This window comes from Sminthopsis crassicaudata, chromosome 4 (genome assembly GCF_048593235.1).
Source record: "Sminthopsis crassicaudata isolate SCR6 chromosome 4, ASM4859323v1, whole genome shotgun sequence".
Classification (NCBI taxonomy): Eukaryota; Metazoa; Chordata; class Mammalia; order Dasyuromorphia; family Dasyuridae; genus Sminthopsis; species Sminthopsis crassicaudata.
Genome location: NC_133620.1, coordinates 186,649,929 through 186,938,286, shown reverse-complemented (window position 1 = coordinate 186,938,286; position 288,358 = coordinate 186,649,929).

Sequence of the window (288,358 nt, the reverse complement as noted above, 5' to 3'; positions counted from 1 at the left end):
CTGCCCCCTTCTATATTTCAAAACAGTGTTCACTCTTCCTTTTTTCTCCAAGTAGGGTGAGCTATGTCTTCCCAGACTTCTTAGTCCAGGGAGGGGAAAGCATAGTCATCACCTGTAGAAAGATTCCCTATCCAGTGATGCAAAAGCTATTGGCTAGTGTAACCTGCTTGATATCACTTCCATGGATTGGTCAATCATTCAAAGTCTTTATTTATAACCTGCTGTGTGATCTGGAATTTTAAAAGTAGCTCTCTTCTTTGCTCTCCAATTCTTAGATCTGACTCATCTGTGTGTTTCTCTTTAGATCACCACCTTTACCAGTTCCCTTGACAACTTTGTAAAAAAGAAGCTTTTGCTCTAGAGGATTTAATTCATTGAATTATCACTGTGATAACAGAAAACATCAATTAAATCACTTTAGGGACTTTTGCATTTTTACAAGTACATAAAAGCATTTATCTTATACCCTATAGAGATGGCCCAGACACAAAGATCCCTTAGAAGCCAAGAAACCTGCATCTCACTTCTTAATTGAGATACAAAAAGTAAAACTGGCTCCAGATGTATGACATACCTTCATCTTTACTTTATCCTCAGGAATCATGCAACAAGTTCATCCAACAACTCCAGATTCCCAATCTTGGGATTAGGAAATATAGCTCTTGAATCTGGAGCAGAGATGATACATCCTATTTCTCTTGCTTTTAGTGCAATGGAACTTTTGCAGGCACTCAGTCAACACTAATTAAGTATGCATTACAATAAAAGGAAGATTTTATCCTGCATTTGCAAAGACATAAAAAAGTTTAAGTAATCTTATCAAGGTCACAAGGCAGGTTATCAACAAAGCCAAGTCAAAGGCTTTTGAATATGTGCTGGTGAAATATTTAATATTAATAACAACTTTTCCCCAAAATACAGGAAAATGTAATGAACATTATGCTGTGTATGTAATGAAAAATAATCCTCCATGCAATGGTTCATTGTTTATTCTAAATAAGGAGGAAGCAAACCCAACTTAGGAATGCCTTGATGTTTCTTTCTGTTAGCTATGAAGGAGATAAAGTGTAGTGAGATTTTGATGTCCTAGTCCAGTGACAAAAGACCATCCTAAGTAATTGAAAATGGATTTTGCTATAGTTCCAAAAATTCCTCACATATAGAAAATATATTACTTGATATGTATTGTGTGGTTTCTCCAAGAAAGCAGACAGTGTGACGTTTAAAAGGTTTGAAAAAAATAATTTCTGGGTAATTTTATCATTTTATTAATAATGTCAGAATTTTTAAATAAAAGGTCAATGGCACACTCAAAATGTCAAAAACAATCATGGTGATGATCTTAGAGTTTATATGTCTTTGAAAGAGAGATATTTCTGAAGCTGGCAATCAACTCTGTTTGGCAACAATTAATGAGAGAATTAATATTATAATGAGGGGTTGGACCTATTCTAAAGCACTTTGATTATGTCATTTATTTTTAAGTAACCCCCAGCCTTGAACAGTCTATTCAAAGAATTTTTTTTTTTTTTTTCTCAACCAAACCCTAAGAAAACTCTCTGGGTCAGGTCTAAACAGAATTATTGAGAAAGTTCATCCAATCTCATTATCAGTAATGAATTTTGAAATGTGGACAATAGGGAAAAAAAAAAAAAGGAAACTCTGGATCTCTCCAAAGCATCACTATTAATAATTATTTCTGTCAACACTTATCTGCTCATACCATATAGGATCATGGGTTTAATACTGGATGGGACCTTAAAGGCCAAATTCAAATTACAAATGAGATACTAAAGTAGAGAGTAATTAAATGACTTGCTCAGTATATGAAATAGAATATAAACCAAATGTTTGTGTCTCTATAAGCAATATCTTATTTTCCATAGCTAGAGTCATATACTAGGGATCAAGATTAACCAGCCCATTCCCTGCTTTGCACCATACATTAATAAAGTTGCATTCTAATGTAAAAAAGCATTCTTAGCTTCCAAGAAATATAAAAATAGAGCAACCCTACTCTGTTAACTTCTACTCTGTATATGTATAGTTTCCCTATAAAACTGAACTAAAATTTGTGGGAAATAAATGAAGCTTTGTGCCAAGGTACCATGTTAGGTGGGAATAATTTGGGATGAGGGGCAATATACTTTCAGCTTATACCTTGATTCCCAATCCTCTGGGGAGAATACATTACTGACACACTTAAGATCATATACCTCTATAATGGATCTGCTTTCTTGTCCTGAATTCTAAGTTCTGCAGTCTGAAGGGTTTTGAGGAGCAAGCATCTTCCTGGGACTTTTGAATACAAGATCACCTCTGAATTACTACCCTGTAGGTGAGATTGTCTCTGAACTGCCTTAGCATTCCCTACCTAAACCATTCCAGAGGTATTTTCAACTAATTGTAATTCTATGAATACTAATAATGATAATAGTTAATAGTTAAATAATTAATAATGACAATAGTTAAAATAGTCAATATTAACAAACTTTAAGATTTCCAAAAGAGATTGTATATATTTTTCTTATTTGGTAACATATCAAAATCATAAAGACCATGGAGAGTCCTTGTGATTTGAGTTTTAAAATATTCCTCCTTTATCATCCTCTTGGCAAGCATCTGGTAATGAGGCTTTTCTGGTTTTCCTTAGTCTTCTCTGTAGTTAATCTGATTCTCAGGTGACAAACACATAAACACACACACACACACACACACACACGCACACATATATATACACAGTAGAGTCATATGCATAGCTTTATTTTAGTTTAGAAGGACCCTATAGAGTAGACCTTGACCTTTGCTGACTTTGTTTTCAAGAATCCAGATTTATCACCATAATACATATAGTCAAACTAAGAAGGCCCCTTCATAGATGAAAACATGTAAAACATTGTGCCCCTTTATAATCACAAACTCAATTTTGCCCCTGTAACTTTTCTAATGGAAAAATCTCATCAACACAAAATGAAATTATAAAGGCAGGTGAATATGAACACTTTTGCTTTGGACATTTATAGACCTTTGTTCTGAACAAATCTGAAAATGACTTCCTGATGACTTGTAAACTGGCCTAATATCTGAAATCCTCAGGGACAGAAGCTATACTCAATTAGCTAAGGTTTTCAGCTCAGGGCTAAAAAATGTTGTCGAGCAAGCACCCTTGCTTTACAAAAGCCTCCAAGGAATCATTAGTGCCCATGCTGAGCAGATGATAAGCCTTTTATTCAGGTCTCATCTCAAGTCATACCTTTGATATATTTTTCATGTTCCGTGCATTAAACATTAATGTGTGAAAGCAACAATAAATGGGGCTGGTTTTCTTCAGTAAATAGTCTTAATATCAGAGAGGAAAAGCAGCCATTTTTGAACAACATCTACTTAGGATAAAAACAAGAAAGAAAGAAAGAAAGAAAAATAGATTTCATTGTATTAAAGATGGGACATATAAGAAGCAGGTTCAAAGTTCAAACTGAGGAAATAGAATCTTTGAGGTGGTGTGTGTGTGTGTGTGTGTGTGTGTGTGTGTGTGTGTGTGTGTGTTGAGGAAGTTTTTGTACTTAAGTCCCCTTGAATGTAAGTCCACAAGTCTAAACTTCACACTACTTTGTATACAAGTGATCCAAGATATTGGTTAGTTCTAAAGCTTAATAATGGCAGAGAAAAAAGAATCATTAGAAAGGTGGATGATTTAATGGCACCACGTAGACATGGATTTTGCAAATTGCAACTATAGTCATATCATAGAATATGATGGGTAATTTTCAACAATATCCAGTCTTACTCCAATGCCTGAGGCATGGAGTTGATCCTGGCTTTTCCAAAGTTATTCCATGCTCTTGTTGTTTGACCATTCTAGCAAGTATTCAGATAAAGTTCCAGCAGACTGAGGAAATTTCCAGAAAACCTGCTTGCTATATTTGGAAAGATTCATCACCAGTTAAGCTGGCCATTTGGCAATGAATCTTCAGACAAAATAGACTATTTGGAAAAGAAACAATGAAATTGTTCTCTTTATGTCTTATGCAGGCTACTCATTTGTTAGAAAAAGTGCCAGAGTATTGGAAAAAGATACTAAGGGGCAGCTAGGTGGCACAGTGGATAGAGCACTAGCCCTGAATTCAGGAGGACCCAAGTTCAAATCTGGTCTCAGACACTTAACACTTCCTAGCTATGTAACCCTGGGCAAGTCACTTAACCCCAGCCTCAGAAAAAAAAAAAAAAAAAAAAAAAAAAAAAGATACTAAAAATTATTTGTCAAACTTTACAAGGTTTTACCCAAATGTTGAAACATTAGTAATAATAACCAATATTTTATATGCTGCTTTAAGATTGTAAATTTATTTAATGAGATCCTCAAAACAAAATTATAAGGTTGAAGCTATTATACCTATATTGAAGATGAAAAACTGAGAATGAAAAAAATTAAGTAACTTCTCTGAAGCTACACACCTGAAAAGCAGCAGGCAGGATTTGTCATTTAATTTTCCCATCTCCAAGTCCAGCATTCAATCCACCATGCTGCCCTATTGTCTTAAGATTCTCATTTAATACCCAAAGAGCAGATAGTCTATTGAGGAAAAAAGTTTAATCAGTTTTCACATTCTCTGTATAAATAAAAACCAAAAGAAGGAAATTATGGCCACTTTTTAGAAGAATGGCCCACAAATTCTTATGATAAGGGAAGAGAGGGAGAAAACAAACAACAAAAAAAAAATTGTCATTTTATATTGTAGTTCTCACTTCAATCTTTGGTACAAAAAAAAAAAAAAGAGGTGATGAAAATTATTAAGTAAAACTAGAAAAAAAGAAAAAAAAGAAAAAAAAAAAGTAAAACTAGAAATAATCTCCCTCTTCATCTCTGCCTCCCAGCTTTCCTATCTTCTTTCAAATCCCAGCTAAAATCCCACATTCTATAGGAAACCTTTCCTGATCTCCCTTAATACCAATGCTGTCCCTCAATTTTATCGTATATATCTTATTTGTACATTGTTTCTATATTGTCTTATAAGCTCCCTGAGAACAAGAAGTGTGTCTTGTCTTTCTTTGTAATCCTAGAGCATGGTATGGTACCTCGCATCTAGTTAGTTCTTAATAAATATTAACTGACTTACTTTTACATCAAACTTTGCATCCCTTTCTAAATGTTCACAGAACTTGCCCGTGACAATGATTTATGATTTATAATAATGATTTTAAAATTATAAATTTAATACATTAAATTACCAATGATAATATATTTTAGGATTTTGCCTAAAGCTCCCTAATATATAGTTTGTAGAATCTATACATTTTCATTTATTAAGAATAGGGAGATTTGCCTATCTTTAGTCTTGTGTATCCCTCCAAATTCCCATGATGGTTTTTTTGTATTGTTTTGGTTTGGTTCTTTTAATGATTTCAAACAATATAGATAGGAATCATGATCTCTGAATCTTTTAGTACCCAAATTTATAGCTGCGCCAGGCTTGGAAACTAGAACTCATTAAGAAAGTAAACAATTATTTATTAAGCATCTACTATATGTCGGGCAATGTTTTAAACTCTTTATAAATTTTGTCTCACTTATTCCTCACAACAGACTCATTTTATGATTGAGAAAACTGAGGCAGAAAGAAACTTATTTGTCCAGGATCATACAGATATTAAATATATAATACCACTATTAAGTTCAGATTTTTCTGAGTCCAGATCTAGCATTCCGTCCACTATTCCACCCAGCTACCTTACCCAGGCAGATAAGTATTTTTGTTACACACTCTTTAAATATTTTTGTTTTCCACTTCTTGTTCAAAACTTTACTTTATGGGGGGTTTTCCTTTTCATCCCATTATTAATCAGTTTAGTAGTCAGAAAGAAGGAAAAAATGAAAGCAAAACTAGAATTCATTCATTTCTTCTTTTACAATCATCCCATTTACCTGAAGAAGTAGTCCTATCCCTAATCTTCCTCTTACTTCAACTTATCTTTTCAAAATAACTTCATTTTTGTTTTACTTAGCAATCAACTTTTAGCTCTTTCTGAGCTTAGCTAGGACTCATCACATTTGCTTTCAGGAACAAGTTTATTTTTTATTTATCCTGTTATTTTGACTTCTCTTCTTCTGTAGATGTCTTTTAAAAGCTGAAATTGAAGAGGATTCTGGAAAGATGGTGGAATAGGTCAGCAAATTTCAAGCTCTTCAGGTTTCTCCCACAAACAGAACAAATTTTTCATCTAAACTGTTGAAAAATAAAGCAGACTTGTAACAGAATGGAAATCCTCCTGGGATATTCTGAGAAGATAGGCAGATTCCAGACCAGGGATTAACCAGTGTGTGGAGTGAAAAAACTAGATGAGCTCCCTAGAAACAGCCCACGGAACCACTATTGTTTGCTGGGACTAGCTGGATTTGACTGGAGCTTCAGCCCAAACCAGAGAAACTCTCATCTCAGGGTTACCATGGGGAGAAAAGTCCTGAGTCCAGGAAGACTGAGGGAACCTCAGCCAATTAAGAACTCAAGGCCTGGCTGTGCTGCTGGGCCACAGCCATGTGCAAGAAGGAATCAGCACAGCCTGTGAGTACAGAAACAGTGATAAAGGAACACTACTGGCTGCAGGCACTTGCAGGAAGGTGGAGTTTTTGGCTTCAAGTTCCAGATCAGAGGGGAGAGCTGAAGTGAAGGTAGAGGCACTACCTCCCCCCCACAATTAGAGGTGCTTACACTAATACTTCTCATCTAAAAAAAAAAAAAAAAAAAAAAAAAATGAACAGGTAAAGAAGAAAGAACCCAAGTATGTAAACTTACTATGGGAACAAGAAAGACCAGGATTTCCCAAGAAACTATTTTGCTGACCTAGAAAAAAATAACAAAATTCATCTGGAAGAACAAAAGATCAAGAATTTCAAGGGCACTAATGAAAAAAAAAAAAAATCAAATGAAGGTGGCCTAGCTGTACCAGATCTAAAACTATTATAATTAGTATATATCTATTAATACATAATATATATATATTATAATTAATATAATTAAATTATAAAGCAGTGGTCATCAAAACTATTTGGTACTGGCTAGGAAATAGAATAGTCGATCAGTGGAATAGATTAGGTCCACAGGACAAAATAGTCAATGACTACAGCTATCTAGTGTTTGACAAACCCAAAGACCCCAGATTTTGGGATAAGAATTCACTATTTGACAAAAACTGCTGGGAAAATTGGAAACTAGTATGGCAGAAACTAGGCATTTACCCATACTTAACACCGTACACCAAGATAAGGTCAAAATGGGTTCATGATCTAGGCATAAAGAATGATATTATAGGGGCAGCTAGGTGGCACAGTGGATAGAGCACCAGCCTTGAATTCAGGAGGACCTGAGTTCAAATTTGGTCTCAGACACTTAACACTTCCTAGCTGTGTGATTCTGGGCAAGTCACTTAACCCCAGCCTCAGGGAAAAAAAAAAAAAAAAAAAAGAATGATATTATAAATAAATTAGAAGACCATAGGATAGTTTACCTCTCAGACTTGTGGAGGAGAAAGAAAGTTGTGACCAAAGAAGAACTAGAGAACATTATTGATCACAAAATAGATAATTTTGATTATATTAATTTTAAAAGTTTTTTGTACAAACAAAACTAATACAGACAAGGTTAAAAGGGAAGCAATAAACTAGGAAAATATTTTTGCATTCAAAGGTTCTAATAAAGTCCTCCTTCCAAAATAAGAGAATTGACTCAAATTTATAATAGTTCAAGCCATTCTCCAATTTATAAATGATCAAAGGATATGAACAGACAATTTTCAGATGAAGAAATTGAAACTATTTCTAGTCATATGAAAAGGTGCTCCAAATTATTATTGATCAGAGAAATGCAAATTAGGACAACTCTGAGATACCACTACCTCTCAGTTTGACTAAGATGACAGGAAAAGATAATGATGAATGTTGGAGGAGATGTGGGAAAATTGGGACACTTATACATTGTTGGTGGAACTGTGAATGGATTCAAACATTCTGGAGAGCAATTCGGAACTATGTTCAAAAAGTTATCAAACTGCATACCCTTTGACCCAGCAGTGTTTCTACTAGGATTATATTCCAAAGAGATCTTGAAGAAGGGAAAGGGACCCACATGTGCAAAAATGTTTGTAGCAGCCCTTTTTGTAGTGGCTAGAAACTGGAAATTGAATGGGTGCCCATCAATTGGAGAATGGCTGAATAAATTAGGGTACATGAATGTTATGGAATATTATTGTTTGGTCAGAAATGACCAACAGGATGATTTCAGAGAGTTCTGGAGAGATTTACATGAAATGATGCTAAGTGAAATGAATAGAACCAGAAGATCACTATACACAGCACCAACAAGATTATACAATGATCAATTTTGATGGATGTGGCTCTCTTCAACAATGAGATGATTCAAACCAGTCCAATTGTCCAGTAATGAAGAGAGCCATCTACACCCAGAGAGAGAACCATGGGAACTGAGTGTGGACCACAACATAGCATTTTCACTCTTTCTTTTATTGTTTGCTTGCATTTTTGTTTTCCTTCTCAGGTTTCATTTTTTTTTTCTTTCTAGATCCAATTTTTCTTGTGCAGCAAGATAACTGTATAGATATGTATACATATATTGGATTTAACATATAATTTAACATATTTAACATGTATTGGACTACCTGCCATCTAGGGGGGGTGGGGGGAAGGAGAGGAAATTTTGGAATAGAAGATTTTGCAAGGGTCAATGTTGAAAAAAAATTACCCATGCATATGTTTTGTAAATAAAAAAAATATAATAATATATTTTTTAAAGAAAGACCATGGTTTAAACTTCAAAGGAATCCAGTAATATGGGGGGGGGGGGGAAGGCCTCTTCTTCCCAGAAGAATAATTTTAAATGGTTACCTGCCCTGAGAGAAATTATAGAGGAAATCAAAAAAGACTTTAAAAATCAAGTGAGAGGGGGCGGCTAGGTGGTGCAATGGATAGAGCACCAGCCTTGAATTCAGGAGGACCCCAGTTCAAATCTGGTCTCAGACACTTAATACTTCCTAGCTGTGTGACCTTGGGCAAATCACTTAACCCTAGCCTCAACCAAAAAAAAAAAAAAAAAAAAAAAAAATCAAGTGAGAGAGATTGAGGAAAAGCTTTTTTAAAAATAGAAACCATCATAGAAAAACAAGATTATGGAGGGAAAGTTAACCAAATAGAAAATGAAATACAGTCTTTAAGAAGAAAATAATTCTTTGAAAATTAGAATTAGACAAAGGGAAACCAGTGAAACTATGAGAGACTAAGTAATAACAAAACAAAATAAAAAGAATAAAAAATAATAATAACAAAATGTAAACCATCTTATAAGAAAGCAACAGATCTGGAGAACAGATCAAGAACATAAAATATAAGTATAACTGGACTACCTGAAAGCTGTGATCAAAAAATAATAACCTTAACACAATAATAATAATAATAATAATATTTAAAGAAAATTGTCCTGGAGTGATAGAACTGATACAACACGAGATGAAAGTAGAAATAGAAAATAATCTATCCATCTCCAACTCAGAGATCCTATGTGGAAAACACATAGCGATATTATTGCCAAATTTTGTAACTCCAAGATCAAAGAGAAATTTTTGAAAAAAAACAAGAAAAAGAAATTCACAAATATTGAAGCTACAATTAGAATTGTACAACATTTATCAGAAACCACAAGAAAAGATCATAGGTCCTGAAATAATATATACCAGTCAGAAATCAAAAGAACTACGCCTGTTGTCAAAAATATCATACCTAGCAAAATTATCTATAATATTGAATAAAAAAAGAAAAACATGGACATTCAATGAGCTCACAGATTTTCAGGACTTTGTCTGAGCCAAACCCAAATTTAACAGAAAATTTAACATACAAGAACCAATATCAAATCATTTAAATTTTTTACATGTAAATTGTACACCATATGTTTAAGATGACATCAACAATTGAATAGCTCAAAAGAATAATTGGGGCAAAGTTGAAAATGATTTAATTCCATAAAGCAAAACTGTCTAGGAAAAGGTAAAACTAGCTAGCATGTTATACAAATGAGGTACAGAGGAAGAGTTGATACAGAGCATTAGAGGGAAGGGGAGGGTTCATAGTTCTGAAAACTTACATCAGATGTGGGTTAAATAGGGAACATTACATATATATATGAAGGGTATAATACCTTCCAAAATCTATAAAGAAATAATGTGAGGTATTGAAGAATGTGTAGATTTATGGTAGTGGGTAAAGATGTAGATTAGTGGACGAGTTATAAAGGATAAATTGGGGCATATTAGGTTATATAGAGTTATGAAAGTGAAATAAGATGTGAAGATTAATGGAAAAGGAATAGAGAAAGGGGATAAAGTGGAATACAGAAGAGTGCTTAAATGAATAAGATTGAGTTAAGATGTATAGAGTAATGGGAATGGAATAAAGAGGGAAGGAAAGGGTCAGGGGAGAGGATAAGGGAGGGATCCATGGCTGGGGCGAGGTTAAATAATAGCAAGGCAAGTTATCCAGAAAAATTAAAGTAGAAGAGTTAGCAGGAATAAGAGATATATACAAACACTACAATTAACATCAGGAGTAGAATTTACTTGAAAAACGTAGGGCTAGTAATCATTGATCTTAAAGTCAAATTTAAAGATTTTAATGAGAGAAATCTACATTATATTTCAGCAGTATTAATATTGGCTTGGATGCATATTTAAAATATGGGTAATATATATATATATATGTATATATGTGTATATATTTGTGGTGTATATGTTTCTGAGTATATGTGGGTATGTTTGTGTGTGTATATATAGATATATGTTTATGTGTAGGTGGATGGGTGGGTATGAATAAATGTGTGTATACATAAATATGCATATATACCTACATATATATATAGACACAACATATATATATATATATTCATGCCTACTGTATATAGATATATACATATATACACATATATGTATATACACATATATATTCATATTCATGTATATGTACATAAGTATGTGCATATAAAATAAACATGCTTAACTGTAAACTGCTTGAGAGCCACCAGGTGGGAGAATGAAAGGGAGGAAAAAGAATAAAGTAAAAAGTACACAGCAGAGAACAAAAGAATAACTTACAAAATGGTAAAAGAAGATGGACACTAATGAATATCATCCCTTCTATTATTATACATGCTTTCTTGAATTGGAAATTTATTTTTATATATTTTGAATTCTCCCTTATTACTGGACACATGACAATGTTTTGTTTTGTGTTTTTTAACTCATCTTTTCTGTCTTTTTCTATTCTGTTTTTTCTTATTTTACATTTATTTCAATAAAAAAAATTTAAATGTTGAAATTGATCAAGAAGTTTCTTATAAACCTATTTCAGTCATTTGAAATAGGTCTCTACTTCATTAGAATCACTTAGGTTTGTACAGTCAGAATTTTCTATCAAAAATAAAAGATCCACTTCTCTTTGGGGATGATTTTTCCTATGAAATCTGAAGTCAAACGATCCTATCTATCCTGTCTTTGAAATATTTAAATTCTGGTCTCCAAAGTCTAAGATATTTGTTGACTAATATCTAGCATTTTCTCCCTTATTTTTCATAATAATTATAATACCTAACATTTATATAGTGCCTACATTGTATCAGATACTGTCCTATGTGCTTTACAGTTTTATTTCATTTGATCTTTAAAACAATCCTGGAAATCCAAATACTATTATTTTCCTCATTTTATAGTTGAGGAAACTGAGGAAGATAGAGTTTATTGACTTGACCAGTCACACATTTTGTGAGTGTCTGAAGCCAGATTTGAACTCTGATCTTGCTGATGTCAGGCCCAACACTCTCTCTACTGTAACACCCAAATGCTCCATAAATGTTCATAAATTCTAAGATGGAGTTTTTCTTTCTGACAAGGTTCCCATTACTTATACCACTGAAACCAATTCTACCACATTCATCAAAATCAAATTCAGAATACCATTTCCTCTACTTACTTTCTCTACCTTGGGATACTGAAATTATAATTCAGATAAATCATAAATTTGTCTACTCTTCTACTTTTAGCAGAAAAAAAAAAAAAAAAAAAAAGCTCAGGCTGATGTCGAGAGATAATGTCACAGATAATCAGGGAGCAAATCAGATGCTTCTCCAACTCCATAGTGAGGGGCCCTGAAAAAGGAAAGAGATGGAGGCAATTATCAAAATTTCAGTATCCAGTCTGTATTTGAGAAAAAAAGGTCAGATTCTAGTTTTAGTGAATTTTTTCCATGCTGATGACAGTGTTCTTTGACTCTCAAGTGGTATAGGGAGGATGAATAGTGAAGTTCATACAGAGTTGCCTTTACTTCACTTTATTTCATGTTGGACCAGGTTCTTCAATTCTCTTTGGGGAAGGTAAGCTTGCAAGAAGAATTGAAGAACTTTCTTCCCGCTCATCTGATGTACTAAGTAATGAAATAAGGGCAACAGCCTAGCTTTGTCCATGTTTCAGGAGGATGGATTTCAACAACTAGCTAAAAGAGTGCGGTACTGGGAGCCTAGACATCTGAGTTCTAGACTTAGCTCCATCATTGACTTTTGGTTTCTGTTTACTTCATTGTGAAATCAAAGACATGGGCAAGATGCAGTTCAAGAGACTTTCTGATTATGTCTTTGAATAGGAATTCCATTTGACTCCACTTCATCTCAGCCTCATATTGCTTGGCCTGGAGACAGTTTAAGGTATTTGCTCTGTGTGCAAAATTTCATAGCTACAGATTGGGTTTCCAGGGCCATCTTCTATAGTTATTCCTAAATCATAGCCCACCAAGTCTCAGTCATAACTCCATCAATTTTGCTTTGTATTAAAAAGGAGTCCATATTAGACTTATTAATTAGTCCAGATTAGACAGATTTAGAAACAAAAGGACCTGTATTCAAGTTCTGTTTCTTGATACTTATTAGTTTGGTAATTATGGGCAAATGACTTCACCACTATGAACCTCAATTTTTTCTTAAATGAAATTGAGGATAATTAAAAATCTAGCAACTATGCTACAAAACCATAGAGCTCAAGTAAGATTATGATATCAGAGACTTGAAGCTGAAAAGGGCCTTAGAGGTCATTAACACAAACCATCTTCATTTTAGAGATAAGGAATTGAGGCCTAGAGTTATTAGCCTTGTACATGAACTTCATATCTTTTCTCCACACCTTTGAACTAGGGGAACATAGTCTCTCCTACAATGAAATTCTTTCCCTCATACATTTACCTCTTAGAATTCTTGACTTGTTTCAAGACTCAAATCAAAAATTACTTTCTACTATTTTTTACTGATTATCAAACCCCTAGTGACATCCACTCCCTGCTTACCTTTATCAGCTCTTTATAGATCCTATATAACTTATTTATTTTTTCTCTCAATAGAATATAAGCTCCTTGAAGACAGAACCTATTTTGGACTTTTGGGGATGATTAGCTGGGGCATAGGAAGGGGAACTACTCCAACATTTAACATAGTTCTTGGCACATAGTAAATGATTGATTGATTGATTGACTGGTTACTTAAAGGTATACATGTATTGAGTATCAGAATTGTAAATATAACCAAGGTTTTTTGGTTATAAATCCAGCACTCTTTGCATTATTCCAAATTGCATACTTGAAATGCTCAGCAAATCTTAAAATGTTATATAAATGTCACTTATTGTAACTATTTGCAAGTTTTATCTGCCCTACTAAAACTATATAAGCTTCCTCATGCAAAACTGTGTCAAATAAATCTTTAAATCTACAACAACTAGCATATTATTTTTCAAATAGAAGACCTGTAATAAATGTTTGCTAAGTCTGAAAAGGTCTGTTTTCAGCTACAAATATAAAGCAGCTCTTAAATCAGCAAGGTGGATCAGTGGATAGAACTCTAGATCTGGAGTCAGGAAGACTCAAATTTAAATGTGGCTTCAGCCATATAATGTGTGGTCCTGGGCAAGTCACTTTATCTGACTCATGCCTTAAATTCAAAAGTAAGATAATAATAGCATCTACTTCCCAAGGGCTAAATGGATTAGATATTTGTAAAGCACTTAGCAAAGTACCCAGCACATGGCGGATTTAATAAATGTTTGTTTGCTAACCCACCATCTTTACACATATAACTGAAATCCCAAAGCCAGTGGTTTATGCCATTTCTAATTACACTCCAATACTTACTCCATTCCTTTTTCTTCAAGCTGCTTTAGTCTCTGAATGCTACAAAGAATACTCTGTCAGTCATCCTCATCACTTAAAGTGCCTGATAGGACTCTTGCTCCCAAACATTCTCCACAGGACAAGTTGTTCTTTGGCATACAAAAGAAACAATCATTTCTTCTGATACATTTTGTACAAAACCTTTCTTATCACTTTTATCTCAAGTTTAAAAGGATATATTGCACTAACATTCTGTCGCCTTTTTTGGCAAAGTGCTGTGTCAGACAGAACATGATGTCTGTCTGAGACAATAGATAACTATGTCCTTTTTATGGCCTGAATGACTTGTTCAAATGCCATCTGAACACACTGGCATGATTAGGTCCTTCTCATCTAAGAATCTAGCACATACATAGACTCCAAAAGTTAAGCACTTCCAGATGGCTTCTTTATATACTGGGAAATCAACACACTGGATTCTATACCATTGGTAGTACTGCTATGGACTTATCTTACATACTCAGTCACCAGCCCATCACATGCAAAATGCTGTACTGTGTGCCTTAGAGATAAGTACCTAAGAATGAAATTGCCCTTTTTTCTAAATCATTTTGTAATCAATAATGCCAATTCTCCCTGCATAGCTCTACACTGAGGCTGAAAACCACCTTTATAATAAGCATTTTCTGATGGTCGGAGCAAATATAGATAGAGCAGAAGGGGTATCTTTATTGTATACCTTTCTCTGCCTCTGTCTCTCTGCCTCTGCTTTTACCTCGTTCCCTCCCTCCCTCCCTCCCTCTTTCTCTCTCCCTTCCTCCTTGCCTCTGTCTTTCTCTCTCTCTGTCGCTCTCTCTCTCCTTTAAACATTTAGAGCCGACAAGCTCACCTCATTGCTTAGATTTATATGCCATGACATGCAAGTGAATTGGATTTAAGTGAGAGAGGGCTTGACTTGCCTCACTTTCCCCTCCAAAAGTATCTGAGTCCTGTGGCTTGCTATAGATCAGGATGAATGGAGATGGCCCTGGATGAAATGGGAAACTGGGTATTACGGAAATGGTGAGGGGTCACCATTTAATAAAAAAGCTGGAGAGAGCTCTAGAGAAAAGCAAAGTTTATTGTACATTCTCGGGAGAAGGGCTTCTCACCCTTCCAGCAGACAATTGAAGAGAGGAAGCACCTCCTGTGGGCAGGACAGCCCCTTTAATCCCTAACGCAAAACACCCCCTCCCACCACTGACCCTCATCTTCATTGGCTGAGAGTCTTACATTCTAAACTCAAGATCTGCCCATGAAATTGAACTTGACCAATAAGTACATAGTTGCCCATATTTGGCTGAAATAGGGAGATGATATCATGGGAGGGGAACGAAATTATGCCCTTGACTCGATGTTTAGAGTTCTTCAGGCCTACTCAAACTCTGAAGTAGATGAAGCCTTACTCGATTTTCGCAACTGTCTTGAGAGATCTCACCTCATCTCATTCAGGAAACCTTGATCTTTTTAAACTAAGATCTTCAATAGATCTCAGTTTGATTGAGGCAGCATTCATTCAGTGATTAAGACTAAGGAGCAATTGAGGCAAAGAATCTCCTGATTCATTTAGTCAAAAAAAAATAAAAATAAAAAAATAACCCTAAATAAATAAATTTGGGAGCGAAAGACCCTCTGAGTTTCTAGACAAAGCAGAAAAGATTGCTATTTACATTCAATCTGAGTCAATCAGGATCCAAACAAAGACCTAAAGGGAATTGGCCACCAAACCACTGATTGTTCAACCTGGTATGCACTAGAGATTGTGCTTAGTGCTTTGCAATCATTCTTTCAATCATTTGGTCCTCACAACAACCTTGGGAGGTATTTGTCATTTTGATTCTCATTTTACCAATAAGGAAAAAGAGAAAAATAAAAATTAAGTGACTTGTCCAAGATCACGGAGGCAGTGAGTGTCTAAAGTCATATTTGAATTCAGGCCCTCCTGATATCAGATTCAGCACTCTATCCAGTGTTCCATCTAGCTTCCCTGAATTGAATATGACAAGGGAAACTGAGGCTGGAGACCCTAAAAAGTCACTTTCCATGTTATCCTGACCCAGAAGTCAGGCCAACCCCCACCTCTGTTAAGTACCACTAATTTACCTTTCTATAGAGTTCAGCTGACACAACCCAAGTTTTCTATAGAGCTGAACTAAATAAAGCTAAGTACCCCTACTTAACTTTCAATAGAACACCACTTAAGCTCTATATAATTTGAACTATCACTAATCAAACTTTGTATAGCCTTACTGAAGCCTATTCAACCCAAAAGCTCTGTGTCCTCTCAAATCATATATATGAGGGTGGGAAGAATGGGCAGGTGGGCAGAAAAGACAGAACTCTTAATTCCATCAGAGTTCTGCTCACTGAGATCTCTCGATGATTTATAATAAAATAAACGTCTACTTTTACTTTTAATTTAGTAAATTCTTTTACTTTACTGGCGCCTTGTCTCATCAAAAGCCTGGAGAAAAATCCCCAACAAATAGAATTATAGAAAAATATATTTAGAGTTGGAGAGAGATCTTAAAGGTCATCTGTTTCATGTTTTTAATTTTACATATAAAGAAACTGATGTCAAATGTTTTATATAAGACTATTCATTTAATAAGAAGCAGAGCAGGATTTAAACCCAGGTACTTTGATCCCAGACACCTGGCACAGTATATAGAGCATTGGACTTGAAATCAGGAAGACTCATTTTTATGAATTTAAGTCCAGCCTGTCTCAGACAGTTTAACTGTGTGCCCATGAGCAAGTCACTTGAGCTCTATTTGCCTCAGTTTCCTCATCTGTAAAAGTTTTAAAATGAGGAAATAGAAAAAAACACTCCAGTCAAGTGTTTGCCAAGAAAACCCCAAATGGGACACAGAGAGTGCCATGACAACTAAACACTTTGATTCTAAATCTAAGGCTTTTTCCTTTGCACCATAGTAAATTGCAGACTGTTAAAGTTGAAAAGATGTTCAACTTGTAGATTTAGATGAGAAGGACTATGAAATTCATCTAATCCTATTTTAATTCATGAGGAAACAAAGTAACTTGTTCCATCATCCATTATCCATCATCCAGGGAATGATTGGACTATAATTTAATTATTTTTATTTAAAGGTAAGATTATCTCAAAGTAAGTGAAAGGAGGAAAATTAAGAAGTTTTATAATCCTAGGAAGGAGCTGGTTAGGGTCCCTTAACCAGCTTATTTTATAGATTAAAAAAAAAGAGAGAGAGATTCAGATAGTTAATTTACCTATGGTTATACCGTGATTAGTAATGAGTTCCAGATTAGAACTAGAATCTCTTAGCACCCTATTTTATGTTCTTTACAATATCCCACAAGATGCCAAAATTGCTCCTTGATGGCTGTTCTTTTCCTTCATTCATTATATCCTTTTTACAGGTTTACCAGAATTCTCAGTGGGAAACAAAATATAGACAGCCCTGTTATCTCCAATAGGATCTATTCAAGTACTCTTAAGAGTTCAATTCTCTACAATTCCAGTTATAAACAGAACTAGACTCTATCTCAGGTTTTCAGACAAATAAAAAATAGATCTCGCCAAGGATTTGGGGTATTCCTGCTGCCAAAAGGTCCATCTATTTTTCATCACTCAAAGAATAGCTCTCAAAACCTGGCCATGACTATGGTATTCTGGGAGCTTGACCCTCAAATTGTAAATAATTAGACTTATCCCAGTCACAGTTCCTTGGCAGAAACTTCCTTCTGCTAATGAACCTTCTGTTTATTACTGCTGGAAAGTCACTTTTCCCTTTGATTGGAATGTGGACATGGTCAAAAAGGAAAATCAAGTATGATAATGCATGATTCTGCCCTGAGGTTGAATGTGGTCCACAACAGGCTGGGCCTGAAATTCCCAATCAACCAAGTTTCATTCAGTCTTCCCAGACTCAAATCCTGGACTCCATAGGGAAGATGAAGCTCCAGCCACACCCAACTAACCTGAGGGTCTCCTCTAGAAGTTTCTGAGGAGCTAACCTAGAGATTTTTGCCCTTCCGACAGATTAATCCCCAGGCTGAGGTATTTCTTCACATCTTCTCAGGTTAAATCAAAAAGAATCTCTTTCTTCCTCTTTCTTGATTTTTCACCAGTCTATGTTTGCCCCAAGGGCAAATTTGTTCTATTTGCTTGAAATTTGACATCCTACTCCACCATATTCCTAGAATCCTTCCCCACATAATATACTTTTTAAAAAAATCATTGCACATAAAATTCCAAATGTTCTGTATAAAACTTGTTATTCCTTTTAAATATATAATACTTATGTAATTTTTTCTTCTCTTCCCTGACCTAGAGATGGATATAATTAGACACAAAAGTGTGTGTATGTGTGTGTAAAACCATTTAATACATACTTCTATTTATCAGTTCTTTCTCTGGATGCAATAGTGTCTTCCTTCATGTATTCTTTGTAGTTAATTTAGGCATTTATAGGAGTCAAAATTACTTAGTCACTCAAAGTTGTTTTTAAAATCATCATGGTGTTGGGGTAGTTAGATGGTGCAGTGGATACAGTACCAGCCCTGAAATCAGGAGGACCTAAGTTTAAATCTGGTCTCAGACACTTAACACATCCTAGCTGTGTGATGATGGGCAAGTCACTCAGGGAAAAACTTTTTTAAAAAATATTAATTAAAATCATTATGGTGTTACTAAACACAACATTCTTTTAGAGCTGCTCATTTCACTTTTCATCATTTAGTGTGAGTCTTCATGTTTTTCTAAGATCATCAAGCTTGTTATTTCTTATAGCAGTTTTTTTTTTCTTTATTCTTAAGGCTCTTCCAGTTATCAGAATTACTAAAGATAACTAACATTCAATTATTACTTTAGGACTTGACAAATCACTTCATGTGATTTATCTCATTTGATCCGGACAATAACCATGTGATGTAAGTATCATCATTATCTCCATTTGCAGATGAGAAAATGAGGCTGTGAGTAATTAAGTGACTTGATAATAATCTCACAACTAATAAATGCCTGAGATTTCAAGTCCAAGACTTTCTAACTTCCACTCTGACCAACTGCCTCTGGCACGAAGAAAAGAAATTGACCCCAGCTATACTTTAGTTTCATTGAAAAGGATAATAGATAATTTTCAGGGATAAGCTTTGTTAGATTAAACCAGAAAATGGCATCCTTATGATACCCTAAAGCTTCTCTTCCCTGTTGGTAAAATAATGATAAAACCTATTTCCATTCCACTTACTTCATAATGGCTGCAATCAGAATTAATTAAATGGTGTTCTTTAAATTCCTTGAGCCCCAGAGTTCACTCAGATCTGATTTTATTACTTTTGGACAAAGGTCATTACAAAATTTGAAGAGCAAAGGACTGGTACCCTGTGGTGTTCAGAGTAAGTTAGAGTTAGAACAAGGTTCTAAGCATGAGAATGTGTCATATCTCAGAGGTAATTTGATAAAAGACATTGCATCAGGCCAGGACATCACAGGCCAATTTCACTATAGTAAAATAACTTCAGCTCTGGTTTTTGAAACAACCACTGAAAAAAAGCAAGGCTTTAAAAGGTATGCATATATCTGTTAGCACAGGTAACTCATCTCATCTGGAATTAATGTTGAATAAATGTTAAATGGTCCTGAAGAATTACAGATGCAGAATCAGCTCTGGAATTTCAGAGAGACACAATAATATATCTGAAGCCTTGGACTGATGGTTAAGAAGACCTAAGTTTGAATCAATGGTAGGTTATCTTCTTTGATCCTGAGCAAGTCATTGAACTAATCTATGACTCAGTTTCCTCATCTAGGTATATAATAAGATTTGTATCACTAATGTTACAGGGTTCTTTTGAAGATAGAGTGAGATATCGTGGAAATTGCTTTGGAAAACTTAAAATTCTCTACTAGCCAATTATTTATCATCATCATCATCATCATCCTAGAGATTCAGTTTCATTAAGCTATATGTCATCTGCCTCAGATCATGGCAGTGGGTCTGAATTGGAAAAAAATATGCAAAAAAGCTTTCCTGGTTTTTGGAAAGCTGAAACTACTTTAGTAGAACAATTATTATCAATCTATTTTCCCCCTGTTTTAGCAACCCTATAACACTTTGATCTATCTCTAAGAGAAAAAAAAAAAGCATACTGAACTGGAAGGGAACATGGTTTAATATGAGTAAAATGAAATGAACACAATGAAAAGCTAAAGAATCTATTTGTGAATGCTATCTATACTCAATAATTTAGCCATATTACCTTGAAGAAGTAATTTTACATCTCTGGTCAGGGGATCTGAATTCACTGATACACTTAATAACTTCCTAGCTTGTAACCCTGGGCAAGTCACTTAACTCCAATTGCCTCAGGGGAAAAAAAATTTGATCCAGAGAATCAGGAAATAAGTCCCGAAACAATTTTATTTTCTAAATTACCTAGCTTAAATTAATTCATTTTTGTATGAATTGACTGGATAATTTATTCTAGTTTACTTATAGATACGTAGCAAGGTAAAGTCAATATAGCACTATATATGAAATCAGGAAGACCTATGATTAATAGAAAAAATTTCAAATCATCAAAATTATCCAAAGTTGGAGTGAATAGGAGCTAGCTTCCTACCACTGCAGTGCCAATGCCCCACTTAGACTGCCCATCCACATATTGTGATCAGTTTAGCTCTGTTTCTAATTATAGAAATCTGAATAATTTTACTTATCATCCATTGATCCATGTGCTCATTTTACTATACCAACTGTAAAGGGCTAGAACTGAGCAATGCACTTGGATGGTGAAGCACGTGAGACTAATTGCCAATTGGACGGTTCCCTATTAACTTGTTTAAGGTTGACCCTCCCCAGCTGTTCTGTGCTGACTTGATTGGTGGGACAAAGAGGGGGAAGTGACGTGTGTGGGAGGAGCAAGAGAAACTTGGGTGGTGGAACTCACGCTCACTTGCACTCGTGACCTGGCGTTGGAGGCGACGGTAAAGATCTAGAATAAAGACGTTTAGTGATCCTGACTCTTGCTGATTTCTGGAAAGATAGAGTTCCAGCATTTGGCGCCCAACGTGGGGCTTTCTTTTCTTTTGAGAGAATTGTTTGAGAAATAATAGTAAGGCCTAAGCTCATTCTCAAGGCCTTCCTTCCCACATTTTGGTTTTTCTCCAAATGCATTCTTTGATGCTTCATAGGTCTCAAGGACCCCTGAAGGTTTTCATACACTTATTATTATACACTTATTACCTACATGAATATTGCTATTTTTAATAAGATCTAGATATCCCTTAGAGCCTTACCCATATGTTACAATTATAAGGTTTTTTTCCCATGAGTTCTCTGATGGCTAATTCGAAAAGCTTTCCCACATTTCTTATACCCATAGGGTTTTGCTCCTGTATGAATTCTCTGATGTTTACTAAGGTCTGAGTTCCCCCTGAAGGCTTTCCCACATTTATTACATGCATACGGTTTTTCTCCAGTGTGAATTCTTTGATGTTCAATAAGGTCTGAGTGCCCCCTAAAACTTTTACCACATTCGTTACAATGAAAGGGTTTTTCTCCTGTATGAATTCTCTGGTGGCTAATAAGGCCTGAACTGACCCGAAAGGCTTTCCCACATTCATTACATTCATATGGTTTTTCTCCTGTATGAATCCGATGGTGGCAAATAAGGCCCGATCTAATCCTGAAAATTTCAACCCCACCTAGAGAGCAGATTATTGATCAGCCCACATCCACTCCACCTTCAAGGACGGAGGGAGGAGGAGTAGTGGGAGGGGCGGTGACCTCATCAGCGCCCCCCCCTCCTCCCACACACGTCACTTCCCCCTCTTTATCCCACCAATCAAGTCAGCACAGAACAGCTGGAGAGGGTCAACCTTAAACAAGTTAATAGGGAACCGTCCAATTGGCAATTAGTCTCACGTGCTTCACCATCCAAGTGCATTGCTCAGTTCTAGCCCTTTACAACCAACTGGATCAACTCCTTTATTTGGTGAGACTTGGATATTTCTCAAATGCTTATTATTAATTCACAAATTATGTTGTTCATCCCTTTTCAAAGATCCCCAATGACATCATGGGGTAATATCTTGATCCGTGTGTGAATTAGATTTATATGAAGCAGAATGGCCCAAAGTCATAAGCCTCACTCTCTCTTATAGAGTCATTGAAAATCAGTGGTAAGATAAAAGTCGAGATAACTGGTTAAATCCTGGGATACAGTCAATAACTTTAGAATCTTCAATATCTGACCAAGCTCTTAAAAATTCTTTACAAGGCTGCCTTCATGGCTGTTGGAACAAATTGTATTCATCCACTGATGAAAAGGGACATCTTTACATGCTTGGGGTAGGTACCACCTTAAACCACCAAAGAGTTAAAAGCATGCTGTTTTTTTTCAACTTGGTTTAGCTTATCTACCAAGAAAGTTCACTGAGGCATAACATTTGCATACCCTATAGCTTTTTGGAGACACAGGTGAGAGTTGAGAGCCAGGTAGACACTAAAATTGAATGAGCAGACCTGAAAAAGGATCAGCAAGCCCTCATATCACAGGTGCTTAAATACCCCCTTACATCTCAAATATTGACTAGCTAAAATTCTATAATAACACAATAACACAAAAAGTACAAATGAAAAATATAATTAATATTATTATAATTATTATAATTATTGCCCTAATATAAATCTAATCCCTCAATTGTTTCAAAATATTACAATAATTTAATTTTTTCCTATAGATAGTTGATACCATATAGACATGATCATTTCATAGAGAGCTAACATTTCATAACTAGAAGGAATCTTCACTGTAACTCTAGTCCAACCCCCTACCTGCACAATAATCTTCTCTACAACATTGAAACAGTAATTATCTAGCTTGTGCTTGAAGTCTTCAAGTGAGGGGAATATGACTCCTATATGAAGCATCCTACTTTATCTTTGCATAACAGTTTAAAATGCTTTCTGTCAGTCAAGTAAATATATCTGTAAGTCTAACCTTTTGACTTTATGTCTGTACTATGAGGTCAAACAAGTGTAGTGTCTCTTACAATCATATCGATTTAGAAAATGAAAAACTAACATTAATTATGTTGCATGGTATTTTTATTATTTTGCTAGATACATTCCAATATATTTTAATTTGTTTGGGCCCTACTTGGACATGGGCTATGAATTTGACATCTCTGTTTTACATGAAGCTTTTTGAACCAAATTGCCATTTATCAATTTGGTAAATACTTTGTGTATACCTATTAACATCAATACTGTCTTCCCCAGCTAGCTTGTAAAATCTCCAAAATAAGGAAATGTTTTGCTTTTGTCTTATATCCTCAACAATGTCATGTACAAAGGAGTTATTTGACAAATATTTGTTGACTCTATTTTAAGCACCATTATACAAATTTTAATTGGGACAATCAAAAGTTCAGAAGTTAAGAGATTTTCCCAGGGTAATACAGCTAATAAATGTGAGACTGAGGATTCAAAAATTGTTTTGCTGAACTCAAGACATACTTTGCACTAAACTACAATTCCTCTCTCCAGTGTGGCTTTCAATTCTACTTTGGGTTAATGGTGATGATCCAATAAATAGCAACAGTTAAAAAGAAAATGCTATCTTTGTTGTTCTGTAGGAGATATATTTAATGGAGACTCTAGTTTCTCTATTCCCTAAGCATTTGCTTAATTGCACACTGTCACTGAGGTTAGCATGTCCTTTTGTTCTTGAAAACTCAGTTGGTATAAGCCATTAACTTTCTATTAGGGCAGTATTAGTGAATTCAGCATGTTGATCCCCTTCTGATAGAAAATTCATATGCAATAAATAATTTAGCATTAAGATTTACATTAACCTAAGAATTTCCCAACGCAATATCAGGAATTATCATCTAGAACAAATTGGGGGCAAAATAATTTATATTCCTTCCCATACATGTAAAGAAAAAAAGGTCTTAGAAAATAATCATTAAACAAACAGACCATAAAATAGCATAAAAAGTAATAATTCAAGGAAAAATTATCAAGTGACATGTTAAAACACTGGCACTGAATTCTAAATTAATTTTGGAAAATCAATCCTTTTGGAATATGGAAGCAAAGCCAATAAAATATTAGCATTAAAAATCATTATGCGTTTTTTCCTTTTTCTTTCAGAGTCAGCTTCTTCACAACAACAAGCTAAGGTTTAGAACTTAATTCCAAAAAGATAATCATTTTAACAAGAAAGAAAGAAAGAAAGAAAGAAAGAAAGAAAGAAAGAAAGAAAGAAAGAAAGAAAGAAAGAAAGAAAGAAAGAAAGAAAGAAAGAAAGAAAGAAAGAAAGAAAGAAAGAAAGAAAGAAAGAAAGAAAGAAAGAAGAGAGAGAGAGAGAAGAGAGAAGAGAGAGAGAGAGAGAGAGAAAGAAAGAAAGAAAGAAAGAAAGAAAGAAAGAAAGAAAGAAAGAAAGGAAAAGAAAGAAAGAAAGAAAGAAGAAAGAAAGAAAGAAGAAGAAAAAAGAAAGAAAGAAAGAAAGAAGGAAAGAAAGAAAGAAGGAAAGAAAGAAAGGAAGAAGAGAGAAAGGAAGGAAGAGAGAAAGGAAGGAAGAGAGAAAGAAGGAGAGAGAAAGGAAAAAAGGAAGAGAGAAAGGAAAAAAGGAAGAGAGAAAGGGAGAGAGAAGAGAGAAAGGGAAGAGAGAAAGAGAAAGGGAGAGAGAAAGAAAGAAAGAAAGAAAGAAAGAAAGAAAGAAAGAAAGAAAGAAAGAAAGAAAGAAAGAAAGAAAGAAAGAAAGAAAGAAAGAAAGAAAGAGAGAGAGAAAGAGAGAGAAAGAAAGAGAGAAAGAGAAAGAAAGAGAGAGAGAAAGAGAGAGAGAAAGAGAGAAAGAAAGAGAGAGAGAAAGAGAGAGAGAAAGAGAGAGAGAAAGAAAGAGAGAAAGAAAGAGAGAAAGAGAGAGAGAAAGAAAGAGAGAAAGAAAGAAAGAGAGAAAGAAAGAGAGAAAGAAAGAAAGAAAGAAAGAAAGAAAGAAAGAAAGAAAGAAAGAAAGAAAGAAAGAAAGAAAGAAAGAAAGAAAGAAAGAAAGAAAGAAAGAAAGAAAGAAAGAACTCAACTTTTCACTCTCATCCCTGATATCTAATCTGTGTCAAAAGCCTATTGGTTTCTCCTTTACCACATCTCTCAAATGCACCTTTTTTTTCTCTGATACTTCCCTGTTAAGGATCATGTCTAAGTGTGAAATCTGGAAAGCCTGTAAAAGGTTAAAAGGGATTGTTCTCCAAAGCCCCCACAGCTGTGAATCATAACACATTGGAAGGAATTGCAAATCAGCCTTTATTGATGCAGATGTTGCTTGTGAATTGGGAATGAAATAAATCAGAGTCAAGAGGGAAGAGGAGAGAGATCAGAGAATACAACTGCCTTTCAGTATTGCTTGTATTTGCTATCATCAGTATTCAGTATTGCTTGTATTGCTATCATCCTGTCATATGAAGGGATCTATTTTGCTGGTCAGAATTAGATCCCAAGCAGCCACTAATAGGTTGCTTCTGTAACACTTCCCACTACCCTGGTAGAGGCCCTCATGACTGCATGACAAATGATTATTGGTGATTCCACCTACCTCAGGTCTCTTCCTACTCCAGTCCATGTTCCATTCAGATGCCAAAGCTATATTCCTAAAGTACATGTCACACATACACACACCCCCATACTCCATAAGCTCTCTTATCACCTTCAGGATCAAAGAATAATTGTAATTCAAAACCTTTCATAACCAGTACCCAGCCTACTTTTCCAGCCATCTTATTACTCACTCCTTGCCATGTGCTCTTTGATAAAGTGACATCAGCCTTTTCCTTTAACAAAACACCCTGTCTCATTTTCTCTTCTTAGCACACATAGCTGGAATTTTCTTCCTCATCTCTACTTTCTATCTTCCTTGACTTCCTTTAAGTGCCAATTAAAATTCCATCTTCTTCCCAATACCTCTTAGTTTTAATGACTTCACACTATTAATTATTTCCTATTAAGCTTTTCATAGATAGCTTGTTTCTGTATATTTGCTAGTTGCCTTCCCCATTCAACTTTGAGATCCTTGAGGACAAGTACTGTCTTTTTTTAATCCTCATTTTTTATTCCCAGAACTTAGCACAGTACACACTTAATGCTTATTTAATAACTGATTATACTTCAGATTATTCTTTTTTTTAATATTATTTTTGAGTGAATAATTCTCTGGGCCTCAGTTTCTTCATCTGTACAAAGAAGTTGGACTTGACTTCTAATTTCTGTTTCTGTTTCAAATATCTTTGGCTCCTTAAGAAATATATATATATATATATATATACACATATAGTTTTGCTAAATTAATTAGTTTTTTTTTTCCATCACATATTAAATACTACTCTGTTATTTATTTGTATTTATAAGGGAATTTAATCCTAATACATTTCATGTAATAGTTAAAAGCTTACAAATAGTGTTGTAAATTTTTAAAATGTCATTTGAAAACATGTTATCATTTTTCCTCAAAAATAAGCCTAACAGCTAGGAGGTATTATTATATACATTTTACAGCTAAGGAAACTAAGCTTCTGAGACATTAAGTTTATCATTATGTCAAAGGTTCTCCTAAAATTCTTCAAAGATATTAGTAGTAAATCTTTCTTATCATAAGGTTATCACTGTGAGAGAGTAATTGTTTTGCTTTTTCTCTCTTATACACATGCTCTCATAATATATATGCAATCATCTTCAAATGATGCCTGTTCTACTTATGGAGATATTGAGAGAAAGAAGTAGGGATTTTTCTTTGTACAATAAAAATTATAGTTGTCCTTTCAAAAATGATCTTGTGGGAAGAAATAGGCAAGACATAATAATTGCAAAAAATAGTCAAGATTTTTTTAAGAGAGCCCCTGTTATAAAAATAAAAAGTCTTTCTCTTAGTTTTCTTCTTTTTAAAATTATGTTTTCTTCTTAGAAGGCAAAAAAGTGCTAGGAGGGGGAGGAAGGGAAAATTTGCAAATAATTCAAGGAAAAATGTAAAAGAAAGTTTAAGGACACAGGTTTTGATGGAACTACATTGGAAAAAGCCCACATTTCTATATCTGTTATTGTTACAGTTATTCTTTCCTATTTTATCTCATATACTTAAGTTACCAAATTAAGAAACTTTGCTGAAAAAGAATTGAATAGAATGTAATAAAAAAAAAATAATAGAGATACAAGATACTGTTGCTAATATCTCAGAAACATTTCCTAATCTGTGCTTTGTGAACAAGAATAGAAGAAAAGTAGAGATTGTTATAATATTTAAGCAATTTAGTAAATTTTATCTAATTACAATTGTGTAAAAGAATTCTAGGAACTGATGCGGGAAGATATTTTTATCAATTAAAATAATTATTATTTCACTTATAAATCCTATTGCAATATATTAAATTCAGTTCTATGAACATCTGCTAAGCACTTCCTATGTGCTAGGCACTGTGCTAAGTTCTTTGAATAACAAGAGAACCAACAAAACCCTGCCCTCATATGAAGAATGGCACAAAATAGATTGTGATATATTTTTTTTTTTTAATGAAAGGAGGAGCAGCTTGGTGCTATAATAGAGCACTAGACCTGGAGTCAAGAGGACCTGCATTCAAATCTGACCTCAGACACTTGACACTTCTAGCTGTGTGACTCTGAGCAAGTCATTTAATCCCAATTGCCTCGGGGAGGGGGGGAGGGAATTAAAGTTTGTTTCAATGGAAAAACAGTAGGATTTTGAAGAGGGAAAATTGAGTTAAAGCCCTACTTCTAACATTTACTATTTCTGTAACCTTGAGCAAATAAGCTAACCCCCCCCCCATCTCAGTTTACTCTTTTGTACAATTATAAGGATGACTTAGATGGCCCCAAAGGCCTTTGTAGATCTAAATCCATCATCTTGTGCCTCATCCAAGTTCAAGTCTTTACTCAGTTGGTTACTACCTCTGTGACTTTAGGCAAATTATTCCATCTCTTTTGACACCCAATTTCCTCATCTATAAAAAATGAGACCTGAATTAGATGACTTTCTATATCCCTTTTAACTCAGAATCTATAATTCTATAATAAGTCAAAAAAGTAATCTAGACAAGATGGCTTGATATTAGAGGAGAGGGAATATATACGTACACATACATGCTTATCCACATATCCAAAAACATTTCATGAAAAAACAATTCAGTTTTTTTTTGTTTGTTTTTTGTTTTTTTTAAGTTTTCAAAGCCTCACAGGGTTAGGGTGAATGGCTGAAAAAAAACAATCCCTATCTCCTTCCTCACTCTCCTGAGACTATCATATCATGTTGAGAGAATTTCTTGACTGGAAATGTTAGCCACAGTCCTAGCATCTTTTACTAACAGTGTAATTCATCCAAATACCAGAAGCTTTATAGATAGAATGTAGCACTGCACTAGGAATCAGGAGACCTTGGTTTAACTCCAAGTTCCATTAGTAAACAATTATGAGACACAGAGAAAATCACCTTGTTGTACCACAGTTCTCTTTTAATGTCCTGACCCAGTTTCCCTAATTGTCCTATTCAGTTGTTCTGCCTCAGGTTATAACCATTCCCTTTTAATATTAAGATAAAGGTCTTATATCTTAGACCTTAGGCTATACTTATTCCCTCTTTAACCAATTCTCTCTCTAAATGTAGGCAATATTATCTGGATTTATGTTGAATCATTGTATTGATCATAATATAATGCCAGAGAAACTGAGCAAGATAGAAATTAGAGAACAATTTAACAATTTATTAAATGGAGAGGTTTACTGGGACCCAATGGATCCATGGTTTGGTCCCAATGCTGAACGAGACTATCGTCTCAAAAAATCTCTCATTCTTTAAAAGCAACCTTTTACCAGTACTTTTGTATTATATATTATATATATTTTTTAAAAATGAAATACCACAGAAGAATTTAGAATACATGCCTTATAGAATATAATGGAGAGGTAGATAATGAAGGGTGAGATAAAAGTACCATAGCTAATATAACTGGGACTCAGTTTCCTCAACTCTAAAAAGAAATGATTGATGATCATTTGGTAAGGATGAAATATGACAAGGGACAGCTATACTGTTGCATCTACATCCTAAGAGGAGAAACTGTCAAGGGAAATTTAAAAGAGCTGTATTGAGGAAAAACAAATAAAGTTATGGGAGAGGAAAAGCATTGATAAGAGTTGTAAAAGGAAGGCCAGCATGAATGCATTATTATCCTCATCATTGGCAATGCATCCAAACTGTTGAGATTACAGATCTTGTATTGTCTGATTGTTGGTACATGGTATCTGTTTATAAATGAAAAGATCAAAGCTAAGTAATCATGGTGAATGAATTGGTATTAGGCAGGAAACATGATGAAAGAAGGAATGAATTACTATATGTCACATGATCCTATGATGTATGGAAAGAGGAAAAAAGAGATTGGAAGATCCTTTTCTTTGGATCTCCTCCCTCTGTGTTACATGTGAGCTGTCAAGATTTGTGGGTTGTCTATAACAAGATTACATAATGTATACAGATTTCATGATGGTACTGTGTGTCATTCCAACTGGGCTTACTGTTAATTCACACTGAAAGAAGGACAGTGGCAGGACAGGATCCCTGTATCTCAGCTTATCCAATTTTCATTTATACAGACTTTCTGTATATATTGTCTTCATAATAATACTTACTGCAAGTATCATTAACTCCATTAAGAAATTGAGATCCAGGAAACTTAAATGACTTGTTCAGAATCAACTAGTTAAATAGTAGAGTCAGGGCTTGAATACACTGATTCCACTGTCGGTGTTCTTTCACTTATACAGCTATAAATATATTCTATAAATGAATAAAATAGATACAGAAAATATTGGGGGTTTTATATTTCTTCTTCTTTCAGTTACTTTTCAAAGTTATTTTTATACCCATCTATGCTGTGAAAGAAAAGAAAAAAAAAAGTTCTTTCTCTGACTGATTTTATGATCCATTGAACTTGGATAGAAATCACTTATCGGGGGAAAAAAAAAACTTGGGAAAGTACATGATTACAACAAAATAAACCAGGAAAAAAAATGTGTATAGCCATGTAGAATTTTTAATATCACTTCTATAGTGGATTAAATGATATGATTCAAATGGGTTATATTATATTTCATTTTTAAAATTAAGATTTTATTTTGACATTCAGATCTAAGAAAATTTCAAGATGGGTATGGACAATACAAACTCATTTTTAATGATTAGTATTCCAGGCACAGCAAATGTTTGTTTCTTCTATTATTTCCCTTGGATTTTAAAGTATTATTCTAAATAAAAATTTACTCAATATAAATAATATTCTAAAGTACTCTAAAAGCAAGCCATCTTCTCTCCCTGTTCTTCCTCATCCATTCCCCCACCCTGTGCCCTAACATACATATGCTTTTTTTTTTTTTTTTTAATAAATAATTCTTTAAAAACCTTTGTTTTACAGTAAAGATGTGGGTAAATGCCCCTCAGGATTTGTGGTTCAAGATTCTAATTGTGATTCAAGGGTCTCCTTAACATTCTCTCTGTATAATAAAGAAGAATATTACTCTTTAATCATGGCTTGATGGATTACAATCAGCATGTCTAGACAAAGTGAGTTCAGGTTTTTCTACTAGGGAAATTAGCAGGCAACAATTATGTAGGTTGTCCATTTTTTTCTCTTCTTGTTATTAGGGAAGCTTCAAAAGCATGAAGGCTCTCAATAGCTTGAGTCCTTGGAAGATGACAAACAGATCAATAATCCTTTAGCTTTAAATAGCTTCAAGGTATCACAGAGGAATTCTTATTAGTGCCTATTGGATTTGTAATCTTTAGACTGCTAGACTGAACATGAAGGGTTAAGAAATAGGAACACATCATTTTTTTTTTTAAACAATCAACAATCACTCAGTATTTATTAAGCACCTACTATATGCCAGACAATGTGTTAAATTCTTTTGTCAGAGAGATGAGAAACAACGTTTAGGTTTTAGTACAGGATCAATGTATAAATTTTGTTTTGCTGGACTATGTATGTATTTATTTATTTTTTTTCATTTTTTATTATATACTTTTTCATAATATTATCCCTTGTATTCATTTTTCCAAATTATCCCCCCTGTCCCTCTACTCCTTTCCCCCGATGACAGGCAATCCCATACATTTTACATGTGTTACAATATAACCTAGATACAATACATGTGTGTAAATACCATTTTCTTGTTGCACAATAAGCATTGGATTCCGAAGGTACATGTAACCTGGGCAGACAGATATTAGTGCTAACAATTTACATTCACTTCCCAGTGTTTCTTCTCTGGGTGTAGCTACCTCTGTCCATCATTGATCAACTGGAAGTAAGTTGGCTCTTCTTTATGTTGAAGATTTCCACTACCATCAGAATATATCCTCATACAGTATTGTTGTTGAAGTGTACAGTGATCTTCTGGTTCTGCTCATTTCACTCAGCATCAGTTGATGTAAGTCTCTCCAGGCCTCTCTGTATTCCTCCTGCTGGTCATTTCTTACAAAGCAATAATATTCCATAACCTTCATATACCATAATTTACCCAACCATTCTCCAACTGATGGACATCCATACATCTTCCAGTTTCTAGCTACAACAAAAAGAGCTGCCACAAACATTTTGGCACATACAGGTCCCTTTCCCCTATTTAGTATTTCTTTGGGATATAAGCCCAGTAGTAGCACTGCTGGGTCAAAGGGTATGCACAGTTTGATAACTTTTTGGGCATAGTTCCAAATTACTCTCCAAAATGGCTAGATTCTTTCACAACTCCACCAGCAATTTATTAGTGTCCCAGTTTTCCCACATCCCCTCCAACATTCATCATTATTTGTTCCTGTCATATTAGCCAATCTGACAGGTGTGTAGTGGTATCTCAGAGTTGTCTTAATTTGCATTTCTCTGATCAGTAGTGATTTGGAACACTCTTTCATGTGAGTGGATATAGTTTCAATTTCTTCATCTGAGAATTGTCTGTTCATATCCTTTGACCATTTATCAATTGGAGAATGGTTCGGTTTCTTATAAATAAGAGTTAGTGCTCTATATATTTTGGAAATGAGACCTTTGTCAGAACCATGCTTTTAAAAATATTTTCCCAATTTGTTACTTCCCTTCTAATCTTGTTTGCATTAATATTGTTTGTACAGAAACTTTTTAGTTTGATGTAATCAAAATCTTCTATTTTGTGATCAATAATGATCTCTAGTTCTCCTCTGGTCATAAATTCCTTCCTCCTCCACAATTCTGAGAGGTAGACTATTCTCTGTTCCTCTAATCTGTTTATGATTTCATTCTTTATGCCTAAATCATGGACCCATTTTTATCTTATCTTGGTATATGGTGTTAAGTGTGGATCCATATCTAATTTCTGCCATACTAATTTCCAATTTTCCCAACAGTTTTTTCCAAATAATGAATTTTTATCCCTGATGTTGGTATCTTTGGGTTTGTCAAAGATTAGATTGCTATAGATGTACCCTTTTTTGTCCTTTGTATCTAATCTGTTCCATTGATCTACCGTTCTATTTCTTAGCCAATACCAAATGGTTTTGGTGACTGCTGCTATATAATATAGCTTTAGATCAGGTACACTTAGACCACCTTCATCTGACTTTTTTTTCATTAGTTCCCTTGCAATTCTCGACCTTTTATTCTTCCATATGAATTTTGTTGTTATTTTTTCTAGGTCATTGAAATAGTTTCTTGGGAGTCTGATTGGTATAGCACTAAATAAATAGATTAGTTTGGGGAGTATTGTCATCTTTATTATATTCGCTCGGCCTATCCAAGAGCACTGAATGTCTTTCCAATTATTTAAATCTGACTTTATTTTTGTGGCAAGTGTTTTGTAATTTTTCTCATATAATTCCTGACTTTTCTTTGGTAGATGGATTCCCAAATATTTTATACTCTCAACATTTGTTTGGAATGGAATTTCTCTTTATATCTCTTGCTGTTGCATTTTGTTAGTGATATATAAGAATGCTGAGGATTTATGTGAATTTATTTTGTATCCTGCCACTTTGCTGAAATTTTGAATTATTTCTAGTAGCTTTTTAGCAGAGTCTTTGGGGTTCTCTAAGTATACCATCATGTCATCTGCAAAAAGTGATAGTTTGATTTCCTCATTTCCTATTCTAATTCCTTGAATCTCTTTCTCGGCTCTTATTGCCGAGGCTAGCGTTTCTAGTACTATATTGAATAGTAATGGTGATAGTGGGCAACCTTGTTTAACTCCTGATCTTATTGGGAAAGGTTGCAGTTTATTTCTATTGCATATTATGCTTACTGATGGCCTTAAATATATGCTTCTGATTATTCTAAGGAATAGTCCATTTATTCCTATACTCTCAAGAGTTTTTAGTAGGAATGGATGTTGGATTTTGTCAAATGCTTTTTCTGCATCTATTGAGATGATCATATGGTTCTTATTAATTTGATTATTAATATGGTCAATTATATTAATAGTTTTCCTAATATTAAACCAGCCCTGCATTCCTGGAATAAATCCTACTTGATCATAGTGTATTATCCTGGAGATGATTCTCTGAAGACTTTTTGCTAATATCTTATTTAAGATTTTAGCATCAATATTCATTAAGGAAATTGGTCTATAATTTTCTTTCTCAGTTTTCGATCTACCTGGTTTAGGTATCAGTACCATGTCTGTGTCATAAAAGGAGTTTGGTAGGACTCCTTCATCCCCTATTTTTTCAAATAATTTATATAACATTGGGGCTAATTGTTCTTTAAATGTTTGGTAGAATTCACATGTGAATCCATCTGGTCCTAGGGATTTTTTCCTGGGGAATTGATTAATAGCTTGTTCTATTTCTTTTTCTGAAATGGGACTATTTAAGCAATTTATCTCCTCCTCTGTTAATCTAGGGAGCCTATATTTTTGGAGGAAGTCATCCATTTCACTTAAGTTATCAAATTTATTGGCATAAAGTTGGGCAAAGTAACTCCTTATTATTTCTCTAATTTCCTCTTCATTGGTGGAAAGATCCCCCTTTTCATTTGTAAGACTAACAATTTGATTTTCCTCTTTCTTTTCTCTGATCAAATTTACCAAAGGTTTATCTATTTCATTGGCTTTTTCATAAAACCAACTCTTGGTTTTATTTATTAATTCAATAGTTTTTTTACTTTCAATATTATTGATTTCTCCTTTTAATTTTTGTATTTCAAGTTCAATTTTTGGTTGGGGTTTATAATTTGGTCTTTTTCTAGCCTTTAAGTTGTAAGCCCAATTCGTTAATCTTCTCTTTCTCTATTTTCTTCCAATAAGCCTCTAAAGATATAAAATTTCCCCTTATTATTGTTTTAGCTGCATCCCAAAGATTTTGATATGATGTCTCATCATTGTCATTATCTTGGGTGAAATTGTTAATTGTTTCTATAATTTGCTCTTTCACCCAGTCATTCTTTAAGATGAGATTATTCAGTTTCCAATTACTTTTTGGTCTATTTACCCCAAACTTTTTACTGAATGTAGCTTTTATTGCATTGTGATCTGAGAAGAAGGCATTTATTATTTCTGCCTTCCTACATTTAATTTTGAGATCTTTATGTCCTAATATATGGTCTATTTTGTATAGGATTCATGAACTGCTGAGAAGAAAGTATATTCCTTTCTATTGCCATTCAGTTTTCTCCAAAGGTCTATCATACCTAGTTTTTATAATGTTCTATTTTACTTTTTAAATTTCTTTCTTATTTGTTTTGTGGTTTGATTTGTCTAAATCTGAGAGTGCAAGGTTGAGATCTCCCACTATTATAGTTTTACTGTCTATTTCTTCTTGCAGTTCTCTTAACTTTTCCTTTAGAAAGTTAGATGCTATACCACTTGGTGCGTAAATGTTTAGTATTGATATGGCTTCATTATTTATGCTACCTTTTAGCAGGATATAGTTTCCTTCCTTATCTTTTTTAACTAGATCAACTTCTGCTTTTGCTTGATCTGAGATAAGGATAGCTACCCCTGCTTTTTTGGCTTTACCTGAAGCATAATAGGCTCTGTTCCAACCTTTTACCTTTACTCTGTATGTATCTCCCTGCTTTAAGTGTGTTTCCTGCAGACAATATATTGTAGGGTTCTGATTTTTGATCCAATCTGCTATCCGTCTCCGTTTGGTGGGATCGTTCATCCCATTCACATTTACAGTTAAAATTACTAATTCTGTATTTCCTGCCATCATATTTTCCCCAGATTATGCTTTTTCCCTTGACCCCCCTGATTCTCCTCTCCGATATTTAATTTATAGACCCCCCTTGTGACACACAACCCTCCCTTTTTTTTTGTATCCCTCCCCCCTCCCTCCAAGTCCCTTCACTTATTCTCCTTTTCCTTTTCCCTTTTCCTCTTCCCCCTTTTAATGAGGTGAGAGAAAATTCTCTGAAAAACAAATATGTTAATTATTTACTCTTTGAGCCTCTCCTGATGAGAGTAAGATTCACACAATGATTCTCCCCCTCACTAAATTCCCTCAGATATGGTGTATTTTCTATGCCTCTTCCTGGGATGTAGTTTCCCTCTTTTTATCATTCCTTCCCCTTTTTCTGAAACGACCTCCTTCCCTTTACTACACCCCCCTTTTTTTCTTTTATATCAGTAAAATCAAATTATCCTTGAGTATTTTTTTATATACCCACAACATAGTTACAGTTCTCAAGGGTTCTGTGTACCTTTTTATGTTTCTCTTCAGTCTTGTGGATGTAGATCAAATTTTTTGTTTAAGTCTGGTTTTTTTCTTAGAAACATATAGAATTCCTCTGTTTCATTGAATGACCATCTTCTTCCATGGAAAAAGATGCTAAACTTAGCTGGGTAGTTCATTCTTGGTTGCAGACCTTGATCTTTTGCCTTACGGAATATCAGGTTCCAGGCACTTCTATCTTTTAATGTGGAGGCAGCCAGATCTTGGGTGACCCTTATTGTGGCACCTTGGTATTTAAATTGTTTTTTTCTAGCTGCTTGCAAGATTTTCTCCTTTGTGTGGTAATTCTGCAGCTTAGCCACAATATTCCGTGGTGTTCTTTTTTTAGGGTCTATTTCAGAAGGAGTTCGATGAATTCTTTCCACATCTACTTTCCCTTCTGTTTCTATTATCTCTGGACAGTTCTCTTTGATAATTTCCTGTAAAATAGAATCTAGGCTCTTTTTTTGGTCATAGTTTTCTGGAAGTCCAATGATCCGCAGATTATCTCTCCTAGATCAATTTTCCAGGTCTATAGATTTTCCCAGTAAGTATTTGACATTGTTCTCCAGCTTCTCATTTTTTTTGTTTTGTTTGACGGATTCTTGGGTTCTCTGTGAATCATTCATTTCTATTTGTTCCATCCTGACTTTTAAGGAGTTATTTTCTTCTTTCACAGTTTTTAGTTCTTTTTGTAAATGCCCAATTTCATTTTAAAATGAATTATTTTGCTCTATTGAATATTTTTCCATTTCCCTAATTTTTTTTTTTGAGAATTATTTTCTTTTTCCAATTCAGAAATTCTATTTTCTTGAGACTTTTTTTATCTTTTCCAATTCAGTAATCCTACTTTCCTGTGATTTTTTAACCTTTTCTAATTCACAAATTTTGTTTCCCTGCATCTCCTGTGAATTCTTTATTTTTCCAACTCCAATTTCAGGACGTTGTTATTCTCTATCATAGCTTCCCTTTCCTTTCCCCATTTTTCTTCAAACTCTCTTAACTTTTTAATAGTCTCTTCAAGGAGAGAGTTATGTGATAGGGGCAGGAATCGTTCCCCTTTAGGTTGTTATCTGCTGACTCTCTGCTGTTAACTTCCTCGGGGTTGGATACCCGCTCTTTCTCTGTGTAGAAGGAATCTATAGTTTTTCTGTCTTTTTTGTTCATATTTAAAAAATCTTTTGGGGTCTGTCCCTGGGGTAGGAAATTATTTATTTACTTCTTTACCAGCTTCCTCCCAGACTGGATGGATGCAGCGGCTCTTATGCCTGAGCTAAGAGAGAGCTCTGGGAGAGAGTTCCCCACCCCCTCCCTGGAAGTGCCTCAGAGGTGACTAGCACTGCTGTGCCCTTAGGCCGTTGTGTTCTAGCTGCTTCCCTGAGGTTTGAGATTGAACAGTAAAGGCAACACAAAGCCTGGCCTATGCGTCCCGGTGGGGCGTGGATGTCTGCAGCAGGTGACGTGAAAAGCCCCTGCACTCAAACTGGAAGTGTCTGCCAGAAACCTCGGTCCCTAGTTCAAAGGTTCCGCTTCTCTGGGACTTCTGGAGCTGAGTTCCACACCCTCCATCTGAGCTAGGCAGTGTGTGTTTCCTTGGGCCGTATCCGTCCACTTCTCAATCTCTTAACTAGTCTCAGGTAGGAGCTAGGGGCCACACCCCCCGGTGCCGAGATCTGCTGAGTCACCCCCAGGATCTGGGAAAATCTAATCTATCTGAATTTTTAAAGTAGTTTAGATTTCTCTTCTGAACTGCTATATTATAAGCAGAGAAGAGCTAACAGCCTGTGCCAGATTCCTTTATCTCAGTGGCTTCTCTGATCCCAGAGCCCTTCCCAGCGCGATCAGTGCAGTATGCTAGCACCCAGCCGTCTGTGCTGGCCTCTCTTCTTCCTCCCCTGGGAACTGACTTTTTCTGTTGAAACTCCAGATTCTCTTCAGCTGGTAAATAGTGCTTCCAGTCATTGTGGTATCTATCAGTCCAGCGCTATTTCTGAGGCTGATTTATCTAATTGGTTGTGAGGGAGTAAGGACGTTCACAGAGTCGTGTGTTTCTTCTCCGCCATCTTGGCTCCGCCCCGGAACACATCATTTTTAGCATTTATGTCATGCTCTTTATTCTTATGTAACTGTTTGATGGCTTCTAACTAATTTCAATTTTAGGATTATAAAATCTTTGCAATGAAAGACATTAGAGATCACAGAGTTCAATATCCACATTTTACAAATGAGAAAATAGACTTAGAGAAGTTAAGCAATTTGTCCATGGTTACATCTCAACTATGTAGGAGATATGGAATTCAAACTCTGCTCATCTGACTCCAAAGTCACTGCTCTATTCCATACTACCTTTCTTTTAAAAAAGAAAAAAGAAAAAAGTCATTCATTTTACTTTATTTTTCTTGAGGGTTTTTTTTTCCCCATTAGGATGGGAAATCTAAGTTTTCTTTGAAAACACAACTTTTATGGAAATGTTTTGCATAACTTCACTTATGAAGCTCCATATTCATTTTTTGAAAATACTTTTTTCAACAAAATCTTTACTGAAATACATATATTTATGCAAATGAAAAAAGTCCTACCAGTGCTCCAAGATTACTGACATCTATTTCACTAATTTGGTTTTCTCCAAAGGTGGGTGTTGGGCACCAGAAGGAGACATTATTGAAGCACAGGAAGTTCTAAAGATAAATATTCAAAAGGAACATAGAAATTAGGGCAGAGCAAATCCACTTAGACCCTCCAGAGGCCTGCCTAGATTAAGGCATTAAAAAGTGAAACTGTACCTTTGGAACATGAGCCAGATCCAGGCATGAATGTTTAATGTTGTTACAAGGCTGAGGAATAGGTCAGTTTGGGGAATGGCATACATGTAAGATCAATAGCCATGTTTGTAAATAGAGTAGGATAAGCAGTATAACAAGCAATATTGGATTAATAGATTTCATGGAATAGGAGGATTCCAGTGAAAGGGCACAATTCTTCCCAGACCAAACAGATACCTACATCATTGAAGAGGCAAGTGAATTTAGGGTTAAATCTTTCCCTTTTGTTTATGCTTGATAATTTAAGCAGAAAAAGATAATGGTTTGCTAGAATAAACCTCTCAGATATATGTGATTGGGTTAATAAGAAATTATTAATTAAACTTCATCAATTCTATCATTTTATTATGCTTGATTAATTTGATTAAATGTTGATTTTAAATACATGTGGTTACTTGAAAAGATGGTAAACATAATGAGAAGTAATTTCTTCTACATATGAAGAGGATTTTGTCTAAGTTCTGACATTAAAATGGGAGTATGAGCTATTGATCTAATTGGATTAGCCTCTAGACTAATATCTCTATGCATCTTATTCTCTTTCACCCCCTATTCCTTGTACCTTCAACTTTTTCCAACATATGAGCCTTTTCTGATGAGACCTATCTATTCATCAGATGGCCAAAATATTTAAGCTTCATCTTTAGTCTTTCTAATGAGTAATCTAAATTCATTTAAGTACTGATTGATTTGATCTCCTCCCTGTCCAAAGGACTCTCAAAAGTCTTCTCCACCACCATAATTCAAAAGCATCAATTCTATGGCACTAACCTTTCCTTGAAGTCCAATTCTCACAACTATTATCAGTGGAAAAAACATGAGTTTGACTACGTGGATCTTTGTTAGCAAGATGATGACTCTGCTTTTTAACATGCTGTCTGCATTTGTCATATTTTTTAATTTTTTAATTTCTTTTTTTTTTTAATTTCATGGCTTCAATTGAATTTTGCAGTGATCTTTGAATCCAAGAATATAAAATCTGATGTTGCTTCTATTTCTTCTCCATCTTTTTTCCAGGAAGTGATGAGACCAGATGCTTAGCAATTGGTTAGATCACAGGATTCTTTTTCATTTAAGCTTCAAGCCAGCTTAAAAGCCAGATAAAAGTCTCTCCTCTCTCTCCCTTATCAAGAAACTTGTTCTTTTTCACTTTCTGCATCAGAATGGTAATATCTGCATATCTGAGATTGCTGATTTTCCTCTCAGCAACCTTAATTCTGAATTTTGATTTATCCAGCCTAGCATTTTGCATGTCACACTTAATCTGTTAATTAAATAAATTAATTGTATAAATTAAATATACATCTTATGCTTCTTTTCCAATCTTAAATCAATCAGTTGTTCCATGTTGACTTCTAACTGTTGCTTCTTGACTCACAGACAAGTTCCTTAGGAAACAAGTAGGATGATTGGGTATTCCCATTTCTTTGAGGATGACATATTTTTGTTGTCACCCACATAATTAAAGACTTTAATATAGTCATTGAAGCAGAAGCAGATTTTTCTTTTTCTGGAATGTTCTTGGTTCCTCTATAATCCAACAAATATTTCATCTTTAATTCTTTTGCCTTTTTGAAAGCCTGCTTTAACTTCTGGTAATTCTTAGTTTACATATTGCTTGAAGCCTGATTTACAGAATCCTTTTTTTTTTTCCCCTGAGGCTGGGGTTAAGTGACTTGCCCAGGGTCACACATTGAGGAAGTGTTAAGTGTCTAAGACCAGATTTGAACTTGGGTCCTCCTGAATTCAGGGCTGGTGCTCTATCCACTGTACTACCTAGCTGCCCCCTGGCTTACAGAATCTTAAGCACAATTTTCCTGGCATGTGAAATGAACTGTTACTTGGTAATTTGAAAATTCTTTGAAATTGCTCTTTTGGGGATGTAAACTGAATAGCCACTATTGAATTTCCCAGATTTATTGGCATATTGAGTGTAGCACTTTAATCTTATCTTCTTTTAATCCTTATTGTTAGCACCACTTCCTAAGAACCACTTAATTTCATTCTCCAGGATGTATGGCTCTAGATTAGTGACCACATTATTATGATTATCAGTGATGTTAAAGTGTTTCTTATATTCTTCTGTTATACATTCTTGCCACCTCTTTCATTTATCTTTCATTTCTATTAAGTCTCTATTATTTTTATCTTTTATCATGCTTTTTTTTGCTAAATGAAACAATCCCTTGATAGCTCTAATTTTCTTGAAAAGATGTCTTGTTTTTCTTATTCTGTTTTTTTTTTTTTCCCCTATTGCCTTCCATTGATCATGTAAGAAAACCTTCTTATCTCTCCTTGTTATTCTCTGGAATTCTATATTCAATTGGGCATATCCTTCTCTTTCTATTTATTTTGCCTTTTACTTTTCTTCTTTTCTCAGTTATTTCTAAAATTTTATCAGATTGTTATTTTGCTTTCTTGCTTCTTCTTTTTTGTTGTTGTCATTCCTTCTTCCTATAACAATATTGCCAACTTCTGCCCATAGTTCTTCTGGCATTCTGTCAATCAGCTCTAATCCCTTAAATCTATTATCACTTCCACTCTGTATTCATAAAGGATGTCATTTAGATTGTAAAGTAGTAGGTTTTCCCTACTTTGATCAAATTAAGTCTGAATTTTGTGATAAGAAACTCATAAGTGATATTTTGATTATCCACTTTAGCATTTCAATCCCTTATGGTGAATATGACATTTTTTATGCTATTTCTAAATATATTGTAGGTATTCATAGAATTGAGCAATTTTTATCTCTTCAACTTCAGTAGTTGGAACATTGAATGGCATTACTCTAGTGTTGAACATATGCCTTGGATTCAAATAGATATTATTCTGACATTTTTGAGATTATACTTCAGTATTGCTTTTCTCACTTTTTTAATTGATTTTGATGGCTACTCCATTTCTTCTAAGAAATTCTTGCCCATAGTGGAAAAAGTAATGATCTCCTGAATTAAATTCATCCATACCCTCCATTTAAGTTCATTGACATCCAAGATATCAATGTTTAATCTTCCTATCTCCTATTTGATCACATTCAGTTTATATTGGATCAGAGATCTTACATTGCAACTTCATATGCAATATTGATCTTTTTAGCATGTGACTCTCTCCTTTTATTACCAGATACATCTGCAGTGGAACTTCTTTTTGTCTTTGATCAACTGCTTCATTCTTTCTGGAGCTACTTGTAGTTGTCCTCCATTCTTCCCCAGTAATGTCTTGGACAGCTTTCAATTTCTGAGACTCATCTTCCTATGTCATATATATATATTTTAATCATTGTGATACTATCCATGGGATTTTCTTAGCAAAGATACTGGATTCATTTGTCATTTCCTTCTTCAGTGGATCACCTTTGGTCAGAACTGTCCATGGTGACCTATCCATCTTGGGTAATTCTGCCTAATATTGCTCATCAACTAGGATCAGAGCAGGTGTTGTTGATAATTCACTTAGACAATATACAATAACCCTAACTTACCACAGTGTCTACCAAAGATTCATATTTCATTAAGAAAAAAAAATCATCAAATGGTTAGCTTTTTGAAATCAAGATCTACTTCTTGTTGTATATTTGGATTGGGAAGAGTGGGTATTATTTGCTTATTTTTTGTCTTCATATCTCTAGTACTTAACATAATCCATAGCACATAATAGGTGTTAATTAAATGCTAGTTGGTTGGTTGACTGATTTACTCTTTCTAGGAAACCAAAAGTTAAGATGTGATGGAAAACTGACATCAGTCAGAGTTTATTATTAGATATGTGACCTTGGATGATTTACTTCACTTCTCAGAGCCTCTATCTGTAAAATTACTATAATGCATATACTGCTTGCCTCACAGATTTGTTGGAAAGACAATGTGATTATGTGATTATGTGATATGTGATTATGCTGTGATTATGATATCAGTACACAAAATTATTATTTTTCTGATACAGATATCCCAATCACTGAAGATATCTTAAGTGGTCATTACAGATATTCAGAAGTATTCATTTTGTTGACTTTTCTCTAATTCTCCATTGGAAAATTGCCTGCTTCCCTCAGGTAAAGGCTCAGAATTCAATGCATCCTATTGTCCCTTCCTAAGATCAGGAATGAGTTAGATCTATGGCTTTCATGGCATAGAAAAACAATGATTCCATTTCCCATGTCCTCTGCTGTCACAAAAATGATGTCAGACTCACTAAAGAATTCTCTAGACATTATACAGACATATTTCTGGGAGTACATCTGAGGTGAGAGAAAGTAAAGAAAACTGCTTCTTTAATAAATATGTGATATTCTTGACATTGGCATAACTCCCAATTTTATCAGTGTTGTTCTATAGGTCAGCCACTGAAGAACTGTTCTATGTGATAAAAAACCTTTTTTTCTGAATTTTGTACTTTTTGTTGGGCCAGTAGAATATTTTCTCTGTCCATTTATTATACTCTAATAACACAAAGAGACTGATCTACCTTCTTTTTCTTTCCTTTCCTTTTTTTTTCTTATTTAGAAACAACTTTATTTAGAAATTATGTTAACAATATATAAGAAATAGCACAGACACATTAGCTTCAGTTATATTTACTTAGGTAAAAGTACTTCATTCTTTTTTTTTTTTTTTTTTGTATTCATTTTTCCAAATTACCCCCCCTCCCTCTATTCCCTCCCCCCGATGACAGGCAATCCCATACATTTTACATGTGTTACAATATAGTCTAGGTACAATACATGTGTGTGAATATCATTTTCTTGTTGCACAATAAACATTAGAATCCGAAGGTACATGCAACCTGGGCAGACAGATATTAGTGCTAACAATTTACATTCACTTCCCAGTGTTTCTTCTCTGGGTGCAGCTACCTCTGTCCATCACTGATCAACTGGAAGTGAGTTGGATCTTCTTTATGTTGAAGATTTCCACTTCCATCAGAATACATCCTCATACAGTATTGTTGTTGAAGTGTACAGTGATCTTCTGGTTCTGCTCATTTCACTCAGCATCAGTTGATTTAAGTCACTCCAGGCCTCTCTGTATTCCTCCTGCTGGTCATTTCTTACAGAGCAATAATATTCCATAACCTTCATATACCACAATTTACCCAACCATTCTCCAACTGATGGACATCCATTCATCTTCCAGTTTCTAGCTACAACAAAAAGAGCTGCCACAAACATTTTGGCACATATATGACTCTTTCTGCTCTTTAGTATTTCTTTGGGATATAATCCCAGTAGTAGCGCTGCTGGGTCAAAGGGTATGCACAGTTTGATAACTTTTTGGGCATAATTCCAGATTGCTCTCCAGAATGGCTGGATTCTTTCACAACTCCACCAGCAATGTATTAGTGTCCCAATTTCCCTACATCCCCTCCAACATTTATCATTATTTGTTCCTGTCATCTTAGCCAATCTGACAGGTGTGTAATGGTATCTCAGAGTGGTCTTAATTTGCATTTCTCTGATCAGAAGTGATTTGGAACACTCTTTCATGTGAGTGGATATAGTTTCAATTTCTCCCTCTGAGAATTGTCTGTTCATATCCTTTGACCATTTATCAATTGGAGAATGGTTCGGTTTCTTATAAATTATGGTCAGTTCTCTATATATTTTGGAAATGAGACCTTTGTCAGAACCTTTGTTTTTAAAAATATTTTCCCAATTTGTTACTTCCCTTCTAATCTTGTTTGCATTAGTATTATTTGTACAGAAACTTTTTAGTTTGATGTAATCAAAATCTTCTATTTTGTGATCAATAATGATCTCTAGTTCTCCTCTGGTCATAAATTCCTTCCTCCTCCACAAGTCTGAGAGGTAGATTATCCTCTGTTCCTCTAATCTATTTATTATCTCCCTCTTTATGCCTAAATCATGGATCCATTTTGATCTTATCTTGGTATATGGTGTTAAGTGTGGATCCATATCTAATTTCTGCCATACTAATTTCCAGTTTTCCCAACAGTTTTTTCCGAATAATGAATTTTTATCCCTAATGTTGGAATCTTTGGGTTTGTCAAAGATTAGATTGCTATAGATGTACCCTTTTTTGTCCTTTGTATCTAATCTGTTCCACTGATCTACCGTTCTATTTCTTAGCCAATACCAAATGGTTTTGGTGACTGCTGCTATATAATATAGCTTTAGATCAGGTACACTTAGACCACCTTCCTCTGAGTTTTTTTTCATTAGTTCCCTTGCAATTCTCGACCTTTTATTCTTCCATATGAATTTTGTTGTTATTTTTTCTAGGTCATTGAAATAGTTTCTTGGGAGTCTGATTGGTATAGCACTAAATAAATAGATTAGTTTGGGGAGTATTGTCATCTTTATTATATTCGCTCGGCCTATCCAAGAGCATTGAATGTCTTTCCAATTATTTAAATCTGATTTTATTTTTGTGGCAAGTGTTTTGTAATTTTTCTCATATAATTCCTGACTTTTCTTTGGTAGATGGATTCCCAAATATTTTATACTCTCAACATTTGTTTGGAATGGAATTTCTCTTTGTATCTCTTGCTGTTGCATTTTGTTAGTGATATATAAAAATGCCGAGGATTTATGTGGATTTATTTTGTATCCTGCCACTTTGCTGAAATTTTGAATTATTTCTAGTAGCTTTTTAGCAGAGTCTTTGGGGTTCTCTAAGTATACCATCATGTCATCTGCAAAAAGTGATAGTTTAATTTCCTCATTTCCTACTCTAATTCCTTGGATCTCTTTCTCGGCTCTTATTGCCGAGGCTAGCGTTTCTAGTACTATATTGAATAGTAATGGTGATAGTGGGCAACCTTGTTTCACTCCTGATCTTACTGGGAAAGGTTGCAGTTTATTTCTATTGCATATTATGCTTACTGAAGGTCTTAAATATATGCTCCTGATTATTCTAAGGAATAGTCCATTTATTCCTATACTCTCAAGAGTTTTTAGTAGGAATGGATGTTGGATTTTGTCAAATGCTTTTTCTGCATCTATTGAGATGATCATATGGCTCTTATTAATTTGATTATTAATATGGTCAATTATATTAATAGTTTTCCTAATATTAAACCAGCCCTGCATTCCTGGAATAAATCCTACTTGATCATAGTGTATTATCTTGGAGATGATTTTCTGAAGTCTTTTTGCTAATATCTTATTTAAGATTTTAGCATCAATATTCATTAAGGAGATTGGTCTTTAATTTTCTTTCTCAGTTTTCGATCTACCTGGATTAGGTATCAGTACCATGTCTGTGTCATAAAAGGAGTTTGGTAGGACTCCTTCATCCCCTATTTTTTCAAATAATTTATATAACATTGGGGCTAATTGTTCTTTAAATGTTTGGTAGAATTCACATGTGAATCCATCTGGCCCTGGGGATTTTTTCCTGGGGAGTTGATTAATAGCTTGTTCTATTTCTTTTTCTGAAATGGGACTATTTAAGCAATTTATCTCCTCCTCTGTTAATCTAGGGAGCCTATATTTTTGGAGGAAGTCATCCATTTCACTTAAGTTATCAAATTTATTGGCATAAAGTTGGGCAAAGTAACTCCTTATTATTTCTCTAATTTCCTCTTCATTGGTGGAAAGATCCCCCTTTTCATTTGTAAGACTAACAATTTGATTTTCCTCTTTCTTTTCTCTGATCAAATTTACCAAAGGTTTATCTATTTCATTGGCTTTTTCATAAAACCAACTCTTGGTTTTATTTATTAATTCAATAGTTTTTTTACTTTCAATTTTATTGATTTCTCCTTTTAATTTTTGTATTTCAAGTTTAATTTTTGGTTGGGGGTTTATAATTTGGTCTTTTTCTAGCCTTTTAAGTTGTAAGCCCAATTTGTTAATCTTCTCTTTCTCAATTTTCTTCAAATAAGCCTCTAAAGATATAAAATGTCCCCTTATTACCGCTTTAGCTGCATCCCAAAGATTTTGATATGATGTCTCATCATTGTCATTATCTTGGGTGAAATTGTTAATTGTTTCTATAATTTGCTCTTTCACCCAGTCATTCTTTAAGATGAGATTATTCAGTTTCCAATTACTTTTTGGTCTATTTACCCCTAACTTTTTACTGAATGTAGCTTTTATTGCATTGTGATCTGAGAAGAAGGCATTTATTATTTCTGCCTTCCTACATTTAATTTTGAGATCTTTATGTCCTAATATATGGTCAATTTTTGTATAGGATCCATGAACTGCTGAGAAGAAAGTATATTCCTTTCTATTGCCATTCAGTTTTCTCCAAAGGTCTATCATACCTAGTTTTTCTAATATTCTATTTACTTTTTAAATTTCTTTCTTGTTTGTTTTGTGGTTTGATTTGTCTAAATCTGAGAGTGCAAGGTTGAGATCTCCCACTATTATCGTTTTACTGTCTATTTCTTCTTGCAGTTCTCTTAACTTTTCCTTTAGAAAGTTAGATGCTATACCACTTGGTGCATATATGTTTAGTATTGATATGGCTTCATTATTTATGCTACCTTTCAGCAGGATATAGTTTCCTTCCTTATCTTTTTTAACGAGATCTACTTCTGCTTTTGCTTGATCTGAGATAAGGATAGCTACCCCTGCTTTTTTGGCTTTACCTGAAGCATAATAGGCTCTGTTCCAACCTTTTACCTTTATTCTGTATGTATCTCCCTGCTTTAAGTGTGTTTCCTGTAGGCAACATATTGTAGGGTTCTGCTTTTTGATCCAATCTGCTATCCGTCTCCGTTTGATGGGATCGTTCATCCCATTTACATTTACAGTTAAAATTACTAATTCTGTATTTCCTGCCATCGTATTATCCCCAGATTATGCTTTTTTCCCTTGACCCCCCTGATCCCCCTCCCCGATATTTAATTTACAGACCCCCCTTGTGACGCGCAACCCTCCCTCTTTTTTTTTTTTTTTAGGATCCCTCCCCTTCCCTCCAAGTCCCTTCACTTATTCTCCTTTTCCTTTTCCCTTTTCCTCTCCCCCCTTTTAATGAGGTGAGAGAAAATTCTCTGAAAAACAAATATGTTAATTATTTACTCTTTGAGCCTCTCCTGATGGGAGTAAGATTCACACAATGATTCTCCCCCTCACTAAGTTCCCTCAGATATGGTTTATTTTCTATGCCTCTTCCTGGGATGTAGTTTCCCTCTTTTTATCACTTCTTCCCCTTTTTCTGAACCGACCTCCTTCCCTTTACTACACCCCCCTTTTTTTCTTTTATATCAGTAAAATCAAATTATCCTTGAGTATTTTTTTTATATACCCACAACATAGTTACAGTTCTCAAGGGTTCTGTGTACCTTTTTATGTTTCTCTTCAGTCTTGTGGATGTAGATCAAATTTTTTGTTTAAGTCTGGTTTTTTTCTTAGAAACATTTAGAATTCCTCTGTTTCATTGAATGACCATCTTCTTCCATGGAAAAAGATGCTAAACTTAGCTGGGTAGTTCATTCTTGGTTGCAGACCTTGATCTTTTGCCTTACGGAATATCAGGTTCCAGGCACTTCTATCTTTTAATGTGGAGGCAGCCAGATCTTGGGTGACCCTTATTGTAGCACCTTGGTATTTAAATTGTTTTTTTCTAGCTGCTTGCAGGATTTTCTCCTTTGTGTGGTAATTCTGCAGCTTAGCCACAATATTCCGTGGTATTCTTTTTTTAGGGTCTATTTCAGAAGGAGTTCGATGAATTCTTTCCACATCTACTTTCCCTTCTGTTTCTATTATCTCTGGACAGTTCTCCTTGATAATTTCCTGTAAAATAGAATCTAGGCTCTTTTTTTGGTCATAGTTTTCTGGAAGTCCAATGATCCGCAGATTATCTCTCCTAGATCAATTTTCCAGGTCTATAGATTTTCCCAGTAAGTATTTGACGTTGTTCTCCAGCTTCTCATTTTTTTTGTTTTGTTTGACGGATTCTTGGGTTCTCTGTGAATCATTCATTTCTATTTGTTCCATCCTGACTTTTAAGGAGTTATTTTCTTCTTTCACAGTTTTTAGTTCTTTTTGTAAATGCCCAATTTCGTTTTTAAATGAATTATTTTGCTCTATTGAATTTTTTTCCATTTCCCTAATTTTTTTTTTTTGAGAATTATTTTCTTTTTCCAATTCAGAAATTCTATTTTCTTGAGACTTTTTTTATCTTTTCCAATTCAGAAATCCTACTTTCCTGTGTTTTTTTAACCTTTTCTAATTCATAAATTTTGTTTCCCTGCATCTCCTGTGAATTCTTTATTTTTTCCAACTCCAATTTCAGGATGTTGTTATTCTCTATCATAGCTTCCCTTTCCTTTCCCCATTTTTCTTCAAACTCCCTCAATTTTTTAAGAGTTTCTTCTAGGAGAGAGTTATGTGATGGGGGGCAGGGATCGTTCCCCTTTAGGTTGTTATCTGCTGTCTCTCTGCTGTTAACTTCCTCGGGGTTGGATACCCGCTCTTTCTCTGTATAGAAGGAATCTATGGTTTTTCTAGCTTTTTTGCTCATACTTAAAAAATCTTTTGGGGTCTGTCCCTGGGGTAGGAAATTATTTATTTACTTCTTTACCAGCTTCCTCCCAGACCAGATGGATGCAGCGGCTCCTGAGCCTGAGCTAAGATAGAGCTCTGGGAGAGAGTTCCCCACCCCCTCCCTGGAGGTGCCTCAGAGGTGATTAGCACTACTGTGCTTCAAGGGCGTAGAATAGTAAAGGCAGCACAAAGCCCAGCCTATGTGTCCGGGTGGGGCGTGGATGTCTGCAACAGGCCCCTGCGCTCAGACTGGAAGTGTCTGTCAGAAACCGCGGTCCCTAGTTCAAAGGTTCCGCTTCTCTGGGACTTCCTGGAGCTGAGTTCCACTCCCTCCAGCTAAACTAGGCAGTGTGTGTTGCCTTGGGCCGTATCCACCCACTTGTCAATCTCTTAACTATTCTCAGGTGGTAGCTGAGGCCACACCCCCTGGTGCCGAGTCTCTGCTGAGTCACCCCCAGGATCTGGGAAAATCTAATCTGAGTTTTAAAATATTTTGGCTTTCTCTTCTGAACTGCTAAATAATTAGCAGAGAAGAGCTAACAGCCTGTGCCAGATTCCTTTACCTCAGTGGCTTCTCTGATCCCAGAGCCCTTCCCAGCGCAATGGGCGCAGTGTGCCCCTACCCCACCGTCTGTGCTGGTCTCTTTTATTCCTCCCCTGAGAACTAACCTTTCCTGTTGAAACTCCAGATTCTCTTCAGCTGGTAAGTCGTGCTTCCAGTCCTTGTGGTATCTATCAGTCCTGAGCTAATTTTGAGACTTAATTTATCTAATTGGTTGTGAGGGAGTGAGGACGTTCACTGAGTCATGTGTTTCTTCTCCGCCATCTTGGCTCCGCCCTCAAAAGTACTTCATTCTTAAGAAAATACTAATCATCATCTTTTTTCTTAATCTTTATATTGGTTTATTTAAATGTACAGGTGATACAAATAATAAAACAAGAATATATATATATATATATATTTATATTCAGGAATACAATCCTCACCATTTGTGAAAATACAAATTAAAAACAAATCCCCCCAAAATATACTTCTATAAAACCCAGTAAATATGGAAATTAAAGAATGGGAAGAAAGAAACATGGATAACAGTCAATTCCCATTTTCTTCTTCCCAAACCTCTAACATGTCACATGAACCATGGTTTTCAGAACAGCTTTCTACCTTTTTTTATTTTCATACATTTTTTCAGTGTTATCCCTTATGACACTTTTTGAAGGCTGGAAATAGGCTTCATTATATTTGTGGTTTCAATATACTTCTAGGTTCCTATCCCACAATTGAATTGTGAATTTGAGAGCAAGGACTTTTTTTTTTCCCCTTTCTTTATAACCCCAGTGGTTAGCACTGTACTCAATATAGAATGAGTATTTGATAAATATTTATTGACTGAGTTATCAACAACTTAAAATTCTTAGAGTGTGTTTTCTAAGATAGACAATCAAAGATCATTGGTTCAGGGAGGGAGAAACATTCACATTGAAAACAAGGGTATTGCAGCAAGAAGCAGTGAGGGATAATCAAAAGCACTATATATTTACCCAAATGCAATACACCTTAATCTATCCTTCCTGCTTAATACTGTAACTCATTTATTTTCCATCTGTAGTGACTATTGCAATTCATTCAACAAGCCTTTCCTAAGTACCTATTATGGGCCGGGTATCACATTGGCACTAAAAGAACAAAAAAAAAAAAAAAAAAAAAAAAAAAATGAAACTTTCCCAGCCTTTAAGGACTTTTTTTTTTTATCAGTGAAACAACATGTCCACAAATAAGTATATGAAAAAAAATTGATACAATAAAATTAAGGATAAGTCCTAGCTCCACTAAAAAAAATAAGGGATGAGTCAAGAAAAGATTGGGGTAGAAATTATCACTTTCCCTAAGTTTTGAAGTAAACTAGAAATTCTAGGAGCAAATTCTTGGAAAAAAAGAATGAATATTTTCTAGGTGAGGGTGGAAGATAGTTTCATTCTGTAAGTTACAACATGAATGCCATTTGGCTAGAGGCAAACTGTGTAAAAGGGAGTGCTAGATATAGTAAACTTGAAAAGGTAGGCTTCAAGGTGGTAAAGGACACCTAAAAGCCACACAGAATAGATTGTATTTGATTTGGAGCTGTTGAAAAAAACATTTATACAAGCATTATCTATGTGTGAGTTATACTTAGATTGAAGAAGAAATAATACTAAGGTCTATTCATTGTATGCCAATAGAAATTTTGAAATATCTACAAAAGTATATGATCATGGACAGAAATAACTGCACCCAGAGAAGGAACACTGGGAAGTGAATGTAAATTGTTAGCACTACTGTCTATCTACCCAGGTTACTTATACCTTCAGAATCTAATACTTAATGTGCAACAAGAAAATAGTATTTACACACATATATTGTATCTAGGTTATATTGTAAGACATGTAAAATGTATGGGATTGCCTGTCATCGGGGGGAGGGAGTGGAGGGAGGGGGGGATAATTTGGAAAAATGAATACAAGGGATAATATTATAAAAAAATTACTCATGCATATATACTGTGGAAAAATTCTAAATAAAAAAAAAGTATATGATCATGTATGTATGTATATATATATATATATATATATATATATATATATATATATGTTTACACAAAGATGACTCAGAATTGTACATATACAGCCATATATGCACATAGATTCACACATTATAAAATGAGTCATTACGAAAATGTTAATTTCCAAATCTATGTTATTTTCTCCCTAACTAAACTAGGTCAAATTATTAAACAGAAACAAAGAAACTTTCTAAACTAAAAATATTGTTTACTACATAGAAATATACAACAAAATAATAATTTTCTATCTTTTTTTATTTATCTATTTGCTATATATATGCCTTATTGGAGAGAATTATAGGAAGGCTCTCCAGATTTCCCCCAGAAACAGAACAAATTTGTACTTACAGAGACTGCTGAAAAATCAACCAAACTTGAGGCAGAGTGGAGGATCTCCTGTTACAACCAAATAAGATCCAAAGAAAGAACCAGGAAATGTGAAATGCAAACATCTTCAGGCTAATTCTACAGAAACAGCAAGTGAGGACCCCTGAGAATAATTGGGTTTGGTTGAAGTATCAGAAGGAATCACAGAAATATGCACCCCCTGGTCTGGTTGGGACTCTGAGTCCAGGAAGACTGAAGGAACCTCAGCAGATCAGGAACATTAGGCTCACCTTTGTTGCAGAGACTAGTGTTGGGTGATAAGGAACCAGCAGATCTGTTGAGTGCAGAAGCAGGGAGGGAGAGAAACTTCTGACTGCTGGCACTTGCAGGAGGGTGGTGCTTTTGGTTTACAATTCCAAGTCAGATGAGAGAGAGGAAGTGAAGCTAGAGGCACCATTCTTCCATCCCACAATTAGAGGTGCTTACAATAATACTTCTCCTTTTTAAAAAAATGAACCAGCAAAGGACTCAAACATAGAAACTTACTATGGAAAAAGGAAAGACTAGGGTTCATCTTTAGAGGAACACACTGAAGGGGAAAAAAAAAAAAATGTTCTTGTTATGGGCCAGAATCCTGTAAAAGGATTCTTACAAGGTGTTAAGTCAGTGGAATTGATAAAGACAATGGTTATCTAGTTTAGCATGGTGTTTAATAGTTCTCTAAGTTCAGTATGATTGATTTAATCTTACAACAAATAGTGATTTCCTAGTGATATAATGATTGGTTTATACTCAGTATAGAGCATATAAGCTGGGACTAAGAGCCAGATTCATTCAGAGCCAGAGCCAGACTCAGAAGGGCCACACACAGACTCAGAAGGGGCTCAAAGCCAGATTCATTCACTTCATCTCACAACACCGTGGTGGCAGGCCTCCTGGACTTCCCTCACTGAGACCAAAACTAGTCTAAAAGGGTGGCCGGGGCCTTAGGCAAGGAAACTAGATTGTGAAAGAGATAATAAAGGATTTGGACTTTACCACCTGGCTATTCTCATGGTGATTACTCTGCTGAAAGGAAGGCTGCTCCAAAGACCTCCAGAAAACTAACAAAGAACATAACATCTTCTACCCCAAAGAGTAAGGTTAAATGGCTCCCTGTTTAGAAAGAATTTATACAACAATTCAAAAAAGAATTCTAAAAAATCTTTTAAAAATGGAAATAAAAAATATTCAAGAAAAAGATTATGGGGGGGGGGAGGTTTAACCAATTAGAAAAGGAGAAACAGAGTGTCCAAGATGAAAATAACTCTTTGAAATTTAGAATTAAGCAATGGGGAAGACTGTGAGGCATGAGAACAAGAAATAATAAAAAAAATTATAAAGAATGAGAAACTAGAACAGAAAGTAAAACATCTTATAAGAAAAATAATAGATCTGGAGAACAGATCAAGAACAGAAAATATAAGAATAGTCAGACTACCTAAAAGCTACAACCAAAAAAAAAAGAATCTTGACATAATAATCCAACAAATAATCCAATGAAATATCTGGGCTAGCTCTCTGGAGGGCCTCAAGACCAGTGGGAGTCAGGATCAATCAAAGTCCATGGCCTTTAGGAGGAGAAGTGAAGGAGGCAGGCAAGCAGAAAACAAAAGAACAACCTACAAGGAAATAAAGAAAAAATGTACACTCATGAATATTATTTTGTCTATTATGATATATTCTTTTTTGAATTGGTAATTATTGTTTTATATTTTGAATTCTCCCTGAAGTTCTGCTGGGCACATGATAATGTTTTTGTTGTTGTTGTTGCTGTTGTTTTATTTTGTTTTCCTTTTCTATTTTTTTTATTCTGCTTTATTAATAAAATAAATTATTTTTTTTTTAAGTTGTAGCCCTCTTATTTTCTTTATTTAATAGTGTTCTATGTTCTAATTTTTCCAAAATTCCAATTGGAATTTTCCAATTCTAATTGTATGTACATATACTTTTAAACATTCATTTTTGTAAGGTTTTGAGTTCCAAAATTTTCTTCCTTACCTCCCCAAAACTGCAAGCAGTCTGATATAGGTTATATATGTATAATCATTTTAAATATAATTCCATATTTGTCAAGTAGTAGAGGGAAAAATCAGAACAAAAAGAAAAACTCATACAAAAATAAACAAACTAAAAAAAGGTGAAAACAGCATGCATGTTTCATTCCTCATTCAGTCTTTATAGTTTTCTTTGGATACTGATGGCTTCTCCCATCCCAAGTATATTGGAATTGCCTTGGACCACCACGTTGCTGAGAACTAAGTTTATCCTAGTTGATCATCACATCATCATACAATCTTGTACATTGTTTTCCAGGTTCTATTCACTTCACTCAGCATCAGGTTATGTAAATATTTCCAGGCTTTTCTAAAGTCAACCTGCTTATCATTACTTATAGAACAATCATATTCCATTGCAATCATACACTAAAACTTTTTTCAGCCATTTCCCAACTAATGAGCATCCACTCAGCTTCAAATGTCTTGCCATCACAAAAATAACACATATAGGTCTTATAGATTCAGTAGTGACACTGCTGAATCAAAAGGTACATATAATTTTATAGAACTTTGAGTATAGTTCCAAATTGTTCTTCAGAATTGCTGTATCAGTTAACAACTACACCAACAATCCCAGTTTTTCTTTTTTTCTTATTCCCTTCAACATTTATCATTATTTTTTCCTATCATCTTATCCAAAATGATAAGTATGGTGAAGTACCTCAGAGATGTTTTAATTTTCATTTTTCCAATCAATAGTGATTTAGAGCACTTTTTCATGTAACTATAAGTGAATTTAATTGCTTGATCTGAAATTATGTTCATATCTTTTAACCATTTACCAATTGAAAAATGATTTATATTCTTATAAATTTGGCTTAATTTTTTTCATTAATTCCCTTGATAGTCTTGACATTTTGCCCTTTGAGATGTTTTCATCTAGCTCTTTAAAGTAATTTTTGGCAGTTTTATTGTATGGCATTGAATAAGTAGATAAGTAGATAAAAAGGTAATTTTTTTATTATATTAGTTTGGCCTATTCATGAATAACTGATATTTTTCCAGTTTCCATAAAAAATTGATATTTTTTGTGTGAAAAATGTTTTACAATTGTATTTTTGTATTTCCTGGGTTTAGCTTGGCAAATAAGTTTTCAAATATGTTATATGGTCTATAGCTATTTTAAATGGGATTTCTCACTCTTGCTGCTGAGCTTTGCTGGTAATATATAGAAATTCTAATGACTTATATAGGTTTATCTTATATCCTGCAACTTTATTAAAGTTCTTAATTGTTTCAAGTAGGTTTTTTAGTTGATTCTCTAAGATACTCTAAATATGCATTCCTATCATCTGTAAAGAATGATTTCCTAATTTTTCCTCATGTTTCCTCATTATCTATTCTAATTTCTTCTGTTTATTTTTATTGTTAAAGCTAACATTTCTAGTACAATATTGAATAATAATGGTGAAAATGAACTATATTCATTCCTGATCTTTTTAGAAATGCTTCTGCTTTATTGTCTTTATAGATAATACCTGTTGATCACTTTAGATAGATGCCATTTATCATTTTAAGGAAAATGTCATTTAATCTTATGTTCTCTAGTATTTTTATTAGGAATTCTTTATTAGAAATTGGGCAAAATAGCTCCTAGTTATTATTTTAATTTCCTCTTCGTTAGTGTTAAGTTCACCTTTTTCATTTTTGATACTGGTAATTTGTTTTTCTTCTTTCCTTTTTCTAATCAAATTAGTCAAAGTTTTATCTATTTTGTCAGTTTATTAATTCAATAGTTTTCTTACTTCCACTGTTACAAATCTCTCCTTTGATGTTCATAATTTCTATCTTTTAATTTGATTGGGAGTTTTAACTTTTTTTTTCTTTAGATTTTTTAGTTCTGTGCCCAATTCATTAATCTCCCTCTATTTTATTCACCTAAATATTTAGAAATATTAAATTTCCACTTAGAACAGCTTGGGCTGATCCCATGAGTTTTTGTATGTTATCCCATTGTTGTCACTCTCTTGAATGAAATTATTGATTGTTTCTATGGTTTATTGTTTGACTTAATCATTCTTTAGAATTAGATTATTTAGTTTCAAATTGGTTTTTACCCTATCTTTCCTTGACCCTTTATTGAATGTAATTTTATGGCATTATGATCTACAAAAGGCTGCATTTATTATTTCTGCATTTCTGCATTTGATTGTAAGGATTTTATGTCCTAATATATTGTCAGTTTTTGTGTAAGTGCCATGTACCACTGAGAAGAAGGTATATTCCTTTCTCTCTCCAATCTATTCCCCTTTCTGCTTCAAATGTGTTCTTGTAAACAATATATTGTAGGTATCTGATTTTTGATCCACTCTTTTCTCTGCTTCCATTTTCTGGGAAATTTCATTCCTTTCACATTTACAGTCATGATTATATTCTCTATTTTCCTTCATCCTATTTTTTCCCATTTGTACTTTCTCCTTTCACCTTTTCCTTCCTCACCAGTGTTTCACTTCTGATCCCAACCTCCCTCAATCTATCCTTCCTTCTATCATCCCTCCTTTTTTTGCCTCTTTTCTCTTCTACACAACATATATAGACAGAATGATTTGGTATCTCTTTCCACATATCTGGATATATGAGTATGCATATGCAAATAGAAAACTATTCTTTTTTTAAACCAATTTGGATCACTTTCGTATTTTTTAGAAAACTTTGTTCACTTCATCTTCTTGACATTTCATTATACTTTACAATCATAAAGTCAACTCTCCTGCAACAAAGCAAAACATGGCTCTTTAAAATAAATGTTGTCATTAACAAGCCACGCCAGGCATAGTGACAGATTTGCAGCTGTAATGAATAACATTTCTTGCAAAGTTCTTCTGTCTAACAGAAAAGCTGTGACATTACTGCAGGCAACAGTGTTGAAAACTAAAAGATTGATTGATGCCAGTGGATAATTGAAACCTCAGTACTGTCAGATGCATGTCAGTCTAACAACCAAACTACTACTCTGAGATAATATTTATCATGTTACAGGCTTTCCATGAATAAAAAAATTCACACATTGAAAAACATGGCGCATGTCCCATTAAATATGATTGAGGATGTATTGCTGTGGATGATTACATCATCTGGATAAATTAAAAGAGTTTACAAACTTCCTCTTCAACTTGGCCTTTGGCTGGTAATGAGTTAAATTGTGCCAGAGAGGCTTGTGAGATTCTTGTGAAAGAAAGCTGTCCTGGAATGAATGCATATTTTACTTTCTACAGAGTAAAGTAGAGGTATAGTATAGTAGGTTGAATCACAAACTTTATTGTGGACTTGGAATTATAATTTAACTTCTCCCAGATTTTTTCCTTATTTGAAAAGTGAGGATAATAATAGCATCTCAGTTATTCAAATGTGAAGCTCAAATGGGATAATGTTCATGAAGTGCTTTACAAACCTCAAAGCACTATATGCATGATGGCTATTATTATAATTAAAGAAAAGAAATGCTTTTACAAGATCTTCTATAATTAATTATGTAGTAGGTCAGCTTTTCAGATGCCTAATTTTGAAGTGTTAGCTGCAAGAACCAAAACTTTGCTTTAAAATGTCTTATTCAGATGTCATATTCTCACTCCCAACCTTTTATATACTTGGCAAATTTGCTTTTTTTGAACATTTATTGTTGTTCATTCTCATTACTTTTCCATACAAAACTCCTTAGGAAGAGATTTTTAAGGAAATAAAATTGCATAGAATCCTATCTTTGAATTAGCTTTAAGTAGAACCAATTTATCTTTTTATCACAAAAGTTTATATTGTGCTTTATAAATCAGAAGGAAAAACCCTATTCCAATAACATAGAAATACAAGGAAAATGACTTTTTTTTTTCAACTGGCATAGTAAAAATAATAGAAATGAAAGAGTAAAACTGATATTCAAAGTTTATAATCAATTTTATCTTACATTGTTGTATTGTTAATGCCAAATATCTTCCATTCCTTTACTGTATTCTACAATTTTATTTATACAGTATTATATATTTTTCCAAGTTGCCTTTTTTCATTCTTTTTTTTTATTTTTGCATTTGCTTCATTCCAATCATTTTCTAATATAATCCTCACTTTTTCTTGTGCTACATATTCTATTTTATCTTTGAAGCATAATCCATAGTCAGTCATTTTTCATCTTGCCTTATTTTCCCCTTAGATCAATCCTTCAGATAGATTAAAAATGCATTTAGTTCCCTAGAATAGTGACAGCATTATCAACCATTCCCATTGAGGCTAGATATTGAAACACAATGTGATAATATTCATTAGATCTCTTCTTTTCCTAGTTCAAGATTTTGGCAAAGTTTAAATCAACAAGCCTACCATTCAAAAATTTTTGCAATTTATTTCTTAATTCTTTTCATTCAATCTGCATTTAGTAAGCACTTACTATGTATAAGAGACTGTTACACACACACACACACACACACACACACACACACACACACACACAAAATAAATAAATAAAACAAAAAGTGTTACTGTCAAGAGCTTAAATTCTACTAGGGCAGGAGCAATTTATACCCAGATGTGTAAATGCATCACACATATTAATCTATAACAAATAAATAGCAATAATTTGTGAAAAGAGGTGCTTGTAAAAACTGAGGAAGATCAGGAAAGGCTTATGGAGAAGACAGAATTAAAACTAAGCCCTAAAAGAAACTAGGGACTCAAAGAGATGGCAACAAGGAGGGAATGCATTTTTCATAAAGATAAAACACTCTGGTAGAATGTCAAGTACAAAAACAAGCAATCCAGTTGATTTGGAAGATAGTGGGTAAATGAGAATAAGGAGCAATATGGCTGAAAGATATTCTGAAGACAGTGGGAAAGATTTTAAATGACAAACAGAGGAGTTTTGTTTTTACTCTTGCAACAGTAGGAAACCACTGGAATTTTTGGAGTAAAAGATTAATGTGATAAGACTTGAATTTTAGAAATTTCAGTTTTTGAGTGGATGTCCATCAGTTGGAGAATGGCTGAAAAATTTTGATATATGAATGTTCTGGAATATTATTGCTTTCTAAGAAATGATCAGCAGGATGATTTCAGAGAAGCCTGGAGAGACTTACATGAACTGATACTAAGTGAGATGAGCAGAACCAGGAGATCATTGAACACAGTAACAACAATATTGTACAATGATCAATTCTGATGGATATGGCACTTTTTGACAATGAGATGATTCAGACCAGTTCCAATGATCCTGTGATGAAGAGAGCCATTTACATCCAGAGAGAGGATTATTGGAAATAAATGTGGATCATAACATAGCATTCTCACTCTTTGTTGTTGTTTGCTTGAATTGTATTTTCTTTCTCATTTTTTTCTTTTTTGATTTGATTTTTCTTGTGCAGCAAGGTAACTGTATAAATAAGCGTGCATATATTGGATTTAACATATTTTTACCAAGTTTAACATATATTGGATTATTTGCTATCTAGAGGAGGAGATGGGGGAGGGGGATTAAAACATAAGGTTTTGCATGGGTTAATGTTAAAAAATTATCCATGCATATCTTTTAAAAATTAAAAAGCTTTAATTAAAAAAAGAAAGAAATATCAGTTTTGTAGTATGGAGAAGGATTGGTTGATCCAAGTTTGTCTTGTCAGACTATCATTTGTTGTTGTTCATCCTTCATTCTCAAAGAGGACATTAAGGTAATGCCTTGATTTGACCATTTATTTATTTAACTTAAGTGAGGCAGGACTGAGAAAAAATTTTGGCCTCTGCCTTACACAAACCCTGACCTAGAAACCCTATGACCTCTTATTCTGTTCTACCCCCCACAAATTTTTTTAAGTTTGTAAACCCTTTTTAACCTATTCTAGCAATATAATATTTTTTCTCTGCCTTCTCCCTTTAACTTTTTAGGTGAATCTAAATTTCTAGCTCTTTGAAATGTCTTTTAAAGCCCATCTCTGTGATTACAGATTAAATGAAACATCTGCATGTATTTTTATCTTCTTAGATTTTGTATGGGGAGATATTAAGTAGCTTGGGAATTTCAGTCTATTTTTTTTCCTGGGAGTGCAAACACCAATGATGGTGATAGCAATGGTAAAAATGGTGATGTTGATAATAACAGCCTAGTTTTCTGGATCTAGCTAGATATAAGATATGACTGATTATATATATATATATATATATATATATATATATATATATATATACATCTACATATATATATATATATATATAATTTAAGTTCTTAAATAGTAGAAGTCATTTGATTTGTCTCTATCTATAAGTGTCTAGCATTAAAAATAATGTCAGAACTTTGTAAATGATTGTTGACTGACTGATTCAATTCTGGAGCTAGTTCAGATGCCTTTTTATTCAATTAGGAGTCTGGTCTAATTTCTGTCATGTGAGAAAATTTCATTCAATTGCGGAAATTATGTGAAAACTGTATTGTACTGTTTGAACCTAGCCCTGTGCAGCTGGGAAGCTGGACCACCCCATCTGATGCTTAGGGACCCTTAATTAAGAAGTTAGGTTATGCTTATAATCTTTCCTCCAATTACAAATCAATTTCTTAATTCTATATTCTGGTTAATTGTTTTCTTTTAATTAACTGGTCTTATTTGATTGTTTTAATTATAAATATGCATCTTCCCCTAAATTCAAGGTATCCAATGTCAAAGATGAGAAGGCCTGGTCCTGGTTTGTTGAGCAATTGCCATGCATTGCTTAATAAATCAACATGCTCAGAAATTCAAACCTTTCTTTCCTCAATCATTTCATCTTTCACTTACCACATCACTATTTGTCTCTGTGCTCCTAGAAAAACAAAATATTTTAAAGTGAAGTAAAATGTGATAGGTATAAAGAAAAAAAAAAAAAAGAACAGTATGAATAAGGATTGGGTGTTTTTATCTGAGGGAATCAGGGAAGGCTTCATGGAGTATATGGCATTTGAGCTAGGAAGAAAAACATTTCCAAAGGCAGAGTTAAGGAGAAAATGTGTTCAGTAATGGAAGAATAGCTTTAGAAAAGGAAGAGGGCAAGCCAAGATCAGAGAATTATTAATAGTCCAGGATCAGAGAATCACTAACAGTTTGGATTGACATAAGAATAAGAGGGGGAGAAATACTACTTTAAGAGGATGTATGTGAAATAGATATATCTGGAAAGATAGGTCAGAATCAGATTTTGGAAAACCTTAAATGCCAGACTGAATTTATATTTTATCCAGTGATAAACTTAATGTGAGATGTGTTCTTCAGAACAATCAAGAGGGAGTCATTGAAAAATCGTAAGCAAGAGAATAATATGGTCAGAACTCAGCACAGGGACATTAATTTGGGAGCATGATATATCAGACAGAATGCTAGACTTGGATCCAGAATGTCTTAGATATTTAGATATTTGGTGTTTTACCATGAACAAGTCATATATAATTTCTCTATCTTTGTATCCTTAACTATGAAATGAGGGCATGACATTTCATGACCAAAGTTAGATCGCTTTCACTTTTTGATTAAATGCTGAATGAACCAATTAAGAATCTTTTTTATCAAAAAAAAAAAAAAAAAAAAAAAAAAAGGTCTTTTAGTGAGAAGTGATGAGGTTTTGAACTAGAATGGTAGACATCTGAGTGGAGGTGAAGTTATAGTAAAGGTAGAAGAGGCAAGATTGGCCACAAATAAATGTGAGGCCTTAACATGGCATTGTCAAATGAGGTAGAATAGATGAATCTCACAATGTGTGCATAGGGCAGAGGTAAGGAAGAAGTGCTTCATCCTTACCCATCCCCATTCCCCAAGACATGTGTATCCTTCTGTTCCTTTGAGAAATCCAAACACAGATCTGATAACCCCCAGAAAAGAGATAGAAACTTATGGCAGTGGCACAAGAGGTGCCTCCTTCTACCCTGCCAGTATCCTATACCCTCCATCTATATCAACATAAGGGTCTGAAGAGGCAAGATCCATGGTTAGGAGCTACTCTGAAGTTCCTCTCCTAACCAGTCCAAACTTCTTTTGAACCACTACGGAAAGTTCCTTGTTAGGAAGATCCAGTATAATTAGGATTTTACATGGCCAAGTCCTGATTCATACCCATTGCTTTGTGTTAGAGGAATCTTAAAAGTCAAGACTACCCATCATTTCTTTTCCTATGCTTCAATCACTCTCACTGAGGTAGGAGACACCCTGACACTCATAACGGATCAAGAGGAAAAGACTTTTTTAGACACATGCTCTCACTCTCTCTCTCCTTCCCCTTTAATCCCCATCTCCCTTTTTCTCTCTCCCTCTTTTCCTCTCTCTCTCTCTCTCTCTCTCTCTCTCTCTCTCTCTCTCTCTCTCTCTCTCTGACTCTGTTCTCTCTCTCTCTGTCTCTTTCTCTCTCTGTCTCTCTCTCTCTCTGTCTCTCTGTCTCTCTCTCTCTCTCTCTCTCTCTCTCTCTCTCTCTCTCTCTCTCTCTCTCTGTCTCTCTCTCTCTATCTCTGTCTCTCTGTCTCTCTCTCTCTCTGTCTCTCTCTCTGTCTCTCTCTCTCTCTCCAAAAGATAAGTGTTAACAGTTGAGCTGGAGGATTGACACAAGAAACAAAAGAATAATTATGTTTTTATGAATGTGGTGATACTGTTTGAGATCTGACATGTCTATCTTCACCCTCCTATACATGCACCACCATTTTCTTTCCCTGGGCCTATTAGTGTGGTGGAAGAGAGATGGATTTGGCCTGAGTACTCAAAATTCAGTGACTTCTTAAGGGAAGCTCTTGGTCACCTCACTCTAATTATATATATATATATATATATATATATATATATTATAAGAAAAAGCACATATACAGATGACTTGATCTGAAATTGTCTCTGTATTTTCATCAGTGAGGAGATTTTCATGCCATTGGATCACAAAAGAGGAAAGATATAAGTATCAGATTAGCTAATGGCAATGTCATACATGTCAACGAAGGTACAATATACTATATCTGTCATACTTAACCAGCTCCCTCTTTTCTTAATTTTCTTAAATAAGCCTGGAGTTTCAACTCACTCAGTCTTAGACAAGTATATTATAAGTCAAGTCTCATCACTGATTCCCAGTATGCTCGGATTCACCATGAGACTTATTGCATCCAAGTCCATTTCCAGTCCTGATCTATCTCTTGCCACTGGATCCAGGAGAAAGTGAGGCTGGTGATTTTGCATAGCTCTCACTCACCCAAATTCAATTTACTTGCCTGCCATGGCATCACCTTCCTGATCCCATGTCCTTTTCAAGAACAAAGGACAAACAACAGAACAATAATAAGGATAATAACAACTGACTCCAATCCCACAATAGAATCATACCATAATAGGTCCCCTATTCAGAATAGCCAAGACAAACCTATTCAGAGCAAGCATTTGAATTCCCTGATCCTGGACAGAGAACATGTAATACACATCAAGCAAAGAAGGGGCAGCTTACCTCAGGATCATAGTCTAACCAGCAGAATCAAAATGCATAAACAATCTAGACTCAGTGCCAAGAGCCAGATATTTGGAGTCATTATCAATGAGTATGATCTCTCTTGGTAATATCTTTTATTATTTGTGTGAGTTGGAACCTTCAAACAAGTTAATAGGGAACTGTCCAATTGGCAATTAGTCTCACGTGCTTCATTATCCAAGTGCATTGCTCATTTCTAGCCCTTTACATCTCTGGCTTTCTTTTGTTTTAGACCACAGGTGGTCGCGCCATCCCTGACTTTTCAGGGAGGTGAGAACCCCCAAAAGGAGGTGATTACGCCCCCCCCGACTTCTCAGGAGGGGAGATGAAAGCACTAAAAAGGAGATAATCATGCCCTCCCTGACATCTCAGGAAGGGAGATGAAAGGCACCAAAGGGAAATGGGGATTTGGTAGTGGGTTTCTGGGTTGAAGGGCCTTATTAGAGACAAGTATGCACAAACCCATCAGCATGGGAGTTATTACACAAGCACATAGCAATAACGCAGAGGCTATTAGTGATGACTCTCCCAACAGTCAGTGCAGACTTGATGTGATGTAACAAACAGGAATTGTACATACAAGTAGTGATATAACAAACAATATAAATCAACATGGTATTGTAAGAGATTTCCAGAAGTCCTAGAGAAAGAGGGTATGTAAACATCAGTCACACATACACGCCTTCTTCAGCAACCAAGAGATAGTCCAAAACCAATCTATTGTCCATTGCTTCAAGTGTTAGGGAATCCAATAATCCCCACGAGTTTTTCAAGTCCCACATCAGTCTTTTATTATGTTAGGGAATCCAATGATCCCTACAGATTTTGAAGTCCCACAACAATCTTATGATGCCTCAGAATCCAATGATTCCTGAGGACTTTCAAGTCCTACAATAGTCTTATCATATCTCAGAGAATCCAATGATTCCTGAGGACTTTCAGGTCCAATAGTTTTTGATGTCCATGGGTCAAATGCCATAACTTCTTTCAGTGGTGGGCACAGTCAGCAATGGAACCACCCGATGTCTCTTGGGTCTTCTCTTTTGTTTCAAGGGTCTACTCCATCTCTCTCCGATGGACAAGGTGAATACGGCTCCTTGGCACCATCTGATTCCTTCTCCATCTGTGGAGATACAAGCAAGCCCTCTCCCCCAAGCAGTTAACCTATCTGGTCTCTTCCATTCACCACTTTCTGGGTCTCTCCACATCACCTGGCAATTATCTAAGGACCGTGGAGCTGCTCGCACTGGACACTGCCCTTCCAGTGGGTTATAAAACCTGTCTGCCAGAGCCAGTGCATCTTTGTCAAAAATTTAAAAATTAGTGGTATAGAGAACTAAATTTAGAAGTTCTCTAGGGTTACCCGTGGCTCCCCCTTTTTTGTGTGTTTGGAGGAGTGTCTTAATATCTCTGTTTCTTCTCTCTACTATTGCCTGCCCTTGAGGATTAAAGGGTATGCCCGTGGTATGTAAAATCTTATACTGTGCACAAAAGTGTGTAAAATGTTTAGAAGTATATGTGGGTCCATTGTCTGTTTTTATTGCTTGTGGCACACCCATAATTGCAAATGCTTGTATAAGGAATTCAGTGACCACTCAGGCTGTCTCTTTTGCTGCTGGCATTGCAAATGTGAATCCTGAAAAGGTGTCTACCACAACATGGATAAAAGATAGATGACCAAAAGATTTATAATGGGTCACATTCATTTGCCAAATTTCATTAGGTCTCAAACCACGAGGGTTCTTCCCTAGAGGGAGTGTAGGAGCATGGAAAGGAAGGCAAGCTGTACAGGCTTTTACTATGTTACTAGCTTCTTCTCTTATTATTCCAAATTGCAAACGTAAAGCTCAGGCAGCCTGATGATATTTAGTATGAGATTCTTGTGCTTCTTGAAATGAAGGAGTACTGGCCAACATGGTTATAAGGCTATCTGCCTTTGAATTATCATCAAAAATAAGACCTGGAAGTCCACTATGGGAGTGGACATGCAAAATATAAATCTTACCTGGATGCTTTCTCACTAGCTCTTGAAGTTCCTTAAAGAGCTGATATATATTGGAGGCTACAAATTTTATTTGGGCTGTGGCAATTCTTTGTACCACACCTACTGAATAGGCCGAATCAGATATTATATTTATGTCTCCCGGATAATAAGCAAAAGCTAGAATGATTGCATACAATTCATTCTGCTGAATGGACTGAAAAAGAGTTCTGATTACTCTCTTTATAGTTAAGTCACGAGAGTATACAGCGCAAATATTATGTTTGGATGCATCTGTAAAGATAGTTGGTCCTTTAAGAGGAACTTTAGGAATCTTTTCTTCAAGAATCCATCGCCAATTATGTAACAGTCTGATTATCTTTAATGGAGAACTGTGTGTAAAATTTGGAGCCATGGCTAATAAAATTTGCCACTCTGGGATGGTTTCACAGAACACATTAACTTGTGCATTAGTATAAAAGGTGTACATCTTGTCAGGTCTTATCCCAGTTAATTGTACTGCTCATTTAATGGCCTTTAATAAAATTCTAGCCACAAGCACTGGGTAAGGAATAAGGCTTTGTTCTGGTTGTGCTGGGAGGTTCACCCACTCTATCACACTGTCTCCTTGATGAAGGACTGCTATGGGCCTCTTGTGTATCAAAAACTGATATTTCCAAGGGTTTTTGAGTAACTCTTTCAACCACATTGGATAAAGCCAGTTCAACTTGTCTCAAAGTCTCTTGAGGTTCTTTTGTAAGCTGGCGTGGTGAATTTAAAGCACTGTCTCCCCTTAAAATGTCATAGAATGGTGGCAATTGACAGGTAGTCAAGCCTAGCATGGGACGCATCCATTGGATATCTCCTATCAATTTCTGGAAGTCATTTAAGGTGTTTAGCTTCTCTGTTCTTAAGGAGAATTTCTGTACTATAAGCACCTTAGGGTATACTTCATATCCTAAATATTGAAAAGGAGCATGTCTTTGAATCTTTTCTGAAGCTATGTGCAATTTATAATTCCTTAGTGTTTCTATGGTTTTTTGTAGACATGCTTCTAACATTTGTTCCTCAGGTGCACATCCCAATATATCATCCATGTAATGTAATAACATTACTTTTGGAAATGCTTTTCTTACTGGAGTAAGAGCAACAGGAACATACATTTGACACATAGTAGAGCTGTTTTTCATTCCCTGTGGCAAAGCTGTCCATTCATATCTTTTATAAGGCTCAGCTAAGTTAACACTGGGCACTGAAAAGGCAAATCTTTTCATATCTTCCTTATCTAGAGGGATAGAATAGAAACAATCCTTAATGTCTATAACCCACAGAGATCATTCTCTAGGCAATTGAGTAGGAGATGGAAGTCCAGGTTGAAGAGTTCCCATAGTTTCCATCTGTTCATTTACCTTTCTTAAATCAGTCAACATCCACTATTTTCCAGATTTCTTTTTTACAACAAATACTGGGGAATTCCAAGGACTTAGAGAAGGTTTTAAGAGTCCTTGGTCAAGTTGTTCCTGTACTATGTCTAATAAGGCCTGAATTGTATAGCTACCTAAGGGCCACTGTTCTATCCACACTGGTGTATCAGTTTTCCATTGGATAGGAACAGGTGAAAGTGTTGGCAGGCCTTCAACAGCAGCCCTGCCTAAAAAACCAAAGTACTCATTTTTAACCCTAATTGTTGTAAAATGTCTCTTCCCCACAGATTGATGGGGATTTTTTCAACTATAAAAGGAGTAAAAACTCCTGTTTCACCTTCAAATATGATACTCCTACCCCACACATGTAGGTGTCTGCCTTAGTCTTTGGCCAGTGACTGGGCTAGTTGGCACCTCTAATGACTGTATGATTTGCACCTGTGTCCACCAGTCCTTCAAATGTTATGCCATTTATATAGATGGTGAGCATAGGTTGGTCAGCTGTCACAGCTGCTGTCCAGTATATTCCTGGGTTTTTCTGCTTGGGGTCAGAATATAGGTGACTGTCACCACATTGCTTATTAGGGGTCTGTATCAATAAACCCGATGCTACTACTTCCCCTGGTTGATAAGTCACACATTGTCTACCTGTGTTAGTGATTAGGATATTATCTACACATTCCCTAGTTTCCCACATCAGTGTATGAACACTGTTAAGTACTCTTAGGAGGTGAAATGGTCAAGCCTACTATGCCTGGAGGCAAGGGATCCATAGGCTGAAGAGGAACAGATTTCATCTCTCCAGGGGATATCTCAGTTGTCCCAGCTGCATACAACTCTATCCTCCCTAATTGTAGTCCCTTTCGCCCATCATGTTGCTTCCTGGCTGATTGATTGTGTAATCGCTTTCTCCCATCAGATGGCTTCCTGGCTGATTGGTCATGTCTGGATATTGGACTTGTAGGCACTCTCTGGGTGTGGCATCGGCTGCCATCATGCCCCAAGTGATTTTGGGGCCCCTCATCCTGTTTCCCTGAATCAGTCTACACTCTGATGCCCAATGGAGTCCTCTGTTGCATTTTGAACATGGGGTTTTGGATCTTGTTCTCCCGCCCTATTTTTTCACTCTGTCTCTATGCCAACATTGAGCTTTCAGATAGCCTACTTTACTACATTGAAAGCATTGACGTGTCTCTCTGGAAGTCCCTTGCCAAAAGGGACCCTGTCTTCCTATGTTGGGATCTTGGGAAGTCTGCACCATAGCCTGGCTATAAAAGGTATTTGTGCCCACTGTGGCACAGCGTCTTATGATCTCCTCTAAAGGAGCATCCCTATTTAGTCCTAGTATAATCCTTCTACAAACCTCATTGGCATTGTCTCTAGCAAGTTGCCTTACCAAAGTGTCTGTTACTTCATTTTCACCATTAGTCCATGTGACAGCTGTCTGCAAATGTGCCACAAAATCAGCAAAGGGTACATTTGGTCCTTGTACAATTTTTGTGTAGGTCTCACCCTTGTAGTTTTTACTGGGGAAAGAAGCCCATGCTTTGATAGCAGCAGCAGCAATTTGCTCAAATGCTGTTGTGAAGTAATTAATCTGTACTGAAGCATCTGCATAAGAACCTACACCTGTTAGTAGGTCACAGGTATTGAAGTATTAACGTCACTTTGACTATTTTCTTGGACTTGTATCCTACAGAGCTCACTATAATCAGAAAGCCACAACAAGTTTTGTCCAGGTTCTGAGCACAACTTTGCAATGATTTTCCAGTCACTAGGGGTTAAAGTTTCATAAACCAAATTGTGTATTAACATCTTAACATAATTTGATGTAGCCCCAAAGAGAGTGCAAACTTTTTTCAGGTCTTTAAGGACATCCATATTAAAAGAAGCATATTTTCTACTTTCTTGACCTGCAGAATTATGCTGTTCAATCATGGGAAAAATTTGAAGGTGGAGTTGATGTGGGCTGATCAATAATCTGCTCTGTAGGAGGGATTGAAATTTCTTCAGGATAATCAGAGTCAACATACCCTAATTCCTCATTCAAATCCCCTTGCCTTCTGGCAAGGCCTTGAGTTTGCTTATTTTCTTTCATTTCAAGTCCCACTAGCTTCCAGTTATCTATGCTTAGTTTTTCTTCCTTTAAGAACCAAGGGGACATGTGATTCAATGAGTCTAATAGACTATTCATTTGTGGGCTGATTACAAGTAAACTTTTCTCTTCAATTATCTTAATTATATCCTCTATAGGATTACTACTAGGGGAGGCTGGAGCAGGAGCGGGGGCTGTATCTGGGTCAGCTGAGGCTGAGGGAATGTTTTTAGCTAACATCTGCTCCATCTCAGCTATTAGAGATTGTTGGTTTAGTCCTTAACAAGGTAAGTTCCTTATTTCTATTAGAATACTCACCTAATCTCCTGGTCACCTGGGGACTTCAGTGGAAGTAGGGTGCTGGCCCCATACTTGGACGCCAAAATGTTGGAACTCTGTCTCCCCAGAAATCAGCTGGAGCAGGATCACTAAACGTCTTTATTCTTGATCTTTTACACATGCTATGAATAAAATAACAGTGATGAAAATGTTCATGGAAAAATTATATTCTCATTAACTATCTTAAGAAAAAGGTCCTAGAATGGAAGTGTGTGTGTGTGTGTGTGTGTGTGTGTGTGTGTGTGTGTGTGTATGTGTATGATAGTCATTCATTTGTATTTGGCAGGAAATTAAAATGATATAGGTCTATAATTTTAATTATATTGATGCAAAAACTCATCTATAATTTTTATTCTTAAATAACTACCTTAAACTTGAGAGGCTAAGTCACTGCCCAACAAATTGTTGTTCTTGTTTATTCTTCATTCTCATTCTCAAAGAATACCAAGTGATAAAGTTGGGGTCTGGCACCAAATAACGAGGGTGAACAGCAATGCACATGTGAAGAACTCACAAGGTCTTTGTCCTTGCCAAAAGGTATATTTATTCATGACAAGAAGTTATGGACAAAATGAAAAGATAAAATAGGCATGAGGAATGATAAGAAATAGATTTGGGAGAGCATATCAATAGCAAGGAAAGGGAATTTAACAATTAACAATGGAAAAGCTAAATTCCTTAGTGGAACTCATAATTAACCAGATGGAAGGGAATATGCCAAGAGGTGGGAGTATGCCATTAACTGGCTAAATCCATAGAGGAGTTTAGAACTCTAAAAGAGTTAGTTAACCATATTAAGGAGAAAGACCATGAGTCATGGGGAAGAGGAGAAAGATACCATGGGACAGAATGCCATGATAGGCTAACCCAAAAAGAAATCAGCAAAGATGGCATAGGCAATGGCCTATAAAATAGCAAAAAATTAATCTGAGGGGAAGGGGGTTTGAGATCATCACTTGGTTTTCTAATTGGAGACCGTAAGGTAGGATTTCCTAAATCCTACAGAGGTTAAACTGTTCCTTGCTAGCCTCAAGAAATATTATAATCTAATCAGTATTGCAGGCTTTGTCTGCACATCCCACCTAGTTCCCCTGGACCTCATCACCAATGACAACAGAAGGGTAATATCTTGACTTGCAAGTGAATTGGATTTCAGAGACACAAAATTGGGAAAAGTTACCAACCTCACTATTTCCTCTAGAATCATTGATATCCAGTGGCAAGACATGGATTAGGAAATCTGGTGATAGCCCCAGATGCAGTGGGAGACCTTGGCCTTTTTTAAACTAAGGTCTTTCCCACATCTCAACTTGTTTAAGGCAACACTTAATTAGGTAATTAGGTAAAAATGGAGTTGAAAGATAGCTTACTTAGCCTGCATCAAAGAATAAATAAATTTTGGTTGTTTACATTTCCCAATGTGGATTTGTGGGCTAGATTTTTTTTTTCTTCCCTACTTATTCATTCTATCATTGTTTTGTTTTGGTTTTTGTTTTCAAAAAATGTGGGACATAGGATAAGAACTCATTATTTGACAAAACCTGTTGGGAAAATTGGAAACTAGTATGGCAGAAACAAGGCATTGACCTACCCCTAACATCATATACTAAGAAAAAGTCAAAATGGATTCATGATTTAGATAAAAAGAGTGATATTATAAGCAAATTCGAAGAACATAGGATAGTTTATCTTTCAGATCTGTGGGGAAGGAGGGAACTTGTGACCAACAAAGAACTAGAACTCATTATTTAATATCAAATAGATAATTTTGATTATATTAGTTTAAAAAGTTTTTGTACTAACAAAACTAATGCAGACAAGATTAGAAGAGAAGCAATAAATTGGGAAGACATCTTTACACTTAAGGGTTCTGATAAAGGCCTCATTTCTAAACTATATAGAGAACACTCAAATTTATAAGAATTCAAGCTATTCTCCAATTGATAAATGGTCAAAGGATATGAATAGGTAATTTTCAGATGAAGAAATTAAAACTACATCTAGTCATATGAAAAGGTGCTCTATTGGTATTGATCATTATTGATCATAGAAATGTAAATTAAGACAACTCTGACATACCATTACACACCTCTCAGATTGGCTAAGATGACAGGAAAAGACAACAAATGTTGGAGGGGATGTGGGAAAACTGGAACACTAATATATTGTTGGTGGAATTGAGAACACATACAGCCATTCTGGAGAGCAATTTAGAACTATGCTCAGAAAGTTATCAAACTGCCCATATCCTCTTTGATTTAGCAGTGTTTCCACTGGGCCTATATCACAAAGAGATCTTAAGGAGGGAAATGGACCCATGTGTGGAAAAATGTTTGTGGCAGCCCTTTTTGTAGTGACAAGAAACTGGAAAATGAGTAGATGCCCATCAGTTGAAGAATAGCTAAATAAATTATGGTATATGACTGTTATGGAATATTATTGTTCTAAAAGAAACAATCAGCAGGATGATTTCAGAGAGGCCTGGAGAGACTTATATGAAGTATGCTAAGTGAAATGAACAGAACCAGGAGATCATTATATATATGGCAACAGCAATATTATATGACAATTAATTCTGGTGGACATGATTTTTTCCAGCAATGAAATGAATGAGGCCAGTTCCCATGATCTTGTCATGAAGGAAGTCATCTATGTCCAGAGAAAGGACTGTGGGAATTGAGTGTGGATCACAACATAGAATTTTCACTCTTTTTGTTATTGTTCACTTACATTTTGTTTTCTTACTCATTTTTTTCAAAAATTTTGATCAGTGTTTTCTTGTGCAGAAAGATAATTGTATAACTATGTTTACATATATTAGATTTAACATATATTTCAACATGTATAATATATATCGAATTACCATCTGGGGGAGTGATTGGAGGGAAGGAGGGGAAAATTTGGAACGCAGGGTTTTGCAAAGCTCAATGCTGACAAAATTATCCATGCATATGTTTTGAAAATAAAAAGCTTTATGGACCCACACTTAACACCATACACCAAGAAAAGATCAAAATGGTCCATGATTTAGGCATAAAGAATGAGATTATAAATGTTAGAGGAACATAGGATAGTTTACCTCTCAGATTTGTGGAGAAGAAAGGAATTTGTGACCAAAGAAGAACTAGAGATCATTACTGATCACAAAATAGAAAATTTTGATTATATCAAATTAAAAAGCCTTTGTACAAACTTAACTAATGCAGACAAGATTAGAAGGGAAGCAATAAACTGGGAAAGCATTTTTACAATTAAAGGTTCTGATAAAGGCCTCATTTCCAAAATATATATAAATTGACTCAAATTTATAAGAAACCAAGCCATTGTCCAATTGATAAATGGTCAAAGGATATGAACAGACAATTTTCAGATGATGAAACTGAAACTATTTCTACTCATATGAAAGGGTGTTCCAAATCACTATTGATCAGAGAAATGCAAATTGAGACAACTCTGAGATACCACTACACACCTGTCAGATTGGCTAAGATGACAGAAAAAAGTAATGATGAATGTTGGAGGGAATGAGGGAAAACTGAGACACTGATGCATTGTTGGTGGAGTTGTGAAAGAATCCAACCATTCTGGAGAGAAGTTTGGAATTATGTTCAAAAAGTTATCAAACTGTGCATCCCCTTTGATCCAACAGTGTTGCTACTGGGCTTATATCCCAAAGAGATACTAAAGAAGGGAAAGGACCTGCATGTGCAAAAAATGTTTGTGGCAGCCCTTTTTGTAGTAGCTAGAAACTGGAAAATGAATGGATGCCCATCAACTGGATAATGGCTGGGTAAATTGTGGCATATAAATGTTATGGAATATTATTTTTCTGTAATAAATGACCAGCAGGATGAATACAGAGAGGCTTAGAAAAACTTACATGAACTGATGCTAAGTGAAATGAGCAGAATCAGGAAATCATTACACATTTCAACAATAATACTGTATGAGGATGCATTCTGATAAACTCGATATTTTCAACAAAGAGAAGATCTAATTCACTTCCAATTAAGCAATGGTGAACAGAATCAGCTACACCCAGAGAAGGAACTTTGGGAAATGAATGTGGACTACTTGCACTTTTGTTTTTCTTCCCAGGTTATTTTTATCTTCTGAATCCAATTCTTCTTGTGCAACAAGAGAACTGTATGTTCTCTTGAGTACTTTCTACACACATATATTGTATCTAGGACATACTGTAACATATTTAACATGTATAAGACTGCTTGCCATCTAGGGGAGGGGGTGGAGGAAGAGAAGGGAAAAGTCGGAACAGAAGTGAGTGCAAGGGATAATGTTGTAAAAAATTACCCATGCATATGTTCTGTCAATAAAAAGTTAAAAAAAAAAAAAGCTTTAATAAAAAAGTGGGACAATTAATTATTTTGTCTCATGTAATTTTCATTCATGATTTCTTGAAATATACTTTTGGAAAACTAAGCTTTCATAAAACCTATTGTGATTCAAATGGAGCTAATTGACTGTGCCTTTAAACCCAAATCACTCTGCATTTCACTGATTGGGCAATAATAGGCTAAACCTCATTTGCTCATTGCTTGTGTTTTAATGGCTCTAAATGAGTCTGATAGCAATTGTTTCTGATCTGGCCAAAAACTCTTAGGGATGATATTTGTCACTAATATATACAATAACTGCTCAATAAATTCTTCCAAAGTGACTTAAATCAAATACAATAATTTCTTCCCTTCTTTTCTGAGTCTATACTTCTTGCTTTGAAACCAATAGCAACTGATGAGGAACTCATTCTATAGATCAGAAGTATGGGTTTTAGAAAACCTAACCTCTCTGAACTGTAAGTAGATCTTAATTCTTCAATATTTATGCAAAATAGTTGCCAAATGTTAATAGCATAGAAAATGAAATGCTCTAATCAACATTTGGAATTTTTTATGAGAGCCTATGAGAAAAATTTCAATCTACACAATTGTTATGAGCCCATTCATATGTTGTGCTTATAATTAACATGATCATTTTTCTAGCTAATGAAATAATCATTAAGAGCAGAAAATTTAATAATGTACACCTATTAATTGTTCCCAGTTGTTCTTGCTTGACCTTTGAGGGGAAATGATTCTTTTGTGGAAAGAAAGAAAAGGAAAAACTACATAGTGGGTAATGAAAATATAAAAGTATGTGGATATAAAGATTTTTGAAAGGAGAAAAGGATGAAGAAGAAAATAAACCAGTGGTTTGTTGACCTCCCTTTCACTGTGTCAAGCAGCAAAGACAATTAGCTTACAATCAAGTTGATATCACTGTTTATTAAGTGAGAGAAAGCATAATTTAGTACCTCCTTTTAAAACTTTATTAAAAGGAAACCAAGGGATGCTGAACTGTCATCTAAGACATCAACTGGAATTACCATCATTTGATCATGGCCTAGTCTGATTACCATCATTCATTCCTTACTTGTCAGAGAAAGTTCTTGCCTTTTTTCTATTATTTCATTGTATCAATTTTAATTAAATGTATTCAATTGTTATATGTTAGTATATTTTTTTATTAATGTCTGTGCAAATTATCCTGAGAAAAAAATTTCCCATTCAATAGTATTGTCATATTGAGTCTAGGAGCAAAGATGTGCTCCAAGTCCAGCATTATATATGGGGAAAAACTGGAGTCATTAGGATTCCATGTTTCAGTACCAAATAAGATCTTTGTGAATCATAATCATCACCAGAGATAGCTTGAAATTGACATTTTTTGAAAAATATGAGTTAACAAATCTGTAATTTATTAAAGTAGCATTGTTCTCTTGTACTTCCTATCTTCTAAAGGTGCAAAGGATAACAGCAATTCTAATAGGAATTCTATTTGTTATTTTAGTCTACTGTGTGGAAGTTAAAATAGGTTAACCAGTTTCTTTTCTTTTCTTTTTTTTTTTTTTTTTACTTTCTATTACTGCCATTAGAACAGCAGGTGATGTGGCTAATATAATTTGAAAGCACTAACAAATTAGATCAATTTATGGTAACTTATATTACTACATTAAGACAAATTTTGTGTTAGGGCTGATGTAACCAGCTTCCCTCTCTGAAATCTTCATACACCACAAAAATGGGAATAATATTTTTATTTTATTATTTTTATTATCTTCATTACCATTTATCTATTAACTCTTGTTAAAACAAAATATTCAAAGCTTCTACTTCCAAGAAACTTTTATTAAACAAATCATCTTAATATTCACAAGTTACCTCTCCACTAAGGTAAAAATAAAAGGACAAAAATAAAATCTTGTTTATTTTTTTTTCATTCAAATGACCCATTACGCTTATAGCCTTTTTGCCTCACTGATATTCAGATGTCTTGTCACACTTATTTTTAACACTCTAGACAAAATTCTAAATTCCAGTAGAGATACCTTTGTTAAAGGATATGCCACTAATTCTTTGTTCCTCCTCCTTCTACCCCCAGGGGAGATGCATTTTTTTTTTAACTTATATTTCACAGGTAATGAACTGTTTATGTTATTTCAATAATGAGACATAAGCTTAAAGAATAGAATTTGGGATTTTAAATTAGTATTTTCTCTGTAATGATCAAATCACTGCTGAACACACTAATCCACACATGCTGTCAGATCCATTATCTGCAATTATTCCTTATTCAAGTGTAAAACTAGTATTTACACAAAGCTTCTGCAACAAAGCTATGTGTAATAAAAAAGAAATTTAGAAGGAAACAATAAGTTCACCTGATTCTCTGGATATTCTCTTTTCTTTATTGGTTTGCTTACCATTATACTTCATGTTTAATTGACTTCTTTGCTATTCAAAATAAATTAATCATTAAAAATCTATTTGAATAGCAAATAGTAGTTCTGGCCATGTTCCTGAAATTTAAAACTTCAAACTTTCAAGGATTCTAGCATCATTTCAATAAGTATTCCCTCCACTGATTCAGAAAGCTATTTCTCTGTGCTTTTGTAAATGTTTTTTCCTGACTCTTTTTGGCTAAAATCAGTCACCACCTGGTAGCCATTGTCTTGATGCCTCCCCAAACTTAGAGGATTAGACTGGTTAAAAATCAAATTATTCCTAGGTCTATACTGGGACCAGCAAATTGACAGGTATATACTCAAAACTTTTTTAGTATAATAGAATTTAGATGAGTTTAATGAGCTAGTATAGTTTTCAGTTTAAAGTAACTAAGTGGCTTAATGCATAGAGTTCTGGGTTAGAATGAGGAAACCTTGATTTCAAATCCAACCTCAGACACATATTAGCTGTAGAACTCTAGATGAGACTTGTTTGTTTTAATCCACTGGAAAAGAAAATGTCAAACCACTCCAGCATTTTTGCCAAGAAAACACTATCAATATGTATTAATATGATATGATCCATGGGTCATGAAGAATTAGACATGACTAAAAAACAAGTTCCTTTAAACTATTACCATGAATTCAGGGGATGCATTCATTCTTTGAGGCAGCTAAGTGATACAGTGTTTTAGAGAACTGGACTCAATATTTTAGAGAACAGGAAGGCTCATTTTTCTTGAGTTCAAATCTGACCTCAGACACCAACTGTGTGACCTTGGGCAATCACTAAACCTCATTTGCCACAATTCCTCATCTGCAAAATGAGGAGAAAAAAAATTGTAAACCATTCCAGGATCTTTGCTAATTAAGAAAATCCCAAAATAGGGTCATGAGGTATTATAGAAGTTCTTTTTGGGCAACTAGGTAACACAATGGATAGAATGGTATGCTTAGAGTCAGGAAGACTCATTTTCCTGACTTTACATCCCGACTCCCTCAAATACTGGCTAGCTGTATGACCCTGGGCAAGTACTCTAAGCCTGTTTGTCTCAGTTTTCTCATCTGTAAAATGAATTGGAAGAAGAAATGACAAACCACTACAATATCCTTGCCATAAAAACCCTAAATTGGGTCATAAAGAGTCAAACAAAACTAAAAGAATTAAACAAAAACATCATCTTCAAAGATCCAGTCACATCCAGTCATACATTACAAGAATAGAGTTTCTGGGACTTAGATGCAAAAATATTTTTTTCCTTTAGTCATGTAATACATATACATACATATATATGCATATATATATGTATATATATACATGTATATATATGCTGGTATATGTTTATATCTATGTATGCAAAGTCAAATATGAACAGTTTTTTGTTTCATTTTTGTTCCTTTTCTAAAATTTTTATTGATCTCTCTAGAACTCTACAAAGTATCCCTGAGTCCAATATTCTAAAATAAACAATAGAAAATTTCCCAACTTTGTTAAGATATTTTATACATTTGGCTTATAGTTCTTTTAATGACTAATAAATCATACAAAAATTTATGATTTCATAATTTGTTTATCTGTACTTTTTTTTTAGTTTTTGTTTTGAGCATTTTCTGAATGTAACAACTTTGAATGCTTTTCTGATCTATAAAAGTTAAACAAAATCTGTCATTCAATAAAATCCTCAGTTTCAGAGAAGGATATAGCTTAGTAATCATTAATAATAAAAGAAACAATGGTGCATTGGAAATAGTACTAGAATGAGTCAGGAAACCTGTTTCCTAATCCTAAATACATTGCTGATGAGCTATCTTTGAGAGAAGGAATGTCTGAAGATCTCAGTTTCCTTAAACTGATAATATTAAAAGATTATTATATAGTCCCTTCCAGCTCTGAAGGGATTTTATTATGTTTTCAAGATATAATATAATTCTCACAAGATGCATTCAGAGTCATTACTTTCTAATAGAAAAATGTGGAAACTGAAAGAGGGGGAAGAAATATGTTTCCTCAGATTTCAATTGATTAACTATGAATTCTGGGAGGTGACACTTCATCCTGATGCCAAGTACAAGGACACACTGTAATAATAGGTGAACATTTGTAATGGTCTAGGTGTAAAGACAAAAGAATAATGAAACAATAAAATGGCAATATCTACAAAACCCCAGCATGTGTTTATTTCTTTCTCTAGAAAGCAAATATTAACACTAGAAGAGAGAAGAGAAAGGTCAAAGTTTTCTTCCCCCATCTTTTAAAATTTTAATATAAGATTATTCTAGCTACCTTCTAAGAACATAGGATTTGAATTATGAAATGCCAACCTAACCCACTGGTATTTATCGTCATACTTTCTCTTTAACCAGACAAATTCCTTGTCTTCTTCATCTATCAATTAATATTATTCACAAAAGGATAGCAAAAAGCATATAAATACTGTATCCTATTGATTAGGTTCTACTGAGCAATTTACTCAAGCTGACTCTGATGTAAAGCTAGCATTAAACATGTTTCCTATAATATAAATGATCTCTGACACAGACAGATACCCTGTTGTCAAATTTCCATTTCCTTGAGTTTTCAAATGATTAGGGCAATTTATTGTGTTTAGAATCTGTACTAGTCACATAGACAAACTAGAAATGTCATCCTCTTTCATGACATTACAGCATGAATTGACATTATTTGGTTGTTTTGGGAAAGGAGGATAAAATGTAGGGAAACCCAAACTATAGCTAATGGTAAATAAAAAGAAATTGCTAAAAATAATTTAAGAGTGAAGCAATAAAAGAATAATTGCCACCAAACCACCACTCCCCATTTTAAAAGAAGAAGAAGAAGAAGAAGAAGAAGAAGAAGAAGAAGAAGAAGAAGAAGAAGAAGAAGAAGAAGAAGAAGAAGAAGAAGAAGAAGAAGAAGAAGAAGAAGAAGAAGAAGAAGAAGAAGAAGAAGAAGAAGAAATCTAGGGAAAAGTGACATGTATAAACTTAAAAGAAAGAACTTTATTTAGAAAAAAATTATTCCATCTTCTCTTTATCTTTTCAGAATGGGTTTGCTGTTTATTTATTTAGAATTTCCTCTGAAAGAATATTTAGGCAAAAAGGGATCAAAGGCCCAAGAATCTTAAGCTCTCAGAGTTTACCAGGAGCCTTAGATAACCCAACTGCTATCCCCAGTAACTGAAAATGATTTTATTTTCTGCTACTATAACCATTCCTAATCAATAGATAGATGGTGATTCTCTTACAAAAAAATGAAGACTGAAATATAGCAACAATTAACTACAATCTATTTTTTTGAAAATTCACAAATTACTTTGGTCCTTTATTTCTATACACATAACACAAAACCTCCCACCAAAATTCTCTTAGATCCAGGATATCTTGCACTAAATCTTGGACTCCTGCATATGAGAAGACATTTTCTCATTTGGAGTACAAGATTCTTTACCTTGAATTTAGGAGATACTGTGATGTCTTCAGTTACTTAAACACATTTTCCAAGCAATTTTGAAATGCCATAGTGGCATTCTGTGGTGCATGCTTGGAGATTGGAAGACAAAAATGAAACATCCCCTATCCTCAAGAAGCTTAATTCCACTAGTTGACAAAGTATATAAGTAGTATAAGCAAAATATGTACAAAGTAAGTCTATGGGAGAAAGCTTCTGATAGCAATAAGATAAGGAAATCATATGTGTCAAAGGGAGAATTTGAGTTGAGTTTTAAAAGAGTTACATTCTAAGAGATATATACTGAGAAGTGATAGGCATGGCATGCAGACAGCACAAATGTGATGGGCCATTAGATGGAGTTTCATGTTTGAGGAAGAACAAGGTCAGCTTTTAGAGTGAAGGAAAGAGAGTAAAGAATGGCAAAATTAGAAAGACTTATTCTCATAATCACCATCTTTGTTTTATAGGTCTTCAGTGTTCAAAATCTGACTATCTTTTCAAGATTCAATAAGCTATTTGGTTTGTGCCATAAGCTAAGGGAATTATTTCAAAACCAATTTTTATTTTCAGTTTCAGATTCTTTTCCTTCCTCCACTTCTCCCCTATTCACTGGGGAGATAAGGAATACAAGAATCATTATACATATAAAATCATGGAGAAAAATTTATACTATCCATATTGCAGAAAAAAGCAAGAAAAGTAAAAGAAAATGGACAAAAAAATGCTCCAATCTGTATTCAGGGTACATTAGTTTTCTCTAGTTGGGGGTATATAACATTTTTCATAGTATGTCTTTGAGAATTATGATGAATCATTATATTGATCAGAATAGCTAAGTTTTTAACATTTGGTTATACTTACAATATTGCTACTGCTGTGTTTACTACTCTTCTGGATCCGCCACTTCAGTTTTCATCAGCTCATATAAGTCTTTCCAAGTCTTCTCTGAAGCCATCTCTTTCATCAATTCTCACAGCACAGTGATGACATCAAAATCAAATACCACAACTTGTTCAGGTATTCACTAATTGATGGTCATTCTTTCAATTTTCAATTCATTGCCACTATTAAAGAACTGCTATAAATGTTTTACATATGTATCTTTTTCCTTTTTTCTTTTATAACTTTGGGATTCAGATCTAATAGCAGTATTGCATGGTCAAGGGATATGCAAAGTTTTATAACCTGCAGGTTATATGTTATTCTCCAGAATGGTTGGACCAGTTCACAAGTCTACCCACAATGCATTTGTGTACAGATTTTTCCACATTCCTCCAGCATTTGTCATATTACTTTTTTTGTCATGTTAACCAACCTGAAAGGTATGAGGTGGTTCATAAAAAATAATTTTAACTTAATTATTAGTAATTTAAAACATTTTTATATGAATAATGCCAGCTTTGATTTCTTCTTGTGAAAGCACCCCATTCATACTCTTTTGACCACTTAATAGTTGAAGAATGGCTCTTATTTTTATAAATTCGGTTCAATTCCTGATATATTTGAGAAATCAGGCCTCTACCCAAAAAGCTTGCTGTAAAAAAATTTCCTCCAGTTTTCTGCTTTCCTTCTAATTTTAGATTAATTGGTTTTATTTATGCAAAATCTTCCTAATGTAACATAAACAAAATTATTTTTTTCTCCTATGATCGTCTCTATCTGTTATTTAGACATGAACTCTTCCTTTAATCATAACTCTGAAAGGTATCTCTCCCATGTTTTCCTAATTTGTTTATGATACCATCTTTTATATCTATATCATGTACCCATTTTGAGCTTATCTTCACAATAGAGAGATATTTATTTATATCTAGTTTCTGGTGGAAAATTTTTCCAGTTTTTCTAGCAATATTGTAGAACAATGAGTAATTGTATCAATAGTTTGGAATGTTGGGTTTATCAAACACTAGGCTATTATGTTTATTTACTTCTTTATATTGTACACATAATATATCCCAGGGATCAACCAATCTACTTCATAACTAGAACCAGAAACAGATTTGATAATTACCAATCTGTAGTGTAGATGATTACCACTGGTACTTGGAGGCTGCTTTCTTTCATTTTTTTTTAAATAATGCCATTGTTACTCAAATTGTGTCTTTCCAAAAAGATTGTTTTTAATTATTCTAGCTTTATGAAGTAATTCTTTGGCATTTTGTTTTGTATTGCACTAAATAAGTAAATTTAAAGAGTATTGTCATTTTTTTATTATATTGACTTGACCTGTCCATAAGCATTTAACATATTTCCAGTTGTTTAGATATTTCTTTATTAGAGTGAAAAAACATTTTGTAACTGTGTTCATATAGTTTTTAGGTGTATCTTCACAGGTAGATTCCCAAATATATTATTATTTAAAATTATTTTAAAATGAAATTATCTTTTTTATCTTTTCAGTGAAGCTAGGTTATTTCATCTACTTTTCTTTTTTTAAACATTTATTTTATTAAAAAAACAGATAAGAAAAAAAGAAAAATGGAAAAAGAATACCAAAACAAAATAGAATATTGTCATGTGTTCAGCAGAACATCAAGGAGAATTCAAAATATATAACAATAAATTACTAGTTTGAGAAAGTGAATATATTAGTCAAAGAAATTATATTCATGAATGTCTATGTTGTTTTGTTCTCTGCTGTGCAACTTTTTTGCTTTCTAGTTAAGAAAAGATATTTATGTATACTTGTGTAACTACATAGACACATAAATATATACACACACGCCACCCCTCACCCCCACTCACACATATCTTTCTTATCCAGCTGACTCTTCACTTTAATTCTGCTCCTTAACATGCCTTGCTTTTACTTAACCTCAACTGCCCCACCCCTTTTCTTCTTCCTTCACCCTTTGCTTCCCCACCTGCCCATCCTTCTTATTTATTTATAGATTTTGGAGAGTGCTATACCCTTCATGATGTATATGTAATGTTGCCTATTTAACCCATTCCTGATGTAAGTTTTCATAACTCCAATCCTTCCTTCCTCTAATGCCTCTGTGTCTCTTCTTCCTCTGTACCTCAGTTGTATAACATCACTCCTATTTTTACCTTAACTCTATCCCAAACTTTCTTTTGATCTATCCTATTGTTGATGACAAACCTAAAAACAAACCTGACAAACAAACAAACAAACAAAAAAAAACCACACACACAATTTGTCCATGTTAGTTCCTAGAAACTGATCTTAGATATTGGCTCTTAAATGTTAAATTTTCTATTAAATTCATGTTTGGTTGTTAGAAAGTCCTGAAAATCTGCATTTCTTGAATGTCTATTTTTTCATTCAATACTATAATTTTTGCTGGATATGACACTTTTGGCTGCAGGTTCTTTTGATTGTTGGTAGATATGATTCTAGTACCTGAGGTTTTTTAATTGTCACTGCTGATAAATCTTGTACAATTCTAATTGTAGCTCCACATTAGTTGAATTGTTTTTCTTCTTCTTTTTTTTTTTTTTTTTGTTTTTTTGCAAAATTTGTTTCTTTGATCTGAAGGTTTCAAAATTTGGCAATAGTATTCCTACATGTTTTTCCACAAAAGGATCTCATTCAGATGGTGATTGGTAGATTTTTTCTGTTTCTACTTTGCCCTCATGTTCTATCATTCTAGGAAAATTTTTTTTGGATTATTTCTTGCATTATTATGTAAAGGTTCTTTTTTTGATCACAACTTTTAGGCAGTCCAATTATTCTTACATTTTCTCTTCTTAATCTGATCATCAAATCTGTCATTTTTCTTGTGTTTTACATTCTGTTCTATTTTTTCATTCTTTATAATCTACTTTGTTATTTCTTAGTCCCCTTATAGCTTCAATGGATTCCTCTTGCCCAATTTTAATTTTCACAGAATTATTTTCATCTTTGAGGATCCTTTTCTAATTGGCTGACTTTTCATAATCTTGTTTTTCTTGGATCTTTTAAAAAGTTTTTCCTCAATGTCTCTCATTTGATTTTTAAATTTCTTTTTTGAGTTCTTCTATAAATTCTCTCTGAGCAGAGAGCAATTTCACATCATTCTTTGGGGTAGAAGCTTTTTTAACTTCAGTGTTCTCCTTCAAAGATGAACCCCAGTCTTCCCTGTTCCCATAGTAGATTTCTATGGTTGAGTTCTTTCTTCTTTGCCATTTTTTTTTTTTTAAATAAGAGGTATTAGGGTAAGCACCTTTAATCATGGGATGCAGAGATGGTGCATCTATCATTGCTTCAGCTATCCCTTCTAACCAGGAACCCCAATCCAAAAACTCTACCTCCAGAAAATTCCCCCAGCCAACAGTATCCCTGCTCTATTGTTTCAGCACTCCCAGTGTACTGATTTTTTTTTATCATCCAGGGTGTGTCCTTTCAGCACAACTGGGCGTGGCATTCCTAATCAGCTGAAGCTCAATCTTCTCCAGCTCAGACTGCCGGCTCTCCCCCCAATTCCTCAAGCAGTCTTAGAGGTGAAAGTTTCTGATTCCTGCAGAGGCTCCAGCTACAACCACCAAGCCTCTGAACTCATTTGATGTTTCTGAAGAGCTAGCCTAGAGGTGTTTGCACTTCACAAGGGCTAATCACAGTGGGGAGTAAGGGGAAGAGGAGGGACACACACACTTTCTTCAGATCTTCTTGAATTGTACCAGGAAGACCTTCTTCTGCCCCAAATCTTCTTGATTTTTCACCAGTCTATGTTTACCCTGAGGTGCAGATTTGCTGTTATTTGTGGGAGAAATCTGGAAAACTTAAAATTTACCAACCTACTATTGCCAACTGTTAGGATTCTTACAGATGTTATAGGCCAAAACTTGAGACAAGGTAATGTACTTGGTTCACACCTTTAAAGGAGTTCAAACCTTTAAAGGAGTTGGATCATTGGTCTGCACATTAGATTTTACATCTTTAGAGAGCACATAAAAGGACAAGCTCACTGAGAGGAGAAAGGAGTCTGGATTCAGTCAAGGAGAGAACTTCCCCAGAGAACTTCAGAGGAGAGGATTTTGGGAGATTCAGAACTAGGATTGACTTCCTGAAGATTCACAAGGCAGAAACCCACAATCCCACACTCTTGGAAGCAGAGGCAGATTCATTCCCATGTCTACCTTTGTGCTAGCTGGAGACATGGGGAGGATGAGAAGCTAGAGGCTGAAAGACAAACCTTTGGATTCAGAGACATTCGGACAAGAGGTCTCAGGGAACCAAGGAGAGAGGAAGGCCTCCAGAAAACTTTGGCCCCACATTGAGCACCAAAATGTAATGTTCTTTTTCTCTAAATTACAATCATTCTCTTGGAGCAGGATTTCTTTGGGGAGTTTCTGGAAGCAGCCTTTCAGTTCACTTCCAATAATCAACAAATGCAGCCAGGAGTTAAAGTCTGGATCCTTTTTGGTGTCCTTCAAAGTCTTGAATCTTTTCCTGGGGTCCGGCTAGCTTTAATAGAGGCCTTTCTCTCTCCTTGGTTCCCCAATGAGCTCTTGTCAGAATGTCTTTAGCCAGCTTCAGTCTCTTATCCTCCCAATGTTTCCAGCCAGCACGAAAGTAGATGTGGGAATGAATCAGACTCCACCTCTGAGAGTGGGATTGTGGGCTTCTGTGTCCTTGGCCCTGAGAGTTTCTTGCTTATATAGTACACACTGAGTATACACCAATCATTTCATCACTAGGAAACCATCATTTGTTGTAGGATTAAATCAATGCTAAATTAGATTTAATCATTGTCTCCTCAATTCCACTCAGTACCTTGTTTCAAGTTTTGGCCCATAACATCTCCTTGCAGGATCAAATCAATTGTCTCTATTCATTCTAGTGATTTAGCACCTTGTAAGAATCCTAATAGCCAATTTCTCCTTAAGCACCTGAACCATATGGTCATCAAGGAAGGTGTAGTATTTCTCTGATGCCTACTTGATATTTCCTAAGATTTCCTCTGTTTGCCTCAATTTTCTAAACTATAAAATGGGAATAATAATATCTTATATTAATAATTAGAATTAATTATTATATATAATTATAATTAATAATATTAATAAGATATCTCATGGGATTGTTGTGAGGATCAAATTATATATTTGTAAAAAAGGAAAAAAAAACACATAAAGTTTGGCACTGAGTAGGGTCCCTGTAAGTGCTTATTTCTTTTCTTTCCCATCTACCTACCAAATTCCTATTTTCTACTTGATGGACATCTCCATCTAATAGTGCATACTTGTACAACAGCTATAACTAAAGTTCTAAACCTAGAAAATAGTCAACCTATTTGCTAGATTCAGAATGTTATCTTTCCTCAGTTTCTCACCAGTGACATCACTCTGGATTTCCTAGAAAAGTGGTTGCCCAGAAGATTATCTTTGAAGTTTTCTAATAAAAATATTAGTAATTATTGTTTTAGAAACTTTTTCAGGGTTTAGGAAATTGAGAAAGCTTTCTTTAGTCATGTTCATGCCCTGGGAACTCAAACTGTTGTGATAATGAATCTTGAGGCTACTAGACTTCTGCAGAGAAATCTGTTCCTGATGGTAATTTATTTTTTCCTTTTTTTTTTTTTTTATTAAAGCTTTTTATTTTCAAAACATATGCATGGATAATTTTTCAACATTGATCCTTGAAAAACCTCATGTTCCAAATTACTCCTTCCCCCTACTGTCTCCCCTAGGTGGCAAGTAATTCAAAGTATATTAAACATGTTAATAATGTATGTATACATATTTAAACAATTATCTTGCTGCACAAGAAAAATCAGATCAAAAAGGAGAGAAAAAATGAGAAAAAAAAATGCAAGCAAACAATAACAAAAAGAGTGAAAACGGCTACCTTCATCACAAGATCATTGGAAATGACCTCAATCATCTCCTTGTTGAAAAGAGCCATGTCCATCAGAATTGGTCATAGTATAATCTTGTTGTTGCTGAGTACAATAATCTCCTGGTTCTGATTATTTCACTTAGCATCAATTAATGTAAGTCCCTCTAGGTCTCTAAAATTATCCTGCTGATTGTTTCTTTTAGAACATTAATATTCCATAACATTCATATGTCATAACTTATACAGCCATTTTTCAATTGATTGGCATCCACCCAATTTCCAGTTTCTTGCCACTAGAAAATGGGCTGCCACAAACATTTTTGCACATGTGAGTCCCTTTCCCTCCTTTATAATCTCTTTGGGATATAAGCATAATAGAAACAGTGTTGGATCAAGCCCTTTGGGGATAGTTCCAAATTGTTCTCCAGAATGGTTAGATCAATTCACAGCTCTACCAACAATGCATTAGTGTGCCAGTTTTCCCACATCCCTTCCAATATTCATCATTATCTTTTCCTGTCATCTTAGCTAATCTGAGAGGGATGTAATGGTACCCCAGACTTGTCTTAATTTGTATTTCTCTGATCAATAGTTATTTAGAGCATGGTGGCACTTCCTTTTCTTTTTTATTTTTTTTCCCTTTCTTTTTATTCTTTGCTGAGGCAATTAAGGTCAAATGTCTTACCCAGGGTCACACAGCTAGGCAGTGTTAATTATCTGAGTCCAAATTTGAACTCAGGTCCTTTCAAAGATAACTAATATGAGTGTAATAGGTAGTCTTTAGTGGTGACTTTTATTAAATTTTCTGGATGGGTATGAAGAAGCAAAAATATACTCCAATATATCTGAAGATTCCTTGAATCATGAGAGTCACTGAGACTTCACTATGACATTAGAGTCACTATGATAATCTCAAGTTTGATTAGTTCATGGAATCAGAATCACCAGAATGTTTAAGCACATTATGGTAGTAGACATACTTCCTGTCTATATCTAGAATAGAGTATTATTATTACTGTTGTTCAGTCATTTCAGTTTCATTTTATCTCTTTGTAACCCCATTTGGAGTTTTTTTTAGCAAGGATACTGGAATGGTTTTCCATTTTCTGTTCCATTTCACTTTACAGATAATGAAACAGAGGCAAGCATTGTTCAGTGACTTGGCCAGGATAACACAATAATAAATATCTAAAGTTAAATTTGAACTCAAGTTTTCGTTACTTCAGTCCTGGACTTCAATCCAATGAATTGCCTAGCTGCCTTAATACTCAGTTTCAAAATCATTATCTTCCTGTTCTTAACCATGTTTCTCTCAATGCATTTTTTTTTTTAATCTGAGAAAAATCACACTTGAAAAGCAAATCACTGTTGCTCTCAAGCTTTCTTATTTGATGATGTTAATTATAGTTGAACTAAAAGTAAAGGGATTTAGTGTTCATTTTATTTCAGTGATTTCACTTCCTTCATTGGCTCTGCCACTTTTAAGATTTTCTCCACAATTTTTCTTGAACCAAGAAACAAAAATTTGTGTGTGTGTGTGTGTGTGTGTGTGTGTGTATGTGTGTGTATGTAGGGGTGAAGGAGACTTTTCTTAAAGTGGAAATATATATTCCCATAACATTTCAATTCACATGAAAACTGAGAAAAACACTGTCAACATCAATATTTTGATACTTACTGTAGTGGAACATTCTGTCTCAGAAATGCAATATGGTATAAGGAAAAGACCTTTTCCTTTCTTTCTAGCTTGAAAGCAGAAAAAAGGATTTAATCCTGGGTTTGCCACTTAACGGGGTAAATGAAATTGGACAAATTACTTCCCCAAATCTTGGTTTCATGTATAAAATAGCAATAACAATACTTTTATTATCTATATCACAGAGTTTTAGTGAGAAGATTACTTAATAGAAATGAAACAACGTAAATTATGCTTAATCTGTATTCAGTCTGACCATACAAAATGAGAGCAAGACATTATATTGGCAGTTTTCACTTGTTCCCAATGTCTTCTGAAGTCCCATTTAGCAATCAATTTATAAAATTGAGAAAAGATGATCTTGTTAACAAGAAAGTTTCAGTTTCAAGCTTATAGAAGGTAGGAAATATTCAAAAGTGACCAAAGGAAAAAAAAAAATCTAACATTTTTAAAAGAAAAATGCATTGAATATGTAGAGAATTTAATGAAAACTGAAAAAAATGGTGTTAAATTTGACACTCTATTGGTTGCAAAAGGCTTAATCCTTATGAGGATTATGTGAGGTAGGAGGGCAAATCCTATTAAAACTAGAGTTGTAAAGGCAAAGATTTTACTAGTTGACCCACACTGCAGAATTGCTAATGCTCCTTTTATTTCCAGAGTTTGGGTTCTTCTAGGAAGCAGAAGCCTCTCTGTGAACCAAGGCCATAAATCTCCATCAGCACCCAAGTACCTTTCAGTCTTCCCTTGAAGATTTTCTAATGAGAAGTTTCCAGTCTTTGGGAACTGTACCAAGTTTCTTTATTTTGCACAGAAAACTGTGGCACTCTTATATAACCATTCATTTACCAACCTTAATTCATATTCCTTGTCTTCCAAGTTTTGTCTGTCTTCAAAATATCCACATATTCATTGCTTCTTTTGTTTTCTCCATGTGACAGTAAGACTCTGAGAGGTACTATATTGAAATGTGTCTGCAACTGGGCCATCTTCCCTAGTAAACAGCAAACAATTTCAGTCTTTATTCCTCATTGATATGGCTATTCTTACTGATTACTTATCTTAACAATATTGATGATCTGATTAGATTCCTATTACAGCTTCCCCTCCCCTCACACCTCCACCCCAATCTATTTCCTAATTGAATTTGAATTCAGAGACACTCAATTCACCAGTTTTTTCTGCCTTTAAAAAATGTGGATGATCTTTTACAGGAGGAGGAGATCTATTTTTGCCTAAATTTGAAAAACAGCACACCTACTAAGGGAAAGGGATTATAGGTATCTATTGCATAGAAAGATAAGGCCAGTTAGTGTAATTTTTAAAAAAAAATTTTTTTAATTAATTTTATTTAATTTTTGTTATTAATTTTATAATTATAAATTTTTGACAGTATATATGCATGAGTAATTTTTTTTTATAACATTATCCCTTGTATTCATTTTTCCAAATTTTCCCCTCCCTCCTTCTACTCTCTCCCCTAGATGACAGGCAATCCCATACATTTTACATGTGTTACAGTACTACAACCTAGCTACAATATATGTGTATAAATCCAATTTTCTTGTTGCACGTTAAATATTGATTCCGAAGGTCTAAGTAACCTGGGTAGATAGACAGTAGTGCTAACAGTTTACATTCAATTCCCAGTGTTCCTTCTCTGGGTGTAGGCATTTCTGTCCATCATTGATCAATTGGAAGTGAGTTGGGTCTTCTTTATGTTGAAGATATCCACTTCCATCAGAATATATCTTCATACAGTATTGTTGTTGAAGTGTATAATGATCTCCTAGTTCTGCTCATTTCACTCAGCATCAGTTCATGTAAGTCTCTTCAAACCTTTCTGAATTCATCCGGCTGGTCATTTCTTTCAGAGCAATAATATTCCATAACCTTCATATACCAACCATTCTCCAATTGATGGACAGCCATTCATCTTCCAGTTTCTAGCCACTAGGAAAATAGCTGGCACAAACATTTTGGCACATACAGATCCCTTTCCCCTCCTTAGTATTTCTTTGGGATATAAGCCCACCAGTAGCACTGCTGGATGCACAGTTTGATAACTTTTTGGGCATAGTTCCAAATTTCTCTCCAGAACGGCAGGATTTTTTCACAACTCCACCAACAATGCATTAGTGTCCCAGTTTTCCCACATCCCCTCCAACATTCATCATTATTTGTTCCTGTCATCTTAGCCAATCTGACAGGTGTGTAGTGGTATCTCAGAGTTGTCTTAATTGGCATTTCTCTGATCAGTAGTGATTTGGAACACTCTTTCATATGAGTGGATATAGTTTCAAATTCATCATCTGAGAATTGTCTATTCATATCCTTTGACCATTTATCAATTGGAGAATCGTTTGATTTCTTATAAATTAGGGTCAGTTCTCTATATATTTTGGAAATGAGACCTTTATTAGGACTTTTAACTGTAAAAATATTTCCCCAATTTGTTACTTCCCTTCTAATCTTGCTTGCAATTAGTATTGTTTGTACAGAAACTTTTTAGTTTGATGTAATCAAAATCTTCTATTTTGTGATCAATAATGATCTCTAGTTCTCCTCTGGTCATAAATTCCTTCCTCCTCCACAGGTCTGAGAGGTAGACTATAATCTGTTCCTCTAATCTATTTATGATTTCATTCTTTAAGCCTAAATCATGGACCCATTTTGATCTTGTCTTGGTATATGGTGTTAAGTGTGGATCCATATCTAATTTCTGCCATACTAATTTCCAGTTCTCCCAACAGTTTTTTTCAAATAATGAATTTTTATCCCTAATGTTGGTATCTTTGGGTTACTATATTGCTAGATTGCTATAGATGTACCCTTTTTTGTCCTTAGTACCTAATCTGTTCCACTGATCAACTGGTCTATTTCTTAGCCAATACCAAATGGTTTTGGTGACTGCTGCTATATAATATAACTTTAGGTCAGGTACACCTAGACCACCTTCATCTGACTTTTTTTTTCATTAGTTCCCTTGCAATTCTCGACCTTTTATTCTTCCATATTAATTTTGTTATTATTTTTTTCTAGGTCATCAAAATAGTCTCTTGGGAGTCTGATTGTTATAGCACTAAATAAATAGATTAGATTGAGGAGTATTGTCATCTTTATCATATTCACTCTGCCTATCCATGAGCACTGAATGTCTTTCCAATTATTTAAATCTGACTTTATTTTTGTGGCAAGTGTTTTGTAATTTTGCTCATATAATTTCTGACTTTTCTTTGGTAGATGGATTCCCAAATATTTTATACTCTGGACATTTGTTCAGAATGGAATTTCTCTTTGTATCTCTTGCTATTGCATTTTGTTGGTGATGTATAAAAATGCTGAGGATTTATATGGATTTATTTTGTATCCTGCCACTTTGCTAAAGTTATGAATTATTTCTAATAACTTTTTATTAGAATCTCTGGGATTTTCTAAGTATACCATCATATCATCTGCAAAGAGCGACAGTTTGATTTCCTCATTACCTACCTTTAATCTCTTTCTTGACTCTTATTGCCGAGGCTAGCATTTCTAATACAATATTGAATAGTAATGGTGATAGTGGACAACCTTGTTTCACTATGATCTTACTGGGAAAGGTTTCAGTTTATCTCCATTACATATTATGCTTACTGACAGTCTTAAATACATGCTCCTGACTATTCTAAGGAATAGTCCATTTATGCCTATACTCTCAAGCGTTTTTAGTAGGAATGGATGTTGGATTTTATCAAATGCTTTTTCTGCATCTATTGAGATGATCATATTATTTTGATTATTAATATGGTCAATTATACTAATAGTTTTCCTAATATTAAACCAGCCCTGCATTCCTGGTATGAATCCTACTTGATCATAGTGTATTACCCAGGGGATGATTTTCTGAAGTCTTTTTGCTAATATCTTATTTAATATTTTAGCATCAATATTCATTAAGGAAATTGGTCAATAGTTTTCTTTCTCAGTTTTCAATTTGCCTGGTTTAGGTATAAGTACCATGTCTGTGTCATAAAAGGAGTTTGGTAGGACTCCTTCATCCCTTATTTTTTCAAATAGTTTATATATCATTTGAGCTAATTGTTCTTTAAATGTTTGGTAGAATTCACATGTAAATCCATCTGGTCCTGGGGATATTTTCCTGGGGAGTTGATTAATAGCTTGTTATATTTCTTTTTCTGAAATGGGACTATTTAAGCAATTTATCTCCTCCTTTGTTAACATAGGAAGTCTATATTTTTGGAGGTAGTCATCCATTTCACTTAAGTTATCAAATTTATTGGCATAAAGTTGGGCAAAGTAACTCATTATTTCTCTAATTTCCTCTTCATTGGTGGAAAGATCCCCCTTTTCATTTGTAAGACTAACAATTTGATTTTCCTCTTTCCTTTTTCTGATCAGATTTACCAAAGGTTTATCTATTTTATTGGCTTTTTCATATAACCAACTCTTGGTTTTATTTATTTATTCAATAGTTTGTTTGTTTTTTTTTTTTACTTTCAATATTATTGATTTCTCCTTTTAATTTTAGTATTTCAAGTTTAGTTTTTGGTTGGGAGTTTTTAATTTGGTCTTTTTCTAGCTTTTTAAAGTTGCAGGCCCAATTCATTAATATTCTCTTTCTCTATTTTGTTCAAATAAGCCTCTAAAGATATAAAATTTCCCCTTATTACCACTTTTACCGATTTTGTTTCCCTGCACCTCCTGTGAATTCTTTATTTTTTCCAACTCAAATTTCAGGATGTTATTATTCTCTATCCTAGCTTCTCTTTCCTTTACCCATTTTCTTCAAACTCTCTTAACTTTTTAATAGTCTCTTCTAGGAGAGAGTTATGTGATGGGGGGCAGATATCATTCCCCTTTAGGCTGTTATCTGGAGACCGTCTGGTGTTAGCTTCCTTGGGGTTGGATACCCACTCTTTCTTGGTGTACAAGGTGCCAATCATTCTCATCAGCTTCTTACTCATTTTTTAAAAATCTGTTGGGGTTTGCCCTTGGGGTAAGAAGTTTATTTATTTATTTACCAGCTTCCTCCCAGACTGGAGATAGAATGCAACAACTCTGTGCTTGAGCTAAGAGAGAGCTCTGGGAGAAAATTCCCTTCCCCCCTCCCCAGAAATGCCTCAGAGGTGGTTAGCACAGCTGCAGTGTGAGGAGTGCCCAGTGAAGGACTCTGCTGTGTGGCCTAGCGACTGCCCTGAGGTTTAAGGCTGAACAGTGATAGTGTCACAAACCCCAGCCAATGCCTCCAGTGGGGTCATAGATATCAGCAGCTGACATGAAAAGCCCCTGCGCTCAAACCAGAAGGGTCAACCCGGAAATCGCAGTCTCTACTTCCAAGGTTCTACTTCTCTGGGGGTTCTGCTGCTGCTAGAATTCCACTGCCTCAGGCTGAGCCTTTCACTATGTGGATTAGAGGCTGCCTCGGGCTGTGTCCCCACTGTTCAGGCTCTCAACTACCCCAAGGAGAAGCACTGGGCAGCCTTTGCCATCTGCACAGCCGTGCCGAGATCAATTAGGTCACTTCCAGATTGGGGTGGATTTAGGATCTGGCTTTATATTTTAAAGTGGCTTGATTTCTCTTCTGAACTACTGTTTTATAAGTAGAGATGAGCTAACAGCCTGTGTCAGATTCCTCTATCTCAGTGGCTTCTCTAATCCTAGAGTTCTCCCCAACCCAATTGGCACAGTGTGCTATTACCTAACCCTGTCTGTGCTGGTCTTTTTTTTCCCCCTCCCTTCAGAACTGACCTTTTCTGTTGAAATTCCAGATTCTCTTCAGCTGGTAAGTTGTGCTTCTAATCCTTGTGATTTTTATCAGTCCAGCGTTATTTTTGAGGCTGATTTAACTAATTAGTGATGAGGGAAGAAAGGAGCTTATAAATTTGCTTGTATCTTCTCCGCCATCTTGGCTCCACCCCCTACTGTAATATTTTTAAGTTCTCAGAAAAAACAAAAAACAAAACACTGATAGAATGAAGCCAATTATCATTCATGAGAGGCAATAAACAACTTCTTTGATCATCTCTCTAAGATACCAGCTAGAAATGTGTACAAAAAAAAAGCAAAGGGCAATGAAAGTGAGTTCAACTTAATTCAATAAAATTTAATTGGCATGTTTAAGTGTCTACCAGATGATCTGGAGATACAAAAACATAAGGTCCCTAACCTCAAATAGTTTACTAAATATATACGTGAAAATAAAGCATAAGCAAACTAAAGCTTAGGAACTGGAATAGGATATGGAATTGCATTGATAAAATAACTCAAATGGGGAAACTTCCAGACAAGCTGGCATCTTTTCTCTAATTTATATATTTAGAAAGTTGCTTAGAAAAAAGTGAGAGGTTAAATGACTTGTCTTGGGTCAGAGATAAGATTTGAACAAATATTTATTTTTCTGGCTCTTTTCCCATTATGCTACAGGGGAATGGTAAAGATTTCAATTTCAAGAACAGGAATGGCTTTATGCAAAAGCTGACACCTAAGTTCACTCTTAAAGAAAGCTAAAGATTTTCCATAGGTGATAAATGGTCAAAGATTATGAAAAAGCAAATCTCAAGGGAAGAAACCCAAACTATCTTCAGTCATGTGAAAAAAAATCTATATCACTAATAATTAGAGAAATGCAAATTAAAACAACTCTGAGATATTACCTTATTCCCTTTAAATTTTAAATGGTCACCAAAATGACAATTTTTAGAGGGACCAAAATCTGGTCTCAGACATTTAACATTTCCTAGCTGTGTGACCCTGGGCAAATCACTTAACCTCAGCCTCAGAAGAAAAAAATAATAAAATAAAATAAAATAAATAAAAATGGGGAACACTGGAGTCATATCTTCCTGAGAGCTGGGGTTTGAGAGCACTAGGGACTGATCTAGGAAAAGGGGGTAGCACCTGACCTCCAGTGACCCTAACAATCAGCCTGGGAGGCAGCCCAGCATTACCCAGTTGCTCTCCAGTAGTGCTCAAAGTGATTCCCCAAAGGAGCAGGAGTGCCCCTGATGAGGTAATAGGGAACCAAATGATGAGGTAAATACCTAATGATGAGGTATATACCTCAATAGGATTAACTGAGGTCTAGTGGCAGGATTGGGGTACAGGGAGTCACATGGAACTCCCCTGCATCCCCTTAGGATTCGGCGCAAGGATAAAAAGTTAAATCAGGTCTAGTGGCGGCTAGAGTCCCCTGTAAATGAATTTACATGCCCGAAAACCTAGATTGATAAAAACAAAGTTTATTGCAAAGTTTGGAAGCAAGGTTAAAATCTGGTTAGTAAAAAGGTTAGTAAAAAAAAAAAAGATAGAGAAAGACACTGAAAGCGACTAAACAGAGAGTCTCTGATGCAAAGCATGTTTGCTGGCATCTTTCAACTCTCTGCCAAGGGATGATTCTACCTTGGCTGTTTTATCTGCTTGAAGGGGCATATGGGTGGAGCCCATGTTGATTTCTCAAAGGCCAGAACCCACCAGGTGGGGGTTGGGCTGCCTGAGCAGATCATTAGAATGGGGGCTGAAAACCCAAGCCAGCTCAGATCCGGTGGGGGCTGGGTACAAGCCCAACCTGGCTTGACTAGATCTTGAAAATCAAAGATTAGTCCCAAAGGAAGTTAGAGATCAGACAAGGAATCTTTTTTTTTTTTTTTTTTTTTTTTTTTTTTTTTTTTTTTTTGGAGGCTGGGGTTAAGTGACTTGCCCAGGGTCACACAGCTAGGAAGTGTTAAGTGTCTGAGGCCAGATTTGAACTCCGGTCCTCCTGAATTCAAGGCTGGTGCTCTATCTACTGTGCCACCTAGCTGTCCCCCAGACAAGGAATCTTAAAGGGGCTATTGCCCTCATCACCCCCACCCCAAGCTATCCAGGGGGATCTAACGCATAGTTCAGAGCCAAAGTTGGCATCCACCTTGCATCTCTAGTTTCTCCGCCTTCAGACTTTCTCTTGCACCCTAGCATACAAGGCTTCTTCATTCTACTCCAGTAACCTTGACTAAAAGGGAAGACATATCCTTGGAATTTTGGTTGATTTCTGCCCCTGGAGATGTGTATAATTTGCAGGCTCTGCAATGGATGGTCACTTTAACCTCCAAATCTAATCTGTTCCACAACACGAAATTTGCCATTCCTGACTTCAAGGTGAGAACCTTGGATTCTCTTGTTGGTCTCTCAAATGATTTGGGGAAACTTGATAACTTCTCTGAAAGTCTTATAAAGAAGATGATTCTGTGAAGTAGAAGTTATGGAAGATACAAAGGACAAAGTTCACAAGAACCTGTTGATCAATGGAAGTGACAAATTTCTTTCATGAGTTACAATAAAGTTCTCATGTCTTTGACAAAAATCGAAAGGCTTAAGAATTCTAATCATTGCAAAGGACAAACATAATTTCAGAAAACAAATGATAAGAGAAATTTGTCCATCTCATAGGAAAATGATATGTCAAATATCAGATGGTAAAGAAGCTGGTCGATGAACCTTTATGAAATGAAATAGGCACCTTGTAAAAAAAAAAAAAGAAATAATAAGTGGGCAAGCAAGTGAAAGTCATTTAATGTGAACGAATCTTTAAAATTGTGTGTCTTAATTCTAAAATAAGAATGTAGGGAGTAGATACTCCTATACAAGGTCCTTATTTTTATTTAACATTGGTTTGGATAAATAGCATATTCAAACAAGTATACCTAAAAGACCTAATGATGTTATATTCGTCAAATCAAAAGCATTCAGCATACTTATCATCTTATATGGGTCAACAAAAATATTTGAATGTCTTTTTTCCTTACATCCCTTTCAAAATATTTCAAAATTTTCCTTTGGAAGCAAGAACATATCCAAATAATATGAGATAAAATATAAAATATAATTTAGGTTGAAAAAATTGACATAAAGGTATGGAATACTAGTGTCAGAAAGTATTTTTGAGGTCATCCATTCCAAATTTCCAGAGAATGAAGAACATTGTTTTTTATCCAACACAAGCCAAGTTTTCATTAGCATAAGGCAAATAAAACCAATAGAATCATATTCAGAAAATTTATGTTCTAGTAAAATTCTCTAGATCTCAGTTTCTTCATCTGTAAAATGAAGGGGTTTAGTTATCTCTAAAATATTTTTTAAGTCTAAATCTTAGATAATTCCAGGCATAGATTCCACAAGCCATCTCTTTTTTTTTTTTTTCCCATTCTATCTCTTTAATTTAAAGACATTTCGTAGCTCAGTTTATGATCAATTTGAGTATGCTATAATGCCCTTTTGGTATAGAAATTTAGCTACCACTATTTCCCCAAAAATATAAAAACACATTAAAGAAGTTTTTGTTAAGAAAATTTCTTTCAGATTGTGTTCTATCTTCTTTTCCTGAAAGTGGACTCAATCAAGTTTAAAAATATATCAGACTTTTTTCCCACTACTTTCCAATTTAATAAGCAATTCCTACTTTCTAGTATTCAATTCTAACCTTGCTACAGCTGCTCTACAGCTCAGGGTCCTAATTTGACTTAAGCCCAAAATAGAAGATCTAGACTAAGGAGATCACACTGTTCTCACAGATTAATTTGTTCACCCCATTCATTAATTCATTCAGCAGCCACTTATTAAGGCTTTGCTATATATGTAAATATACATAATATAAATATATAAATGTATATATGTATATATATATATGTACATACATAAAAAGCAACATTGACTAGTCAAAGCCATGTCATTCTCAAAAGCAGCATGATCCAGTTTTTTGTCTTACCTCTGATGGACATTAGCCATGAGTAAATCACTTAAATTCTCAGTAATCCAGGCTACTATATAAAACTATACATTTAAAGTAGGTGACCATCTGCGTTTGTAAAGGGAGTTTCCTCACTGGGAATTCATTTTCTAATCACATTATAGATCTGCTTCAAAATATTCAATGGATTACACTAGGAAGTCTTTGTCCTTTTGCAGATTGCCAGGTAACAAGAATCAGAAGTGTGCTGGTAACTGCTAAATATTTTTTTAAAACTCTGAAAAAGAAAATATAACAAGGAATGCATTTAAATATAATCTGTATTATTAACATTTTCTCCATCACTTTCTTATACCTATATAATATAAATATTCACATCAAAAAAAATCAAGAATTTCATTTATAAGGACCAGAGTACCCTTGAAAATAGCATACTTACAAAAATGCTTTAATGATATAATATAGAATTCATAATTTCAGAATATGATAAAATATTCAGAATATGATAAAAGCATGACAAAATTCTACATAAAGTCTGAAGGAGGAAAGACTTTTAAATTGGGTGGGAAAGGGAGGAGCTCTTACAAGATAAAGAATTTAAGCAATACTCTGAAATTGAGATTTCTTGAGGAAGGGAGAATATTTCAGCTGCATTAGGAAAAGTGGAAAAAAAAATAACACAGGCTAGAAATAGTGAACTGCTAGTGTAGTGAGCAGAAAAAAATCTTGATTCAACTCCCAGTTTTGACCCTTAATAGCCTCGTAGTCTTATAAAAATCACAAACTCTTTGAATCTCTTATGAAAAATGAGGATAGTAATACATGCACTAACTCCACCCTTCTCCCAAGGTTATTATGCTAATAAGACAATATAGCATTTTTATAGCACCATACTTAATGCCCTGCTTAAATTATTCCTAAATGCATGAAAAGACAGTTCAGATAAAGGTGGACTAGGAGGGCCCTGAATGTTGAGCTGACCAGTTTGATCTTTATTAAGAGGTTATTAGAGAACAAATGATTTCTAAGCAGAGGTGACATGCTCAGATCTGTGTGTGAAGCTTAATTTGACAATAGAGATTCCATTAGGAAGCTGTTGCAACAGCCCTAGAAATTAAAAATGTAGACCTATAAAATCACCAAAAATAATAAAACTACTCTTTTTGTCAGATGTAGATATGTAGGGTTTGCTACCAAGGAAACGTAGTTCCTAAGGGTTCCTCCACCATTATAGGCACCACTACTTTTACAGTTCTTAAGTCCAACCTTTTGTTCAAACAACAAAAGCAGAAACTTAAGGAATATCTCACAATTACAGGAATTTCTTTGTTAAATTGTGGAAAAGCATATATCAAGCAACAGTAAGTAGGAGAGAATAGTATCTGGAGACCCAATCTAAAAGTTGCCAAAAATTAGTAAAAATAAAAATAATAATTTAAATAATAGAAAGAAGAGAAAAATAGATTGTAGATTCTTGGAAAACTGCAGCTAAGCCTTATTTAAATGATGTATTTCCTATATGGTTATCAATACACATTGGGCATTTAACAAATATTTATTTAATTTATTGATTTATTATAAATATATTACAAAAGACAAGTGCCATAGGACTTGTTAACTGGAAAACAATATGGGAGACAATGAAGAATCAAAGACAATGTGGAGGTTTCAAATATTGGGGGAGAGGGGGAGCTGGACATAATGATGCTATCATTGACAAATATATTAGAAGTACATTTTGAGTAAAGTCTTGGACATGCTGATTTGGAAGTGGTAAAATCCAGCGGGCATGTGGAAATACAGATCTGCTGCTTAGAAGAAAGATTTGAGTTAAAATGAATATATGGGAATCATTTCTACCAGAGGTAGTCATGGGAGAAGATAGAGACAAAAGAGAAAAGAATCATAAAGAGAGAATTAGGGAGCATTTATTTTAAGGGTTTTTTTTGTTTGTGTTTTTCAAAAAGAAGGGTCAAGAAAGGAGAAAGAAAATGCAGAAGCTAATAGACAGTGATTTTACTCAAATGAAAGCAATATCAAGAAATAAGTGATAAATAGTGTTCAATATCACATGGAAATCAGGAATCATAGGAATTAAGAAACTGAAGGCAATTTGGAGCATTAATTCCTTTTAAAGATGAAAAAACAGGTCCAGAAATCTGAAGTGATTCATCCAAAGTCACACAGCCTATTTGTAACAGAGATAGAACATGAGCACAGATAAAGACCAAAGCAGTTGATAATAATGGGATCAATACTTATTTTTGACCAAGAAGCTTTTATATAAAGGTCAGAATGAAAGAATAGCTTAGAATGAGAATATGTTTGGCAGATGCTGATGAGAAGAATATAGAGTCATACTTTAGTAGAAATCATTATGTACCATAGTCTTTAATTCCAAGATGTAGATTCCAGATTTTTGCCCATGTTCAATTTTTTTTTAAAGAAAGTTTAAAGAGGCAGATTCTCAAGTACAAATCTTGATAGATAATAACATGTTCTTTTCTTCTCCAAAGAAAACTGAGACCCACAGACACCATAATATTCCAGCTTTAAATAAGGACTGTATTGAGTTGTTTTGGAATACTAAAGATCAAAACAATGAGAAGAAGCAGATATATTGATAAATACTATTAATCATATTTAGCAATCAATCTGATCTATTACAACCAATGATGAACACCATATTCTTCCAATGAATTGTGGAAGAAGTAGTATATTCATTGGATGCAGAATTCTTTTTTTCAAAATGTTTGGTAGTAGATAATTGAGATGTGGATTACAAAGGTATTTGAAAATTTTTAGCAGGTACCACCAGAAAGAAAGTTTGAAAATATATAAGAAAAAGAGCATAATAAGAGCAAGGAGTAAGAACTTTGTCATAATCTAGTAGAAGTCAGGCAATGGGAGTACCAATAGCTGTGTCATAAAGTACTTGACAAGGCTTTTCTTGCTCATTTATCATTGTGATATGATGATGAGACAGAGTGGACAAAGTCCTAGCATAAACTCTCTGTTGGCCATGTTTTGATGTAGAGAGCCTGAACTCTGGAGAAATATACTTGAAACATTTGAGTCAAAGCCTGAACATTACCTTTTGAGGTACAAACAATAATGATTTAATTATAGACAAAAAAGAATTTGTCAAAAGCATTCAAAAATTACTTGAAATTTTGATTTATATCCAATATTATTAATTATATACATTTTTATTTTTATTTTTTATAAAACTTTTTATTTTCAAAACATATGCATGGATAATTTGACAACATTCAAGCATAGCTTTGTGTTTCAGATTTTCTCCTCCTTCCCCCCATCTCCTCCCCTAGATAGCAAGCAATTCAATATATGTTTAACATGTTAAAATATATGTTAAATCCAATATGTATGAACATATTTAAATAATTCTCTTTCTATATAGGAGAAATCAGATTTTAAATAAGAAAGTAAATGAGTAAGAAAACAAAATGTAAGCAAACAACAACAAAAAGAGTAAGAATGTTTTGTTGTGATCCACATTCGGTTCCTACAGTCCTCTCTCTCTGGGTGTGGATGGCTCTCTTCATCACAAGATCTGCCATCAATCATTTCATTGTCGAAAAGAGTCATGCTCATTAGAATTGGTCATTGTATAATATTGATGTTGTCATGTACAATGATCTCCTGGTCCTGCTCATTTCACTTAGCAATTACATATATTTCTTAAGTGAATATCCTATCTTAAGGTATTATTAGCTAATATGATTAATATGAAATATCATAAATAAGCATCAAGAAAATAAATCCAGGTTTCCTACAGTTTTCCAGTGATGTTAAAGCCATACCATATTTAAACCAAGGCTTTACAAATTCTAACAAACCTTTCTGATACATGTCAAAAACCTCACAAGAAATTTCTTACTGGATAGTGAGAAAGAAAAATCCACATATCATTGGCCAAACACTTGTTCTTGCCACAGTAAAAATGAAATATTATACAGAAAATAATATGGTAATAAAGTAAAATATATTCCTATGCTAACAAATACTTTTAGAACACAAATAGAAAACATTGCTAAAGATTTAAAGAAATAAGTTTTAGAACAAATTATGCAATGTGGACGATTTTTTATATATAGATGTAGGAAAATATAATTGTTTCTAAAAATGTATAATGTGAAAAATTTTCCATAAGATGCATGGAAGTATAGTTGTTTCTAATAAACCAATATGATTCAAATTATGGGATTGGTTTGGTCCTATTTCAATAATGAAACATAAATTTAAAAACTTTTTCTGTAAGCAATAACAAAAAAAAAAAAAAGATGTAGAACTAGGTCATGATTTGGGCAAATAATGAATGCTCTGAAGTGATGAAATGTTTTCAGATTCTCCTTATTCAAAATTATAGTTATGTATTATTTCCAGTCCAATGGAAACATGGTGTTAGAATTCAAATTCAAATAGCAAGTACTTTAGAGGATTCATTTTTCTCATTTATATACATTTAACTACCTAGTCTCACCAGTAAATTACACAGTCATTTGGCCAACTAATATTTATTAAGCATTTCCTATATGCCTGGCACTATGTTAAATTCTGAACATGGAAAGAGCTCTTTCATGGAGCTCACATTCTGAGTAATTAAGTAAATACAAAACATATACAGTGTAAATAAAAGGTAATCTCACAAGATAGGCACTAGTACGGAAATGCTTTGAAAGATGGGAATATGAGCTTGATTTAAAGGAAGGTAAGAAAGCTAAAAGCTAAGTGAAGAAGTCTTTTCAAGGCATAGGTAATAGAGAGTATAAAAGCACAAAGTCATAGGATAAAATTTAAAATATGAGGAATAAGAAATGGGTTAGTACAGCTGGATTGGAAAATTCATGGAAAGGAATAAGGTAAAAAAAAAAAAAAAAAAAAAGACTGGAGATGTAGAAAAAGGCCAGATTTCATAAGGAAGTTAAATTTCCAAACAGAATTTGTTTATGCCTGATTTAGAGGTAATCAGACAGAAATCACTCGACTTTATTCAGTCAGGAGGTTGACATGGTGACTTCTATTCAGTCAAAAAGCATTTAATTCAGTATTTCTTACATGTTAGATACAGTGTATAGGAAAGGAAGGTGTCTAACTGGATAGAGTGCTAGGCCTGAACTCAGGAAAATCTGAATTCAAATATAGCTTCAGACATTTACTAGATGAATGACTTTGGACAAGTTGTTTAACCCTGTGTGCTTTCATTTCCTGATCTATAAAATGAGCAGCTGAAAGAAATGGTAAACTACTCCAATATCTTTGTCAAGAAAACCTCAAATCCCAAACTAATCTATTTATTTAGTGCTATACCAATCAGACTCCCAAGAAACTATTTTAATGACCTAGAAAAAATAACAACAAAATTCATATGGAAGAATAAAAGGTCAAGAATTGCAAGGGAACTAATGAAAAAAAGGTCAGAGGAAGGTGGTCTAAGTGTACCTGATTTAAAGCTATATTATAAAGCAACAGTCACCAAAACCATTTGGTATTGGCTAAGAAATAGACTAGTAGATCAGTGGTATAGGTTAGGTTCACAGGGCAAGATAGTGAATAAAAATAGCAATCTAATCTTTGACAAACCCAAAGATTCCAACTTTTGAAATAAGAATTCATTATTTGACAAAAACTGCTGGGAAAACTGGAAATTAGTATGGCAGAAACTAGGCTTGGACCCACATTTAACACCACATACTAAGATTAGATCAAAATGGGTCCAAGATTTAGGCATAAAGAACAAAATCATAAATAAATTGGAGGAACATGGGATGGTTTACCTCTCAGATTTGTGAAGGAGGAAGGAGTTTGTGTCCAAGAGAGAACTAGAGACCATTATTGATCACAAAATAGAAAATTTTGATTACACCAAATTAAAAAGTTTCTGCACAAACAAAACTAATGCAAAGAAGTAACAAATTAGGAAAACATTTTTACAGTTAAAGGTTCTGATAAAGGCCTTATCTCCAAAATATACAGAGAATTGACTTTAATTTATAAGAAATCAAGCCATTCTCCAATTGATAAATGGTCAAAGGATATGAACAGACAAGTTTCAGATGATGAAATTAAAACTATTTCCACTCATATGAAAGAGTGTTCCAAATCACTATTGATCAGAGAAATGCAAATTAAGACAACTCTGAGGTATCATAAAACACCTGTCAGATTGGCTAAGATGACAGGAACAAATAACGATGAATGTTGGAGGGGCTGTGGGAAAACTGGGACACTGATGCATTGTTGGTGGAATTGTGAAAGAATCCAACCATTCTAGAGAGTAATCTGGATTTATGCCCAAAAAGTTATCAAACTGTGCATACCCTTTGACCCAGCCATACTACTACTGGGCTTATATCCCAAGGAAATACTAAAGAAGGGAAAGGGACCTGTATGTGCCAAAATGTTTGTGGCAGCCCTTTTCATAGTGGCTAGAAGCTGGAAGATGAATGGATGTCCATCAATTGGAGAATGGTTGGGTAAATTATGGTATATGAATGTTATGGAATATTATTGTTCTGTAAGAAATGACCAACAGGAGAAATACAAAGAGGCTTGGAGAGACTTACATCAACTGATGCTAAGTGAAACGAGCAGAACCAGAAGATCATTATACACTTCAACAATGATACTATATGAGGATGTATGCTGATGGAAGTGGATATCTTCAACACAGAGAAGAGCTAATCCAATTCCAATTGATTGATGATGGACAGAATCAGCTATATCCAGAAAAGGAACACCGGGAAATGAGTGTAAACTGTTATTTTTACCTTCTGAATCCAATTCTTCCTGTGCAACAAAAAATTCGGTTCTACACACATATATTGTATCTAGAATATACTGTAATATATTTAACATGTATAAGACTGCCTGCCATCTGGGGGAGGGGTTGGGGGAGGAAGGGAATAAATCTGAATAGAAGTAAGTGCAAGGGATAATGTTGTAAAAAATTACCCATGCACATGTACTGTCAAAAAAAATTTATAATTATAAAATAAAATAAAAATTAAATTATTAAAAAAAATAATAAAAAAAATAAAAAATTTAAAAAAAGAAAAAAAGAAAAAAAAGAAAACCTCAAATGAGGTCATGAATAGTCAGATGTGACTGAAGTAACTGAACAACAAAATTCACTGAAGAAACCTGAGAAGTTATCAAATAGGTATGAGGAGAAGAAAAGACACAAAAGTATCCTCAAAACCTAGAGAAGAAAAAAACATTCTAAAGGAAAGATTAATCAACAATGTCAAATTGCCCCTTGATTTGGCTATTAAGAATTCACAGATGATTTTGGGAAGAACAGTTTCATTTGAATGATAATTTCAGAAACCATTTTGCAGAAATTTTAAAGTAAGAAGGAAGTATATCCTAGTAGTTTTTTTTTTTTTTTTCAGGATTTTAGCTGAGAAAGAAAGGAGCAATATATGATTCCTTTAATTAAAAAACAAAGTTTTATACAAAAATTGTGTGCATGCAGATAGAGCATCTACTCTCATAGGAATTTTAAAATGAAGATTTTGGTGTAAGTTTACAGAGATAACACTATACATGAAATTCATTCATTGCATCAATCAGGTAAATCATTGCAGCAAAATATTTGTAGCAAAAGGTGCAAAGGGTTGAAGATGGCCAATTGTAGTTGGAAAAAAAAAAAGTTTTTTTAAGTGATAAAAATCTTATAAATACCTTTGTAATGGGATTTGTCCATGATAACCACACAAAATTTTTTTAGTTGTCTTCTGCCAAAGTACTAAAAATGAATTAAACAAACTTTTTACAAGAAGAAATTTCAAATTTGTTAACTTTTTTTTATGATAATGAGCACTTCTTACTGACATACTGTCTCAGAGATATTTTTGAAAAACTAAACAAACAATCCATGGCTTTAAAATAAAGGTGGCATTTTAACTGTGAATGACAAAAAACTATTTCAAATGAAAAATTTTATGGTCAGAGCATTTTGAAAATGAATATTTGGAAATATTTCCTTCATTAAATGATTTAGTAGCTGAGAATGATGTCATCAAATCACTTATAAAAATCTTTCCTTTGCACACTTTAAAAACTTGAAAAAATTTTCTAATATTTAAAAATCTTCTAAATGAAGTCATCTATTGGTTTTGAACCCATATGCTAAATATGCCAAAAAACTTAACATCTTCAAATGCAAGAAGCATTTTTAAGCGTCAATTTTTTTAAAATGGAACTAAATACAAAATAAGAAAAAATAGAATAGAAAAAAAGAAAGACAGAAAAGGAAAATTAAAACAAAACATTATCAAGTGCCCAGCAAAACATCAGGGAAGATTCAAAATATATAACAATAAATTTCTGTTTCAAGAAAGCATATATAATAGAAATTATATTCATAAGTGGCCATCTTCTCTTTGCTTCCTTATAGGTTATTCTTTTGTTTTCTCCTGAGTACTTTTACTTTATTCTTTTTTTCCCTTTTCATCCCTCCACAAGGGATGTACAGTTAAACACAGATATATTTATGTATAAATACATATCTATGTATATACCTTTACATATATATGTGTGTATATGTACACACACATTCATACCTACACACACATATATCTATATATACATATACATAGACCTACATGCCCACACTTACTTAGATACATAAATATTCATGTGTACTTATCCATATGTAAACATGCATCTAAAACAATAATAATATGGCTGGTATGTAATTTAGATTTCTCTTATGATTGAATCTTTGACTATGTCTAAGGTCAATGATTACTAGTTAGGGTATTTTTTTCTAATAAATTCTACTCCTGATCCTTGTTGTAGTATTTGTATATATCTCATTTTCCCCCCTATTCCTGCTAACTCTTCTTGCAAGAAGAATTTATTGATAACAGGGAAGATGGAAATTTACAACTGAATTTCAACCAAAACCTTTGCATAATTGGTAGATAGGAATGAAAAATGAGCATCATGATTTAGTAAGCTCAGTCAAGTCTGGATTTCTTCTATTTTCATTTACATATATTTATGAGATTTTTTTGCAGTTGTCATTAAAATCAAGTAGTGAAATAAACTGCAGTGAGAACCATATCCTCAAATCACCATATCACTGTGTTAAAGATTTTTGAAATAATGAAATATATTCAATTACATTAAAATACTTCACTTAAAATGTCATTATTACTAATAACATTTCAGTAAGGGAAAAAAACTTTTGTACTATGTATAAAATATTTTCAAAATATTATTTACCTTTCAATTCTTTTAATACCTATTTTGTGCAAGTTTTATTGTACATATAATTATTATTATAATATATATAAAGCTTTTAAGTAAGTGACTTTGCAGGCATTTTGGTGGCATACATTTTTTAGACTTTTTTTTAAACCAAACATTTTTGGAGATGATGATATTAACCACCAGCTTTGCTCTGATGAGCACATTGTTTCCAGGAAAAAAGAATATTGCTCCATTTTCCTGGATTTCCAGTTAGTTTGCTGTTTTCAATTGTACTATTGATTATGTTATGAACCAGATAGCTATGACTACAGGCTCTTTTTTCATAACAGAATGTTGTTTGTGAGTGTCCAAAATTCCTGGAGCAATGAATTATGAGAATATTGAATCAGGATGCTTATTTGTTTAATTGTTCTAGGATATTGCATTAACACATGGTAATTGTTGGATATTTATTGCCCCATCACTGCTATTTCACACTACACTCCAGATGCCAAGCATTATGGACTGGATCCATCAAAAATGATATACAGCCTTCTGGCTGGGCAAGGACTGCAAGATCACGCCTTCTAGTATTGCAGCAAACTCAATTACTCTGTCAAGGGGATGGTTTGTGTCTACCAGGAGAGGTGATCAAGTACATATAGGGCTTTACAAAATGGAACTTGGAGCCAAAAGGAATAGCACTTCATGAGAGTATTGAAATCTGTGATCAAAATCATTCTATATTCTAGATACTCATATTGATATTTTTTAACCTGCTCTTTTCACAGATAAATGCCAAATAAAGGTTGAAAGTTAGGATTACACTCTTAGTACAGATACTAGAATCACATTTTTAGGGGAAAAGGCATTCACAATACAATATCATGTACAGCCTTCCACAACTACCAAGATGTGTTTATATTGAAACTTGGAGTCAGGTTACATGAGAGAAATAGGTGACAAATTATATAGGTATACAATAGGAATAAAAGCAACTGTCTTTAACAAAATCCTATTAGCCCTTCCTTTTCAGCCCTCAAAATATCCTTACCCCATATTTTACTTTCATTCATACAAGAAGTCCTGGATTGATCACAAATGCTAAACTATGCTACTAATCTCTATGGTCACCTATTGACCCTTTTTATTTCTTATCTGCCAATGAAAATATAGGGAGGAGGAAAGAATTTTCTTCTAGATCTTCAGTTAAATACAACTAGGGTATCCTGTCTCTGAACTTTGTTTTTCAAAGAGAGTAATGATTAATTGCAAAGTGTAAAAATTAATTTTAACTTTAATAATTATTTTATTTTTTCTTCTTCAAAATTATTTTCAAAAAATTCTTATTAGGAACCACGAGAAATTTAATCTAGATTGATATTATGGGAATGGATTAAAATGTTTTATTTGTAGATTAGACTTTTTAATATTTAGCAATCATTGTTGAAATCATAATTTTAAAAAATCTTGATATACCAATCCTTAAACTTCAAATGGGTGATGCCTGGCAAAAGACCTAGAAACCCTGCAATTGTAATCAAGTTTGTAAATGCTCTTCTCACTTAATTATAAATCTTGATTAAGTTTTCTCTGCCAGATTCTTGCTTAATGTTCCCATTTGATAATGAATGCCATAAAAATCTCTATAGTTTATGTGAGTTCATATGATATTTCCCTGGGTAACAATGTATTCTACCTGAGGAGACTACTCCTTAGGATCCAGGCATCTGGAATTGTGTTGCCTGAAATCTGTCAATTCTAAGATTGTTTAAAATGCAAAGTGAGAAAGAAAGAGAATTCACATAAGTAAGTCTAAGCAAAGTTGTATAAGGCACTTTGGCAATTGATTAGAAGTTATTCAAAATTTAACTTCAAATAAATTTAATATGGAACCTACAATGTGTTACAAAGTTATATCTCCTTTATTTGTCCTCTGATAATCTCAAACAATTTGCCTTCCAAAATTACCTAGAAGGAAAATATGACTTCAGATTTGCAGCAATGGAAAAAATGGGGCAAACAGGTTAGCCAACCTGACTATAAGACCCTTATTTAATGCTACTTAACAAAGTCAGGAGTAATATAAACTATGGGTTAAAATGTTACTAGCTGTTAAAAAATAGTATAGTGTACAAAAGCAATTATTAAGAAAATAGTAACATTATTTTCAGAATGGGGGAAATGCAAGGTAAATGATAATAGAAACAATGTTAATTAGATTTTCCTGTCATGTTTCAGAGTTATCATGTCACATGATTTGGCATAGCCAAGTCTGAGCAACAGATGTTAAGATGCATGAGATGGATTTATAGCCAAATGAAGAGCATCTTCTAATTCTGATTTATAAATATAACACTGAGAGGTGCTTGAATAAATGACATACTCAACTTACTAAAAGTCTATTCTAAAATTGTATGTTATCATTATGCCTCCAATTTCAAGAGGAATAATGTTAATCTTAGATCAGAGGTTTTCAGCATGGATCTTTGAAGAGATTTCAGAGGTTCTATGAATTTAGCTGGGGGAAAAAATTTGCTTTCACTTAACTCAAATAGAAATTTAACATTTCCTTCAATTTTGAATATTAGGTAACAAAATTATTATGAAATATTGATAGGCTTCATCAGCATGCCTAAGAGGCTCAAAATACACACAAAAAATTTAAAATTCCCTGTCATAAAGAAACAGAGCTATAGAATATTTTTTGTTTTTATTTTGAGTTCCAAATTCTCTCTCTCCCCCAGCCATTAAAAGGGCAAGCAATATGGTGGTATTATCAAAAAAAAAAAAAAAAAGGAAAAAAAAGAAAAGAAAAGAAAAGAAAAGAAAAGGTAAGATATCTAAGATATCTTAGGATATACTGGCTAGATTTCTATCTTAAGGACCATGTCTTAAACCAAAACCACTTTGATTTTCATTAATTGTCCATCAAGAGGTCTAAGACCAAGCCTCATTTGGTCACTGTTTGGCTCCTGATAGACTCAGATTGAATATAAATAGCATAATTTCTGCTTTAGTGAGAAATCCCGAGGGTCTTCTCCTCCCAGATTTATTTTATTTATTTATATTTTTTTTTTTACTAGATGCAAGAAGAGATTCTTTGCCTCAATTGCTACCTAGCCTTAATCACTACCTCAGTCAAACTGATACTTGTTGAAGACCTTAGCTTAAAAAGATCGAGGTCTTCCATTGCACCTTAGGACCATCTCCAATCAAAGTAATTGATGCCTGGCCACTGGACCCATATGGCTCTGGAGAATAAAGTTAGTTGGGTGACCTTGCACAGCCCTTCCTCACTCAAATCCAATTCACATGCATACTATGGCATCACCTCCTGATGTCATGGTCCTCTTCATGAATGAAGGACAAATAATAACAGCAACAACAAAAACCTATTATACAAATGAAGTCATGGATTAGCCACATTTAAAAAAAGGCAAGAAAAATAAAGTGAAAAAAATATGCTTCAATCTGCACTCAGAGTTCATAAATTCTCTTTTTGGAGATGAGTCTCATTTTTCATCAAGATTGCTTTTGAATTGTCTTGGATCATTATATTAATCAAGTAAAGTTTTTTTCATAATTGATCATCATGACAATATTACTATTACTATGTATGACGGTTTCCTGGTTCCGCTCATATCACTTTGCATCAATTGATATACCTTTCCAGGTATTTCTGAAACCATTTGTCTCCACTTCTTATTGATAAACCCATGGACTATATTACTTGTGAATTTATTAAATAGTATTAAATAAGAGACTCATAATCTGATAGACTGACTAGTCTGTCAGTGTTTATAGCACAATAGTAATCCATCATCCTCATATACTAAACTTGTTTAACCACTAACCAATTGATGGGTATCCTTTCAATTTCCAATTCTTTGCTACCACTTAAAAATCTAAAATATTTTTATGCATTTGTTTTTTTTTTCCTTTTTCTTTAGTCTCTATGATACAAGTCCTAGTAATAGTATCACTGTTTCAAAGAGTATATAGTTTTTGTAGCCCTTTGGGGATAGTTCCATATGTTTTCTATAATGATTGAACTAGCTCACAATTCCATCAACAATGCATTAGTTGTTATATTTATTTTTCACATCCCTTCCAGCACTTGTCAATTTTCTCCTTATAGACAATCTTATGGGTATAGAAGAAGCACCTCAGAGTTGTTTTAATTTATATTCTCTACTTCCTAATGAAAAGGTATTTTTTCCATATAACTACTGATAGAATTATGAAACATTGACCTTAAAGATGATCTTGTTCTATATCTTTTTCTTTCAATGTGAGGAAAGTAATGTCTAGAATGATGAAATGAATTCATGTTTGTACAGTTGTAAAAGGAGCTTCTTGAGCTTTTTTTTTGTTTTTGTTTTTGTTTTTGTTTTTTACTTTTTTATGTCACTATTCATACTTCAATCAGTGATCCAGGATAAACCAAGGAGAGAACCTGTGTACAGTGATAACATTCCAAAGTGAGAAGTAGACATAAGGAAGAAGTTATAAAAAAGCAGAAGCTAAACTGACTTGCAGTTCAATCTGCGGCCTAAATCAGAACAGTCTGGGTAAGAATACCAAACCAAAGGCAAGGCTATAACTCCAAAATTGAACCAGCAATACTGAGGAGGTCAAGCATCAGTCCTTCTGAAATTCCAACCATGGGTAAGCCCATAGGTGTAATACTCAGAAACTTGAAAATCTTAGATAAAAGCAGTGATTATCCTTTTCCCCAAATAAGACCACTTTGGATGTATTGACATTTTATTGCTCCAAGTCTGAGCCATCCCTGAAAAAAAGCAATATTTAATTACAGCTGCTAGGCTGTTCGGTAGATAGAATTTGGGATTTGGAGTCACAATATCTGATTTCAAATACTGCCTTAGACACTTACTAGCTAGAACTGCTTAAGTCTTACCTACTGTCAGTTTCCTAAATGGTAAAATTGGGATATTAGCAGCACTTGTCTCATAGAATTTTTGTGAGAATTTAATTAGTTAGAATATGTAAAAGCATTTTGAAAATCTTAAAGTACTATCTATCTATCTATCTATCTATCTATCTATTTATTTATTAATTATAAGCATTGAAATTGGGGGCTATGGGGATGATAGATAGAAAGAAAGAAATCCATATGAATTTATTTACATAATTTTTTTTCTATAGATATATCAAACATATAGGTCCATAGGTATTTCTATAGACCTATTCCTTCATTATATCTGTTTATTATAGATCTGTCAGGATAAATCTTTCTGTGTGTTTGAGAGAGAGGGACATGATGGAGAGAAACAAACAGAAACAAAGAGAGATTGAGAAATTCAGAAAACAAGAATGGAATGGTCACAAAGCCTCTGAGAATAGTTGGAAAGCATAATAAATTAAATGAAGAAAGAGATAAGGAATGAAATCAGTGAACTAGATGAAAAAACATAAAGATAAACAATTTAGAAAGTATGAAAGGAAGAGAAGAAGGAAGAAAAGAAGGAAGGAAGGAAGAGAAAGAGGGAGGGAGGAAGGAAGGAGGGAGAGAATCTAAGGAAATAATGGAAAGGATAATAAAAGGATTTACTGTTTCTTATTATTTGAACATCACAGATTATTATTCAAGACTACTAATATTAGCAAGGGGAGAAAAAGTTCTCATTTACCTTACTCTTATCTATACAAGAAAACAAAATCTGTGAGGAGAGATTTACATAGTGGGTAGTGAAAGGGTGGGAAGCAAAGAGAACAAATATTCTAAAATTATTCAGTTAAGAAGGAAAACAAGGAATCATAATAATTATTAATATGAATAAGATTAATTCCATTCGTTAATTCAAAAAGAATAATAGGACAGTAATATATGCATACAAACACATGTATGTGTGTAGGTGTGTGAGTGAGGGGGGTTTGCACTGAGAGAAAAAGCAATTGTGTTGCTGTTTGGCTTTTGTGTGATATGTGTGAGATGGTATGAAGGATATTAAATACTATATGAAGTCACTTTAAAAAGGGAACATCTCTCTCCCAGGAATTTCAGCTTGTATCTGTATATTAGAGTGACTCATTCCCATCTACCAAAAGAGTAGAATGAAAAAATGAAAAAAAAAAATGAAAATGAGTAAAGAGGATGAGATGAGAAACCAGGTCTCAGAAAAAAAGTCATCATAGCCACATGAACCTGGCGGCTGATATTCTTATGCCAAGTGAGAGGAGTACCTTAGGAATAGCATTTTGGAAGAATCTGTCATAAAAGAAAAAGTGCTCTGTCCCCACAATTACTGTTATATTTTAAAAAATGGAACCAAGTCTCAATCATTTTCTGTGTTACTCACAGCTCTATAGAACAGATCAAAAAACAAAACTCAGTAATTTGTTGTTTACAAGAAACACATTTAAGATTCATAGACTTTTTAAATGATGGGTTTAGAGTTAGAATTTATCATACTTCAGCTGAAATACACACACACACAAGCACACATAAAAATAGAATGACAATTATAATCTCAGATGAGGTAGTAGTAAAAATAGATGTGGTTGAAAAAGTAAGGGGGAAATCTCAACATACATAAAGGTATTATAGATCATAAAAGAATGCCATTTTTTACATATATTCACCAAAAACATATTTAAGTACTTCAGAGAAAACTTAGTTGCAAGAAGATGCTTTGTAGAGTAAAATATTAATTACTAGAGACCTCAACATTTTTCTTTCAAATTTAACAACTTCTAATAGTAAGGTCAGTATGAATGAACTAAAAAAAATCTGAACACAAAAATATGAAATATTATCTATATGCTTAAATGAGAATTTTAAAGAAAGTGTTTCTTTTTTTATCATTATATAGCACTTTTTACAAAAAATTTGCCATATATTATAAACAAATGCATTATTAAATGTATCCTTTTAAAAACCGTAAGGTAATTAAAAATTTCACCAGTAAAAATACAACATAAAAAGCTTAAATAACTTAAAGTGAGTCTAAATACAATAATTATAAAGAATAATGAGTCCAAGAACACAACACAGGAAATAAGTATTTTAAAAGATTAAATCCATATCAAAGAATATTTTTTCTACCCCTTTCATTTTTTTCCAACTACTGCTGCCTCTAAAACTCAATAGCAGATCTCTTCTACATCATACCTAGAAGGAGCTAAGCCACTTGGCTCTGAAATCCCTAGGAGTTTCTAATTTAATTTCTTTGTCAGACAATTATTTCCCTTCTTTCTGGCTATATATATATATTTGGTCTTGCTGTTGCTTTCCTTAACTTGTTCTGAGGACAGTCATAAAACTGACATTACTATTGGTTCTGGAAAAAAAAAAATAATTAATGGACTGCCCTATTGTTTCATTCACCTTTTCTGTGGCTTCTTCCTAAACCAAAAGACCCTTCCCTGGCCACTATTCTCCTACTCGTATTAACTACTCTTCTTAAATGTAAACTCTTTGAAGGCAAGAAACAACTCTCTTTGGTAGTTGTATCCACAGCACTTAGAAAGTACTAAATCTTTTTTAGCCATTTATTCATCACATCGAAAGAAGAGGGTAAAAAGAGAAATTGAGGTTGCAATTTTTTTCAAATTCCAAAAATTTAACTAATAGCAAGGCACAAAATAGAAATTCAAAAAATAAATAAAAGGTAAAATTTAAAACAAAACAATTTGAGTAGACAAATTAAACTATAGTCTATTTTTCAAAGACCAGAAATAGACAGACAGAGTGTAGAAAACAAAGGGAAAAAAGAAAAGAAATGGTATTGTGCTGGGTGTGGTTAAAGAGAAACTGAGAATTGATGGAATTGTTTCCTAGGGCAAGCAGGGAGATAGCTCTGATCAGTTTAATTCCATGGTCCCATCCTTTGGGGAGATCTTACATTCAGAAATCCAAGTTTTGTCAAACCCCTGAGTCCCTTCATTGGGAGTCATAGGCAGCCTCACTTTGCTATATATCTGGTCAGAAATCCCAGTCCTATTCCTAAGGTTAAATTATCCCTATAACTCTGTTTATGACACATGCCATCTTTGCTTGATCTCCTTCAGGTCAATCCACCTCAACATCCTGTCTCATGGTATCTTTCCCTTTACCCCTCTGTCCCCCATGCTACATGGTATCTCTCCTAATCCCACCCACTACCCCCTTGTATTTCTCTTCTCCTCACTTCTCCATATACCTAATTGATGAATCCCTTTTAGGATTTAACCTGCCAGTTAAAAGGCATTCCCCACCCTTATGGAATAGTTTGTTTTTCTCCTGATTACTTGTAAATTCACAAGGGAACTTGCCCTTTCCATCACTAATTGTTAAAATCCCTTTCTTGCTAACTATATATTCTTCTACTTTATTTATATTTACCATTTACCATTTAATTTAAATTGTAACTCTTTATTTTGTCTGTTACCTCTTCTAAATAAACCTATCTTTTGCCATTATCTTTGGCATCCATTAAAATAAAGAATAAAGTCATCATATCAAACTGCCCTTGCTTTTGGAAAGGTCCAACAATGAACTGTTCTATGGCTTGTTTTCTTTCAACATACTAGGTGACTTATTGGAGAAAAATGCTCCTTCCTAAGTCACCATACCACTTTAAGTGTCTATCTTAAGTCTATGTCTATCAGAATGTGAATGTATGCCCCTTGAGGGTGGTGATTAAATCACTCTAGTATTTGTATTGCACAATGACTGATACCTATAGTTGCTTACTAAATGCTTTTTTCTTTCAAAGTTCAGCAACATATTATATGTCTTCTGATCAATTTTTCTGTTTCTTTTCCAATACTACATAATATTGATTATCTGTATTTGTGTGTGTGTGTGTGTGTGTGTGTGTGTGTGTGTGTGTGTGTGTGTGTGTGTGTGTCTTAATAAGTTAAAATCTGGTAGCAATAAATCCTGGGTCTACTACTTCATTTTTATCCTATCACCTGATATTCTTGACTTTTTAGTTATCATTTTATCTAATTCTATAATATCTCCTTTTAGTAATTTTACTTTGTAAATTTTTTAAATTATAAAACAGAAAACACAATGAAGCCATTAAGTTCCCACTAGCAAAACAAAACAAACAGAAAAAAAAAAATATATATATATATATATATATATATATGTCTACCTTATTCTAGAAGTATCTTGCCACTCTGAAAGAAATGGACTAAGTAATCTGATTGATCTGTACTTCTTAAAATGTTCAACTAACTTTAATTACCAATGCAAGCAAAAATCACTCTTACATGGATGATAAGAAGTGGAATGTCAATCAAAATATAAATAAGATTAAGAAAAGTTAGGGACTTTGATGGTTTGCTTTTATTCTCTAATGCTTCCATTTTTTAAAAATAGAATGAAATATGATCTAAATAGAGAAAGCAGATCCATAAAATATAGTGAAAAAAAAAGAAGAGGTGTTATTTAAGGGTCTTTCATAGAAATGACACCTTAAAAAAAAAGCAAACATGATTCTCATCACAGTAGTTTCCCTCCCCTCAAAATGGTATCAAATTGCCAGTAACAAGATCCTACCCAGGCAAGCTTGCTTTATAATCAAACAGCAATCACCTCTCAGGCTTGCCTTTTTTTTTTTTTTTTTTTTCCCCAGTCAGACTTGAGATAAGTAAAGGAAAGTGCTTATGGGTCACTGCCTTTAATTATAACTCTATAACCAGCTATACCTGGAACTGTCGGTAATGTTGGCTTTGAGTGACTCAGTGCCTTTATGGTTTTCTATTTCTTTCTGCTTGACTTCTTTCTCTTGATGTAAGAATTAAGAAGCTTTCTCTTGAATTCATCATTTACTATGTGTTTTATATGCAAAAAAGTTAACCACTTTTACCTTCGTTTTCCTCGTACATAAAATGAGGATAATTCTTGAGGCACAAATTGGTTTAATAAGCAAAATAGATGATTTATAAAATGTAATTTGCAAATCTTAAAACACTATTGTTTTTATATTAGGTCTAAATCTCCCTTTGTAACTATATCTATGATTTCATTGGTCACCTTTTTTTTTTTTTTTTTTTTTTGCAACTCATAATTTTAGAAAATTTTCTAGAGCCCTGAAAGATTAAATGATTTGCCCATGATCATATATGTCAGAGATGAGACTTGAACTCACATCTATCCAATTTCAAAAAATCCCTATTCATTATGTTATGGTTCTTCTTGTTTCCTAAAAGTTGCATATAAATTGAATCATTTTCTCATTGATTTACATTTTAATTTAACTTCTGATTAATCTTCAACAGATAGTACTTTTGTCTTTTCCTTATGTGTATATGAATACATACAAACAAGCTTTTCAGGTAGATACAGAGATATAACAGATTGATATATTACTCCTAATAGGGTAGAAATAAACAGACCTTTTAATACCAGGGCAGGAATTATTCTCTTTATGTTTAATCTGAAAGGACTGCTGAATGTAGTCCAAGTTGGATTTGAAAAGAATGATCGTCTAGTCACAGAATCCAAGAATTCCAGAAGTATATATCAAGACTTCATAGTTCATTTTCTCTAACTCCTATCCAAAGAATGTATATCCTTTATTTTGATTTTACAGAAATGGAGAGATAAAATAATCTAGGTCTTCATTAAAAAATATATTTCTTGTTTGTTTGTTTTTTTTCCTTTCTCATTTTTTCCTTTTTGATCTGATTTTTCTTGTGCAGCATGATGAATGTGGAAATATGTTTAGAAGAATTGCACATGTTTAACCTATATTGGATTACTTGATGAATAGGGGAGAGGGAAGGAGGGAGGAAAGGAGAAAAATTTGGAACACAAAGTTTTGCAAGGATGAATTTTGAAAATTATCTTTGCATATATTTTCAAAATAAAAAGCTATTATTAGTTTTTTTTAAAAGAATGTTTTTAATTCATGTATAAATAATGCCTAGAAAAATTTTACATAGAAGTAAAAGCAAGCATGTAATTAATTGATATTTTTGCAAGGTACTTGATATTCTCTTAATTTCTCACTCAACTCTTTTTTGGCATCAATATAGTCTTATTTTTCTCTCCTAAAAAAAAAAAAAGAAAGAAAGAAAGAAAGAAAAAAAGAAATTGTCATCTCTTAGCTTTTTGATCTTTTCTATTTTACCTATATGTGGCCCTTATTTCCAATTATAAGTCTGATAACTCAACATCAATCATGAAAGCTTATCTATATAATAGTTTTAAAGTTTTGTTTTTTTTTTTTTAAATTCATCATTTGGACTTATTCCAGTAATTTGTCATGGATTTAAGTGAACCTACTTATTTGTTCATTCTGAACAGAACTCACAGAATTTGTAAAATGTTAATGCCGCAAGACTTTGATGATATATTTAATCCAAATTCTTCATTTCACAGATTAAAAAAAAAAATTAAGAACTTTTAGAGATGAAATAGCTTGACCAAAGTAACATTTCTAATTAGTAACAAACAGGGAGTTGGAGCCAGATATTCAGAAATTCTAAACTAATTCTAAATTACTCCTAAGTCTCTTTAAAATTAACTAGTTAGAATATGAATAAGAAATATAAGACTAGGATAGACGATGGATCTAATGAAGCAAAATATATTAGTGATAAATGTAAAGTCTTACAATTGGGTTCAAAAAGTCAACCATATAGAGTAGTTTCAATTGTGTTAAATATTGCACTTAGACTCTAGCTACTAAACAAATATAACTAAAACAAATATCTACTAAAACAAATATAAAATTTGTGTCTGAGATTTTAAAGTTAAACATTTGGCATGTTTGTTCTAATTTATTTCATTTATTATCCTGTAAGACATGTATGTTCAAGTTTTTAAAAAAAAATAATGGCGACAATTTTGAGTTACAATTTGGATACTGCAGAATTTTAATCCAAGTGTTTATATTAAATTATGAGGCCTAAATTTCATTGCATTGTTATTTCCTTTAAGTGTATTGCACAAAGTGCAACTTTTAAAATGAATTTCTCTTTCAAAAACTGAGGGGAAAATCGACTACATAAATACAGGTTTAGAGAAGCTTTTCTAGACATCAGTTGAAGTTGAAATCTGGGGGGGGGGAGGAACATCTTCATAGATTGAAAGCTAATATGAGTCAATACCATGAATTATCATTAATAAAAGATAACATGAAAGGCTATAGTTATGAAGAAGGGTATGTGTGAATGTGGATGTGTGTGTGTGAAAATCCTACTCTTTTTTTCTGGTAGGATTACATTTAGAATATAGGGTTCAGTTTTCAGTGGCACATGATAAAGAGATAATTCATAAACTGAAGCAATCAAAGAAAGACATAAAGGATGAGGGGTGGGCACTAAACAATAAATTGAGTACATTTAGCCTAGAAAAGAAGATAGCAGGTACATGACCACTGTTTCTGATTATGTGAAGGACCATCAAGAGGGAAATTAAACATCCATATTTGATCAGGAAGGTAAACTTTCTGTAATGTTAAGGTGAAGCATGTAGAAAATTATATTTAGGCTCAATGTAAGAAATCAATTTCTTAATTAGAAGCATCCAAAAGTAAAGTACACTATCTTTAGAAGGAGGGAGTTCCTTCTAACTGAATATTTTTAAGGAGAATTTGATGATTGTTATATTTATTGTGAGTGATTTAATAAAATTATCAAGTTTTTTTCCAATTCTAAGATTTTTTTGAAATACTCATTGAATTTTTAATTAAAATTACCTTATTAATCATTATTTCTTTGTACTGTAGAAAATATATTCATTAAACTGAAAATGGCTGGAGGAATGAGAGATTTTAAGGAAAATTGAACAACTATGTTCCTAAAATACTTTGCTTCAAAAATGAACATCCACATATTTGAAAAAATGCTGTGTCATTTGTCTACATAAAATAGAGGTTTGTGAATTACTAAAGGAAATGAGCATCAAAAATTTTGGTGAACAAAAAGAGGCAAAGTGCAAACAAAACAACCAGGGATCACCAAAAATGTAACTTATCCAATATTATAAACAAAATTACAATATTCATGAGGTAACAAAATCAGAGAGTATGCAGGATACTGTGGTGAGAATTTAAGAATAAAGGTTCCGAGGATTGACCACATAGAATAGTGCCAGGGAAACAGCAATATAGAGGAAGCAAAAGGGGGCTATAAATTATGACAAAGTTCTTCAAGAGAGGAATTATCTTTAAACAAGCTTGTTTAGTGTTAGGCTACTATCTACTGAGTCACACCCTGCTTTTTAACTAAATAATGCTATTTAACATTTATATGTTGCTTTACAAATATTATTTCATTTTATCTTCACAAAAATCCTGGGAAGTAAGTGCTATTATTATCTCCAATTCACAGTTGAGTAAACTGAGAAAAATAGAAGTTAAGTGATTTGCTTCAGCTCATACATTAATAAATGTTTGTGATATGATTTAAATTCATGTTTTCCTGACTCCAGACTCAGTGTTCTTTCTCCCTACTATATCATCTTACTACTTCATATCTACAGGCAACCATGGACAATAAGAGGCAGCAAAAGTGATCAATAATGAAAACAGATGATCCATTTTGAATTTCTCCTCCTAGTGAGTAAGAAATATATATATATATATATATATATATATATATATATATATATATATATATATATATATATATATATATATATATATTACATACATCGTGACTTCTTTTCATCCAAGAAATTTTTATATGACCTTGGGCTCATAGGTATAAAAAATAAACATATAAATCAAACATTTTCTAATAATAAATGACAATTTTTTTGACACTCACATTCAGTTATGCAACTCTATATGTAACCCATAATTTAAGAAGCTTTGCTCTAGCACAAACTAACTAAATTACAAAAAGATTTTGAAAGTAATATGAACCTTGCAGAATACATGAATACTCATTTTTTCAGAGTGAAATAAGTCTAAGAAAAAGACAAATAAGAGAAACTTAAATAATTTCCTGGAAAAAATAAAATATGAAATGTTATGGGCCAGAACTCTTAACTTGAAATTAGGATTCTTATAAGGTGCTAATTCCGTGGAATTGATGAGACAATGGTTATCTAGTTTAGCATGTTCAGTGCTCTAAGTTCAGTATGATTGATTTAATCTTACAACAAATAATGGTTTCCTAGTGATAAAATGATTGGTTTATACTAACTGTAGAGCATATAAGCTGGGACTTAGACAGAAAGCCAGAGACAGACTCAGAAGGGACCCAGAAACACATTTATTCCATCTTCAGTCAGGCTCTTGGTGGCTCTCCTGGGGGACCAAGAGGCTCAGAGACAGAGCCAGAGAAGACAAGAGGATTGGAGGAGGGAGCTCAAGCTCTTGGAACCAAGGAAAGAAATTCATTTCCATCTTCATCAGTACTGTGGTGGCAGGCCTGTTCTCCTTAGCTTCTCCACTGAAACCAAGATTCCAAAAGGCTCTAAGAAAGCTAGCTGGGCCCCAGACAAGGAGGCAATAAAGAATTTGGAATTTGGACTTTAACACCTGGCTACTTTTGTGGGGATTATGCTACTGAAAAGAAGGCTCCAAAGACCTCCAGAAAACCCAACAAGAACATTGCAATGAAAGACTTTCAGTTAGTACTAAGAGGGAATTTTGAAGAATGTACACATTCCTAACAAAAAATATCCCTTACAAAAAAAAAAAAAAAATCGCTATTTGCTTAGGCATAAAGTTATTAATATTTTTTAAAAGTATAAGTATTTTTAAAGTATAGCAGAGTATGAATATAGTATGAGTTATTCTAGTTTTCCTTTCCCCTAGTCACTAGTATGAATTGAGCAAAAAGTTAGGTGTTCAATTACATTTTTTATTTGGTGGAATGAATCATGGAATCATAATAATCAATATTATAATATTCTTAACATTTAATACTATGCTTCATTGTGACAAAGCAGTAGAAGCAATTCATGGCTTTTTCTGTAATCCATGAAGTATTTAGATTTGGATTCTTAAGAGCACTTTCAAATACCTCTATTTGGATCAACAGAAATCCCAATTTGCTTTACAATCTCATTCATGATGGTCTAATTTTCTCTTCCTCACTATTCATTTTTCTTGTTTGTTTCGTCTTATTTAACAAAATTTCATTGTTTCCTTAATTGTTCTATGTTTTCACTGATCTGCTTCTTCAATGTATAAGGATATATTAGTAACATTAAATAAAAAAAAATAATTCATCTACATATAAATCTCTAGACCAGGTTTACTTAACTTTTTATATTGAAACCTATGTATTTTGCTTCTTATTCTTTCTTGTTCTGATCATAGAAAACAATTTCACTAAATATTTACCTTAATTTTACATCCCATGCGAAGTTCTTGCTTAGCTTATCTATATCACTGTACAATATACATTATTAGACATTGCAAGATAACAAGTATACTTCTCTCAAGATATGTATGTAAACTTAAGGCTCAGTCATTGCTTTAAATCCATTACCTTAACATATATGTACCTTTCTTTGTTTCTTTTAAGAAGGTGAGAGTAAATTGCAGCTAAACACATGAATTCCTGCCAAAAGAAATATTACACAAAAGCAGCAGATACCACATAAGAAGTGGGTAGAAAATAAATATTTCAATTACTCAAGGCTTTAAATGCTAATCCATTTGAAATATCTAGATAATTCCAATATCACTTAATACTTTGTAAATACTATAATGCATTTAAGAATGAATGGATGGATTAATGAAAAAATATTTAAGTGCTTACTATTCACTCAACAATGTGTCCAGAAGCCATGATTTAATTTTCAACCAACTCAGCCATGCACTGCCTTAACCCCATAGGATGCAAAAAAAGCAAAAAATCATTGTTGCCCTCAAGAAGCTTATAGTGTAATGGAGGAGATGAAATACAAATAGATATATACAAAACAAAATAAATATAGCATAGATAGGAAATTATTAATAGAGGGAAGGCACTAGAATCAAGAGGGGTTTGGAAGGATTCCTGAATAAGATGCAGTTTTAATTAAGATTTAGAGGAAGCCAGGGAGCTCAGTAGTCAGAGTGGAGGAAAAAAAAAAAAAAAGTTATTTCAGTATTGTGAGGCAGACAGAGAAATTGTCTAACAGTCAAAAATTGAGTGCTTTGTTCATGGTACAGCAAGGAAGTCAATTTCACAGAATCAGAGAGTAAGGTGTAAGAAAATCAGAAAATATAGGAGGAGTTATAAAGGTTATAAATGGTTAAAGAAGAGAATTTTTATTTACCTCCGGAGGCATCAAAAAGTCATGGGAGTTTATTGAGTGTGGGGAAGAGAGGGGGAAGTGAGTGGATTACATAATTAGACTCACTTAACTGGGAAATCACTTTAATGGCTGAATGGATTGAAGGTAGGGAGGGACTTGAGATAGGAAGACCCACCAGCAAGCTATTGAAGTTATCAAAGCATGAGGTGCAGACATTGAAGTGGTGGAAGTGTCAGAGGAGAGAAGAGGACCTATTTAAGAATTCTTGCAAAGGTAGGGTCAATAGAACCTGATAAGATATTGGATATGGAAGAAGAGGTTAAGAATATTAAGAAATCCAATACAACTCCTAGATTGTAATACCGAGGAACTGGGAGACTGATATTGCCCCACAGATTTATAAAAAATATATATAAGGCAGGAGATGGGGGAAGGTTTAGCGGATAAGAGAATGAGTTCCATTTTGGACATTTAAAGTTTATGATGTCTACGGGACATCCAGTTTAAGATGTCTGATAAGCAGTTGGAGATGTAAGATTATAGGGAAGCAGAAAAATTGGTTAGGAGAGAAAGATTTGAAGATCATTAGCTTAAATATGATAATTAAATGCATGTGTACTGATGAGATAACTAAGTGAAGTGGTATAGAAGGAAATGAGAAAAGGGCTCTGGATAGAACCTTGAGAGATACCCAAGACTAGAAAACCTAAGCTGGAGGAAGATCCAGCAAAGGAAACAGAGGAATAGTCAGATAGATAGGAGGAAAATCAGGATAGAATGATATCCCAAAAACCTTGAGAAAAGAAAGTATCAAGGATAAGAGTATGATCAACACTGTCAAAGGCGGCAGAGAGGTCAAGGAGAAAGAGAATTGAGAAATCCATTGGATTTAGCAATTAAGAGATGACTAGTAACTTTGGAATTTTAGAAAGAGCAGTTTCAGTAAAATGAAAAATTCAGTATGGGTTGAGAGTGAGAGGGAGAAAATGTAGAGGTGCTTATTATAGAACACATTTTTGAGAAGTTTAGCTACAAAGGGCAGAAGAAAAATAGAATGACAATAGGACCATCAGAGCTGGTGATCATCTGTCACAGCCTTCAAGAAATAGTCACATTCACAAAACAAGGATTCTTTGGAGTTGAACATTTTTTATATTACCACATAGATTATGGAAAAGCATTTCTAGACTTCAATTATAGAGATGATTATCAGAGTTCTGCTGTTAGACTGGAGCAGGTAGATAGAACTTACATGAGATCAGAAGACAACATTATTCAATAAAATTGTTTATTCAAATGTAATTTTTTTTTTTATAAAAAAGTCAAATCCCCCATTCTTCAAATCAGAGCTACTTTAGTTTGAAGCTGAATGAAATTAGTGTCTTTGATATGTAAATAACATGCATACATGTATAAACTTGAGAAATGCAAAGCATTTTATAAGTATTTCATATATAATTGCTATCTCTTCTAAGCGTACCTTAAAGGGCACATTCTGATAATATCACTACTTCCAGTAGCCCCCATAAAACTATTATTTCTTTGATAAAATATCTTCATAGTTAAGAAGCTTGATAATATGTTTGTATTTGCAGAAAAAAAATAATTTGGGGTTTAATGAATGTTTCCTTTCTTGCTATTTCTAGCTTAAAGTAGGCAACATCATTTTTAAAAAAATATGCTTATTCTAGGAAAAAGAATTTGAAGGAGGGACTGACTTGGAAAGGAAAGAACTGTCTTCTATATTCTTCAGAGCAAAATTTAGAATCAGAATAATTTAGGTATTTATCTCTGGGAATTCAACTAGTGAAACATCTAGCCTAAGCCTCTTTAATGACCTTCAGCCTCTCATCTCCAAATGCCTTTTAGATATCTCAAGCAAACTGGGGTCCTTGTACATATCTTAAAATCAGTGTATCAAAACTGAATATATTATATTTTTTCTCTAAATGCTTCCCCCTTCCAAACTTTCTTATTATTGTCAAAGGAACCACCATTCTCTCCATCTCTCAGGCTCATAACCTCAGTATTATCCTCAAATCGCTATATTTTACTCTTCATATTCAATCTGCCAATTTTACCTTTGCAACACCTCTCAAATATGTCCCCTTCCCTGTTACTGCCATTACTCTGGTGATTGGTTGGTTTAAGAATGAAAGAACATAAACAGAAGGGATAGGGGAGAAACAGAAGGGATAGGGGAGACTAGAACATCTGAATATGTACGAAATAAATCATGAGATGAAGGTTTTTTTTCCCTAAGAAGAGGGAACTATAGGCACTGAGAGGCACTGCCTGTTTTCCACTGGATTAAAATGTGGATACATAGATACTATCCCAGAGGGAGAAAAGGGTTAGAGGAAGAAAAAAATTATTGCCCCATACCAAAATACGTTCATAAAATGGGTCCATAAGTTGGTCATAAAGGGTGAAACCATAAGCAAATTAGGAGAGCAAGGGATAGTTTGCTGTCAGATTTTTGGAGAGAAAAGGAATTTATGATTAAAGAAGAACTAGAGAACGTTATGAAATATAAATGGACAACTTTGATTACATTAAATTAAAAATATTTGCACAAACAAAATCAATAGAAACAAGATTAAAAGGGAAGTACAAAGCTGGGGAAAAATTTTATAGCCAGTGATTCTGATAAAGGATACATTTCTAAAATATATAGAAAACTGTGTCTATAAGAATACAAGTCATTCTCCAATTGATAAATGGTCAAAGGACATGAACAGACAATTTTCAGATGATGAAATTAAAACCATCTATAGTGATATGAAAAAAATGCTCTAAATCACAAGAGAAATGCCAGTTAAAACAACTCTGAGGAACCATCTCAGACTTCTCAGACTGGCTAAGGTGAACAGAAAAGATAAAGATAAATGTTGGAGTAGATGTGGGAAAACTGGAACTGTAACACATTTTTTTCTGTTTTTTTTTTTTTTTTTTTTTTTTGCATGTTTAGAACCTCTCAAAGAGAGGATTATTTATTTTTTTATTAATTTTATAATTATAACATTTTTTTTGACAGTACATATACATAGGTAATTTTTTACAACATTATGCCTTGTACTCCCTTCTGTTCTGGATTTTTCCCCTCCTTCCCTCCACTCCCTCCCCTAGATGGCAGGCAGTCCCATACATGTTAAATGTGTTTTAGTATATCCTACATACAATATATATGTGCAGAACCAAATTTTGTTGTTTTTGTTGTTGCAAAGGAAGGATTGTATTCGCAAGGTAAAAATAATCTGGGAAGAGAAACAAAAAAATGCTAATAGTTTACACTCATTTCCCAGTGTTCCTTTTCTGGGTGTAGCTGATTCAGTCCATCAGTGATCAATTGGAATTGGATTAGCTCTTCTCTATGTTGAAGATATCCACTTCCATCAGAATACATCCTCATACAGTATCATTGTTGAAGTGTATAATGATCTCCTGGTTCTGCTTGTTTCACTCAGCATCAGTTGATGTAAGTCTCTCCAAGCCTCTTTGTATTCATCCTGTTGGTCATTTCTTACAGAACAATAATATTCCATAACATTCATATACCACAATTTACCCACCCATTCTCCAGTTGATGGGCATCTGTTCATTTTCCAGTTTCTAGCCACCACCAAAAGGGCTGCCACAAACATTTTGGCACATACAGGCCCCTTTCCCTTCTTTAGTATCTCCTTGGTATATAAGCCCAGTAGTAGCACTGCTGGATTAAAAGGTATGCTCAGTTTGATAACTTTTGGGCATAATTCCAGATTGCTCTCTAGAATGGTTGGTTTCTTTCACAACTCCACCAGTGTTCCAGTTTTCCCATAGCCCCTCCAACATTCATCATTATTTGTTCCTGTCATCTTAGCCAATCTGACAGGTGTATAGTAGTATTTCAGAGTTGTCTTAATTTGCATTTCTCTGATCAATAGTGATTTGGAACACTCTTTCATATGAGTGGAAATAGTTTCAATTTCATCATCTGAAAATTGTCTGTTCATATCCTTTGACCATTTATCAATTGGAGAATGGCTTGATTTCTTATAAATTAGAGTCAATTCTCTGTATATTTTGGAGATGAGGCCTCTATCAGAACCTTAACTGTAAAAATGTTTTCCCAATTTGTTACTTCCCTTCTAATCTTCTTTGCATTAGTTTTGTTTGTACAAAAGTTTTTTAATTTTATGTAATCAAAATTTTCTATTTTGTGATCAATGATAATCTCTAGTTCTCCTTTGGTCACAAATTCCTTCCTCCTCCACAAGTCTGAGAGGTAAACTATCCTATGTTCCTCTAATTTATTTATGATCTCGTTCTTTATGCCTAAATCATGTACCCATTTTGATCTTATCCTAGTATGTGGTGTTAAATGTGGGTCCATGCCTAGTTTCTGCCATACTAATTTCCAATTTTCCCAGCAGTTTTTGTCAAATAATGAATTCTTATTTCAAAAGTTGGGATCTTTGGGTTTGTCAAACATTAGATTGCTATTTTTATTCACTATCTTGCCCTGTGAACCTAACCTATTCCACTGATCAACTAGTCTATTTCTTAGCCAATACCAAATGGTTTTGGTGACTGCTGCTTTATAATATAGTTCTAGATCAGGTACAGCTAGAAAACCTTCATTTGATTTTTTTTTTCATTACTTCCCTTGAAATTCTCGACCTTTTATTCTTCCATATGAATTTTGTTGTTATTTTTTCTAGGTCATTAAAATAGTTTCTTGGGAGTCTGGTTGGTATAGCACTAAATAAATAGACTAGTTTAGGGAGTATTGTCATCTTGATTATATTCCCTCGGCCTATTCAAGAGCACTTAATGTCTTTCCAATTATTTAAATCTGACTTTATTTTTGTGGCATGTGTTTTGTAATTTTGCTCATATAATTCCTGATTTTCCTTTGGTAGATATATTCCCAAATATTTTATACTATTGACCGTTATTTTGAATGGAATTTCTCTTTGTATCCCTTGCTGTTGGATTGTGTTGCTAATATATAAAAATGCTGAGGATTTATGTGGATTTATTTTGTATCCTGCAACTTTGCTAAAGTTCTGAATTATTTCTAATAGCTTTTTAGCAGAGTCTTTGGGGTTCTCTAAGTATACCATCATGTCATCTGCAAAGAGTAATAGTTTGATTTCCTCATTACCTACTCTAATTCCTTGAATCTCTGCTCTTATTGCTGAGGCTCGCATTTCTGGTACAATATGTAATGCATTGTTGATGGAGTTGTGAAATGATCCAACCATTTTAGAGAGCAATTTGGAACTATGCCCAAAAGGCTATAAAACTGTGAATACCCTTTGGCTCAGCAGTGCCAACAAAATCGTAAGGAGGAAGAAGGACCTACATGTGCAAAAATATTTGTAGCAGCTTTTTTTGTGGTGGTAAAGAACTGGAAAATGAATAGATGCCCATTAAGGAATGGTTGAATACAAGTTATGGTATATGAAAGTAATGAAATATTATTGTTCTATAAAAAATGATGAACAAGCTGATTTTAGGAAAAAACTGGAAAGACCATGAACTGTGGCTGAGTGAAACAAGCAAAACAGGAATACATTGTAGCTGCAATGATTGTCCTCTGATCAGCTATGAAAGACTTGGTTCTTCTCAGTGGTTCAGTAATTTAATTGCAATATACTTTGAATAGAAAACACCATCTGCCTCCAGAAGAAAAGAATTATGGTGATTGAATGTAAGTCAACATGTGTTATGCTCACTTATTTTTTCTGACTTTTTTTGTGTGTGTGTGTGTGTGTTTTCTTTTTATTCTTTTTTTTTTCCTTTTCCAATAAGATTCATAAAGAAATGTGTATTTACAAAAGGATATCAGGGGTGGGGTAGAGGTCAAAGGAAGCTCATTAGTGACTTCCTGATGAAAGATAGTAGTTAGTTTTTTTTTTTTTGTAAGCTTATAGTAATTATATTTAGTAAGCTTGATTTAATTATTATATTATTTTATCATATTAATAATATATTATATATAAAATAGAAATATAATATAAAAGTTTAACAAATAATAATTATGAATTATTATATACAATATATTATAATATATTACATGTTAATATATTATAATAAATATGATGTAGAATATTATATTAATTATATTTTGTGAGCTTAATATTAATAACAAAGAAATTTATTGTCTTGTCAACCCAGAAGATAATATTTAATTTCCCAACACTTAAAAAAAAATCAGAAAAAAATAACTAGTCAGATCTGGTCATTTACATGTAAACACATGATACTGTCAATAAGTATTAAGAAAGTTTTGTTATGGATTTTCCTTAAAAGTCCTGTACAAGTAACTGAAGATATTAGGGACGTGTGTGATGATTTTTTTTTTTTTTTTTGCTATTGCTAATTATTATCAAGATAGGCTTCAGAAGAGCAAGGGACATTTGGGAAATGTATGACTAGGTAATTACATCATGTCTAAGAAAGGAATTTGGATTCCAGAACCACAACTTAAATTTAGATATGGTGGAATAATGGTCAGAGATAAATATGCCTAATAAGGGCCATTTAAGAGATATTTTCCTAGACTTTTGTGAATCTAATTTGGAGTCATTTCAACTGAAAAGGGAGATGAAGTAAGAAAATTGCCAAATAAAGAATTATAACAACTAATTCTGACAGTACAGTCAATTCAGTTGAGGGGAATAATGATAACACTAGCATTTATGTGCCACTTTAGAGTTGCCAAGCGTTTCACATATTTTCTCATTCAGTCCTTTCAACAATCCTCTAAATTACTGGTTCTCAAAGTATGAAGGTCCATTAGGTCAAAATTATTTTCACAATTGAGGGTATTAATTGTGGGAATTGAGTGAACCACACTGACTTCAATTTGTGACTCAATTTTGAAACTGGCTCTTTCTTTTCTATTCAATTATGAATCTAGTCCAACATCTATTCTGTGGGTGTGTGGGAAAACTGTATTCAATTGTGCAATTGAAAGAAAACTTTGCTGTATTGTTTGAACCTTTCCCTATGTGGCTTGGGAAGCTAAGCTGGATCACCTCTACCTGCTCTCAGACACCTTTCCCCAAAGACTTAGGTTATGTGACTAGAAACTAAATCAGATTAGAAAACTCATGAAAGAAGTTTTCTCATAATTATATATCTCAAGCAACCCATATGTTTTATTTGAAAAATGACCTGTAGTGATCAATCAGTTATTGTTCCCTTGTTCCTTTAATTGTTTATAGACATTTTGGGGAATAGGGCATCTCCTTTTCTGATTTCAGGGAATTGCACCTGTTTACTCTCCATCCCAAATAGAAAATCTCTAATCTTTCAAATAATTAGAAATCAGATTATTTAATGTTTAATTAATTAAAACTAATTAATTAAAAGTAAACAATACTGTTTACTTTTAATTAATTAGTCTTATTTTAATGTATAAAAATATGTTTCTCCCTGTCTTTAGAATCCAGGCTTAATTTGAAGAGAAGAGTTTATTGGGCAATTGGCATGCATTGATTAATAAATCCATATGCTCAGAAGATTCAATCTTTATTTTCCTTAGTAATTTTACCTTTTACCATCATACCATGATACTAAGATGTTTTCATGTCTAATATAACAGATATCAGAAGATATGATCTGCACAAACAAAAGCTGTGAGAAATGCTGAAAAGTTGGATTTCCACAATGTTGCAAGCTTTCAAATAGTGTGGGATTAGGATAGTAGGTACCACTGACCAAGAGGTTTTTAGAATGTGAGAGTTTATGGAAGATTAGGATTCACAGAACAATTAAGTGATCAATAGAAGCCTTGAGCAAACAAGAAACTGGGGCTAGGAAGGCACAGATAGATTCAGCCAATTAGAAAGAATTTTGTCGTTTTGAGAAAACCAGAAACTTAAGATAATAGTCCATCCAGCCCAAACTAGTTGGGTTCAATGATCTGACCTGACCAAATCACTACTACACCTGCTTAAGAGGACATTATTAAATATTAAACAACATACCCTAAAGGAGAGGTTTTCAGCCATTTTTTAACATAGAATGTATGATGAATCAGGGGAGCATGTTTTGTACATATTAAGGGGAAGCATATCAGAAACTCTATAACCCAGATAAAATGGACCAATCCATTCTCTGAAGGGAGGAGCAAACATAATGGTTGCCCCATTTCTGTACTCAGTGCTCCTACTTCCTGAAGAGGACTGGAACCTGCTTCTGCCCAGAAAAATTAGGAAGGTTCCTTGAGAATCTTCTTTAATAAATATTCCGTGAAATCTGATTTTCAGTGTCAAGAGTGTTATTTTTAAACAAAGCTATTTGGAAAATCCTGGATACTTCCCCACCCCCACCCCCCTGAGGTAATTGGGGTTAAGTGACTTGCCCAGGGTCACACAGCTAGGAAGTGTTAAGTATCTGAGACCACATTTGAACTCAGGTCCTCTTGGCTTTAGGGATGGTGCTCTATCCACTGCACCTCCTAGCTGCCCCTCCTAGACAATTTTTTAAGAGTGCAAAAGGGTCCTCAGACAAAAAGTTGGAAAGCTACTTCTCTGGTGCTTTATTATTCTTATTTTCATGAGAGAAAAATGATGCAGAGAGAAATCAAATGCTATCTCAAGTCAAAACAGCTAATAAATGTCAAACACAAGTTCAGATCTTGTGAACTCAGGTCTTCCTGCCTCCAGATCCAGTGTTCTATACAATACACCACCTAGTAGTCTAAATGATGTAAAAATTAGTAATCTAAGTCAGGCTGTTAAATTGTTTGTCCCTTGTTCTTGAAAAGGGCCATGGCATGCAATCGGGGAAAAGAAGGAGAATGAAGGGAAGAGAAATGAAGATTTACATTTAGGGTATTAAAAGTGCAAAAGATTAGAGAAAAAAGTTAAGAAAATAATCAGAAGAGAGATCCAGACAGACAAGGAGAGGGAGAGATAGAGACAGAAATCGTGGAGGGGCTAGGAAGTAAGGAGGATAGAAGGGCAAATTAATGAATAGTTTCCAGGAAGCTATGAGAAGAGATACTATCAAAAATAAGTAGAAGTTTATGTGTCCAATTTTGTAGAAATATTGAAAAACAATTCAGAAATAATTGTAGGCTATGTAAATTAAGCAGTTATTAATATTGAAGATATGTTTCAACAAAGACATTCAGACAGATAATAAATAAAAAATTTAAAAATAAGTAGTATCCTGTGAAAAAGTTGAGGCAGTTAGTATAGAACAATATTCTGAGATGCTTGGCAGTAAAGGAAACAAGAGATGGGTTTGCTTTTCTCAATATGCTACTAGGAACCAGGACTATTGTAGATCTTGGAATATACTATAATTTTTTTTAACCAAATCAAATAATAAAGAACAAAAAAAAAAAGTAAATTGGAGGAGGATAGCACTGCTAGACAAAGGGAGGAAACAACTTGTGCCTAAAGTAATATTTCAATGGGATCTTGAAAGAAATTAGGAATTCTGAGAGATAGAGGTAAGTAAGAAAGAGCTAATAGTTGGAATGGGCAGCATGGAGTTATAAGATGGAGTGTTACATATGAGGAACAACAAGAAACCTAGTTTGGCTGTATCACAGTACATGTGTAGAGAGGCAATGTTCAGTAAGGCTAGAAAGATATATTGGGTCCAAGTTGTGTGGTATTTTAAGTGACAAACAAAGGAGTTTGTATTTTATCCTGGAGATATTAGATGGAAGTAATATAATTGTTTGTCCTTTAAAATCACTTTGGTAACTACATGAAAAATATATTAGAGAGGAAAGAGATTTGAATTAAAGAAACTAATTAGAAAGTTATTGTGAAAGTCTAGGCAAAAAGTATGGAAAGGCTAAACTAGGATACTGACCATGTAAAGGGAAGGAAGGGGCTGTAGGTGCGTTGTTATGGAAGTTGAAATGATAGGATTTTCTATTTTATTCTACAAGTGGAATGAGAATGAAGAGTAGAGGATGACACTAAACCTGTTCACAAAACTAAGTTCACAAAAGGAGCAAGTTAAAGATAATGATTTATTTTAAATACAGTTCAAAATGTCCAAAGGAGATTCCATAACGTGAGACTGTATCTCAGGTGGAAGACTGGACTAGATCTATAAATATAGGGAGTTACCTGCATAAAGATGATGATTAAATCTATGGGAGATTATGAGTCACCAACTGAGAAAGTTAGAGAAAAAATTTGCTATAATTTTTCTTTGAAAAATGATGAAGATTTGAATACTATCCTAGAAATCAGGAAAGTTAGATCCTATTCCTGAATGTACTAGACACTATTTGGTGCAGGTGAAAAATCTAATAACTAAAGAAGGAATAAGTTGGATGGGGTAAAGCTGTAGATAATGATAAGACAACAGTAGACATATCATCAAGCTATCATAATTATGGAGATGTATAGATTAATAAACTAATAACTCAAAATCAGTTCCAATTTCATCATCTGAAAGTAAGAACAGAAAAATATGTCTTGGGAATCTTATAAAATAAATATGGTTACTGGATTATTGAGATATAAAATGAAGGCACTCAATAAAACTTGTCAAACTGAGCCCAGTCAGAGATCACTTAAGTTAAAATAGCCTTTATTATTTCCCTCTATAGAATATTAATGATAACTTTAATGCAAATCATTAGTGACACTGACTGCATCCTGACCTCACCAAGCTTTTTTTAGGAACTGGATAATTTCAATCAGGAAGAATAGTTTCAGCTAAGAAGGTTGCTTTTCCTTCCGAAAGTCCTTTATATTTAAGGAAATGTAGATTATGAACTTCCCTTTAACATATAGTGTCTTTATCATTCATATATAACCATCAATAAAGCTCTTGAAAAGTATATTAATCTCTTTAGTGTCCATGAGCTTAATTCATTAATTGTTCTTAACTGTGGCTATACTAAAGGGGCTACTTGCCTGTTTTCTTACTAATGACCCCTTGGTTTTTATGACTGAATTGAAATAAAGGCTGTTCCTTCAAGCAATAAAGGTGAGGGTGACCCAGATGAATTAGGTAATTGCCTTTTCAGTCTATTGATCTTGCACTGGAGGTCTTTTAGGTCTGAATATTTTCTCTTTAGTAATCATGCAGCCCATTTTTCAGCTACTGAGAGTTTCAGCCAAGTTTTGAAATATATTATGGAAGAAAAAGAAAAAAAGGCAAGCAAGGTTTTAGTCTAACATGCTTGAACTCAAAAATTCCTTTATTCCCTACCATGAACTTTATTATATTCCCAGCCAAGCCAGGCTTCTTTCTATTCCTAACATGCAAATCTATTCATTCCTTCTTCTTTCATCCCTGATATTTTCCTTACCTGTATTGCTGACCCACTTCTTTTCAAACAATACTATTCTTATATATCTTGGAGATATATCCTGAGCCTCTCAACTGTAACATTATGCTTTCTAACAACTATATTCCATATTCAACATTCTCTTATTTCTAATGAACTTGGTTTTATTTATTTTTATTTTTTAAGTAAAATTTTATGGATATCTTTTGTTTTTATATCATCTAAATTTCCTTCTATGTCTTTCCCCTTACCGACTGTCCCTTTACCACCTCTCAGGGAGTCATCTCCCATTATTTTATTTTATTTTATTTTTTAAAGAAACTACATAAAGCAAAAGAAATAGTCATCAAAACTGATTAGTACATCAAAAAAGTTTGAAAATACATGACATGTTTAACAGCTGTGAACCCCTCAATTCTTCAAAGGCTTATGGGGAAGTGGCTCCTCTTATTTCTTCTTAATTCTTGTTCTTTGTGATTTTGTGACTTTTTTTGTTCCTTTATGATTATTGCCCTTTTCATTTACATTGTTTTAGTCATTTTCTATGTTATTTTCTTTGTTTCACATACATATCAGTTTATATAAACCTTTCCATGTTTCTTTGTATTTGCCATATTTATAGTTTCTTGAATCATACAATTATTCCTTTACATTGATGTACCACAATTTGTTTAACCATTTTGTTTCTAATTATTTGTTACCACAACATTTTTTGGATGTATATGGAATTTTCATTTTTAACAATGACTTCTGTAAGAGTTAATACTTGTGATATAATCTCTAGATAAAAAGATATAGACATTTTAACTACTTTGCCTAATGCCAAATGCTTTCTAAAATTATCTAATACACAACTCCTTCAAAATGCATCAGCATAATTATTTTTCCACAATCTTTCCATAAATGATTCTTCTCATATTTTCTTATCATTATCAATTACTGAGTGTAACATGAATCTTCAGTGTTCTTTTGATTTGTTTTTTTCTTTTTTTTGAGCATTAATTTTCACATGATTTCAAAAGTTTGTACTTCTTTTGAAAATTATGTATTCATGCCTTTGACATCTGTATCTTGAAAAATAACTTTTCACCTTATTTTCAACTTATTCTTTCTTTTAGTTATGTACATACCCTTGCCACAAAGATATTTTTACTCAATTGGTCATTTCCCACCTTAAGTAGGATGTATTGATTTTATTTGTTCAAATTTTTTTTTCATTTAATGTGATAAAAATTATACATTTTATAATTGTCTTTAAATGTATAATTTAAAATGTATAATTGTCTTTATCTTCTGTCTGGTTAAGAATACATTAATCACTCATTATTATGCAACCCCCTACTGGTCATTGTAGCTCTTGAGACCTAACTGATCTGTTTCAATTGCCATAAACTACCACTCACAGTGGTAACAAATTACCATATGCTATATATCAGGGCTTCTTAAAATTTTTTCCACTTGTGAATACTTTTTGTCCAAGAAATTTTTATGTGACACTGAGTATATAGTTATGTAAAATAGGTATATAAATCAAACATTTACTAATAATAAATCCTAATTTTTTGACCCTTACATTCTTTTATGAGACCCTATATAGGATCATGAACCACAGTTTAAGAAGCTGAACTATATAAATCTCCCTGTCAACTCTGACACTTACACAAACCAACAATTCACAATAATGACATTTTCCATTCTGAAATATAATTATTTGTTTAGAAAAAAAACCTACAAATAAAAAAAGAATTATAGCAGCTCTTTTCTGTAGTGACATAGAATTAGAAATTGAGGAGATGCCCATCCATTGGAGAATAGCTGAACAAGTTGTGGCATATAATTGTGAAAGGATGTTGTTGTGCTATAAGAAATGATGAACTGGAAAGAAAAAGCTGTAAAGATTTACATGAACTGATACAAAATGAAGTGAGTATAGCCAGAAGAACATTTTACATAGTAATAGCAATATTGTATGATGATCAGCTGTTAATGATTTAATTATTCTTTTTTTTAATAGTTTTTATCAGATGTATGCATGGGTAATTTTACAGCATTGACAATTGCCAAACCTTTTGTTCTAATTTTTCCCTTCCTTTCCCCCACAAATGGCAGATTGACCAATACATGTTAAATATGTTAAAGTATAAATTAAATACAATATATGATTACATGTCCAAACAGTTGTTTTGCTGTACAAAAAGAACCAGACTTTGAAATAGTGTATAATTAGCCTGTAAAGGAAATCAAAAATGTAGGCGGACAAAAATAGAGCAATTGAGAATTCTATGTAGTGGTTTATAGTCATCTCCCAAAGTTCTTTTGCTGGGTGTAGCTGGTTCAGTTCATTACTGCTCTATTGGAATTGATTTGGTTCATCTCATTGTTGAAGATGGCCACATCCATCAGAATTGATCATCATATAGTATTGTTGAAGTATATAATGATCTTTTGGTCCTGCTCATTTCACTCAGCATCAGTTCATTTAAGTCTCTCCGGGCCTTTCTGAAATCATCCTGTTGGTCATTTCTTACAGAACAATAATATTCCATAACATTCACATACCACAATTTATTCAGCCATTCTCCAATTGATGGGCATCCACTCAGTTTTCAGTTTCTGGCCACCACAAAGAGGGCTGCCACAAACATTCTTGCACATACAGGTCCCTTTCCCTTCTTAAAGATCTCTTTGGGATATAAGCCCAGTAGTAACATTGCTGGGTCAAAGGGTATGCACAGTGTGATAACTTTTTGAGCATAGTTCCAAATCGCTCTCCAGAATGGCTGAACGTATTCGCAATTCCACCAACAATTTATCAGTGTCCCAGTTTTCCCACATCCCCTCCAACATTGTGCATTATCTTTCCCTGTCATTCTAGCCAATCTGACAAGTTTGTAGAGGTATCTCAGTGTACAACTTAATTACTCTTAACAATATAATGATCCAAGACAATTCTGAAGACCCTATGATGAAAAAGGTATACCTCCAAAGAAAGAACTGATGGAATATGAATGCAGATTGAAGCATAACTTTGTGGTGTTTTGTGTTCTTTAAATTTGTTTGTTTGTTTTTTGGTGAAGATTATTTTCTTTCACAATATGACTATGAAATAAGTTTTACAAGACTCCACATGTATAACCTATATTAAATTGTTTTCTGTCTTAGGGAAGGAGAAGAAATGGGAGAGAGAAAAAAATTTTGAATTCAAAATTAAAAAAAAAACAAATGTCAAAAATGTTTTTTCATGTAATTGAGAAGAAATAAAGTATTACAATCATTTACTTAGCAATAAAGCAAAATATTCATTGATAATCACATATTATAACAACATATTATAACATATTAACTGTGGGGGAGAATAGGCATTTATTTATGGGAAGCACAGGAAGAAAAAAAATTCACATATTCACAATATCCCACTGTAAACTTTGGTATCATTGATCCATTCAGGAAAATCTACATGACACAAAACCACTTGTCTGTTAACTATCTATTAGTCCTCATCAGTTTCTGACAGGACAAATCTTTTCTATACTCTATCATAGCATTTTAATTTCTTTCAAGTTACAATTACCTTCAATCATATGTTTAGGAAATCTCTTAATATTTATAACACATCCCTTTAAGTAAAACCAAAAAAGAGGAAGAAGAAGAAGAGCCATTAAGCTGGCTGTTTCTGGAATATACAGGTAACAGCATTAAAATATTTTCAACCTGGATCTTTATCATCCGATTGGAGCAGAGCTTGTAGTAAACAGTTCAGGTTGACTCTTTGGGCAAGCCAAACCAACCTACAAAGAAGCTATAGTAACTGTCTCCCTCCTTTTTCTAGAGACAGAAAAAAGAAAAGCTTCACCTCCTTTATACTTTAGGTGATACTGAAGGGCAAGAGCAGCAACTCTAAATTTTAACTCAGCCAATCAGGATTCACATAGCTGAATTTTGTCAGCTAGCTACTCTTGCCATTAGTGTCTTCAAATTACTCCAATAAAATGCCTTTTCAAATGAGATGCCCTCTCTGATTCTTCAGGCTTTCACTTTCCAGGTCCTTGCCTCTTTCACCTCAGCCATCTATCTTTCAAACCTTTTCTATCCCTTGTATTTTTCAATGGCACAAGTCAAAGCTTTCTTTTTCTCAGTATCTCACTTTCCCTTAAATTCCCTCAATGAAAAAGACATTTTAAAATCATTGCCTTGGATTCTAAATGTTAAAACAATTTCTTATTTGTTTTATTTTCACTCTCTTTAATCATTAAATAGTTTTATGCAAATAAGGAAACAATGCACCACATCTCTATGTCCTCAAAATAATTCATCTACACATTGTGCCCTTGAAAATTCCATTTCCTCAGACACATTTTATTCCATTTCTTAATGAATAAAAGGTTTTTCTACCCCACTTTAAACCACCAAACTGTTTACATAAACAGATGCCATTAACCTTCGTTATTTACAAGGTTAGTTTAGTCTTTATAATTATTCCATAGCTCATATTCCATCCAAAACTGTGTAAATTACACCATAAACCTGTTTCATTTTAATAGTTTTTAATTCAAAACCAAAGTTCTTTTACTCTGCCCATCCAAATGTACATTTTAATACAAGTAATATCTTATATACTTTAATAGTTATTTGTTCCTATATATAAAATTACTTTCTTACCTTTTTTATTACTGAACCATTGTTTTAAAAAAAAGTGGGAGAGAACCCTAAGGGGACAATAAATACATCACATAAGTATTGATCCTTTCAGACTGACCATGGGATTCCATCTCTTTCATCATTCATTAGACTCTAGTTTGAACCTAAAACTTACCTTGTTTCAGATCTGGAAATCTTTTCTGCTTCTGGGTCAATAATTCAGAAATATACATCCCCAGAGATTGAATCTGGATTATTTCACAATATATCCAATTCTCTTTACTCTTCCCTTAGTGGGAACCTAGATATGAGTATTCCTCATTCCCCATTGTTGCAATCCATGATAGCCTTTTAATTGGCATTTCTGCCTTAATTCTTACCCAATATAATCTAACTTCCATTCAGCTGTCAAATTAATCTTCCTAAAGCACATCCTCCCGACTTTCAATAAACTCCAATGACACCTTATCATCTCCAAGATCAAAAATAAAATCCTGTTTGTTAAAACCTGATTCTTTTCTGCTTTTACAGATTTCTGATATCTTACTCCCTATATTATTTGTGATACATCGACACTGGTCTTCTTACTGTTCCTCTCTGTGTTTTTGAGTCTCTCTGTTTCTCTCTCTCTCTCTCTCTCTCTCTCTCTCTCTCTCTCTGCATGTGTATGTGTGTGTATGTGTGTGTGTGTGTGAGTGTGTGTGTGTGTGTGTATGTCTGTCTGTCTGTCTTGTCTGTCTGTCAATGTCTCTCTGCCTCTTTCTCTCTCACACATATAAACACACACACGCAACTCAATATACCAACTATAGGCAATTTCACAGGCTATCCACTATTCTTAAAATTCTCTCTCCTCAACTCTTAATTTCTCACCTCTTGATTTCACTGCTTTCCTTTAAGTCTCAATTAAAATCCTACCTTCTACCAAAAAAAAAAAAAAAAAAAAAAAAAAAAACCCTTTTCTAATTCCTCTAAATTATGTGTTCCCTCCATTATTTATCTCCTATTTATCCTGTATACAGCTTGTTTGTACCTATTATCTTTAGGCTGTCTCACTTCTTAGAATGGTGAGCTCTTTGAAACATTAACAGTATTTTTGCTTTTTTATGGGCTTCCAGAACTTAGCTCTGTGTCTGACATATAGTTGGTACTTAATAAATCCTTATCACCTTACTGATTGGCAGGCCTTATCTCCAGATTCCATCCATAAATGATGATTTTTTTGAGGATGACATAGCCTTTTCTTTCTCTCTTTCTCTCTTTGGCAATTTGATTTAAGTGTCTTGCCCAAGATCACACAACTAGGAAGTGTTAAGTGTCTGAGGTGAAATTTGAACTCAAGTCCTTTTACTTCACAGCTGATGCTCTATCCACTCCCCATCTAGCTGTCCCTGCAAAGCCTTTCAAATGAAGTGATCTAAGATTATGTCTTGGAACATAATTTCATATGATCTGTATCTCAAGATTTTCTGAATCCATATCTATGTGAGTCAGTTGACAAATCCATTGTCTTTTACTGCCTTCCTTTCCCACAGTAAGTTATTTTACCCATAAGAAATGTTCAGGGTAAAGAAGTTTGCAGTACAAATGTGTACTCTATGAGAGCTGCACTTAATTCTCTGCTGTAGTGATTTCTAAAGTCTTTTTCCTGCAATCAGATTGAATTCAGTCATGCTGCAGACTTGCTGGTTCCTTATCTATTTCATAAAGACTCACCCTTGCTATTATGGTAAAGAGTAGACACTGTCCCTATACATGGGGCAATAGAGGATTTTTTTATTATCTCTACATTCTTTTCTAGCTCTAAAATACATTATCCTTGATAACATGGGTAGAAGTATATAATTTTCTATTTTTAAAAAATAATTAATAAATACCTAATAATTGTGATAAAGGAATCCTAAGCAATTTCCTAGGGTAAACCTAAATGAACTCTATTTGAGTCATCACTACTCACTGTATACAGTAATCCATTCTTTGTCTCCCCAGTGCCTTCTTTATTACCAGAGGAGAAAGCTATCAAAAATAAAATTATTGCCACCTCATCTTAATCCTTACCAAGTTCCAACATAGGTTCATTTTCCCCCTCCCCAGAGTATAAGTAGCCTGTAGACAAATAGCTTTTATTTTTATATCAATCTCTTGTTAATCTCCTGTGTGTGACATAACCCTATGTTCTTAGGGCTGCTTATATGGGTCATCAAACCTTTTCCAACAACACAGGGTTCTTGTAATACATAGAAATGTGCTAGTTTAACACAAGTGATGCATGATACACTGAACCATAGGTAACCAACTGGAATCAAATACATTAAGGGCACTTCAGAAGGTCTTAACCATAAAATGGGAGAGGTTTTTCCCCTTGGATAAGTGACTCTACTGTAATAATTGTTCTAATTGCATACCAGGACATTTATCATAGAGAGTGAATTAGCAATTAGTAAGTGCATTCACGTTGTCATCTGTATTCTCTATTCTGAAGAGACTTTTTCTAGTCTGAAAAGATTCTAGTTAAAAAGAACAAAACAAAAATAAAACAAAACAATTTATCAGAAGGGTCTTCAGTCCTCCTGTAATTAAATCTGGGTTAAAATTCACTTTGAATAGAAACGGTGCACAAATCATACACTAACAATTGCTAGCAGCCTTCAAGGAAAAAAAATTCACTTTTATTGGTAAGAAGATTTATGAAGAAATGAATAAGAATTGAGCTGATAATAAGGATTTGTTATCTTATGATAGTATTGGTATCAGGGAATCATTTTAATTTAGATCTTAAGAAAAGAGAGCTATGGTTAGAGTCTATTTTTAATCTCTTTGCAGAGAGAAAAGTTTATTAAATGAGAGATAAAGAACTATCATAACATGTCAGTGAATAGAAATGGGACCAAGTAAAATTAGGTTATTTTGAAAAGTAAGAAATCAATGATAGGACCAAAATAACTTCCATATTATTTTGTCTCATATTTTACATGTTCTAAATTATATATAGTGATTTCACAATAATATCATGAAAGAAGAAATGATAATTCCATTTTATAGAATATGCATTTTTGCTGTTGTTGTACAGAATGATCTGGTATGTGGCAGAACTGGAAATTTCTGTTGAGATTACTGATAATACCAACATTGACTTCCTTTATCAGAATTACTCTCCAAATCTTAGAGCTGATGAAAAATATTTGTGAAAGACTTTGGCCCCACTAGTATCTCTTTCTCATGTTAGAAATCTATTATTTTATCATGAAAAATTACTTGATCCAGGAACCCTATGGCACATTCTAATTCTTTGCATCATCCTACCAAATGTCATTATGTTCTACCAACAGAAACAAATTTTGCATGTCTTTAGTAAACTAGAGAATGAGATGTTATTTAAAGAAATATTTTCTTGTTAAGTTATATACTTCACTAAATCAGTATGGCTGAGGCAAATGACTTAGCTGTATTTAATCAAATACAGATATTTTTATGTCAATTGTACACATCTTTTTAAGTACCCATAATAAGCCAGACAATATTCTAGGTGTTGGAAATACAAAGGAAATGAAATGATAAATAAAACCCTTGCTCTCAATGGTCTATTGAGGAGATAATATATACAAATATAAATATATATTTATATGTGTATATGTATAAGAATACATATGTACAATAAACACAAAACATTTAAATACAAAATACTTAAGAGAGGAGATTTCCAATAGTTTGAGGGACTAGAAAAATATTAAAATATCTTTGTAGAATATGACATTTGAGTTATATATTAAATGAAACTAAAGATTCTGTAATATAGAAGTTAGGAAGAAGTGAATACCAAGCATGAGGAATGGGTAATAAAAAGATACAAAAACAGGAGATGAGATGTCATGTGTGAGGAATAGAGAAAAAGAAAGTTTGGCTAGAATATAGAATGCAAAAAGGAAAGTACTTTTTTTTTGATGAAGCATGAGAGATAGTTTGAATTTAAGTTGTGAAGTCTTTAAAACTTAAGTAGAATGTATAATTTATTTCTGAGGCAATAGAAAGCCACTAGTTTATTGAGAAGAGTCATAAGGTCAGGTCTATGTTTAAGAAGTAAATTTGAATGGAAAAATGTTTTATTGTGAACTTCAAGTTTAAAATATTTTAACAGTTGATGATGCAGGATTGGATCTAGACTAGAGCTAGATGGGTAAATCTGCAAATTATCTACATGGAGTTTTCTATATGGAGATGAAAGCTAAAATCACAAGCATTAATGAAGTCACCAGAAGAGACAGTGTAGATACAGAAGAGAAGACAGCATAGGAGAGAGCCTAAAGAAATATCCACAACTAAGGATACTCCAGGAACAATAAGTCAGCAAGAAATATGAGATGAGATGAATCAGATATGTAGATGAATCAAGAAAAGGTGATATCACAAAAAATCAAAGTGAAGATTGTATACAAAAGTGTCCAATGCAGCAGAATGGCCAGGAAGGGCAAGGACTAAGAAAAGCCAACTTAGATTTGGCAATTAACAGATAATTAATAGGTGGAGCCAGATGGCAAAGTAAAGGCAGGAACTTTTCAAACCTCTCCCCTAAATTGCTCCAAAGTAAAATTAAATAATGACTTAAGCAAATTTTAGAGCAGAACATTTTCCAGCCAAAGGCAACTTAGAAGCTCAGCAGAAAAGGTCTATCACATCAGAATGGGAGTCTCTGGGGCAGGACACACTGGACCAGCCCCAGATCCAGCCCCATCCTAGCCTGGCAAACCTCTAAATCAGAGGCAGTACTGATAGTTTCCGGACCTCTCACACCACAGAGACCAAAGAAGACCTGGAAGGTCAGCAGAAATGATCTAGTCATATGAAAAGGTACTCTAAATCACTATTGATTAAAGAAATATAAATTATAACTCTAAAGTATCACCACACCTCTCAGATTGGCTAAGATGATGGCAAAAGATAATGATGAATGTTGGAGGGGATGCAGGAAAACTGGGACACTGATGCATTGTTGGTGGAGTTGTGACCAATTCAGCCATTCTGGAGAGCAATTTGGAACTATATCCAAAGGGCTATCAAACAGTGCATAGTCTTTGATCCAGATTTGATCCAATCTTTTGAGCTTGTATTCTAGAAACATGAAGGAGGAAAAAGAACCCAAATATGCAAAACTGTTAGTGGCCTTTTTTTCTAGTGGCAAGAAATTGCAAACTGAATGGATGCCCCTCAATTGGAGAATGGTTGAATAAATTATGGTATATGAATGCTATATTATTGTTCTATAAGACATAATCAAGAGGATGATTTCAGAGAGGCCTGGAGATACATATGCACTAATGCTAAGTGAAATGAACAGAACCAGGAGATCATTATACACAGAAACAGCAAGATTATATGATGATCAATTCTGATGAATGTGACTCTTTTCAACAGTGAGATGATCCCAGCCAGTTGCAATGGCCTTGTGAATGAAGAAAACCATATGCAACAAGAGAAAAGACTCTGGGAACTGTGTGTGGATAACAACATAGCATTTTTATTCTTTTTGCTGTTGTTTGCTTGCATTTTATTTTCCTTCTCATTTTTTTCCTTTTTTAATCTGATTTTTTCCTGCATAGCATGAAATTTATGGAAATTTATGGAAATAGGAGAATTATACATTACACATGTTTAACATATATTGGATTACGGGAAGGAAGGAAAAAAATTTAGAAACCAAGGTTTTGCAAAGGGGAATATTAAAAATTATCTATGTATATGTTTTGATAAAAAGCTTTAATAAAAAGTATAATGAAAATTTTAAAAAAGAATTGCCAAAAAGAAAAATAAAAGAAGCAAGAAAAAGCTTTTATAATGGAGGGGAAGAGGGCAAGGATAGTGTGAGTGAGTGAACCTTACTCTCATCAGAACTGGCTTAAATAGGAAATAACATACATATCAATAGGGGTAGAAAAATCTATGTTACCCTGCAGGAAAATGAGAGGGAAATGGAATATGGGAAGGGGTGGGGGGAAGATAAAAGAGTGGGCATATTGGGGGAGGGAGTGGTCAGTAAAAAAGTAGCTGAAGAACAGGATGAAAAGAGAGAGAATAAATGAAGGAACTACAATTAGTAATAATAATTGTAAAAAAATTTTGAAGAAAATTTTTTTCTGAAAGAACATTATTCTTCTCTGTAAAAGGATGAGCAAGATGCTCTCAGGAAAAAAAACCTGGAAAGCTCTTTATGAAAAATGTCAAATAGATTGGCAGGATCAGCTGCAAGTGATTTTATTCTCAGTAGTACAATCATCTACATCTACTCTGAAGGACTTATGATAAAAATCCTATTCATACCGAGAGAAGGAACTGGCATATACATACATAGATATATATAAGCATTCTCTATTATTTTATCTCTTTATTTTTAACTTAATTATTCTTGAGGGTTTTTATTTTCATTGGAGTGGGAGATCTATGTTTTCTTTCACAACTTGCCTTTTATGGAAATATTTTTCATAATTTTGCATATGTTTTTTTAATTGTGGGTGGGGATGAGGGAGGGAACCTAGAACTCAAAAATCTTAAACTGGGGAAAATATTAAATAAAGAAAAAAAGAAAATTAGTAATTTGTTCACTAATACTTATAGTTAAATGTAGTATATAGTATGTATCTCAGTAAAGCACAGTCATTTATGAAGTCTAATATGACCTATATAATAATTTTCAGACCCTTATGTGTAATGGGCCAGAACTCTGTACTTGAAACAAGGATTCTTACAAGCTGTTAACTCAGTGGAATTGATAAGACAATGGTTATCTAATTTAGCATGGTGATTGATAGTTCTCTAGTTCAGTATGATTGAATTAATCTTACAACAAATAATGATTCCCTAGTGATATAATGATTGGCTTATACTCAGTATGATGAATGGATTTAATTGTAATAGAATATTTAAGAGGTCAGAGTAAGACCTAGAGAGGGGACTGGGACAGACTCAGGGAAGACAGAGGACTGGAGACTGGAGCACAAGCTCCTGGATTCAGGGAGACTTCAAGACAGAGACCGTCATGGTGGTCCTCCTGCCTCCCCCACAGAAACCAAGATACATTCAGGAGGACCTCCAGAAAATTAGTCTGGGCCCCAGGCAAGGAGACAAGACTTGAAGGAGACAATAAAGATTTTTTGACTTTATCTCTGGCTATTCCCATGGTGATTATTCTGCTGAAACAAAGGCTGGTCCAGAGACCTCCAAAAAACTAACCAGAACACTACACTAATGTACTACATTGTCATCATTTGCTGTTAGCTAATAGCACCTAAAACTTCAGTTGCATATTATTAAAAAAAAAAAGTCAAAGCAAATTTTGATAGATATGTTTATCCATAAAAGAAAATTTGGGGAGGGGGTAAACTAACTTTAAACTACAAGGAATCTTATAGGTTGTCTAGTACAACCTCCTCATTTTATACTTAAGGAAATCCAGGCCAATAAAGATAAAATGATTTACCTAATGTGACCAAAGAAAATGCCAGAGTGCAGAATTTAAACTGATTCCTCTGATTGTATCTACCATGACATTTAATACTCTTCTTCCACTATTTACAGGACCATCATATGGAAGGACCAAACTTATTTTTTATTTTGGAGGATAAAAGTAGGAACATTGAGTTCAGATTGGCAAATTGAGCTTGATCTTAATAATTAGGTGCAATCCAAAAGTAGAAAGAGATGCTTTGAAAAGTAGTGCTCCCTCTCAATAGAGAGGAGGGACACATCTTCTTTATTGCATAAAAGATACTTGTTCACATATAGCTTGAATTCTATGTTCTATGGAATTTCTTCCAACTCTGAAATTCTGATGGAGGTCATTCTTTTGAGGTCAAAATAGTGAATAAGTCCATTAAAAATGGACATTTCAATGTTGTTATTGTTGTTGTTTTATCACATGTCAAAAGCTGTCATGAGAAAGATGCTATTTGGTTTCATCTTTACAATCAAGCTTTCTCAAATATGGGTTTAAATTATAGTAATTATGTCTTATACAACATAATCAAGACCAGAACATATTGTTAAAGGCCATGATAGTTGAAATACATGCTTTTAAGGGAGTACTATCTCAAGGCAGTACACCTCCATTCTTACCACCACCATGCAAGTTTTATTACTTTTCCCTTAAAAGGCATTTGAACTATTGTTATTTTTCTATTCACTATATAACAAAGGTGTGTTCCTCCACTCTCACCCCCACCCTTACTTACTAGTTTGGATATATTGTCAATGAAAGAAAGGAAGTTAGTCTATCCTTATTCTTAATAACTGTATTCTAACTCTTTGGATCATCTCTTCATGACTTATTTTTTTAAGGATTCTCTAAAATTTTCTAAAGAATTGGAATCAGTTCACTGGCCTATAATTTACAAACTCTGTTCTCTTTCCTTTGTTTTTCTTTGAAAATTAGGATACTTTCCTTTTTCTAATCCTATCGTTCCTTTCTAATTTTCCATTATCTTTTAGATATTAATAATAATAGCTAGGCAAACATACGTGCCTGTTATTTCAAGATCAGAGAATTTAGTTCATTTGTGTTACATGACACCAATTCATTACAGACAACTAAGTATTGTTATGGCTGCATTTCTTAATTTGTCAATTCTCTACTATGTATCTTAGTTATCAATACCCTAGATTATTTAATTATCAGCTTTTCCTCATTTATGTCCTGTGATATCTTACAAAAATATTTTAATACCTTTGTTATTATTCCTAACAAGACCCATTTGGGGTTTTCTTGAAAAAATACTGGAGCAATTCCTTCTCCAGATGAAGAATCTGAGGCAAAAAAGGTTGAGTGATTTGCCAAGAACAATGTCTGAGATCAGATTTTAACTCACAAAGATGAGTCTTCCTGACATCATGCCCTGACAATCTATCCACTGAACCACCTAGGTATCCAAGAAAAAAAAAGGAAGTGATTCATCTGGATTGCCTTTTTGTTATTGTTTTGTTCAACTATGTCCAACGCTACATGACCCTGTGGATTTTGTCTAAAGTATTTCCTGGCAAAGATACTGAAGAGGTATGTCATTTCCTTCTCCAGTATAATTTCATTTTATAGATGAGAAAATGAGGCAATTAAGGGTTAAGTCACACAGCTAATAAGTATCTGAAGTCAAATTGGAATTCAGATCTTCCTGACTTCAAGCCCAATGCTTTAATCCATTGTGCCACCTCTTTGCCATGGTTATCTATTATGTACCAGACACTATGTTAGGTGCTGGTACTAAAAGCACTAAGAATTAAATGAACTCTCCTCACAATGAACTTATTTCTTAATAAGGGAGACAAATACATGAAAATATGCATAGTATAAAGTTGATAAATAAAAAGCCATCTTCAATATCTTTGCTTTCTAAGATTAAGTTGGTTGATGAATTCATTGAGTTCATATTTTTCTTTTTGATAAATACAAATTTTTTCTTTCTATTTTTAAAATATATGCATAGATAAATTTTCAACATTGACCCTTGCATAGCCTTGTGTTTCAGATTTTCTCCTTCTTCCCCCCAACTCCTTCCCTACATGGCAAGCAATCCAATATATGTTACACATGTTAAAATATATGTTAAATCCTGTATGTATAAACATATTTATACAATTCTCTTGTTGCACAAGAAAAATGAGATCAAAAAGAAAAGAAAATGAGTAAGAAAATAAAATTCAAGTGAACAACATCAAAAAGTGAGAATGTTATGTTGTGATCTACATTTCAGTTCCTACAATCCTCTCTCTGGGTGTAGATGGCTCTCTTCAACACAAGATCATTAGAACTGGCATCAATCATCTCATTGTTGGAAATAATCACATTCATCAGAATTGATCATCCTACAATATTGATGTTGCCATGTACAATGATCTCCTGGTTCAGCTCATTTCACTTCACATCAGTTCATGTAAATCTCCCCTAAAAATCATCCTCCTGATTGTTTCTTATTGAACAATAATAAATATCATTTTTACAATCATTTTGTTGTTTTTTGTATTCAGAATTTCATTTTTTAGTATTTCTCATCATTGAGCTAACCTTTTTTGTAACATTTTATTTTAATCTATTTGATCATACCTATCTTTCCTCTGATTTCTTTTAAATATATGTGTGTATATATATATATATATATATGTATATATATATATATATATATTTCCCCCCAAAGTCAAGAATGTATGTCAGACTATACTCAGATATTCTATTTCTCACATACTCTACCAGGAGATAGAGAGAACTAAAGGTTCTTGTCATTTCCATCCCAACAACCAATTCTTTCCTGATATGATAATTAAATCCAAAACAATTTCTTCTTATGGTTCCTCCAGTAATTTGAACCTCATCTTTACTTAATAAATAGGCAAGAGTTGTCTTAAAAGAAACAACTTTATTTAACTAAACATATATATGTGTGTGTGTCTGTATATTTACATATACATATATTTATTAATGAAAGTATTAGGAAATTTTTCTAGAAGGAATTATTATTAGAAACAGGATATATATATATATATATATATATAATGTTATCAGAAACATGGGAATCAGTATGGCATTGTGAATAGAGAAGTGGCCTTAGAATCTAGAAGATCTGGGTTCAAATCTTACTTCTACCCCATACTGAATGTATGATCCTGTGTAATTCACCTGAGGGCAGGTAGATGGCACAAGAGGATAGAGTAGAGGATCAGTAGAAAGTAGAAGAGACCCACTATTATAAGTTCACTTACTAGGTATGTAATTCTGTGTAGATGCCTCAACCCTGTTTGCCTCAGTTTCCTCATATGGAGAAGGAAATGATAAATCACTTGATTATCTTTGCTCTGAAAACCCCACATGAGGTCACCAAGAGTCAGACATGACTGAATAAATGAACAATTCACCTGACCTCTTAAGGATATAAGTGATTACTCTTTAAAATTGTAAGTTTCAGTATTGGCCTTCATGTGGTAAAGAGAGTTCTCTATGCCAATGAATCATGAATATGCAAAATAATTTATTAATTTAATATAAGAATCACTGATCTAGAAACTTTTAAAAATGGATCTTTACTGTCTTGTTTTATTTATGAAAAAATGCAAATCAAAGAGATAAAGTGACTTCTTCATGAACAGATTTTGTCATTGATGATCTGTGTTAGAAAAGGTTAATATGTATAATATAACAATTTCACTTTAGACTGAACCTAGAGGTCACTGGCATAGGGAACTTCTGATGAAGAAACTCCTTCTACTACTGAAATCAACAATCATTTATTGAACTCTCACTATGTAAGGTGAAGGAAAACAATACTGCATAGCACTGAGGGTTACTATAAGGAAAGCACTCAATAAACACAAAACATTTTTATTACTATTAATTGTCATTATCATTTAACTTTCATTCTACTCTTCTGTGAAAGATTAAATCACATTATCTCTAGAAGAATGTGCAAATCTCTAGTTTTCATTTTACTTCCTGTAAACTAAACAGTTTGCTTCTGTATGTTTTGGAATTGTTTACTTTGTTTTGGTTTTAGTTTGGATTTTTAAAAAATATATGAAAAAGAGAGTAGTAGATAATTTCACCCATCATGTGACATGTATCCTATTGATGAGCACAGTAGACCTTCCAAACACTTTTACTATGTGTGTAAAAGACTTTCTATGCTTATTCATAGGCATCCCCAAACTAATAAGCCACTAGCTTCAAAGGGCTCATAGGTGAAACACTCTGACCCAGATTTTATATAAATCAAAGTTATTATAAAAAGTGGACACTTTTCACTCTAAAATATCCATTAAAACTGTACAGGAAATGCCTTGGATCATTTTCAGCTCTATCTATTGATATACTAATAGCCAATTTTTCTGTGGTTATATGCTTTATGATATACACATAGTAAAAATGTAAAGAAACAATTAAGTGCTTTTTTTTTTCTTACAGTGACCACCTAGATCTGCTTGTCCCTATTTCCCTAATCAGCTTATTCTACCTTACCTGCAGTGAGTCAAGAGCTTTCATTTCTCCTCTAGGAGAGAAAGGACAAATGGAATACAGCAGAGAGTATCTAACATCATTTGACCAGATTTTGCTTTCCTACTGCTCCATCTTCTTTAGTGATGTGCTTTCCACCCAGAATGAGTTCCCAGGATCTAGAGAGATAGGCAATACATGATGGACTCCTGGGTTAAGAAAGGGATATATTTCTCAGGACCTTTATCATTTTTTTTTACTCTTTTAAATCATCTTTTTCCCCTAAACCCACAGGAAACATAGCAATAATTCAGATCAATGAAAGGTATCACAAAGAGAAACAATTGCACAGATAAAGTAATAAAGTCATAGGCTGCCTCATACAAGACTTCCCAAAACTAAAATCGCCTACAGCAAAGAGGAACAAAAAAAAAAAAAAAAGTTAAAATTTTTAAACACAAACAAAAATAGAAGAAATCGTTATCCAATAACCACCAGAGTTGAAAACATGTTTTAAATTTTAAATATTGTGTATATGATTTTATGGTGAAATATCCTTGACTACAATATCAAATTTGTGAATAAATAAGAAAGAAACCAGATAGAAATTGCTCATGCAATGCAAATCCCCCAAATGTACTGAGATTATTTGTGGAGATTTTTAACATTAAAGTATCAGCTGTCTTTACTTCTCAAGAATATGGAACCAGAAATAAAAACAGCCTGTGCATGTTTTCCCTGATAACACAAGGATGGAAATGCTCCAAACAGAACTAAGCAACACATTAAAAAAAAAAAAAAAAATGGTCTCTTTTTCTCAAACCAGTAAATGCAACATAATTAGCTGCAAGAAAACTGTGCCCTCAGGTTTGTTTGTTTGTTTGTTTGTTTGTTTTGTTTTGTTTTGTTTTTTCCTCATTGGTGCTATTGCAATTTATTTTGCAAATTATAATCTTTAAACAAACCCCCATCAATTCTAATACTCTACACCTGGGCCCTGAGTTTCAAGCAGAAATGTAGTCTAAATTCAGAAACAGGAAACCAAGGTTGACTAGAAGAATTTAATATAGCTCACATTTTGTAAATAAGAAAACTGAGGTCTAAAGAGATCAAGTGACTTACATAAGGTCATAGGCTAAGTAACTAAATCATTTATATAAGTTCATTATATGAAATTATATGACAAACAAAACTAACAAAACAAAACAGCCATTCATTTTAAATTTCAATCTGCCCCCTAATTAGCTGTGTGACCTTGGCTGAATTTCTTAATCTAGGGCTCAATTTTTCTAAAATAGATAAAATTAAAAGTCAAAGAAAAGATCTTAATTTGCATATGCATTCCAGCCTTTAACTGGGCTACAGAGGAAATAATCATCCTCACACCTAAGTAATCAATAAAAGTAGATAAATATTAAGACTCATTAATAGTTATGATGGCTTATTTAAGTGGATCATTTCTCTATTGTGCTGGAGAAGCCAATGCTACAGACACATTCAAAGAAGTAGAAGATATGAAATTGTTATTTTCTACATGTAGAGACTGGAAGATTTTCCATTCTGAGTTCCCTTGGTAGATTTTTTCCACATTTACCACTTTAGAAAATCCAGGACATTGTATTATTTGTGAATTAGAAACAATTCGATGGCTAAATGGTTAGAGTCCTGAGCCTGTGATTCAGAAGACCTGAGTTCAAATCCCAACTGGGAAATTCGTTTATCCTCTTTCTGTCTCAGTTTCCTTAATTATAAAGTGAGGATGGCAATACCTTGTACCTTCCAGAGTCATAAGGATCAAATGAAATAATATTTGTAAAGTGCTTAGCAAAGTGCCTGGCACAGAATAAATACTTAATGTAAATCAATAAATGAGATAGAAAATTTGTTAAGAGGGAGAAAAGGAATATCAACTGAACTTTCAAGTTCCTCATACAATGTGTTAACCATCCCAGGCTTTGGTCTCCCATGCTTGCTTACCTATATAAAAAAGTAAAATATTCTAGAAATTTTCACAAAAATAATCAGAAAAGAGACTTCTGGAATTTTTTTTAGCTTTCCTAAATAATCAAAAAGAATCTTTTTTCCACATAAGAGGACTTTATTAAATTTTGGGTTCAAGGTCTTTGCTCTATATTTTCTTTTATTTATAGCTTTTCTATTCTAAATGTTAAGTGTCTGAGACCAGATTTGAACTCAGGTCGGGTCCTCCTGAATTCAGGGCTGGTGCTCTATCCACTGGGCCACCTAACTGCCCCTATAGCTTTTCTATTGAGTAGTAATAATGTAATGTCATTGTTGGTGTTATCTGATTGCATCATATTTCTAACATCTCATCACTCCTCTTTATGAGACTCTTCTTTAGCTTTGATAGTTTATTAAATGCATTTTCTATTTACTCATGTTGCATATAATCAAAAATGATTGTGATGCTGCAATAATTATATTTTGCCTTGGTTCTAACAAAACAGGTTTCTGCTACAAAGTTTCAGTTTCTGAGAAACAAAATCCAAAAGTAATAACAGTAACAGGGGTTTTAAAAAAAAAGATTTCCTTATATTATAGGGGTTTAAGAAAATAGGTCTTTTTGTTGCAATCTGTTTCCCCTACCTCAGTATCAGCCATTAAGCTCTGGGACAAGAGGAGAGGAACAAAATAAGGCTGAAATCTGAGATCAGTAGCCTGGAATGATAAGGAGAAATTAAGAAATGTCAATAGCCAACTCTTTACAACTCCAGTACTTTCCAGTCATCAAAAACTAAAACTTTCTAGTAACAAAGAGAAGACAAAATTTCAACTACTTTTCTGGGTCATAATAAGGATCTATTTTGCTTAATTTGTTCTCTTTCTGTGTGTGTCTTCCATCCTCTTCAGCTTCATTGCATTAATGGACAATTTAATGAAAAGTCAAGATATTTTCTTTGTGTGACATAGATCTCAAAAGTTAAGGTCATTTACTCAACAGCAGATTTCTGAACAAATAGTTCTTAATTTAGTGGAGAGAGAATACTGGTACTTGAATTAGGAAGATCTCATTTTAAATCCTATCTCTGACAGGGGTGGCTATATGATCACAAGCAAGTTGCTTAACCGCTGTAAATTTCAGGGAACTCTAAGACTGTAAATAATAATAAATAGGAATCCTTCATTAGAGGAAGTAAGGAATTCCTTGATATATAGATGCAAAGGAATACTGCCAAATGTCCAATAATCTGATCTTTGGGGAGAGGAGGGGGAGTACACAACTTACTGTTAAATTTAATATTTGTTATTAACATTTTCTCTGATCACTTTCTTAGGCCTAAATTATCACCAATACAATTTATTAAATCTTGGTTTGCATCACTTGTGAATTTGGGGGTATAAATGCTCACACTGAAAGTTATCAGCTAGTAAGAGTAGGCTCGAATTGATTCTAGCATACAACTGCAGTGAACATGACATTCCTCAATAAGATGACCTGGTACAGAATGTGGCAACCTACAGGAGCTTCCTTTGTTTTACTTCTTCAATCCTAAATGAATATCTTCCTAACTCTGATGATACAACAGATAGGTCTTCTTAAGCTATTTAATAAATCACAAGTGCAAAACATGTCACTATTATATTGACTTTAATAATGTTTCTATATGATATTTCATTTTTTCACTTTACAGATAGAGAAATTAAGATTCAGTGGTTTAATCAACAAGGAAAGAATGATGAGTCAGAGACAAACTGGGTTATTTGACTTCTGGCATTGTCTGATAGATTCTATTATATACATCTGAATCATTAGAATAGTGAGGGTATTTGTGAACTGCTGCTTACAGATCTTTTTGATTTCTTACCATTTTATTTTAATGTTATTTTGCAGTAACTAAATTTTTTTCCATAAAATCATAATTCTTAGAGCTGCAGTTACCTTAATTCTACTTAATAACAATATCTCTTTTATAATATTTTTGACAGTCAATCATCCTAAGGACTTTCCTAAAATCACATCAACATAGAATATCTGCGGATTTGTTTATAATTACTGGCAAATGAACCAGACACTTAACTGATGATTACTTTTTTTCTTTTTTGGAGGGAGTAGTGGTGGAAAGTAACTTAACTTTTGATTTAATTAGCAATGGGATTTTTAGATGAATAAATGATATGAAAGCAAAGTAGCAACTATGTCATTTTTCATCTTAGAGATGAATGGTAAATAGGGCAAAATTTTCTCAGTTTATGAGAGTAGGCCTAAGTCACATGATCCCTATTCCCAGAGACAAAAGATGAGGTCTTGGGTCTCAGGTTGCAGGAAGTCAACCTAGGGTCTTAGGTGGGCCTAGGTCTCTAAAGGTCAGACCCCAAGTCAGTGACTGGAAGTTACAAGAAGTGACATGACCCACAGGAAGCAAACAACATTGGTGGCCATTGGTTAATGATGGTTACTTCCTTTTAGTCTATCCAATGAAAAGGCTTGGGTTTTTGCTATTCAAATCCTGATAAGTCAGAAGCTTGGTTGGAGCTGGGCCTCTCCCTGGAGGGATTAAATAAATGCTTTCTCTTTGTACCTGAATTTGGGAAAGGGGTATCTAGCACCACACAGAGAGTTACTGAGATATTGAAAGATACTCTCCATCCACTGTACCACACTGCCTCTAATGAATGTTGCCTTATCATGTATATACATTTTTAACTACATCCATGTTCTTGGTTAAACTTGACAACTCAATTCAAGTAAATGTAGCATAAGACAACTATAGACAAGGGACTGTGCTAAGGGTACAAAGATGAAAAACAACCTCTTAATTTTCCAAGAGCTTCTAGGTTAAGAATAGGTATGATAGATACATGAATAAATATGATACAAGGGTGAATATGATCAGTGGAAGGAGAAGTTCAGAATACTATTAAACATTTGAAAGGAATGAAATACTTCAGCCTTGATGAAGGTTAGTTGATAAATGTATTAAGTCAATAAAATGTTTTTGAGCACCTATTGTGCATCAGATACAATATTACAGATACTGTAATAAGCACTGAGGACATAAAGAAAGGCAAGGCAATCCCAGTTTTCAAGGGGTTAGCAGTCTAATTGGACAGGTAATTTGCAAGTAATCATTTACAAATAGGATATATGAAGAACAAATTGGAGATTATCAATGGAGAAAAGACATTTGAATTAAGGAGGATTTCCTGAGGAAGGTGGGGTTTTAAATGGGACTTGAAGAGAACAACAGAAGCCAAAAGCAAAAAATAAAGGAGAGCATTCAAAGTGTGGAAGATGAGCAGCAAAAATGTCTGGAATCAGGAAATGGAGTTTCTTGTTTGAAGATCAACAAGGAAGTAAGTCTCAGAATATATGATGGGGTGCACAGTATAAGAAGACTGAAGGGGAAATAGGTTGTAAAAGTTGTTCAAATGCCAAACAGATAAGTTTATAATTGTTCCCAAATTTGCTGAATTTTACTGAATAGGGAGGGCTAACATGGCCATTGTTGTTGTTCTGTCATTTCAGTCATGTCCAGCTGTTCATGATCACTTTTGGAGTTTTCTTCAGAAAAAAAAAATACAGGAGTGCTTTGTCATTTCCTTCTTATTTCTTATTTCTTTGCCATTTTTAGATGAGAAAACAGTTAAGTGATTTGTCCATGTAATGCAGGAGAAACTGAGCTAAAAAAGAGATTAGAGAGTATTTAATAATTTATTTAATGGGAGAGATTTATTGGGACCAAATGGATCCATGGTTTGGTCCCAGAGCTGAATGAGACTATCATCTCCAAGAATCCAGCAAACAATGTGAGTTCTCAATGACATATTTACATATGGCTCAGACTCAGGAGGTAGATTGAGGAAGGGGCAGAGTCAGAGTGATGAGAGCAGGAACGGGATTCTGACAGAGTGGGGTGAGCCACTGGAGAGGGGGATGGATGACATAATAGGGGAGGCACCAGGGAGATGGGCAGAGGCATCTTGATAAGATGATATCTGATATTCTGATAGCTTAGGATGGGGAGAAGCATTCTGACATTCTAAAATGTAAGATCTTTTATCCTTATCAGATACTCTGATTAAGAGGGAGGGGTGGTTTTTGCTGGATTGAGCAGAACGACTATAAACTGAGGCAGAACAATTAGAGAAACCTAGGCAGGACAATTTGGGGAAACTGAGTCAGGACAATAAAAGAGAACTGTGATATAACATCCAGGGTCACACAGCTAGTACGTATCCAAGGCTAGATTTGAACTCAGGAAGATGAATCTTCCAGATTCCACAACAAGTTCTCTATCCAATATGCCATCTAACTGCTCCGTGATCAGACCTGTGCTTTATGAAGATCATTTTGATAGTTATGTGGAGGATATAGTCTTGTGAGGAAACACTTGTGATGGATATCAAAACCAGCAAGTTTTTACAATAATACACACATGAGTTGATGAGATCTACACTGGAATAGTGGCATTATCAAAGAAGAGAAAGAGGTAATATTGAAAAGATATGAAACAGATAAAAAGTGATAAATAAGCATTGGCAACAGGTTAGATATAAGGACTTAGAGAGAGTGAGGAGTTGAGAATTATACCTAAATTACCAGCCTGAATTAATAGTAGATGGCAGTACCCATAAGAATAACAGGGACTTTAAAAAGAGGGAAGGTTTTTGGGGAAAAGATAATAAATTAACTTTGGGGCATATAGATTTTAAGAGGTATATAGACATCTAGCTCTAGATGTTCAATAAGCAGTTGGATAAGTGAGAATGAAGGTCAACTGAGAAATTAGAGATATATAAGTAGATCTAAAAATGATTAACTTAGAAATAATTATTGAATCCATGGGAACTTATGAAATTACCAGATAAAATAGAAAATGGGGAGAGAAGAGGGCTCAGGAATTTAAGATGTATGGATCACACCTGGTTATCAGGTTTGATGTAGATGTAGATGAAGATCCAGCAAAGGAGAGTGAAAAGGAGAAGTCAGATAAATAGGAGGAGAACCAGGAGAGATTAGTTTAAAAAAACATAAAAAGAAGATAATATCAAGGAAAAGAGAAAGTCAAATGTCAAAAATGGAGAGGAGTCTGATAGTAGGTGACACCTATAGGTATTAAAGGAAAACAATTTCAAAAAAAGATGGCGAAGAAGTGTGCTTCAGGAATGGGGATGACTTTTTATTAATGCATGGAAGTGGAAGAAGGCAGAGGAAGGGACTAATGAGATAAATATTGTTAAAATAGAATCAATTACCACCTGACTAGATATAAGTGGTAAAAGAGATAAGTCAAAGATGATTTCTAGTCTTTCAAATATGAGTAACTTAGAAAGTGGCAATGCAGTTCTGCACAGATTTGTAGAGAAGACAGGTTCAGTTTTGAATATGTTGAATTTAAGATGTTAATAAGACATCCAAATGGAAATTTCTTACTGAAGAAATAAGGACTGGATCATTTCGTAATGATCTGTATAGAAGTGATAAGCATAGCCAAATCTTGAAATGGATGAAATCACCAAATAAGAATTAGAGATAAAAGAAGACTGGGGATAGAATTGTTGAAACAGCCTGAAAGGATATTGTTTCTTAGGACCAGGAAGAAAATGAACCAGTAAAGAAAAATTGAACATATATAAATGTGTGTGTGTGTGTGTGTGTGTGTGTGTGTGTGTGTGTGTGTGTGTGTGTATAACATTGAAACTTCATTGAAATTCATTATCTTCTCCATTTCCCTAAGGTCTGAAAAAATTCCTCCTTATAATTTCTTTATTCCTATTTAAGGTACTATCACTCTCTCAATTGCCCATTCCTGAATCTTGACACCTTTAACTATTTCTTTTTTTTTTATACTCTGCATCCAACTAATTACTAATCAATATCAATTCTCCCATCTTTTCTATTTCTACCATTACCATCCTATTTTTTTAACCTTTATTTCACTCCTGGACTATTATAATAGACTCCTAAATAATCTTTCTAATTCTAATCTTCCTTTAGTAAAGACCACTCTGCACATTACAATTGTATTATTCTTAATTCTTTGGTCATATTGCTTTCCCATTTACTTTCCCACTGTTGCTTCTGTTATTTATTTTCTTTCTTTAGAGTACAGTTATCCCTTCTATGTTATGGAAGTTAGAGGGGTAATGCCCATCACAATTTAAAAAATTAATATAAACTTTTTTGGGTCTTACTTTTTATCAGAGGAGAACTGATTTTTCTTCTTTTCCTTATATGGGATGTTTAGAATACCTTATTGTAAATTTTGAGTTAAATATCTCTGTTTTGTCTGTTTGCCTTTGCATGTTGTCAGGAGCTTCCACAAAACTTCCAAAAAGTGTGCATTCAATTTCTACCAATCTGTGATATATCAAAATCATGATGGGGAATGTCATGATATGAAAGGTCCAAGTGTACAACCCTTTCTCCTCTCTACTTCCTTCTCAAGGCTCAGCTCAAACCTTCATAATATTTGACAATAATGAAGTCTTCCTTGATTACATCCAGACTACAATGAACTCTTACTTTTTGAATTCACAGAATTCACTGTATGTAATTGTTAATTTGTGACTTCATTATATTCTGCTTTTGACATTTAAGTTATTCTATTGTGTTAATATGTAATTCTTTTGATTTTTAATTAGTTTACTTCTGACTTTACATGTCATGTTTTTTCAACTACATGATAAACTTTAGCAAGGAAAACATGCCTCATACTTCTTTGACTCTCTTAAAATGTATTGAAATTAAGGGATATTTAATAAACATTTAAATGAATAAAAGTCAATAAGCCACTTATTAAGAAAAATTTAGATATTATAGAAACAAATGCATACTCAAAGCTAAGATAGTCTCTGCCCTCAACAGCTTTACATCCTACAATAAATATATTATAGGTTTATTCTATGCAACAAAATATATGTAAACTTATTCATCATTTAACTAAATATACATTCACAAAATCACACAACAGATATTTATTGGGCACCTACTATAAGCAGAGCACTGTCCTAGGTGCTGACAAAGATATATGAATAAATAAGATTCGATCCCTGACCACAAGGAGTTTTCAATCTACTAGGAATGATGGCATGTACTTTAAAAAGTAACACAAGAAAGAAGATAAGCTACAAACAGTGCAATGAGTGTTTACACAATGATAGCTGTTTGGAGAGGTTTTGTCAGTTGGAAATATTAAAGATTTTAGGAAGGTGACAACATTTGAATAGAATTGAGAAGGATGAGTTTTATCCAAGAGGTGAAAATAATAGAAAGGCTTTTCAGACATAGGAAAAATCTTTTAATTATTTCCCAAGTACTCAAAATGCTTTCTGATTTTCATTTCAAATCAGCAACATCCTATTAGCTTTTTATTAATACAATGAAATTTCCTGCTTGATAATTTTTGAAATTTGGGACATTTTAATTTTTTTCCAAAATAAGCTGTTTTTCTCCCATACTATATATTTCCTACATTATAAATAAATACTTTTTAAAGTGACTTTTTCTCAGTTTAATATGTGAAATATGTAACTGAAGGCTTCCTTTCTAGACAATCTTTCTGTGTCAAGTGTTGTCATCTGCCACCTTCCAATAATCCATTTTTAATACTTATGGATTAATTTTTAAGCTATATAACTAATATTGTATTCTAGTATGATAATTCTTGAGAATCATTTCAAAGTCTCATTTGATTTTCAGTTACTAAAATATATCATATAAACAATAGATAATCAAGCTATTCATTTAATTTTCATTCCTTTATGGAATTCTGCATCACAACTAGTACCTGCTATGACAGAAAGATGTCCTGCATATCACTTTTGATATGTGAACCTTGTCACTCAAAGTATTCTCATGCCTGAGGCACTAAGGCTTAATGGCTCCAGCAATCTTTGCAGTTGCTGGGTCAGCATTATCATCTAGGTAAGCTCTCACTTAACTTATATCTGGAATTTATGCTTGAAATAGCTTACCAATGACTGGATACTCTGTAAGATATAGGAAAAACTCAAAAAGAGTGAGTGTGGCTGGATTGGTGATGTACGCCTAAGGTATAATTTTGTAACTGGATCCCAAGGCAATTTTTACTTAATTTTTTTTTCCTATCCACTTTGTTCTATATTTCTTTTCTTTAATTCATTAAAGCTTTTTATTTACAAAACATATGCATGGGTAATTTTTCAACATTGATCTTTGCAAAGCCTTCTGTTCCAAATAATCACCTCCTTTCCCCCACCCCTTCCCCTAGATAGCAATGCATGTGTTAAAATATATGTTAAATCCAAAATATGTATATATATTTATACAATTATCTTGCTGCACAAGAAAAAAATGGCTCAAGAAGGAGGAAAAACTGAAAAGAAAACAAAATGCAAGCAAACAATGAAAGAAAGAGTGAGAATCCTATGTTGTGGTTCACACTCAGCTCCCACAGTCCTCTCTCTGAGTATAGATGGCTCTCTTCATCACTGAACAATTAGAACTGGTTTGAATTATCTCATTATTGAAGAAAGTCATGTCCATCAGAATTGATCATCTTATAGTCTTGTTGCCATGTATAATGATCTCCTGGTTCTGCTCATTTCACTTAGTATCAGTTCATGTAAATCTCTTCAGGCCTCTCTGAAATCATCCTGCTGGTTATTTCTTATGGAACAATAATATTCCATAAAATTCATATACTATAATTTATTCAGCTATTCTCCAATTGTTGGCCATCCATTCAATTTCCAGTTTCTAGCCACTATATAAAGGACTGTCACAAATATTTTTGCACATGCAGGACCCTTTTCCTCCTTTAAGATTTTTTTAGGATATAAGCCCAGTAGAAACTCTGCTGGGTCAAAGGGTATGCACAGTTTGATAAGTTTTTGAGCATAGTTCAAATCTGCTCTCCAGAATGTTTGGATCCATTCACAATTCCACCTGCAATGTATCAGTGTCCCAGTTTTCCCACATCCCTTCCAATATTCCACATTATCTTTCCCTGTCATTCTAGCCAATCTGACAGGTGTGTAATGGTGTCTCAGAGTTGTCTTAATTTGCATTTCTCTGATCAATAGTTATTTGGAACACCTTTTCATGTGGCTGCAAATAGTTTCGATTTCTTAATCTGAAAATTGTCTGTGCATATCCTTTGATCATTTATCAATTGGAGAATGGCTTGAATTCTTACAAATTTGAGTTAATTCTCTATATATTTTAGAAATGAGGCCTTTTCAGAACCTCTGAATGTAAAATTGTTTTCCCAGTTTATTGCTTCCTTTCTAATCTTGTCTGCATTAGTTTTGTTTGTACAAAAGTTTTTTAACTTGACATAATCAAAATTATCTATTTTGTGATCAATAATGATCAATAGTTCTTTTTTGTTCACAAATTCCTTCCTCCTCCACAGATCTGAGAGGTAAACTATCCTATGTTCTTCTAATTTGTTTATAACATCATTCTTTATGTCTAGATCATGAACCCAAATTTTGCCCTTCTCTTGGTATATATACAATGTTATATGTGGGTCAATGCCTGGTTTCTGTCATACTAGTTTCCAATTTTCCCAGCAGTTTTTATCAAATAGTGAATTCTTATCCCAAAAGCTGGGGTCTTTGGGTTTGACTAAGACTAGATTACTATAGTCATTGACTATTTTGTCCTATGAACCTAACCTATTTCACTGATTGACTACTCTATTTCTTAGCCAGTACCAAATAGTTTTGCTGTCCACTGTTTATAATATAGTTTTAGGTCTGGCACAGATAGATCATTTGATTTTTTTTCATTATTTCCCTTAAAATTCTTTTGTTCTTCCAGATGAACTTTGTTATTATTTTTTCTAGCTTCATAAAATAATTTCTTGGGACTTTGATTGATATGGCACTGAATAAATAATTTAGGTAGTATTGTCATTTTTGTTATATTAGCTTAACGTATCACCATGCACGTGATATTTTCCCAGTTGATTAAATCTGATTTTATTTCTGTGTAAAGTGTGTTTTGTAGTTGTGTTCATATAGTTCCTGACTTTGCTTTGGCAGATAGATTCCCAAATATTTTATATTATCCGCAGTTATTTTAATGGAATTTCATTTTGTCTATCAGCAGGAATTTGTTGGTAATATATAAAAATGCTGAAAATTTATGGGGATTTATTTTGTATCCTACAAACTTGGCTAAAGTTGTGAATTGCTTCTAGCAGTTTTTCACTTGATTCTCTAGGGTTCTCTAAGTATACTATGATATTATCTGCAAAAAGTGATAATTAGATACCTCATTACCAATTCTAATTCCTTTTATGTAGTGTTCTTGGTTGGATTTCTGGAGTTCTCTGGAGCAGCCTTAGTTTCAGCAAAGTAATCACCACAAGAATAGCTAGGTATTAAAGTCCAAAGTCCAAATTCTTTATTGTCTCCTTGCTGGGGACCCAGTTAGCTTTCTTGAGGCCCTTGTTCTCAGTGGGGAGGGGGGGAAGGAAGGAGCAGAAGGACAGGCCAGCCACCACAAAGCTGATGAAGATGGAATGAATCTGTCACTCCTTGACTCCAAGTGCTTGAGCTCCAGCCTCTAGTTCTCTTGTCTTCTCTGGCTCTGTCTCTGGCTGAATCTATCCCACTTTATACACTCTATTCTAATTACGTTATCATAGGTATGAATCTTGTAGAATAGGTGTCAATATTGTGGAACTATATTAAGTACTAAGTACATGTAGTAAACTAGACAACTTATTAATCACCATGCTAAACTAGATAACCATTGTCTTATCAATTCCACTGACTAAACACACCTTGTAAGAATCCTTGTTTTAAGTACAGAGTTCTGGCCCATAACACTTTTGTCTTTTTTTTTTTCTCTTATTGACAAAACTAACATTTCTAATACAGTATTTAATGGTAATGGTGACAGTGGACAACATTGTTTCACCCTTGATCTTATTGGGAATGGTTCTAGTTTGTCCCCATAACATATGATGCTTGCTGATAAAGAAAAGTCCATTTATTCCTAGACTCTTTCTTAATAGGAATGAGTATTGGATTTTATCAAATGCTTTTTCTGCATTTATTGAAATAATCATATGATTTTACTTAATGTGGTTGTGGATATACTCAATTATGCTAACAGTTTTCCAAATATTGAACCAGCCCTGTATTCCTGGTATAAATCCTACTTGGTCATGGTGTATTATCCTAGGGATGATTTTCTGTAATCTGTAATCTCTTTGCTAATAATTTATGTAAGATTTTTGCATCAATATTCATTGGGGAGATTGGTCTATAAATTTTTTTCTCTGTTTTCACCTAACCTGGTTTGGATATCAATACCATTTCTATGTCATAAAAGGAATTTGGTAGGAATCCTTCATTCCCTATTTTTTCAAATAATTTACATAGTATTGGAGTTAATTATTCTTTAAATATTTGGGAGAATTCGCATGTAAGTCCATTTGGTGCTAGGTATTTTTTCTTAGGGAGTTGATTAATAGCTTGTTCTATTTCTTTTTCTAAAATGGGACTATTCAAGTAATTTATTTCCTCTTCTGTTCAATCTGTGCAATCTATATTTTTGTAGGTATTCCTCCATTTCACTTAGGTTGCCAGATTTATTGGTATAAATTTGGGCAAAGTAACTCCTAATTGTCATTCTAATTTCTTCTTCATTGATGGAAAGTTCTCCCTTTTCATTTTTGAGACTGACAATTTGATTTTTCTCTTTCCTTTATAATCAAATTAACTAAGGGTTTTTCTACTTTATTGGTTTTTTCATAAAACCAACTATTAATTTTACTTATTAATTCAATAGTTTTTTTTTTACTTTCAATTTTATTAATCTCTCCTTTTATTTTTAAAATTTCAAGTTTAGAATTTGATTGGGGGGTTTTAATTTATTGTTTTTCTAGCTTTTTCAGTTGAAAGCCAAATTCATTGAGCTTGTTTTTCTGTATTTTATGCAAGTAAGCATCTAGAGATATAAAATTATTATTGCTTTGGCTGCATCCCACAAATTTTGGTATGTTATCTCATTGTCATTCTCTTGGATGAAATTGTTGATTTGTCTATGACTTGCTGCTTCACTTATTCATTTTTTAGGGTGAGATTATTTAGTGTCCAATTTTTTTTGGTCTATTTTCCCCTGATCTTTTATTTAATGTAATTTCTATTGCATCATGATCTAAAAAAAAAACATTTACTATTTCTGCACTTCTGCATTTGATTTTTTGAGATCTTTATGTCCTAATATATGGTCATTTTAAAAAATAAATTCCATGAACTGCTGAGAAGAAAGTGTACTCCTTTTTGTTTTCATTCAATTTTCTCCAAAGATCTATTATACTTAAATTTTCTAGTATGCTATTTGCCTCTTTAACTTCTTTCTTATTTATTTTGATTTATCTAGTTGTGAGAGAGCAAGATTGAGATCTCCTAGTATTATAATTTTGCTGTTTATTTCTACTTGCAGCTCTCTTAACTTCTCCTTTAGGAATTTAGATGCTATACCACTTGGTGCATATATGTTTAGTATTGATATTGCTTCATTATCTATGTTACACTTTAGCAAAATATAGTCCTTCTTTATATCTTTTAATTAGATCAATTTTTGCTTTTGCTTAATCTGAGATCAGGATGACTATCGCTGCTTTTTATTACTTCACCTGAAGCATAATAGATTCTGCTTCAGCCTTTTACCTCTGTATGCATCACTCAGCTTTAAATGTGTTTCTTGTAAACAACATATTTTAGGATTATGGCTTTTAATCCAGTATGCTATCTGGTTCCACTTTATGGGAGAGTTCACCCCATTCACATTTATGGATAAAACTACTCATTCTATATTTCCTGCCTTCTTATTAACCCTAAATTATACTTTTCCCTTTCCTTTTCCCCTTTTCCTCCTCCCCAGTATTTTATTCATGAGCACTACTTGCCTCAAGTAGCCCCCCCCCTTTTACAATCCTTCTCCCTTTCCTCTACTATTTCTTTTTTCCCTTCTATTTAGCCTACCCCTTTGCTTTTCACCTTTTCCCTCCCAATTTTCTATAAAGTAAGAGATGTTTCTCTGTGAAATCAAATATCTCTAATATTTTCTCTTTGAGCCAAATCTGATGAGAGTAAGATTCACACAATGTTCATCCCCCTCTCTTCTTTTCCTCAGTTATAATAGGTTTTCTTTGCCTCTTCCTGAGAAGTGATTTCACTCATTTTACCTCCACTTTCCCCTTTCCACATCTAGTTTTTTTTTTAATATTCTAATAGTAAAATCAAATTATACATGCTCTCAATATATATATATATATATATATATATGTGTGTGTGTGTGTGTGTGTGTGTGTGTGTGTGTGTGTGTGTGTGTATAATAGCATAACAGAAATATATATTATATGTTAAATAGAAATATAGGTTATATCATAACAGAAATACAGTTCTCAAGAATTCTTTTATTTTTACCTTTTTATGCTTCTCTTAAGTTCTATATTTGGACGTCAAAATTTTGTTTAGCTCTGGTCTTTTCATCACAAATATGTGGAATTCACCTGTTGTAATGTTCTCTGGTTTGGTTTTCTTGGGTGTCTCTGGGAGCAGCCTTCTTTTTAATTCTGTAATTACCACAAGAGTAGCCAATGGTTAAAGTCCAAATTCTTTATTGTGTGCTTGCTTGGGGCTGGGCAGCTTTCTTAGAGGTCTTCGGAAGTCTTGGTCTCAGTGGAGAAATGCAGGGGGAGAGCCTGCTACCAGGATCCTGACTGAAGGTGGAAAATGAATCTCTGTCTCCTTCTAGTTCTCTCTCTATCTCTTTGGTTGCGAGATCTTAAGCTCCTGCCTCTAGTTCTCTTGTCTTCTCTGCTACTGAATCTCTAGCACTCTGTATCCAAGGGCTTTCTGAGTCCCAGCTTATATGCTCTACACTGAGTATAAACTGATTATTATATCACTAAGAAACTACTATTTTTTGTAAGATTAAAACGATCATACTGAACTTAGTGAACTAATTAAATATCATGACAAACTAGTTAGCCATTGTCTCTCATCAATTCCATTTAGTTAGTATTTTGTAAGCATCCTTGTTTCAAGTTCAGAGTTCTGACCCATAACAACCTGTTTGGAATATCCATCTTCTTTGCTGAAAAAAAAATATATATATATATATGCAATTTAACAGGGTAATTTATTCTTGGCTGCATTCCAAGTTCCTTTGTTTTTTGGAATATCAGATTCCAAGCCCTTTGATCCCTTAAGGTGGAAGTTGCTAAGTCCTTGGTTATCCTTGTTGTGGCTCCTCAGTATTTGAATTTTTTTTTTTCCTGGCTGCTTGTAATATTTTTTTTCCCCTTGGTCCAATAGTTCTGAAATTTAGCCATGATATTCCTTGGAGTTTTAATTTTGGGGTCTCTTTCAGGAGGTGTTCTGTAAATTCTTTCAATGGCTATTTCTATGACATCTGGGCAGTTCTCTTTGATGATTTCCTGAAAAATAGTATCTAGGCTCTTTTTTTTTTTTTCACCATAGTTTTCAGTAATAATAAGTTTTCCTTAGATTGCCTCTCCTAGTTCTATTTTCAAGGTCAGTTGTTTTCCCAATTAGATATTTTACATTTTTCCCTATTTTTTTTCAATTTTTTGGTTTTGCTTGACTGATTCTTGATGTCTCATTGAGTCATTCATTTCCATTTGTTCAGTTTTGATTTTTTATTGTATTATTTTCTTCATTCACTTTTTTACTTCTTTTTGTATTTGTCCAATTGAATTTTTAAATAAGTTGTTTTGTTCTATGGAATTTTTTTCCATTTCACAAATTCTGTTTTTAAGAAGTTATTTTCTTTTTCTGTTTCACAAACTCTGTTTTTTCTAGGAATTGTTTTCTTTTTCCATTTTGCCAAATCTATCTTTTAATGAGTTATATGCTTTTTCCATTTCATTAAGTATATATTGTGTTGCCTTTTCCAGACCCTCTTGAAAAGTTTTAATTTCTTTTCTCCATTTTTTCTTCTAGCTTTCTTTTAAGATCCTTTTAAATTTCTTCTAGCATAGCCTTGTGTAATGGGGACCGATTTATATCATTTTGGGGGGCTTCATCTGGGGATGCTCTGCTTTTAGTCTCATCAGGGTTTGAAATCTGTTTTCTTTCACCATAAACTGTCTATGGTCAGAGTTCTTTTTGCTTTCTTTATTCAATTATTTTTTTATGTTGAGATCTGTTTTTGGGCAAGAGAGATTGTCCAAGCTTCTTCTACAAGCAGCAGTAGCTGCATTGAGTCAGTGCTGGCTGTGCTGAGTCAGTGTTTACTGATTTCCAATGCTGGGTCAGTATAGCCTGGTACTGTGAGAGTATGAGGTTTGGGGGTTCACTATTTACTTTTGAGTTTGTGTTGGATGTTTTATAACTTCTCTGCTGATCTACTGGCTTACAGCCAGGTCAGAATAGCCAACACTGCTGTAGAAACCTCCATGTAGATTTACAGAGTCCTCACTGCCCTGGGTCTGCACTGCCTGCACTGCCATCTGCACTTGGCCTGCTTGTGCTTGGCCCACCAGGGAAGAAATAAGAAAGGAAGGAAGGAAGCAAAGAATGAACAAAGGAAAAAAAAAGAATAAAACATAATATTAGAGTAGGGCTAGACATTTAGTTTTGAGAGTCAACTTCACTGAAATAATAATGAAATCTCTGGGAGCTGATGAGATCATTGGGATGGAGAGTATGTAGAGAAAAAAATAAAAGCAACAGAGAAAGAGTCTTGAGGAATATCTGCAGGTAAGTAGTAAAACAAAAGAGACTGAGAAGAAATTATACGCATAAGAAGAGAGCAAAGAGAGAACACAATCAAGAAAATTCAGATAAGGAAATATCCAGCAGATAGTAGCAAACAGTATCATATATTGCATCAAGAAAGATGAGGACTAAGGAAAGATAATTAAATTTGGTAGGTGAAAAAATTAGTTACTTTGTAGAGAAAGAGAGAACAGTTTCATTTGAGTAATAAGAAGATTGGAAACCAGATTGTAATTTTGATGAGTAAGAGAAGTGGACACATTACATATAAAAAGGTTTTTTATCAGTTTTGACTAAAAAAGGGAAGACAGGTATATAATGACAACTTTTTGATATTCTTTCCACTCTAATGCTATGTTGTTTACAACCATTATTTAGGACTCAAAGAATCAAGCAGTATTGCAAAATGCTCAAAATAACCCTCTCAACATTATACATTTGAAACTATAACCCTCACGCTCCACACTGTCACCACTATTGTTCTGATCAAGATCATTTCCTTCTTGGCATTGCTAAATACTGCTCAGAAGTGATCTTAGGGTTTTTTTTTTAGAATACAGTCAAAATTCCCACAAACATTTAGCTAAAGGAAGAGAAGAAAGCAAAAATCTACTTATTCTCTTAAGAGTGCAGTGTATAAGCAAATCAATAAAAGAAAATTGAGGAAAGGAATTTTAGATTTTAAAGAAAAAAGCCTAAACTCTGTTCTTATTTTTGCAGTTGTGTTTCCCTATGAATTTAGACAAGTCTCTTTTTTTCTGTCCTAATTTTGTAGTGAGAAGTTTTCCTTTTGCTTTCTTGTCACAACTGGTACAAAGATAAATGGGTTAGTTATTTGACCAATTATTCAAAGATAAAAGGCAATTTGCCTTGCCCTGGCTTTTATTTGTAATGGCATTGGCATAAAGACTGAGTCTTTGTTACTATGAAGCTAATGTTCTGTGCCCTATTCCTTCTTCTCATATATGTAGTTTTATGAAGTCATGCCACAGTACCATGGACCACAGATTTCCTATGAGTTACACATGATAAAGTGGTTGAGTCATAATTTTCTAAGTAGAAGCAGTGAAAGGTTAAGTAAGCAAGGGCATCGAGGAAGTCAGTACTTAGGGTAGATGTACTGTTCTATCATTAGAGTTTTACTTCATCTTATTTGAAATTTAAAAAAAAAAAAACTTTATACTGAAGCATAACCTACTTCCTGGGAGCACCTCCTGGGAATTTTCAGTTTCAGGTCATGAAATGGAGTATAAAAATAGAGATTTTTTTCATCAGATTCTTTTCTTCCTCACCCCACCACATCCTGCCTTCAAAGGTGGGTTTCCATAATTTTAGAAAGGACATTATTTTATCTTATTTCTATAACCTTTCATGAATACTGAGACTCAAAAATAAGAAATATTATTGTACTTTCCATCTAATAGAGTATAAGATAAAAGCACATTATGATAAGTCATAGTATTATAATAACTCAAAATTCAGAAAACTAAAATAACTATATAAAGTCATAGGGAAAAGATCAATGCTAATCAGCCATGGAGAATATGATTTGGTTTTTAAATGATGGCCAAATTGGTTTTTATGGGCAGCCATGTGGTATAATAGATAGAGGATCAGTCCTGGAATCGGAAGGCTTGAGATCAAATACAATTTCAGATAGTTATAAGCTGTGTGATCCTTGACAAGTCACTTTGCATCAGTTTCCTCATTTGTAAAATGAGCTAGTGAAGGAAATGACAAGCTACTCCAGCATTTTTGCTAAGAAAATGCCAAGTGGAGATAAAAATGGGCAGAGAGAACTGAAATAATTGAACAACAAAAAAATACCATTTTCTCCATCACTTTCTTAAGTTTAGACAACTCACAAAGCAACAAATCAAGTTCCAATTTACAGATTTATCAACTTCTGGGTTATAAACTCTTAAACTGAAAAATTGACCATTGGCTCTTGAGAGCACAGATTGAACAACACCACTTACTATGACCAAGCTTGATGTTATGATAATATGGTGCATAAAAATCCAGAGGCAGGCCTACATTAGCCCTTGTCCCTGGTTTGTAACATAACAGTTTTTAGCTGGGAGAATATGATAAATTATAAACTATCTCAGCTAAATTGAGTAAAAATTATGTCTCAATGGTTTATTTAAACTTTCTTTAAAGTGTCTTTTTTCAGAGAACAGCAGATCTTTCTATTCTGAATTTTACAGATAGGGAAAAACTTCATATTCAGTGAATAATTTTAGGATGTGTCATGAAACAATCATATTCAGTTTGCTAAATCATTAGACTACAATGACAAAAAGCTCTAGATCTAGAGTCAGAAGGCCCCAATTCACATGGTATACTTTTCACTGTGTGTTTCTGGCAAATTATTTAACTTTTCTGGGCTTCAGTTTTCTCATTCATAGAATGAGAAATTTGGACGAGGTGATCCCAAATATCCTTCCAGATCAAATTGCTATGATCCCAAGAACTTTAGGGGAATAGTATGGACCTTTGACTTCTTTAACAGAAAGAAGCTGGGTTAGCAATTATTTAGAACTAACTACTGTGGGCTTTTGATTTGCTTTTCTATGCATATTTATTATGTTTTTTTTCCCATTTATTTCACATTGAGAAGAGGGAAAGTTGGAAGGGAGAAATGCAAGTAGTGGAGATGGGGGGGATATAGGATTTATAACTGTTTCTTATAGTATAGAATATATTATAAATGGTATTTTGGGAAAACTAGGTGGTTCAGTGGATAGAGTACTGGACCTAGAGTCATGAAAACCCGAATTAAAATCTGACTCCAGATACTTATCAGCTGTGTAATCCTGGACACTTAATCCTGTATGTCTCAATTTTTTTTCATCTGGAAAATAAGCTAGAAAAGGAAATGGCAAGCCATCTCAATGTCTTTGCCAAAAAAATCCCAAATGGGATCACAAAGAGTCAGATGTGACTGAAAAAAGTGTACCAAAAAGGTACAAAAGAAAATATGCAGGAAAAAACAAGATACTGTTCCTTAGCTCAAAGAATTTGCACTTTAGTATAAGAAAGGACATGTGCAACAAAAAGAAAACAAAGAAAAAGAAAAAACTATCACTGAAGCATTTTTTAAAAATTCATGAAAGAGAGCAAGGAATGTCAGAAGGAATAACAAACAAGTAGGTTAGCTTTGAAAGTTACATATTAATATGAGAAGTACAAGGCTAGTTCAATATTTTTAAAAACTGCAGCATAATTATATAAATTACAAAAACAAACACAAATTTTATTATAATCTTGATTCAGAAAAATTTTCTACAACTCTTTCTAATAAGATCAAGGGTAAAGCAAAGATGCCCATTATTACTACTATTATTTAATGTTGTACTAGAAATGCTAGTTTTAAAAATAAGAGAAGAAAAATAAATTAAAGAAATTAAAATAAGTGATGAGGAAATTATCAGTCTTTGCAGATGATATGGTTATATACCTGGAGAATGCTAATGAATCAATTAAAAGAACTAGTTGATAACATTAACTTCAGTAAAGTTGCAGAATATAAACTAAACTCACATAAATGATCAGCATTTATATATGTTAACAACAAAGTCCAACAACAAGAAATAAAGAAATTTTATTTAAAATGAAGACAATTACAAAACATTTCACACAAATAAATCAAATCAAAATAATTGGAGGAGTATTTTTATTATTAATTTTTGTTAACTGGTAGGTGGAGTCAAGAAAGAGGAGAGTAGAAATGTCTCTACTTAGTTCCTCTAAGTGTCCTTCAGATCAACAGCAGACTAAGCCTCTAAACTGGTTTTGAAGTGAAAGAACCCACAAATATTTAGAGTACAACAAATTTCCAGAAGAAGATACTTTGGAAGAACTTTAGAAAAATAAAGTTTTCAGTTGGGCAGGGGGAGACTCGGCTGCTGCACCCAGATCACAGTGCAGGGGTCCCTGGACAAGGATCTGGAGCTGGCACCAAGGACACTGCATGATGGAATATACTGTGTGATTCTTAGGCTACTCTATTTTAATTATAAGCCAGTGCTTTAGCAGATTTTCTGTTAAAACACCCAAAAGCAACTATAAAAGGTAAACTATAAGCCACTAAACTCCAGACAAATGGGATCTCACTACAATGGAATTCAGTTAGCAACACTTGTCCCAAGGCAAATTAAAGCAGTTATTGCTCCATTTTCTTAAGAGCAGACCTCAACCTTTAAAAAATTAAGCAAAAAAGTAAAAAAAAAAAAAAAAAAACCTCTGACCATAGACAGCTTTTATTGAGAAAAAAAAGAACAAACCTCAAACCCTGAGGATTCTAAAGGCCAATCAGCTCCAGATGAAGCCCCAGAGGTGATATAAGTTGGTCCCCATTTCACAAGCTGTCTTGGAAAAATTCAAAAACAAATTTAAAAGACAGAAGTAAAATGGGGAAAGGAAATTAGATATTTGTAAGAGGGTACAGAAAAGGAAAAACAGAAATTATCTGAAGAAAACACCTTAAAATCAATTTGATGAAATGGGAAAAGCCTATAAATCCTTACCAAATAAATCTGATGAAATAGAAAAGGCAAATAACTCTTTGCAAAATTGATTTGATGAAATGGAAAAAAGTATGTAACTACTTACAAAAATAAACCACGTCATTGAAAAACAGAATTTGTGAAATGGAAAAAAATGCAATGAACAAAACACCTCATTTAAAAATTCAATTGGCCAAATGCAAAAATAAATAAAAAAGCTAAGTGAAAAAAAAATTCACTAAAAATTAGAATTCACAAATGGAAGTGAATGACTCAATGAGACTTCAAGAATCTGTCAAACAAAAGCCCCCAAAAATGAAAAAATAGAAGAAAATGTAAAATACCTCATTGGAAAAACAACTGACCTGGAAAATAGATCTAAAAGAGACAATCTAAGAATTACTGGATTTTGTGAAAACCATAATAAAAAAAAAAAAAAGCCTAGACATCAATTTTCAAGAAATCATCAAGGAAAATTTCCCAGATGTTTTAGAACCAGAAGGCAAAATAGCCATTGAAAGAATTCACCAATCACCTCCTGAAAGAGACCCCAAAATGCAAACTCCAAGGAACCTTATAGGTAAATTTCAGTATTATCAAATGAGGGAGAAAATATAAGCAACTAGAAGGAAACAATTCAGATATCAAGGAGCCACAATCAGCTTACCCAGAACCTAACAACTTCCATTTTAAAAGATTGAAGGACATGGAATCTGGTAATGCAAAGGTAAAGAAATTTGGATTGCAGCCAAGAATCAAGTATTCAACAAAACTGAGCATCATCTTTCAAGGGAAAAGATGGATATTCAATTAAACAGATCTCTTTCAGCTATTTCTGATGAAAAGACCAGAGCAGAATAGAAAATTTAATCTTCAAATACAGAATTCAAGAGAAGGATAAAAAAGCAAAAAGGAAAGAAAAAACAACTTTCTTTTAAAAGTTAAAAAGCTTATGTCTGTAGATGGGACAATGATATGCTTAATTCTTGAGATCTGTATCTCTGTTATGGGTATACTTAGAGAGTGAAGATATAATTGTATTTTATTTGGATAATATACAAAAAGAAACTAGAGGAGTAAAGGTGATTCTACCAGAAGAAGAGGAAAAATTAGTTAAAATAGGATAAATTACATCTCATAAGTAGGCAAAAAAGGCCTATTGCAATTGAGGGAAAGAGAGGAGCAGGATGAGCATTGTACAATTCTTACTCTCATAATATTTGGCTCAAAGAGATAATATCAGATGCATTTATCTTCACAGAGAAGCTTATCTCACCCTATAGGGAAGTAGGAGAGGAAGGTGGAAAGGAAGAGGGAAGGCTAATAGAAGAGAGAACAGAAGTAGTAGGGGAAAATATAAGAAAGGTAAAGGGGCTGCAAAAAGGGAGGGCTGTTTAACAAAGGTGGTGATCAGTGACAAAATACAAGGGAGGAATGAAAGGGGAAGGGGAAGAGAAAATTATAACTGGGGGTAAACAAGATGGCAGGAAATACAGAGATAGTAATTTTATCTGGGAATGTGATGGGATGAATTCTCCCATGAAACAGAAACAGATAACAGACTGGATTAAAAGCCACAATCCTACAATTTGTTGTTTACAAAAAACTCATTTAAAGCAGAAGGATACATTTAGGGTTAAGGTAAAAGGCTAGAGCAGAATCTATTATTCTTCAGGTAAAGTTAAAAAAAAAGCAGGAGTAGCAATCCTGATCTCAGATAAAGCAAAAGCAAAAGTAGATATAATTAAAAGAGATAAGGAAGGAAACTATATTCTACTTAAAGGCAGCATAGATGATGAAGTAATATCAATACTAAACATATATGTACCAAGTGATACAGCATCAAAATTCTTAGAGAAGTTAAGAGAGCTGCAAGAAGAATTAGAAAGCAAAATTAAAATAGTGGGGGAATCTCAATTTTGCTCTCTCAGAACTAGAAATTTCAAACCACAAAATAAATAAGAATGAAGTTAAGAAGGCAAAGTTAAGGATAATAGATCTGAAGAAAATTGAATGGAAACAGAAACGAGTTTAATTTTTTCTCAGCTCAGCACTACATGGAACTTATACAAAAATTGAGCATTATGTTATCCTCAAAATCAAAGGCAGAAAGGCAGAAATAATAAATGCATATTTTTCAGATCATGATGCAATAAAAATTACATTCAATAAAAGGCCAGGGGAAAATAAACCAAAAATTAATTGGAAACTAAATAATCTGATCCTAAAGAATGAGTGGGTGAAACAAGTCATAGACACAATCAATAATTTCATCCAAGAGAATAACAAAAATGAGACAACATATCAACATATGTTGGATTAAGCAAAAGTGGTTATTAGGGAAAATTTTATATCCCTACTGACTTGTATGAAATAAAGAAAGAAGGGAATCAATGAATTGAGCTTGCAAATAAAAAAGCTAGAAAAACACAAATTAAAAACCCCCAATTGAATACCAAATTTGAAATTCTGAAAATAAAAGGGGAAACTAATAAAGTTGAAAGTTAAAAAAAAACTTTTGAATTAATAAATAAAACAAAGAGTTGATTGCTTAAAAAAACAATGAAATAGATAAACTTTTAGTTAATTTGACTAGAAAAAGGAAAGAAGAAAATCAAATTATTAATCTCAAAAATGAAAAGGGAGAACTTTCCACCAATGAAGAGGAAATTAGAGCCATAATTAGGAATTGTTTTGCCGAACTTTATGTCAATAGATTTGATAATCCAAGTGAAATGGAGGAATACCTACAAAAATATAGATTGCACAGATTAACAGAAGAGAAAATAAATTATTTGACTATTTCCATTAAAAAAGAAAAGAAAGAACAAGCTATTAATCAACTCCCTAAGAAAATGGATTTAGGAGGGGCAGAGCCAAGATGGCAGAGAAGAAACACACAACTCTGTGAACGTCCTTACTCCCTCACAACCAATTAGATAAATCAGTCTCAGAAATAGCACTGGACTGATAGATACCACAAGGACTGGAAGCACAACTTACCAGCTGAAGAGAATCTGGAGTTTCTTTTTCTTTTTTTTTTTTTATTATATATTTTTTATAATATTATCCCTTGTATTCATTTTTCCAAATTATCCCCCCCTCCCTCTTTTCCCTCCCCCCGATGACAGGCAATCCCATACATTTTACTTGTGTTACTATATAACCTAGATACAATACATGTGTGTAAATACCATTTTCTTGTTGCACAATAAGCATTGAGAATCTGGAGTTTCAACAGAAAAGGTCAGTTCCCAGGGGAGGAAGAAGAGAGGCCAGCACAGATGGCTGGGTGCTAGCATACTGCGCCGATCATGCTGGGAAGGGCTCTGGGATCAGAGAAGCCACTGAGATAAAGGAATCTGGCACAGGCTGTTAGCTCTTCTCTGCTTATAATATAGCAGTTCAGAAGAGAAATCTAAACTACTTTAAAAATTCAGATAGATTAGATTTTCCCGGATCCTGGGGGTGACTCAGCAGATCTTGGCACCGGGGGGTGTGGCCCCTAGCTCCCACCTGAGACTAGTTAAGAGATTGAGAAGTGGGCAGATATGGCCCAAGGCAACACACACTGCTTAGCTCAGCTGGAGGGTGGGGAACTCAGCTCCAGAAGTCCCAGAGAAGCGGAACCTTTGAACTAGGGACCGAGGTTTCTGGCAGACACTTCCAGTTTGAGTGCAGGGGCTTTTCACGTCACCTGCTACTGACATCCACACCCCACCGGGACGCATAGGCCAGGCTTTGTGTTGCCTTTACTGCTCAATCTCAAACCTCAGGGAAGCAGCTAGAACACAACGCCCTCAAGGCACAGCAGTGCTAGTCACCTCTGAGGCACTTCCAGGGAGGGGGTGGGGAACTCTCTCCCAGAGCTCTCTCTTAGCTCAGGCGCAGGAGCTGCTGCATCCATCCAGTCTGGGAGGAAGCTGGTAAAGAAGTAAATAAATAATTTCCTACCCCAGGGACAGACCCCAAAAGATTTTTTAAGTATGAACAAAAAAGCAAGAAAAACTATAGATTCCTTCTACACAGAGAAAGAGCAGGTATCCAACCCCGAGGAAGTTAACAGCAGAGAGTCAGCAGATAACAACCTAAAGGGGAATGATTCCTGCCCCCCATCACATAACTCTCTCCTAGAAGAGACTATTAAAAAGTTAAGAGAGTTTGAAGAAAAATGGGGAAAGGAAAGCAAAGCTATGATAGAGAATAACAACATCCTGAAATTGGAGTTGGAAAAAATAAAGAATTCATAGGAGATGCAGGGAAACAAAATTTGTGAATTAGAAAAGGTTAAAAAATCACAGGAAAGTAGGATTTCTGAATTGGAAAAGATAAACTCTCAAGATAATAGAATTTCTGAATTGGAAAAAGAAAATAATTCTCAAAAAAAAATTAGGGAAATGGAAAAAAATTCAATAGAGCAAAATAATTCATTTAAAAACGAAATTGGGCATTTACAAAAAGAACTAAAAACTGTGAAAGAAGAAAATAACTCCTTAAAAGTCAGGATGGAACAAATAGAAATGAATGATTCACAGAGAACCCAAGAATCAGTCAAACAAAACAAAAAAAAATGAGAAGTTGGAGAACAACGTCAAATACTTACTGGGAAAATCTGTAGACCTGGAAAATAGATCTAGGAGAGATAATCTGCGGATCATTGGACTTCCCAAAAACTATGACCAAAAAAAGAGCCTAGATTCTATTTTACAGGAAATTATCAAAGAGAACTGTCCAGAGATAATAGAAACAGAAGGGAAAGTAGATGTGGAAAGAATTCATCGAACTCCTTCTGAAATAGACCCTAAAAAAAGAACACCACGGAATATTGTGGCTAAGCTGCAGAATTACCACACAAAGGAGAAAATCTTAGAAGCAGCTAGAAAAAAACAATTTAATTACCAAGGTGCCACAATAAGGGTCACTCAAGATCTGGCTGCCTCCACATTAAAAGATAGAAGGGCCTGGAACCTGATATTCCGAAAGGCAAAAGATCAAGGATTGCAACCAAGAATAAACTACCCAGCTAAGTTTAGCATCTTTTTCCATGGAAGAAGATGGTCATTCAATGAAATAGAGGAATTCTATATGTTTCTAAGAAAAAAACCAGACTTAAACAAAAAATTTGATCTACATCCACAAGACTGAAGAGAAACAGAAAAAGGTACACAGAACCCTTGAGAACTGTAACTCTGTTGTGGGTATATAAAAAGTACTCAAGGAAAATTTGATTTTACTGATATAAAAGAAAAAAGAGGGGGGTGTAGTAAAGGGAAGGGGGTCGGTTCAGAAAAAGGGGAAGGAATGATAAAAAGAGGGAAAATACATCCCAGGAAGAGGCATAGAAAATACACCATATCTGAGGGAATTTAGTGAGGGGGAGAATCATTGTGTGAATCTTACTCTCATCAGGAGAGGCTCAAAGAGTAAATAATTAACATATTTGTTTTTCAGAGAATTTTCTCTCATCTCATTAAAAGGGGGGAGAGGAAAAGGGAAAAGGAAAAGGAGAATAAGTGAAGGGACTTGGAGGGAGGGGGGAGGGATACAAAAAAAAGGGAGGGTTGTGCGTCACAAGGGGGGTCTATAAATTAAATATCGGGGAGGAGAATCAGGGGGGTCAAGGGAAAAAGCATAATCTGGGGAAAATATGATGGCAGGAAATACAGAATTAGTAATTTTAACTGTAAATGTGAATGGGATGAACAATCCCACCAAACAGAGACGGATAGCAGATTAGATCAAAAAACAGAACCCTACAATATGTTGTCTGCAGGAAACACACTTAAAGCAGGGAGATACATACAGAGTAAAGGTAAAAGGTTGGAACAGAGCCTATTATGCTTCAGGTAAAGCCAAAAAAGCAAGGGTAGCTATCCTTATCTCAGATCAAGCAAAAGCAGAAGTTGATCTAGTTAAGGAAGGAAACTATATCATGCTGAAAGGTAGCATAAATAATGAAGCCATATCAATACTAAACATATATGCACCAAGTGGTATGGCATCTAACTTTCTAAAGGAAAAGTTAAGAGAATTGCAAGGAGAAATAGACAGTAAAACTATAATAGTGGGAGATCTCAACCTTGCACTCTCAGATTTAGACAAATCAAACCACAAAACAAAAAGAAATTTAAAAAGTAAATAGAACATTAGAAAAACTAGGTATGATATACCTTTGGAGAAAACTGAATGGCAATAGAAAGGAATATACTTTCTTCTCAGCAGTTCATGGATCCTATACAAAAATTGACCATAAATTAGGACATAAAGATCTCAAAATTAAATGTAGAAAGGCAGAAATAATAAATGCCTTCTTCTCAGATCACAATGCAATAAAAGCTACATTCAGTAAAAAGTTAGGGGTAAATAGACCAAAAAGTAATTGGAAAATGAACAATCTCATCTTAAAGAATGACTGGGTGAAACAGCAAATTATAGAAACAATTAATAATTTCACCCAAGATAATGACAATGATGAGACATCATACCAAAATCTGTAGGATGCAGCTAAAGTAGTAATAAGGGGAAATTTTATATCTTTAGAGGCTTATTTGAAGAAAATAGAGAAAGAGAAGTTTAACGAATTGGGCTTACAACTTAAAAGGCTAGAAAAAGACCAAATTATAAACCCCCAACCAAAAATTAAACTTGAAATACAAAAATTAAAAGGAGAAATCAATAATATTGAAAGTAAAAAAACTATTGAATTAATAAATAAAACCAAGAGTTGGTTTTATGAAAAAGCCAATAAAATAGATAAACCTTTGGTAAATTTGATCAGAAAAAAGAAAGAGGAAAATCAAATTGTTAGTCTTACAAATGAAAAGGGGGATCTTTCCACCAATGAAGAGGAAATTAGAGAAATAATAAGGAGTTACTTTGCCCAACTTTATGCCAATAAATTTGATAACTTAAGTGAAATGGATGACTTCCTCCACAAATATAGGCTTCCTAGATTAACAGAGGAGGAAATAAATTGCTTAAATAGTCCCATTTCAGAAAAATAAATATTACAAGCTATTAATCAACTCCCCAGGAAAAAATCCCCAGGACCAGATGGATTCACATGTGAATTCTACCAAACATTTAAAGAACAATTAGCCCCAATGTTATATAAATTATTTGAAAAAATAGGGGATGAAGGAGTCCTACCAAACTCCTTTTATGACACAGACATGGTACTGATACCTAAACCAGGTAGATCGAAAACTGAGAAAGAAAATTATAGACCAATTTCCTTAATGAATATTGATGCTAAAATCTTAAATAAGATATTAGCAAAAAGACTTCAGAAAATCATCTCCAGGATAATACGCTATGATCAAGTAGGATTTATTCCAGGAATGCAGGGCTGGTTTAATATTAGGAAAACTATTAATATAATTGACCATAATAATAATCAAATTAATAAGAACCATATGATCATCTCAATAGATGCAGAAAAAGCATTTGACAAAATCCAACATCCATTCCTACTAAAAACTCTTGAGAGTATAGGAATAAATGGATTATTCCTTAGAATAATCTGGAGCATATATTTAAGACCATCAGTAAGCATAATATGCAATAGAAATAAACTACAACCTTTTCCCAGTAAGATCAGGAGTGAAACAAGGTTGCCCACTATCACCATTACTATTCAATATAATACTAGAAACGCTAGCCTCGGCAATAAGAGCCGAGAAAGAGATTCAAGGAATTAGAGTAGGAAATGAGGAAATCAAACTATCACTTTTTGCAGATGACATGATGGTATACTTAGAGAACCCCAAAGACTCTGCTAAAAAGCTACTAGAAATAATTCAAAATTTTAGCAAAGTGGCAGGATACAAAATAAACCCACATAAATCCTCAGCATTCTTATATATCACCAACAAAATGCAACAGCAAGAGAAACAAAGAGAAATTCCATTCCAAACAAATGTTGAGAGTATAAAGTATTTGGGAATCCATCTACCAAAGAAAAGTCAGGAATTATATGAGAAAAATTACAAAACACTTGCCACAAAAATAAAATCAGATTTAAATAATTGGAAAGACATTCAGTGCTCTTGGATAGGCCGAGTGAATATAATAAAGATGACAATACTCCCCAAACTAATCTATTTATTTAGTGCTATACCAATCAGACTCCCAAGAAACTATTTCAATGACCTAGAAAAAATAACAACAAAATTCATATGGAAGAATAAAAGGTCGAGAATTGCAAGGGAACTAATGAAAAAAAAAAAAAAAGTCAGAGGAAGGTGGTCTAAGTGTACCTGATCTAAAGCTATATTATATAGCAGCAGTCACCAAAACCATTTGGTATTGGCTAAGAAATAGACTGGTAGATCAGTGGAACATATTAGATACAAAGGACAAAAAAGGGTACATCTATAGCAATCTAATCTTTGACAAACCCAAAGATACCAACATTAGGGATAAAAATTCATTATTTGGAAAAAACTGTTGGGAAAACTGGAAATTAATATGGCAGAAATTAGATATGGATCCACACTTAACACCATATACCAAGATAAGATCAAAATGGGTCCATGATTTAGGCATAAAGAATGAAATCATAAACAGATTAGAGGAACAGAGGATAGTCTACCTCTCAGACCTGTGGAGGAGGAAGGAATTTATGACCAGAGGAGAACTAGAAATCATTATTGATCACAAAATAGAAGATTTTGATTACATCAAACTAAAAAGTTTCTGTACAAATAATACTAATGCAAACAAGATTAGAAGGGAAGTAACAAATTGGGAAAATATTTTTAAAAGCAAAGGTTCTGACAAAGGTCTCATTTCCAAAATATATAGAGAACTGACCCTAATTTATAAGAAACCGAACCATTCTCCAATTGATAAATGGTCAAAGGATATGAACAGACAATTCTCAGATGAAGAAATTGAAACTATATCCACTCACATGAAAGGGTGTTCCAAATCACTAATGATCAGAGAAATGCAAATTAAGACCACTCTGAGATACCACTACACACCTGTCAGATTGGCTAAGATGACAGGAACAAATAATGATGAATGTTGGAGGGGATGTGGGAAAACTGGGACACTAATACATTGTTGGTGGAGTTGTAAAAGAATCCAGCCATTCTGGAGAGCAATTTGGCACTATGCCCCAAAAGTTATCAAACTGTGCATACCCTTTGACCCAGCAGTGCTACTACTGGGCTTATATCCCAAAGAAATACTAAAGAGGGGAAAGAGACCTATATGTGCCAAAATGTTTGTGGCAGCTCTTTTTGTTGTAGCTAGAAACTGGAAGATGAATGGATGTCCATCAGTTGGAGAATGGTTAGGTAAATTATGGTATATGAAGGTTATGGAATATTATTGCTCTGTAAGAAATGACCAGCAGGAGGAATACAGAGAGGCCTGGAGAGACTTACATCAACTGATGCTGAGTGAAATGAGCAGAACCAGAAGATCACTGTACACTTCAACAACAATACTGTATGAGGATATATTCTGATGGTAGTGGAAATCTTCAACATAAAGAAGAGCCAACTAACTTCCAGTTGATCAATGATGGACAGAGGTAGCTACACCCAGAGAAGAAACACTGGGAAGTGAATGTAAATTGTTAGCACTAATATCTGTCTGCCCAGGTTACGTGTACCTTCGGAATCTAATGCTTATTGTGCAACAAGAAAATGGTATTTGCACACATGTATTGTATCTAGGTTATATTGTAACACATGTAAAATGTATGGGATTGCCTGTCATCGGGGGGAGGGAGTAGAGGGACGGGGGGGGATAATTTGGAAAAATGAGTACAAGAAAATGGATTTATTTGTTAATTTAACAAACTTTTAAATAATAATTAATTCCAATGCTGTGCAAACTATTTGAAAAAATAGGGAAAGAAAGAGTCCTACCAAATTCTTTTTATAACACAGATATGGTGCTGAGAATTAAACCAGGCATGGTGAAAAGAGAGAAAGAAAAGTATATTACAATTTCCCTAATGAATGTTGATGCAAAAATCTTAAATAGAATATTAGTAAAGAGATTACAGAAAGTCATCCCCAGGATAATACACCATGTACCAAGAAGGATTTATACCAGGAATGCAGGGCTGGCTCAATATTTGGAAAACTGTTAGCATAATTGACTATATCTACAACCAAACTAAGTGAAATCATATGATTATTTCAATAAATGCAGAAAAAGCATTTGATAAAATCCAACAGCCATTCCTATTAAAAACACTAGAGAGTATAGGAATAAATGGACTTTTACTTAAAATTATCAGAAGCATCTATTTAAAGCCATCAGCAAGTGTCATATGTCAAGGGGATAAACTAGAACCATTCCCAGTAAGATCAAGGGTGAAATGAGGTTGTTCAGTGTCACCATTACCATTCAATATTTATTAGAAATGTTAGCTTTGGCAATAAGAGAAGAAAAGGAGATGAAAAGAATTAGAGTTGGTAATGAGGGAACTAATTATCACTTTTTGCAGATGATATGATAGTATACTGAGAGAACCCTAGAGAATCAACTGGAAAAACTACTAGAAGCAATTCACAACTTTATCAGGGTTGCAGGATACAAGATAAATCCCCATAAATCATCAGCATTTTTATATATTACCAACAAATTCTTGCAGAAAGATATACAAAAATAATCTTAAAATGATTGTCGATAATATAAAATATTTGGGAATTTATCTGCCAAGGCAAAGTTAAGAACTGTATGAACACAACTACAAAACACTTTTGACAGAAATAAAGTCAGATTTAATCAGTTGGAAAACTATCATGTGCTTATGGGTTGGCCAAGCTAATATAATAAAAATGATTCAGTACCATACCAGTCAAAGCCCCAAGAAAGTATTTTATGAAGCTAGAAAAATTAACAACAAAGTTCATATGGAAGAACAAAAAAATCAAGAATTTCAAAGGAATAAATGAAAAAAATGCAAATGAAGGTGATCTAGCTGTGTCAGACCTAAAACTATATTATAAAGCAGCAGTCTTCAAAACTATTTGGTACTGGCTAAGAAATAGAGTAACCAATTACTGGAATAGGTTAGGTTCACAGGATAAAATAGTCAATGACCACAGTTATCTAGTGTTTGACAAACCCAAAGACCCCAGCTTTTGGGATAAAAATTCACTATATGACAAAAAACTAATTGGAAAATTTGAAACTGGCAGAAACTAGGCATTGACTCACATATAACACTGTATACCAAGATAAGGTTAAAATGGGTTCATGATTTAGAAATAAAGAGTGATATTATAAGCAAATTAGAAGAACAAAGGATATTTTACCTCTCAGATCTGTGGAAAAGGAAAGAATTTGTGGCCAAAGAAGAACTTGAGTTCGTTATTGAACACAAAGTAAATAATTTTGATTATATTAAGTTAAAAAGGTTTTGTATAAACAAAAATAATGCAAACAAAATTAGAAGAGAAGCAAAAAGCTGGGAGAACATTTTTATATTCAAGGTTCTGATAAAGACTTCCTTTCCTATATATATATATATATATATGCATATATATACATACATAATACATATATAGATATCTATATCTATCTATCTATATATATATATATATATAGTGAGAGAGAGAGAGAAAGAGAGTGAGAGAGAGAACTGATTCAAATTTATAAAAATTCAAGCCATTCTCCATTTGATAAATGGATATGATGAGACAATTCTCAGATGAAGAAATTGAAACCATTTCTAGTCATTTGAAAAGGAGTTCTAAATCACTATTGATTAGAGAAATGCAAATTATGACAGCTTTGAAGTACTACACACCTCTCAGATTGACTAAAATGACAGCAAAAGATAATGATGAATATTGGAGGTGATATGGAAAAACAGGGACACTAATACATTGTTGATGGAATTGTGAACTGATTTAACCATTCTGTAGATTAATTTAGGACTATAATTTAGGACTATTAGCAAAGGGGTATCCAACTGTGCATATTCTTGGATTCAGATTTGATCCAATCTTTTGAGCTTTTCTCCCAGAGACCATGAAGGAGGAAAAGGGACCCACATGTGCAAAAATATTTTTGGCAGCCCTTTTTGTAGTGGCAAGAATCTGGAAGCTGAGTGGATTCCCATCAGTTGGAGAATGGCTGAATAAGTTATGATATATAAATGTTATGGAATATTATTGTTCTTTAAAAAATGATTAGCAACATGATTTCAGTGAGCCCAGGAGAGACATGAAATGCTAAGTGAAATGAGCAGAACCAGGAGAACATTGTACATGGCAACAAGTTTATAGGATGATCAATTCTGATGGACTTGGCTCTTTTCAACAGTGAGATGATTCAGGTCAGTTCTAATGATCTTATGGTGAAGAAAACTATCTACACCCAGAAAGAGGACTGTGGAAAGTGAATATGAATCACAACATAACATTTTCACTCTTTGTGTTGTTTGCTTGCCTTTTATTTTCTTTCTCATTTTTTCCTTTTTGATTTAATTTTTCTTATGCAGTAATATAATTGTATAAATATGCGTGCATATATTGTATTTTATATATATATATATTTACCATATTTAACACATATTGGACTTGACATCTAGGGGAAGGGGTAAGCTGAAGGGAACAATTTGGAACACAAAATTTTGCAAGACTCAATGTTGAAATATTATCCATGCATATTTTTTTGAAAATAGAAAACTTTAATAATAATAAAACATGTTGATTGCTCATGTACCGTTGGTGACTTCAAACTGATTCAACCATATAGAAGAGCAATTAGTAACTATGCTGAAGGGAGTATAAAACCATGAATACTCTTGAATTATCAATACCATTATTAGGTCTATATCCCAAAAAGATCAAAGAAAAAAAGAATAAGAATTTATATGTATAAAAATGTTTATAGCAGCTTATTTTGTTCTAGCAAAGAATCAAAATTGATGAGATGCCTATTAATTGAGGGAATGACTGAACAAGTTTTGGCATGATAAAAAATGTTTTCCTTCTCCAGAAAAAGAACTGGTGGTCTGAATGCAAATTGAAGCAAATTTTTCCCACTTTATTATTGTTACTACTTTTTATGTATAACATAACTAATATGAAAATATGTTTTTGTTATGTATAATTGATATGATATTTCTTGCCTTTACAAGTGGTGGGAGAGGGTAGGAGGGACAAAATTTCAAACAATTTTTTTAAATGGAAGTTAAAAAGTAAACCAATAATAACTTGTTTAAAAGAGTTATATGTTAAAATTATTCTTTTTAAAGAAGCAAACTCACATACTAAAAAATTCACAGTTTTATGTTCAATATTTTGTCATATATATATATATATATATATTCTGGAAATGTTTTTTGGTCCAGAATTAAAATAAAACAAAACAAATGTTGTGCTAACAAATAATAATTCTGATACAACAATTTTAGGTATCTTTGCTGATATATTTTGATATCAAACATTTCAAAATTATCCTTTTTTTTCATAGTCATTTGTTCTATCATTCACCCAAATCATACTTCAGGAAAAGCAATCACATCAATTACAAAATAGAACCTGCTGCTCTTTAGTATTTGTGAAATTCTATTTGCCTTAAAGTCCAGCTTTCTATGGCTTATTTATCTAAGGATCTCATGATAGCTTATTATTTAACATTTATTAAGTGCCTCCAGTATGTAAATATCAGATTGATTCTCTCATTTTCTCTTCTGATCCCATGGAATCAATTAGCATCTCAATGCAGATGATTGTTAAATCTCTAAATCAAGCTATAAAAATATATTTATAAAAAATCAATTAAGAAACAATTGAAACTGTGCCTCACTTTTCTTTTTTTTTTTTTTTTTTTTCATTTAAAGATAGAGCATTTATTTAGAACAATAATGGACACAGAAAGTCCCAGAATCTTGAGCTCTTTAGCACAGCAATAAGAATAGACTTCCCCTCTAGGCAGCTGTCATTTCTTTTCTTTCCTTTTTTAATCATTAAAAACTGTTAAATTTATCAAAACTTGATTCATACACAATTTTTTTCAAAGACAATTGTGATTCATTAATAATAAATAATAAAAAATGAAAAATCAATATAACATTAACATAGCAAACATCCCCATATTGTCGTTTATATATACCATGAGCTCTGTTTTTTCTCCCTCATGGATGACAGTTCCCTAGAAGTACATTAACTATGTCTCACTTTTCAAACACCTTGTTTATGCTAGTACTAAAACCTTGCTTCTAAAAACAATATTTTCACTTTTAAATAACCAATATACTCATATTTTGGAGGTTTTATCTGTCCCAAAATTTTAAAATTTTAGAGACACATTATTGAGTATTAACTTATATAGTAATACTAGCCCCTGCTCTTCATAGATGATTTTTAAATTTCCTAAAGTATTTTCAGTTGCCTTATCCTATTTGCTTCTCAGAACAATATAATAAGAGAGGAAAGCAAAACAATACTAATTTATAATTTCAGACTAAGGCATCATTTCTTATGCTGTAGAAAAGAAATAGTTATGACATACCCAATATTGTATAGCTAGTTAGTCACAGAGCCAAAATTAAAATTCAGATCTGATTTCCAACCCAGTGCTATTTTCACAGCAATACACTGTCATATGTGATGATTTGTGGCTTGAACAATTATCAATGTCTTCAATATGTCTATTGGGGATAGTTTGGAGTTTAAGATTAGGAACAGGGTCAGGGTTAGGGTGAAAATAACAGGAATCATAAGTACTAAAATGAAATAAAGCTAATGTTCTTGTCCCTAGAACCAGGTTGAGAATTTATCTAACCCACAGGCTTTCAAGTTAAGACTTTCTTGAGTCCCTGAGGTTGCTTTTCAGAGCACAAATTTGCCATATTATTTCACTTCCAGAGAATTCCCAAGAGATCAAATATGTTGCTTTCCAGTCAAGAAAATTCACTCAAAGACAGCAGTATACCAGTGTTTTCAGGGTTTCCAGGGACATCAAAAAGAGCATGTACACAAACACTAAAGATGAAATTATTCATGAAGACAAACAATAAAACGTATGTGAATTTTATATAAAATTATTAATAAGCAAAATAAGCATTTTAACCATTTCTAAACAGAGCTCTGTAACTAGTAACTGTGGTTTCAGTTACTCATTATGGTGAAAAAAAATGCATTAATATCCTTCAACCTTACTGAGTGTCTAATAGTGTCTTTATTTACCCAGAAGCAACAGCAACTTCAAAGTTAAAAACCTGAATCTTCAGATTTCAGAATCACTTTAGAAATTAATTCAGGTTTAGGTCTTCTGTGAGTCACTACAAATTTGTCCTTTTTTATGACAGATGATGATGATGACAATGATGATAATGATGATGATGACGATGATGATGATAGCTAACACTTAAATACTGCATAGTATATACAAGGTAACATGTTAAGTGCTTTACAATTATTATCTCATTTGATCCTTACAATAACCTCTAGAATATGGAGCCACACTTAACACCATATACCAAGATAAGATCAAAATGGGTCCATGATTTAGGCATAAAGAATGAGATCATAAATAGATTACAGGAACATAGGATAGTTTACCTCTCAGACTTGTGGAGGAGTAAGGAATTTGTGACCAAAGGAGAACTAAAGATCATTATTGATCACAAAATAGAAAATTTTGATTACATCAAATTAAAAAGCTTTTGTACAAACAAAACTAATGCAAATAAGATTAGAAGGGAAGTAACAAATTGGGAAAATATTTTTGCAGTTAAAGGTTCTGATAAAGGCCTCATTTCCAAAATATATAGAAAACTGATGCTAATTTATAACAAATCAAGCCATTCTTCAATTGATAAATGGTCAAAAGGATATGAACAGACACTTTTCTTTTCTTTTCTTTTTCTTTTTTTTCCCCCTGAGGCTGGGGTTAAGTGACTTTCCCAGGGTCACACAGCTAGGAAGTGTTAAGTGTCTGACACCAGATTTGAACTCGGGTCCTCCTGAATTTAAGGCTGGTGCTCTATCCATTGAGCCACCTACCTGCCCCTGAACAGACAATTTTCAAATGATGAAATTGAAACTATTTCCACTCATATGAAAGTGTTCCAAATCACTATTGATCAGAGAAATGCAAATTAAGATAACTCTGAGATACCACTACATATCTGTCAGATTGGCTAAGATGAGAGGAAAAAATAATGATGAATGTTGGAGGGGCTGCGGAAAACTGGGACACTGATACATTGTTGGTGGAGTTGTAAAAGAATCCAGCCATTCTGGAGAGCAATCAGGAATTATGCCCAAAACGTTATCAAACTGTGTATACCCTTTGATCCAGCTGTACTGCTACTGGGCTTATATCCCAAAGAAATATTAAAGAAGGGAAAGGGAACTGTATGTGCCAAAATGTTTGTGGCAGCCTTTTGTGTAGTGGCTAGAAACTGGAAAATGAATGGATGCCCATCAATTGGAGAATGGTTGGGTAAATTATGGTATATGAATGTTTTGGAATATTATTATTCTGTAAGAAATGACCAGCAGGATGAATACAGAGAGGCTTGGAGAGACTTACATGAACTGATGCTGAGTGAAATGAGCAGAACCAGGAGATCATTATAGACTTCAACAACGATACTGTATGAAGCTATATTCTGATGGAAGTGGATATTTTCAACAAAGAGAAGATCTAATTCAGATCCAGTTGATCAATGATGGACAGAATCAGCTACACCCAGAGAAGGAACACTGGGATATGAGTGTAAACTGTTTGCACTTTTGTCTTTCTTCCCAGGTTATTTTTACCTTCTGAATTCAATTCTTCCTGTGCAACAAGAAATTCGGTTCTGCACACATATATTGTAACTAGGATCTAACACATTTAACATGTATGGGACTGCCTGTCATCTAGGGGAAGGGGTGGAGGGAAGAAGGGGAAAATTTGGAAAAGAAATGAGTACAAGGGATAATGTTGTAAAAAATTACCCATGCATATATACTATCAAAAATTATAATTATAAAATTAATTTTAAGAAGAAAAAAAACCAATAACCTCAAGAAGTAAGTATAGTATTATCCTTATTTTACAGATGAGAAGCTGAAATAAACAGAGTTTAAGTGACTTGGCCAGTATCACAGCCAGTAAGACAACAGAGGTTGGTTCATTTGATAAAGCAGTGGGTGTGCAGTAAAAAAACAACAACAACAACACCAAAAAACCAACAAAATTCAAATCTAGTCTCAGGTATTTACTAGCTGTGTGAGTCTGAGAAAGCAGCTTAAGTTCTATTTGCCTCAATTTTTTTTCACTAAAAAATGGGAAAAATAATAGCACTTACATCACATGTAGATATAAAGATCAAATGAGATATTTGTAAAAAGCACTTAGCATGGTGTCTACCAAATAGTACATACTATATAAATACTTATTATGTTCTCTTTCCTTCTCACCATCCCCTCCCCCCAACCCTGGTGTGAATCATAGAATTTGAAGGTGCTACAAAGCAGCCTTTGCAAATGTTCCTTGTGGATTGGGAATGAAATAAATTGGAGGCAAAGAGAAGAGGAGAGAAGTCAGAAAGCACAACGCCTCTCAGTCTCCTTGTATCATCATCCTCCTCTCACAAGAAAAGATCCAATTCTACAGGTCAGAGTTAGATCTCCAGCAACCATTGGCAGGTGGTTCCCTTATCACAACATATGACACCTAAATATGAGACACAAGAAACACAAGAAATAAAGAAGCAGCAGTGCTTGAGAGCTGCTCCTCCCAGGAGAGTTTCTTCAGTAATCTGCAGAAAAGAAAGGGTGGAGAGACCCGGTAAGATTTTGAGGGCTGAGCCAACACATCAAAGGGCTGAGCCAGAAGATTGATGAGAGACTTATGAAAAATGCTTGCTCTGCCTATAGTCCTCTTCTCCATTTGAAAGTTTGCCTCCATGATATCTCATAAGCTTCAACACCTGCTATAGTGCTGTTTGCATTCCTTAGCATTTGGACTCAGATATCTTAGCATGTGGACTTAGATAACAGCTAATACATAAACTTACTGACCATGCTGTGGGGGAAAATAATTACATTTTCATAAAATAAGAAGTGGGGAATTGTTAAGGACCATGCCTACGTGAAGGGGCAGGTTAATTCTCCAAGAGCCTCTGTAGCTGTGAATCATAACACTTGAAGGAGTTACAAATCAGCCTTTGCAGATGTTCCTTATGGATTGGGAATGAAATAAATTGGAGGCAGAGGAAAGAAGAGAGAAATCAGAGAATGGAACTGCCTTTCAGTCTCCTTGTATCATCATCATCCTCTCACATGAAGAGATCCATTCTACAAGGCTGAGTTAGACCTCCAGCAGCCACTGGCAAGTGGATACCATATCACAACACCCCAGCATAGGTTCATTTAGTATCTCTACAGAGAGGACACCCAGATACATCTATCCAGATCTACTCTGTCCCTCATTCCAGTCCCACATCATTAACTGCCTATTGAATGTTTCAAATTGGATGTCCCATAGACTAGATGTGACAAATATGTGACCATATTGTGCTGACTGAATTAGATTAAAATGTAATTAGAAAAATTTTAACAACCATACACTAAAACATACATAATGTTAATATGTAATTTTCTAAATTAACATATAGTCCAAAAAATTCTCATACATGATTTAGTAGCCCTCAGTTCTCTTTATTTGATACCATTGGCATTGACTCCGCATATGCATCCTGTTTAAAAATAAAACAAAAAAAAATAAAGATTCCATACTTCTTCTGTACCTAGTCTTTTGAAGTGACCACTGACCTTTAACTCTCATGGATTTTCAGCCTTAGTGGTGTTCTCAATTCCTCATATCCCTCACTCCACATATCCAATTGCAAGACTTTGTTTCCATCTTCATCTCTCTTTCATCTAACACATTTGCCACTATTATATTAATGTCCTAGTTAAATCTCTTGTTTCTCTAATCCATTCTCCATACCACTTAGAAAGTGATATTCTTAATGCATAAATGTGATCATTTCTCCCACCTACATTCCCCATTGCCTTTTGAATAAAATATAGACTTATTTGTTTGACATTTAAAGCCCTTCACAATATGACAGCAACCTACTTTTACAGGCTTGTTATACATTCTTCCCACCCCAACACTCTATGATCCGTCCAAACCAACCTTGTTCTTTGTCATTTGTAACACTTCATTGTTTATATCTGTGCTCTTACACTGCCTCTCTTCTAACTTCTCCCTTTTAGAAGCTATTGTTTCCTTCAAGTCTGAGATAAAATACCATCTTTTACAGCAAGACTTAACTCCTCATGACACCCTTAAAGAGCACTACCTTTCAAGTCAAAGGATCTGTGATAGAAGCACACCTCTGAATATCACTAACTTTGGGACCTTAATTCACTAAATCTCCCTAAGGAGAAGGACAGGATGGTCCCTAAAATGACTTAAATTTTGGTGGGTTGATTGATTGTATCTGTCAAGAAATTGACAAGAAACAAGTGCATCATCAAATTTGTTTATGTGCACAAAATTACTTTAGAAATAATTGTAGCTTGCAACTACAGAAACTTTAAAAGTTACATAGTTCAAGAACTGAAAGGTAGTAGCAATAGAGTTAAAGGATATTGGTTTGAATTCCAATTCCATCTTCTATTTTCCATGTGATCATAAGCTAATTACCACCCTATATGAGTCTTGATTTCTTCATCTATAAAAAATGAAAGACTTCAGTGGTTCTTTCCAGTTTTAGGTCTATGATTCAATGAAAAATATTATAGTGTATCAGACACATTCAAACTTATATTATAATTTTCTCTCTTTCAGATCCTCCCTAATATGCTATTATTAATATCATCTTTTACAAGCAAGATTATCCTGATAGTTAGTTGGAATATATATAAATGTCAAGCATTCTATTTTACCACATGCAGCAGTTAGAGAAGATTTCTTCCTTAAATGCTAGTAGCTCTAATTAATCCTCAGAAAGAATAGGTGAAAGATGAAAAACAGAACTTCAGATATGTTGCTTTAAAAGTGATCAAGTCACAGTGAAAAAAATAATTTTAAAACTGATCCATATAGTATTGTTACACTGACCAATATTTACTCTAAATCTTATATGTTTATAGGTATATAAACAGAACCTCAATTCATTTTTTCCACAGTTGATAACAAAGAATGATTCATAGTAACAATTTTAAGAGAGTAAGTATTGCTTAAAATGATCCCAGATATATTCTTGTTTCTCACAGGCATTCATCCCTATATGAATGGACTTGGCTTAAACAAGACTTTAGGCATCACTATATTGTCAATTAAGACTAGTGTTATTGAACATGGAGTAACGTGTTGAAGAATATGAAACATGGAAAATCTTGTTGACTTCTCTATAACAACCAATATCATGACATCCTTTCACTTGGACTTTTGGTAACCTAAGAACAATGAGAGGTAGCTGGAACAGCTCGGGTAAAGTTTCTGTTCTCGAAATCCTTCAATGCAACTGAAGTAGATGCAAACTCTCGTCAGAGGAGATGAGGGAGAATCTATTAAAAATAACTGCTGCCAAAGTGAGTTGGAGGCAGTTTGGGGTAGAAGTAGAAATATGAATAAAGGCAAGTACTCTGAATTGTCCACCTCATTAAGAAGTTCTTCAGGAATGATTCTGAAAATCTTAATGAATGTTTTGGTCATTTCCTACAGAAAAGAAGATGCCTTTGGTGATTTGAGTAGGTTGTCATGTTCTATACATTACTCTGTTGGTTTTTTTTCCAATTTCAAAATCAATTCCAGCTCACCAGGCATAGCTTCCCAAGAATGCTTTCATGCAAGCAGTTTCCATATGTGTTTCACGTAGTGTGACTCAAATAACATGACAACCACCTTCTGTAATAACCATGCTATTCCCATAGAAGACATCTTTTATGGATAGATAATTTACATTGATGAATTGTGAACAGCTTGAGATCCTCAGGCAGTTTTTCTGTTGGTCACCCCTCAACCTCTGCACATCTAGCTCTAGACATGGACAGTTAATCGTGCATTTTGATCAGTTTGAGGAAGTGCCTATAGGAAGTCTTCTAATATCAAAAATTTTAGTAAAGGTGGTAAAATAAATTTTTGAAAGTTGATGTAGCAGGCAGCAAATAATGTTTTCATAACTGAAATATGGCAGAGGAAGTTGAAGATAGAACTATGAATACTTTGCATGATTTCAAGTAATTTTTTCCATGAAGTACTCCTTCCTCAGAAATAATCACTGAATAAATCCACATGGGTATTTGACCAATAATATTTTTAGACCTCCAGACTTCAAATAACTTCTTAAGGTTTAAAGATGAATAAGCCCTCAATAGTTTTTTGGTCCATGGAGGGTATGCTCATCTTCAAGGCCACTTTGTAAGGTCTGAAAGAGAGAAGATACATCAAATTGTATCAAAGATAATTCAACACTAAGACAGGAAGAGAATGTAAAGTAGAGATTCTGTAAAGGTGAAACTGATAGATTGTATATGGGAGGGTGTATGTGTTTGAGTTAAAATCCAGGATAATTCTTAGACTGTGAGCCTGAGGAACTGGGAGGATTGTGTTCTATGGATATTGAAGGGAATGACAGCACCTTCTAAGATTCTTTTTCCTGTTCTCCCCATCCTGATGTATCTGAGTCAACCATCATGTCTACACTTTCCTCCTTTCTTGAATCCCTAGCCCCCTTATCATATCACTGATTATACCCAGCCAGATTTTAATCTTGGATCATTCCCACCATCAATGCACCATTGGTGGGGAAAAAAACTTACACAACTGGTCTAACTAGAACTACTACAAATTTGTATTACACATTTTCAAACAGGCCCTTACTTCAGAGTTATTTTGAGATATTACGATATTACTTTTTTCCAGTTTTCCTATTACCTAACTGACTTCTTCTCTGTCTCATTCCTGGATTCTCCTCCAAATCATGCCCTCTATTATAGCCATATTTATATCATCTTTGGAGATATAGGTCACTGCCATTAACAGAACAAAAGAAAGTTCATATACTACTTTGGCCAGTTTCACTAGCTATCCTTTATGCATGGCATTCTGTCCCTCTTCATCACTACCTTTTGATTTCCTTCCATTGTTTTCTAAATTCCCACCTTCTACGAGAAATCTAAGTTTTTCTTAATTTTAATCTTCTGAAATATTTGTAATTTACCCCATATAGATATTTTTTGACTGACAAACTGTTTCAAAATAAGAGTTGTATGATGTGTTGTGCCTCTTCCAAAAAAAAAATTAGAGCAAACTATTGTTTCTCTGATAGTACTAAGTATTTAGTAGCTTCCAATCTCAGGAGATCATGGGCTAGTCTATAAGATTAGAGTGATACATCTTGGAATTGCTTCATAGTCACTTATTCTTATATAAATATTGAATAGGAGGTTGGAAATGAGGGAAGGAGGGAGAGGGAGAGAGACTTGTGTAATGGAAGTGAAATGCAAAATGTCTAATTAGCTTATAAAAATTATTTGTATCCTATAAATGAATGAATATAAGGATCCTGAATGATTATTCTAATGGTAAGTTAATTATCCTTTAATACAGGATGATTCATTTATGATTAAAAATTCCTTTTCTAGGGGAGAATAAACCCATCCCATAGTTGGTATGTATTGGTACATTTAGTACTTTTACTTTTCTCCCTCCTTTGGGATAATACTATTTAAATACAGAGATAGATTTAGATATCTATATATAAATTTAGATACAGATATATGAATATAGACATGAAATTTGCATGTAATTTCATATATGGAAATATTACAGATTTAGAACTGCAATTAGTCACATTTGTCATTTTATGAATGAGATTGAGGCCCAAAGACATTTATTTATTTAGTTGTTTATTTGTCTTGCAAGTCCTTAAATAATAGTGTTGTTTTTTTTATTTTTTTTTTAACACAAAACATATTTATGTATATATAAAATCATGAACACATAAATATACTTCCTTAACAACAAAGCCTTAAGGATGATCATATCCAGGGAGAAAGTTTAGTTTCATAAATATATACTATTTATATATAAACATTGCTCTATCAGATAGCTGATATTTGGATCAATATTTTCTTATAAAATTATATAAAAATCAGAAAGTTTCTATTAATAATTATATTTACCATTACTTTTCAATAGCCAAAGTGTTTTTTTTTTCTTTTTCTTTTTTATTATAGTTTTTTATTAACAAAACATATGCATGGATAATTTTTCAACATTGACCCTTGCAAAAACTTCTGTTCCAACTTTTGCCATGTTTCTCCCCACCTCCTCCCCTAGATGGCAGGTAGTTATCTTAAGTATGTTAAAGTATATGTTAAATATAATATATGTATACATATTTATACAGTTGTCTTGCTACACAAGAAAAATCAGATTTAGAAAGAAGGTAAAAATAACCTGGGAAGAAAAACAAAAATGCAAGCAAACAATAACAGAAGGAGTGTAAAAGCTATGTTGTGGTCCACACTCATTTCCCAGTGTTCTTTTGCTGGCCCAAGGAAATTTAAGTGGCTTGTCTAAGGTTGTACAATAAAAACTAAAAAAGTCATTATTTGAATTCTTTTTACTTGAACAGGATCACACAACTAGTAAATGTTAGAGTTGCTGAGATATGAATCCTATCTTTTAATCAGGGCTTATTTTCCCGTATTTTTAAACTTTTTTTTTCTTTGTTTGGGGTTGCAAAAGACAAAGATGAGAAATAGATTCACTTTTGACAAAGATCTACAAAATGAAAGGGCCTGTTATACTAATTGCACATGCATGCAGACACACACACCCATACACACTTGTGTAGTAAAGGGTACCTCACAGAAGTAGATTTGAGTACTGATATCTCACTTATTGGACTTCAGAAATTGGAACTAGACTACTGATAATTGATTGTGACTTAAGAAAATGGGCATTTATCTGAGAAGATGCCCCAACTCTATGGTTTATCAAAAGAAGTTCTAAAATGGCTGTTTCTTTTTACACTCTTATTTGGACTTCCAGTTCTAAGTTCAGGAAGAGGAAATGAAAATTTATCCCTTTCTCTCTATCCTCAGGAAGTAAAAATTGGTAATTTCCCAAAGAAGAGCATGTAGAGGCCTTTACCTTAGACTTTTTCTGTTTTCTCTTCTGATCATAGGTAAAAAGAGGTTGATTATCCTAAGATTGATGAGTTAAAGAGTCCTTAACATGGAAAGACAAAAAATCCTATAAAGATCTTTGCAAAGAGCATGCATCTAAATCTTTCCTTGAAACTTCTTAAAACTGAGGTCTAGGTGACTCATTCTGGGTCTTTGTGGTTGAGTGTTTCTGTCTTCTCCCAGCTATGTGATGATCCAGGGATAAAAGGCTTTTTTGGAGTCCTTTAGAATGCTGTAATTGATTTTGACTATTGGTTTCTCTGACATGACAGTAGAAAGAAGTCTGAGTCCTGTTTCTAGCTTAAAACAACAAAAAGAGGTGACTAGCTGGCTAGGACCCCTCTTTTGCTGCAATTTCCAAGATGAGAGAGGTCACATCAGTGAAAGATTAGACTAAATAGAGTCCCTGTTTTTATCCCAGGGTCAATGGAGATCTCATTCACATATCCACTAGGGTGAGAGGACTTAACCAGTAGAGCCTTGTCAGGCATGCTGACTCCCATTATCTAATTTGTATTTCCTCTCTTTTAATAAGTTTGTAATATCATCAACAACAGAAGAAGCTTGGTACCAAGGAAAGCAACTGCCAACAGAGTAATAGTTACATCAGCAATGAAGTGAACTAATGGAAAGGAATCAATAAGACAGAGATAGAGACACAAAGAGATGGAGAAGCCACCAGAAAGAACATCACATTTGGTATTTGATCTGACTTTACTCAGTGGAGATAAAATGTAAATTGGCTAATTTGTAGATTTATAAAAACTTTATATCCAACAACATGAGAATATTAGTCTACACCAGTATAATACTATATTAGTAATCAATCATTTTGTAATAATAGTATAATTTTTTAATACTTAGCAATCTCTTTTCTAAGTGTAAATTGACCTGTTCTTACTTGTACTTACTTATTAATATGAGTACATTTTGCTTCTAAAGCCTTTCTTCTTCAGAGAAACTCTAGACCAGAGCCAAAGGCAGCAATAGTTTTCTTGACAAGTAGGGTGAAATGAGCCAAAAAATATGAGAATTGTGTAGTTTATTTTTCCTACAAAGCCAATATCCCCTCTCAAAATTCCCATACCCAACTGAGTTCTAGACAAATCACTATGGAAGGTAATAGTAAAGAAGTGTTGCAGGCCACCAGGTTCTTTGACCTCTGCCAGGTAGCTCTGTTAGCCACTCTTTTAGAATCACTAGGGATTTAAGAACTCCTAAGTTCAAGCCTTGAGAACCATATATCCTAAAGGGAGAGCATTTCCTCAATAATCTAAAATTTGGAAATAGGCAATAATTGACCTGCATCTGGAGGCTTAAGATGATGTCATAGGAAAGTAAAATATCCTGACAACTCTCTATGATATTACTTTGCATTGCTGGTCCAAGGTGAATGGGGAATATTTACTTGTCAGTCCTCAGAATATTTTGTCTTATGAAAAAGTTTGAGGAACTCTTTGAATGCTTTGTTTTTCTGTATTTGTACTCTTGCCAGTCTCTTTTACTTTGTGTATTTTCTTTGGTCAGTAAAGTGCAGATTGCCCCAGGCAAGTTACTCTTGTTGTACACTGGGTAATTTGTGGAAGGTGTGGAAGTTGTGACCCTCTTTTGATGGTACCTGGACCTGTGTTATACGAAGGTTTGTTTTGAAGCTCCTGGACTGACTCCTTGTGGGGGAAACAAGCCAAAGAGAAAGGCTGGCTCTTTCAACATTCTTGATCTCCAGGATTGTTATCAGATCCATGTAAACCCAGAGTATCTTGAGGGATAGAGGGGAAAGTATGTGTTTTACTCATCATAAGCAACTTTTTAGGAAATACAAGTGTATGGGATAATTAGAGAAACAACATTCCTTATCTTTTGTTTATTAGTTATTCTCTTACATTCAGGGTCAATAGCTGTTGGGGGTAAAGGTAATGTAAAGAAAATAAATATATTTTAACTTGACCTTTGTGTTTCCTAAATTTCACATTTTTTTGTGAAATTTTTTTGATTAGTTAAAATTCAAGGACAACAAATAGAATTATAGAAAAGAAAGAGAAGAATCAACCTATTTCCTTGGACTCCTTTTCTTTAGGTAACTGTGAAAATATTAATAATCTCAGGGCACCTAGCACACTAAAAATTTGGAGAATGAATGGCACCAAAGAAGGACTCTATAAAATCAGCAAAATATACAATGCTTAATGGCTGTCAGAGATCCCACCAATGTGTGAATATATTACTATTGAATGAAGTTGTAGCTAGCAGCCTCATAGATGACCAAGATAAATAGCCAGCATCCATGTTAATCTTCAAACGGTACATGTTCGGAGTGCCATGAAAAATTCCTTCTCTCATGTGATGGAGTTTACCCTGTAAATTAAATCTCTCAAGTAATGGAAGAAATAACCCATGACACTGGTGAGGGAAATTAAATTAGAGTCACTAATAGCAGGTCAACACCGACTGAGCCGAGGTAATGGAAGTGACCACATGAATGATAAGCAGGCCTTCACCAGGCTGTGACAACTGTCCCCCCCAGAGGGTGATGAGCATTCATCTAGGTGGCAAGCAATTCAGGAGGCAGACACTAACATGTTTATAACACATGCAGCCTAACACCCCAGCTATGCTTGGGCACATCAGCCTTTTAGAGGAGAGCCTTCTACCTCCCTAATGAAGGCCATTAGGAAAAAGGAAAACTGTGGATTCTTGTTTTCTGACTGAATCAATTTCCCATTGCTCAGTGCCCCTTTTGGCTCTTCTGATGACCTGTTGAGACAATAAGACCCCTCCAAGACCTTGCAGAAGTGACTATCTCTCAGAGTTTTATAGGAAAAGGAAACCAAAGAGGGTCTGACAGTTGAAAATGGAAAGGTAGGCTCTAGAAAGAATGGGAATCACAGGTTTCATTTAGTTCCCTTTTTAAGACACTAAAAACACTGCAATAGCCATTGGCAAAATAACATATTAGGTTGTTAAGTCAAAATGGTACCTTGCATGCTTCTTACTAAGCACTCTTGAACCTCGAGAGGTGATTTATTTCATTACTCCAGATTGTGATCATTGAACTTTTGATGTAAACATAATAACCTAATAAATAACACGGAGACTGAATATAAAGACTTTGGAGAGGTGGGGAAGAGAGGGGTAAGGAGAATAGCTTAGAAAACATAAGTGATGAAATCTGACTCTATGCTTTGATTATAAAACTGGAACCTTTATCCAATCTGTTGCTTTTAAGGGCTCCTTTTACTTGGATCTGAGAATATAGATGATAGAATTATGAAGTGACAAGTGATAAATTGCAAAATTATTCACAGGGGGGTTGAGAAGGGAATCTGCATTGTCTAAATCATTGTCTTGGTTATTAAACAGGCTGAAAGAAATGTATGCTTACATTATCTCCAGGGTATATGTGATCTTAACCTTGTATTTGTTATATGAAAACAGAACATTTAAATCCAGAGTTACAGATTTGCAAAGCAAAATGATGAACTATACACACACACACACACACACACACACACACACACAAACATTGTACACACTTGCATAGATACACATGGACATTCTTCATTTATTTATTCTATTTCATTGTCTTATCATAATTGTAATAATCAATTAGTGTTGGTTGAAAATTGATAAGTAAAGCTACAAAAATAAAACATCCTGCTTAAAACCAATCAGTTTTCTATTTTTACAACAGAGGAATTTTTTTTAACACATAAAGCAATGTACAGAAATAAAATTTTTTTTTCTAATGTTGATTTTTAATAGAGCAATCTGCATACATGCAGCTAATTTTTTAAAAAGTGGTAAAATAATAAATTGTGGATCTATTTTATTTAAAAGTGTTTTACATAGAGAAAATGACCAACTTTAGTTTAAGGGTGAGGTTGGGGAAGATAAAGAAAAAATAAAGTCTTTCAAAAGTTATCTCTCTTATTATTCATCTTTATTTTTTTTTTATTTTTTTTAAATTTTATTCATTTTTCCAAATTATCCCCATCCTCCCTCCACTCCCTCCCCCCCCCATGACAGGTAATCCCATACATTTTACATGTGTTACAATATAACCTAGATACAATATATGTGTGTAAATACCATTTTCTTGTTGCACATTAATTATTAGCTTCCGAAGGTATAAGTAACCTGGGTAGATAGACAGTAGTGCTAACAATTTACATTCACTTCCCAGTGTTCCTTCTCTGGGTGTAGCTACCTCTGTCCATCATTGATCAACTGGAAGTGAGTTGGATCTTCTTTATGTTGCAGATTTCCACTTCCATCAGAATACATCCTCATACAGTATTGTTGTTGAAGTGTATAGTGATCTTCTGGTTCTGCTCATTTCACTCAGCGACAGTTGATTTAAGTCTCTCCAAGCCTTTCTGTATTCCTCCTGCTGGTCATTTCTTACAGAGCAATAATATTCCATAACCTTCATATACCACAATTTACCCAACCATTCTCCAATTGATGGACATCCATTCAACTTCCAGTTTCTAGCTACAACAAAAAGAGCTGCCACAAACATTTTGGCACATACAGGTCCCTTTCCGCTCAAAGTATTTCTTTGGGATATAATCCCAATAACAGCAATGCTGGGTCAAAGGGTATGCACAGTTTGATAACTTTTGGGGCATAGTTCAAAATTGCTCTCCAGAATGGCTGGATTCTTTCACAACTCCACCAGCAATGTATTAGTGTCCCAGTTTTCCCACATCCCCTCCAACATTCATCATTATTTGTTCCTGTCATCTTAGCCAATCTGACAGGTGTGTAGTGGTAACTCAAAGTTGTCTTAATTTGCATTTCTCTGATCATTAATGATTTGGAACACTTTCATATGAGTGGAAATAGTTTCAATTTCATCATCTGAGAATTGTCTGTTCATATCCCTTGACCATTTATCAATTGGAGAATGATTTGGTTTCCTATAAATCAGGGTCAATTTTCTATATATTTTGGAAATGAGACCTTTGTCAGAACCTTTACTTTTAAAAATATTTTCCCAATTTGTTACTTCCCTTCTAATCTTGTTTGCATTAGTATTGTTTGTACAGAAACTTTTTAGTTTGATGTAATCAAAATCTTCTATTTTGTGATCAATAATGATCTCTAGTTCTCCTCTGGTCATAAATTCCTTCCTCCTCCACAGGTCTGAGAGGTAGACTATTCTCTGTTCCTCTAATCTATTTATGATCTCATTCTTTATGCCTAAATCATGGACCCATTTTGATCTTTTCTTGGTATATGGTGTTAAGTGTGGATCCATATCTAATTTCTGCCATACTAATTTCCAGTTTTCCCAACAGTTTTTTCCGAATAATGAATTTTTGTCCCTAATGTTGGTATCTTTGGGTTTGTCAAAGATTAGATTGCTATAGATGTACCCTTTTTTGTCCTTTGTATCTAATCTGTTCCACTGATCTACCAGTCTATTTCTTAGCCAATACCAAATGGTTTTGGTGACTGCTGCTATATAATATAGCTTTAGATCAGGTACACTTAGACCACCTTCCTCTGAGTTTTTTTTCATTAGTTCCCTTGCAATTCTCGACCTTTTATTCTTCCATATGAATTTTGTTGTTATTTTTTCTAGGTCATTGAAATAGTTTCTTGGGAGTCTGATTGGTATAGCACTAAATAAATAGATTAGTTTGGGGAGTATTGTCATCTTAATTATATTCGCTCGGCCTATCCAAGAACATTGAATGTCTTTCCAATTATTTAAATCTGACTTTATTTTTGTGGCAAGTGTTTTGTAATTTTTCTCATATAATTCCTGACTATTCTTTGGTAGATGGATTCCCAAATACTTTATACTCTCAACATTTGTTTGGAATGGAATTTCTCTTTGTTTCTCTTGCTGTTGCATTTTGTTGGTGATATATAAGAATGCTGAGGATTTATGTGGGTTTATTTTGTATCCTGCCACTTTGCTAAAATTCTGAATTATTTCTAATAGCTTTTTAGCAGAGTCTTTGGGGTTCTCTAAGTATACCATCATGTCATCTGCAAAGAGTGATAGTTTGATTTCCTCATTTCCTACTCTAATTCCTTGAATCTCTTTCTCGGCTCTTATTGCCGAGGCTAGCGTTTCTAGTACTATATTGAATAGTAATGGTGATAGTGGGCAACCTTGTTTCACTCCTGATCTTACTGGGAAAAGGTTGTAGTTTATTTCTATTGCATATTATGCTTACTGATGGTCTTAAATATATGCTCCTGATTATTCTAAGGAATAATCCATTTATTCCTATACTCTCAAGAGTTTTTAGTAGGAATGGATGTTGGATTTTGTCAAATACTTTTTCTGCATCTATTGAGATGATCATATGGTTTTTATTAATTTGATTATTAATATGGTCAATTATACTAATAGTTTTCCTAATATTAAACCAGCCCTGCATTCCTGGTATGAATCCTACTTGATCATAGTGTATTATCCTGGAGATGATTTTCTGAAGTCTTTTTGCTAATATCTTATTTAAGATTTTAGCATCAATATTCATTAAGGAAATTGGTCTATAATTTTCTTTCTCAGTTTTCGATCTACCTGGTTTAGGTATCAGTACCATGTCTGTGTCATAAAAGGAGTTTGGTAGGATTCCTTCATCCCCTATTTTTTCAAATAGTTTATATAGCATTGGGGCTAATTGTTCTTTAAATGTTTGGTAGAATTCACATGTGTATCCATCTGGTCCTGGGGATTTTTTCCTGGGGAGTTTATTAATAGCTTATTCTATTTCTTTTTCTGAAATGGGACTATTTAAGCAATTTATCTCCTCCTCTGTTAATCTAGGGAGCCTATATTTTTGGAGGAAGTCATCCATTTCACTTAAGTTATCAAATTTATTGGCATAAAGTTGGGCAAAGTAACTCCTTATTATTTCTCTAATTTCCTCTTCATTGGTGGAAAGATCCCCCTTTTCATTTGTAAGACTAACAATTTGATTTTCCTCTTTCTTTTTTCTGATCAAATTTACCAAAGGTTTATCTATTTTATTGGCTTTTTCATAAAACCAACTCTTGGTTTTATTTATTAATTCAATAGGTTTTTTTTTACTTTCAATATTATTGATTTCTCCTTTTAATTTTTGTATTTCAAGTTTAATTTTTGGTTGGGGGTTTTTAATTTGGTCTTTTTCTACTTTTTAAGTTGCAACCCCAATTCGTTAATCTTCTCTTTCTCTATTTTCTTCAAATAAGCCTCTAAAGATATAAAATTTCCCCTTATTATTGTTTTAGCTGCATCCCACAGATTTTGGTATGATGTCTCATCATTGTCATTATCTTGGGTGAAATCATTAATTGTTTCTATAATTTGCTGTTTCATCCAGTCATTCTTTAAGATGAGATTGTTCAGTTTCCAATTACTTTTTGGTCTATTTACCCCAAACTTTTTACTGAATGTAGCTTTTATTGCATTGTGATCTGAGAAGAAGGCATTTATTATTTCTGCCTTCCTACATTTAATTTTGAGATCTTTATGTCCTAATATATGGTCTATTTTTGTATAGGATCCATGAACTGCTGAGAAGAAAGTATATTCCTTTCTATTGCCATTCAGTTTACTCCAAAGGTCTATCATACCTAGTTTTTCTAATGTTCTATTTATTTTTTTAATTTCTTTCTTATTTGTTTTGTGGTTTGATTTATCTAAATCTGAGAGTGCAAGGTTGAGATCTCCCACTATTATAGTTTTACTCTCTATTTCTTCTTGCAACTCTCTTAACTTTTCCTTTAGAAAGTTAGATGCTATACCACTTGGTGCATATATGTTTAGTATCGTTATGGCTTCATTATTTATGCTACCTTTTAGCAGGATATAGTTTCCTTCCTTATCTCTTTTAATTAGATCAACTTCTGCTTTTGCTTGATCTGAGATAAGGATAGCTACCCCTGCTTTTTGGGCTTTACCTGAAGCATAATAGATTCTGCTCCAACCTTTTACCTTTACTCTATATGTATCTCCCTGTTTTAAATGTGTTTCCTGTAAACAACATATTGTAGGGTTCTGATTTTTGATCCAGTCTGCTATCCGTCTCCATTTGATGGGAGCGTTCATCCCATTCACATTGACAGTTAAAATTACTAATTCTGTATTTCCTGCCATCATATTATCCCCAGATTATGCTTTTTCCCTTGACCCCCTGAACCCCTTCCCCAATATTTAATTTATAGACCCCCCTTGTGACGCGCAGCCCTCCCTTTTTTTTTTTAGTATCCCTCCCCCTCCCTCCACATCCCTTCCCTTATTCTCCTTTTCCTTTTCCCTTTTCCTCTCCCCCCCTTTTAATGAGGTGAGAGAGAATTCTCTGAAAAACAAATATGACAATTATTTACTCTTTGAGCCTCTTCTGATGAGAATAAGATTTACACAATGATTCTTCCCCTCACTAAATTCCCTCAGATATGTTGTATTTTCTATGCCTCTTCCTGGGATGTAGTTTCCCTCTTTTTATCATACCCTCCCCTTTTTCTGATACTACCCCCTTCCCTTTACTACACCCCCTCCTTTTTTTTCTTTTATATCAGTAAAATCAAATTATCCATGCATACTTTCTATATACCCACAACAGAGATATAGTTCTCAAGGGTTCTGTGTCCCTTTTTCTGTTTCTCTTCAGTGTTGTGGATATAGATCAAATTTTTTGTTTAAGTCTGGTATTTTTTCTTAGAAACATATGGAATTCCTCTATTTCATTGAATGACCATCTTCTTCCATGGAAAAAGATGCTAAACTTAGCTGGGTAGTTTATTCTTGGTTGCAATCCTTGATCTTTTGCCTTTCGGAATATCAGGTTCCAGGCACTTCTATCTTTTAATGTGGAGGCAGCCAGATCTTGTGTGACCCTTATTGTGGCACCTTGGTATTTAAATTGTTTTTTTCTAGCTGCTTGCAGAATTTTCTCCTTTGTGTGGTAATTCTGCAGCTTAGCCACAATATTCCGTGGTGTTCTTTTTTTAGGGTCTATTTCAGAAGGAGTTCGATGAATTCTTTCAACATCTACTTTCCCCTCTGTTTCTATTATCTCTGGAGAGTTCTCTTTGATAATTTCCTGTAAAATAGAATCTAGGCTCTTTTTTTGGTCATAGTTTTTGGGAAGTCCAATGATCCGCAGATTATCTCTCCTAGATCTATTTTCCAGGTCCATAGATTTTCCCAGTAAGTATTTGATGTTATTCTCCAGCTTTTCAATTTTTTGTTTTGTTTGACTGATTCTTGGGTTCTCAATGAATCATTCATTTCTATTTGTTCCATCCTGAATTTTAAGGAGTTATTTTCTTCATTCACAGTTTTTAATTCTTTTTGTAAATGCCCAATTTCGTTTTTAAATGAGTTATTTTGCTCTATTGAATTTTTTTTCATTTCCCTAATTTTTTTTTGAGAATTATTTTCTTTTTCCAATTCAGAAATCCTATTTTCTTGGGACTTTTTTATCTTCTCCAATTCAGAAATCCTATTTTCTTGAGACTTTTTTATCTTCTCCAATTCAGATATCCTACTTTCCTGTGATTTTTTTACCTTTTCTAATTCACTAATTTTGTTTCCCTGCATCTCCTGTGAATTCTTTATTTTTTCCAACTCCAATTTCAGGACGTTGTTATTCTCTATCATAGCTTCTCTTTCCTTTCCCCATTTTTCTTCAAACTCTCTTAACTTTTTAATAGTCTCTTCAAGGAGAGAGTTATGTGATGGGGGGCAGGAATCGTTCCCCTTTAGGTCGTTATCTGCTGATTCTCTGCTGTTAACTTCCTGGGGGTTGGATACCCGCTCTTTTTCTGTGTAGAAGGAATCTATAGTTTTTTTGGGCTTTTTGCCCATACTTAAAAAATCTTTTGGGGTCTGTCCCTGGGGTAGGAAATTATTTATTTATTTCTTTAACAGCTTCCTCCCAGATCGGATGGATGCAGCAGCTCCTGCGCCTGAGCTAAGAGAGAGCTCTGGGAGAGAGTTCCCCACCCCCTCCCTGGAAGTGCCTCAGAGGTGATCAGCACTGCTGTGCTTTGAGGGTGCTGTGTTTCAGCGGCTTCCCTGAGGTTTGAGACTGAACAGTAAAGGCGACTCAAAGCTTAGCCTATGCGTCCCAGTGGGGTGTGGATGTCTGCAGCAGGTGACGTGAAAAGCCCCTGCGCTCAAACTGGAAGTGTCTGCCAGAAACCTCGGTCCCTAGTTCAAAACTATTCATCTTTAAGCAATAGAATATTTGAATGCAAAGGTGGTACAAATACAAAACTTGTGTTTTAGCTATACATGATGATTTGATTTAACATCTGTATACAATTATAAATTAAAGAAAATCACAATGAAGTCCTATATATAGTGAAGTATATATTTACATTATGTATATATATATATATGTGTGTGTGTGTGTGTGTGTGTGTGTGTGTGTATAATTTATAAAGAGAGAGACAGAGATAGACAGAGAGAAAGAGAGAAACAGAAAGAGATCCAGAGAGACAGAGACACAGAGAGAGAGAGAGGCACACACATACAGAGACAGAGAGACAGAGAGATATTTTTTTAATTCTATTTGTAACTTTCAGTAGACCCAGTAGAAATCATCCAACCTCTCCATTCCATTAGTAAAGTGATTATATTTAAATAATATTTTTATCATTAATACAGGCATAATTTTTCCAATGACTTTTATTAAGATTTCCAAAGAGAACCTACATTATTCTACAAATTTCACCATTATTAATACTTAATAAATTAGTATTGAGTCAGGGCTACATAGTTTAGAATAGATTCATATTTTGATCAAAACCTTCATGAAGATAAAGAAATAGGGAAAAAATCTTAATTACACTCCTTTAAAGGGGAAAAAAGGAGGTAAGAAAGGAATAGGAATCTAATCATTGATCTATAATTCATTCATTCAACTAGCATTTTATAAGTAACATATATCCTAGTAAAACCATCTTGGCAGATGGACTAAACCAAGTTGAGGGGAGCCAAGAAACCTCAAACCTGTCAGTGAGTTATAGGGATGTCTATATCCAGCAAGTGAAGACTTCCTCCAAAAGAATGGTAGATGAGAACAGTTTGTTCTAAAGTCCATGAGGGAAGCAAAACAATCACTGTGGTGCACTTAAAGTTTGTCAGATATTTAAAACAACAAGGTCATCAACTGCTTTCTGGGCCATTGCCAGTCTGTCTTGACATTTATTCTGCAACTGGACTTTGATGACTTTGGAAGAGAGAGTAAGGCTGAAGACTCTGTGCAACTCTGCCTCATTTATATTCAATTCTCATACAAAACATCATCCATGATGCTATTATTCTACTTTGAAAAAAAAAAAAAGGATGAACAACAGGTATTAAGTGCTATGCTAGGCAAAGGAAATATGAAAATAAAATTTCCTCTGTATACATTTCAGATATGTGAACATCTAAATGACTGAGTACTTAGTGATGAAATTAAAACAAATTTAACAAACATTGATTAAGCACCTATCTTCTTATCTACAAAACCAAAAAGTAACAATTTTTATTAAAGCTTTTTATTTATAAAACATATGTATAAATAATTTTTCAACATTGACCCTTGTAAAAACTTCTGTTTCAACTTTTCTCCTCCTTCCCTTCACCCCATCCCCTAGATGGGAGATAGCCCAATACATGTTAAATATGCTAAAATATAGGTTAAATCCAAAATATGCATACATATTTATGCAGTTATCTTGCTGCACAAGAAAAATCGGATCTAGAAAGAAAAAAACAACCTTAGAAGGAAAACAAAATGCAAGAAAACATCAACAGAAAAAGTGAAAATTCTATGCTGTGGTCCATTTTCAGTTCCTATAGGCCTCTCTCTGGGTGTATATGGTTCTTTTCATTGCTGAACAATTGGAACTGGTTTGAATCATCTCATTGTTAAAGAGAACCACGTCCATCAGAATTGATCATCATATAGTCTTGTTGCCGTGTATAATGATCTCCTGATCTCCTGGTTCTGCTCATTTCACTCAGCATCAGTTCATGTAAGTCTCTCCAGGCCTCTCTGAAATCATACTGTTGGTTGTTTCTTACAGAACAATAATATTCCCTAAGATTCACATTTCACAATTATTTAGCCATTCTCCAATTGATGGGCATCCATTCAGTTTTCACTTTCTAGACACTACAGAAAGGGCTTCCACAAACATTTTTGCAAAAAGTAACAATTTTTGCTCTTAAAAAGCTAACACTGGTGGTGGAAGAAAGACTACAGCATTTACACAGATAAGTAAATACAGGGTAATTAGAGGAAGAATGCATTAGCTTGGGAGATCAGCTTATATTGAGCTGAGCCTTGAAGAAGATGATTCTATGAGCCCAGTATAAAAGAGTAAAGGTTCTTAAACTATGGGTCAGTTACAACCCCATATGGAGTCATATAGCTGAATGTGGGATCACAAAAATTTGGCAACAGCAAAAGGTTTCTGAAGACTGACCTAAAATCAATTCAAAATCAAATGTGTGATGAATCTGAGGTGTTTCTGGAAGTGCTTGCCTGTTTTACATCATGGCTCACCAGAATAGCCTTGGTTCTGAACACATAACTACATCCATTTCATTTTGCATGCATGAGTGCTGCCAGAAACATTTCTGGTCAGATTTGGGATGGGGTCATGTAAAAAATGTCTCAGGCAAAATGGAGTCACAAGTGGAAAAAGTTTAAGCAGCCCTGACATAGAGTATATAATAGCATGTACAAATGTTTGGAGGTGAGAAACCAAATGTCCAATTTAGCTAAAATATAGAGGATAGAGAACTCTGTCTGCTATGTCAGCCATAGTGTTATATTCTAGTTTTGTGAAAATGCAAATTAAACATACTTTAACCACAAATTGATAAAAACAAGTACATGAATCAATAAGTATAAATGAAGTAATTTCAAGAAAGAGGGCACTAATAACTAGATGAATAATGATAGAGTTCCTATAAGCCAGTGATTTAACCTTTCTATGTATCATAGACTTATTTGGCAGTGTTGATGAAGTCCTTTTCTCAGGAAAAAAAAAATTTAAGTAATTGAAGAAAATGAGTTAGAGGTTAGAAAAACATTTGTCTTGTCCAAGATAACAGACCATTCTGGATAAAGACCCTACTGCAGATAGCCAATGGCAGTTAAGCTAAACAAGTGATATAAAGATGTTGAGATAAGGGGGTGAGTGCAGAGGGGAGAAAAGAAATAACAAAATATTATGTACAAAAATAGTAAGTAAATCACAAAACACATGAAAAATATTGAAGGACAATAAGCTTATAAAATGAAGCTGAAATCAGATTTGAAGGACCTTTAAAGAAAAACCAAAAAGTTTTTGTTTTGTCTTGGAACTAAGCGAAAGTCAACTGGAATTTCTTGACTCAGTTAGCGATGAGGTGATGAGGTCAGACCTGAGCTTTTAGAATATCAATTTAGTAGCTTATGCCATTTTCAAAAGAGAATTAATTACTAGGAAATTCTTCTTTATATTGCTCTAACATCTGTCCCCCTATAATTTCCACCGCCTGGTCCTAGATCTGCCATCTAAAACCACAAAGGCTATTTTATCAACATTGACCACTGGAATAAAGCTCCATCTTTCTGAATCATTAGAAACAGTTGTTGAAGAGTCAGTTCATTTCTCCCTTAATAATGAAATCTCCCTATTAATGCTTATTGGGAATCATAACCAGATTAATAAATTTATTACAAAGAAATGTAAACATTAAAATCAATGATTTTTTTCTTTTTGATTTGTATACCAACAATAAAATATTTTATGAATTGACTCAAAGTGAGGAAATAGGTCCAGAGTCTGAGCATTTTTTAAAAATCTGTATGAAAATCTAGACTTTACCATTTGATTGTGAGGAGAAAAAGTTTTTCTACCTCAACAATTCTCTACTTTCTATTCCCTCTAATATGCAAGGTTTCAATTAAATATCTTATTTAAGGGCAATAACCCGAAGATACTAAATAGGAGGGGAGGCTTTGTTTTGTTTTGTTTTTGATTTAGCCCTATTTGGTATTTAATACTTTTCATTAGACAGCCATATCCAAATTACTTTGTCTCCCAGGTACTTTTTTACTTAATTCCCTTGCTTCAATTCTTCAGAGTAATAATGAAACAAAATTATGAAATCATGGTGCATTGTCATTTTTCCAGCCAAAAAAAAAAAAAAGCAAAAAAGATTTGACCATATCCTTATAAGCCAAACCAATTTGATAGTGTTCCATACTGTCCTTTCACCTTAGGACTCTGATGCATGCCTCATGATTTGCTCTTCACTTGAACTACTTGGCATGTGTAATAGTTCAAAAGTAAACTCCATGCAATCTCAATCTTTATAGGTCAGATAAAAATATCCAAAAACTGTTTTCCCACATTAAAAATGCATTTAGACATCAAACAGAAGCCTGAATCAGGAACTGGACTGTCAGGATGAAGAAAATGTCTTTCTCTCAAAACTGTTCATTTAAACCTGAAATCAAAAAGTTGTATTACAGATGACCCCCAAATGATTTTAACTAAAATATTTAATTTAGTACTCTCAGACTCAAACATTTTACTTTCTCCCCATTGTTCAAGTTGTTTGTTTCATGAGGTCAATTAATATTAATTTTAAGAATTCATTTAACATTTTTATATTCTCCAATATCATCCTCTAAAAACACAAATTCTTATTCATTCAAAATCTCACCTAATAAACCAAAGTGTATTTTGAAATCTCAAAGGAAATTCTTACCCTCATTCACACACAGGTTTCTCAATAGAATAATTATACTACTGCCTATGTTTCTAGAAATAAAGATTTTTTTCTTAAATAAATAAAAAAGAATGCTTAAAAATTCAATTGCCTTCTGATATCACTTGCTTCTTGAATACTGATAATTTTTAAAAAGCAACAACAGGTTGTTCATTAAATAGTCTCATTACATATTCATTTGAGTTTTTTTCAAATATTACAGATGATAAATTAATTCAGTGTTCCTGTAGCTTTCTTGGAGCACCCCCAGTATATGCTTCTGTGCAATGCCCCATTAAGCAGTGTACTATCCCAATCAAACCTAACAAATAGGAGTCCATATGTTACATTAAATACTAGAAGTTAAATTACCAAAATCAATTAACATGGAAAGGCTCTGGGGACCCAAATCCAAAAACCTTAAGGAAAAAAGTCATGAGAGAAAAGTGGGGGAGGGGAGCTCAGTCTGTTCTGAGTATTTATAGGACCGAATTTATATGCACAAGATCATAGATTTAATGCTAGAAAGAACTCTTAACAGTCATTGGATTTTATATTTAGAGCTTTATAGCCCACCTTCATTTTTCCAGGAAGGAAAGTGATATTCCCTTATAGGTTACAGTGACTTATTCAGGGTCAGACAGATGATAGTCACTGAGCCAGAGTGAAAGTCCAAGTCTTCTGACCCAAGTCAAGTACTTTTTAAAATAGATTTTATCAATATCCTTTGTTTTTATATCACCTAGATTTTTTCCCTTATCTCTTCCTCTACCCCTATAAAATTCTTTTTAAAAATGATAAAAAATATTAAAAACAAAAATTCTGACATCATGAATGAAGTTTTATAAATGTTAAGGTCCAGCAAGAATCAAGAAGCTTTCTTTTCATATTTCATCTTTTTAGGCCAGGCTTGTTCTTTGTAATTTTGCAAAAAATTTTCATTGATTGTTTTGTAATTTCTGGGGTTTTTTTCATTTACCTTGTTGTGGTCATTGTATATATTGTTTTTCTGACTCTGCTTACTTTACTTTGCTTCAGTTCATATAAGACTTCCCATTATTATAGTCCATTAATATTTAATTTTATCCATGTACTATAATTTGTTTAACCATTTCCTAATTGGTGGGTTTCTGTTTTATTTTTGGTTCCTTGCTATCACAAAAAAGCATTGTTTTAAATATTTCTTGTATATATTGCTTTTCTTTTTGCCAATGACCTCCTGGAGAAAATAGCAGAGAAACCTCTGGGTCAAAGGATATGGATACTTTAGTTATTTTATATGCATATTTCCAAGTTATTTTATTTAGTTCACAATGCTACCAACAATGTATTAGTGAGCCTGGAGTTCTTTCTGTTCTTCCATATTATGTTCCACTACTTTGCCTGTTTATGTTACAACACAAAGAAAAAAATGTCAAAAAGTTGTCACAGCTTCAATTCTACTTTCATAACAGCCATTACTTTCATGCCTTTCTCTCTAATCATACCACAACTACCATAATCAAATCCTTCCTCACCTCTCACTAGATCAGTTACAATGACCTACTAAATAGTCATCCTGTATCTAATATCACACCTCTACAAATCTATCCTTTCCATAGCTGTCAAACTGATATTCCTGAGGCAAAGGACTAATGATGTCATGCTCCTGTTAAAAAGGTTCTAGTAACTCTATATTGCTTCTGTATTAAAATACAAACTCCTTTGATTGGTTTTTATAGTCATTCAAACCTGCCCTCTAGCTTATACTTCCAAACATTTCACAGTACTCTCTTTCACACATTCTATAGTCAATCCAAACTATTTTTACTATTTCCCATCCAAAACATTACATATCCTTTTTATCTGCAGTACTTCATTACCATCACTTCTTCAAATCCATATCTGTCTCCTTCATCTCAATAATATCACTTTTTATGAATATTTCCTGGTTCTACCAGTTCTTGTGTTAAGAAAAAGAGAAAGACAGGCAGAGGAGAGACAGACAGACATAGAGAGAGACATACACATACAGAAAGAGGAGAGAGGGAGAGGAAGGGAGAAATAGAGAGAAAGACAAAGAGAGAGGGGGCACAGTTAGGTGGCACAGTAGATAGAGCACCAGCTTTGAAGTCAGGAGGACTTAAATTCAAATCTGGCCTCAGACACTTAACACTTTCTAGCTATGTGACCCTGGGCAAGTCATTTAACCCCAATTGCCTCAGCAAAAAAAGAAAAAAAGACACACAGAGAAAGACAGACAGACAGACACACACACACAGATAAACACACACACAGACAGACACACACACAGAGAGAAATAAATGTGTAAAAAATAGAGATTGAAATTGATAAAAAGATTGATCTTTGGATATGTTGTTCTCATCCAGCTAAAGAATATCATGGATAGAATTCTGGGCTCATGAAGCTTAAAATCTCAGACATTTATCAATTATGTGACCAGTTAAATAATATAACATTTCTCAGCCATAGTTCATCATTTGTAAAATGAGAATATACCTCCCAAGGTTATAGTGAGCAAAAGTTGCATAGGTAAAGTACTTTGCAAACCTTTAAAGTACTCTTATGTATGCTAGGTACTATATTCAGTTCAAATTATATGTTGTTATTCTCTACTGATTATGAGTGAGTTCCTTAAGAACACTATCTCAGTTTGGCTTTTGTGCCCTCATCACCTAAATGGATGCCTGGCATATTGAAGGGATTTAATAAATATATGCTGATTGATTGATTTTGAAAAATAGTGACACTTATATGTAAAATGTCATCATGAGCAATATACTGAAGCCTAGCAGTACTCAACATGTGTCTAATTGTGCTAGGAATCACTTAAAGTTTTTATCCTTTGACACTTGTGCTATTCCATGATTTTCAACAATATAGCATCAGTAAGAGAAAACTGATATTTAAGAAAAGAGATTTTGCAGCTGGAAACCAAATGTGTTTCAACTCCTTGTAACCAATTCTGGGTCTGACTTACTATCCATCTAAAGTATGTGTTTAAGATAAATTTTATAAAAGAATATATATTATACTCTCCATCTTGGTCATAGAACATCTTGAATTGTGTGTTAGTTTCTAGGTGTGACATTCTTAGTATTTTTTTAAACATTTTAGAATATTTTATTTTTTTCAATTACATGTAAAAACAATTTTTACATTCATTTAAAAAAATTTAGTACTAATGTCCATCTATCCTCCCTTGATTGAGAAAGCAAACAATTTGATATAGGTTTTACATGTGTAGTCATGTAAAACATATTTCCATATTAGTCATGTTATGAAAGAAATAAAGAAGAAAGAAGAAAAAAGGAAGAAGAAGAGGAAAGAGGAGGAGGAGGAGAAACGGAAGAGGAAGGGGAGGAGGAAAGGAAAAGGAAAAGAAAGAAATGGAAGAGGAGAACAGGAAGAGGAGGAGATGGAGGAAGAGGAAGAGATGGAGGAGGAGGAAGAGGAGGAGGAGGAAGAAGAAGAAGAAGGAGAAGAAGAAGAAGAAGAAGAAGAAGAAGAAGAAGAAGAAGAAGAAGAAGAAGAAGAAGAAGAAGAAGAAGAAGAAGAAGAAGAAGAAGAAGAAGAGGAAGAGGAGGAAGAGGAGGAGGAGGAGGAGAAAAAGAAAAATTATGTAATTGTTAAGAATGGTAAGTGTTAATGAATATTTCCTGTTAAGAATAACTAAGTCAATAACAGTTAATCATTATACAATACTGGTGTTGCATTTATACTGTTCTTCTGGTTCCACTAACTTCACTTTGCATCAGTTTATGTAAGTTTTTCCAGGTTTTTCTGAAAGTATCTTGCTCATCATTTCTTATAGCACAATAGCATTCCTTCATAATCATATGCCACAATTTGTCCAGCCATTCCCCAATTGATGGGCATTTCTTCAATTTCCAATTCTTTGCCACCACAAAATGAGCTTATATAAAATTCATGTACATATAGTTCTTTTCCTTTTTATGTCAAGGTAGGAGCAGGCATCATCCCAAGTTTTAATATTTGTGCTACTATCTTCAGAGCTAGCTCTGGGAGTCTGTACACTTTCAATTCTTCCAAGATGCCATGGACTAAGGAGAGATGTGGTCATTGTTTACCTGCCCTGTGATCTGGTCTGTGAATGACCACAAGCATTCTTTTCTACTCGGTACCTGCAATCAGCGTCCCTGCTTTATTCTGGCCTTACACTATAGTATAGTTTACTCTTTTTCTGTGACTACTACCCAAAACCACATATAGATAATACAATGGAGTTCTGTACTCAAGGGTGTTTTTAAGGTTTATTTGATTCCAAGAAGAAATAACAGCAATATATGAAAATATAAATTTAGGCTATCAATATTAAAAAATACTTTAGGAATTATAATGCAATTTGTGGCTACAGTGAATACCTATCCATTGATTGATTCATAAGTAATTCCAAAATGCTCTATATTATAATCTTTAAAAACAGTAGTGGTTTTCGTACAGGGATAAGAATTACAAAAGATGAAAAGAATGGAGAGGTTGTAATCTGTCAAGGGTTAGAAATACCCTCACATAGGAAATCACAGACCTAATGAAGCAAAGAATTAAAAACCAAGAATGTGTATGTTAAACTACATTTATACATATTAAAGATAAATAGGCATTCAAAGAAGCAGGCACAATGAAAAGAACTTTGGACATAGAATCAGAAGAGATGTAAGTTTCTACCTAAAATCCTCTCTGGTAATTATTAGTTATATGATCATAGTCATTTAACTTCTGGAAATAATAATATCTATATTGCATATCTTAAAGAATTGTTGTAGGAATCAAATAAGAATAACATTTATATAGCATTTTATGATTTGCAACATATTTTTTGATTTATTACTTTATTTGATTCTCATAACAAACCTGTGAGGGAGGGGACTCCATATCTGATGCTCTATTCTTTGTACTATACTATACTCCTACTTGTCCTATAACTAAATATTAGTTGCTGTATATTCCTCATGCTATATTAGATCCCAGCCAATCTTTAAGCCAAATCATTAGATTAGATTTACCAAATTTTTCATTATTTTGTCCAGTAGAAGATGGTTATATATATATATATATATATATATATATATATATATATATATATATATATATATATATATATATATATATATTTTAAACTACATAATTAGAAAGATAAAAAGCTAGGTTGTACAGTGAATAAATAATTGGGCTTGGAATCAGGGAGACTCATTTTCCTGAGATCAAATCTGGTCTGAAACAGTTAGAAGCTGTGTGACCTTGGGCAAGTCCCTTAACCCTATTTGCCTCAGTTTCCACTGAGCTAGAGAAGGAAGTGGCAAACCATTCTAGTATTTTTGCCATGAAAATCCCAAATGAGAACACAAAAGAGTAGGGCACAACTGAAAAATAACCAAATGACAACAAATTAGAAGTATTCATTGTTTGTGTAAGAACAAGGGACCATCCATACCTAAATAATTTAATATTTCTATTTATTTATGGAAAATTTATAGCTGTGCAAAATAATTGAGACACCAATGTGTGCTGCCCAAAGTTTTAATGATAAATTTGTCCTAACTGAACTTTTTGCTACCATTTTAATTGATCCATGAGCTTTAAAAAGATTTAAAATACTAAATAAATGTAAGGTATTAATTACTTTCATAGTTCAGGAGAGAGTGACTGGTCTCAGAATCAGGATGACTAATGATGACATGTACAGGCTGTGTGTTTGGGTTCAAGGAATTTAAACTTGTACTTTTTGTCAATTCTCCAAAATTAAAAATTGCAAAACAGCAACTCATCTTCTTTGGCACATGAAGTTTACTCCCCAAGAACAGAACCCATGCAACTTTGTTCACTGATAAATAATGGGATCAAAGAACTATAAATTTACAACTTGAAGGGACCTTAGAGGACATTTAATTGACTCTCTCATTATACAAATGACAAATTTAAGTCCTGAGATTTTAAATAACTCTTCCAAGATCACACAGTAAATTACAAAGGCTGGATCTGAACCTAGATGCTCTAACTATAAAATTAGTTCTCCTTCTACCATACCATGCAGGCTGAAACAACAACAAAATTTAAAATTAGGTATTTTGATTCCCATGTCATACTGTTGATTTATTTATTGTAATTTTGAGGGCAATTTTGTATTAATTATTGTCTCACTTTATGTTTCTGTCATTAAAAAAGCATAGACTCTACATATACCCCTATTAAATACCATCCTCTTAGATTTTGTTCATCATTCTAGCCTCAATTATTGAAAGAATTTGATTCTAGTTTTATTGTCTAGCATGTCAATTATATCTCTCAACTTTATATCTTCAAATTTCATCATCTGGCAATTTAGGTCTTCATCATGCCTAAATTTACTTAACTCTACTATAGCTTAGACTCTTTTTCTACCTTATTCATAGCGATTGAATGAAAAGTTTGTTAAATGATAAATTTTGCTTTCTCTTAAGTTACTATCAAGAATGGAAATTAAATTGGTATAAATGACATGTAAATAAACATATACAGTCTATTTATAATCATTATTTCCCTTTCTAAATATTCACAATGTTGTTGTTCCTTAGTCATTTCAGGTGTGAGTCTTCTTGATCCCATTTGGGATTTTCTTGGCAAAAATGTGGGAGAAGTTTGTCATTTCTCTGGCTCATTTCACAGATAAGGAAATTGAGACAAACAGGGCTAAATGACTTCCCCAAGACCATGCAACTACTAAATACCTGAGGCCATCTTTGAATTCATGAAGATGAGTTTTCTTGGTTTTAAGTCCAGTGCTCTCTATGCACCCTGCACCTAGGGGCCCGAAATAATAACATCCTAATATTATTATATTCCAAAATTTTTGCAGCTATTGAAGTAAAAGTTATGTGGCATATTGGAGAGAGAACTGGCTTTGAAATCAGAAAAACCTTCATGAATGACCTGTCTCTGACTTCTACTTGCTGTATGACCTGACCTGAGTAAATTAATGTCTAATATCCTCAGCAAGTAGTCTATTTTTAAAAGTTTCAAAATAGTTCCTAATCTAAATTGGTAGAGGTTTTCCTCTCCAGGAATTCCCTTCATAGATGAAACCATAGACACATGAGAAAAAGAAAACAAACTAAATATTCCTCACTGGCCTATATTTTGAAAAAAGGAACATTTCTCTGCCTCTCTTCTCTGCTCACTACTCATTGAGACTTCAACAAAACAAAGCACACAGTTCCTTCAAGAGATAGCTCAAGACTCATCTCAGTGAATCACTTCCATAATAAAAACTTTTGAAACCATTTCCTACCTCCACTTGACTGCCTTATTATTTGTCTAGTGACACATCACTGAGTCATCAAGAAAGAATTGCTCCTATCTGGAATTATGCCCAAAAAGTTATCAAACTGTGCATACCCTTTGACCCAGCAGCACTACTACTGGGATTATATCCCAAAGAAATACTAAAGAGCGGAAAGAGACATATATGTGCCAAAATGTTTGTGGCAGCTCTTTTTGTAGTGGCTAGAAACTGGAAGATGAATGGATGTCCATCAGTTGGAGAATGGTTGGGTAAATTGTGGTATATGAAGGTTATGGAATATTATTGCTCGGTAAGAAATGACCAGCAGGAGGAATATAGAGAGGCCTGGAGAGACTTAAATCAACTGATGCTGAGTGAAATGAGCAGAACCAGAAGATCACTGTACACTTCAACAACAATACTGTATGAGGATGTATTCTGATGGAAGTGGAAATCTTCAACATAAAGAAGATCCAACTCACTTCCAGTTGATCAATGATGGACAGAGGTAGCTACACCCAGAGAAGAAACACTGGGAGGGGAATGAAAATTGTTAGCACTAATATCTGTCTGCCCAGGTTGCATGTACCTTCGGATTCTAATGTTTATTGTGCAACAAGAAAATGATATTCACACACATGTATTGTACCTAGATTATATTGTAACACATGTAAAATGTATGGTATTGCCTGTCGTCGGGGGGAGGGAATAGAGGGAGGGGGGGTAATTTGGAAAAATGAATACAAGGGATAATATTATAATATATATATATATATATATATATATATATATATATATATAAAATAATAAAAAAAAAGAAAGTAGAGTAGCTAAAAAAAAAAAAGAAAGAATTGCTCCTGCTTCCAAGAACTCCAAACTCCAAAATTATCTAGTTTCCCCAGAGTTGTTGAGTTGTTTTTTTGTTGTTGTTGTTGTTGTTGTTGTTTTGTCATGTCTGACCCTTTCTTTCTAACTTCATTTGGGGTTTTCTTGACAAGAATACTAAAGTGGTTGCCATTTCCTTCTCCAACTCATTTTACAGATGAGGAACTAAGAAAAACAAGGTTAAATTACTTGCCCACCGTTACATAGCCAGTAAGTGTCTGAGGGCAGAACCGAAATCATAGACAGAAGTCTTTCTAACTCTAGGTCCAGAACTCTACCCATTGAACCACAAAGCTACTTCTTAAAATATGACTGCGTCTAAGAGGAAAATAAGGATATTAGTCATTATTTGTTAGTAGGCATGAATACAGCTAGATTGCTGTCCTAACACTTAACAGGGAAGCTGAACTGAAGGAACAACAGTTTTGTTTGAGACATGAATGGAAGATAGAGGAAATGATCTTGACATAGGGCTTTTGACATATATTAGTGATTCTAATAAATAAATAATAAACAAAACCATGACAGGTAGGTATTCCTGATAAGGAGTTATTCAACAGTAGAGTAAACTAACTCAAAAGACTTGATGAACATGAGTAGGAATTTCTCTGTAGGGGGACTAAAAAAAGGGGAAATCAGAGAAAGTCCCCAGAACTAGCAATTCCTATTGGAGGCAATGTTCTGCACCATCTTAAGTGGTTAGAGCTAGGTCCTACTTGTGGTAATTATTTTTTTCTTGGCTCAGAGGGGCAATAACACATGTAGCAACAGTTTAGGCAAAGGGAGGGGCTGCAGCTGACCCTGGCTGAGGTGGCAATATGGCAATGGTTCCAGCCAACAGCAGCAGTTAGCATAGTGCCTGGCACATACTGAGTGCTTAATAAATACTTTATCTGTACTGTCAGACACAGTGCAACTTTGCCATAATCTAAAACTGATTGGTTTATCTATCCATTAGATAGAAAACACTTTGAGGGTAGGAACTGTCTGTTGACTCTTTTTTTTTAAATCTCCAGTGCTTAGCCCAGTGCCTGATAAATAAATGTTTATAGATTGATATTGACATATGTACAATACCAAGTGGTCATTAGACAATTAATTATTTTTTGAAAAGACGACCAAAAAGAGGCATTGTAGGAAGGTACCTGGTGTTCTGGTAACAAGACAAAGCTGAAATCCACAAAACAAGAATGGAGAAGTCCTTAAGAGGCATCAGTGAAAAGTTTGCTGGGTTCTTCCTCCTCATGGAGCTCCTATGACTGTTAATAAAGCATAATTCTCCCTAATCATTAGTAAGGACTAGTGACTCTGTAGGAAATATCTTCAGTTTCACCTTCATTCTAAATTTTCTGGTGCTGTTCCACATCTTTACACTGAGAGAACTATCAGGAATTGCAAAGACATTCAAATATAGATCTGATAGTTTAAATCCAGGACTCATTTCTTCTAGGTGATTTCAGATTCCATTGTTTATGTTATCTTTATATTTTTCTTTTTTTCCATTACTGCTGTCCATATAAGGTTTTTTGAATTCTTAAGGTAAGGGTTGAACAATAATAGTCTTAAGAAATATATGATCCTTGTCTAGAAGAGAAACTTACAACTTAAAGGTGAGATTTGTTTTAGAAATAATGTCCTAATCCCACCCCATGCAAGTTAAGTAGTTATTTCTTAAAAGGATTTGAAGCTGTCCTTGAGATTTGGTTAGCAAAAGGAACTTGTCACTTATATATCACTTCCTGATCATCTGAATATAAAATAACCAAAAGAAGCTCCAACATGTCTGAAAATGGCTAGTACTATGATGGGCAACTCAGAAGTAGAGGAGCTTCACATTCAGCACAATTTATATTGTTCTTGATGAATAAATGTCTTTTCTCTGCTTTATTTTGTACAGTTGTGTCCAATTTTTTATGACTCCATAAACCAGCTGTCCATGTAGTTTTCTTGGCAAAGATACAGGTGTGATTTGTCATTTCCTTCTTTTGTTTTAGAGAGGACTTCAGTGACTTGTTCAGAGTTAAACAGCTAGTAAGTGTTTGAGGTCACATTTGAACCAATCTTTCTGATTTTAAGCTCAGTGCACCCTTTTCTCTGATATGGATAAACAAAATTTTTTTGTTGTTGTTAACTTTTGAGTAATCTATAAATATTTTATTTCATTCCAAAATCAAATCTAAATTACCTGAGGACTAGGTTGAGACAAGCTTAGTCCAGAACATCATTATTTTCTCTGGTTTTGTATGTTCTTAGTTATTTGAGTTCAGATAGCTAGCACAGTATGTTTGTAACAATTTCATCCTGTCTTCAATAGATCTCCCAGAAGTTAACACAATTACATGTATTTTAAAACAAATTGTTAGTTCTCTAAGTTACTGCTTCAACACCTCTCAGTGTGTGAAGCACATCTTCAGGAAATACTAATATTTTTTTCCCTCTTCTACATCCTTTGCATAAGTGAACAAATTGACAATAATAACAAGAAAAAAATTTTCAAAGCCCACGACAGACTCACTATTTATTAGACCGGTATTTAGAATTCTCAGTCAACAAAAATTTTCCCTTATAAGCATTAGCCACTACTGAGGAAGGAAGTACTATAAGAGCTAACATTTATATTGCCCTCTAAAGTTTATTAGGTATTTTTATACATTATATGATTCAATTATTACAATAACCTTATGGAGTAGGAAGAGCACATTTAGAGATGAGTAAAATTAAGACTCAAAAGGGCAGATTTGTAATGAAGGCAGAACTGCTGGGACTTTGTTCATAAGTACCAATATGGGATAAGGCGTTTTCTTTCCTCTGGCCCACTACTCCCCATAACTCATAGTTCTTTTCTGGCCTATACCCCTGCAACCTCCCTCATTCCTGGCTTGGCTACAGGCAACAATACTCATGTTACTAACATATGCTTACCTCCTACTCCAAACCTCACCTCTCCCCCACTTTGTGAGGATGTGGTTTCGGGAACAATCAGCTATTGTTTGAAGAACAGATCTGTTCTTCTCCCTTTGTGTAATTACACCACAACTGCCTTCTTGCCCTATACTAACTAAATTTTCCATAGCTTCTGCTTCTTATATCAGCTTTCCTTTTTATACATATAATTGAACAGAGACACACATAAATTATGAATAATATAAGACAAATGATGTTCATAGCTAAGGGAAATACAGAACATTGAGATCAATTAGGCTCAAATTTCTCTTTAAGTCCATCCCACAAATCTTTTTTTCTTTGAAATAGAAGCATTGATTTTTGGAAAATCAACTTAAGACAGCTACAATAGATTCTACCAAATTCTATTCATATGATTTAGAGGAAGAAGAAAAATTAGCAATAATAAAATTTCTTCATTTGACAATAGAGAAAAATGAGTCTCAAGGTCACTCACTATTGAACTTCTGGTTTAAACCTAGGTCCCCTGACTTTAAATCTTATACTCTCTCTACACTAATCATTTATTCTTAAACACTCCTTTCAATGTACTGCATATACCACAACCATTCTAAATAGAACATATCTAAGAGTTGATGGAGGTCTGTGCCTATTAAATTCTTTGCCTGCACCAAGATTATCATTCTGGGTATCATTTATAGCCATCACCATGGTAGTTTGGGGATATTCCAACCCCTACTTACACTAATTTCCAATATCCTGGGACTTAGTCCAATGTTAAAATGTATTATTTTCTGAAAGTACCTCTTAATACGTCATCAGAAGAATAATCCTCTTTAAAAGAATAATTATCCAGCCTGAGAGCACTGAGCAGAAGCCTGATTCCAAACAATAAAACAAATTTAATGCCCTGAAGCACAAAGTTGTACTCCCTTGGAATAAAAACAGGTCTGTTGGATCAGAATCCAGTTGCTAGTCTTTTTCATTTGACCTATTGACTGATCAGATTTGAAATCCAGCTGAGAGACATAATATTGAATTTAATATCACAATGGGCTTAATTTCTCCTTTGAGCACAGGAGAATAGTAACATGCGTGACCTTTGACATCTTGTGAGGAGCCAAATAGGTAGAATTAAGATTTTCATGTTTGAAAAAGGTTGGAAGGACTTTTTCAGCTAGCTAAAAACTGAAATAAAAATCCTTTTGGGTCTGTTCATTTCTCTCTATGGATTTCTCTCTGTAAGAGGAGTTTTTGGACTCTTATGCCTACTGACAGTGCCAGAAAATATGAGACAGGGCCATGGAAAGCATGGAATCATGATTTTCAGTTCTTTTTCTTTTATCCAGTAAAATAAATAACAGGAGGAATCCCTTCATGCTTCTGGTAGTACAGAATAAGGAGGGACACATATATATGTATGTATGTATATATATATATATATATATATATATATATATATATATATATATATATATATAATAAGTACTGAGAAGTCTGAAATTGCTCTCTCTCACACATTCTTCCCTCCCAGTTTGAATCAATATGGTTGTTTCCTTAAATTCATAGAACTTAAAGAGCTAAAAGAAATCCCTCAGAATTCATCTACTACAATCTCCTCACTTTCTAGATGAAAAGACTAAGTCCCAGAAAAAGTTTTAGGCGGCTGGGTTTGGTTTTTAGATTTAAAAGCTGAAGGGCCTGATATTGTAGATGGAGGACTAAAATGACACACAATTTCCATATCTTGACTGAGAGACTGAGAGCAAGAGAGAGAGAGACCTTGGTAATAGATTAGACAGAAACCTCACACACCTATATATTATGGATATTTTCTTCAAGATGAGAATAAGATAGTAGTCATGGTCATCACAAGTTATAGTACTTAAAATAAATATTTGCAAAAAAGTATCCCTTAAGATGATTACAACTTACACATAAATCAACATCTGTTGCAGAGGATAAGAAGATAGAAAAATTCTATGAAGAAGTAGATAAGACCCTCATTAAATTTACTTGTGCTAATAATCAGGAATAAGAAGCAAACATATATATTAACCCTCTCACACACAGTCCTTAAGAGATCTCTTATAATACAGTGAAAAAATTAAGTAAAACTAACAACACAGGGGCCTCATCTGAAAATGCATAAAATTTTCCACATCTATAGTACTACTGTAGCACTCTCCAATCTTTCTATGAAAAAATTTAACAGATTTATTTTCTATCTCCCAACCTCCCCAAATTTTTAAAAAATAATTATAAGAAAAATTAATGTTGTAATAAACACACTTATTAAAGTAAAACAAATCTTTCTCTTTATATTTAATATGTGATATATATATATATATATATATATATATATATATATATACATGTATATACATATATAAATTTATATAACATATGCTTTCATATGTGAATATATGTTTATGGTGTGTCTGTATGTGTTTATGTATGTATGTTGATGTCTCATTTTTTATCCCATATCACTTCTCTGTCAGGATAGATAGTTGTTTCATCATCAGTCCTTAAAAATCATTATATTAATTATTGCTCTTACAGCTTTCAAAGTTGTATTTACAGTGTTGTTAGATAAATTGTTCTTCTGGTTAAACTAATTTCATTCTTCATAAGTTTATATAAGTCTGCAAAATTGGTTTTATAATATTGATTTTATAGCATAGATTATTCTTCTGATTCTACTGACTTCACTCTACACCACAGCAATAAGTCTTTCAATGTCTCTTTAAAATAATCTATTTCCTTACTTCTCATAGGACAATAAACTTATTCAGTCATTTGTCATTTGATGGACACTTTTTCTATTGCAGTTTTTTGCCATTCCTGAAAGTTACTATAAATGTTTGTAGATATAGCATTTTTTCTCCCTTTCTTTGATTTCTTTTGAGTATAGGCTTTTCTTGTTGTTTTTGTTGTTGTTGTTGCTGTTGTTGTTATTGTTGTTTGTCTTTTGTTCTTGAAGAGGACCATATCATCAGAAGGTGATGCCATGACATGCAACTGAATTGGATTAGAGTGAAGATGGGCTGTGCAAGATCACCTGCCTCCTTTATGCCCAAATTATGTATCCATTTAGAACTTATTTTGATATGGGGTGTGAGGTGTAGGTCTATGTGGATTTTCTAACATTTTCCCCAGTTTTTACAGCAATTTTTGTTAAATAGTAAGTTCCTATTCCAGAAGTTGGAGTTTGGAGGTTTATCAAATATTAGATTTTCTATAAGCCTTGATTATTTTGTCATGTGTACCTAATCTATTCCACTGATCCACCACTCTATTTCTCAGCCAGTACCAAATGGTTTTGATGACTGCTACTTTGTAATATAATTTTTGGTTTGGTACTGCTAAGCCAGTATCCTTTTTTTCATTAATTCCCTTGATATTCTTGATCTTTAGTTCTCCCAGATGAATTTTATTATTTTTTCTCATTCTATGAAATAATGTTTTGGCCCATGAGCAATTGATATTTTTCCAATTGCTTAGATCTGGCTGCTTATAACATTGTTTCCTTGGTTTGATAGTTCTGAAATTTATCCACAATGTTACCTGGAGTTTTCATTTTGGGATCTCTTTCAGGAGATGATTGGTGAATTCTTTCAATGGCAATTTTATCTTCTGATTTTAAACCATCCGGACAGTTCTCTTTGAATATTTCCTGTAAGATAATGTCTAGATTCTTTGTTTCATAATGGTTTTCAGGAAGTCCAATAATCCTTAGATTGTTTCTCCTAGATCTATTTTCCAGGTCAGTTGTTTTCCCAAGTAGGTATTTTACATTTTCTTCTATTTTTCTTTCTGTTTGTTTGTTTTGTTTGCTTAACTGATTCCTGATTTCTCATTAAAGTTATTCATTCCTATTTGTTCAGTTCTCATTTTTAGTGGATTATTTTCTTCATTTACCTTTAATTTGGTCAATTGAATTTTTACATGAGTTGTTTTGTTCTGTGATTTTTTTTCCATTTTACAAATTTTGTTTTTCAGGGAGTTGTTTTCTTTTTCCATTTCCATTTTCCAACAGTCAAATCTATTTTGGAAGGTGTTATATGCTTTTTCCATTTCACTAAATCTATTTTATAAGGAGTTTTTTTTCAGATAATTTCTGTGTTTCTTTTTCTAAATCCTCTTGCAAAATTCTCATTTCTTTTCCCCATTTTGCTTCCAGATGTCTTTTAAGATCCTTTTAAATTTCTTCCAAGAGAGATTTATGAGATGGAGACCAATCATATCACGAGGCTTTATCTGGAGACAATCTGCTTTTACTGATTTCAGAGTTTGAAATCTGCTCTTCTCTTTCACTATAAAAATTATCTATTATCAGAGCACTTTTTGGTTTTTTATTTATTTTTTTTTAAAAAAGTTGAAATCTGTTTTTAGGGCAAGAGAGATTGATTGTCCAAGCTTCTTCTACAAGTGGCAGCAGCTACACTGAATCAGTGCTGACTGACTTATGGTGCTGGATGGGTCACGTGATTCTTACTGCCTTGCAAAGTCATTTGCTTCCATTTGCCCTGTTCTAGTTTTTAATGTGTGATTTTCTTCAATTAGTTTTTGTATCTCTTTTTTCATTTGGTTTATTCTACTGTTCAAGGAGTTATTTTCTTCAGACAATTGTTTCTATACTTTTCCAAATTATTGACTTTCTCATGCAGCCTTCTCATTTCTTTTCTCATTTTTTCTTCTACCTCTCTTATTTGCCTTTTGAAGTCTTTTATGAGCATTAACAGGAGACCTTTTGGGGCTTGAAACCAATTTATTTTACTCTTGGAGATTTCTTCTGGGGACATTTTGTCCTTGTCTAAGTTTGTGTTTTAGTCTGCCTTGTCCCCATAGTAACTTTCTATGGTCTGTTTCTTGCTCATTTTTTCCCCTTTTCTTTTGGTATTTCTTCTTTTTTTTTTTTTTTTTACTTTTAAGGTGGAGCTCCACTTCTGGTATAAAGATAACACTGTCCCAAGCTTCCTGTGCAGCTCTGAATCCGGGCTTTGAGCATAAAGGCCCCTTGTGTTTGTAGGAGATAGCTTTGCTTGCTATGTCTAGGAAACAGTGTGGTTTCTCAGTTTGCCCTGTGAGCTGGGACTGGAAGCTGCCCTTCAATTTACTCCTCTACTGAGCCTGGACCAAGAGTCTTAGTTGCTGATTTGCTGTGATAACATCCTGTCATTTCCCAGAGTCTATCTTAACAGGACTGAACATCCTTTTCACTCCAGTGAGACTGAACTTTCTTGAAGTTTTTCCAGTCTATCTTGAGCTGGAGAGTGGTTTCATTCCATCAGAGTCTGTTCAGAGGCTTGGTTTCATGTGGTTTTTGAAGGAAACTGGGATAGGTCAAGCAGTTTCTGGCTTTATTCAGACATCTTGGCTTCACTTCCAGAACTCCTGACATTAGCCTTTGTAAACTAAAATCTTCAATAGATCTCATGTTGACAGCAGCACCCATTCAGTGAATAAAATTAAATAACAGTTGAGGCAAAAAGAAATCTTCTTTTTCACCTAGCCCAAAAAATATAAATGAATGAATGAATGAATGAATGAATGAATCTGGAACAGAAAGACCATCTGGGTTTCTGGCCAAAGTATAAAAGATTGCTATTTAAATTCAATCTGAATCAATAGATGCAAACAGTGACCAAATGGGCTTGACCTAGTCCTAGTAGCCAGTGAGAATCAGATTTTCTTTTGGTTTAAGGCATGGTTCTTCAGAAAGCAATCTAGCCAGTAAAAGCCAACATATCTTGGGAAGATTCAGAATGCAAAAGAAAAAAATTATTTGAAAAGCATCTGTAGGTAGGGGTATGATATCTTAAACCAAAACAGCTAGATGGTATAGTGGAGAGAACAGTAAGCTTTAAGTTAGGAACACCTGAATTCAAATTCAGCTTCAGATACGTACTAGCTGTATGATCCTTGGCAAGCTACTTAATCCTATTTGCTTTAATTTCCTCATCTATAAAATAAACTGAATAAGGAAATGACAGACCACTTCAGCATTTTTGCCAAGAAAATCCCAAATGGGATAGCAGAGTGTCTAAAATAACTGACCAATTCATACATGTACATATCATATAGATGGACAGATATAGATATACATGTATATGGTGCATAATACAAATGACCAATTCTGAAAGAGTCAAGGGATTTTTTTATCATGGTATTCAAAACAGAGTTTTGGGGAAAATATTTTGAGCTTTATTGCTATTCCAAAATTTGTCAGATAAATATCAAGAACAACTTTTCCATATCTCTACAAAAATTTTATGAGAATTTATGAGAAAAATCAGCATAAAAATTCAGGGCATCTATGATAAAGGTAAGAGGAAATAAGAAGGTATTTACAAATCACATCCTAAAATAGAATACATTGTCATATATCTGATTGAAAGGTATAAAGAATATGAGATACAACTATTATGGTTATTATTATATGTTGAATATTTTTAAAATTAACAAGGTAAAAGAAAACCCAACCTTCAAAACTCTTATCCAATCTTATCTTTCAAAATCCATTTGGATTTTCTTGGGAAAGATACTGTAGTGGTTGCTATTTCCTTCTTAGCTCATTTTACTGATGAGGCAACTGAGGCTGAAATGACTTGTCAGTTCATACCGCTAGTGACTGAGCTGGATTTGACCTCAGATTTTCCAAGATTTCAAGCCCAACGCACAATCTACCTGCCCTTTTTTAGGTCTGGAAAACCACTAAAATAATAAATCAAGCCTTGATTTGTAGTGTTTATTGATTTGTGAGGTGTGAAAGCTCACACTGAAAATTTAACAATCAGCAATTGGTTGAGTACATCTCTTTCTCTAAGGTACCTTTCACTTCTAAATGTATAATCCTATAAATGATGTGGCCTTACTGCATCTGTGTCTGCATGAAGGTACAACCAGAGTAACATAAGAAATCACTAAGATTTCTCTTAGCTGTAATCTCATTCCTAGCTTTCTCTGGATGCTATAGCAAATATTGCAAATTTATATGCAAAAAAACACACAATACAAAGAAAGAAACAACAAAAGCCAGATAGCATATACTCTCTGGATGGCCTCAGTCTGAAATGGCCAGTATGCAGGATCTCTGATGCCTGATGTTTCTGTTTGTCAGAGACTTGACAAGCATAAGTAAACCCATGAGGCTCCTCCAAGCTGACCTGTGAAGGGCGGAGCAGCCAATTGCCAAAGCTCAAATCCTCTGCCAACTACAGACAGCAATGCCAATTACTTTCCTTCCATATTCAATCATTACACGCAGAGCAGCCTGTGCCCCATGGACTGAGCTATAAATCTGCAGTTGTAAAGATTTACTAGAAAGACTGTGCTGGTGACAGCTCTATTTGGGGGACAGGTCCCCTCCCACATTTGATAGAGCTCTAGTGCTCAGCCGGAAAGTTCAATTCTTCTACATCTTATCAATCAGCTTCCCCAAGCAACTCACTGAGAATTCAGGAAAGATTTAAGGTCACAGTGCAACATCTTCACAGAAGACTGGTAATATTATTCTTAGAAATAAGACCAAACTTAACATTTCCCTAGTGTTTCTTCAACTTTAGGTTTATTTTAAAATACTAATACTACTGCTGCTACTAATAATGTCACCTTAGATTTTTGTAATTTAGCATGCCAAATCTAGAACTGTAAGGGACTTATAATGCAAAAAGTCCATTCCCATCTTTTTTTACAGTTGAAGAAATTGTGGTCAAGAAAATTTAACTGACTTACCCAAGTTCACGCAGTATTTAGAAATAATGAAAAGCAGGATTAGAACCCAGAGCTTGCCCTCCTTCCACCATATCATACTTCCTACATAATGTGCTTCTCTTCCAACTAATTCATAATATACGTCATCAAATCAGATATAGACCTGAAAGGTCACTTAGGAACTATTAAATCTAATTCCCTTAATTTATCTTCCTGTCATCTGTGACTCCCATCCATGTGTTCCCCCCTCCAATTTATTAGATAATATCTACCTAAACTGCAGCCAGCATTTTTATATTCTTTCAACTTAGAACCATAGGGTCATAGATTAAGAGCTGGGAAGAATCCTAAAAGTTGTCTAAACTCACAATTTTACAAATTAGGAGATTGAGATCCAGAAAGTCTCAATGAATTACTCAAGCCACACAAATTGTAACATTAATACTACTAATAGCAGCTACAATTTATATAGTACTTTTAAGGTTTGTAATGTACTTTACACTTTGTTTTATCCTCACCACAACTCTGAGGAGGAGTTACAATTTTATTATCCCCATTTTTAAAGAAAAGGAAACTGAGACAAATAAAGATTAAGTGATTTATCCAGAATAACAAAGCTAGTGAATGTTGGAGATCAGATTTGAACTCAGATATTCTTGTCTCCAGGCCCAATATTCCATCCAACAGATCTGGGATTCAAATTGAGGTTTTTGTTTGGACAGTTAGGTAATTCAGGGGATAGAATGTTGGCCTGTAGATGGAAAGACTCATCTTTCTGAGTTCAAATTTAGTCTCACATACCTTTTAGCTATAGGAATATGGGCAAGTCATTAGCTCCTTCTCACTCAGTTTCATCATCTGGAAAATGAGCTAGAAAAGGAAATCACAAACTATTCTAGTATCTTTGCCAAGAAAATCCCAAAGGGGTTGTGAAGTGTAGGATATACCTGAAAAACATCTGTCTGTAAATCCAGTGCTTTTTCCACTGGATCATATCATACAGCATATAGACTGTTCACCAATTTCCCCTTGTTTTCATTACAAGAGTCGTCCACTTTATTTCTCCATAATATATTTTGATATAACTCCTTACATTTCTTTCCTATGTGGAAAAATGATAATGCTCAATTTTAACACTTTTATAGTGTGTGGGTTGATTTTCAAATTCACTTCTTTCTTGGCTACCATGTTCCATAACTCATAGCTGTGCTTGGAAGACTATAGTTATTTTATAATAAAACTGTACATATCTTTTGATCCAGTGATACTGCTACTAGAAAAATATTTGAAGGACAAAAACAAAAGGAAAGGGTCCACATGTATAAAAATATTTGCAGTCATACTTTTAAAAATTTTTTAATAAATAAAAGTATATTAATAAATAAAATATTACTTAATAAATAAAAACTATCCAAGAAACACAAGAAGATTTTGAAAAAAGTAACCCAACTAGAAAAGGATAACTCTTTGAAAATTAGAATTGGACAAGGGGAAGCTGATAAAGCTATGAGAAACCATGAAATAACAAAACAGATTATAAAGAAAAAAAATAGAACAGAATGTAAAATATCTTATAAAAACAGAGCTAGAGAACAGATCAAGAAGAGAAAAATGTAAGAATAATTGGACTACCTGAAAGTTGTGACCCAAAAAAAGAACCTTGATAAAATAATGCCAGGAATAATGCAAGAAAATTGTCCTGGAGTGATAAAACATAAGGGGAAAGTAAAAATAGGAAAAAAAAATCCACCAATCACCTCAAAGGTGATCCTTTGTGGAAAATAGATAGGCATATTATTGTCAAATTTCAAATCCCAAGATCAAAGAAAAAAATTTGGGGGGAAACAAATAAACAAACAAACAAAAATCAAATGCACTAAAGGTATGATTAGAATTGTACAGGACTTATCAGAGCCTAAAAAAATCACAGGTCCTGGAATCATAAATACCAACAATCATCAGAACTATACCTGCAGCCAGAAATATCATATCCAGCAAAATTATCCATAATATTGAATGAGAAAAAAACTGGATATTCAATGAACTTGCAGATTTTCAAGACTTCTTAATCAACCAAATTTAACATGTAAGAACCAATGTCAAAGATCAATTTTAAAGAACGTAACATGGACACATTTTTTACGTTTTTTTTTTAACATTGAAAATGTATACCATAAGTTTTAAGATTGACATTAGCAATAAGCTAGCTCAAAAGAAAAATCTGGGCAGGTTTTAAGTAAAAGTAGTAATTATTGAGGTTCAGAAGAAAAATAGTCATTAGAGGGGACAGCAGGGCTCCTAGTTAAGAAAACCTACTCACATTGGGAATGGTAATATTCTATATATACCATATATACCATGAAGGGTATGGCACCCTCCAAAATCTACAAAGAAATAAAGGGGGTGGATGAGGAAGCAAAAGACTTGAGAAGAAGACAAAAAAGGGATCCATGAATTGAGGGAGGTTAAGTAATAGCAAGGCAAGTTAAAGAGCAGAATTAAAGCAAAGAGTCAGGAGGCATAGGAAAGATACGTATGTGTATGGGGAGGGCAAGATATATGGGTATGTATGCATATATGTACATATGTATAAATATATTTTTTCCTTAACTAGTCTGCCCAGCTATAATACCCAAAGTCAGTCACAGTTTTGTGATGAAAACACTTTCTGAACCACTCCTTTCATTAATTAGTTTCAGATATTAAGAGGATTTGATATAAACATAGAATGTAGCTTCTCCTCAAAACTTGCCCCTCTTTTGATTTTCCTGTTTGTGCTAATGATACCATTACCATTCTAATTCTCTTTGTTTTAAAATCTGTTTCACTCTTAACTCCTTTTTTTAATCTTTTCTACATTCAGTCACTCACCAACCCTGATATGTTTATATACTTATTATCTGTCCTCTTTTTCACATTTCCACCTTTGTTATCCCTTATAATTGCCTCCTAACTAGTGTAGGTAATTTGTTTTTTGGAGGAATGCTCATTTCTCAGGAGTTTCCAGAGTCAAAACATTCTGAGTGGTTTCATTGCTACTATGGTCCATAATGATTAGATTGTGATTATAAATAAGATGTAAAAAAGTATATGAAGTTTAGGAAGAGAGATCAAAAGACATCATGATGATTAGGAAACAGTATGGCCAAGTCACCACCTCCTAGCATGACATGCTAGTGTTAGACTTATGATAACAGGTGCTATTGGGCCTATGTAACATACCTCTCCAAAAAGAGAACCTTCAACGGCAGACATGAATGCAATTCAAACTGATGAACAATAGATTTTGGAGGGTATCATGAAGTGATCTTGGTTTCATTTTAAGTCATAAAATTTTAGCCAGTGGAATTATCAAAGGTTATCCAATTATTCTCAGTTTTCATATAGCCAAATTTTGAAGGGTTAGACTGCTTATCTTCTATTATCCTATAAACTAGCTAAAAACCAATACCACATATATTACTAGATAATGACTTTCTGTGTTTAATTCCTTACATTGTTTAGGAGGCTCCAAAACAAAAAGTGTGGGAGAGGAGAGGTATTAGACTGACTACCCAACTAAAGATCTATAGAATCATTGTGTTAACCTTATTGTTGTATGCCTGTGAAATCAGGACAGTGTACCAGTGCCATGCCAGGAAGCTGAATTGTTTCCCCTTGAATTGTCTTAAGAAGATTCTGAAGATCACCTGTCAGGATAAGATACCAGACCTGAGGTCGTTTCTTGCCTTCCAATTCTACTGCAGAAATGCAACTTTGATGGGCTAGTCATATTGTTTGAATGCAAAATTTCATTAGCACTGGTGTTCTTTCTTCTAATTTCTTCCCTCTCTAGTCAGTTCTTTATACTACTGCCAGTTAAAACTTTCCTCTTTACATACCTACTATCTGTATCTTATTTTCAAAACTATCCGTTTTAAGAGGGAAAACTATTCAATCTTCTCTTATACTACATTCTTTCACATACTCTAAAGCCCAGCCATATAGGACTATTATTATTCATTGTATCTGTTCTAGGCTTTTCTCTTCCATTATTTTGCTCATGTCATTCTTTATTCTTACCCTTCTTATCCTTTCCCTCTTCTTATTTCCATTTGTTGGAATCCAATCCATCCATCAAGACCTAGATCAAATGCTACATCTTAAATGAGGCCTTTCCAACTCTCATATCAGAAAACAGCATTTTTTTTGTTTAGGTCTCTAATAATAATTAATTTGTAAATTTACCTTGTAATTAGACTCATAAGCAAGGCTAAAAAAGAAGTTGTTTTTATATCTCTAGATTTATCCATTGAGTCAGTAATTTCCCTCTTCTTTGTATATATAATATTTAATAAGTACTTAAATTGAGTTAAATCAAGTTCTGAGTCTCAGAGTAGGAAGGGACCTGAGAAGTCATCTAGTACATTACAAAGCTAAAAATGAATTCCTTCTACAAAGTAGCTGAAAGAGCTCATCAAGATTTAATATCTATTGGAAGGAATCATATAGAATTTAATTAAACTTCCCCAAATGACATTATTAGTGAATTCCAAATTTGGGAATTCATAACTGTAAGTGCTATTATATGATCCTGGAGTCCAGGAATATTTTTAAATGTCAGTTTAATATCAATTCTATTATACTTTTAAAAGATACAAATATATGAAAAGAAATATGGATTGACATAAAACTGTCAAAAAATTTTGATGCCCTTTACAATGCTCACACTGAAATATATAACTAACATCTACATCTGAGTCTAATTTGGCCACTTCTGGCTTTTTGCTTTCAGTCACCAGGATTTTATTCATTACCAGTCTATGACTGTGCTAGACACTAAAGGATATTCATAAATATAATATGTAGAATATTCCTGCCTTCATGAACTTACAAGCTGGTTTAGATACGAAAACCAGCACAAGAACAAAAATATGAGTGTATAAAAGTAGAAATATGAAATATCAAAATGTGTAGTATTGGCTATAGTTGCAACAAGAAATTAAAGTAAAAGCAAAGTAAAATTTTACGCTAATATTTGATTGAAATATGATTATAGTAATTAGCAGAAAGCCTTCACAAATCTTAAGAGAAGCATTATGTTACCCAAACTCTCTGACCCTCAGTTTCTCAATTTGTAAAATCAAGGACCTGGACTAAATACTATCTAGGATTTCTTCTACCTCTAGATTTATGATTCTAGGAATTGTAAAATGCTACAATCTTAAACTGTACTCTTACCCAGAAAAGGAATAACAGAGGAATATGAGATTTATTTTCTACAAGTGATAGAACTGGATGGATGAATAGATAAATGAAAGTATTAAAGGCAGGACTAGCCAAAAGAAGATGATCCTAAAGACTAGTTGCCAAGAATGAAAGGAACTGTGGCAGAGAAATTTAGTGAACAGAATCCAGAGAATACATCAGATTCACTTAACTATAAGAGAATAGTATGATCTCAGAATCAAGAACTTGGACTATACTGTTTAAATGATCTTTTTTTGATTAATGGCTGCAAATTATGAGAAAGAACTCGATGGTTGGAATTGGGAAATAAAATTGGAAATAGTAGCAGAAGTTTACAATGTGTAACTTTAATCTTTATATAATTTGTATGCTAAAACTACTTATTTGCAATAGTTCTTATGTTTCCCACTAAATTGTAGAATTTCAGAGGTGGAAAGGAATCAGAGGCCCTATGGTTTAATCCATGCTTAACCAAGAATCCTTCTTCAATATACCCAACTCTGCTTGAAGACCTCAAAAGAAGCCTGCTACCTTCCTAGACAATTTATTACATTTGGGAGGGTGGGGATTTTTACTTGTAGGGAGTTTTTCCACAGACTGAAATACTGCCTCTCTAACCTCCATCAGTCAGCCTTAATTCTAAACCTTACATCAAATTTATTTAGTGTACTTGTAAAGACAGTAAGTTTTTAAATATGGGAACTATCTTGGAAAAATTAAATTAGATATTTTGTCCATGAACAAACTTTGTTTATTTTTTTCTTTTGGCTATCATTAATCTTAAATTCTTTAATTCATGCAACTATCCAAACTCACATTGAATCATAGATCTATAAATGATGGCTATTTGTATGAAGGAAGGAATTCCCGGAACCCCCAAGTTCCTGAGCTCCTAAGATTCTGGGAGCCAAAATTGTGGGGACATATTTTATAAATCCTATCCACGATATGAGAAAAGGTCCCTATATTTATGAGAGTAAATAAAACCATATACAATGAGTCAGACTTTCTTCTGCCATTTGCAGCTTTTTTTCCTTAACAACCTTAACCAATTACAGTGCTCACAGATCACAAGATTTAGATCAGAAGTAGAAATAACATCCAATTAGCATCAATTAGCTTTTATAGGCATAATTACTAGGAAGATATAACAAGTACAATTACCAAATTAGGATGCATTGCCATCCTTAATCCCCTTACATCTTAATCCATAGAGAGAGCAGGCACAAATTTAAAGTTGTTCTTACTAAACATTCCTCTTACCATCATGTTCTCTGTATAGAGAAAAACTCATGGATGGATTGCTCTTTTCTGTGCGTGGTGTCTTGGCTGTTATTGAAGAGATATGAGAAGGTTAAATCAGAACTTCTTAAACGTTTTTCACTTGTGACTCATTTTAACTCAAGAAATTTTTATACAACCTTGGCTGGGTATGTAGGTATATAAAGTAGGTTACGAATCAAATGATTACTAATAATAAATCATAAAGGAATTTATTTTCAAACAACTCTTTTAATATAAATGTAATTTTGCCATTTACTAAAGACAAAAACAAATTTGCATATAAGTAAGATGGATGTATTTGTTTTATTTTTACATAAAGAATTAAATCTTGGTGGTATATTTAATATCTTTTACTGTTGCCAAAATTTTCGTGACCCCCATATTTAGTTAGGCCCCCCATATTAGACAATAAGGAGTCATAACCCACATTTAAGAAGCTTTATGTTAAATGATATTTTAATGATATCACTCATGATTATATTGGTAGCAATATACCAAAATAGAGAAAATCCTGAGCCAATAGTTTTAGAAGAGCCCAACTTTCCTTTATGGATAATCTAAAGAGAGGGAAATGTAGTTAGCCATCTTTGGGAGACTCTATTTGCCAGTATAAGTTTACATTAGAATACAGAATCGATATCAACTATACATGACAATACTGATAAAGTCTAATGTTTTTGATTTCTGAGCCAAGATTGTATAAATCTTAGCATACTTTTTATATTCCCTCTGGCAATATCATTTCTGCTCACATAAATCACCAGAAAGGGGTAGTAATAATCAAATTTACAGGTCTAGGCAGTTTCCCTATATAATCCTAGACACCTGACCCTGAAAGATAGATCAGTTTTTAGTAATTCAGGTAAATCCCTCCGTACCTCACAGTAGGAAATAAGCATTTACCCCTCCTCAGCCTGACCCCTAATGGGCAATCTCTCGCCTGAAAGCATCTCTGGACTTGTCATCATTCCCTTAATAATAACATAAAACAACATCTTCCATGTCAGGGGCTCCAATTTCTTCTTATTCAGGAAAAATCTGATTCTAAAATTTAGAAAGTACTATATCTCTCACAACACATCACAGTGGATCAAGGCCAATCAGGAAGGAACTGAATTTAGATACTGGAGTAGCATTTTTTAACTGGAGTGAAGCAGTTGCTACATACTGACACAAACAATGAAAAGGTCATGGAGGGTTTTTAACTGAAGTGCCAACACGAAATTTTCATCTAAGTCATTGTTAATGCTATAACATGTGAATATATTATGCAGAAATATCAGCACTACAAATGTTGATGACTGACCCAACATAGAAAAAAAATGTCTAACTGCCATTGCAATGTCAAAATTTCAAATTCCAAGGCAGAAACTATTATCTCCCTAACTAGTATGAATGAAAGACCCTAGAGCCTTGTATTATACTGTGGAATGAATCATCATTTTACTGTTCCAAGCACACAAAACATCTTAAGATTTCTATTGCTCACAAAGCCTAAAATATTTAACTTGTCATTATTTTGTGGCAAATTGAGCACTTTTAATATAAACAATAGTACTAATAATAACGTTCTCTGTCTCTCTCTTTCTGTCTCTGTCTGTCTCTCTCTCTTTCTCTCCTCTCTTCTCCCTGATTACTAATAAAATCTGAGTTTGGAATATTCTTGGGAACCCATCTACCTATCAATCAATATTTATTAAATACTTCTCCTCTCTGCCAGGCACTGTGTTTAGTTCTGGGAACAAAAAGATGAAAACATATGTATCCCTGCCCTCAAGGAACTTATATTGGATGTTGTGTGGGGAGGTGAGCAAAGTAAACATATAAAAATATAAAATGCATACAAAGTAAAGTCCAAGTAATTTAAAAGACATTAGCAGCTGGGGGATAAGGACAGGCCTCTTATAAAAGGTAATATTTGAACTAAGCTTTGAAAGCTTTTGAAATTTGCTATAAATTCTAAGGGGCAGAATTACGAAGAGAAGATATTTTTTCGTCACTGGCTGCCCAGGGAACAATGATGGGAAAAAGAATAGCAAGGAGGTTAATTTGGCTGGAATATAGAATATAAGACTTAAAGTAATTTGTGATTACCTCACATCTATCAGATTGGCTAATATAACCAAAAAGAAAAAGGAAATTATGGATATTGGAGAGGATATGGAAAAACTGAGACACTAATACACTGTTGGTGGATGCCTGAATTATCTAACCATTCAATTTGGAATTATACCCAAAAGTTTATGGAACTGTACATATTTTTTGATCCAACAATACTCCTGCAGGTCTATATGCCAAACATGTCAAAGAAAAAATGCAAAATGACTTGTTTTGTGCAAAAATATTTATAGCAGCTATTTTTATGGTATCTACAAATTGAAAATCAGAGGGATCCCATCAATTGGGGAATGGCTAAATAAGCTGTGATATATTATTGCAATGGAATATTGTGCTATCAGAAATGACAAGCAGATTTATTTCAGAAAACATAGAAAGACTTACATAAAGTGATGCAAAGTGACATGAGTAGAACCAGTACAGTTTACACAGTAACAAAAATATTGCAAGATGAATAATTCTGAATGATTTAGCTACTCTCAGCAATACAATGATCCAAGACAACCTCAAAGGTCTAATCATGAAGCATACTATCCACTTCAAGAAGAACTTATATTTTGGAAAACAAATTTAGCATGCTATTTTCATTTTTTATTTTATTTGAGTCTTATACAAAATAACTAATATGGAAATGTTTTGCAGGATTACACATATATAACATATCTAATTTCGTATTATCTCCAATAAAGGATAGAAGAGGGAGGGAAAGAATTGTGAAACAAAACAAAAGATATTAAAAATTGTTTTAACATGTAATTGGGAAGGGAGAGAAAATATTTTTTAAAAAGAAAACCTTAGAAATATTGATAGGTGACTCAATGAATAGAGTGCCAAGCCTGCAATTAGGCCTTAGCTGTGGCTTCAGGCACTCACATCTAATTCTTCTGACAATTCTTTGCTCTTTATATAACATAATTTATATACATATATGTATATGTATATGTATATATACATATATAATGTATAACATAATAATATAAATAAAAATAATATAACATAATTCATATAACATAAATAACAAAATTACATAATTTTCACCTTTTCTTACATGGTTTTTCTTTTAAGGAATTATTTTTCTCAATGAGTTTTTATACCTCTACCATTAACCAATTCTGCTTTTGAAGTCATTCTCCTCATTAGCTTTTTGTATTTCCTGTTGCATCACTCTCATTTTTCTTCTCAATTTTTTTTATCTCTCTTTCAAAATCCCTTTTGATTTCTTCCATAGCCTGAGAACACTTCATATTTTTGGAAGCTTTAACTTTGTCATCATCTTCTGAATGTCTATTTTGATCATTCTTATCATTTTGTCAGAATCTTTTTCCATTGTTTGCTCATTTTTCAAGCCTATTACTTGGCCTTTTAACTCTTAGTGAAAGTAAGGCTCTATTTCTAGGATGGAGAATGCAATGTCCCAAGCTTTAAGGTTTTTGTACAGTGTTTTCAGAGATCTTTCAAGGTACCTGTACTGTGAGCCAGCACTGCTCTCAGATCTGAGTATAGGCAAAGCAACAGAGTTCTGCCTCAGTGCCAGTAAAGAGGCTTCTGTAATCTTCTGACTAGCTGTTCCCCTGACTGAGGGATGAAGTCTCCAAAAGACACAGCTGACACTGCTGTGTCACTCAGTCATCATTGCTACCACCACACTAATGCTGCCAGGATTGATTCAGTGACCTCCAAAGCCTAATCCTGGTTTTCTGGGGCTTTTACTTCCTAGTGTATCAAACCTTTTCTGCCAACTAATAATTGCCATCTGTGGGCTATAAGGTCTGGAGGTCAAATCACTGTTGCCAATTCAAAGGCCCCATCTCTGTTTTTTGTTTCTTGGAGCCCAGATTGTGCTGACATTGATTGTACCAAAACTGCTCAAGACCTACCCTGATGCTACCTCCTCCCCTTCCTGCCAACCTTCCATAGTTTAATAATTTAGTTCAGATTCAATAATCACCTCAAATGCAGCCAGGAGTTAAAGTCCAAATCCTTTATTGTTTCCTTCAAAGTCTTGTCTCTTCCTGGTGCCCGGTTAGCTTTCTTAGAGACCTATCTCTCTCTTTGGTTCCAAGAACTCCTGCCACTAGTCTTTTGTCTCTGCCAGCTTCTGCCTCTAGCTTCCTCCAAATGAGCTTCTAGTAGCCTTGTCCTTCCTGGCCCTGAGACCTCCTCCTTATATGCCCTACACTGAGTATACACCAATCATTATATCATTAGGAAACCATTATTTGTTGTAGGATTAAATCAATACTAAATTAAAATTTTTTATTATATATATTTTTATAATATTATCCCTTGTATTCATTTTTCCAAATTATCCCCCCCTCCCTCTACTCCCTCCCCCCAATGACAGGCAATCCCATACATTTTACATGTGTTACAATATAACCTAGATACAATACATGTGTGTAAATACCATTTTCTTGTTGCACAATAAGCATTAGATTCTGAAGGTACATGTAACTTGGGCAGACAGACATTAGTGCTAACAATTTACATTCACTTCCCAGTGTTCCTTCTCTGAGTGTAGCTACCTCTGTCCATCATTGATCAACTGGAAGTGAGTTGGATCTTCTTTATGTTGAAGATTTCCACTTCCATCAGAATACATCCTCATACAGTATTGTTGTTGAAGTGTACAGTGATCTTCTGGTTCTGCTCATTTCACTCAGCATCAGTTGATGTAAGTCTCTCCAAGCCTCTCTGTATTCCTCCTGCTGGTCATTTCTTACAGAGCAATAATATTCCATAACCTTCATATACCATAATTTACCCAACCATTCTCCAACTGATGGACATCCATTCATCTTCCAGTTTCTAGCTACAACAAAGAGTTGCCACAAACATTTTGGCACATACAGGTCCCTTTCCGCTCTTTAGTATTTCTTTGGGATATAATCCCAGTAGTAGTACTGCTGGGTCAAAGGGTAGGCACAGTTTGATAACTTTTTGGGCATAGTTCCAAATTGCTCTCCAGAATGGCTGGATTCTTTCACAACTCCACCAGCAATTTATTAGTGTCCCAGTTTTCCCACATCCCCTCCAACATTCATCATTATTTGTTCCTGTCATTTTAGCCAATCTGACAGATGTGTAGTGGTATCTCAGAGTTGTCTTAATTTGCATTTCTCTGATCAGTAGTGATTTGGAACACTCTTTCATATGAGTGGATATAGTTTCAATTTCATCATCTGAGAACTGTCTGTTCATATCCTTTGACCATTTATCAATTGGAGAATGGTTTGGTTTCTTATAAATTAGGGTCAGTTCTCTATATATTTTGGAAATGAGACCTTTGTCAGAACCTTTACTTTTAAAAATATTTTCCCAATTTGTTACTTCCCTTCTAATCTTGTTTGCAATACTAAATTAAATTTAACCATCATCTCCTCAATTCCACTTAGTACCTTGTTTCAAATTCTGGCCCTTAACATCTCTTTGTAGGATCAGATCAATCTTACTGAACTATGCTAAATTAGATAATTATTGTCTCAATCAATTCCACTGTCTTAGTACCTTGTAAGAATCCTAACAGTCTTATCTTATAATTTCACTGGCTAACCTTGCCCAATTATAATTTTCAGAGTCATCATTTTCCTTACTAAGATTCTGGATCTCCTTTGCTAGTTGGTTGACTTTCTTGATTTCTTTTCCTTGATTTGTTCTTTTTTAAAATTTTTCTTCAATCTCTTTCATTTAATTTTTAAAGTCAGTTCTGTGAACTCTTTTTAGATAGATACTTATTTTTTAAATTTCTACAAAAATTTTATGCATAGGTAATTTTCCAGCATTGACAATTGCAAAACCTTTTGTTTCAACTTTTCTCCTCCTTCCCCTCACCCCTTCCCCCAGATGACAGATTGACCAATACATGTTAAATATGTTAAAGTATAAGTTAAATACAATATATGTATACATGCCCAAATAGTTATTTTGCTGTACAAAAAGAATTGGACTTTGAAACAGTGTACAACTAGCCTGTAAAGGAAATAAAAAATATAGGCAGACAAAAATAGAGGGATTGGGAATTCTATGTAGTGGTTCATAGTCATCTCCCAGAGTTCTTTTGCTGGATGTAGCTGGTTCAGTTCATTACTGCTCTATTGGAACTGATTTGGTTCATCTCATTGTGGAGAGGGCCTCATCCATCAGAATTGATCATCATATAGTATTGTTGTTGAAGTGTATAATGATCTCCTGGTCCTGTTCATTTCACTCAGTATCAGTTCATGTAAGTCTCTCCAGGCCTTTCCTAAATCATCTTGTTAGTCATTTCTTACAGAACAATAATATTCCATAATATTCATATATCACAATTTAGTCAGCCATTCTCCAATTGATGGGCATCCACTCAGTTTCCAGTTTCTGATCACTACAAAGAGGACTGTCACAAATATTCTTGCAGGTCCCTTTACCTTCTTTAAAATGTCTTTGGGATATAAGCCCAGTAGTAATGCTGCTGAATCAAAGGGTATACACAGTTTGATAACACTTTGAGCATAGTTCCAAATTGCTCTCCAGAATTGAAGGATGTATTCACAATTCTACCAACAATGTATCAGTGTCCCAATTTTCCCACATCCTCTCCAACATTCTGCATTATCTTTCTCTGTTATTCTAGCCAATTTGACAGGTATGTAGTGGTATCTCAGAATTGTCTTAATTTGCATTTTTCTGATTAATAATGACTTGGAGCCACTTTTCATATGGCTAGAAATAGTTTCAATTTCTTTATCTGAGAATTGTCTGTTCATATTCTTTGACCATTTCTCAATTGGAGAATGGCTTGATTTCTTATAAATTAGAATAAATTCTCTATGTATTTTGGAAATGAGGCTTTTATCAGAACCTTTGACTATAAAAATGTTTTCCCAGTTTATTACTTCCCTTCTAATCTTGTCTGCATTAGTTTTGTTTGTACAATTTTTTTTAATTTGACATAATCAAATTTTTCTATTTTGTGATCATCAATGACCTCTAGTTCTTCTTTGGTCATAAATTCCTTCCTTTTCCACATGTCTGAGAGATAAACTATCCTATGTTCTTCTAATTTATTTATAATCTCTTTTTTTATGCCTAGATCATGAACTCATTTTGACCTGATCTTGGTATATGTTGTTAAAGTGTGGGTTGATGCCTAGTTTCTGCCATACTAATTTCCAATGTTCCCAGCAATTTTTGTCAAACAGTGAGTTCTTATCCTAAAAGCTGGGGTCTTTGGGTTTGTCAAACACTAGATTCTTAAAGTTATTGGCTGTTTTTTCCTTTGAATCTAACACATTCCACTGATCAACTAGTCTATTTCTTAGCCAATACCGAATGGTTTTGGTAACTGCTGCTTTATAATGTAATTTTAGATCTAGTACAGCTAGGCTATCTTCATTTGATTTTTTTTTCATTAATTCCTTTGAAATTCTTGACCTTTTGTTTTTCCATATGAACTTTGTTGCCATTTTTTCTAGGTCATTAAAATAGTTTTTTGGGAGTCTGATTATAGTGCTAAATAAATAGATTAGTTTAGGTACTATTGTCATCTTTATTATATTTGCTCACCCAATCCAAGAGCATTTAATATTTTTTCCAATTGGTTAGATCTGACTTTATTTGTGTGGAAAGTGTTTTGTAGTTTTGCTCATATAGTTTCTGATTTTCCCTTGGCAGATAGATTCCTAAATATTTTATGCTCTCAGCATAGTAGTTCTCTTTGTAGCTCTAACTGTTGGATTTTGTTAATGATATATAAGAATGCTGATGATTTATGTGGGTTTATTTTGTATCCTGCAACTTTGCTAAAGGAATGGATTATTTCTAATAGTTTTTTAGTAGAATCTCTGGGTTTCTCTAAGTACACCATCATATCATCTGCAAAGAGTGATAGTTTGGTTTCCTCATTACCTATTCTAATTCCTTTCATTTCTTTCTCAACTCTTATGGCCAAAGCTAGTATTTCTAATACAATATTAAATAGTAATGGTGATAGTGGGCAACCTTGTTTCACTCCTGATCTTATTGGTAATGGTTCCAGTTTATCCCGATTACATATGATGCTTACTGATGGTTTTAAATAGATGGAACTGATTATTTTAAGGAAAAGTCCATTTATTTTTATATTCTCAAGTGTTTTTAATAGGTATGGATGTTGGATTTTATCAAATGCTTTTTCTGCAGATAGACACCTATTTAACATTACTCTTTAGGGTAAGGGAAGCTTTTTTAAATTTCAGTATCCTCCTAATTCCATACTAATGTTCTAGAGTTGGTGCTTTTTCCTTAGCTTGCTCATTGTTAAAAAAAAAAAAAAAAAAAAAAAAAGAACTTGTTATTGCAATCACCTCTAGTCCTAGGGTGAGGAGGGATGTTGTTTCTGACTTCAGCTTTCCTTTCTGACCTGGAACTTGAAACCAAGAATTCTCCCCCCTTGTAAGTGCCCCCAGTAAGCAACTACCCTGCCCTACTTCTTGTACAGTCACTAGGCATATGCTGGGGATCCATTTCAGTAGGGTTTCCTCAATTTTAGGAGACTCAGTTTCTCAAGTCCACGCACTGTCTAAGATGTCAAAGTTCCTATGGTTGAGGTTGAGGCTACATCTCAACTATGTCTCCACGAGTAGCCTCACATCTACCAACTTGCTTTATTCTTTAACAGAATTTTCTGAAGGTGTCTACAATTCACAAGGGTCAAACCTTCTTCATAGTATCTTTATTTAGATCTTCTCTGATAGTCCCTGGTGAACTATTGTTCTGCCCCAAGTCCTATTTGTTTTGAATTATTCTACATTCACTGTGAGGTGCAGTGTATTATTTGTGGGAGAAATCTCAAGAACTTGGAATGTTCTGATCTGCTCTGTCATCTTCCAAGAACCTACCATATACAAGTCTTGTAACAAATATATATATGCAAGCAAAACAAATTCCCTTTTTTTTTTCTTTTTCTGAGGCTGGGGGCTAAGTGACTTGCCCAGGGTCACATAGCTAGGAAGTGTTAAGTGTCTGAGACCACATTTGAACTCAGGTCCTCCTGAATTCAAGGCTGGTGCTCTATCCACTGCGCCACCTAGCTGCTCCCCAAAACAAATTCCTGAATCAAAAATTTTCAAAAATTATGTCTCAATTTGTATTCTGAATCAATCACCCTTTGTCAAAAGGTGGGCAGTATATTTTGTCATCAAGGTCTCTGAAATAATAACAGTTCATTTCAGTGATCAGAGTTAGTGATTTTAGTTATCATTTAAAGTTGTTTAACTACATCATTGTTTTTGTATAAATTGTTTCCTGACTCTCTCTTCAGTTCTGTATCAGTTCATACAAGTCTTACCCAGGTTCTCTAAAGCCATACCCTTCTTAATTTCTTACAACTGAATAATATCCCATTGCATCTATATTCCATTACATGTTCAGCCATTTCTCTACCCTAGTAGATGGGAACTCCTTTAGTTTCTAGTTCTTTGCCACAAAATGTTATTATATATGTTTTGTATACCTGTATAATTTTCCACTTTCTTTTATTTCTTTGACATAAAAGTCAAGGAGTTGTAGAGCTGTCATAATATTTATTTTATTTTATTTTTGTTTTACATTCTTTTGAAATTTTTATTCATATAAATTTGTTGTTTCATTGCTTGATTTCTATTAGTACCCTTTCCCTTCACTCAATCCATTTTATATAGGACAGTTTTTTTAAAAGGAAAAAAGGAGAAAAAATAACTCTTAACAATAATAATATAACCAATTTTGGAATTTTGTTTTCTTTTTCAATTTATAACTTTAATTTTATTGGATTATTTAATCTACTCATATATAAAGTTATGAGTTAGATTTATATTTTATCCTTGTTTCTAATAAGGCTTTCTTTTTTGAATTGGGATTTAAAAAAAAATCCACCCTCTTTAACGATATTATTGTTTAAATTATTTTTTCTTAACCTTTTTAAAGGAGAATTTATTTCTTTAAGTTATCTTTCCTTTATCCTCAAGTTCCTCTCTTTATTCCCAAGTGATAAGTTGTGAAAGCATATGAATAAGCTGTTCTTAGTATATATCAATTTACAATCAAATGAAAATAATGCTCAAAAAGTTACCAATTAGATACAAATCAAAACAACTCTGAGATACTACCTCACATCTCTCAAGATTGGCTAATGTGACAGAAAAGGAAAATGACAAATACTAGAGGATATGTGGTACTCTAGGGACATTAGAGCATTGTTGGTGGAATTTTGAAATGGTCCGGCCATTCTGGAGAATAACTTAAAACCATGTCCAAAGGGCATATTCCTTGCCCGAGGAATACTATCGCTAGATCTGCATCCTAAAGAGATTCAAGAAAATGGAAAAGGACTCACATGTATAAAAATCCCTATAGCAGCAGCTCCTGTGATGGCAAAGAACTGGCCATCAATTGTAAAATAGCCAGAAAGTTCTGGTATATGATTATAGTATATGGTATATGATGGAATACCATTATGCTATAAGAAATAATAAGCAATATAGTTTCAAAATAACCTGGGAAGGCATGTGCAAACTGATAAAAGGTGAAGTGAGCAGAAATAGCTGAAGATTAAACACAGAAACTATAAAAGTCTAAGACTCTTAAAAGGTGTGCTTGAATCAGACAACTGAGCACTTAAGGGTAATTACCTATTGGACAATGATCCTATTAGTATATGTTCTGTGCTGCCTCAATGTTTGTTGTATACAGATAATTGTAGATAAGGATTAAGGAGTGGGGTAAGAGAGGTGAGAGAACTTCACTTTGCAGCAGAACCAGGAGAAGAGAGGTTGGTAGTGAGCTTGTGGCAGTTTGTCTATCTTCTTCACTTTTCCCCCTGAAGACCAAGGACTTTTATTTATCCTGACTCCGACTGTTCCTGAGGCCTCCAGGGAGCTAGCCCAGACTCTACAAGAAACAGCAATATTCTAATGATGGTCAATTATGAAAGACTTACCTACTCTCATCAACACAATGATCCAAGATAATTTTAAATTATTCATGATGAAATGACTTTTATCTCTGGAAAGAGAACTGAGTACAGAATGAAGAACACTTTTTTTCATTTTCATTCTTTTTTTGCCTTTCCCTCCAAGAGGCAACATAGCTAATACAGAAAATTTTTGATTGACTTCACAGGTATAAAAAATATCATATTGCTTGTCTTCTCAATTGGTGGAGGAGAGAGAGAGAGAGAATCTGGAACTCATTTTTTTAAAAAGTGCTATAAAAAGATAAATAAATAAAGCAATAAATAAATATTCTCCCATTCTCTTTACCCTTGTTAGTCATCCTTTCCCCTCATTTTTGGAGTTTACTTAATTCCTTTTTCATTCTTCTTTTCACATAATTTAATTCTCCCTCTATATTTCTTTCTCTTTTTGTGATTAAAATTTCATCTTTCTCTTCTCTCTGTTACTTTGTTAATTTTTAAATATTTATTATCTTTTTTCTTGAGAATTTCATTACTTTGTTATCTTCATTAATTGTTTTTATTATCTATTATAAACTTTTCTCTTATTTAAGATTCTTATAGATATTAGAAATTAAAGTTTTTCCTCTCTTTGCTTCTTTGGAGAAATTTGCTAAGACATATTCAAGTTCTTCAATTCTGTCAATTATGTCTCCTGTATAAGCCACACATTCTGCTTTGAAGATTCTTATTTCTCTCTCATCCCACTCATGAACATCTTTCTGTGATTCCATACTGTCTTAGAAATGCAGAGTTTTTGCTGTCTCATTACATGCCGTTTCATTTTTACTCAGAAATTTCTCAGTTTGTTTAATGGCCATCTTCCCTTCAATTAATGGTTATCTTTGTGCACTTAACTTTTGAAAATGAATTTTCTTCTGGAATTTTTGATAACTTCATTCTTCTTTTTATTTTATTCCCCAATCATTCCATTTCTAACTCCTTTTCTTTTGTTGGCAGATCCTTTGATAGTTGGAACTCAAAGGTGTCTCCACTTTTTCTTACACTTGCACTTTTCACTAGCTTCAATACATATAGCAAGTGACTTCATTGAGCACGGTTCTGGTCCCAGATAGATTCTGCTGTCCTTTCCTTTTGGCCAGGTATAGCATTCCACACATTCGTGATCTGCTCCACTTCTCTCTGGTCTTCAATTCAATGGCTGAGATGCCCCAGGTTGATCAAACGTCTGATTTCCTATACCTTCACCTCCTCTGGAGTCATTAATGACCAGTTCTCCCACAATGCTGTATTGCCACAGGATGTCTAATTTGGAAGCTGGTCTCAGTTCCATTTGGGAAAAGCCAATTTTATTCCCACAGAAGGATGGCAGTAGCAGATCCAGCACTGCTCTCCAACGGAGGAGAGGGTGAACCCCCCTAATCACTCTCACCTCCATTGTATGTGTGCCCAGAGTATTTAGTTTAGTAGCATTGATGGCATAATTCCAACTTGCTTTTTAGAATGACTAGACTAGTTCATAACTCCACTAACAGTATATCAGTGTGTATATTTTCCCATAGCCCCTCCAACATCTGTGATTTTGTTAGATTTACCTGTCTAATGGCTATAAAGTGGAATGTGAAGTGCATTAGTTTAATTTAATCAAATTATTGGTGATGTGAAGCATTTTTCCCATAAGGCTATAGAGAGCTTGTATTTCTTCTCTTGAGAACTTTATGTTCTTAGTCTTCAACCATTTATCAATTTGGGAATGACTCTTATTCAGATAAGTTTGAATAATGTTTAATATGTCTTGCAAATGAGACCCTTAACTAAAAGTTTGCTACAAAGATTTTTTTCCCATTTTTCTAAGCCCCTTCTAATTTTGATGTGATTTATTCCCTTTTGTTTTGATATCTCTTGTCCTGGTCTCCCTGCTTCTTTAAGAGAAAATATTTATGTTCTTTATCAAGCACTGGGGTTAACATACAGTCCCTCCCCTCTGACAAAGTTTCTGCAATGTACCTGACAAGCAGTTACCTTGTTTCTCCTTGAACATATTCAGTATACTTGTAGTATTATGTAAATGACCCTGAATTAGGAGTCAGTAATCTTAAATCCAAATCACATAGTTATATGACCTCGAATATATCACCCCACTCCTGTGAGTTTCAGTTTTCTCATCTACAAAATGACCTCCAATAGTCCCCTCTAGCTCTGACATTCTACAATGAGGAACTCAATATCTAATAAGACAACCTGTTTTGCTTTTGGACAGCTCTAATTCTGAGAATGTTATTACTTAAATTGAGCAAGAATTTGCCTCCCAGGTACTACTACTCACTTGTCCTAATTCTTCCCTCTGAAGCCTTACAAAATAAGTCTAATCCTTCCACATGACAGCTCTTCCAAGATTGGTTAATGGCTATTTTTGTTAGATAAAGATTCACTGAAAGAATTCTAGAGTAAAATTGAGTCATGAACTTCTGCTTGGGATTTATGAAATTAATTTTGTGACATAACATGTAGCTCTGTTTTCTCTTTCTGAATTTTTCCTTTGTTTTTTGTCCGTCACCCACATCTTCCTTCCAATCTCCACCACCCTGCTCCTACTACAACTATTAGTACTATTACTACTACTACTCCTACACACACACATACTACCTCAACATATCAAACTTTTCCTACAACCATTCCTCTTAAGATCATAAGACTTTTCCATGTAATTCCAGAATTACCAAAGCTTGTTGCATTGGCCTAAATATTTATGTTTAATAAATCAATATTGCACTACATTAATGTAAGCTATGGTCTATTTGATGTTATATTTCAACCCCAAAATTCCTTTACTTATAAAATTGATTATGGAAATCAGTTATTTATTTTATTAAATCCTTAAATTGGAAATGTTGAAAGTAAGTGAAAGCTATGGCAAATTTAGTTTTATTTTAAATTAAATTATGCTTATATCAAATATCCATATGACCTTGAGTACTTCATCTAGTCTTTCTGGGACTCTGTTTTTTAATGTTTTAAATAAAATGCTTGTTCCAGCTTTCTAGATGTGGTGCCTTCCAGCTCGAAATTGATAGTCTTGAAAAGGGAGTAATTTATTGACTAAAACTATAATTGTAATAATTACTGACATTTATACAGTCCCTTTAATTTTGCAAATAATTTTATAAGCACTATTTCATTTGGCCCTTCCAATAATTTGATGAATCATTTCCATTTTACAGATGAGGAAACTGGGATTCAGAAATGTTAAGTGATTCGAATAGGGTTACACAGCTAATATGTCTTAGAGATAAGATTTGGATGCAGATTTTCCTGAAGGCAAATTTAGAAGTCTATTCTACAATTCTCCATTTTAGATAAATTAAGAGAAATTCAATCATGTTAATCCAGATGATGACATGAGGATAAAAATTAAGATGGTATATTTACATAGTTGTTTACATGCTATCTCCATTATTAAACTGAGATCATGAGATCAAGAACTGGGTTTTTGTTTACTTATTCTTTTGCTTTTGTCTTTCTACACAGAGACTAGCATAACACATAATATACTATGTGCTTAACAAATGTTAGATGATTCATTTTTTAAAGAAAAATAATTTTCACCACACTGAATTGCTTTTAATCTTTGGCTGAATTTCCAGGAGTTACAGAAAGGAGGGTTCCTGATTCCCAGCTTCTTTTTTTTAAGTGGGAATCTATAGTCCCATCTTACCAGACTCCCTTCTATGTAAACTTCTGTTTTATAGGAGCACCCAATATGAAAAGAGAATTAAATCAGGAATCACAAAACTAGATTCCAAAACTAGATTTTCCATTAATCATGTGTTCATTGGCAAGGCATTTAACTTTTCTAATGAATATTTTCTTAATCTCTAAAAGGATTTATAACAGTTCTTCCAAATCTATATTATTCTATGATATACCTTTTTCCACAATCCTCATTTTAAATTGTTAGAAAATTCAGCCATTCTGGAGAACAATTTGGAACAATTTTACAGCCTAAAAGGCTATAAAACTGGGCATTCCCTTTGATCCAGCAATCTCATTACTGGATCTGTGTCTCAAAGAGATCATTAAAAAGAGAGGAAATGACCCTATGCAAGCCCTTTGTGTAGTGGTGACAAAGAACTGGAAAATGAGTGAATGTCCATCAATTGTTCAATGACTAAATAAATTGTGGTATTTGAACATAATGGAATTCTATTGTTCCATAAGAAATGATGTCTAGGCTAATTTCAGAAAAGCCTGGAAAGACTTACATGAACTGATGCTAAATAAAGTGAGCAAAACCAGAAGAATCTTGTTCACAGTAACAGCAAGATTGAGTGATAATCAACTGTAGTATATTTAGCTCTTCTCAGAAGTACAGTGATTCATGACACTTCCAAGAGACTTGGGATAGAAAATGCAATCTGCATCCAGGGAAAATACTGTGGAGACTGAATGTGGATGAAAACATATATTTCCACTTTTTTGTTATTTTTTCTATCTCATCCTTTTTCATTTTTGTTCTGATTTTTCTTTACCAATATGAACTAATATGGAAATATGTTTAAAATGTTTGTACATTTATAACCTATATTAGATTTGTTTCTCTTTGGGAAAAGGAGGAGTTTCAGAAGGGAAAGAGTAAAAATTTTGAAACTCAAAAGCTTTCAAACATGAATGTTGAAAACTATTTTTACATGTAATTGGAAAAAATAGATGTTATTAAGTGAAAAAACAAAATTGTCAGAAAACCGAAAATAAATTTTCCACTTTCAATTAAATACAAAATAAAATGTACTCAATAAAGACCTATTTATAGACTGTCAGTTGTCTCCTTAAATGACATGCAAAGGAAGCCATAAATTTCTTTGCAAGGTATATATTGCTCTTCCAGTTTTAACCCTCAATGGCATATGAACTAGGAGCTGAGTAACCAAACTATCAGGTTTCTCAGAAAACCTATACACTATCTCATCCTTCTCAAATTATGTATAACCAATAAAATATATGAGCATCAGATAGAAGGTTTAAAAATACGTGTGATTATATTATATAAGAATTAAAATGTTTGTCAGCTTCATTTTTGACTGGATAGATTATTTTTCCAGCTAAAAGCTGGCAAAGTTAATCAAAGCCATTAAACTACTTTGTGTAGATAGCAGAGTTATTGTTTAGTTGGATAAATCCACAGCTATTAATAAGGGAAGGAAAGAATGATTGATCTTTGCCCAAGATGCCAAGATAAAAACATGCTAAAAAACATATACAGTCTTTCAATAGAAAAAAAAATACAGCTTAAAACCTACTTAGTCAAGATCTGTGATTTCAATGGTGTCAGTAACTCTTACGAGGGAACACTTTCTGCCAATGTAGAATAGCAATGATTCTTCAACTTAAAAGTCTTAAGAGAATTACCTGAGAAACTGAAATGTTGAGTAACTTGCCTAGACTCAGGCAGCAAGTGTATGAGTGACAAAATATAAACCTAGGTCTTTCTAAATCTTAGGCAAGCTATTATCTCACTCTCCCATATTTCTTCTTTACATCTAGTTAGCATGAGGAATGTTAAAATTGAAAGCTACCAGATGGTTCATTCATCCACTTCCCAAGCCATATACCACCAAGGTCCTCCTTAGGTTTGGACTATTCTGTTCCCATCATCTCCTTAAAATCTAGAAGTGGCTTCAAGCTGTCCTAAGCTATGAATAGGATGCCTGTCATTTGCCCCAAGCACAATTTATGCTTCCCTATGCACAAAAATTGCTGATTATAGTTCTGAGAAGAAGTGGCAAGTGCTGCATTCAGTGGAGCACATTTCTTCATTTAGCTAATCAGTTTATTAATAGCATGCAAAAGATCTAGGAGAATGGGGAGAAGGCAACTTGCTAGCAATGCAACATTGGGAATGACTGGGTAAAATTAGCTACTAAGCAAACCTGGGCATTCTGGCTGTCCCATTTAAGTAAGAAGAGTATTCATCTGTCACCCTTTATCACACTTCCAGGTTGCTTAAATTGAGTCGACAGGTTGTTAATGTTGACAATGCTTTTGAGTCTATGACAATATGCAGCAGATAAATGGGAGCAGAGGAATCCCTACCTCAACTTTATTGCCTCTAGGAATTATTTTCATCTGGAAAAACATGCACATAGAAATAAATGGAAATATCTTCTGCAGGATGCTATTCAAATGCAGCCTGCCCTCAAGTTATCACCCACTGGAAGAGGGCAGTCATAATCATAAGCTCCCCTTTTCCCTTATAGATGTTGTGATAATTGTTCACATCCTTGTGCACTGATACTCATGCTGATTAAACTTAGTTTGATTTACTCTTAACTGGTATTTATATTTGAAGAGAGTGAGGAGGATGGCATGCTTAATTTATATCGACAGCATGTCCTTGGTGATTTTCACAGCCTGTCCCAGTTATCAGCAAATGAAGATAAATATCGAACAAAATCTGCAGCTGCCCTTCTGTGGGGTGAGTCGGCAGCTCACACAGTGTCACATTTACATTTTCCTAAATTTACTTATTTTTATCATTAAATTCTAATTTTCTAAACCATTTGCCCATTTGCTTATAATGTTTATTGTCTCGGCCAAAGAATAATGACCAGGAAAGGGTGAGCGTTATCCGAACAACTGCATCAATACTAATTGCCAATGATTTGTAGGAGCATGGCAGCAGGACTGACAAGGAAGATGGGAGCAAACTAGATTCAAAGTGACATTATGGAAATTACAAGAGAAACATTCTTATTGTACATTTTATGAATTTTACCTGACCCAGATGTGATCTCCTCTTCTAAATCATTCTTTAAACATGATTTCCTTTGGAAATTTTTCAGCATAATTTAGCTATAAGACCTTCAATAAGATAAGTGACTACTAATGATTTGTTGCATACATTGAAATAAAGGTAAAAGGGGGGAAAAGACAAAATTGATAGGATCATAGATCTCTTGCTGAGACTTCAGAACCTCTTTAGCCAGGCTTACTTATTTTACAGACAAGGAAACTAAGGCCCAGGGAAATTAAATTATTTGTTCGCTGTAATATAGGTAGTGTCAGCAGTTTACAAATGGTCCTATTGAGTCCAGTTTTACAGAACAGGTTTTGAATGAGTAACTGCCTGCACATAGAGACAGGATTGAGATCAGAGTACTTAAATTCTAATCCTATTTCTCATTAATTTGAATTCCATTTGGTATGGTTTCTTAACTTCCAGTAGAAAGGAAGTCTGTATGCCACATCCAGTATTTTAATCACCCAATATTTTAAATTTTAAGCTCAAAAATCTGATACATGTCAAACAATTATTCATTCAACAAATGTTTATTGATCACTCACTAAAACATCAGCATACAATTCATTAAATTGCCCTTATAAATTTAAAATAAATACATTTAAAATAAAATGACTTGTTCTTCAAAAATTCAGTTTATACATTTACCAGACTCAAAACTGGTATTCAAAACTAGAAAATAAAGGACATTTGTCCTAAGTTTACTGGTTGTTCAGAGACTTTGTGATTCTGAAAGGTTTGAGTTCCAAAGAAGCATTGGCGGAACAGAAATCACAGGTTGCTTAGAATTGCAGTAATATGTATTGCCTCTTATAAAGCTCAAAAAGACATTGCTCAGAAAACAAATTAGAAAAACACAGAATCTGTCCTGAAGTAGTCAATAAATGAAGGGTCAGTTAACTCAAATGAATAAAACTTGATTGTCATTAACTCAGGGTCTTGAGTAAATCCACTTGAAGCCAGTTAAGGTTGTCCCTCAGAAAAATTTAAAGAAAAAAAAAACCTCTCTCTCTTCCATGACTATCTGCCCTTTTAAACCAGCCAATCAGCTAACAAATGCATGCCACTGGTCATAATGGTGTCAAGTAGAACTAGATGAATCTCCATAGCTCTGTCAACCAAGCTGGAAAATATGACTCAAAATACATAGCCAGAAATCAAGACAAACCCACATGAAATAACTATCATAATACCTTACCTGTGTTTCATATAACAACTGACATTTATAATCATGCTTCACAGTTTACAATGCACTTTACATATGCTGTCTCATTTGAGCCTTGCAATACATCTGTGAAATAATTAAAGCAAATATTCTTTTCTTGATTTTATAGAAGAAAACTTGGAGAAGTTATGAGTTGCCTAACATAAAATAGTTTGTAAATAGCACATTTGTATATTTTAAAAGTATAAGAAATGAGACCTGAGTTCTGATCCTGCCTCTCCACATGTCTGTGGCATAATGAATAAGTCACAGTTTCTCAGTGTCCCCCGAAAATTCTCTAAGAATCTAGATGATCCTCAGTGAAACAAATGACCATATTAGGAGGTAACTATGCCAAATAAATCACAGTATTGGATCCTCTGTGCTTCTACAATCTTATACATACATACATACATACATACATATATATACATATACATATATGTATATGTATATGTATATATATATATATATATATATATTTCAGATTATAGTTGCTAGAGGAATTTAGAGAAAGGTCACATTAAAGAATATTAGTGTGTCTGAAAAAAGTTCAAGGAAAATTGGTATTTACTGAATTTGACCTTATAGAATGGGTAGGATTTGTAGACACAGAAGATATTCCAAACAAGAAGAACAGTAGGGATAATGGTGTGTTAATATCATTCTTCAATGTACAGTTTGATCTAGTGCAACCTGGCCCCCTCACCCAAACTAAGCATCTATCTAAATTTAAAATGGGAATTAACATAGAGATATGTTCATTTCCAATATTGTGCACTGTTCAATATTTCTGTCATAAATGATTATTGATGAAGCAGCTTGCAGAGTTTTCTCTAAGTTAAATTCTCTAATAGGAACTGCTGGGGACAATGGCATACCGATTATGTGAAACACTGAAGAAGTGTTTCTGTGATCCTGGAAATGATTCTCATTAATTTCTTATGATTATTAGTGTCCTCACTAAATGTTGGGTTATGAGAAATGACAAGAATTCTCACATATATGTAATCCAGAAATGTGTTGAACTTTGTCAAATGACTTTTACATGACCTTGTAAAACTGATTTCATGGCATTGACATCTGGTTCTCAGTTTTGACTCAATTTTCCTATCATCAAAAAAAAAAAAAAAAAAAAATATGACTTGTGGAGAGACAATGTTCATATCCTTTCTCTGTCTGTTTATAATGGATAATCAATCAATTAACAAGAATTCATAATCACTTCCTTCCAGCAATTCTCCTTAATACTGAGCATAAAATGACAAAATAAGATAATCCATGTGCTTAAAGAGGTGACATTTTGTTCTAGTAACTACATGTATTAGAATATACAAAGTATAGAGTCAACAAATATAAATTAAGCTCTAGACGCTGGAGAGATGAGGAAAGACCTCACATAGAAAGTGGCAGTTGAGCTTTGAATAAAGGAAGGGATTTTAAGAAGTGGAAAAGAAAAGGATGCATTCCAGGAATGAGGGACAATCTATCCAAAAACTTACAGATAGTACATGAGTAAGTTCTATTTCAAAATGTAATTTAGACATATTCAGGTAAACTTCCACTAAACCATAATTTCTATGCCATTTTGAAAGCCCCATTTGGGGTTTTCTTGGCAGAGACACTAGAGCAGTTTGTCAGTTCCTTCTTGGCTCATTTTCCCAAAGAGGAAACTGAGGCAAACAGAGTTGAGTGACTTGCCAAGAGCCACATAACTAGGAAGTGTTTGAGACTAGATTTGAATTCAGGAAGATGAATTTCCTGACTTCAAGCCTAATACAATTCACTCTGCTATCTTTCTGCCTTAAAGAGCTATATAAATTCTAATTATTAATAGAATAGAACTGGTAATAGAAATAACAGTAGTAATAGTTTAAGTACAAATACAAGCAGCAGTGAGTAATAATAATTCCCATTTCCATAGCAAGAAATGGTTTGTACAGCACCATTTCACATAAACCTTTTGATATAGAGAACATGTTTCATTATTCTAGTCTTACATTCAAGGAAGTTGAAGCACAAAGATGTTAAGGGATTACCTAACTAGTAAGTGCTGGAACTAACTCCAAGCTCTGTGCACTTTCCACTAGACCACATTACACCATATGGTGGGGCAAAAATAAAAGGCATTTCTCATTATGATACTTATTCATGAATAAAGCTACACCTTGGCAATGAAATTTTCTTTTTATGTGATGTATATTTTAAGGATAAAAGCCACACAGTCTTCAGGCAAGGGCTCTACTGATATATTTCAATGTCAACTTTCAGGTTTCAGCTCCATCTGATAAGGCTAAAAACTCAGTTTGACATTAACCCCCAAAGAAAGCCATCTGGGGAATTAGCAGATGACAGTGAAACAGAGAGCTAAAGGCTGGAACACCGTTTCTTGCTAAATCCCTTGAAGCCATATAGTTGCAAGTGCTTTTATAACTTAGACTGAAGACCTGTTTCAAATCCAGGTCAGTAGCATTCCCTAAGTGCAGGCTAAGACTGAGTTCAATCAGGCAATAAGCATCATTAGCACCATGGTCAGGGGAAAGACTCCATGTTCTCTCTAAAATGGATGGGAGGTCCACACAGATAATTATAACATAAAATGAACTATTATTGTAAAAACAGTCTAAATAAGTATTTTTGGTATCATTGCTTTATTAAGAAATTCAAATGTCTTAGCCAAACAATCAGAATCCATTACTGACTGACAGAATGTGGACAAAGCACTGGACAGTCAGTCCAGAGGTTCAAATCTAGACTCTAACAATCATTAACTGTGTTATCTTGAGTAAAGTCACTTTATCCTGCTGTCTTAGTTTTCTCAACTGAAAATGAAGCCATTTTTTGTACTAACTACCTCATAGGGCTACTATAAGGAAGGCATATTGTTTAGGGGATATTTTACAAAAGAATTTTATTTAGAATTAATCAATCATTAAATATTTCTTAAGTACCAACTATATATATATATATACATATATATATATATATATTTAGAATATTAAAAAAAACAAAAGTGAGACATTTCCATACTTACATGAAACCAAAGACACATAGAGACAGATGGAGAGAGAAAAAAAAGAAAGAGAGAGGGAGGGAGGAAGGGAGAAGGAGGAAGAGGGAGAAGGAGAAAGAGAAGGAGAGAAAGAGAGGGAGGGAGAGGGAGAGAGAGAGAGAGAGAAGGATAGGGAAAGAGGGAGAGAGGGAGGAAGGGAGAATGAGAGGAAAAGGGAGAAGGAGAGAAAGAGAGGGGGAGACAGATTGAGAGAGAGAGACAAGCAAAAACAGATGGAGAGAGACAGACACAGAAACAGAGACTGAGAGACTATCTAGGTGACAGGTATGAGAAATTGTCTATAGAAAGTGGGTTTGTATGTGTGAAAAAGCAAAAAGAAATAGTTTATGTGTGTAGTATGTAAATTTTAATCCTGAAAGTTCCCCAAATATTCACTATTTACTATGTACAAGGTTCTATAGTGGGTGCTAGAGATTTTTAAACCAGCGCTGATGTTCTTATTGTGTTCTCTATAGTTCTCATTTTCTTTTTTTTTTTTTTTTTCATCTTTACCAGTCTAATGGATATGAGGTGAACTTTCAGTCTTGCTTTAATTTGCACTTCTCTAATTTATAGTGATTGGAGCATTTTTCATATAATTATGGAGAGCTTGGATTTTGTCCTTTCAGAACTGTCTTTTCATATCCTTAGATAATTTATCAATTGGAAAATGACTCTTATTCTTATAAATTTGAATCTGTTCTTCACATATTATGGAAATGAGACCTTTATCAGAAAAAACTTGATGCAAACCTTATTTTTTTTTTCATTTTCCCAGTTAATAATTTACCTTTTAATATCTTACTTAGCTGTGTTGGATATATTTATGGAAAATATTTTTAGTTTAATGTAGTTAAAATGATCAATTTTAGTTTCTGCAATTCTCACTATCCCTTAATTTCACCATATTTCTTCTATCCATAATTTTTGATAATTTTTCTCATGCTTATCTAATTTGTTTATGATAATACTCATAGATTATTTATCCATTCAGAGCTTGACTTTATATAACATATGAAGTATTGGTCTAAATCTAATTTCTTCCACACTACTATCTCATTTTTCTAGGAGTTAGTATTAAATAGAAATCCTTTAAACGGGTAGCTGAGGTCTTTGCATTTATAAAATAGTAGGTTATTAGAAGCATTTGCTTTTGTATGTAACATCCCTAATCTATTAAAACTAATTAATCTCTCTATTTTTAACCAGTACCAAGTGAATTCATAAAATCAGTATGGAAAGAAATTAGAAGTTATATACAAAAACTTATTACTTTTTGTAGGAATCATGGATGCTCTTTGACTGAGCTATACTCGCATCTAGGTCTAAACCCAAAAGAGATTAAGAAAGAGGGGGAAATTCCTATATGTACAAAAGTGTTTATAATATATCTCCTTGGTGTAGTAAAAAAAAAAAAAAGCTAAAGGAATCAATTGAGGAATAGCTAAACAAGTCCTGTTATATGAACATGATAAAGTACTATTATGTTTTTGTAAAAAATGAAGAAATGAATGATTTCAGAGACATGGAAAGACTTGTGAAAACGATGTAGAGTGAAGTAAGCAGAATTAGAAGAACAATTTATGCTATAATGTCCATATTATAAAAACATTTTAAAGATTTTTACAACTTGAACAAGAATTAAATTAGCAAAGTAATTTATGCAATAACAAAACACTGTACTGACAAACATTTAAAAATTGTAAGAACTAAAATGGGGGATGACAAGAGATAAGATGGTGGATTAAAGCAGGAATTTGTTTGGATTCTCTCATTTCCCTTGAAAACAATATGAAACCAAGCCTCTGAACAGATTTTGGAATAACAGAGCAAAGAACAATAGCACAGGAGAGCAATAGGGTAGTTTCCAACCCCAAATTAGGAGGCAAATTGTCAGCCCAGAGAAGCCAGACAAAAGTAGATAGGACTAGGTCAGGCTACTCCCAGAGCTGTAAGCAAGTCACCAACTAGAAAGAGGCCCTTGTGCTCAAAGCAAAACTCAAAGCTATACAAGAAGCATGGAGCAGCACTCCCTGTGTTGCAGGAGAAGAGCTCAACTTTGAATGTCATAAATAGGAAAAAAGAAAGAGAGAGAGGGAAAGGGAGGGAGGGAGAAAGAAAGAAAGTTAGTAAGAAAGAAAAACAAAAACAAAAAAAAAAAAAACCTTGACTATAGAAAGTTACTATGTGACAGGGGAAACTCAAAACACAAATTCAGAAAAGGACACAATATTTACATGTGAAATCTCAAGTGGGGAAATAAACTGATCTTCACTCCAAAGAGCATTCTTGGAAGAGCTCATAAAGGATTTTAAAAATTAAATAAGAGAAGTAGAAAATAATGGGAAAAGAAATTAAAATTATGCAAGAAAAAGTCAACAGCTGGAATTAATCAAATGGAAAAAAGTACAAAAGTTAACTCAAAATCATGCATTAAAAACTAGAACTGAGAAAATGAAAGCTAATAATTCTGAGATAGCAAAAATCAGTCAAACAAACTAAAAAATAATATAAAAATAGATGAAAATGTAAAATGCTTCAATGGAAAAAAAAACTGACCTGGAAAACAAATCCAGGAGAGACAGTTTAAAACTTATTAGACTACCTGAAAACAATGACCAAAAAAGAACATGGATAGCACTTTTGAAGAAATCATAAAACTGCCCTGATAAAGTAGAATCAGAGGGCAAAATAATCATTTGAATATCAACTTTTCTGTTTCTTGTTTTATCATCAGAAATGACTGAGAGTCCCCAAGTTGTCTACTTCATTGAGGGTCTATCTTCTCCCCTGAAAGATTTTGCCCAATCTTGCTGGGTAGGTGAGTCTTGGTTGTAATCCAAGTTCTTTTGCCCTTTAGAATATGTTATTATAGGCCTTCCAATCCTTTATTGTAGAAGATGTCAAATTCTGGGTAATCCTGACTGTGACTCCTTATACTTTCCATCGGTTTATAGTATTTTGCCCTGATCTTATATTCCTGGAATTTCACTACAATATTTCATAGAATTTTCCTTGTGGAATTTCTTTTGGGAGGTGTTCAATGAATTTTTAATGATTACCTAAATTAGTTTACTTATTCAATGTCATAGTAACCAAACTGCCAAAAAAATATAGAGCTAGAAGAAATATTACAAAATTTATCTGGAAAAGATAAAGAATATCAAGGTAATAGGGGGAAAATGCAAAAGACAGTGGCTAGGCCTAAAACTATATTATAGTCAGTCATCAAAACCACTTGGTACTGGCTGTATTAGTTTAGATACACAAGACACAATAGTCAGTGATTATTTGTTTGATAAACCCAGACTGCATCTTTTGGGATAAGCACACATTATTTAATGAAAATTGCTGGGATCACTGAAAAATTGTATGGCAGAAAGTAGGCATAGATCTACATCTTATATCCCATACCAAAATAAGATCAAAATGGGTACATGTTTGAGCATAAAGGGTGATACCATAAACAAATTAGAAGAGCAAGGGATACTTTGCCTATCACATCTTTGGAGAAGGAAGGAATTTATGACCAAAAAGAACTAGAAAACATGAACTGCAAAATGGGCAATTTTGATTACATAAAAATAAAAAGGTTTTGCACATATAAAACCAATTTAACCAAGACTAGAAGAGAAGCAGGAAGCTAAGAAATAATTTTTACAGCCTATGTTTCTGATTTTACATATATGTATATATATATATATATATATATATACATATATGTATAATGTAAGGAGAACTAAGTCAAATTTTTAAGAATGCAAGTCATCCCTCAATTAATAAATGGTCAAATGATATGAACAGACAATTTTTAGATAAAGAAAATAAATCCATCTATAGTCATATAAAAATGCTCTAAATCACTATTGATATGCAAATTAAAACAATTCTGAGGTGCCACATTACATTTATAAGATTGATTAAGATGCCAGAAAAAGATAATGATAAATGTTGGAGGGGAACTGGGACATTAATGCATTGCTGATAGAGTTGTGAACTATCCACTCTTCTGGAGAGCAATTTAGAACTACACCCAAAGGACTATGTTTACCCTTTGCTCCAGCCATTACTGGGTCCATATTCCAAAGAAATCATAAAAGTGGAGAAAGGAATTACATATACAAAAATGTTTATTGTCACTCCTTTTGTGGTGGCAAAGAATTAAAAAATGAGTTGATGAACATTAGTTGGGAAATGGTTGAACAAGTTATTGTATGTGTATGCAATGGAATATTGTTGTATAACAAATGATGAACAGGCTGATTTCAGAAAACTCTGGAAAGACTTACATCCTCTGATACTGAGTTAGGTGAACAAAACCAGAAAAAACATTGTACATAGCAATAGCATAATTGTATGATGATCAACTATGATAGACTTAGCTCTTCTCAACAATTCAGTGATACAAGGCAATTACAATAAATTTTGGATAGAAAATGTCATCCCACATCCAGAGAGAGAACTATGGAAACTGAATGCAGATCAAAGCATAGAATTTTCAACCTTTTTTCTTTTCCCATGATTTTTCCCCTTTTGTTCTGATTTTTCTTCCCTAACATAACTCGTGGAAATACATTAAAAAATAAAGTACATGTATAAATAAATAAATAATTTAAAAAGAACTATTATCAATGCAGTGACTATCCAGAGGGATGATGATGAAATAATTATCCATCCTCCTTCTGACAGAAAATTGATAAATTTAGGGAATCACTGCCAGAACTGAGAATATAATTTACAAACATTAAGTATTTAATGACTGTCTGGACCAGAATTGGGTTAATTTGTACAAACTCATATTGCATTGTTAGGGCCTTTGTTTTATGGTACGTACATTCTTCTGTTGCAGAATTAAATAATGTCAAAATCAGAAGGAATTTTGGAGTCCAGTTCTTATGTGATCCTCTAACTTTCCCTTCTAGACTTTCGGGAACCAAAAGCTTAAGTAACAGAAAACAGAAAATAACTTCTGTTATTATGGTTAAATTAGAAACCTCTCCCATTGGATGCTTCTTTCTCAAAAGTTCACTTCTATCTGTATGGCAAATTGTTGATATTTATTTGAGAGCTTTTAGTACAATAATGTCAAATCTTTCCTAAAGAGATTTTGAAGTTGCTATAACACTTTTTTTCCAAAGGAGTGATAAGAGACTTTCACTAAATCTCCTTTCTCCTTATGTGTTTCATATTTTGCTTCTACCATAGAAATGCCACTAAAAATTAGGAAGGTTGGTTCCAATCTTATCTTTATCACAGGACAGTGTGTATTTACTTAAACAACTCATAAAACATCTTTTCTGCATATTAATTGTGGCACAGTAAAATAAATTTATTGATATATACAATAAACCTCTTTTTGTATTAAAAAACTTTTTAATGTAATCATATCCTCTTTTTGCAATAATCATTTCTTTTACACAATCTGACATTGCCTTTACAAATTTTGACACAGATTTTCTAATTCTTCATTGTGAAACTTTGTCTACCAATTTCATTATTAAGCTTGTTTTTGACAAATAATCCTGTTACCAAGTCTATTCTTAATTATAAGTACATGGCCTTTTTCTTTTTTCCCTTTTTTATTAATCTGTCCTTCTTTACTCCTATGGAAGAAATAAAAAAAAACATAATTAAAGCCCTCCATACATAACAGCATAGTCAAGCAAACCAAATCCCCACATTTAATCTATGGCTTTTCAATTGCATATAAATCAGGTAATATCCATCTTTTTGGATAAATTCATTAACTTTGCATGACAATGTGGCATGGTGCAAATTTAGTTTGTAGGAATCCATCTCAATTTGGGTATTTCCATAATTCTGAGATCACTTACCTTTTTATTATAACAATATATTTATTCTTCAATGAAAATAAGGAAAAAGAAAACAAATTCTAGAAAGAATTATCAAAACATATTTTAAATGGATGTTTTATAGGCCAATGGAGATACCCAGAATTTACAAACTGTCTTGATTTCCTTTGGTTTTCAGAGTAACCTTGAATAAAAAAGTGAACTTTAGTAAAAATGACATTCTTTCTAATTTGAAACACTCCAGGGTTTGTATTGTCTTGCCTCTGATGAATGCCAATTTTTTATTTGTGTTTGTGCTTTTATTTTTGTCTACATAGCAATGGTTTGAAATTATTTTTTTCCTACTTAAAGAAGGCTATACTATGTAGTGAAGGTGTCAGTAATGGTCTCAAGCGTCCAAAAGTTATTCTAGTTTTCTAAGAATAGTAGGCTGCTTTGCAGCAACAGTTGGTTAATTCTTATTATTCATTGTTGATTTTAATATTTTTAAACGATATTTTCTTTCTCACTTTCATGGGATTGATCTTCTTCCATTATTGGTTTGAATGATCTTTGAAATTCTTGACTCCTCTACTTCAACAATTTCTACAACATTTCCACCAGTCAATGAAGTGTTCTTTTTAAGAGGCACAACTTTTGCATTTTTTTCTTTGGACCTATATCCATTCTTCAAAACCTCTGAATTAGAAAAGTAATCAAAGAGAGCAAAGCACTGTGTATATGATATGAAATTCAGTACTTAACTGAAAATAATTATTTAAAGTTAGAGAAACTACATCAATCTGATTTTATTTGGACAAGGTCAGATATTCAGAATCCATCTAATGTCACTTGAAGCACATGAGCATTACTACTGTTGTCACAAAATGAAATATCAGAATTATTTATTGTTTCAAATATATTGTACATTACTGTAGAAAAGTAATGTTGAAGCTGATTTCCAAGGTTCATGTTAATTCTGAAACTCATCTTCAGTGGTCAAGATCAATTTTCTATCTCACTTTTGTTTCAGGGACTCCTTTTTGTCACAAAAAGACATGTATATAGTGTGTTGGAATCTCTCATTTCCTTGGTTTATTACACCAGTGATGCTTGAGAAAATCAGTATCTTGCATGCTTTCAAAGGAAATCACTAACTCACTTTCCAAGAAGTCTCTGTTCCTACACCAACATCAACATCAGCATACAACTAACATCAATTCCTCATTTCATTTTACTTACACCAACATCTTTTTCCATTTCTGTCTTTCTGTCCCCCATTTCCTGCTGATGCAACTGATAATGGCAATACGAATTACGTGGGACTATTTAGAGAAAATTTACTAAAATGAATGGGTACCTGCCCTGTAAGTTTAAGATTTATGTTTCTTGAACATATATTTAGTTAAATTCTATTAATGTTCATTTCAAAGCCATGAGTAATGTAATGTACTTCACAGCTCTCAGTTGAAGCATTTAGATTGCAAATTCTTGTAAATATAATCCCAATCCCATTCTTTTGAAAGACATATAGGGTCCAATTTTCCTATTCCACATACACACAAAGAAAGCATCAGCCTCTGATAGGCCAAATTCTTATATAAATCATCTTTTTTCCCTTTGACATGTTAGAACAACAGACACTTTAACCTTTTAACGGTCTGAAAAACAAATACTTAAGCCTTTCTGTAAGCTCCCAGACATTCTCCATCCCATTCATCTCTTTTCCCATCCAGCCTTACTGTTAAAAATTAAAGTAGGAAAAATCTGCACAGGGCAGCTATGCCTTTTTTTTTTTGCATTGAAGGAGTCAGCATTGCCTTAGAAGGAAAGGCCTCAAGAATGATTTTCTTTTGCTGGTGTAAGCCTGTAGAAACAGCTGCTGACACCCCTCAAATTCCCACACTGTCACCTACCTTCCTTGATACACATGCCACCATTCAAGGCTTTCAGTGGCTTCTTACCTATCTGTCTATTTAGATAATAATCTTTGTGGGCAGAACCCATGTCTTAATTCTAAATTCCCTACAGCCTTCAGAGCATTGCCTAACCTCATTAAATGTTAAATCACAAAATAGCTGCAGGAACAGAGCTTCTAAAATTGCAGCCCTAATTGTTCCAGAGTGTGCGCTTAGGAAAGTTCATAGAAAAAAAAAAAAAAAAAAAAAAAAAGGAAAAGTGGAAGTAGAGGGGGAAGAAAAATGAATTACATTTTTCTCCTGGATAATTAAAGACTTTCTACATTAAATCCTTCCTCTGTTGTAACCCTGGATTCTCAAAAGCTACTCAGCAAAGGACAATTTCTCATAACATCTCTGAAGTAGGAAAAGTTTTATGTTTGTGTCTAGTGATAAGCTGTATGTTGTCCAGCCCAGTTAAGTTCAGAAATACTTGTCAACAGTGGGTTGGTTGCCAGAGGACAGGCTTTTTTGATTTGTCTGTTTGTTTCTGCCCTGGAAGATTGTTCTACAATCTATTAGAGCTATAATTTGCATTAGTGGGTGGACAACCTAAGCTGATGAAATCACAGATCCTTAAAGGTTTAACATATGATAATAAGCTCATTTGTCATTGTTACTTTAATAAAATCTACTATATACTTTCTTCACTGACTTTTCCTCCCTTACCCTTTCTTCCTCTCATGCCATCCTCCTCTATCGGTGGAAATGAAGGTTAATATTAAGCATTGCATTAACGGCTGTCAAATCAATCACAGTTTCCTCTGAGTTATGTTACACAGAAGCAACACACTTTATCAGAAATCAAAGTAGGGCCTATGCCAAAAGTGGATGAGATAATGTAAAATCACTTACATGGGCACTCTGGAGATAGAACCCCAGTTAATATTTAATACAGTCATTAACCTGTGAGAGGGAAGAAAAGGGTAATGGATGGTCTATTCTCTCTGCCTACAGGATGGGTTCCTGAAGTAAGTTGTCCCTTCTGGGCAAGCCTTGCACGTGCTAAAAATCCATAAAGTGGGTCATGAATGAAGGGGAGTTGGAACAGTCTCAAAAGTCCCAGATGTGTTGTTCAGGGAGGGCAAACAGGCTTTGGAGTCAAGCTGAGAGTCTCACTGTTTTGCATCAAGACATTCAGTCACAACTGCAACTGTTCAATTAGCTTGTTATAGCAACAGACATACTGTAGAAAAAGGATAACCAACATATTTGGCTAAGTTACAGCCAGCAATCAATTATTAACAAAAATGGCCTACAAGAAAAAGTATTTGATGAGGAACCTGAGGGAATTTCCCCTTTCTATTTAGCTAGGTGCTGTGATTTTAAGTGTCCATATGAGTACCTAATTATTGTTCATAACAGAGGAAAAAGAGAGGAAAATAAAAACTAAATACATGGGATGGGGTTGCATGGGTTATTGAGGGGACAAGAGATCATTTGAAAATGAAGGAGTATGTGCACATTACATGAAACTAAGATGTATTTCAGAATACTTAAATATGAGAAGAATATGTGATCTCATCCAGGCAGAATGAACTCATGGTATGATGATGGGATAATTTTGATGATGCAACTCATTACTTAAATCTTAGTAGCAAAATTATCTGAAATTGTTTGAGGTATATGGAGTTTAAATAACTTGTCCATAATTAATGTGTCAGAGGCAGAGTTAGAATCTACAGGTTTATCAGTCAGCCTCAGAACATCCTACATTTATACACCATCAAGTCCAATACTTTCTGTTGTTACTTCCTTGACACAATTATAGATATCTTAAATAATTCATTGCAACTATTTGTGCAATATAACTGTCACTTGATGAAATGGCAGACCCCTTAAAATGACAGTTTTTTTTTCTTATTGAATTTCAGTTTTTATTATTAGGTATAGTACTTCTAGATTGAATTATAAAAATTCTCATGGATCTAATCCCACCAAGTAGATTATTTATAATATAATTTGTTAATTGTTATTATTACATAGGATATTTCTATCCCTTTAAGTTTTTATTGTTGTTTACCTCAACACTAATACTAATCTTCTTTCTCCTATAGAGTTTTTAGTTTCTGATTCAGGATAGATGCTACAGGCTGATTATATTATATTCTTCAGGAATTTTCAAGACACAGTAAAAATGGGGCTCTGGAAGGAAGGAATCAAGGCCAGATGAACTAATGTATTATTGGACAGATCACTACTACTAGAAAATTCATAATAGGGAGTCCTTTTTTATTTTATTTGCTCAAATACCTCCCTGTTTTAGAAATGTCTAAGTGGGTGAACATCTAAGATAAATCAAAAAGGAGGACTAGTGGTTGCTAGTTTTGAGTTGGATTCATCAAGTTTCCTAGAATTTTTTCTTTGTCAGTTTATATTTTTATTTAGCTAATCATTAATTACCTTTAATTAACGTGAAATAATTCCACTTTCTCAAAAATAAGATCTTGACTTCTCCCGGCCAGTGTATGGAACAGAAGTTATAATATCGATTTAAGCCCCTTTTTCCAGATGATCAAGAGAAAACATAGAAACCACAATAATTCTCATTCCCAAAAATCAGTCAATTATATCCCTGAGTTCCTGGGATCTTGATCCTGACAATATTGCTATGTAGATAAAAGACTTAAATGTTCTCCCAGAGTTTATCAATAACTTGGCTTTTCAAAACTGTGATTTTGGAAAATGGAGAAGACAGAAGAAGATAGCACTTTCTCTATATTGTGCCAGGCAGATGGACAGAGTCTAGTAGTATATAGAATTTGCAAGTACCTCTTTCCTTGCTGCCTCCTTCTGAATCCTTAGTGGGGGATTATTGCTAGACAGAACCATAAGAGTATGAACTACTACAGAAATTACTAGAAACTGAGAGAGACAGTTAATGAGACAATAAAAGCACTTCACTGGAACACATCTCTATCCTCTGTCTCTCTGTTCCAAATAAGAGAGCAGCTACCCCTTAACCACTCAGCTTCTACCTTTCCAGGAACAGAGTAATTGGTGAGAAGTAGTTTTTGCCTCTGAAACTAGCAGGATGAATCATAGACATCTTCCTATCCATTAATGCTCCTTTTCCTTTCCAAAAATTTCTTGTTGTACTTTACTATTATTTTTATTCCCCTTTACATAAAACAAAATATGAAAGTAACTAAATCTTTTTCTGGTGTAATGAATGCTGGAGTGGATAAAAATTAGAAAAGTTTGGATATCTATAGAAAATGTTAACCCCCACTTCAGTGTAGGAAATATAGATAGGAAAATCAGATCTTGACTCCATTATGCAGTCATATTGAAATCCTACCCTTAGGCATATGCAAGTATTTACAACTGAGAAAGCCTATAAGCAGAAAGTGAAAAAAATATGTGTATATAACCATAGGCCTTGTATTGAGAAAGCCTTAAGGGAAAACCAAGCAACATTGGGTAAGAGAGCAATTAGCTGCTCACGGGGATGTTTATTATTCATCACACATTATACATGGCCACCTCCTGTGGTACCTGAAGGAGCCAAGAACTGGGATTCCTTGGTGGGAGGGAATATGAAGGCTCCTGGGCTATAGCAATCAATTCTATGACACATAGGAAACACACAATACTTTGGCCCATGTGTTTCTTTACAAATGGGCATCATCTTCCAGCTAAAATGCTGTACAATCAATCTACATTTATTAATAAATCTTCTGTCTCTCTCACTTCTCACATTAACTATCATTTATCTCTCTAAAATGTTCTTCTCACTCACCCACTTCCCTGTCACACTACTACCTTCCTCTTACAGGTCCTCACTACAATCCAACTGGACCACAACAATAACCTCTTCATAGGTCTTTCCATGCCTTCCTTCCCCAAGTCTGTTTTTATGGAGCCATAAGAGAAATGATATACCAGAAAGACCACCAAAAGTGGATGGAGAGAATCTTGGTTTGAATCTCTGCTCTATTACCATCTGAATTACTTTTTCTTTGATTTTTAAAAACCTTTTTGGTTTCTAAAAACTTAGCTTTTTTTTTTTTCCATTTTTTCTAAACTAGGCAATTGAATTAGATGATTCTTAAGGTCATTTTCTAGTCATACATTTATATTTCACTTTAATATTTGAAAAAATATTTCAGTCCATCATTTTATTTGATTCTCCCATCTAATTGGGGGAGATGCAGATATTATTTACAGATGATAAAAATAATGCTAAAAACTAGATTCTTTTGGGTAAAGACATTCAGTGAGGCAATATTTGAAGTTTTTTTTACTACAAATCTAATACTGTACCCACTAAATACTACTACTTCTCAGTTTAAATAGGTAAAGGAAATTTTTTTTTCCAGAAGTTGTGTGTGTGTGTGTGTGTGTGTGTGTGTGTGTGTGTGTGTTTGCCAGAAGACTTCCAGCACACCTGTTTAGCTAAGACCATGATGGTCCTGGTCTACCCAACTTGGAACCTGGGCAGCCACAGGGGTAAGAGTGGAAAACAAAAAGTAGCTATTTGCTCTTTTTTCAAGAACATGTCCTTCCTTTTTCCTGTTATGGAAAGGCCAACTGCAAAAGGGAATAAGTGACTGCAATTCTATAATGTGAACTTGGAGGTATCAGGAAGCAGTCTGGACAACTATAAAAGCCAGCTTCTTCAACTGTGGTTTGTGACTCTTAATGGGAATCTCATAATTGAATATGGGGGTCACAAAATTATGATTCATTATCAGTAAATGTTTGATTTGTATGCCTCTTTTATATACCTATATACCCAAGGTCACATAAAAATTTCTTGCATGAAAAAGAGCTATGTGTAGAAAAAGTTTATGAAGCTCTGATATAGCATAGCATAGAAAGCAAAATAGGGAGTACATATTTCAGACATTTTTTGGCTTTGGAGGAGTGAGAAGTGCATATCAGTCAGAGCAGTTAACTGTGGACCTTTGATCTATTAAGAGTGTGTTTAGGAAAAGCCTAGAAATGTGAAAGTGAGAATAATTAAGTGGAGAGGTGAGGAATCTTAGTTTCAGTGGACTTATGTAAGTGTTCCTCATCATACATGACTTTCAAAGGGTGGATAAAGGGATATCATTTATTATTTGATTATTAGTAGCACTCTCCCTCCCTCTCTATACCATCATACATCACTTAATAGTACAAAAGGAGCTGCAGTAATCCAGCAGAATTTATCTGAAGGGTGAGTACCTGAGTTTCACTCTGAGTTTCTGTTTCAATGGGAAATTGACAAGGGAAGAGCAAGCTAACAAGTACTTCATGAACCTCATTTTTTGAGATAGAAAATCCCTTGGTATGCCTCATTGATATCCCCTATTAATCTTTCACCACAGACTATTAGTCTTCTGAGTGTCTGGGTTCACTATAATCCAATCTTTCCTGAGGAAGAAAGTAGACTTTTTCTTTTCTACTTTTCTTCTTCCTTGTAATGGCTCAGAATCCTTAATGTTAAAATAGAACTCATTGGGTTTCTTTCTCATAAGAATTTTTTAAAGAAAATATATAGCTTGTATATAACATATATTTTAACATATTTAACATGTATTGGTCTACCTGTCATCTGGGGGAGGGGATGGGGGAAAGAAGGGGAAAAATTGAAACAAAAGGTTTTGCAATTGTCAATGCTGAAAAATTACCCATGCATATATCTCATAAATAAAAAGCTATAACAAAAAAGAAAATATATAACATTAAAAAGTAAATCAAAGGTTAATAACAATAAATGTCATTTCCCCCTTTCAAGTTTACAGACTACTCCTATATCCAAAGTCTATCCTTGATTCTAGGAGCTACAGCATAAGAATATTTGGATAAAGGAATGGAGTTGGAGTTAGGAAGGGCTGGGCTCAAATCTCTGATTCTAGTACTTAAAAAATTTATGATTGGAGTAGTTAGGTGGCACAGTCAATAGAGCACCAGCCATGGAGTCAGGAGCATTTGAGTTCAAATCTGGCCTCAGATGCTTAATATCTTACTAGCTCTGTGACCCTGGGCAAGCCAATTGCCTCACAAAACAGAAATTTTATTCTCATGGGTAGTTAGTAAATTTCTCTGAAATTTAGTTCCCTCATCAGCAAAACGAGAGGAAAGGACTAAGTAGCCACTAGCATCCCTTCCAGCTCTAAAAAAAATTCTATAATATAGATTTTCTTAAAGATTTTATTACTATACAATGAAGAGAATCATAAAAGGATGTCTATAGGGTCGTCGATGTAAAATAAAAAATGAAAAGTTTACAGGTTTCTCAAAAAACTTTAATAGCCAATATTATTCCTACTTGTAAAAGTATGAGAACTCTGATTTTCATCTTTGTGCTTCTTTTATCTGCCTGAATTCCTTCTCAATCTCATCTTCCCATTCATTTGCCCTGTTGCTCTGGACTGAATGCAAGATCAAGCAATAGCTATTTAGCTGAAATAGATGGTTTTGGAAGGCTATTAACCTTCCAGAATCTATTTCTAATTTAAGGAGTAGTAGCCCCGTGTCTGATTGCTCTTTTCTTGGTCCCTTTCCTACTTTATTTTCAACCACAATTAGAGGCCTTCCACAAAAATGGCAGCCTGAATGTGAATTTTACATTAGTTCATTCAAAAGTCTCTTTTAATACAACAAACTACCCAATATAATATGAACAGAGTATGTTCATCTTCTAGAGGCAAGAAAGAAAAAAATTGAAAAGACTATTATCTCCAAGCTAGAGGACTAGCTAAGGATATTGAACTGATGAATGACCTATTCACTAAATCAATCAAAGCTTCTCAGTTAAGACCTTCACAGGGTTTTCAGGTATTAGTCATAGTGGCTTGATTCAATTTTGCTTAAACTGTGACCAGTGATGAGGTTACCTCCTGGTGTAGCATGGGTAGCCCCTTTATCATGAAAGGTAGTTGAAAAATTACTACAGATCACAAAGGATTTCAAAAATACTCTAGTCCAGGAGTGTGCAGGATGGGTTCAGTTTGAACTAGCTCAGGAAGACCAATTCTTAACTTTTCAGTGTGAGCATTTATGCCTCAGAAATGTTGTTGTCTACAATTAAAAAGTGAGGCAGTTAGGCTGTTTAGTGGATAGATCTAGGATCTGGAGTAAGGAAGAAGCAAGTTCAAATCTGGCCTCGGACCCTGGGAAAGTTACTTAATACTGTTTGCCTCACTTTCCTCATTTGTAAAATAAGATAGAGAAAGAAATAGCAAACCACTCCAATACTTCTACCAAGAAAGTCTAAAATAAGATCATAGAGAGTTAGACTAATTTACGAAAAAAATTAGTGATGGAGAAAATGTTGCTAATTCAGATTAAATTTAAATGCATGTTGTGCATGTTTTTTCCTCCATAGAATCAGCTGCTAAACATCTATCAGTACACCTCTGATCTTATTCCACATGAGAAAGCTAAGAGATGAAATGACATTCCTGAGATAATACAGGTAGCACAGAGAGACAGGTCTCTTGCATTATATATGTGTTCTTCCCCAACCATGATAGACAGAGAAGTCAAATGAATGTGACCCTCCCCCTTTTACCTTTTTAGATTTCATCCTTTTCCGAGCAGCTCTTTACTGTACTTGGCAAAAGAAGCAGAACCTAGAGACATGAGAACATAAAACTGGTGATTATTTTATGACCCTAAAACATTGTCCTTAAACTTGGATATTTTTATCACTGTTCAGTGTATCTAAAGGGTAAAAAGAAAGTGCTCCACAGTTGCCAACAGTAAATGAAAAATGTTCAGGGAAATAATAGTTTTAAGCCAAGGGTAAAGTGGCTTTAATCAACAGAAATATTTGTGTAATAATCATTAAAAGAATGGCTTTCACACCGTAAAATTGGCTGATGGATCACAGTATTCAAAGACCTCTGCAAAGAAGGTCACACTCTCTCTGTGCTTATAGTAAGGAATAGAAACATTAAAATGAAATACCCCACAGTTAATAGATGATAGAGCAAGGTGCAAAGGTACAAGAGAACCTAGATGTCATTTGAAACCACAGCAATCTCTGATGTGGCCCACTTTATATGTTTAAAATGTATGCTTGAAATCAATGTCATCTTTGAATACTGATAATGCTGCAGAACTTTTCCACTTTGCTTTATTATTGCCATGATTCTACATCTATATCAGACTACAGAATGAAAAATTTTGTAATTTGTTGGTAAGGAACCCATGATATATGTATTTGTTATTGGGGATAAACATGAGAACACCAATACCTTTCTGAAAGCAATACAAAAATACATTCAAATTTCAACTGAAGGACAAATACCCTGCTATCAATCATCTCCACACTTACTCTAACTATAGTATCAACAAATATTTTTCAAATGCAAAGAATTACAATATGTCCATCTTTATTTTTTTTCTTACAATAAAAGATACTTTGACGGGATTGCCCTCTTCTGAAACAGGGAAAGAATGCAGTTTATTATTTCAGTGACACATTGCTTTTTTGTATGGAGTCTCCTAGTGTTCATCACAGTTAATTCTTACAAATATAAGGAAAAAGTCTATAATGATTTGAAAAGGAACAGGTAGAGGAACCAAAAGTTGCTTCCAGGACTGTCTAAATGGAATCTTAGTTAATGAGGGAAGATTCTGATTTTTGCCAGGTAAGCAAGGAGAAGATATCCCCAACAATGGAGATTAGTCATCTGTAAACCACTGGACTACTTCTTTGCTACTCTTCTTCCATGGATGAGCTCTTTGTTAAATGATTTGTTAAAAAGCTATTTAATCATTTATCAGAGTTAAATTAGCATTTAGTTAATGAGCTGTTCTTGCATTTCTATTTATATTAAGAGGCAAGACTTTACTTATCTTCAAAGAAATCCTTTTAAGATCCACTGCTTCTTTGTATCATTGAAATAGAAATAAGAATTTGATTTTCATAATGTTCTACTTACACTATGAATACTAGAATATTTGATTTGAATAAAAAGATTTTATTTTATTATTAGCAGATTTTCCCTCCCTAATCTTCCTCCAAATTTCCATTTAAAAAATTTAGTTATTTTTAGGCAGGTATGTGTTTGTACTGAGGAGTTGGTCAAAATAAGGACAACAGAATTGACTTTTCCAATCACTGAGTTGTAAGTTCTATTTAATATTGATCCCTAGTGTTCTAAATCACTATTGATCAGAGAAATGCAAATTAAAATAGCTTTGAGATACCACTACACACCTCTCAGATTGGCTAAGATGGCAGGAAAAGATAATGATGAATGTTGGAAGGGATGTGGGAAAACTGGGACACTGATACATTGTTGGTGGAGTTGTGAATTGATCCAACCATTCTTGAGAGCAATTTGGAAGCATACCTAAAGAACTATCAAAGTGTGCATACTCTTTGATCCAGCAGTGTGTCTACTGGGCTTATATCCCAAAGAGATATTAAAGGATAGAAAGAGACCCACATGTGCAAAAATGTTTGTGGCAGCCCTTTTTGAGTGATTGCCTATCAGTTGGAGAATGGCTGAATAAATTATGGTATATGAACACTATGGAATACTATTGTTCTGTAAGAAATTATCAGCAGGATAATTTCAGAGAGGACTGGAGAGATTTACATGAACTGGTGATAAGTGAAATGAGCAGAATCGGGAGATCATTGTATACGGCAACAAGACTATATAATGACCAATTCTGATGGACGTGGCTCTCTTCAACAATGAGATGAAACAAATCAGTTCCAATTGTTCAGTGAGGAAGAGAGCCTTCTACACCCAGAGAGAGAACCATGGGAACTGAGTGTGCACCATAGCATTCTATTTTTCTTTTTCTTTTTTTTTTTTTTACTAGTTTGATTTTATTTTTCTTGTGCATAATTGTATAAATATGTATATTTATAATATATATTTATATTAAATTTAACATATATTTCTACCATGTCTAACAAAAATATTGATTTCCTACAGTTAGGCATCAGAAAAACCTCAAAAAATATAATGAAATGAAATTGCATTTTTTATTTCTACCCTTGTGTTTTCAATATCTAGCACAGTACCTAGAATCACTTAATGAATGGTTATTAAATTTGAGTGTATGTAATTTAGGTTCAAAAGGTCAATTATACAACTATGGCTTGAGTGCCATCTAGCCCCAAGTAATTCATATTAAATGATTTTAAAGGTCTTCATTGAAAGTACACTAGTACAAGTAGTAAACTCTAAAGCCCTGAGCAATGGTGTAATATAATGGAAAGATTACTAAAACAGTATGTAGAAAAACTGGACTCTTTCCTATGATCTTGAGTGGATTTCCTAAAATCTCTAGAAGTCAGAATGCTCATTCATTAAATGAAAGATATATTCTTTTAATACTTGAGTGGATTTGGGATCTCATTAATGAGATACTCCCTTCATTTAAGCAGATAAGATCTACATTTTGCTTCTTTATTCTATATATATCTTGTCTACATTCTCTTTCAGAGAAGGACCAGTTTTCCAAAGACCTGGCAGTTTTTTCCTTTGTCTTTTTTTCATTTTTTGGTTCTAAGAGCAACATTCAAATTGCCTATCTTTTATCTCTTGCATTTGCTGAATATACATTTACAATTACATGTATAATATCCACATATACATTATCATTAGAAACATGTGACAACCTATTTGTACCTATCATTGAATTCTAGGTTATCTACAACTTTGACTCTTAAGAATCATATGGGTATTCCAAAATTCTAACCACGCAGCATTACAAGGAGAAACTTTTGCATTTAAAAGATAACTTCTATTTTGAGAAAGGAGGGAGATCTTAGATCTTCACATTTTCCAAAATGCAATCCAACACACTCTTTTCTGCCTGTGTAAATCTGGGAATAATTCATTATAAATGTATGTTGTATGTCCCATATAAATATATTGATGTACTAAAAATGCACTAGTCATTCAACTACATATAATAATGTATATAAAGGCAATTTTCATCCATTTCTTTTTAGAATTTTTAGGACAATATTTAGTGAATCTTGCTGAGGAGTCCCTATAATATTCTTTGGCTTGATAGAACTAGCACAGTATCATCTATAGATAACAACATCAAGAGAACATCATCCTCTAGAGGCAAAATTCTATATAGGCTCTATGCAATTCATAGTATTCTATGAGGGCAATAATTCTTTATGTGTTGTCAAGAAAATATTTGAGTAGCAGAACCATGCTTTGACTCAACTGTGACACTTTCTCTATTTCTATGTGTTGATGTATTTTGTAGTCAAAAGGTGAAAATTTAACTGAACTTCAAATTTTAAAATGCTATAATAGAGCTCCATTAAATCATTCGATTTAGGAATCAATTATTTCAAATTCTTATACATTGTAACATATTCCTAATCTCTTATCTGCCACAAGGAATTTATAATTCAGAATCATGAAATCAGGAGCTTGAAAGTACCTTAGAAGTCACTTAGTCTAATCCTCACATTGTGGATGAGAAGACATGAAATTTCCCAAAATCACACAAGAAGTGATTATCAGAGTTGAGATTCAAACCCCATGATCTTCTCCAAATTCAGTGTTGTTTTCATTATAACTTTGAACCATGCTAATAATTGTAGTATGTACTCCCTGTCCTATTAAAATGGATCCTGGTAAGATCCCATTTTAGGCTACTCTGATTTTTATGCTAAGTTTAAGGAAGTGAACAGAGCTCCAAAAGCACAAAAGTCTTATCATTATTAATATAATTTATATAATAATATGTTATTAATGCTATTTTATTTAATAATTTATAATAATCACATTTAAGTCTCACTTTTTCAATATAGTTCATCTAGTTATATCTTGTAGTAAATTCTAAGAAAAGGTTGAATCTAGAACCTGCTTTTCCACAAATATTCAATGAGTACTTGCTTTTGAAAGTAGAAGTGTATGGCATAGATTTAAAACCAACATCTCAATGTAGCCATGAAAATAATTGATTTGTCTGAGCATGTCCAAAAGGTAATCAGGCTCAATGAGAATCAGTTAGCATTCTTGATGCAATTCAACATGCTCTCTGACTCTCCTTTCTAACATCTTTAATCTTAGTTTTCATGAGATTATATGGTTCTGGAGAGTGGGGAGATCCCTAAAATGTCCTATCTCCAGGTAAATTACTAGGTTTTTACAGTCAATGGATAAAGGAAATAGCAGAAGTATGGATGGCTTATTAAATGGAAATGAGGTCAATGAAAACTTAGTAAGTCAAGAAGAATTTTTGCACTTGGTAAATCAACAAACTTAGGTATTATTCTTTAGATACTATTAAGCGAGGAGGAAGGAAAAACATGTGGCAACTCTTCATTGTTCTCCCAGCCTTCTGTTCTCTCCTTCAAGAAAACTTATTGATCTCCATGACTTAAATTATGATTTGATCAATCAACAAACATTAATCCATTGTCTACTATGTGTCATAACTATATACAGTATGTCAGAACTCTGAATTACGGGGTTTATGTCTATAGTTCCCTGCAGGAATAGATTTCATGACAGTTTGCTAATGGATGGAACCACTGTCCTTTAGCTTGTTTTTCAGCTCACTGCTCCAAGGCACTGCTCATCTGAGTTTTATAAACAGTATTTTGTACTTTCAGCAAAACAGAACCTTATCTTATGGATTATAAAACTTTTTTCTGGGTCAGCTCCCTTAGCTAGGCTTTAAGGAAGCCTTTCACTCTATAAGCAAAGGTAGTTCCCCCAAGCCTTGCTTCTGCAGAGCTATTCCAGAATTATTCACTTGGTTAGGCTTTGAGATGTTTCTAGTTTCCAGAAAGTAGATGAAAGTGTAAAAAAAAGTAACAAGTAGACCCTTTCCCTTTTATTTTGTTTTTCCAAGCAGTAAAGTGTTTTCCTCCAATCAGCTTAGCCAAGATACAAGTGGCAGTACACGTCTTGCTTTGATACAACTATGAGATTGCTTCTTGGACCCAGTTCTAAAAACTCTTTCCTGACAGAAGTATAATAAAAGCTGCCATTCTAAAACAGAGTCTCTTGAAATGAAACATAAATAATCAAACGTTGCATATATGTCAGTCATATCCAATTAAGCAATCTATAGTTCTAGGTATTAGAATCTCAGTTCTAGATATCAACACTTAAGTTTTATTTAAATTATATATCAAATAGATATTTGAATGTAAGGCATTTTGGTCATTTTGCTTTGTTACTCTCTTCCCTGAGAGACTTTTTTGTTTTGGTTTGATTTTGGCTTTTGGGTTTTGTTTGGGTTTGGGTTTGGGTTTTTTGGGGGGTTTTAGTACCTTGTATGCTATTTTTGAGTCTGCCTTTCTCTAAGCAAAATTGTCTATATTTGAGAAGAGCCAATATTTATATTTTTAATTTTTTTAAACATTTAATTTTACATCATAATAATTTCTAGTTATATCCCCAACTCACATCCATCCCTTGCAACAAAGTAGGGAAGATAAGTAAAAACACACAATGGTTGTAACAAAATGTCATAACCATTACCCTCTCTTTCTTTAATAAATGGGAAGAGATTTATGTCTCTGCAAATTTACAATGAGAAGTTGCCTCATTATTGTATCCTATGCAAGACTGTTGCATTATTAAGATTAATGAAGATGATTGTATTCAACTTCCTTTTACAGCTATTTTTATTTAGATTTTTGTCATGATTTTATTTACTTTGCAAATTCCATGCTTCTCTGAATTCCTCAATTTGTCACTTAAAAAAGTATTTTGTATTTAAATAACTATTTATATAAGTCATTTGCCAAACTATCCTTCATGACCTTCAGGAATCTGTTTTGGTGATCTTTACAAATCTACAAGACTTTCTGAATAGATTTCTTTTTCTCTTTCTATCCCTGTACTAATTAATTACCTTTCATTTAGGCAAAAACTATTCTCATATCTCTGATCTTATTTTATTCCCAACTTCAACTCTACCTCACCAATATTATTCCCCTTCTATTATATTATCTGGAATCCCCATTCTATAATGAAGAAACTCCTTCAGACTGAACCTCTTTCTCACACTTATTTATCAATGAGACTTGGCTGACTCCTCTCCAGCTTTCCTGTCAGGCACTAACTGTACTTTCTCAGAGTCCATACCTTATTGGTCTTAGTGAAGAAAGGAGCCCAAAACTCTAAAAAATCCTTAAAGGAGAAAATCTCCTTCAACTCTGCCTCAGTGAGGGATCCCACCCAAGGGAAACTAATGTGCTGTTGTCTCCAGAAGCTGTTGATCGCTCTCTGGGAGGAGATCTGCTGTGTCAACTCAAATCTCTCGGACAGATTCTTCTTCCTGTAGAGAGCCGACTTCCATTCCTGCAGAGAGCAGCCTCAAGTCTGGTCCAGAAACAACTCCCTTTTTCCTCCAGAGCTGCCCTCTTTATCCTCCCAGAGAATGGGCGTGGGATAATGCAAGGTCTTCTGGGAAGAATTACTTCAACCAATGAACTTGCTCCTCCTAAGCATGCAAGCTCTTCCCCAGGAAAGGCTGGAACTAGAGAATTGTCAAGTACCGACTTAGCACTTAGTAAAAACCTAATATCTCATTATCTCATTAGCACTTAGTAAGAACCTAAGAGGAAACAAGACAAACAGTTTCATTCTATCATCTAGAATTCCAACCCTATTCAATTAAAGAAACTCATTCAATTCAAATTCCAGCTCAAGCTGAAACCCAGCTTGTAGATGAGCCAACTTGGGACTCTACCCACTAGCCCCCACAGGCTCTAACCTGATCTACTCAGGCCCACACCAAGACACTCAATATAATAGCTTCCATTAACTAAAGTTTTTGCCAAGGACCTTGGTAGCTCTCTTTGTTGCCAGGACCTTCTATCCACAGAGAACTGCATTCTCAGTGCAAAATCCATTTTCCATAGATCTGCCACTACAGAAGTCAGTTTCTGATTTGTCTGATTTCTATCGAACAATAAACTTTCATTTTGCAACTAATAATTCAGGAATGAATGAATTCTTTCGCTCCTAAAACTTGCAGCCGATTTAAAGGGGATTCTTAACAACTCTGTTATAGCCACTAATCTAGACTACTCAAACAGCATCATTAGGATAGGGTTGTTGGAGCACTTTTATTCCCTACAATTACTTCCTAATTCTTAATTCTTTTGAAGTCCATTCAAGTTTTTGTTTGTTTGTTTGTTTGTTTTTGTTTTGTTTTTAAGGCTGGAGTTAAGTGACTTGCCCAGGGTCACACAGCTAGGAAGTGTTAAGTGTCTGAGACCAGATTTGGACTCAGATCCTCCTGAATTCAAGGCTGGTGCTCTCTCCACTGTGCCACCTAGCTGCCCCTTTTCAAATTTAAATTAAATAAAATTTAAGTGGCTAAAGTATACCAAACTTCCAGGTCATTCCCCTTCTTTTGGAAAGAATGAAGAAAAAAAAAAATATGGCAGTGGAAAGGGAGGAAGGGAAGGAGGGAAGGAAGGAGATAAGAAAGAAAAGAAAGAAGAAAGAAAAGAAGGAAAGAAAAAAATGGATGAAGGGCCTACTGTGTGTCAGGCACTGTGCTAAGCATTTTATAAATATTATTTCCAAGAGTTCAACACCTAAATCGCTATCTTCTCCAACTCCTGCCCTTATACTTGGGTACTTTTATATTTGTATAGATGCTTCTTTAAACTTCCTAAACTCCCAGTTTTTAAGCTTCCTTAAATAATGTGGTAATTAACCTTACCATTACTTATGGATAGTCCTATATTAGATTTCACCTTTATCCCCAAATGTAACACTTTTAAAATTAGAAACTGAAAATCTTTTTAATGGCATTTTAATAAATGCTTGAGATGCTAAGCTTTATTTTTATAGCAAATATTGTCTTTTCCTTCTATATATCCACAACTGAATTGGCCTTTGTCTATGGTCATCCCTTCAATATTCATAACAAAATGACAACTTTGTCCTCTTCTTGTCTGAGATCTAAAGCATATGGCTCTCACTTTACCAACAACAACAATAAGGAAACACAGGTACTCTGTATTATAGGGACATTTTAAATAATTCATTCAGAGACTGTTTGCAATTCAAAGCTCACCAAAGGCTTATTAAAGACATCTGATATTTGAAAGACATAGTCCAATGGACATGACAATCCATTCATCTAGCTTCTCCCACTTCTATTATATAATAAATTAGATTATCAGAAGGGAAAGTATCTGGCTCTTCTTATCTCAGCTTCATATAGAAATGCCCTCACTGAGTTTCTATTTATTTATATCCTTTGGTTTCCTTGCAATACATGAATTGCCTATCTGAACAGAATTTCTATATCTGCTGTAAAACTGTAGTTGAGAATTTTATTCTTCATGTTACACGATGCTCCCTGAATGAGGTTCCACATAGTACATTCCGATTCCTATTTAGTTTCAAGGAAAAATAAACCTTTGTTTCTACCGATAAATTTATACTCTTTCTTTTGTAAGAAAGCATGTGACACAACTGTAGTAGAATGATTCTACCTAATTATTTAAGAGTGGAAGAAGATTAGAATATGTTGGCAGTGCTATATTTATATTCATTAGTTATCTGGTGAAGAAGGAAAATATGGCAGAGATGCTAGAAACTGGTACAAGAATTAGTCGATTTTGTGTCCTGTGCATTTCTGAATCCCTTGTCTAACATCCCTGCCAATAAGGATAAACTGGTCTACAGAAAATATTATAAAATAATATATTTATGTTGCCACATTCTTTCATCTTGCTCAATCTAGACTAATTTTCAAATACGTTTTTAATTGTACTTCAATATTCTAAAATAGTAGTGTTAAACTCAAATAGAAATAGATATTTGTTTTCTGCATGCTCACTTAGAAAATTGGAAATTAACTTTATGTTGTATTGGATTTCTATTTATTTTGCTAAACATTTCCCAATTAAATTTTTATCTAGTTAAAGCAAATTGGAGTTTTACTTTACAAGTTTGGAGTTTACAAGTGACTGGAGGTCACTTGAGGAAAGTAGGAGACAGAGAAGAAAAGGGAGAGGGAGAGGGAGAAGGAAAGGGATTGGGAGAGGGAGAGAGAGAGGGAGAGGGAGAGAGAGAGAAGAGGGAGAGAGAGGGAGAAGGAGAGGGAGGAAAAGGAAGGGAGAGAAGAAGAAAGGGTGGAAGAGGAAGGGAAGGGAGGGAGCAAGAGAAGGAGGGAAGGAGAGAAGAAGGGAAGAAGGGAAGGAGGGAGGAAAGAGAAATAAAAAATGTATCCAAAGGAGCATGAAACTTTTGACTATATCAACTGTTAAAGAGATTTGCATCTACAGTTATTGGAAAGAACACCCAGACTGACAAATTACAGATCCCTGGCTATGGGTGTGACTGAAGGTATGCTATAATATTCAGAAAGAAGACCTTGAAGACCTGCCTTCATTTCCCACATCTGCAAAGCCATGTGACACTGAACATGTCACCTTATCTTTTGGTACACTGAGACAACTCTCTAAGGTAATAAGTCAAGTCACAGAATATGTGCCTGTGTACATTGATGAAAACTGTTGCACACAAAGAACTCCATAAATGCTATCACAAGACCAAAAAGAAAGTAGTCTTATTAATTACATTTGAGTACCAGAACTCCATTTCCTGTCATACCAGTATCTATTTCTTTATTTTCTACACTATTTTTACCTCTGGTTAGAAAATGTTACTGAAACACACATTTCTGGTTACTAAATATATTGTTATTCCTTGTGTAAATAGAAACAGATTCAGGATGTTGCCTCTCTCTGCTTGCTCCATTTCTTAACAATGGTCTAGGAGTGGGACTGCTCATTTTCAGCCTTAAGTAAAGACCATGTAGAGTCTGACAGGGATGAGAGATGATGCTGATGATAGCCAGACAAACTGACTTACTGGATGCTGACTTGACAGAACTAGGAAGCAGGGGCAAAACAGATGTCATGCATCTCATTCATCATGTACATACAACCACAGCTCTATTCCGCACTCAAATATGTGATAATTATGCATCCCAGTAGAGACATAAATAGGACAAGGCAATGAAATACACGACAATTTGGTGTATCAGTTAATCAACAGGTATTTATGAAGGCCATGTTGAATGTCTGGCAACCTTACCTATAAGACTAACATTTATCAACTATGTTAATGGGCTGATTTGTAAATTAGAGCCAGTGAATGGAATTGGAAAATGAAATGTTATAAGTCAGAGCTAAAAATATGGGAGTCATCATAAAACTTTAAAGCTAAAAGGAACCTTAAAGACCATCTGCTCCAGTTACCTCAGTTTACATGTGAGGAAACAGAAGACAAGAGCTGTTTATCAATTGCTCACATTCACACAGTGTTATAGAAAAACCAGGGCTAGAAGGCAAGACTGCATTCTTCCTCTAATTGATGCATTTCCCACTATGAAACTCTCGCTTCCCAAAACATATGTTCCAAGTATATCCTTCTTTTCTCTCATGATACCTTCTCACATACTTAGAAAGCTCTTGAGCATTCCCTTTTTAATTGCTATTGGCCGGAAGTCTCATCATATCCTTTTTTTCTTGTTGTTATTTCTTCTTATGAGGAAAGATAAATAGTAGAGATAAAAATAATTTACTTTTATCTAGGTATTCAACCTGAACAATCTTGAACAGTATCACAAGTTATTGATGAGTTATAGAAGCAAGGTTTTTAGACATTAGAAATTTTGATTGTTACTTCTTTCTGAATAAAGTCAAAACCTTCATGGGATTGTCTAGTTATCTCCTTAGTCACTGCAGCTAAAGTGATGTAATATCCCCAAAGTAAAAAAAAAAAAATGGAATTATGGTTTTAGTATGTGGTTAATGCTTCATTTATGTCTCACTAAAATAACCCCAATTACTTTCATCAAGGCCTACTAAAATCTGGCTTCAAAATTCTTTTCTAACAGTATATTTAATTTCTTTCCTATTGTTGCTTGATCTTGTCTAACTCTTTGCAACAACATTTGGGGTTTTCTTGGCAAAAATATTGCCATTTCCCTCTCCAGTTCATTTTATAAATGAAGAGATTGAAGTAAATAGGATTAAGTGACTTGCCCTGGTCACCCAGCTAGTAAGTTCTTCTTGTCACCAGATACAGTATTCTGCCCACTGTGCCATCTAGCTGCCCATTTCTCTCCTACTCTACGACTCTTCCCTTAAAACTATTTCCCTACTCAATAATAGTATAGCTTGGGAGGAGGAAGAAGAGGGTAAGAAATGATATCTCTCTTTAAGCATTTGAAGTATTGCCACCTAAAAAAGATATTAGCTTGCCCCAAAAGGTATAACTAGAATCAAGGGATAGAAATGTCAAGGCAGCAAATTTTCTTTTGATATAAAGAAAAACTTACTAGCAGTTATGATCTATGATCTAGCCAAAATTGTAATAGCTCAGTGGTCTCTTCCTTATTATAACATTTTAAGCTAAGACCTTATGTAATATGTTCTCCAAGAATTCCTATTTAATTATGGGATGAACTAGAAAACTTCTGGAGTTCTCACCTCCTCTGAGATCTTGTGCAACAGCATACTGCTACATATTTCTTGCCAGCTGGGCCACTTTCTGTTCCATGTTATTCAATACATTTTTTCATGGTTAGAAGCACTCCATCTATTCCTTTTCAAAATTCCTTTCAAAATACTCATGCATATTCCTCTTATAGACTATCTCAAGGACAAGAAGCATATGTCTGTTTCATCTTTTGTTTTTGTCTTAATAGTGTCTCCTACAATTCCCTATATGGAATAGGTATTAGATCAATGCTGGCTGAATATTGCAATTAAAACAGTCAAACTAGTCTCTTCTGCAACTTCACATTGGTTAGCCAGGGGTTGGAAAACATTGCCAGATATGACAAAGCACATCAGTTTTTGGCTAACATAATTTATAGTTATGGAAAACAGTATTTAGATCAAATAGAATATAATGAATTAAATGTTCTTATTATTATCAGCTATTTTTAATGATAGAATGGTAGAAGGCAAGATAATTTCACATTGATGTTGAAGGATTCATTTGCAAAATTTCATTTTCCCTTCAATAGACTCTGATAGCATTCTGCCTTCCTTTTCTCTTCTCTAGACACTCAAAAGATATGAATTTATGTGAGGGGACATGGGTGTACTTCATTTAGTGTGCAGAATGTATAATGAATAGGATCATAAGATGGAACATAATGGAACTATGTAATAAGGAGAGAGAAGAGCAAAGAGATTTGACCACATATTTCTCTCAGTGTCCCTGAAATAGCTTCCATTTTCTTGAATTGTTTGTTTTTCTGAATATCCAAGAGCATAAAATATGACCAGGAATTCTGTGAAAGTATTATCCAGTTAGGTGACTTGATTATTTGCATAGAATTTTAGACTTAAAAAATCTTAGAGCCTAGTTCCCTAACTGATACATAATCTTTCTATGATATTTCTAATAATAAGATATTACTTCTATTTGATCACTCCAAAATGAAGCTAATAACATCACTAAATAGTTTATTTTGCTATTAGACAGTTAAAATAATTCCTTAAAATTCATTCAAACATATGTCCTCTTTGACTTCCAACTACTAATTTTGATCCTGAATACTGGATGTTCAAAGTCTAATCTCCATGCCACATGATAACCCTTCAAAATGAAGATCAAAATATCTTCACCATAGTCAGAGCCCCTAGTTTCTTCCATCACTCCTCATATAACCTATTTGTTTTTGGTTTTTGGTCTTGTCACCTTCCTGGTTGCTCCTTTCTTAACATACCTCTTTAACCCATGATATCCAAAACTAACAAATAATATTTCAAGTAGATTCTGACATGGGACACTAAGACATAATTTTCCCCAATCTAGACATTCCACTTTTATTAATAAAGCCCAAGATTACTTTAGTGACTACCACATCACACTGTCAATACATAAGTACATAGTTCTTTTCAGATCCTCAATTGTGTGAATTCCTGGTTTTGGAATCCCCTCATGTTTTAACTCTGAAATACTGAAGATGATTTAGCCT